The sequence below is a fragment of the Anopheles nili genome, chromosome 2 (genome assembly GCF_943737925.1).
Source record: "Anopheles nili chromosome 2, idAnoNiliSN_F5_01, whole genome shotgun sequence".
NCBI lineage: Eukaryota > Metazoa > Arthropoda > Insecta > Diptera > Culicidae > Anopheles > Anopheles nili.
The window spans coordinates 22,811,021-23,077,500 of NC_071291.1; the positions used below are offsets into that span (position 1 = coordinate 22,811,021).

General features: G+C 46.3%; 20 protein-coding genes across 23 annotated transcripts; 9 read left to right on the top strand and 11 right to left on the bottom strand.

The window, feature by feature from the left end:
- The first annotated feature begins 19,450 nt into the window (after positions 1–19,450).
- Positions 19,451–63,362, top strand: LOC128731649 (uncharacterized). Its single transcript, XM_053824781.1, has 11 exons — positions 19,451–21,006; positions 21,439–21,757; positions 21,823–22,127; positions 22,198–22,320; positions 30,235–30,274; positions 47,776–47,909; positions 55,291–55,339; positions 59,846–60,136; positions 60,238–60,416; positions 60,483–60,686; positions 60,770–63,362. Exons 1-11 carry the CDS (start codon positions 19,459–19,461, stop codon positions 61,466–61,468), a joined length of 3,891 nt encoding a protein of 1,296 aa, XP_053680756.1. The 5' UTR covers positions 19,451–19,458; the 3' UTR covers positions 61,469–63,362.
- A 485-nt stretch (positions 63,363–63,847) lies between these two features.
- Positions 63,848–65,822, bottom strand: LOC128732159 (uncharacterized). Its single transcript, XM_053825332.1, has 3 exons — positions 65,726–65,822; positions 64,525–64,918; positions 63,848–64,284 (listed from the first exon to the last, which is right to left on the bottom strand). Exons 1-3 carry the CDS (start codon positions 65,820–65,822, stop codon positions 64,032–64,034), a joined length of 744 nt encoding a protein of 247 aa, XP_053681307.1. The 3' UTR covers positions 63,848–64,031.
- An 8,005-nt stretch (positions 65,823–73,827) lies between these two features.
- LOC128732170 (photoreceptor-specific nuclear receptor-like) lies at positions 73,828–78,713 on the top strand. The gene is made up of 4 exons (XM_053825343.1): positions 73,828–73,976; positions 74,056–74,171; positions 76,195–77,004; positions 78,370–78,713. Exons 1-4 carry the CDS (start codon positions 73,828–73,830, stop codon positions 78,711–78,713), a joined length of 1,419 nt encoding a protein of 472 aa, XP_053681318.1.
- Positions 78,714–79,296: 583 nt separating this feature from the next.
- Positions 79,297–80,961, bottom strand: LOC128720329 (splicing factor ESS-2 homolog). Its single transcript, XM_053813995.1, has 3 exons — positions 80,827–80,961; positions 80,603–80,762; positions 79,297–80,522 (listed from the first exon to the last, which is right to left on the bottom strand). The coding sequence occupies exons 1-3, from the start codon at positions 80,959–80,961 to the stop codon at positions 79,297–79,299; spliced, it is 1,521 nt and encodes a 506-aa protein (XP_053669970.1).
- Positions 80,962–81,915: 954 nt separating this feature from the next.
- On the bottom strand, positions 81,916–83,104 carry LOC128720827 (uncharacterized). The gene is made up of 3 exons (XM_053814524.1): positions 83,041–83,104; positions 82,497–82,622; positions 81,916–82,424 (listed from the first exon to the last, which is right to left on the bottom strand). Exons 1-3 carry the CDS (start codon positions 83,102–83,104, stop codon positions 81,979–81,981), a joined length of 636 nt encoding a protein of 211 aa, XP_053670499.1. The 3' UTR covers positions 81,916–81,978.
- A 5,507-nt stretch (positions 83,105–88,611) lies between these two features.
- Positions 88,612–107,189, top strand: LOC128732181 (T-box transcription factor TBX5). The gene is made up of 7 exons (XM_053825354.1): positions 88,612–88,846; positions 94,876–95,695; positions 96,543–96,699; positions 96,781–96,936; positions 98,435–98,502; positions 105,327–105,394; positions 106,348–107,189. The coding sequence occupies exons 1-7, from the start codon at positions 88,612–88,614 to the stop codon at positions 107,187–107,189; spliced, it is 2,346 nt and encodes a 781-aa protein (XP_053681329.1).
- Positions 100,521–102,815, bottom strand: LOC128721134 (hexamerin-1.1-like). The gene has a single exon (XM_053814856.1). The coding sequence runs from the start codon at positions 102,813–102,815 to the stop codon at positions 100,689–100,691; it is 2,127 nt and encodes a 708-aa protein (XP_053670831.1). The 3' UTR covers positions 100,521–100,688.
- A 9,856-nt stretch (positions 107,190–117,045) lies between the features above and the next one.
- LOC128722217 (fatty acyl-CoA reductase 1-like) lies at positions 117,046–129,474 on the top strand. The gene is made up of 7 exons (XM_053816072.1): positions 117,046–117,140; positions 117,294–117,384; positions 127,357–127,605; positions 127,687–128,126; positions 128,207–128,271; positions 128,362–128,650; positions 129,226–129,474. The coding sequence occupies exons 1-7, from the start codon at positions 117,046–117,048 to the stop codon at positions 129,452–129,454; spliced, it is 1,458 nt and encodes a 485-aa protein (XP_053672047.1). The 3' UTR covers positions 129,455–129,474.
- Positions 129,475–130,757: 1,283 nt separating this feature from the next.
- On the top strand, positions 130,758–131,509 carry LOC128732192 (uncharacterized protein F58A4.6). Its single transcript, XM_053825365.1, has 2 exons — positions 130,758–131,041; positions 131,116–131,509. Exons 1-2 carry the CDS (start codon positions 130,758–130,760, stop codon positions 131,507–131,509), a joined length of 678 nt encoding a protein of 225 aa, XP_053681340.1.
- A 92-nt stretch (positions 131,510–131,601) lies between these two features.
- Positions 131,602–136,431, bottom strand: LOC128730505 (bleomycin hydrolase). Its single transcript, XM_053823554.1, has 6 exons — positions 136,159–136,431; positions 133,721–133,878; positions 133,258–133,641; positions 132,706–133,181; positions 132,490–132,623; positions 131,602–132,287 (listed from the first exon to the last, which is right to left on the bottom strand). Exons 1-6 carry the CDS (start codon positions 136,166–136,168, stop codon positions 132,085–132,087), a joined length of 1,365 nt encoding a protein of 454 aa, XP_053679529.1. The 5' UTR covers positions 136,169–136,431; the 3' UTR covers positions 131,602–132,084.
- A 3,518-nt stretch (positions 136,432–139,949) lies between these two features.
- LOC128720528 (GPI mannosyltransferase 2) lies at positions 139,950–141,658 on the top strand. The gene has a single exon (XM_053814202.1). It carries the CDS (start codon positions 139,982–139,984, stop codon positions 141,656–141,658), a length of 1,677 nt encoding a protein of 558 aa, XP_053670177.1. The 5' UTR covers positions 139,950–139,981.
- Positions 141,659–143,982: 2,324 nt separating this feature from the next.
- On the top strand, positions 143,983–147,900 carry LOC128732202 (probable ATP-dependent RNA helicase DHX34). The gene is made up of 5 exons (XM_053825376.1): positions 143,983–145,986; positions 146,069–146,650; positions 146,720–147,131; positions 147,194–147,494; positions 147,579–147,900. Exons 1-5 carry the CDS (start codon positions 143,983–143,985, stop codon positions 147,898–147,900), a joined length of 3,621 nt encoding a protein of 1,206 aa, XP_053681351.1.
- Positions 147,901–149,554: 1,654 nt separating this feature from the next.
- Positions 149,555–152,292, bottom strand: LOC128730769 (uncharacterized). The gene is made up of 5 exons (XM_053823848.1): positions 152,125–152,292; positions 151,901–152,014; positions 150,261–151,811; positions 150,061–150,190; positions 149,555–149,975 (listed from the first exon to the last, which is right to left on the bottom strand). The coding sequence occupies exons 1-5, from the start codon at positions 152,290–152,292 to the stop codon at positions 149,614–149,616; spliced, it is 2,325 nt and encodes a 774-aa protein (XP_053679823.1). The 3' UTR covers positions 149,555–149,613.
- A 12,995-nt stretch (positions 152,293–165,287) lies between these two features.
- On the top strand, positions 165,288–173,129 carry LOC128730824 (D-xylose transporter). The gene is made up of 5 exons (XM_053823905.1): positions 165,288–165,481; positions 170,809–171,064; positions 171,187–171,613; positions 171,681–172,155; positions 172,240–173,129. Exons 2-5 carry the CDS (start codon positions 170,835–170,837, stop codon positions 172,656–172,658), a joined length of 1,551 nt encoding a protein of 516 aa, XP_053679880.1. The 5' UTR covers positions 165,288–165,481; positions 170,809–170,834; the 3' UTR covers positions 172,659–173,129.
- A 171-nt stretch (positions 173,130–173,300) lies between these two features.
- LOC128721438 (dynein light chain 1, cytoplasmic) lies at positions 173,301–191,818 on the bottom strand. 2 transcript variants are annotated; one of them, XM_053815193.1, is made up of 3 exons: positions 191,763–191,818; positions 186,965–187,133; positions 173,301–176,740 (listed from the first exon to the last, which is right to left on the bottom strand). In XM_053815193.1, exons 1-3 carry the CDS (start codon positions 191,816–191,818, stop codon positions 176,579–176,581), a joined length of 387 nt encoding a protein of 128 aa, XP_053671168.1. In that variant the 3' UTR covers positions 173,301–176,578. The 2 variants fall into 2 exon arrangements, with proteins under 2 accessions (XP_053671168.1, XP_053671169.1); XM_053815194.1 differs by lacking the exon at positions 191,763–191,818 and adding an exon at positions 190,217–190,304.
- Positions 191,819–193,719: 1,901 nt separating this feature from the next.
- Positions 193,720–194,880, bottom strand: LOC128721958 (60S ribosomal protein L17). Of its 2 annotated transcripts, none has more exons than XM_053815768.1 (3): positions 194,874–194,880; positions 194,393–194,487; positions 193,720–194,324 (listed from the first exon to the last, which is right to left on the bottom strand). In XM_053815768.1, exons 2-3 carry the CDS (start codon positions 194,471–194,473, stop codon positions 193,842–193,844), a joined length of 564 nt encoding a protein of 187 aa, XP_053671743.1. In that variant the 5' UTR covers positions 194,474–194,487; positions 194,874–194,880; the 3' UTR covers positions 193,720–193,841. The 2 variants fall into 2 exon arrangements, with proteins under 2 accessions (XP_053671743.1, XP_053671742.1); XM_053815767.1 differs by lacking the exon at positions 194,874–194,880 and adding an exon at positions 194,841–194,859.
- Positions 194,881–195,765: 885 nt separating this feature from the next.
- LOC128732272 (NAD-dependent protein deacetylase Sirt6) lies at positions 195,766–196,934 on the bottom strand. Its single transcript, XM_053825454.1, has 3 exons — positions 196,869–196,934; positions 196,142–196,810; positions 195,766–196,080 (listed from the first exon to the last, which is right to left on the bottom strand). The coding sequence occupies exons 1-3, from the start codon at positions 196,932–196,934 to the stop codon at positions 195,766–195,768; spliced, it is 1,050 nt and encodes a 349-aa protein (XP_053681429.1).
- A 799-nt stretch (positions 196,935–197,733) lies between these two features.
- Positions 197,734–200,723, bottom strand: LOC128730901 (uncharacterized). Of its 2 annotated transcripts, none has more exons than XM_053823988.1 (4): positions 200,244–200,723; positions 199,089–199,273; positions 198,913–199,014; positions 197,734–198,569 (listed from the first exon to the last, which is right to left on the bottom strand). In XM_053823988.1, exons 1-4 carry the CDS (start codon positions 200,506–200,508, stop codon positions 198,477–198,479), a joined length of 645 nt encoding a protein of 214 aa, XP_053679963.1. In that variant the 5' UTR covers positions 200,509–200,723; the 3' UTR covers positions 197,734–198,476. The 2 variants fall into 2 exon arrangements, with proteins under 2 accessions (XP_053679963.1, XP_053679965.1); XM_053823990.1 differs by having other exon boundaries at positions 198,815–199,014.
- Positions 200,724–218,952: 18,229 nt separating this feature from the next.
- Positions 218,953–220,233, bottom strand: LOC128731869 (fork head domain-containing protein FD4-like). Its single transcript, XM_053825021.1, has one exon. It carries the CDS (start codon positions 220,231–220,233, stop codon positions 218,953–218,955), a length of 1,281 nt encoding a protein of 426 aa, XP_053680996.1.
- A 28,207-nt stretch (positions 220,234–248,440) lies between these two features.
- On the top strand, positions 248,441–249,879 carry LOC128731976 (fork head domain-containing protein FD4-like). The gene has a single exon (XM_053825136.1). The coding sequence runs from the start codon at positions 248,441–248,443 to the stop codon at positions 249,656–249,658; it is 1,218 nt and encodes a 405-aa protein (XP_053681111.1). The 3' UTR covers positions 249,659–249,879.
- Positions 249,880–266,480: the final 16,601 nt, after the last annotated feature.

The following is a 266,480-nucleotide window of genomic DNA, read 5'->3' on the forward strand; positions in this document are numbered from 1 at the left end:
ACCTCTAAAATTATCTTCCACGGATGTGTGTCTCCGTTTGTGTACGTGAGGCGGTACCATTTCCTCTGTTTTTCCTCGAGCCTCAGACTCAGACACCCAATTTGCCTGCCCTCCTTCCGGTCTGCCTGACGTGTTTGATTTATGTAACACAATCGATTTTCGTTATAACCATTTCACCGTACCTGATAAAGGACACGGACACCCTTATTGCATACCCTCTCCTCTCCCTTCACAACTCTCTCCTGGGACGTTTGTGTTAGTCAAGCTTACTGAAATATAGACGTTTGCAGCCACAATAACGCTAATTGTTCAGCACCGACTGGGGATCCGTCGATGGGGCCGGTTTAACCACGAACGCGGCGGGCGAACCATTTTCCGTTTTCCACCAGACAGCCCGTCACCACCTGGCAGTGATGCGAGTAACCCTTTTTGCCCCCGAACACAGGTGCATTGTTTAGTTTGCCGCCCCATCGAAATGCACCGAACCGAAGATGATGTCAGAACGGGGTTTCAGAAGACGTTGCCTCGTTGCCTCTCGTGTGCACCCAGCTGTGTACAGGGAAGCGCTCGGTTCGTTGTTTTCCTTCGAACGCTCGGAAAAGTGCATTTCGGGGGTGTACCAAAAATAAAATCGCTCACTCGCCGCGATCCGTAAACAAAGCGCGGCGTGTCCCGCGAGAAGAAATGGAACGGACGAAAGCGCCTTCTTTATGCAGTGTAAACAGCCATTTCCTTCGTCCTTTCGTTTCGTTTCGTTGTAATCGGATGCATTCGGAGGGACCCACATTAGTGGGGCCACATTAGAGGTTCGTTCGATCGACAGACGTACCAAAGGCACCTCAGGGTCTACCCGGTTTTCGAGGTTGTTCGATTTTTGCTTCGATAAGCTCATGCATTTATTCCACGCTCATGGGAAGAAAATGAGAAAACCCACACCCGGGCAATGTTGTTCACCTCCATTGCTCGAACCCACCGAGAGGGCAGACGAATATTAATTTCCATTTTCCTCTCGCATCAGGGTTCATAACCCGGCCACGGTGGAACGATGTTTATCGTTTCGGTTTCGCGCGACCGATGCCGCCAATCTGCTTTGCAGATGTTGAGCCTGCAGCAAAGAAAACCTTCGACCTTGAACGCGTTTACCGGCGTCTCATGGGCCCCGAAATCCGTCACCACCGTCCCGCAAGGTCCGAAGCTCTGTTGCATGGTCGAATTTCCTCGGTTCGTTCCGTTTATTTGTTTTTTTTTGCTGCTCGCTTTTATTCACGCTCCGTTGAGGAATCTCCGACTGATTCACGCGCGAGCTTGACGTTACGCACCAAACGACCAGGCGTTGGGTTTCTTATCGTGAGTCAATGCAGGAAATTTTCATAGTGCGCTTGAAATTAAAATAATTGCTTTTTATTGCTTGCCCCCCGGCTGGACGAGATTCATGGATATGGAAAAGGACCACTCCTAGTGCGCTCCAAAATCCCCGCACTAAGCGCTACCCGAGCTCTCTGATCCATTGCGCTTTTGTGTATCGCACAGGGGCTGTTTTCGGTTGTTTGATGGAGCGCATCGAATTTATGTTGACGGTGGCAGTGCTACAGCAACGCCTCAGTCACGCCAACATGAAGAGTGTTGTAAAAAATATTTTTTTCCTTCAGCCAACGCCGACAGCACGCCAAATGTTCCAGCTCAGCTGCCTGGTTGGCGCCAGTTGGCCTGGCCCGTGCGTGTGCACAAAGCCAAAAAGAGATAGAACTGGAGTGTTTTGCTCTTCATTCCCGTTCCTGTTAACTTTGCCGTTCAGCGGTGTCCTGGCTGGTGAAGGAATTATTGCATGCAAGACGTTTCCAGTGTGTTTTTAATCGATCGGACATGTGTGTAGCTTTTTTTCTCTTTTCATTCTTTCTGGCTCTTATGTACAAGCGCCACGCGTGCGAGGGAAAACACATTTTCGCACCACGCAAGGATCGCATTTCAGCTTAAGGATGGTGCTTCTTTTTTTTACTCATCGAACACCATGGAATTTTGCCTGCTTACGAAGCTTAGATCAGCTTTGAAATCGATAATTGTTTATTTGTAGAAAATGCATACTGCGTTCTGTTAGCCTGAAATGTGCTTCAAATTCCTAAAACTATTTGGACCTTTTGTTAGACATATAAATTCCCTTTAGTTGGGTTTCCTAAATAACGTACTTTTATCCTAAGAAGCTTGATGTTTTACCGTGAGATTTGTCACGAATTAACTTGACCATTCATCCAAGCATCACGTGCATCCTACGATTCGCGTTCTCTGCCAGCTTCAAGATCGTGGTTCCAACCCCTAACAACGAGTCTCTCGTTCCGCGATGAAGGTCATACAAATTGTGGCCAACTGTCGCACGAAAGGGCACCCTACAACACAAACGCTGCTGTTGCCGACACGAGGGAAGAGCGTCCGCTACGGATTGCCACCCGACGTTCATTTATTTGGATGCCGCGAACCAATTGAAGCCAGCATCTATTTGGTGGCGCACGCCGACTTTCAATTGATCGACGTAAGGATCGAACGAAATCATCTGTTCCCATCAGCAACACCGAGCGGGTGCGGTTGACGAAGATTTCCAACCACCCCCTGTTTTCACGCCTGGCCAACGTGTTTGTTTGTGTATACCGCCAGTTTCAGCTCCCTTATTTCCTTATTGTTCTTTGTCTGGTTCGTGCGAGAGGCTTCTCGAGTAGAAGAGAGTGTGCATCGTTCTATAACATCGACTTTCGAAGGAGGTAAACATCTTCTTTGACGGAGAATGGACCCGGAGAGGGGTCAATGTTTAAATGGAGCGAACGTGCCAGTTGAGGGTGTTGCTATTTTTAGCGTTAAACATAAATAATTACATATTCCGTGGAAAGTTCTCTGACACGTGCCGTGCACGAAACGCACGGAATTCGAAGCGAATCCAAGGGCTGGACTTTGCATTTTATTTCTTTAAAAACACACGAAGAGTCATCGCTAACGGTGGTTAGGATTTCATGGAAAAATGGTTTTTTTACCGCCCCCCAATACGCTTGCCTCTTTACAAAAAAGATCGCTCGCTGATTACTTCATAGAAACCCTCGATTAACGTTTGCTCAAGAAGAAACATAACTCAGAAATTGTGTCTCTGTTTCATCGTACTTGGAAGCTTACAAGTGAAATAGGGAAGATGAGCTATTACCGGTTCTTATGAAAACTCTTTTGCAGTAGTTCGCCTACCTCTATTGCGTATACTAGCCATAAATCGTTGCCCGCAACCCCATAGTAGCGCAACGTAAAGCCCGGGAAGGATACCTTTTTAAATTTTCAACGGTTGATGGCTGACGACCCCCTCATGGTGAATAATTAAACTTCACTTCCTACCACCGTACGAACCCGGCAGTGTTGCTGATTCTGCAGCACACAAACCCAGCCATATTTGCGTGTCACATGGCACTCGGTGGCCCTCGAAACGTGCCCAACAACGTGTCCTAATTGTTGGGTCAAAAGCACCGCACGCCCAAGCGAAACGGAAACAAAAAAATGGCAAACGGTGCGCGATGGATGGAAAAATCTTTAACCTGCGGGCTCACCTGCCCGCACTCGAAACTGCTCACCGTGGCAACAACTTCGTTGTGTCGCGTGTCTTGGCGACGTAGGGATATCGATTTACTTCGCCATTTGGGCCGCATCGCACACCCGGAAAGGGCCAGAGGTGGCGCTAGGGGCCACATTGTTGGGAAACTTGAACACACTGGGAAACAGGACGAGCATCGGAAGCAGTGCGGTCACGAGAAGGTTAATTTGTCTAGTAGTTTGTAAGGAGTGTCCCATGAAGAGAGCGAGAGAGACAGAAAAAGAGTGCAAACAATATCATCAGCCGTGGGTTAGCGAATTATGATGGCAGTTTTAACGCATGCCGTTATGACGCGCAGAAAGGGATGCTACTGTTTAATGATAATTCGTTGTAGGGCCCGCTAGGTTTGGGTGTGTGTGAGGTCAAAGTTTGGGCGAGGACCTCACGGGATTATGCGAGTCGAGTGAAAGAAACAATAATAAAACCGAGTGCTTCTCTGCGTGAGCTCGTTTGCACGGGGCTCGGTGTAAATGTGATTAGTGTGTTCTACTTTATGACTGGAACAATTATGCGGTTTCAACAAAACAGTTGCAAGGAACGCACTAAAAATGATTCCAAATATGCTTTTGCTATTCGCAGTGGCGTGAAGGCAATGTTTCTCGATCGATGCGTCAACATTCGCGCGGTAAATTCTCACATTTTATCTCGTTGACTTCCCGCACCAAAAATACAGCGTCGGATGGCATTCATTAGCTGATAATAAACATTCATATCCTGTTCCCATCCGTCAAGGTGGGGGGAGGAGGGTCGAAAAGTAAAGCAGAAGCCGGGGGATCCATGTCATCATTGCAATATTTCATAAGCACAGTGCATCTACCTATGGTATAGCGTACAGTAACGTACTATTTTTTGCAACTACCTTGCGAGTTGCTTCGAGCATTGTATGTATGGCGATCGGCTTTATTTTTGGCTTTCATTTGGCAGAAAATCCTCTTTTTTTATCAAATTGTTTTTTTCTGAATATGAATTTGTAACCAGTAGCATCGTTAGCACTATATTATCTCGTATACGGTGCGTTTATTTCTAGTGTACTGTAAATCTAAATATTTAATCCTACCCCTCGGTGGTATTCATACGATATCTTTTTTCCGCTCCAATTACAGCTTCCTGTGGTACAGCTGCTCGGTCGAGGGACGAGCACGGGCGTAAAGGATTCTGACCACCACCACCTCTCCTATCCGAACACCGCGCCTCCGCCCCTCGTGTTCAACTAACCTTCCTCAACTGGTCCATGCAACTCGCCCCCAAACCAGGGCCTGCGTCAGCTGCTTCGCAAATAGCTGCAAACCAACCGTTCCGACACCGGTAACGCTCCGTAACGGTCCGTAACGGTTACGAACAAAGCGCGCGCGCACGTGATCGTTGAAATGTGCCGATAAGTAGGCACTGGCGGGAAGGCTAAAGTATTTTCACCGGAAAACGCGGGGCATTGAAGTGTATCTGTGTGTTCTGTTTGTCGTGTCAACGCGGTCAAAAGGGTAGTGGTAGGGTTGGTTTGGGTTTTTTCTCGATTTTGGCAGCAGCTCAAGTTCTTTGCCACCTGCCCCTAGACCACTTTCGAAGGTGCGCTCGTGTGACGTTCAAAGGAACGGTAAGCCAGGTTCACCTGAAATGAAACAATTTTAAATTGTCAGTAACGCGATTTTCTCGCGTATGTGCGTTTGTGTGTTGATGGTTTTCTTTTTCGTGGTGCCTTTCGAGAGGCAAGTGTATTAAAAACGTCACTCGACTCTTGGCCATCTGCTCAAGTACCTCCTCAGTTCCCTTGTGAAAGAGGCAACGATTTTGGTTCAATAACCGTGATACAGTGAAAACGCGATGTCCTGACTACCCTGGAAGAGGTAGTAATTGTTCTATTTTGTGCAATGATTTGGTTGCGAGCTTTTTTTTCCACGATAAATCAGGTTACTTTTTTGACAGATAAGTGATCAGCCTAGCGTAGGTTTCGGTATAAGGGCAGTAATATTCCACATTCAACCGTAAGAGTGAGCTGAAGTGTTTGTCATTCTATTGGGTGTTTTTCTTCACAGTGGTCGTTGTTAAGAGGGGAAAAGCGTGTGCATCGTTCGTCTTCCGGTATCGAGTAAAAAGTACATCGCGGTGATAAAATTGTCGATAAATTGTGTTTTATCTAGTGTAAGCCTTATCGTATCTGTTCGCTTAACAGTGTTGTCTGATCGGTGAGAAAAGCAGAGTTTTCAAACACCCTTAACCTACCGGGTTTGGGGTCGAGTTTGGTGTCCGTTGTGAAAAGAAGAGTCGTGTTAGTGGAAAGAGTGCTATCACATCAAATATCGTTCGGATTCGTCTATCAATAACGGTTAGTCACCATAGCTTCCAAAACGGCATCCGGCAGTGGTTGGCGGGCAAGCAGCAAGGTGTCACAAGAAGGTAAGTGACAAATGTATTTCGATTGTGCTATTTTCTGTTTATGCTTCAGTTTATCAATCTTCACGCGCTGTGACCCAGTTGAAGGTGCATGCAATGGTCAGTTATTCTGATATCAGAATATGTCTCTAGGTTTATCTCTGTTCCAAACCAGCGTTATCTAACGTTTCTCTTGTGGTGTTCGATGGAATGAGCGATAAGAGCACGATTGACAGTTGATTTTTGATAATTAATTATGTACAAATAGATAACTTTTATGTTGCACACTTTTTTTTCGCTCTCGGCTCAGATGTAAGTGACGAAGGAGCAACCGGAAGCTACGACGATGGTGCCAGCACACGACGTGGACGATTCCGTGTGTCAGCACCATCGGCCGGGCCACCGGAAACCACCGTAGGACGGTTCCGGTTAATTCCGCAAACTGGTAAGTTAGAAACTTGACCATGGATCATCGAGCACGTGTATGGAGGCGCGTGAAAATACATCCTTTTGCGCTTCTCCCACCCGCCCAGGAAACTACGGACCGACGTCACCGTTTTTGCAGCGTGGACGGTTCTCCGTAATTCCGGAGGAACCGCAAAACTCTCCGAGTGCTTCGACCAGCTTGCCGCCTATCATCACGACGAATGCCGATGCACGGCAGGGTTCGCCCGATTGGGATTTCGATGACGATAAATCGGTAAGTGTCTGATAAGCTGATAAGCTGGGTAATTAGAAAGAAAATCGTGTCTGACAAACTGCAGGTTCGTTCGTTGTGTCTTTTTTGGGAATTAAAATGTCTGTTGTGTCTCTTGCCTGTATAAATGGGGATGATTTTTCGTTACATTTATGCAATTTGGATAAGTATCAGAAAAAAGAGAAGATGATGAATATTTTCTACTATTTTTGCATTATTGCTACAAAAATCCATATAATTGTATTGCAATTTCTAGGTATAGAAATATTTAATACATTGCAACATGCTTTTAAAAAATTCCTCACAGACAGTTTGGACTGCTGAACTATTTTAACAAACAAATTCAACAAAATTTTAAATTAATTAATCGAGACAAGTGCAATGGTATACCTTTTAAGAAATGAACTCAATAACAGCGGAAATACGGTTTGCTTTTTCAAGAATAGATAGAATCCTTTGCTATCTAACCAGAAAGATGAAATACTGTGAATTTTTAACAATAAAAATATGCTATGTTCTATAACAATCTTCAATCAGGTTTCGATTTCGTTAAACGCTTTCTCTTTTTAGTAATATAAAAATAAGCAAAGATATCTAAATTGACAAATTCGCTATATAAGGACGCGTTTGTTTCCGTTTTGTGTCGTGATGAAAACTAAGATTGCTGCCGTCCATCGGTACCATGAAGTTATACAAAGCGACATCGCGATAGGCCCAACTGTTGTAGGGTTCTGTATAGCAATATTTTGATCGTTTGCGCCCGGCTTAACGCACCTTACCGTTCCAGTAAGAATTACAGCGCAACTACACCAATAGTACAAGGTGATTAATTTATTGAACGTTTCTGGGGCTCAAACTCCGCCGTACTATTGTTTCTGGTAGATCGCTCACACTCTGACTCTGCATTCGGTGCCCTCATGCCTTCTCTGTCTAAAGCTAGCCACTTTCGAAGGCCTGTTGCGCTGGGTATGAGCATCGCACTGTCAGTTCCTCGCACCAGTGCTCCATGTGTAGTCGCGCTGTTATCGATGTTCTTTCGCTGGGCGGCGGACGCGTGTTTTTGTTTTGTCGTCCCGTCTCGTCTTTTACACGTTCGCGTCACGTCACGACTCTGACGCTGGTTTTTTCCGTGAGTTGCTGGGAGTGAAGTTTTCCTCGTGGTAAATTTTTGTCATTAAGTGGAGCCAAAATACAAAACCAACCGATTCCAGCATGACATTTGTGAGCAAAAGCACAGCATTTACCTAGCAACAAGCCTGCCTAGTGACCGATTACTGCACACACCCATAAGCGGGCCGATTAAAGGTCTGCATTGCAAAAAAATGGTCGTGCGCGGCCTACTTTTCGCGTTTGGTTTACCGTTCCATGCGTTTTCGGATCAGCTGCATAGGAGTGCTCGCATTTTGCGTTGAGTGAGTGAGAGCGTGTGCGCGAAACAGAGCGAGACAAGGAGCGGCTAGAGCGCGTTCGATTCGCTTTCGATCCACACACACGATCTGCGGGAACGCGCGCTCGATTGTTTTGCACTTTCACCACCTCCTGCCTGCCGTGCCGTTGCTAGCCTTCACTCTTCCTCTTCCACGTTGGCGTTTTTCCCAAGCCGCGCGTCGTGTTTCCACTTGGCGCATCAGCTGTGTCGGAAGAAACGCATTTTATGTCGTTTGTTTACTACCTGTCTTGGCCGTGCCTGGGGTGTTACCCGTTGCGCTCTGGTGTAGTTCTTTCGTTGAAGCGTAGAATTTCCTTCGGGCGTGGTGTGAGTATTGGAAAATTCCACTCGTGCGTGGTGCCTGTCGCGGTATGGTAGGTTTTTGTTGTCGATCATGGATCTAAGAAACAAAAACAAACAAAATATTTTCACTTCATCGAGTGTTGTGAATAGCTCGGGGCACCATTTTTTCAAGTGTGTGTGCAAACTTTGCGGCGTGCGTGCGCTTTTGTGTTCGTGTAACGTTCTTTGGTGTTGGCGACAAAGAAAGCAACTAGATTACATCGTGCAGGGTTTGAGCGGCTCTCACAAGTGCGTTTAATTATTTTACACCGTATGTGGATCCTTATTTAAAGTGCCAATAAATTACAAGCTTTTGAAATTAGTGTCAAAATCGTCATTGCATTAATAGGTGTATTGTTTTGATTTCAATGGGAAAAGCTTCCTTGCGAAGTATTGATAACGCAATTACGAAACCCTAGAACACATCTGCCCAATCGCACCCGTTTGCCGCAGTTTTCATGGAAATCTTGACTGGCGGCTTCAATTCAAGTGAAAAAACCCTGCACATACATATCTCCCCCGTTGCGCTATCGGCTTTGGCAGTGGGAAATCGAAGCCGTTCCTATGCTGCGTGCTGCTTGCGCATTATTGTGCGTGTTTTTGTTGTGCTCTCGCACCCTCCCATGCAGGTGTTTGTGTGCTCCCCCGCCATGCCAATACTCCAGCACGGCGACGGCAATGGCAAGCAGTCGTCAAAACGAAAGCCGATCGTACGCTGGTGTGCCGTGTACGGCGGATGAGACACGGCGCTGTTGTGCAGAAAGAGCAGTCCCGTTTGTCGTCGAAACGGTGGAAAAACGGTGTGTGATGGAAAACCCAGTGTGCGGGATGCGTCACCACATATGCAGGGCGCGAATTCAAGCGTAACCGTGTGCATTCGAGCCCTGTCGCGGGTTGCGATCGTATCGATCGGTATTGTGCTTTGCTGGCAACAACTAAACGGCTAGGCGAGAGCCTTTAAGTGCGAGTGAGAGGAAAGTGGGTGAGCTTCGCAATTTCCCGCGGTCGTTTGCGAGAAAAACAGCCGTAGCAAGGTGACCAACCCACACACGCGGCGTGTCCCTTTGGGGGTGGTGTGTGGCTAAGTGGATTAACCAGTCTGTCCGGGTGTCGGGTTCGGTGACGTCACGCGTCCCGCGATAGTGGTTTTTGGAAAAGGTGCTCCATACTCCCCGCCACAAACACGCATTAAAACACCTGCTAATTGGTTAGTGACTGCAAAACCAGCTGTTGCGGTGCCGATTTGGAAGCGCTCTGTGTGAGATTCAAAACCTCCTTTCACTCGCACTCGATGCATCACTACAGCAATAGAAACGGCGCGGGAAAGCGAAACGACGAGAAGACAGTGCGCGTGTGCGTTCAAAGCACACGCGAAGCAAGGGTAAAAAGTTAGAGAAAGAAAAAAAAATATCTAAGCAAACCGGATCTGTTGTGTGCGCGATTGATGTGTGTTGCCGGTGCCCTCTGCGAAGTGTAGAGAGTTTGTGCAAATCAGCTGATGTGATCGAACCGTTCATTGAGTGTGAGTGAAACAAACCGCAAGCGTAGCGGCATTAAGGTGAGCTCGGGTGAGCGAGCCAGAGCACGGTTCAGCTGACGGTGCTGCCGGTCGTCGATCGGGAAGCGTTTTCGTTGCGAAACAGCATTCCATCATCATCATCATCAGCAGTAACAGCATCGTCATCATCGTTACCATCCGGGCGAGGGATGGTTGTGTGCATTGGAAATTTTCGCGATCCACGGCGTTGGTTCCGGTGAATCATTACCGCGCGTTAAAGGATAAACAAACAATGACATTTCATCCGTCAGTGACAAATCGTTCAAGATCGCGATCGACCAGTGCTTGCGCTTGAGTAGACGCAATGTGTAAAATAAGCTTGATACCGTTTCCCTAAGCTCGTAAATAAACCACGGTTTGGGGTTTCGCTTCACCGTTCGTCTAGTGCAGCGCTCGGTTGAAGTTTCCAAAAATGATAAAACCGGCCTATGTATACGGGATGGATTGGTAGGTTGCAGGCGGCAGACTGATGGTGATGTGATAATAACGAACCTCACACCAGCAGACCTGCCAAACCGGTTTTCCGGGTATGAAGGGACCGAAGGAAGAACCGAGGCCAACAGTTAAGTCGATCGATTTTTCATTCGCCGAATTTAGCTGCAAAACATGATACGCGCCGCGGTACACTGCTATTAAAAACATACCCCCACATATCGGGACTACATCTTAAGGAAGCTGGCATCAGCGTGTATTGCGCAATGGGTATGGGAAGGGATTTGGGCATTGTGGCGTGGATGTTATTTTCGAAAACACACAACTTCGAGGATGGTTGGCGTTGGTCAATCCGGGAAGGTATGCTAAAATGTTTACTAGGATTTGCTTGTTTGTTTGCTTGCGATGTTTGCTTCAACACAGGCGGTGGTCTTTGGGACCGTTTCCGCCGGAAATACACTATGTAGAGTAGTGTTTTTAAGGTTTGGTGTTGTTGTATCAACCCTAAAATCGTTTTTGCAACCCTCATGCTAGAGATAGATCACAAAACCCGATATATTATCCAACAACAGGGGGTTATGCTGGAGTGATCGGATCACTCGTTGACGGTGCATTCCTTCAACAATGATAGTCGTTGAAAAACGTTAAATAGCCGCAATTAGTCGCTTGCAAATTGTGCGTTTTAAAGCCGCTTGCAAGCGTTTCGCCTGGCTTAATAGTCGCGTGTATGCCTGGCGGGGTATGGGTAATGCAATTGCACCAGTAACCGTAAACCACGCCGGCGTTTAATTGTGATGATCTCAGCAACTATTAATCCCCTCCGGTTCCCGCCACTCCAGTCCCTGGTACGCGGGTTGCATCAATGCACCAGTGCACGTTCCACAATGCAGTATAGTGCAGTTTATGATTTAGCGATACATTGTTGCAATGGCGGTGTCGTTGGTCGGTCGGTTTTTTTTTATCAACCCCTGCTAGACCGCTCGTGGGATGAGTTGGGATCGATAAAACGGATGGAAAATGTCGTTTAGATCGAACAAATCGAACTCCGTAAGGGTGGACTCGCCACTTCCGAGCCTGGCATGGTCGTTGGCCTTCATTGTGTGAAACGTTCCCGACCGGGGCACGCCTGTTCGAGGTTGAAGGGGAATTACATTTTTATTACGAGCAAACTAAAGGTCCCGTCGGTTTGTTGCCATCCGACGGAGGCGGAAATGAGCATGGTAATCGTATCCTTTGTTGTCCGGATGCAGACAGCGGATTCAACCATGAGTGCATTGGCTCGTTGGGAAGCGTTGAGAGGATGCCTTGACTAGGTGGGTAAATAATGGAGGAAAAATGGGGAAAAACACATGGCGCGCCGAGCAACTGACGTTCTTGATTTTATTTGCCGTTATGACATGCATTACGCCGTCGGAAAGGCATTACACTTGCGGGGGGGTTACATTTCCGTAGTTTAAAGCAACTTGAAGCAGTTAAGCTCATGGCCAATGAGTCTCTTAAACAAAAGAAATGATGGGGTCTTCTCCGAACCCTAAAACAACTCTTCTAAAAAGCGGTGCCCGTTATCTCCACGACCTGGCGGCATACCTGTGATATTTAAATCGCATTACTTCTCAAAATGGCATCAACCTCCACCCATCCGGCAATCGGTATCAAATCTCGTTCATTCATTTTCTTTTTTCGCCGACTCCCATCCCAAGATAACGCCGGCAAATTATTTCGAGGCAAAAACAACCTCATTTGAAAGTCAATTCCATCGACAAACGGGGATACGATTTCGCCAGTCAGTACTTCGCCGCACTGACCCAAGTGTGTGCTGAAAATAAAACCGATTGCCGGGGTTTTTTTTTTCTTCTACAAAACAAAACCGATGGGTTCAAAATTCGACCCGGGTCGCTTATCATCTCACGCTCATTGATATTCAATGTGTGACGTATGTTCATTTCACGGCCACTGGCGAGTTGACGGACGCAAACCGGCGCTTTGTTCTCGATTCCTGAGACGGCGATAGCGCTACCGTGTGTAGGACCTTTTCCGGCGAGACATTGTGTCTTGGGACCGATAAGGGCGTCCCATTGTTGATGAGACATTGCTCATTTTCTACTGTGATGTGATGGTGGTGATGAGTGGCGTGTAGTGACGCGTAATTGCAATTTGCGTAGGGACGAGCCGCAGGATCATAGGCAGATTGCGTGATGCAAAACATCATCCGATCCGATCGAGAACTCCCAATGGTGATCGTTATGGGACGCAGATAACGTGTTATTACCGTTGGTACACTCCTTTGCCGAAAATAATTAAATTTTGTTGAACGAAACGTATCAAGCGTATATTTTTTAGTACAATGTACAGTTCATGATTGCAATTTATTGATCAATTTGGAAGAGGAAAATCTCAGCGCAGCAGAAAGTGGCCACAGAAAAAAAAAACAGATTGACATCCAATCCGGGCAATCAATCCATCAGTTGGTTGGTTTGCTGCTTTTATTATTATTTGTCTGACAAATTTGGGCACGACCCCCCACCCCGTTAACTTCTCACCTACGCGATCGTTCCCCAAAGTCCACAAATTGACGCACCATAAAATCGCACCCTACACCAGCTTTAGTGTTTCTTCTTTTTTTTTTGTTCGGGTGTGTAGATTTTCTTGATTGCATTTGCCATTAGCGTGCCTTTTGCTGCACGTGACGGGCGCATGCGAATGGATGAATCACCGGCCGCTGGGGTGCGTTAGCATGTCTGCCGAAAACCCCAACATCGATAGGTTCACCCCTCCCGGGACGGGGTGGATTAAATTAGATCGGAGATTAAATTACAGACGCTCGGGCACCGGTGGGGGGACCGCATGCCACGGCTGGTGATGACATCCGATAATCCGGTCCGGTGGCAACAAGGGCGGAATGAAGTGGGTGAGGGGGGGGGGGGGGACAAAAGGTGCGATCGGACGCTTATTCATCAACAAACGTGTCGTGAAGAAGTGGTGCGACGAATTGGGATTTTCGTGTTGGAATTTGAGGCATTTAAAGGGTCCTCTCTTTAGATGTTACCATTTGTCATTCTAAAGTTGAATCAGACACTCTTTGATAAACCGATTCAGTTCGGGTGGCTCGGTTGTGTTGTAATTAGTGGTATCAGTCTGTTTCTTAAGGGTATCTCGGCTATTTATCTTGTGTTTAGCTTTTATCGGCTACCAATTGATTCGGGAGCGAAATATCCACTATGACGTCTAATCGAAACTCCTCAACTCTCACCCAAGGTGTGCAAGGGTTGGGTTTCTTTTTTACGATTTATTACCACCCGATTGTTATCGAGTGTGCGCTCACGCCGTAAATCAGTCCATCGACTCAATTTTCCATGAATCCACTGGTGCTTTTACTGCGATTAGCGGCGATCGCACCTGAACGACCGGTGGCTTTCGCTGGAAATTATCGCAGCTGAAAACCGTACGTTGTCGAGTAAGGTGTTAGTGGAAACGTACTGAGAAATCGCTCGTTTGAGCCATCGTTGAACCGGAAAAATCGCCACATCGTAGGTGAAAAGTGATCAGTTAAAACGGCCTCAGTCACCTTGTTTCGCACAAGGGTTTTGGGTCAGTCATTGGCCCATGTATGGCAAAGGTGTGGAAGAGAGGTCGCACGCAAAATGAATTATCTGCACGCAAACCCCGGATAGGGTATTCTAAACGACCATCATGATCGTAGAAATCCTTTTAAAGACGCTTGCCGTACCATTATTCTGTCAATTGAGCGTGCCGGTTGTTGTAGTTCCATATTTACTGAGTTTCAGTTAGAGAAAATGAGCGTACAATTGCCCTCGACTTATTTATCTTATTTCTGAAGGTAGCTGAGTTGCTTATATTTGACTAACGCTTTAAACTTAATGCTAATAATCTGTTATATGCAGATTGGTTTTCTTTTAGAGGTGTCTGATAATGAATGATGGCTTGCTTTAGCCATCAATCGCTAGGTTAGCAGAAAACTAGCCACACCTTCATCGATTACTCATTTCTCTGAAGGTAAGGCCTGTCAGTGCTGGGTATAACCGTTTATTATATTATACTCTCCTTCGTGATCAGTCTTTGAATGAATCCCAGTCATATCAATCTCAACATGCCAGTCAGAACAGTCATATCTGTAGAAATAATGGCAAATTTGATGAATATATAAAGTGGTTATTACTTGAGACTCCATTCAATGGCGTTAAAATTCATAGAACATGTAAATCGATTTTAGAGGGACTTTAGAAAATCATTAGAACATATCTTTCTTGCTGGTATGTCCAGGAAAAACCTACAGACGAACATTTTATGCTGTTGAAAAACTTGCAGAGACAAGACAATGATGAGATAATATTAACACTTAGGGTTTTCTCGCAAATATTTAGATGTATAGTTGTTCCAAAAATACCCACCACAGCTCGAAAAACACGAAGAGATGTCAGTGAAACGTCCGGCTGTGTTTTACATAAACCATTAACATCAATTTAAATCCCTATCTCGTTGGGGCAATTGATCTTTGGAGCGCTCTAATCATCACTGCCACCCCGTCCCTCGGTGACATTCTAATTGATCGCGACCAGAGAGACCGCCTTGGTGGCGGATTCTTTGCGCTTCGTCGACGGACAAGTATTAACGAGATGCGTTAAAAATGGCACACGAGCATTTTTCCAACGAGAAGTTACTTTGCGAGGCTTCCTTTTTTTTCTTCTGGCGGCAGTCGTAAGATGCATTTAGCTGAACCCTCCTTGACGATATCGCGCTGTCGTGCAATTGCACCTCGTTATGTTAATTGATTACTGCGATGCGGTAATGCCTTGGCCGACATTGAAATACGCTGGAACGCGATTTGTTCTCATGATATGATGAGATATTTCCTTACGATAACGTGATGATACGTGTTAGTTTTTGTTGTTCCATATTTTTTTTCATTTCATTGATGCTTTTCGAACTGATAACTCTAAAAGCCGCTGAATGTTGTGCTCATTAAACGATCATTTACTTAATTTTTACTACCTTGCCTGCAGCTTCTTTGGATGCTTGGTGCTTGCTACACTCTTCGCAAAATATTTACACAGTTAATCGGTGTGCTTGGGGGGAGCGTTCGCTTCTTTCACCTTGACCCGGTTTCGCCTTATTTCCATCCTTCACGCGAGTCATTTGCGAACGGGCGCATCGTATGCACCCCAGTGGCATCACCAAACAGTGCGTGGGCTTATATTGAAATGCAAATCACCCTTCGACAACGCCGGCAAAAATATGCAATAAACCCCGAAAGGTGTGTGCGTGCGACGTGCGCTTTCCGTTGGGCGATGGCTTGGCAACGGGTCCCCCTCGGTGGAAAACTCTATGTCAGGGATGGCGTAGAGGATAAATTACGATCATTCGTCGTCTCTCAAACTCGGTGATGGAAGGGTGTGTGGGAAGTTGTCTGTAGCTGTGTGTGGTTAAGCCGGACATTGCTTGGTCGAAGAATCCCGATTGGGGGCGATTAAGCGATGATGCAATTAATTTCAACCAACCGCAAAGGCACTTGCAACGACTCTGACGGTGACGGTCGATCAAACGTGTTGATTGGATCAGTAGAGACAAATGGAGGTTTGGCAAACTGCTTGCAATGATAAGTATTATCGGCCACGAAATGCTAAACTCAATTTTACATTGACCGGGAATGAATTTTTTACAAACAAAGCTATCAGAGCTATGAAGTCAAGCAATTCATTTTGTAAAATTTCATGCCACCTAGATTCGATTATCAACGAATAGCACGTTAATTTTCCAGAACGTGTTGTTTTTTGTTTACTTCTGTCTTATCGATTTGCATGCTTCTAACGTGCCATCCGGCTTCGAGTGTAATTTTGGACCGAATGCAAATGAGTATCATCTTGCGTAATACAACGACACCAAAAATAGAATGACAGAAATTGTGAGCAATTCTTGATTTCCTTCTTTAGAGGTTGGCCTGTCGGTTTAGGTTCATCAAACATTTTTTTTCAGCAAACAAAAGCTCTCCGTGCTATCGCGAAAAATATATTACGTTATCAGTGTCAGTTGTTTGGCTTACTCAGTTTGAGTTTACCAGGGAATGATTTAGTTGAACTCGCGGTAAAAAAAGGTTCCAATTCCTTCGCACTTATCTGACCAGACGGGGAGCAATCACGTCCGGGAGATAGCAATCGTAACCGAGTTGGAGGTTTGCCCAAAGCTTTTTCCTTGCCATTTTCAAGGCTCCTTGGGTTTTGGGTGACTTGCGTGAATTTTGTGTGTTAAGTTGTTCACCCTAGGCAGAGCCACCTAAACGACCTTCGTGCACCGATCCAAGCTCCACTCCAAGAACCACATCAACAAAGTCCAACAGCCGGCAAAACACGACTTCAGTTAGTGGGCCAGCGTTGTCTTATCACTATGTTTGACGGTTGTCTGTTCGCTCTTTAAGGTTTTCTCCTTCCCTTTTTGAGCATCCGTCTCGTCTGAGTGGCTTCGTTTGTGGCTTTTTGCGCAACTTAAACGTTCGAATTCGCTCATTTCGTATTCCGGACACGATCACGTCGCGAGCGTGGTTCCACCGATGGAAGGAATGCAAATGAGCCACGGCTCGAGTACACCAACGGACCTGTTGCTCTGCTGGCGTGATCGAACGAAATGTGCTGCCCTTTGGATGGTTTTTGGCCGGAAGCGTTTTTCGTACACCTCAACCGAAAGCCTTTCCCACTTGGGATTGTGCGTCAGTTGTGTTAAGTTTGGTCAAACCTCGCTGCCGCGTTCGTGATCAGCTGATCACGTTTTTCATTACCACCGCAACGGGGCGCAATTAAAGTGTTCTATTGCAAACACGCTCACGCGAACATCCACTTCATTAACTGAATGTGTAGTGGGTCAGCTGCTGTTATGTGATCAAGGGATGGCAAATATGCGCGAGCCGTCGTACTTCAAAGCCGTACTTAGGGCGTAGTTTGCGGTGTTATAAATCGAGTGGCTTCGAAATTAATTCAAATGCGTCGACATTGCAGCTCGGTGTGACATATTATCTTTTTTTTAAGCATATGTTTTCCATTTGATGAGCAAAGCACCTTGATTGATGAGTTTCAAATAGGATGGTTTATTTGCTTGTTATGTTTTAACTCTCTCTCTCTTATTTCTCGATTGATGTTCTGATGAATCCTTCTCCTTAGTAATTGTTGTGTTAATTCGCACTCAAATAAATAACGAATATGATACAAAACCCCGTTACCAAACGTCTGGCAATCGTAGTCACGAAGACGCCTCAAATTCTAAGCCCATTAGGTGCGGCTTCCGTTTGTCTCGTAGAGGCCATTTGTGTCCGTCATTACGAGCAGTGCTTTTCGTGCCCATGGAACCATGTAAGAGGGCCTGGAAAACGGTTTCCCTAGTCATCCATCTCATGGAGCACCCCCTTTCGTTTGGTACTTAGTTTGTCGCGGTTATCATTGGCAAACACATCGAGCGCACACCACCAACCGGCGTGTTTGCACAACAATGACATCGACATTGGGGCGATCGGGCCACCGAAGCCCCCGTTCGCGTGTTTACCATTCTCATACACACTCTCGGCCTTTCGCGCCCTATTCGTACGGGGTGATTTTCCATTTGGGTGCAACCGATTTCCGGAGAAGGAGGAAAAGGAGGGGGGGGTGGGTGGAGTAGGGATCCGCGGTCGTACACGTGCGCCATTTCACGAGGACGAGTTCGCTAGATACGGGCTTGTGTGCGCGGTTTGGAGCTCGCGGAGTTCGCGGGAGTTTTGCATTAAAAGAATCACCTTCTGAACGTAAACCTATCGTATCTCCTTGTTGGTATCGATGCGTTTGTCAATCGGGGTGTGGTTTATGCTCAAACTATACACAAAATCATCCTTAAAAATCCCTCTTGAATGTGGGATTTCTTTTTGGCAAACGGCAAGCCTCCGCTGGTATTCTCTCGCCCTGCTGCCTCTCCGTTAGGCTTCGATAAACGTTGCTTTCGTGTGACACACTGGCAGGGAATGGCCCTTATCAGTGGATCCAAGTGTGAGGCTTTTCTCTCACCCCTCCAGAAATGTGAAAGAAAGATGTAGAATAGTTTGCGAGCAAACAGACTGTTACCAGCGCCCCAAGCGTCCATTGCAAACAGAGAGTGACAGGCTCGTTTATCGTCGACACGATTAACGCTGCGCCGGTCAGCCGAAGGCGATAGAAAGAGAAGCATAATGAGCAAAGAGAAAAGAGAGCGGGCTTGTTGCATATGCACCACATCGCGTTATCGCTGCTGGTGTTATATAGGCTTTGGGGTTCTGTATAGCTCTATCAACAGATGCGTTCGTACTAGGAACTTTTCTAGCACATCATTTACAACCATTTACTGGGTTCTAACTAACGATTCGAAAGGTTTGTTACTTTCTACCATTCATCTATCAACATTGCAAGATTGCGTCTACTCAAACCAGCGCGGATTCGCTTTCGTTTAAATCATTCGGATTCGATATATTCTGGGGAAATTAATTTCATCTCAACTCGCCGGACTCATCACCGTCACCACACGCTTATCGCAATGCTCTCCATCTTTACGTGTCCTTTATTTAGGCGCCGAACGGACTCAGCTGTTAGAAAATGACAGCAGGATGCTGGCATGGATTTTCCGACCTCTGCATCGGCGCGAAAAAAAAAATGAGTGCCTTTTAGTGTAAAACGAGCAAAAACATTAGGGGTGTAGTTTAGTGGAACCGTAGTGTATGCGTGTGTGTTTGTGTGTTTGGGTGCAGGTTGGTTGTAAGAACAGACTGTGGTCCCAAACATCCTTCATTCCAGCGCAGACTGACTGCTCATTTCAGCCGAGAAAGGCAAGAAAAAAGAGAAAACCACGACGAGAGACCTCACAGAGGGGAGTACAAATAAATTAACCCTAATTAATCGCTCCGGGTAGGAAGCAAGCCGACTACTACCCCGCGCTGCACGGGCAGCAGCCCACTCACTCTCCCGCCGGTGGTCCGCGGAAGCGCAGTGAAGGGGAAAATTTAGATTAATTAAATGGACGATTCGTCGAACGGCGGCACCACCGGGCTGCTGATATTGGAGCAGCAAAAGCAATCGGCCCTAGCCACGATGGTCCCACAGCCAAAGAACGCCAACGGCGGTGCTGCTTCCCCGGAAGGACACGACACTAACGATCGACGGATGGCCCGGGACGTAGAAGAGGCTAAACGGCGCATGAAAAAGCGGGTCGATTTTATGGAGGAAAACCTACCGCAAAAGGACTCCACCACTCCAAAGCCCTCCGAAGGGACGACCTACGGGTCGCAGTTCGTGGGAAAGTACAGCCCCGTGGCGGACGATGATTTCGAGCTGCTGATCGCCAGCCAGATGCAAGATCTCGAAAACATTCGCTCGGATTCGGATTCCGACTTTGGCGATGATCATGGGCTGCCACCTCAGCGTGCTTCTAAAGCGAACCGTGGTGAGCCGGGAAAGGGTAGCGGTGGCAAAGGTGGTGTCGGTGGACACCCGTCTGCTTCCTCGTGGAGTGACGGCAGCAGTAACACCGTGAGCGATGTGGAGGAGGAGATAGAGCACGAGTTTTTGGCGCTGGGAAAACCTCGAAGTACGCCGGTGCTTTCTCCCAAGGAGCTACCCTCGATGGAGGCTTCCGGAGGACCGTTCCGGATGCTGGTGCCTCCGATGAGCCCGGGACGGCGGTCGGATAGCAATATCCTGTTCGGGCCATCCTCGCTGCCCATGATACTTCCGTTCCACATCCGCCGCCGGTTGTCCGAGTGCCGTGAGGAGGACGAAGAGGATGAGAAGCAGCAGGTGCTACCACCGCATTCCACGTTGCCACTACGACCGGCTGGCCTTATTCCTTCGATCGTCATTGGCACCACCACCACGTGTCTCGATGAAGGTCCTGCACGCGATGGGGATGTTGGAGCTACCGGCAAGCTGTTGCAGGAGGATGAAAACGAGACAGCGCTCCCTCGGAAGTCACGTTTTATGGTCACAAAAACCCAGGAGCAACAGAAGCAAAATAACCACCAACCAAGTACTCCTCCACGACTGCGGCCAGAATCGATCGCACTGTTGCCGGTGTCCGCTGCTCAAAACTCGCAGACGATCCATTTTCCCTGCAGCAGCGGTACACAACAGTACGCAGCCAGTCAGCGGACTTCGCTGCGGTCAATCTTTTCACCCGAGGCATCATCACCTCACACGCACACGCCCCATCTCGATAGGCGCTATTTCGATACATCACTGGTAGAAATCCGTCCCCTTCTGGCCAACAGCAGAAGCTCGCTGTCGTCAACGGCGGGAATCGATGCCACCGGATGTGAGGCAACTTCCGCTACGGCAGCTTCATCGAATGATCGTTTGTCGGACCATCAGCCGTCCAGTAGCAACATTCCGTTTGAGTTGGATGAAGTGTGGGTCAAGCGACCGGTTTCGGTGGCAAACAGGGCAGGAGAAGACACCCGAACTGCTGGTGGCCGTGCTGCGACACTTCCGGCAAATGCAAAACCAAACTACGCATCCGTCGCAGGCGGCAGTTCCACGTCCAAAAAGTCGCCCGTGAAGGGTGTGAGCGTAAGTGTTTTCCTCCTGGAAGAAGGCTGGGTTAGGGAGGGTTTCTTTTTTATACCGCGAAGAATCAGTGGACGTCGTGGAACCTAGTATTTTTATCTAATTTTGAATGATTCGGTGACGTTAATTTTAGTAGAAGTACAATTATCTATATTCTGCAAAAAAACACACCCACATTCGTCAATCGGTATGGTTAGAGACTCATATTCTTTCAAATGTTGTACAAGTATAAATAACAATAGACAATCGGAGTGTTGTCGATGTCCTTGTTGCGTGGAAGGATTGTTAGATAGTGGCGTAATCTAACCTAAAAAGATAACAACGAACGAACCCAATGGGCTGATATCATCACAGAGTAGTTTCGGGCTGGGACCGTTCCGATAGTGTATGTGTGAAATCTATTAATGGTTAACACATTTGTTATTCCTTCTGTAGGATGCGATCGATGGCAATGTTTCCGATTTCCAGCGCCCTTCGACGGCTCCGGCCGGGGAGTCGTCCTCGACGCGCGCCTCCAAGAAGCAAAAGAAGAGCGAAAAGGAAGCCAAGAAGCAGGAGAAAGAAGTAATGAAGCAGAAGCGGGAGGAGGCCCGTCGGTTGGAAAAGGAGGCGGCCAAACTGGAGAAGCTGAACAGAAAGCACGAGAGTATATCGCGCAGCTCGGAACGGGTCGGTTCCGGAGGTCGCTCAGGATCACTGGAGCGGCGTCGCAGCGGTGAAGAAGCTCCCGTGCTGAACCAATCGACCGTACACGGTAAATGAAGAAAAAGAAGTAGCGCTCGCTCGATATTCAACACATATTTTCTCTTGTATTTTTAGGTATTGCTAGTCCGAACAGGCGACCAACGATTTTCGACGTATTCCGACCGCGAAAGGGTTCAGATTCGAAGAAAAAGAAAGACGATGGAAACAAGTCCGGGTCGGATAAAGATAGCACCGGAATGGGCAGCGGTCCGATCAGCACCTCCGGGGGCATTATGAACAGTATGAAAGCGGCCTTGCATGTTGGCGGCCGGCACAGTCATCAGCACCAACAACCGTCCGCTTCCGGAGGAGCATCGGCCGCCGCCGGGTCGAAGGTGCGCGATGGTTCCGCACATCCACACGCAGGCAGTGATGCACAGGTACGATCGCTGAGACTTCTGTGAGGTGGTACGGTGTTGGAATTTAAAATTTGGATTCTTTCTACTTCAGTACTACCATACGGTTACGGCGGTGCGTCGAGCCGATGCCGGTAAATCACCAATGACGAAAGTGATGGATCTGTTTAGACACCGTTCCAATTCAGCCGTTTCAGAAGCGGATAAGCGCAAGGCGGTAAGTTTTTCAAGTAAACGAACAATATGCGATCAATGCTATTAAATCTGAATCCTGGTGTGGTGCAAACCGCAAGAAAAATGCAGAAACATTCAAGTTAAACGTTCTAATGGCGTGTCTTCGATATTCGGAGTCTGACACCTAGATGGCGCTAAAATCGCAAATAATATTTCGAGCAGTTATTGAGCGAAATTGCTCGAAATCGTTTGTAGTGTTGGCTTTTGGAATTTTACGTGTTTTATTATACTCGCATTTCAAAAAGCCCAATACTTTTGATACAGCTTATTGATTGCACTTCAAATTTATTATCTAAAGAAAAGAAATGAATAACATAACGTGTAGCTTTAATGATGTACGCAGTACAGGCTATTTTTTTGTTTTAACATTCCACTTTGCTCTCACTATGCTCATTGTTGAACAGAATTGTACAGAATACAATAAGCAATCGAAATTTGACGATAGTACCTTGCACTGAGTATGATAGCCGCGAAATGAGTGTAAATGGATACAGTCAACAAATTTTCCGTATTGCCTAAGTCGCTAAACGACTGTCTTATGAGGGGTCACAGTACGGTCAGTCGATTCATTAAACACGACAACAAGTTGCACCTTGTAGCAAACACGTGTTCATATCTCTCTCTAACATATATTCTCTCCTTTGTGTCGATCAATAAGGGCATATTCATTGCTTTAGGTACGATAGGTATACTTTTGTGGTTGATTTAATTAAAATCTGCGTTAAATGTACCCTGTATGTTTTTATAAAAACGCAGGAAAGAGCATGGAACTTTTTTTATTATTGAGATTAGTAAATGTCACTTGCTAGAGAGGACGATATTGTACTAGTGTATGTTTGAGAGCTTCTATTTCCGTAAATATTAACTCGCATTACGCAAGCGACGAATGTGTTTGTGATAAGTTCAAAATGATCATCCTGGGCGGCACAAATAGGGAAGACGAAAACTAGCACTGGATGCTTTTTGGTGCCGAACCAGCGAGTTAAAGGTTTAAATCGAAGGTGATTGAATTATCACCTATAGCTACTCAGATAAACACACTGCTAGATAAGCAATCAATACGCTATTATTCGCCCACAGCGACTAGCGGCTAATGAACACAAATAAAAAAACACACATATATCGCAATCAGGGACAAGAAGGAGTCAAGTAAGGGCTTTAAATTACGTCAGAAGTGAAGAGACACAGGGAAAAATTAGAGAGGATCGTGTGTTTCGAGACGTTCTTTGTTTAAGCGGGTTTTATAAACAGTGCTTTTTTGTTGATGTGGAATTAAATTGTTTGCCAACTCCTCGAGCAGCGTCCGCAAGTGCGCTGATTCGTGACTCCTATGGTCAGCAGTGAAGTGCCACAAAAATGGCTTCGAACAGCCAGTTAGTCAGCCGCCCGTAAGCTCGCCGGCGCTCGTCCTCCAAGGTCAAACGGAGGCTTGTTTGACGTATGTACGACACACCGTGCGTACTCGCATTTTTTTTTCGCACCAAACCTCCAACCCATCGATCACTCGCCCATGGCAGCATCCGATTCAATTACCGGTTCCACTTGTCCGTAAGCCCCGCGTCCGCACCGAGAAGCACTGTAGGTAGCGATCGCGGCTGGTTGTGTGAGAGCCTTATGGTGCGATCTATCGCAGTCTCAAAGTGTGACATTTGGCGGTTTAGCCGAGGCTTCGCAAAAGGTCCTTCCCCACGGCTCCCTTTTTCCAGGACGATGATATCCATCACGACCCGCAGGCTAACTGACGACGGGGAGTGTTTGTTTTATGTCCGTGCAAAGTCGCCATACATTCGACGGTGCTATATTGCGAATTGCGGGCGTCCGATGATGAGATGTAGAACGATCTCACTCTCACATGCGTTGCGATGCGGTTTTGACAGCCACTGGTGCTGAAAGTCGGTGCAGTATCGCACCCACAATCCCGATAATGACGTTGTACAGTGTGACCCGACCGATATCCCGAGCGATGGGCTCGGTGATCTGAAAGGTGGATTCCAGCAGACGGCCGCAAGCGCGCACGCGCCCGAGCGTTTGGATGTCGCGGTGACGTGTGCGGCTCGCCGGTGGTAGCGGTTTTAGTTTCGTTGTGCATTCGGTCTGAGTAGGACGTTCGCGCGCGCAGCTCTCGAGTGCATGGTAGGAGCCTGTGACACATGACTGTGCACCCGTGGTAACGCGAACCGTGAAATAGCCGCCCCAAGTGACGAGTCAAGCTCATGAGAGTTCGCGAATGTCCCCTCGGGACAAATCAGCTGGTTTTGGAGAACGCGGAAGACTCCAGTGCGTCTGACAGCTCGTCAGGTTGTACTTGAAACGCGCCTCCTAACACTCTCGCCCGTCGTGTGAATGCACTTGTCAAAGGCCACCCGGCGGGGCAAAGTGAGTGTGAGGTCATGTCGCAAACGAGATCAAACGGACGGTGCGTGCAAGCGCTCGCGCACCCGTGTGTGTGGTCATAGAAACGGGATCATTTACGGGTGACCCCTGGTCGTCGGGTCGTGTGGTCATGTGTGGTTGCAATATTGTTGTACCTTCGATGGCTTGCCCGGTGATCTGCCGTTTTGGTGTGATTGTGACACGATGTGCAACGATTGATCTACAATGGCATTTTCCGTACCAAATGCCACAGGGTCAGCAATCAGTGGCGATCGTGTCTGTGCTTTGTTGTGGAAGAAAAGCATGAGCGCAAAAGTGAAACCGAGTGCAATATTGATCGATCGTCTCAAAGGGAGAAGCGTGTTGCACGCGGGTATCGCGGCCTCTAAAATACCCGCCAAGGAGTAGCTTCTCTTATACGCGAGTGTTTGTGCGTGTGGGTGTACGTACGTTTCCTTCTAGCGTTGCAGTCATGGGCGCAATTGGTCAGCTTGATATTGCTAAGGAGCTACACGCGAAGGGACAATTGAGGGAGCAGTGTATTCATATAGGAAGCTTCCGGTTGGTCGCAGGAAGCTAAACTCAGTAATATGATGTTGTGCAAGTGGTGGTTTTTATGTAACGGACTAAAGATCAGTTTGTTTTAGCATGGTCATCGTATTTTGTGAACGCAAAGGTCGCACAGTATGCATTACCATCGTCTGATTTGTTTATGTTAAACTTTTAGCAACATGGTGAGAGGGAACATGTTGAGATAAATTGAAGCCATTGGTTCAGAACTGTCTAAAGGGAATATAATGTGGGTTGGTGCTGTTTTTTCAAGGCAAACAAATCTTCTTCAATAAGGGAATACGTGACTGGACTCTTTTTCTTAAACGCAAAAAGGCTAGCTGAGAGAAAAATCGCAAAAAAATCATGTCTACGAATAATCACGGATCCTATCAGCCGACGATACCGAACGTGCACCATAAAAATTGCATTTGAAGTGGGCTATTTTAAGCCAATCGCTTCCGAGACCCTTCAGGATACGTGCCACCGTCTCTGTTTAATTTTCTTATATTTTTTCTTAGTGAGTTTTGAAGCTTTCGAGAAACTGTGTGATCGATTGTGTCTTAGACACCCCCTGAGATTAGAGCCTAGGGTATAACAACTGCAACCGGATATTACTGATTGTGGGTGGGATTTTCGAACGAATACGGCTACTTCCCATTTCCTCCCTATCGCCCTTTGTCCTGCCAGCCCCCGACCAAGTATATTTACCTTTTGATTGCGATTTCATTGGAGCAAAAATATGAAACCTTTTGCGTCCCTTCTTTGGCGTTACGAATGTGAAGGTTATGTGCAAGTGCATCCTCTCGTAGTTTGGTTCTCGCTGCACTATCGCACTTGCACCCTCGACTCTCATCGCCATCGAATCCGGCTGGTGGTAAACAGTTTGCTTATCAATCTACAACACCTCCAACCGCGGTTCGACCAGAATAACCTGCCGCAGGCAAAACAAAAAATGGCGGATCGCACAGATAATGGCACCCTGATTAGGGTTGAGGATGCAATCCGTTACCGATTGCGTAGCAGCATATTACTGTCCTATGTGTTTGCTTTAGTTGGTTCTTGCCAGACGGACTTGTCTGCCGATGGGCGATTTGTGGGGTCTGTTTTATTTCTGTTTGGCTTTCGGTGAGTGGTGTAAATGATTGTTCCGTAACCACATTTGAATAGGTGCATTGTTTATTGTCAATTTTCATCACTAAGAAAATGTTGTGTTGCCTTGATATTTCAAAATTTCTCTGATACTGATTCTAATACAAGGTGATTAAATTAACTTCTTCTAAAGTTTATGAACCACCTTGCACAGAGCCAATGACACTTCAACAGACGCAGGGTGCTTCGTTGGGCGATGCACTTTCATATCCCTCTTCCCTGTTGAAGTGTTGATCGTGTTCTCAAAGGTGCAAAATGATACCTAAAGACACATTGCGCACCTTGGCACCGGCAGCCTACGCTCAAATGATAAAATTGAGTGAACCAATATTGATTTTAGCGGTACAACTTCAATGTTTAAGCTTCCCCGTGTTGGTTCTAGACGTTTCTCAGTTGGACTGATAATGCTCCCGGGCGGCTTTGGAGTGCGCTCCCTCCGTCAGAAACAGAAAACCGATTCTGTTTGCATATGATTAAACCGCGAAAGGCCCTTCCCTGCCAAGCGACTATAGTTTTAGCGCAATTGCCGCATTACTGGGGCTATTTCGATTATTTCTGCTCCCAACCTACGCCCTTGCGGAAGTGGACTCTAATTGCACCATCCTGCGTGTGATAACGCACGGTGTGCGCGCATTTATGTAATTGGAGGCTATTTTTACTCTCCATTTACCAGTTTCCGTTCTAGGTGCATTACCTATTCCTTATGCCACAGCATCAGCGCGGTGTGTTGGTTTTGTGAAACTGGTTCAATTCGTTGCTTTATTTTGGTAGATTTTCTACAAAACGTCTAAATAAACGCCACGCAACGCTATGAGCAAGCTATGACCAATTCACCGATAGAAAAAGCAGGCTATTATCAATTTTGTTTTTTTTTCTTCAATTGACATATTGATTGACAAAGCTTTTCCAATCACTTAGCGTCCTTCACAGTAAAGTCTCTGAAATTTTCGTTATGAACTTTTTTTTTTCTGCAAATATAAACGCACGTTTTGAAAAAAAAACGTAAAAAGAAATGTGTGCCTACTGGGTTAATTTGCGCTTCGATCTTCGAGGCCAAAGTAAAGGATAAATATTTACCTTCGCTTCATCGCCCCCTTGCCTTTGAAGACATTTATTTGCACAATCCACCGCAAAACGAGCTCATACTTTATATCCACTGTGTGCCGGTATGTGAAGTTATTGAACCGATTATTTATCTATTCTGCTTTGGGGTGAGCGTAAAAAAATCGCAGAGTTTATTTATCTTCCACGGCAATGGTATCGATCGCAAAAAGGTGGCAAGTGACAGCTTAAATAGCTCGCCAGCAATGAGGAGCAGTAAATTTCTGACAGGAGGTTTCCGTTTGATGGAAACGTACGGAAAACTGCCCACTTTTCCCCGTGCGATCGTCAAAAAGGGCATGCTCCAGGCTTCTGTTTCGTGATCGCTTATGGAAAATCGCCAACCCCCGACGTGGACAAGTTATTACCACCAATTATTTCCATTGGCGCATTTGCATTATCCGCGTTTGCAACGGAAACCGTGGCAAAAATGCTCATGCGCCAATCGCACGTGCCCGTGCGGTTTTCAAGTGGCGTATAGACACGTTTCCGCTACGCCTCAACTCATTTGCTCCCCTTGGGGGGCGATGCTGACGGTTCTGATATAACATCTCTGCCACCAGTAAGGGGCAGATCGGTGTGTCGTATAATTGTAAGAACACCTGTTTCTTTTTGTTCGCCACTGTCAGCTGACCTGAAGCTGGCCCGGCAACAGCACAGCAGTTCTCCTGGACGATGTAATTTCAAACGCATTGTGGTGGATTGGGTGTTCCTGGCGCTCGTGCGGAACAAAGTGTCTGGTTAGAGCTCGGTGACATCGATTAGAAGGTACCCTTTGGTGAGCTTTTCGGTGCCCTTTTTCGCGTAATTACCAACACAGGTTGGGAGGCGCTATGGCAGTCAGTGTTGGAAAGGGATGAGCAGAAGAGGGTTCTCTATAACACGTTTTTGTTTTCTATAGACCGTTGATAGATACGTTTTTTCAACACTTCAATCGGATAGCTTTATCTTGCAACTCTTGCGTTGAAAGCTTCAGATAAAGGAGCAAATTTGTCATTGACGAACATGCCAGATGAGTCTAGAAATTGCAATCTAGCACGGCATAGACGAGCAAAATTTGATAGATAGCCTCAACCACCCTTCATGTTTCATGCTGTTTGCGAAAACGTGCTAAATTGCAAACACCGATAAAGTCGTTCATGGGAAGGTATTGCTTGATAGTCGCGAGCTCCCGAAATTTGGGAAACATCGTTTATCTGTGTTCTTTCATCAAAATGTACATGGAAACACGTGAATCGCAATACGATGCCCAGAAATTGAATATTACAGCAATTTACCACGGGACCAACTATTTCTTACGATTGGTGACTCTTTGTTATGGCATCTCGAATAGAGATTTCTAACGAACAAACAGCTGAACTACGTTTAAAAGCTTGTTATCTAACTAGACTGGAAAACAAGACCCCATCGTTGATCGCATTTCCCGAACAAGCAATCAACATTACGAAAAATGCACTCTCCAATTCCGTCCGGTGGTCGTAAGTGTACACACGAACTTCACCGACACCGGTAGGTTTGATTGTGAGCTTAAACACCGTCAATTGATATGTTGTTTTATCGCGCTCACGCTCTAAACCTTCACCTCAATTGCTAGAGGGAAGAGTAGTGATTACTCTGCGAGGGCGTCCGTTCTTTCGGACCTGCCCTGCAATGTTTACCGGTCGATGGCTAATTGGACGGGGCGAAATGGTTGTGTATTAAGCTAACGCAAGCGATCTGCAGATAGGCCTTTAACGGTCACTAGGAAGCTTTAGAATTCCGCATATCTTCCGACACTCACCCACGCGAGACTTATCAATTCATCAGCCAGAAGGAAATGGCTACGGTTGTAAAAACGACACATAAACACAAAAAAAAACTCCACCAATTGGAGTTCCGTTCTGCGTGTTTATCCATTGCGTTGCAATTGTTTTGTTTATCCCACGCGCGTTGGGAAGCAATGGGAACTAAGGGCGGATGGGAAGAAGTCTTCCATTTCCAGAGCGGGATGCGCATTTCGCTGGCGAGATGAATGTATGAACTGCACTTAGTAAAAGGGAATGGCTTGTGTACGAACACGGTGGTGGTGCGAGCGTTCGTTGTTCTTTTTGTCGTACGCGAGACAGATGTGTTGTAGCTTGTGTATTGTGTTCAATTTACCTTGCCCCGGGTTACAGAGTCTCTCTAAATCGTGGACAGTAATAGAAGTAGTCCATTCCCAGGTTCTTCGTGTCGTGACTTTCGCCCTTGGTTAGTGCGTTGTTATCAGAAGTTCGGTTGGTTTGTAGTGCAAACGCTTCAAAGTGGTGTACCCTCTGTTGCATATCTGTGTGCACAACGTTGTATGTTGGAGTAGTCCGTTAGTGTCCGGGGTGGGTCTGTCAGAACTAACGATATTCGTAAGGAGCAGTGCGTAAGTTTCGACCACCGGAAACGGTGGTGTGGCTAAAAAAAGTGAGGTGTCGGCTAACATGTCGACCTATCTGAAGAACAAACTCCTCCGGCGGCAGTCGGGAGGAATGGACCTGCCCGGTCGGCAACATCGCAGCCGCTCGCTCGACGTTGAAGCCCTGCACCGATCCGGAATACAAGCTTTGATGATTGTAAGAATTGTTTAAGAATGATTTATTCATGCTTTAATGTTAACACCACGCCAAGATTCGAGAGAATATGGTAGCGAATATAGTGCGCTCAACATGCAATTTCAATCAATTCATCCTTTTCCTTTCTCTCTTCCCAACAGAAAGCTGCCGCACAGCATCAGCAACAGCTTGCCGTCCAGTGTAAGTACATACAAAGTTTTACAATGTTAAAATTATGTTATGATGCGTACACGCATTGCTCTGGTTCTGTCAAATGCATTTCTCTGTCAAATAACGAGCAACAGCAGCAGTATAAAATTGTTTCCAAATTTAACCGTCTACTAATTCCACCTGACCTATGTCATTACGCTAACATAAGCGCCCAATTGATAACTTCCTGTGCTCGTTTGGGTCCAGGGTCTGTATATTTGATTCGTCTCTGTGTTTAAGCGTCACGTTCTACCATCTGATTCATGACGTCATCATCATCAAGCTGTTCACAGCAGCCCTTAGTACGGGAATATCGTTCGTTAAGTTTGTAATTTTTTTTTCGTATAACAGTTTCGGTTTGGGTGAAAAGCTTTGAACATAATATGGTTTATTTTAGCGCCTTTTTAATTGAGGTATTGCTTTTTAAAACTAGTACAAACCGTAAGGGATAATCGGGAATTCAATACTCCAGCAGCAGCAACCTGATACGATGCGAAGGGTTGATTTGCCTTTTGTTTTTGTTTTGTTTTTCCGCCGGTCATGTTTGTTGCGCGCCCCCCAGTTAGACGCACACAAGCTTTGAACGTCGTAATGCCGTTCGGGGTGTGTTGGTGTGATGTGACTGGCGTAAAGGTGCCTATAGACGGCAGCAATTATTCGGCCATAGATAGAAAATCCTACAGCGGTTACAAATTTGTCAAATACATACGATGCAAATTAACAGTTTTTACGTAAGAAAAAATAGGGCAGAAAAATTCTAATTACACATTTTTTTGTCTAGAATTATGCATGCTATAAGCATGATTATCTAAAGCAACAAGGAGTTGGTTCTTTTTAAAACCATTCCTAGATATGTATGTCCACCATCCAGACCGGTATAAGGAGCTCAAACAGAAACAAACGTCAGAGAAGAAGCAAACATGTACTATGCTTCCATTTTTCAGCTCACCAAAGTAAGAGGGTGAAGTAAACGGCAGCAGGAGCTGCATAATAAATGCCCCCAACTATTTTCGGTGAGGTGTGTGCGAACGGAAAAACACAGCCAACTATTATTATTGGGGTGGAAAGCCAGCACACGAGCAGCAGTCGTAATGGACGGCTGAGAGGCGGCACGAATGGGAGGGAGAGTGAGACAAAGTTGTTGTGTTTTCGAGTAACCTTGAAACGGGATTGTGTTGGTATTAGGTGTATAGTTTTGTTTTGTTTTCTTGCGTCGATTGCGTCGTACTTTCTTCCATCGGCATTGTATCTCTTTCTCTCTCTTCCTTGTTCATTTTTTCTCTCTCCCTTGTTTGCTGTTTTTTACGTTCTTCTATTTGCTGTTCTTTTTTCCGGATAGTTTTCCCTTTGCTCAAGAAACAACCATAAAGAGTTCTCTCGAATCAGGATTTTGTCAAAGAAACACAGACACCGGCTGGTTCGCCTAAATTTGGTCCATCTGCCGGGTAAACAAAGACGGCGACTCTGTCCTACACGGATTACTCAATCGAAGGTCGAGGAGGCCGGTGTCGAATGGATAACAGCATGACTCACGACAGCGCCTTGGTGTATTCCCGACCATTTTGAAGTGATTTATGCATTGAACACCGGTGTTTTTGACATCGTGTCGTACTGAAGATAATGAATATTGCTTAATCCCCGGTTAAGAAGTTATGATTTGTTTCGGTTGCTTTATTTGCATGTGCTTGTGTGCTTTTATACCAAGCCTGATAGCCATCGAAGCCTGTTGTTGGGCTTGTGTTTCTCCTCGGATGGGTTGAATAAAAAATTAAACTTCATCAGGTAGAGAAATGAAAAGAATTCGCTAAGTTAGAAAGTAAAAGAGGGCCTTTTAACAGGACTGTCGGCATTTCGAACATTTCCGAACTCGACATCAAAACATTCCACAGGCCCGGGCACAGAAAACTGGTTATCTTCCGGTAGTGTGCGGTTTTTTGCCCTTCATCCCTGGTAAAAATGTTATTTCCCCTCGGCCGGTTGGCCTGGCGTTCCTTCCGATTTTCAGGGTCAGCTCGATCCGTCACTCCTTGCCGCACGCCCTACGACGGGTCGATCTCTCCTCCTCCGGGGCTAAATTATCTAACAATTTTGACACACTAACACACACTCGCCGGCCCTCGTGGCGTGCGTGTAGTCGAGATAAACAACAACATCACATCAACTTGATGTTCGGTTCGAGGAAGAGAAATCGATTGGCTTTAAAGCAAATTATGTGTCCGATGTTTTTGGTATCTCGAATTCGCCAGTAAGGATGTGCAAGGGCGCACACGAGGGAGGTGGGTGACGGTCGGCACTATTGCGCAGCGTGTCCAAGGGATGGCGTGCGACGCCACGCGAAGAGAGGAGCGGCCGAAACCTACCATTGGAAGGGCAAGGTGATAAAAAGCCGGCTCCAATTTCACTGCCGGCTACTGCTTCTTACCTTTCGAGATGAAGTTTACTTGCAAAAGGATGTTGCTTTTGCAGGGCTGAAATTAGCTTCCTGTAATTAACTTGCGGAAGAATTTTGGGCCCTTTTTTGCCTCGTTCTACGGGCAACAAGGGTTGGGTTTGTTTTCTTTTTTCGACCTAAGAGCTGGAACACGCACCACACGTACACACCGCCACGCAGAGCAGAGAGTGTATACGTGCCGGCGCCATTCTCATGCGTGCGTGCTTCCTTTCAACCGTACAGTGAAACTTTTGCAATGGGTGCTTGAATATATAACTTAGGTAAATTAAACATTGAGTGTTATTACAAGACCACGATAGATTGCAGTAGATAACTTTATTCAGCTTAAAAATTAAACCAAATTTTACACATACCGCATTGAATTGAAATGCTGCAATTGTTTGACCAAAATGCGGACCACCCCAAATGGCCCATAGTGCGACAGGGCTGGTTCGATGTTTAGATGCGAACAGAGCCAGCGCCACTGCGCCGCTTCACTTGCTCGTTGTTATTCGAAGTGAACGAAAGTGAAAGAAGAGGCAAGCGCATCCGAGTGTCGTGTTGTGTTGCGTCGTTGCGTTTGCTTGCACAGCCGATTAGACACGTGTGCTTGGTGTGGTGGCTTCCTTTAGCTTCCCAGATAGCGAAGTGCTTCTTATACAACGGACAGTACACCGATCGTGTTGCTCTGATCTTTCTCGCAGACTGGTTTGTGCATCCAATACATATATTAGGCTTTGGCTGCGGTAAGAAGCTTTGGCAACTCTACACCGCAGCATCGAATAGGACTAAAATGCGTAAAACAGCATCTCGTTGGATGCAGCTGTGTTCGGATGGCTGCGAAGTGGCGCGTTCCGGCACCATTTCCACTGTGCATCACGTTAGCATCCATCTAGTAGGGTGCGTTTTTTTGGGAATACCGAATATCCTCCACTGTAGGCTCGCTTGAAATACCCGTTCGGATGACAAACGCGGCCAACACCGTGCGTTTAGCTGTGGGAAATTTCTATACGATCCGCTTTGCGTGGTGGTGTGTGCGTGTTGTGTCTACGTGACTTCTAATGGCGAACGCCATGGGCTTCCGAATCGAGCGCAGTAACCTCCAGACGGGGGCTCTACTATAAGGTGCCCGTCACGCACCCCACCACGAACACCTCGACCACTATTAAGCGCGACCCACTACTACCTCTCTATATCCATCACCCCAGCAGCTGCAACCCCCGTGTGCCGTGTGCATCGTGGTGTGAACAGTGCGTGCGGTGGTCCGCGACTCATGCACGTCTCTCACACGATCTTACGCACGATCGTCTAGCGATAGAGAAGGGCACAGTTAGAGAGAGAGAGAGAGAGAGAGAGAGAGAGAGAGAGAGAAGGAGAGCCTGCCGCTGCATGCTCCCCGTCTCGCTAGTAAACCAACGAATCCCCTCTAACGGTGTTTATTAGATTTTTAATTCCCCAACGCACGCGCACGCACACACATTTAGAGAGCGATCTTTCCTGAGTTGGGGCCAATTTTGTGGTCAATCTCGTTGGAGCGCGTGATCAAATCATATCCAGCTCGCCGGTCTTTTATTGTTGTTTTCACAACACATCCTCGGCTCGTGCGTGTTGAGTATGCGCAATTAATTTCACCTCTACTCATAATTGGTCAAATTGTTGCGGCGCGTGTCGGGATCTATCGATCCCGAGGGAATTTCGTCGAAGTGCGTGCGTGCGCGTGCGAGTGAAACGACAGGATGTGCCTAACGAGAAGAGGGAAAGCAAATACCATCAGATCATGGCGACAAATGTCCGCCGCGCGAGACTGGTCTCGCGATTAGGAAATCTCGTGATACGGAATCGGAATAAAAATAACCCTCCCATATCGTTGGTGAGAAACTTGCGGAAGCTGTTTGCAGTCCCTTTACTTGGTTTTGATGTATTATGCTCGCAGGATTCTTCCGCTCATGTTGACTACTCGAAGACAATACAATGTCCTTTATCCTGCTGGACTGTAGGAGGCCACTAAGAACTGTAGGAGGCCCAATAAGAAGATGAACATCCTTGACCGGTTGACAACTGGTGTTCATATTTTATACGCCTGGCACAGGAAAATGAGTTCACTTTGGCCTAGTTGTTTGTTTTACCAAGTGATGGATGCATAATGAGTAAAGTTTTAATTGAGAATACAAAATATTTTCTAATTATTCTGTCTTGTTTGTAATGGGTATTTTTTCGCTTCTTGCTTTTTTACAGCTTCTCTGTATTGATTTTGATTTTGTATCCATTTTGCATCCTTTTAAAGAAGTAAGCGCTCGTTAATCGATCTTTCCGATTGGCGCTTCCTTTTATAGCGAGAAAATAAATCTGCTTCTTTTAAGAGGTGAAGTGAAAATGTGTATCATGACGATTAGAAATCAATAATTCTTTTTCATAGAATTTTCTGTTAAGCGATATGTGTTTATTTATACACATATTTCTTGAATGGTTTGATATTTCATTGTCTAGATATGTATGTCCTTCACCGTGCTTATGTCATAAACGAAATATTGCGAACTGTTCCAGAAGAATTGTTTGTTCATACATTAAAAATATCTTCGCATAAAGAAGATGTCATTTGAGCGATGAGCGTAATGGTGCTAGTATGCCTGGAGGGTCATACTCAAAAAAAATAGATGATACTCCAAAGGACACTTTCCTGGAATCGAAAAAAAAGCAATGAGAGAAACCGCTAAATCGTTGCCCACATAAACTTGGTCATAAACCGAAGTCAGGTTAATTTGTGGATCCTAGCTTAATGCTTATGCGTTGGGCAGGGTAGAGAGAAAATGCAGGATACCGGTGACGAAGGATGCTCCGGAAAATGTTTAGTGCGCTCCGTTGGGCCCATGTTGCTGGTTCGTTGCTGATGTTCTCTTTTTTTTCATTTTTTCCTTCATGGGTGAAGAGAAATAATACGCCTTTGAAAGTCTGTCAGAACGTTGAACATTTTCTCTTGCAGGATATGCTTTGACCTGGTTGTGACCCTGACAAGCGTAACATATTAATGAAGATGCTTTTTCGAAGTTAGCTGAGAAAAACTAGTGAAGGGGTACAAAGGAAAACAAAAATGTTCGCTAAGACCTAGGGACTATTGTAGTTGTTTAAATAAGAAGGTCAAGGAAATCCATAAAATATCAGACAATAGCTCGTAATGGTCCTGTGTGTATAAAAGAAGATAAAATACTGACCCGCGAAAACATCAACAAAATCAAGATTGATTCAACAATTGGTCGTGATGTTGCAAAATTTTGTTTTCTTATTCGTGGTGCACGCTGATCCTGCTTTAAATGCACTTCAAATAAAACACAACTTCTCGTGTCCTTGAAGAAATCGTTTCTCACTGCCTTGTTGATATTGTTGAGAGATTTTTCTTGATCAACATCAGTAGTTAAGAGTGTGTTTTATCGTGCTTTTAATGGCCATTTTCCTTGTACTTTTGTGAACTGATGGGTAGCAAAACCCAGGCACAAATTACGCCTCCGAGTCTGACAAGCCCCTATTCGATGCCTATTTGCCATCCACGAGGGTGGTGGCCGAGAAAATGTCACCTTGCCTCCTAGCTTCCGGTAGCACGCTGTTCTCTCGCCCCGTGCATGTCTCGATGGAGACGCCAAGTCGTCCCGCATGGACGCTCAAGGACGCATTTCACTCTCACTTTCCATGTGGCTGTTCCCATGGGGTTTTCATAGAATAAGGTACCCATTTCGAGAGTATGCCTACCGCACACCATTTTACACCAGAGGTGCGAGAGTAAACGTAGTCCGGTCCGTGAAACGTGAGTCCGGTGAGATGAGCGAATTTTTTGGGGTGACTACACTCATCGAAAACAGCGCTGGCTGTTGACAAAAAAAAAGCTCCAAATACTGCATCTGGCACTGTTTACATTCTGCTCTGTGTATCCCACCATTTTCCGTTTCTTTCGCTTTTGAGCCCTGTTTCACTCTCACCTATTATTGCCCGGTTACACACGATTGATGCGTCTGCGCACTGTTTTCAGCGTTCGATGGGTTTTGTCAGTGTTTACGTCGGGTTTTCCCGCCGTTGCATGTTATTCTTTCGCGAAAATCCACGGCAAGGAATCACCACGCCGGCGTGGTGTGGAATAACAGGCTACCGATGGTCACGTAGGCCCCACGACGGGATGTGTAGTAGTTTTTAAACAGAAATAATAACTAATCACGAGGGGGTTTTCATAGATATTTCCTTTCGTGTGTCGTTGCTTTATTCATTGTTTTATCAGCAGAATGTCATGCTTTAAAAATATATAAAACATTAGTGGGTGTGACCTCGACTGCGATCATTTATAAATCATGACTGAATTGAGAAATGTTGTTCAATGGAGGGTTGTTTGTTGTTGTCGTTTTGCTATCTAATCTTTGATAACACTCAAGCACTAGCACCCACTAATGTGTGGATTTTGAGTTTCTGGCGTAGTTTCGAACTGACAAAGTAATTTCCCTCTGTCCATGTCCTGTAAACATAACCGGCTACTTATTAAATTTCCAATTGATTACTATTGCAAGATTGGAGAATTCAATTAACGAACGACGTAAACCAACCAGCATGGTTGTTACGACAGCCTTTTTGCTTAATTTGTACAAAATATGATGGTTTATTGATCGCGTTGCTTTACTACGCTTTCAGCGACTATTTTTCCATTCAGCTTACTGCACGTGATGCGTTTGCTGGTGCGTCCTTTTTGACACGGTTGTGGCGTCGTAGAATCCCAATACACGCAGTAGTACGACATTTCATTCAATGAAACCCTCCCCAAAATCCGTACACGAAACCAACCGCTTAGCTTCGCCGGCGAGCGAATGAGGAAGCAAGAAAGTACATTGGAAAATGATGGATTCAGGATAAGGAGGATGAGTGGTGGAGCTAGTGGGTCGGTAGTCGGCAAAAGTCGGCATACGACACCTCACTATTTGTCTCGAAAAGCACGCCAGGAAAAAAAACCTGCCGGGAGTAAACAGTCGTCCTGCAAAAGCTTCTCCTGAGTTCCTTTGCATGGATGGACGAGAAATCTCGAGTAGTATCTCTCGGTAGTGCTAGTGCTTCCGTGCTGAACGACGGACTGAGTGTTCGTGTGACCAACACTCTTTCTCTCTCGTTCTTTTCTTCTCTCTCTCTGACTTGCTAAAGGATGTGGCCGTGCGGAAAATCTCGACAAGGAAACGTCCTCGCCACTCATTTTGCTGCCAAAGCTTACGCGCGCCGGACGGCAAATTGCAACACCGCGAACGTAGGACCATTTCTAACTCAAAGGTATTCCCTTTGCCGTAGATGGCGTGCCTAGAGGCGAGCAACTACACGTGGAGTGGTGGAACGGTGAGCAACGAACCGGGTGTGTGCGGTCGCGGATTGTGCCGAGGGTATTGCAAACGAGCGGTTTGATTTTTTTTGCGACTTGCCGAAATAAACAAACAGTGTTATATAACCGCTATTTTTGAGAGTTGGTAAAAAGGATGTGCCACAACGTGCCTTTACCAGCAGCAACGGTGTGTGAACTCGTTAGAGTGGGTGGAAAATTTCGGTGCTAAATGGGAACCACAAAGGATCTTTATGGAGCCGCAGTGAGGAGGATGAGAACTGGGTACTGCTGCTTCCTTGACCCAAATAACTTTGGGAAAACGGGGAAATACTCCCCGCACGCACACGGTTTGACGTGAGCATTAACGCGAACCATGTGACTGTTGGGGTTGGAAAATTTCGGATTTTCATTTGTCTCTGTTTCGTTGTTGTTGTCTTCGGATCACTTGTCTCTGTTTTTTTTTATTCAATTTAATGTTGTGGTGTTTCATTAGTCTTTAACGCCCAGGATAGTGAATGGAAAACTATTTAGCGCTCCATTCAAACGAAACCAAACAAAACTTGCAACAGTGTAGAATGAATGTTGCCGGTCGATCAAAACGAAAGAAGTACTACCTTTCTCATATCGTCAAAGATAATTCCGAACGACCGATAATATACCAGTTTGATAAAGTGAACGAACCGTGATGGTGTGCGAAGTGTGGTAATCATCAAAGGAATTGATTCGCTTAAAGAAAGGATCCTTCATTTCATCGCTCCTTCCAAGAACCGTGCTTCGAAGGTACGCCCGTACGGCGTCTTGTGTTGCCTAATTTTTGCTTTCACATGCCCTGTCGTTACGCTCTGTGCGGTAAAGATTTATTAGTTGTGAGATGGTACGCGAACATACTCTCTGCGAGACGAATGAGAAGCATTTTCTCATCCTCACCAGCTGTCCTCTGACGAGACGGCTCACGAGAGCGGGGCATATCTGTTGTTAGTTCGCCGGCTTAGGGCCCAATGTGAAAGTTACCTCCTCGAGGGTTCCTCCTTGAATTCTTCTTTGTCCTTTACCGGTTTCTACGACCCCATCGCTTGAAAGAGCCCTTCCATCATCAACAGCGTCGTGCACCTTGACGAAAAATCACTCAGACAAGAGTGGAAAAGGAGAACTGTTTGTATCGATTTTCCCATCTCATCTCGTTTGGAGATTTTCCTTTTGCCTTTGTTTTGTAAAGGGCGCCTAGACTTCAGACCATGTGGTGGCTGACTAGTTTTCACGGAAGGCAGGATCCTTTGAGTAGTTTGCCACCATTTGTGGAAAATGAATGCTTTATGTGTGCGAAATTATACTTACTTCATTCAATGGCATTTTCACTACAATAACCAGCTTTAACAGGTTGAACCATACGTTTGGATCAATTAAAATTGAAATGATTTCCAATTACATATACGTCTTCATTAGATTTTTGTTAAACTAATGAATAATTTTGCGAACGAGTATAGAAAAGTATACGCCAAACTGCAATTTCCATTGACCCCCAATCAAGATGATTGCCGTAAATAGCTCCCCTTATAGCGATGTCGGAGATGGGGAGTATTGCTGAAGCTATCTATTGATTATTCATTATAGCAGACATTTTCTTTATGGTGCACTCGTAAGACATGTGCAAAATTAATGCATCAATAGATGAAGCGGGAAAAATTCCTTACAGAGCGCATAAGTGCGGTAGTGATAAATGAGAATGGTGTTTGGTTCATTCCTTGCCGCACGTGCATGGTTGAACATGTATCGTTACAATTATGTACGCAATCGAATATATGAAATTTGAATGCGATTATTTATTCGATATAAATAATGGTATTTTAATAACAAGAGAATTCTAGTTTGAAAATGACCAACGAAACAATTATCATTTCTCTTATCCCGCAAAGCTTCTCGCTCTGTCGAGTTTCTACAACAAACTTATGTTTATAATCAGTTGTCGTCTAATAGCAACATATACAAACGTGTTTTACCACATAGCAGTTTTTTCTTTTTGATTCAAAATGTTCATTATTTCGTTTAATATTGTTCGGCAATCCAATTTCAGTTTAATCTCGCGTCGCAAATTCAACCGTCTTTGCGCAAGCGTCACATTGTCTAGCCGTTTGGTAGGTTTTAGGTTTTGTTTTTCGAATCATTCTAAGGGTGGAATTATTTTATTTGCGTTTTTTGTCGTTTTTATCGCCTTGGGTGTCACTTGAATTTCAAATTAAAGCAATATATATAAAGCTAGAAAAAAAACAGAACATGCACCTGCACTTCCAGTGGTTTCCATTTTCACGAGAATACCACACTTGCGAACTGATCCGGATGGGCGATTGTAAATTGTGCAAACGATGGCAAGTTTAATTTCATTCGTCACATGAGACAGCCGCTTTTTTCTCGTTTTCTCGTCATTCTTGCTTCTATGAGGGGTAGAATGTACTTTGAAAATTTTTTTATGTTTGTTTATGCAACGCGAGAGTTTGCACATGTTTCGCGCTGCTACACCAAAAGGAAGTTGGGCGTTGATTTTCTAAAAAAAAACGAAATCCGGGAATGGGATTGGAGGGCGTTAAGAACGGAGTAGGAGAAGGAAGGTGGCATTTTTTCTGACTATCTGTCATTTCTGCGTTCGTTAAACGTATAAGATTGTTTTGTCGTTTCATTCGTGGCAAGTAAAACACGCCCTGTAGGCAGCAAATCAGAAAGAGTTTAAAAAACTTTTTTCAACGTTCCACACGATGCCAAAAATACTGCCAAACAAATAATTGACTCGTTCATTTACAAAAGACCAAATCAAACAAGCCATCCGTCAAGGATGAAGCTCTCGCTAATCGAATAAAAATCATCGTTCCATCTTCCTACTGCCAACAGTGCGTAAATGGCTTGTTTTCGTCACTCTTTCCCATTATCAGCGATGGTTCGTGATGGTTTTGTCTCCACGAGTAACCTTTTAGCTGCGGCCCAAGGGGATCCTGGCCGTCGAGGTTTTCTCTCCCATCTGGTCATCTCCAGTACCGGTTCCTTGTGCCCGTGTCGGGTTTAATTAGATGTGATTGAATTAATTTACCCAAAGCAATCGCCATTGGGGGGAGCTGGCGTCAAGTTTCGGTGCTCGGAGTTAGCTCCAATGGTGCTCAAGCAACAACGATACGTGTCCACGATGGAGATATGTGGTGTATTGCGTGCTTTCAACCGGGAATGAAGCAATCAAACCCGAGCACGGAGCGTGGGGATGTCTCTGACCGGCGCCAGAAGGGTTATGATACGAATTATAATCAATAACGAGCGAAAATAGTAGGCTGCCATGCTTTCGGAATTCGCTTCTACTTGGGCATCGTCTTATTCTGCTACCATTGCGCTTCTTTGCGGTATGTTGAGAACGTTGGTTGCAAATTTTTGGCAATGCCCGCTCGCTCCTTCTAATCTTTTTGCCGGTGTTTTATGTTGGGATTTCAGCGTGCAAAATGGAAAAACCCGCAATGTGCACTCGCACCTGTGCGCTTGGCTTAATATCGATTTTAGTCTGCAGTGTAGCCCTATCCGTGCGCCTAGACCTTGACATTTGTTTGGCAATGTTGTCGATTTTCGAGGTCGTTCGATTGTTTTCATGCGTTCCCGTTTGTTGTCATGCTTCAGCGTGGGCTTGAGAATGGAATAAAAGCATCGTTGAATGCTTTTTGCTCGAGCCGATCGATGTCCCGAAAATGGTGTGATGCTTAGTTAATTAGTCCCACGTTATCCTCTGGGTTCTCTCAGCAAGTCATAGTTTGTTTGTGCCTGCCAGTTCGTGCGTGCTCAGTCGTCAAACATTTTCAACTAAACACTTAGATCCGTCAACAAACCACCGATAACAGATCCGTCAGGTTCGAGGTTCAGTTGAGCGAAATAATGCATCCTCCGAGGGCAAGACTTCATTTCTAATGTAATGCCTTATTTCCCGTAAAGGACCCTTTCGTTTTCTTACAGTATTATAATAAACATCGCTTGCTGCAAGTGCACAAGGCACTCATTCAAAGGATTTTTTTGCAATTACTAACGAATGAGCCTATCGTGTGCACCATTTTTTCTATGATTTCGCTTTTTTTCCCTCGTTCATACTTCGGTGAGTACTATAATTTAGCCCACTATATGTGCGAGCTCGCGATCCCTTGGCAAAACAACAAACAGGACGGTATATACAAAAACATACAGATTTCCTCTTCTGTTCCTCGAATGCTTCGCAATGGAGTTTTGTTTGTCCCAGTTGTCCTCTCGGCAGGGTTTTGTTTCGGTTTCATTCCTCGCCAATGCGACCCTACCGTTTCATTATCCTCGTGTGAAACTTTAACTTAACGCTGGGTGGGTACCTGCTGTTTTTTATTCGCTCACCCCACATTGTCCCTATGTTTCAACGGAGGAGAGAAATAGGAGAAGATGGGCGATTCACGAAACCGACACAACTCGTCCATAAATTTTGCCAGTCAGGAGGTATCCGACGAAGGTGGCTTCCAGTGTCTTTGGGAAGTGGAAATTACTGTGAAGGATTACTATGCGACGGAATCGTTGGAGGCAAGGAAAGCTAGGGGATACAGGAGTGCCACGTCAGCTCGTTGCAGTAGCAACAGCTGTTTTTTTCTTTTTCTTCTTCTTACTTCCCCATTTCAACCTGAAACTTCTGGTGTGGCTTTCGTAGGAGAACATGAAAGCCGGTTTCTCTGCGGGAACCGAACCCTCCCATTTGTGCCTTATTAGCGTTAGGAGCTCAGTCGCCTTTAGTTCGTTGGACGCAACTGACGTTAGGGCCGCAACTCTGGCTTGTGTTTTAGAGCTTGGGATCAGTGCTTTTAGTGCTTGGGACAATGTTTAATAAATGAGGTCGTTTATAGTAAACAATCTTTGTGCTGTGCACTTGTCCAAGTCTTTTTGAATTGGTACTGTTTACGATTTATCACCATACCTGTTAGGGGGGGGAGAGATTCATATGTCCACGCGTGATCTTATCTGATAAACATGTGATGATAAAAAAAGGCTCACTAACGTGAAGTGATCTAAGAAGATTGCGTCTTTTGGTCGTACAAACTGCACCACTGTAGGCCAACAATATATTACATTACGCTTGTATTGTGCTAGATATCTCAAGGAAGCTGCAGAATGTGACTGTGCTGTGTTATAATCGTGGCTCTCAAGATAAAATACTACACTGTGTGTGTTCATATGTGATTAAAGTGAGTTTTAACGTGAGTCAATTCTGGCGGTGAGTGAACTGTGCATCAAACAACGTCCTTAGTGCAACGAGCGATTGTGAGCGAAGGAAGAGTATTTCATAACCTGTGGCCATTAATTCACTGGTCATGCACGGAATTCAGCACCTCTTTCGGCAGCACGCGCTCGAAAAGCAGGCGAGCGCGGACAGCTGGCACTCGGCAAACGGAAGTATCGTCGGTGGAAGCTCCTCCAACCAGGGGCTGCAAGGATCGACGTCGACAATGTCGTCGATCAACAGCCAGCAGCATGCTCCAAACGTTCGAAGACGCAGTATAGATGAATCGCAGACGTCGATGACTAGCGAAGGTTAGTTTTGAAGCTAGACTTTCCAGAGGAAAAGGCATTTTTTGGGAATATTTTCCTACAGCGTGTGTTGGCGACAGTAAAGTAAAGGAATCATCAAATTTAGTCGCACAACCGCGATGTCCAAATTCCTTTCGCTATCAACTCGCGTAAAAGGTGTTAAAGCAATTCTTGGTGCTGTTTTGTTTCCATTTTCGACAGTAAATGGCTTGTCGTGAGTGGTCGATTAGCTGCCACGCGTGAACGGTTCGAAGTTTTACAAAAGCCACAAGGAATCGTGAACGTTTTTTCGCACGGATGATGATCGCTGAATTGCATCCGTGTACCGGCTGTGGTTTATAACACATGGAGTGAAGACTTGCTAATGGAAGCACACCTTAAGTGTAGTCCATCTCTATCGATTCCTGGTCGCATACGCACAACATGTAGAAGATGTTCATCAAAAGAGGGTGCCTTACACTTTGTGTTGTCACTGTTGAAAAGTTTCTCATCGCAAAATGTACACTTTTTCCGGCTACAAAACAGAATTCGGGCTGGCTGGTGCCTCGGTACGATCACCAACATCGCCACAAGAATGTTACCACCTCGGTATGTTGATTCCGCGCGGCCGGAAGTCACCGGAAGGACGCGGAAGCCAGTCGTCGGAGCTGAGTGGCACGAGTTTAGGCGCAAACGGGATAAAGCGCATGTCCAAGCGCACGCCAGATCCGAGGGCGAATGCTTACAATTCGGTAAGTGTGAGCACAGTTTGAAGGCTGTGTTATAGTGAGAGGACAAAAAGCTCCTTTAAATGAAAATTATGTTGCACTAATGCAAAAAAAAATCATGTTCTTATTTGTAGAGTGTCCGCCGAGGATCATTAGAGAGTGCGTGTTCGCCACCGAACCACCATTACAACACTGCCGGTTATTTCCCGCACGATCTGGATGATATATACGAGTACAAAACAGACCATCAGTACTTCACGCACACGGGAGCTTACCAACACCCGGCGTATCCGCTATCCTCTGATATTCAGCGCAATCTGCTGTTCCAGCGCAACCACGGTTATCATTCACTGGACGAGTATGGTTCCTCCGGTGTGTCCAGCTTCAACAGTTCCAACAACCGTTTGCTGGGCCAACGGCATCGGTTCGACAATAGCAGCTTTGCGCGGAAGCTCACGCAAAGCATCTCCCAAAGCAGCATCGACAGTGGCAATTCGTCGACCTCGAAGTCTTCAAACAACAAGGAGCACGACAAGCGAAACCGTGACAAAGGTGGCAATAGCCACGGCAATCATCATCATCATCACTCGATTACGGAAATGCTCAAACATCTTGGCAAGAAAGCTCACATCTGGCCCGGTGGACGTACGCGACACTCGTCGATCAGCGAGGATCACCATGCGGATGAGCGCCGTGGTGTCGGTGACGTGGAAGGAGTTATTAGCAAACCGAAGGAGGACTTCCGGTCACGATCGCGCTCGCTCGATGTCGATCAGACGCGCCGTATACTCGACGATTGCGAGTCGACGTACAAAATCTATAACAAAATCCTGCGCGAAGGTAAAACCGCTACTGGTAAGAGTGGGTCGCGGTTGATGTGTCAAACCAAAGTTTAAGAGAAGAACGTCGTGCTAGAGTTTTGATTAAACCTCGAGCAAACGTTACTTAAAATTGAATTTGACAAAATATCCAGCGATGATGCACATTGAGCCACTAATAGTAGGAGGGCGTTGTGTGGGACTTAGATGGCTTTTGTGTGGAACCGAAGGGAGCGCCGGTGCTCCAAGATGTTATATACCACGGTCGTAAAATGTAATCGAGGCATAAAAGAGTGTTTGGCATCACAACGGGCTGCCAATTATCTCTGGGCGTTCAAGAAATCGGCGGAATTGTTGAGCGCCTTCCGCGGCACTTGTGTTCACCCCGACCGGTTTTATTGGTGGGTGTATATAAATAAGTACTCTGTGTGTTGTGTCCACCGCAGTCACTTTTTGGTCCCGGTTTCTTTACCCAGCGCTTACGTAAGCTTCTCGCTCTCTTCTGAAACGCTGGGGGCTTGTTGAAGGCGTTGGCGTGCTGCCAGTTTGCTATAGTGTATTGACCGTCTGCCGGTAAAAAACAATTCCCTGATGTATTTTGAATCGACTGCATCGCCGGTTTGGCGTCACACACTGGCAGTTACCGGTGGTTGATGTTGTTTACTTGAGATTGTAAACAAATAATAAGTTCTAACCATACAGCATTGTGCCTTCGGTATTTCGAAGTGTACTTCTAAGCGAAGTGAAGGTTTCGAAAGGACGGAGTTTTAAAAAATCCTAGCCACTAAAATCAGCAACTTAGTAGCATTGATCTTACTAAGCAAATCCTTTTGAGAATTAGCTTGGTCAGTTTTGCAATATCTTTTTAACTGCAAAAGCATAGCTATCAGCTACACAATTGCATCTAGCCTGCACATAACTCTTTCGAGTTGGTGTGAATTTTCCACTCAGGTTTCCGCTGTCGCTCGCTGGACATTCTGGAACGATCTTGTTCCTAAACCCCCCAAACACTGCATAAACGCGTGTATTTTACATTCCCTATGAGGGGATAAATGCGCACTCGCGTTATGTGTAGCGGTAAGAATAAACAATACGTGAAAAACGTGTTTTGATGCAATCGACTTCGAGTTGTGCACCTCGGGCTGTGATCAATGTGGAGAAGGGACTGAACCACGGCACGGGCGAGAGGGATTGGCTCCACGAGACGGCCGGTTTGGAATCGATAAACAGCTCAAACACAACTGGGTCTAACAGTTGGCTAGTATGGTTCAAACCAGTGTGAGAAATAAAACCGGCAAAATTGTATTTACGTAGTGGAGGCACGTCTCTCGGACGCTTCAAGCCCGCGCGCGTTCTTGATGATGGCGTCAGTGAAATATGCTATTATGCAAATTTCTAGAAGTAGCTGCGTTTTTTTAGCCCCACTAAACCCCTTGTGTGCTTCGAATGGTTTGCAGATCGAGGATGGCCAGTAGCTTTACTCACACCGCCAGGGGGGGTATGCAAATAGGATCGCGCAAGTGTGTGTTGCTGTCAGGAGGGATAGTAGCAGCGAGTTGGAGAGTTGATTGAACGAGAAAAAAAGTCGTCCATATTTTCTGAAGTTGACGCTGTTGTTGTTTACTGCCTCAGCAACCGGTAAAATAATTACTAGGTTAGGTTGATGCCGGCGCCGTATCGAAATGAATATCGCTATAATTGGATTAATTCATCCATCCGCCCACTATTTGCCCGATACTATCTTAACGAGCGCGAGGAAACAGCGATAAGTACGTCAACAACACCCCTTCTAGCTTGCTTTCTTGGGTGACGCTCCCTTGCGCTTTACTCTGAAGGTTGTTGTATACGTGTATCGTTCAAATTGCGCACTACTAAGCAACTTCGTACTGACCTGCCCCATGACTCGGACGTATGACGGGCTATTCGTTGGATTAAACCGGAACTCTAAAACCAATCAACTCTCCTAACCCGTTAGGCCGCGTTACTAATGTGCCTCTTCCTAATGCATCCGTCTTCCAATTTCCGATCACCACACCGTTGGGAATTAAATGCAAAACGAATGCAACTGGTCGTAATGTTACGGGTCTGGAACACTCTACTACATCGCATACGTCGACCTTCGAGCGAAACGTCGTCAACATTGCGGCCCTCGTCTCGATCGGTGGCGTAAATTTGCAAATCAAACGCTCATTGGACATCCAGCTGCTTCGAATGCGTCCATCGTTGACCCTTGCTACGCTTATTCGCACAAACTACCTACCTCATCGCTGGGCGGACGATGAGGCAACAGGAAGAAGTAAACAAGAACACAACGGCTGCGTGACGCATCATCATTGGTTATAGGGCGCTTTTGTTGTGAAACTATTTTCCCCACAAGTTGTTCATCTTCTCATATCATTTGTTGGTGATTTTTTTTATCGGATACGTGTACCGATGAGGTAGCGTGAAGTTCTTATCCATTCGTATACCAACGGTTACCTGCAGTGAGGGTTCACAATCATTAGATTCTAAATGCCTTTTAGCTGTTATGGATGACATTTAAATCATGGAGCAGAGGAGAAATGCATTTGACAGTTTTGAATTGATTATTGCAAAGATTCGCCAAAACATCCTTATTGACGTGTATGCTTTCTTCTCTCCTTTAGCCGCCCATATGCGACGGGCCTCGGCCGAGTTGGCAGAACGTCGTCGAGCATCACTTGGAGCTACGCGAGGACTTCGAGCAGACGGTACTTTGGATCCTTACCATGCCGCGATCTTGTTCCGTGATTCCAGAGGGGTAAGTTTACATATCTTTTATCATGATCTCGTATTTCCATCGACGATGGCTTATCTACTGTCAAGAGATCGTTACGGTATGGTTTGGTGCGTTGGTTTGTAGTGCGAATTGCATATCTTCTAGGCGCAATCAGAAAATAGCAAGCACATGGTGTCTTATTTGAACTCGTAAGATTACATAATGCAGAATGAATTATCTGATAAGAATTTTTAAGAATTTTCTACTGTCAGTTATTGACAAACACAAAGGTTTGCTGCATTTGAAATAGCAAAATTTCCAATGTAAAAAATCTAATATAGGTATGCGAATTAGAAAATCAAATTAATCCACAAATAGCATACAACGCAACTATCTAGTCGTTTGGTTTTCGTATCGGTATTATGTTCGTATACTAATTCAAAATATATGTGTCCAGATTTTACTCGTTTTTCTCCAGCTTTCCTTGCTAGGCATCGAACAGTGATAATTTGTTTTCTCACATCATATGCGCAACAGTCCTCGCAAGCGCTTGTGCGCTATTACTGTGAAATGTTGACATGTCAAAGTTGACTCTAGAATTGTATCAAATTAACAGTCTGGCCCATCTCGACGGCTGTCGATCGTAGCAAATGCGACAACGAACGATCTATCTCGGGGTGGTAGTGCAATCACCGCCGTAGCGCTGCAAATTGAATGAGCAAAACAGAATTAGTGTCATGAAGAATGAGGAAAAAGGGCAGGGCAAGTGGGGTTAGTTGTGTAGAAAGATCTGCATGAATTCTTCTGATTTGCAACTTCGCGTTGGCGCCATTTGCAATCATCGGAAGGAACTTTCAGATGACGGGCTTATTGCTGTTCCTAAAGTTATAACAGTTTGAAGAAAAAGCAATATAAAGAACGATTTGACCACTGCCTGGTTGTTCCACATCTGGTGGGCCAATCACTAGCTCCCGGGTTTGTTCTCATTCATTTCATTTTAATTAATTTTACTTACCATCGACGACTGGCGCTTGAGCGAACGTCGCGTTCCAAATCGAGTTTGGCGTCAACTTGTCTATCAGATGGTTAATAAACATAAAAATGTTATTGATAAGCACACACGGAAACACCACTCAACACATGCGGTCCCCTCTAGCAACCCAGCGACTGCTTGATTGAGACGAACTAACGAGGCGTTATGATTAATTGACAATAAAATTGCTACTCCGGTTACGTAACACCAGACCGCGTTGAGAAGTTCTTTGAGCTCCTTTTGGCTTGCTGTGAATGCTGTGGGTTTATTTTCGCATCTGCCTCTCAATTGCCCTAGCACGCGTTCACAGTTGCCGATTGTTTACTGTTTACTTATTTTGCAGGCTCAGGGCAGAATTCACAACACGGTTAATCGTTTTAAAGCATCTTAGACTCAGACTTTGCCTCATGTTAGTTTTGTTTAGACGGAGGAAACGAAGGAAAACACACCCAATTCGCTAGCCACCTACGCGTATCCGCGGGAGATGTGTTTGGTCGACATTTTCAAACCCAATTCCTATGGTGACGACGAAAGAATATCTTCGTGACAATTCGTTTGGAATGTGTGCCTTCTATTCGCTTCTTTTCGCGAAGAGAAACAAACACACAGACCGAAATTAGCATGAAGCTGCCGTGTTGCATACAAATCTCAGCCAATAATCGGCGCCATCGCGCACACGCATCTTCTCTAGCGTTGCTAGCGAATTTTCAATACGCGAACGAGCGATTTAGCGCGTGGGCAACAATTAAACTGCTCTCGCGCACAAAACACACCTTAGTGCGCGTTGTGGCGCTGATAAGGCAAATAAAGCCGCTCTTATCGCTACCGCCGAGCAATCATTAACCCTCCTATACACCTTCCCTGCTATCGGGGTTGGTGGGCGATAAAAATCATAACACCCTCGCACCGGAGGGTGGTTGTCAGATCGCTTACGATTGTGCCGCAGTGTTGCTGGAGGAGTGTATCCGCTGCTGAGATCTCATGGGGGGGGTCTCTTTCTTGCTCCCATTTAAGTGCACAGTGCGCGGTTCGTACATACGCGCTTAATTGATGGAAATCGCCCTTCGTCACGACGACGTTCCGGGTTTTAATGTGCGCGACGATGATAAACGGTTTACAATGGTGCGTGTGGCAGCAGATTCACACAAAAAAAACCACGGCAAAATCGTCCCTCATGACATTTACCTCGAGACAACACTTGCCGCCCCGCCTGTGCGTTACTACACCCCTCTGTGATCTCCCATCCGCCCCATCGACGCCTTTCACACCATCTCGCGTAAGAATGCACTACGTCACATGAGATTTTCCGGGGTTCTTTGTCTCACACCGCGCTCGATAGAACCGATTAGAGTGGCTCGTTTGGCATGCTTGCGCTAACGACAGTCGTACGCACCGCAAACGAGGTTAGGAAATGCATCCACCACGTGGCTGGTGTGGTTTGTTTGGCGCTCGTTGCGCGAAAAAAAAACACCGGCCAGCATATCATCCCTATGAATGAAAAAAGGGTGGACCTGTTCAGTCGCGGAAAAAGTGCCCTCCCCACCCAACCGTGAGCGAGATCAGTAGGAAGACTGGGGAGCGGGCGAGAAAAGAGGGTGTTGTGTTGTGTCCGTGTGTATTGGTGTTATGGCCTCGAAATCGCCTACCGACGGGAGCCGCGCAGTTCGAGTTCATTCGTTCGCGAAACCAGACGCTTCTCGCGCGCGCATCTACCAATCCGAGGATCCAAAACAACGCGTGATCCTCGTGCTGTAAGCTGTCATCGGTGGCCGGTGGGGGTGGTGTGTGTTGACGAGGAGGTGCACTGGTGTGGCCGTTGGTGCGTTGGTGCATTTTTGTGGCTGCTGCAACGCTTTCAGATTGAACCCCCAAAGTCCTTGCTTGCTTGTCTGCTCGGAAGGCGCCAAATCGTTCGATCGTCAAATCTGCTGCTTCGCGATCGCGCGAAGAGGACGAATCATCCCTTTGTGCAGCTCCTACGTGGGTGTGGGGGTGGGTCGTTTTATTTTCGTGCGTGTGAAAAACCGCAATCGTGATTTCGGGCGAGGAGTAGATGCGGGGCTTGTTCATCGGATGATCGCGGGGTTGGATGAGCCGGTCAACTTTTGTAACGTTAATGACAAAAAGTGCGTGCGTTTGTGTGTGCGTGCGCGGCGTTGTGGGAAAATTTTATTTTTCGCGCACCCAACCACCACCAGCCTTCGGTGCGTAGCACGTGTTAGTTCGCGTTCAAAAGTGTGCAAATTGTGCGAACCGGCGCGCAAAGGTTGAAATCGAAATTTTGCCATGAACAAAAACAAAACGCGTGTGTGTTGCAGCGATTCCACAGGCCGGAGGGATTGGTGATAGTGAAAACGGAGTTACATTGCGCTGTGGGACAGCTTTTTTATCGGCGCCATCTTAGGCGAACGCGCGCGCGCGCGTCATACGTGCAATATGTATTCGCGCCTTAGAGCTAAAAATAGCCTGTAAGAGCGACGGTCCGAAAGGAAAAGGAAAACAACAATACAAACCTACGAGCGAATAAAACCCATCCGCGCGTGTTGTGATCTTTTTCGGCCGGAGGAGTGTCCGTTCCGTTCCTGGTGCGTTTTCTGTGCACATTAAAAGTTTTGTACCGGCTCATTTCATCCGCGCTGGACGAGACACGGTTGACGGGGAGAATCAGAGCGCTAGTTTTTCTTGCGTTTGCTCGAACGCACATAATTAAAAATGCAAGTTTGTGTGTGTGTATGTGTTGTCGGCTTCGGTGCTGGTTGCCCTGCCAGACACCGGATCCCAGGAAGTGGCTCGAATCCGGATGTTAACCTCCCGATTTGCGGATATTACGATCTGCGACTTAACGATCGTTTGATCGCTTTAGTTTTTGCGGTTCTCCTGCTGCTGCTGCTGCTGAGCTCTAGTAGTGGGTTCTTGTTTATTGACGATCGAAAGGGCAAAGCCCACCACATCGCCGCAACCTGAACTCGCCCGCGGGTATGGAGTGATCGTGAGCGGGGTTGTAGTTTTTGAAAGGGTCCTTGAAATTGGTCGAAACCAGTTCATGGAATGAGGCTGCTGCACGGCGGCTTCTCCATTCCCCCGTCGTACTGTCCGCCTGCAGATGTCGTTTGTTTTGGAGCTCTGCTATGGAGTCCACTGTTGTTGACCTAGGCCGCCCGGAATTCCTTGCCATGGAGCACGTTTTTTTTTATTATCTTGTGAGCCAGCAAATTGCCGATTGCTCAACAACAACGTTGAAGCGTGGCTTAGGCCCTCAAGGTGGACACTCCCTGCACTTAACGAGCTGACGACGGGCTCGAGTGACATTAGCAGCGTTTAAAGTATCACGTTTTGTTGTGAAAAATACGGTGCTCAAAATTCGCGATAGTTCGCGGGTGTCAGCTATTCATCGGTTCTCAATGGTTCTCAATAATCCCCAATCGGGAACAAAAGGAAGGAACAAAACAACTTCACATAACACAGCAGGTAGCTAGTGTGCTTTATACAGGTTCCTTGCTGTTCGTTCTTGAGCTTGGGGGCTCTTTTTCCGACTACATCCAGTTTAACCATCCGATAAATGGATTAACATGCCCCCGCCCTTCCTTCGTCGTTCCCTCACTATCCAATAATGCACTGAGCTGCCGGCAAGGCATGTGTCGCCCTCTCGAGAAATCGTCATAAAACGTAGTACACTATTGCTGGAAGAGAGAGAAAGAGAGATGCGATTCATTGCACTGACGCAGCACAGCTGGCGCGTTCTTCTTCCCGTTCTTCCGGAGGAGCGCAAGATGGTTGGGTGCGAAAATGCCCTGCCAATAAAAACGGCGACGACGATGTTTGCGCCCGATCCTCCCAACGGACGCGTGTGCCCTCGTGTGCCGTGATTACGCGCGTCATCTCGTATCTCGCGCACTGATTTGTGTGGATTTGTGGCGATACAACACACATACTCGGATTTGGCTCTTCTTATTTTGGCTCCATTCGATTCCACCCTAGTAGACCGAAGGGAAGCCACGTCGACACGGTCGGTGGCTATCGCTGTCTCGAGGGGGGTTCGTCAACGTTACGACGACTAGCGAACAACAGGCTCTGCCTTGCAGCACAGTACCACCCCAAGAGGTCGAGAGGGGGGGGTACAAGTGATAATGAGTTTCGGCCAAATATTTGCCCTCTCGGTCGAAGAGAGAGAGAAAACCAAAAAAAACCCCGACCGTGTTGCTGCGCGCCCAGGGAATGCAATGTCCTGTTGAATGTGACACTTCGCATGATGAACCTAAACCCGGCAGCATTTGGGAGAGCGAGCACAAGGGTATAGTGTCAGCTAACATCGTCCGCCAGCTTTTCCAAAGCTGGCCGGTCGGTCGGTATTGAAGGTCCGCTTGTGTGTGGGAAGTTTGTCTAATACCCACAGGTGTAGGGGCGTGTGATTTGAGTGATTTGCATCGCTGATTTTGTGTGTTTTGTTTTGTGTGCCTCCCTATCTTATCGGGGGCGGGTGGGTTAGGAATTGACTGCGGAAAATCATGATGTCGCTGGGAATTATTGGACCTTGGAAACTGAAGCTCCCGACGCGCACGACGATCCAGTTTGATCCGCGGCGTAGGTTGGTTAAACAGCAGCCACCGATTGTTTGTCATCCTTTCGATCGTTTTCCCTCTACTATAGGGGTTAAAACACGTAAAGCTTAAGATCACCAACTCGTCACGACGCTGGGCGTTTGCTAAGTGGTATTAAAAAAATCAAACATTTAATTAACGCTGTAACTGTCAATAACCAGGCATGGTTCTGATTAGGTAATCTGCTTAAGCATGATTAGCGCGCTACAAGGATACGGTAGCAGTGACACTTGTTTCCGGTAATATTGGAACAGTCGCTGCTTGGCGCTCAAACACGAGCCAAGTGTATCTTTAGCGCAAACCACCCTCAATGTAGAACTGCGCAAAATTTCCCCATAATTCGCACACAAACAGAACTTGGATGCGCCTCTTCAAGGGAGTGGAGAGACACGCGTGTCAATGCACGATGGGGACGTGTGAGAGGGAATATGGTGATGGATCGAGAGCGTTTTTGGCATCCTCGTCAGGAGGCCCGTGAGATCCGCCATCGGTCCCGTGGACTCGGTGTGTGTAGCATTTTTTCATTCGCTAGGCTCCGCAAATTCCGTAAACAAATAGCAAAGGTTAGTGCAGAACCGATCAGGGAGAGGGGTTCCGGTGGAGAGCGGTGGGTTTTGGTGGCAAACGACTGTGTGATCATCCACTTCGGTCCAGTTCGATATCGGCGGTTTCTTCGAAATGGTCGATCGTGTGCGTTGTCAGATTTCGTTGTCTTATGTCAGATTTTCGGTGTTTCTCATCTTTGCGCCAACTCTAGTTTGACCTTTTTTCAAGAAAGCGCAGTGTGTGACTCTTGCCGGCCGTAGTTGAGAGTTTGAAAATCCAGGAAAAGAAATCATTGGACGAAAGAGACGTTGTTGTTCGCGGTGCCATGACACAGTGGATGGTAGATAATTGCCAGTGATCGCGTGGAGGCATCGTAGTGAACATGTTTCGTCGTTTTTCACTGTTTGATGCCACCCCACCGTCGGCAACGGTGTCCGTATCGCGGCCAAAACCTCCAGTACCAAAGCTGCCCCATTCGAGCTCTGTTTCAGACCAAAAGACCACTGTAGTGCCCGAGTTTCGGATACCTCCTCGTACCGATCCTATTAACATCGCAGGAACTGCTGGTGGTGATGACAGAGCTAGCACTAGTACGCTCTCCAGCAATGGCAACGGAAGTCCACAACTCCAACGGATAGGTTCCAGTACCGGGGAGTTGCTCCATCTTCACACACCATCCCATTCGCCAGGATCAATAGGATCTGCCTCGTCAGCGATCGTTTCACCGCAGCCTACTGGAAGTGGCATTAAGCTGCTCTCAGCTTCCTCTCATCGGCAGGCGTCAATCGGTGGTTCAGCACCCGCGAACTCTACCGGTATCCTACAGCAGCAACTATTCGCGGCTTATCGGAACAAAACCGCTGCCCAACAGCAGCCTGTACACAATGTTCCTGTGGTGCCGGTTGCTAATAGACACGTGCAGACTACCAGAGCGGCCGAAGCTCGCGAACGATATAGCTCTGGACGGTCCATTAGTAGTCCTGTTGCGGTTAACCAGTTCGGTGCACTGTCTTCGTCACTTCCGTCCACCATCAAGTACTATTACACCTCTCCGACCTGGTACTCGCGCTACAGTCATTCGCTGCGTATGAACGTTTTGCGTCGCTCAACCAGCGCCCACGCCAACCAAAACGTAATTTCTCTAGACATTGCGATTGTACTTTTGCTTGTTCATACAGCTTCTACGCACCCCAGTGATACAGGCAGTGATTTTTAATGGATTGTTTCGCTTCATTTCCTCTTTCAGCTGCCCGTCGCTGATCCATTCCTGGAGAAGGTCCCACTGTCGGATTTAGGTGAGTCTACGAGATATACACGGTCGATGCGAGTCGCAAACGCCCATACCGGCGTCTTATGAGTCGTGTTTTTTTTGCTTCCTTGCTAATGTATTTATAGAGTTTACGCGATTGATTTGCTTAGGGTAGCTGAAGACATCTTGCCCTACTACTGCAGCAGCAGATTGTAGTTAAAGCCTGACTGGCTGCATGCATCCGGCATTTGTTTTTTCGCCACATTAAACTCTTTGATAGATTGCCAAAAAGTAATGTTACTTCGAGGTAAAGCATTAGCATTAGCTGTTAGCTGGGTGAGACGGCTACAGAATAACTGAGCGAAAAACAGCTCGGAGTCATAAATGTCAAAATCGTTCTGACAGTTGGGAGATTTATTAACGAGAACGTTGAGGACATACGTGGTGTGGCCGAGGAAAAATCATTTTTAGGAACAAATACAACCAAGTGGCGGAAAAATGACATGGTTATGAAGGGGCCATTCCCGAATTCAAAAGAACTCTAAATTTCAATATATGCTTACAAACCTTATCGAAGGCCCAATTACGCTATAAATTTGTTTTGCGAATTCGCATTCACCTGAGCATTTGAATGACTAGCAACATAGGACATCGAGCATGCGTGTTCGCAGTTGATCGGATATACCAGATCCACCCCTCTGCGCACTATCTGTCAATATGTATGTCTAGTGAGATCTCTTGCTCAACCCTCGCCCCTTTTGGACTCGATTTTTTCGTGAGAGAACGTACTTGACCCTGCGGAAGGCATTCCTTAGCTCACCGCACATGCGCGCAAGATACTGACACCGGCGAGAGGGATATTGCCTTGACTATTCGTGATTTTGGGACATGAACATTCGGTCAAGATCGGTCAAGATCGGGGCGAGATCTCACACCCCAACCCTCGCTTTTCCTCGCGTATATGTCACGTAGAAGAAGGGTCGTTCGTTTGAGCCAAGAAAATGCTTGCGCATGGTCACTGTTCCCGCTGCGATGGGCCAAAGCAACGTTTGCTGTCGTCAGCGGAAGCGCAGCTGAAGCAGCCAGGACCGGTACAGCACGGATTAGTTGTTCGGTGAATGTTGGGAGTGTTGTATCTGCACCGCAAAAAAAAATCGCAAAAATAAGATCATTTGCTCCTCCTCGGGCCTGTTGCGCGTTGGTTTATTTGGTGAACTCGAACGCTTAACTGTGGTGCGGAAGTTCGTTTTCGAAGTGGATCCGTGGTTTTACTCGTGAAGGCGCTCAATTTTCCATTCCATTCGCTGGTCGCAATCCTTCCTGTTGGGGATCTGCCGTTCCGATTTGGGTTCGATTAGGTCTAAAGCCGAGCATAACGTGTCGTGCGTTCTTTTACACGCGCTTATACGAGCGTCGTATACTACTTGTTGCGTACCGTGATCGTTGTGTAAATATTATCGAAATTATGATACGCCTTTTCTACACAAATAAGTGAACATAACGGAGCTGTTGAATCGAAAACGACTGCTACGCGTAATCTAACCCGTCCGTCTAGAGAATGTTATTCATGCAAATAATAAAAAATATATCCACTCCAAATTGTTTGCTGTATGCTGCGTGCGTGATATTGTAATGTTCACAAAACTAACGCTACGTAGACAACGTATAGTGCTCTAGCTCTGTCCCAACTTGCACTGTTAGTTTAAAATGTTAGATATTGCCTTGTTAGATAGAACCCAAGAAGCAAAAAAAAACAGGTTTATGCTTTGGGCCGCCGTACATGTGTTCCTTATACCATTCACCGCATGATTGATGTTAAAAATAGCACGTACGAAAATATTGGAAATCATTTACACACGTCCTCGCTGTGTGTGGCGCTGTCGTGGGTGTGTATGGGTGTTTGTGCGTGTAAAACAAAGCCAACATAGAGCGGCAAGGCGTACGGAAGTTGGAAAATTATCGTTTGTATCGATCTTTCTCTCGCTGCCCCCAAAAACACAAACAGCGTTTTCCATATGACGCCAATGTTAGAAACAACACCGGTTGGTCGGGGTCTTCTGCTCACTGTTTCTCTTCGGTTTTGGTTTTTCGTCCTCTGTGACGTCACTCGTTGATTGGCTATTTCGGCGATTGTGGATGGAAAACTGCGTATCCTGCTGCGAAAAAGGAACGCCCTAATGTCCTCTCTGCATACACGGGCAGAGTCACTTAGAAGGGGCACGGCCTCAACCTTTGCTTTAAGCGTTGACAGTGATAGTGAATGGTTAATTATAGCAGTATTCTGCGAGATGGCGTCGTCGGTACAGTTTGATTATTGTCGTTCAGTCTGCAAGTGTTCAGCAGCAGCAATATGTGATGAGGTTTGGGTTTATATTAACTTCTCGTAACGTTACATACGGCTATCACAAAGAACTCACACCGATAGAGCGTGCCTACCTTTATCAGCCCTTGCAGCTGATTGTCGGTACCACTCGGTTAAGATGGTTGCTGAAAACCAAACATGTTGGGGAAGGCATGTCAGAAGTGCTTACCGAATGATATTTTTATCCCCCTTACTCGGTCAGATTGACCGGCGTTCCGCACATTGGACTTCGTCTAGACATGGGATGGGAAGGCGTTTAAAGCATGATGTGAGTGTGTGGCGTGTGGTGCATACCATCGCTAATTATTTGATCCCCGTGTGGCCCATAAACGCGCGGATCAAAGCAAAGAATGAGATGATGGTGGCACCACCGACACACCGAAAAGGAACCTTTATGGTGATCTACGGGCGCTCAAGTGCGGTTTTCCGTTGCTTTTCCTCTCGGAAGATCGCTGCGAACGATCTCAAGCGAATATTTTTTGAAAACGTCTTTACAACCAAAAGGGCAACATTGGGTTGGGAATGGTTTTTGGTTTTGGGAGAATGGCCATATCCCGTCAACAAGCTAGTAAAACATTGCTTGCAGTAACTCAGGGTTGGAAGTAGTATTTTTGTGTCGTTGCTTTTGCCATGCGCGGAATATGGGATGTAAATTGGAAACGAATCGGACATTCATTAGACGCCATCAATTAGGGTCAGCTGTGTGCAAAATCTCAAACATCACCCTGCATTCTGCACATGCTGATGTCCTTGTGCGTTGAGGTGGAAAATAATTAAGCAGATAGTAGTGTCAACGAAAATAATCTAGTCTAAGCTTTATGGATTGAAAAAAATTGATGAGCTAGCTTCAGCTTTGTTTTTAAAGAGCATAATGAACAGATTTTATTTTGTATTTAATTGAATCGTATAGTAAAAGTTGTCCCATTTTTGTTGCATCACGTGTGCTTGTCAAACTCCTTGTATCATGTAGTACACTAGCGTACCTTTCCTGCGTATATGGTGTATTTGTATTAATCAATCAACGGAAGCTTATGATGGTAACAACCAAATTCGTTATCCAGAGTGAAGCTAATGTACTATAGTAGTGCTAACGGCGATGGACCCCGGTATCGGGAGTTGGAGTAGCCTCAGTGGCTTCGGGAGTGGTATCAGCTTCGATACCGAGCAAAGTCAGCGTAACGACAGCATCGCGTCAAACTTCACCAGTTCCGCTTGCTCGAGTGCCAGCAGCCTCACACAGAGCAGTAGCTGCTGCTTAACCTCCTGTGCAGAACCAGGAGGCAGCAGTGGGGGCATTGCGAATAAAATCTGAAAGTATTCCATAATGATGCTCAACACACCAAACCCTTTGCTTTTCGTTCATCCTGGCACTATCTCCATGTAACAGCATGAAAGCTATGACGTGCAATCAACAGCTGCGGGGAAGGGTGTCTTTGCTTTCATTTGGATAATTTATACGACGAACAACTACGGACGTCTTTACCGCATGCACAAAAAAGCAAAACTGTCTTATCCCGCCGTGGCAGATTCGATTTATAATCACTTTTCGGAACCTAACTCCTTGCCGACTGTAACCAATATGACTGTCAGGAGTTCTTTCATAAAACGGCTTCCTCATTAAGCACACTAAAACAAATCCGACATCTGTGTTGGCTATAGAGGGATCTCGATCTGGAGGGTTTAAACTAGTATTGGCCTAATGGTTTTCTCTTTATTACACTCCCGTTTCCCATTCGGGTGATTCTTTTGTTCGTCAATTCCACGCGCGGTATAGTGTGTTATGTGAATCCAAACTTTAAAAAAATTAGTAACCATAAGAAAGGCATCAACTATGGCTGCAGGCGGCGTTGGTTTGCCAGCCGAGAGCCATGGCCCACGCTGCACTTCTACTCGAACTACGCCGGCCGGCTGGTTCTGGGGGCCGGCTATCACGATTTCTTCAACACCGAAACGTACCCGTTGGAGAGCATAAAGGAGTTTGAGGCGGTGTCGAGCGCCTGGAAGCAGCACCTGGCGGAGTTGCTTAAGAAAGGTCTGCTGCCATCGACGACTAGAGGGTTCTTTCTTCTTTTAATTTTCCACTACTGAAGGCCATGTTTAGTTGGTCACATTATTTTATCACATTTTCAAAGCGTATTTCGCTCGGAACTAACAAGTGTTAATTTTTTTCTGCATTTCGATCATTTACAGAGGAAGATGAGTCACAGATTTTCGTCAAGTTCTTCCGATTTCATAAGTGCTACGATCTGGTGCCGACCTCGGCCAAGCTGGTCGTGTTCGATACGCAGCTGCTAGTGAAGAAGGCGTTCTACGCGCTCGTCTACAACGGAGTTCGTGCGGCCCCGCTGTGGGATTCAAAGCGCCAGGAGTTCGTTGGCATGCTCACGATCACCGATTTCATCAAGATTCTAAAAATGTATTACAAATCCCCGAATGCGTCGATGGACGAACTCGAGGAGCACAAGCTAGACACTTGGCGAAGTGAGTAGTTCAAGAAGATGACTGATTTAATCGTTGATGTCGATTGCATTTGTTCCTGTTTGCAACTAACGCTTGTTCCTTTCGTTTCTCTTCCTATACAGAGGTGCTTCAGGAAGATGTAAAGAAGCTGGTTAGCATCGGCCCAGACGCGTCGCTGTATGATGCCATCAAGATGCTGGTGCACAACCGCATCCATCGGCTGCCAGTGATCGATCCGATTACTGGCAACGTCCTGTACATACTGACTCACAAGAGGATACTTAGATTCCTATTTTTATATGTAAGTGCACTGTGTTCGTCGACCTCTAATGGTTGTTTATTCATTGAGCCGTTTTTTTGTTTGTAGATAAATGAACTACCAAAGCCATCGTATATGCAGAAGACCTTGCGAGAGATTCGCATCGGCAGTTATAACAACATCGAAACGGCTACAGAGGACACCAGCATCATCACAGCGCTGCACAAGTTCGTCGATAGGCGCGTGTCCGCGCTGCCGATGGTAGATGGTGAGGGACGCCTAACGGACATCTACGCCAAGTTCGATGTCATTGTGAGTCGACATTGGCCCTTCGGCCCTCTTGGTTTGCTGTGAACGAAACAACTTATTCCCTTTCCTTGCGTTGTTTGTTGTAGAATTTGGCTGCCGAAAAGACGTACAACGATTTGGACGTGTCACTGAAGAAGGCAAACGAACATCGAAACGCCTGGTTCGAAGGGGTGCACCACTGTACGCTGGACGAAACGCTTTACACCATCATGGAGCGCATCGTGCGCGTTGAGGTGCACCGACTGGTGGTTGTGGATGAGGTAAAGAAGGTGATTGGTATCATCTCGTTGTCGGACATCTTGCTTTACCTGGTGCTGCGACCCAGTGGCGACGGTATCGGTGATTCTGAGTCACTCCGTGCCACCGATCCGAAGCTTCTGAAAGGGGTGGGAGCTCCGGGCAGCAGCAGCAAACTGCAGGGCACCAAGCGCGACAGTAGCAACGAAAGCATCGAGGAAGAGAAGGAAACCACCGAGGAAGAGATGGCGTCAGCGGAGTTGACGGTTGCCGGGGATGAAGCTCACAAGACTGAAACCGTCACAACGCCGGATGCAAAGGACGATGCAGATGCCGAGACGGAGCAGCGCTCGGACGAATGCGTCGAGTCCGTCCCGGAGCTGGCCGCAGAGGAGTTGGCAGAGGAGGCCAAGGAGGAGCCGGAAGATTCGGCATCCACACCGGTCGATCGCAGCAGTGCCAATGACTCTCCCGTGGCGCAAGAAATGCTCGCCACCGATGTCCCGCTGCAGGCCGTCCAGCGGGAGGTGGGATTAGTTAGTGAGTAAGTAGGGCAGCCATTGCGAACGTTCCAGGTTCGGGTCGGAGCAGATCGGGGGTGAGTTCGACTTTATCCTCTACTCCGCCCGCAGTGCGCTTGTGTCGCCACCTTTTTTGCGTGCGTGTGATATCGGACCGCCATGGGTTTCCAATTGTAGTGGAAAAAGCAATGGGCGATTCCGACGAGTTGGCGAATGAGAACTTGAAAGCTTGAACGGCTTAGAGCGGTTTAATGGCTAGGGGTCGTGGCTGTGTGCCGATAATGGATGGATACTTGTGGGGTGTAGTTGTAAGTACAAACAAATAGCCAGAATGGCAATCAAAAAAGCTTCAGCTGTGCAGTAGGACGAGCACCGGCTAGAGATCGGCGCCATTGCAGCTACAACTACTCAAACAGAGATGTTTTTGCAACGGTCAAAATCTATTCGCTTGGGCTAGAGTCTTGTTCAAGTACTTTTTCCATTACAATAATCGCTTATCTCTAGTAGAGAACACTATTGGAACACACTATTAAATCTGCGAAAGAAAGAAATAGCAAAAGTACGCGACTGTGGGACAGAAAGCCAAGACGGAGCGGAACGCATTGTCTGCAGGTTATCTCATTACAGTTTTCTATAGATTATTATTTTCCCGATTAGTCATTGTTTCCGAGACCAGCTTTTTAATATGTATCTGTATGAACATGGAATTAGGTACGTTTTGTTTTACTCTATGGATTACTGGGACGCAGTGGAAAATTGAATTGCGTCGGTACTTTATGGCAAATATTTGAGTAATTCCGATGATTATGCAAACTGATGTGAAGAGAGAATGCTAGATGAGAACACCTAATGCGACTTAAGTAATTGATTTTAACATTAATTTTGCCATGGGGCACAGTTAACGAAATAAATTGAAGTAGTGATTGATTCAAACTAAGATAGCACCGCGGCGGAGCAGTGGAATGAAAAACCAAACTTATTTCATAGTAATTTAAAACGATATAGTGTATAGCAGGCGAAAGATTGGAAAACAAAAAGTATAGAAAAGGCATAGCAAACAAATAACACTGGCTACAAGTGCAAATGGGAAAATACACACACACACACGTAACATTTGTGAATAGATAGGAAGACTAGGCAAGAAAAATGAAATCTAGAAATGTTAGCTATACACAAATAGAGATATACTATTGCGCTATAGCAATGGAACGTAAAAGATCCTCCAAAGCGCAAAGATGGACCGATGCAATATCGTGTATGGAAGTTTAAGCATTGTTAGCTTTTGAATGCGACGGTTCGTTGCCTACGGTGCGTTTCGAATGCTTCGTATCGTTTATGTTCTACTGATTGATTTATGGCTCTATTTACAGCGAAAATTAAACACGTCATCTTGGCGTGAAGCTGGGACAGCATGCATGCTCAGAGGAACGATACATTCGCAACCAAAAACAAGAAATGAGAAGTGCTTGGAAGCAGTTGTAATATTAGTGAGAATGAATCAAGCTATGCAACGTAATTTTGGTGATAAAAACGAGGAGCAATCCTTCCCTCGGGAAAGTGTTCGTGTGCGAAATGGGTTGCTGATGCGATAAGAGTGCATCTGCTTGTGTACATTGAATGCTTTTCTCTTCCAGTGTGTGGCAGGGAATGCTTGCCAATCAGCATTAATATTGAGGTTAGCAGCAATAGCCTGCGACAAAACCCGACCAGAAGGTGTGTATGTGTGTGTGTGTTGAAGAAGAGTTACACTATATAGAAGTAAAAGAAAGTTACGTTGTTTCGCTAAGATGAAAAAGAAATAATGAAAAGTTAAGTCGCGGTAAAAAATTAAAAAGATAGCTCATATAAACACGTGCCGTATGCTTTGAAGTATTCGATCATGATGACCACGGCTTTTGAAAAAAAAAAAATTACGAGTTTTTGGTGCTATGTCAAGTAAGCATGTTTTTTTTTTTAATATCGTACTGTCATCAGGTTATTTTGTAGCACTTTAAAACTCATGATTTAAAAACAACACATTTTTACATCACTTTTATTGCCAACATCTTCTCTACCCCATCGATCACTTAGAACAGTGAACGCGTTGAAGCGGTAGCAGCCAGTGAAGACAACCATCTCCTTAAATTATCTACTCTCAGCGCACTAAGTTCCTGCCTCGTGTGTGGAAACTTTGCACACCAAACTCGCAGGTAAGTGTACTGTCGAGATTTTTCAGTTCTAGCCAGATAAAGCATTCCGGGATCGAAAGGAACATGTTACGTCGATGGCTGGTAGGCCGGGAATAGCAGGAAACTTAACCGTTAGTAGGAGAGATCGATTGAAGTATCAATCGGTGGGTGGGTAGGAAGCAGTCGCGTTAGCTTTCACCGTGTCCAGGCTGCGGCGAGATAAGAAATGGGTCAGGATTAGGGAAGGTGAGGATATGCAGTGGATCCATCCATCTGGCAAGGGTGTTTTTGAGTGGAAGCATTTTTTTTCTTCTGAAAGTTTCTGAACTTTCAAGACACAATACGACGTTTGAAATTCCTTCTCATTTGTGTTGCCACCTATCACCAGCGCGTTTGTGTGTGCGTGTGTGTCCTGTATGTCCTCACAGCTCCTCGTGATCCCGCTCTTGGTGTTGTGTGGTGGTGGTTGTTGTGTGCAATGGCATTTCAACCGTTTCGACCGTCCCGCGGACCCGTTGCTCCGGAAGCTGAGACCCATTCCGGAAGCGACTCGGCACGAACGTGACCGTGCCGGAAGCGCTGTGCACGGAGTTGTGTTCGTTCGGTGTCTGAGTGTTTGCCGACGGATCCGGACTGGTCAGCGTAATGCGTGACGACGGTGCCGGCGGATCCTCGCTGCGTGTGGTGCGCGTGCGTGCATCATTTGAAATGTTTCGTGCGCGTGTGTTCATGGGGAAAATGAAACAAAAATGAATGGTGTAGATTTGTTCGTCGCACTGCGGGCGGATTACATTGAACGGGAACCATGCGGGAAACGCGGAGCTAACTACTATGATACAATACAATCCCTCCCTTCGAACCCATTTCTGCAACAGGAGCTCTTGCCTCGCGTCCTGCGAGAGCCTTCATAATTACCTATCGCGGGCCTGAATCTCCGAGCTCACAGTCACTCCTCGCGGCTTACGGAAGTCACATTCTACGGCGAACGCGGCATCACCGGGCGTGACGATGTCAGGATCGTGCTGGACGACAACGATGTTAGAGTACACCTCACCGTTGTTAACCGTTTGGCACTGGTCTAGATTGAACTTCATCTCGAGCGTTCGACCGGCACGTTCTGGCTTGACGAAGCACGGTTTAGTCTGCTTATAGTAGCTACCCCGCGTGTACATCACGCCCTGGAAGTCCTCTTCCGTCTTCAGCTCGATGCGCATCGAGTCTGCACCGCATCGCAGATTAACCTTTTGTAGGCCTTGTGTGGACGCATCGATCTTAAACTGATCGCCTAGATCCTGCTCGAAGAGGCTCTCTAAAAGGGAACGCAAGGGACAAATACGCATGATTAGTTAGAAACAGAATGGATGGATGCATAAATATAGTTCAAGCTTATTGCGAATATTTGCCTATCAACGGAAGCCGGTTAGATTTAAATTTGATTAGAGGCGCAAAACTTCTGTATAGAAAACGAATGACTTGTAGAGCAACATTTAATCATTTCTTTCCATTGTGCTACAGTGAGTTGAATTCTTCGACCGATGAATGTATGCACTGTGATCATGGTTGATCTTTTTAAACTGCTTCCAGTTATTCGTTCTACAAAAGCTTTACTAACGAGATAAAATAATTCAAAAAAAAACATTCTCTATTCGACAATTTCATGCAACAAAATTTCATCAAAGAACTGTCAGAACGAATGCACCCTCAACAGGGAGGGGGCGCAAAAGCATACCATGTGCCACAAATACACAAGCGGCAAGCCGTATACATAAAACCGGTTCCAGTGGATGCTCTTTTTCTCCCCTGCGTCCACATCACCCAATTCTCTAACCCACTCGGGAACCACCTGACCAGAACAGAATAACGTGGACCCATATGCGGATCGAAGAAGCTTTTGCGGGTTGTGAAAACGTCGAACACGTTTTTCCCCGTTATTCGTCGGCTTTCTGTCTCAACAAAGCGACGGGCAGCTTTTCTCCGCCATGACTCATCTCGAGACACGGATCTCGTGCATCAAACGTATGACGCACTAGCGGCTTTAACTTTTTGTTTTTTATCACTGACTATTTCCACTAGCTTTCCTGAACCTGGACCCGCCACATCCACACGTAACACTGACCTTCGGGTTTGGCCTCCGATTTGGCAAGTCCACTGCAGGATGGAAGCAGCAATGCCAGGCAACACCAGACGATGGTAGCACTCCTTTTCGTGACCATTTTCAGGTGACTAACTACTGGCACAAGATGTCACGGTGCACGGTGAACTTCGCTGGTTGCACACTAATATGTTTAACTACTCCACAGGTGCGCTTCACACGCTGCCAAGGGCTGATTCCGCGGGTTCCTCGCTAGCTTTTACGCTACAAACGGTTCGGAAACTCGGACGGAGCGCGCAAAGTACGGTTCGCTTCGATCTACGGTGGCTGACTGAGTACGATCTTATGCGGCTGGATCGTAGCTATATATAAGCGTGTAGTGGTGTGGCTTGGCCACAATTTTCCCCACCCTTAAACCGGGTGGCCGGGTGGTGGGGTTTCGTGCCTACTCGATCGCCGATTCTTCTCGTTGTGCCAACACGTGGAAGGTCGGGTGTGGAAGTACATTCAAGCGCGCGCGCGCATGCACGCGTTCGTCGACGTGCGTTAGAGGATGCACTTCCTGCGTGTGTGCATTGCGTGTGCCTTGCACCGATGAGGCTCGCGCCAATGATTGCCCTGTGGTCGGTGGGTTTTACGTAATGCCAGCAGGGGCGGAAAGGATTTGCTGCCTTCCCGCTGGAAAATGCCACCCTTTCTTAACAGCGCGAATGCGTTTCCTCAATGTTAAACATGCCACCTTCCGTTCCATTTCTGGCGACGGGCCAAAAAAGCAGCATAGTTTATGTGTGTGTGTATGTGTGGGGAGGAAAAATGTAAGCTACCTTTTTTTTCGCAGCAGCTGGTGAAGGCAATTTGCTGTGGGACATTTCAAAAATCCTTCCACTTCAGGGTGCTGGGTGCCTTTTTTTGTTGTTGTCTTATCTTCACTCTCGCCATCTCGTGTGGACGATTTTCAATCAAAGCGAACACTTCCCTATTCGCGGAAGTAAGGGCTGGAAAATTGAAGAAAAAGGGCGCTTATCGAACGCGCGTGCCATTCAACGCCCGGCACCACTGGAGACGATTTTCCGATTTCCGCTTCGGAGCCATTTTCCCATTTCCTTGGTACGCGGTGGTAATTATGATTTCCTAATGGCAAACCGCACCCGCCGCGCTATCGGATGCATAATTTGCCATTCACAAACGGTGCCCCGGCGCGTCCACCAGCGTCCTGCACCGACAGGTGGAGTTTCCTTGCGGTTGAGTCCGACGTGATGTGTTGCACGTGTTTTTGCGCGCCTTTGCATCTTTGCTTAGTTAGAGAGGGCCAGCCAAAGCTGAGATATTTGAACCAAATGTTCCAATCACTCAAGAGACACACTGAGATTTGTCGACAGAAATCACAAATTCGTACCGGGAAAACTGCGCCCATGAATGTATTATGCGCGCCCAGTTTGGCGCTTCGTCAACAAAAGAGCAATAGGAAACCGCAAACAATCGCTCATCTTTATGCGCCACTCTGATAACCGATCGGTGAACGGGAAGCAGAGTGAAAGGGCCAATTGTCGGCTTCAGGCCAAAAGAGATTCGCTTCGGTTGGTTTATGAAGGTTGGTGTAGGCGGGAGCAAAAAAAAAACAAAATAGTACCCACATAAAATCCAACTGGTGCTGTAGTTGGAGTTGGACGCACAGGTGGAACAGTACACCGAACGTGCGATGAAATTAGCGGAAAAACAAGCGTGTCCGCGAGAAGCACCCCACCGTGTTGGTGGGGTGGTGGAGCCCATTTCCCTAAACTAAATTGCCCATTCCGCTCACGGGTGCGGTTTCCTATTCACGCGAGGATCGAATAATGAGAGACCTTCATTAGATCGATTTGTTTTTTTTTCTTTCTTCTTCTTGCGATAGCGAAGAAAGGGAAAATAAAACGAACCATAACCAATGTTTCATTGCCGCTCGGTTGGAGCGCACGTGGCTCCCGACATCTTCCTCGCTTGCGCAACCGAACTGGACGGACCGCGAGGAGGTTCTGTGGCTCCGGTTATGTCAGCCTGGACGTTCGGCTATCAACCGGCGGAACTGGCCCATAATTATTGCCTCATTGCGGTACCGATTGTACTACTACGCAGTGGAACGGAGAAGTCAGCGAGAGAGCGAGCCCAAAAACATACAATTTGCGTCACATTAAACTGACCGAGTTGGTCGGAAAATGCGCTCCCTTCGACCGAGGGGGGATTTATTTTTCCACCCGGTTCGTTATTGCAACAAACAAACAAAAAAAGCAACACATACACCACAAAAAAGCTCACTCTCACTTGTCTTGTACATCTTGTTTTTTTTCAATTTCCTGCTGCACACCATGGGCTCGTCCAATCAATCATGCGATCCATTTATCATCCTGGCGCCATCTTTACTTCCCCATCTCTGGCTACCGGGATTGCCCGAACGGTAGAGGCGAATCTCATCTCGACTAATTCGACCGATCTTGGACGCGGATAGGACCGGTTTCCGGTGTCGAGTCCGGCCGAAAGTGGGCTACTAGTGCGCGCCTAGTGGCCGGGCCGCGTGTCGCGTACTTGTTGTGCGTAATCCGGAAGACGACGGTCCCAACGGCAGCATCTTACGTCAGGTTGTTGGTCGTAAAACGGGTTTTGGCAGACTTGCCCTCTGGGGTAGCCTTTTTCTCCTGCCAACAGCACCAGTAAGTCAGTAAGCCAAACCACCTGGCATCGATGCGTCTGCCTGGAGAGTGGGAAAATCTGTGCATGCTGAGCTCAAGCTCTCGGTCGTTTGGGAAATCGTTTTCCTGGTTTTATATAAAAACCGTCCGGTGCCGGTGAAATTGAATGTGTTATCATTGCACTTACTGTGATAGAGAAGTTGCTGGTCGACTTTGGCCATCGTTATATGAAACGTGTGAATATGTTTACATAACCAAACGAAGGGTTTTTTATACAGTATTTTTAAAACTATCGAAATCTATACAGTCGGCAGGATAGGGCAAAAGAACTGTTTATCTTGAAAGAGAAAAAAATGAGTCTTTATCTTCTGCCATCAACGACTAAATTATATAAAACCATATATATGTGTATTTCCTTCTGGTAACTGTAAAACAATCATCTTCCTGGCCGTCAGATGTGAAAAATCTTGCAAACATTTTAAATACAATAATACACTGCTTATCCCGCCATTGATTTCCCTTGCATACGCTCAATTTATTTGATTTAGTTGATTTCTATCATTCTTTTCCGTAATTTTACGCGTTACTATTTATCTCAAACAGCCGGGAAAATATGATGTTGATAATGCAGTTAGTGGCAAATACCTTAATTTTCTGGCATTTTATCTAATTTTGCTACAATGTAATCAAAACGAAGTTAATGCTCTTTAAAGTCCCTTATTATGGCTAACTTATTATTGACTAACAGTTATTAGCATTCTAATGTCGTTTCTTGTTACTAATAATACACACATATCTTTGTTATCGTTTTTGCTTTAAAAATTTGTTTCAAACTGACTATAATTCCAGAACTACACTTATTATGTGCAGAGGATAAAATTTCAACCGAAACCGGGACGTTTTCCGTCGCGTTCCGATTCCTGATGATTGTGGTACTGTTTCAATATTCTCACCGCATTGTTGTGGCAGACGTCTGGCGGCACCCCCGCGTGCATGATGAAACCATTTTCTCCGACGCTTTCCTCAAACAGGGAAAGAGGAAAACCCGGCGCTCACTCCATCACAAAACAAGCCACATTGCCAACCCAACGAACCCACCCTGAATCCACGCCATGCATCATGCAAAAAAGGGCTTCACCCACCGAGGACGACACGCGACAAAAGCCCTCCGACCACAATGGGAGGAGCCAACACGGGTGTCGGTGCCAGGATGGCTCACCCTCGGCCCATTGAGCGGACGATCCCGGGTCCCCCGAACCCGGGCACCGAGCAAATGCGGCATCCTTTTGTACGCGCGCCTGACGCCTGACGCCTGACCGTTTGCCGGTTGTCCTTTTGGCCCGGCCCAGGGGCCAACAGAACGGGCGCGCGAGCAGAAAGTCAGCCCCGTACGGCAGCCACTAACCGGGCATGTCTCGCGTATCCTGCGAGTAGTCGACGGGCGGTGGCTCATGCGCGGTTTCGTCGGATCGGACGAAACCACACCTACTTTTGCAAATGGCTTCGTCGCCACCGCAAAACACAGCGAGGAAAGGAAAGGGCACCGAGAGTCGGTTCCGATCAAAGCCAGATCGGAGCAGGTCGGAGGTCAAACCCCAAAAACCAGGAACCAAAGTGTCCATCAGGTCGACAAGCGCTGCTACATGCGCTCGACCATCAATCGCAAACGGAACGTCCATCGGAGCGAGCAAGTGTCCTGGTGCCGGGTTCGCGCGACGAGTGATATCCTTGTGGAGTTCGCGTGCGTGCGTGTGTGTGTGAGCGTATGTGTGCTGTGATTTAACGCCGTCGAACAGTGAATCTAGAAGATTTAAGGTGAAAGGAGAATAACTTCGTGAGCCTAGTGGGTGTGAGTACCGAATCGACGGAGTAATTGACATCAGAATATTTGCCTTCGTTTGGGGTTTCGACGATCGATCTAAAACGCGTGAAGGTAGGTGGATAAAGGTGGAAGCAATTTAAGGGAAACATTATTTGAAGTAGGTTAAAAGCATAAGTTATTAGTTATTTGTAGTATACGTTTAATTATCTTTCATTTCTATGCTGCTTGTATAACGAACAAATGAAACATTACTACATTCGATTGAATCGTTTTTCTGATGGATGTTTTATGGTTTTCTCACTCGAATTGATTTTATTTGATTTCCCAATTCATGCGTTTGGATACTACAACGGCAAGGAACTAGCAGTGATTATACCGTAATGAAAAAATCACGAGCAGAATTGTTAACTAAATGTTCATCAAAAATACTACGATCATCTATGATATTAGATAAAATTACTAGGCCACTAAATTATGTTCTTTATAAATTATTCATCCTTTAACTTTTTGTTTGAAGCATAAACATTCCCTCAATCTAACTACTACAAGGCTTGAATATATGAAAGTAGTTCTTCAATTTCAACGTTTTCAAATTCATCTATGCAATATCAAGTACTATTTTTCGGCTTGTCTGTTGTGCTATACTGTGTTACATTTTTTGGCATTTTGTTTTTATATTCGTTTGAAACTGGTTGTTTAATTTGTCAATTCAAGTTTACCATAAATAATGTGTGTATCGATCTCATAATTGCGCATTTGTTTTCAAGTTGCGTTGCATACGTTCGCCGTTAAAAACAACTCTGTCATTCGTGTGAAAATTGCCCCCAATAAGTGTGGTGCAAAACAAACCAATCACTAACTGTTAATGTCGCGTTGAGCCGTTAAAAAAACTCTCTCCCCGAGCCAATTACCTAGCCCGATGTCTCTCCATTTTTCCAAAGCCGTTGTTTACCGACGCTTGTCTCAAACAAACCCCGAAAGTCAGGGAAATCCTTCCACTCACCGGCAGCTGGCCCGATTCGGCATGATTCGCTAAAATGCAAATTACGCATTCACCAACCTCAGTCCACGGTGGATCGATTGGCTTGGCTGGGCTTGGCGCTTCATCGATAGTCTATCAATGATTAATCAGTTTGCTATTATGATGCTGTACGATCGGCTGACTCACGGTGGCTTATGCCTCCGAAAAGGCATGCCAAGAAGAGGGCAGATTCGATGGCACGAGCTGCACAAAACGGTTATCTTCAAATAAAAAAGGGTGCTTCTATTTTTAAATCATAAACAACGGCTTCATTTTGGATCCCTTTTCCATTTCGCACTGCGTTTCCGGCGTGGGCTGTTTGGCTTTTCAATTAGTTGGTAGGGGGGCTGCGTCAATCATACGGTAATAAATTTATGATTGACCCTTCCATTTCGCAAACCGCAACGGACAATTTCCTTCAAACAACAACAGAAAACAGAAGCAGAAAATCATGAACCCCTCCATAACGCACCTGATTACAGAGGTCCTTGCGGCATCCGGTGGTGGCACTCGCTTGCGACCCAATCGTCCTGACATTTCGTGGCGCTGTGGCCAAACACACGCTGCCCGGCAAGTGAAAAGTCAAACCGTTTACCGCGTGTAATTTCCCGCACGCGCCTATTGTTTTCCCCTGGCTCAACCTGGTCAGTTCGGTGCGAGGGGCCACGACGGCCAGTGGCAAAGGGTAATTATAATTGTTCGTGTTGTCGATTTCCGGCGCACCTGGAACCACCAAGGGAATGGGAATGATGGGAAATTAATGGCGCACCGCTCGCCACGGCACTGATCAATAATGCAGCGCATAAGTGGCCTCTGGGGCCTCGAGATAACGAAATCTGGCCTCACGTTGAGTCAACTAAATCACCCACTAGAAAGTTGGAAGCCTTTTTTTTGTGTTTTGTACGAGAGCAAGGGTTTTTTTTATCCTTTTAGTTAGGGAGATATCCTGCAACGGGACAGCTCAAGTCACGGCGCGGAGAAAAGTATCTTCCGTCAAAGTGTCTGGAAAAACGAACTTTGCATCGATCTCATCCATCATTCGCAACAGCGGTGAAAAGTGTTGCAGAAGGCCACTCTTTCGGCAACATTGCACCACACAAACCCCCGGCTCTGGCACACATGGTGTTGTGTGACACCCTGCCACGTGCTGAGGGTGATTTACACACGCTTCATTATTATTGCATTTGAAGCGTGATTTGGAAGGGTAGAAGGGTGGCAACGCTTTTCCCAATCCACCCCCTTTGAGCCGACTGTCGATGGTGTTCGATGGTGTTCGATGAGACACAACCCCTCATCCGTGGGGTGCGCTTTTTTGTGTTTATTTTCTTGTTCAAGGACCTCTTTTTTTATACCGAAAGCTGTTCCCACCGCTCTAGCCGTCCCGATTCGGTTGCTGCTAATGACACCGCGAGTCCTCCACGTGGTGAGGGTGTTCGCCTCGGTCAAAGGATAACACCGAGGTGTGGTACGTGGCGTGCCGAGAACTTCTACGCACTACTTCTAACAGCTGCCATTTGATGGCCAGGGGTGTTTTTTTTGGTTTATCAGATTCGTTATTGTTTTCATTTCCCTCCGACCCGACGGGGTTAACTTGCAGCACGTGCCACCGAGCGCATGCTAATGTGATGGTATTTTGTGATTCGGATGTGTCTCTCTTAATCGCGATCGACGACCGTAAACGTCAATTACTCGCCCATAATTACTTTGAGCCAGGATCGGCATGGAAATACGGGTGTGGCTATAAATTGTGTTTAAATATTTTGCGCATCAGAAACGGTTCACCAAGCTCTAGAATGTGTGTATTGTGTTTGGAAACCCACTGAATATTTGAGTAGCACCTCTAGTTTCCATCATTTATCATTTGAAAGAATAATATCCTTCCAATGTTTGTTCAGTTGGTTGCGAGACCCTTTAAAACAAAACAGTGACATTTCCTGTGGTCTAACAGCGAAATTATTTTTACATTTTAATTGGGACCGTAGCTATCAACTATGATAGTCAGCTCAAGTGCAGATAGAGAAAGAGTCTGATCTACTGGAATGCGTGACTGAAACAAGTATTTGTACCCATGTGTGATGTATGATCTGATTAGGCATCCTTTTTAATTGTATTACAAGGAATATATATTAAAGATTCATTGCAAGATATTCAAGAATCATTGCATCACAAGGCATTGCTATCTACGACAAAATTTCCGATCAGCAAGCACTTCAAGCAGGTTTCAAATTGCAACTGAATGGTGTAGAATAGTTACGACCATGTAATACCAGACCTCCTGTTGTTTCCAACGAAACGTATCCATTTTTCCGTCCGCTTTTAACGTGAATCTATGGTACCCTTTTTTGGGGAAAACATTTGTAAAGCCAGTTCCCCGGGGCAGGCTTGTCGGGAACGTTACAAGACATTCGTCCGTATCCAAGGGTGCGTCGGGAAGTAGAAAAAAAATCATATAAAAGTTAGAAAACATGCCAGTAAGTAACGCGAACATGTTCACATGCATTTGCGCTTCCACCAGCGGGAAAAAAAACCCTCCCACAAACCGGGGGCAAAACTATTAACTGCGTCACTCGGTTGACACACGACCTCTGTCTCTTCCTTTCCTACCAGCTTGCCGCGGACGATGAACGACATCCCAACGGGGGGGAAAATGTCCACAAACGGTGGAGCCGGTGTCCTGTGTAAGGTGTGTGGCGATCGGGCCTCGGGCAAACACTACGGTGTGCCATCCTGCGACGGTTGCCGCGGTTTCTTCAAACGCAGCATCCGAAGGTGAGTGTCAGATTTTCACAGGAATCCGCAACTTACTCACTCACACCGTTTTCTCTCTACCTTTATCCCCCTCGAACAGGAACCTCGAGTACGTGTGCAAGGAGGGCGGCAAGTGTGTGGTGGACGTCTCACGCCGCAACCAATGCCAGGCGTGCCGGTTCGCCAAGTGTCTGCAGGCGAACATGCGCCGGGAAGGTAGGTGTTTGTCGTTTCTCGGCCCACCCCGCCGGAAATCAAACACTTGTTTCGGTCCACTCGAGTTGCGAGCGTCCTGTGAGCGAGATCCTCGAAACCGCCGCCCGGTTGCAATTAGCGTCCCTACGTCCTTACGTTTTCTGATATCTGACCCCGGGAATTCAATTCGCGATGCTTCGAACACGTGAAGTCTGCAAGGAATCGGAACACGACGAACGAACCTGTCTAAACGCCGGCTCTGGCCAGGCTGGTCAGCTCTGTGGAAGGTCTGCGATTGACAGTTCCTGGCCCTGGTTTGGCCTGCTTCTCGAAAAGGGCTCCGGAAGATAATATTTACCCGCGGCAGGCACTCTTCTAATTGCTAAACCAACAAACTGGCGCTGATGTGTGGTGGCAGCAGCATCCGGGGCTCGTGAGCAACTGCTTTTTCGAACATCGTTTCCTTTGCGCGAAGAGCAACCCCTCGGATATGCGGTTCGACCGCACGGGTGGCATCATTTCCCACAACCGCCTTGTGTCCTGTTTTCCTCGTGCGGCTTTTAGGCGATGCCTTATTAAATGGGGAGCTCGCCTTTTTGGTGGTGCATGGAACTGTGAGGAATCTTATCTTCCTTGGCTTTTTTATACTCTAAAAGTTTTGCACAGTAACTCTAGCAAATGCCACAATCGGTAATCGCTGTTCTTCTGTTAAGATGTGCCAACTCCTTTAACATTTGGTTTTTTTTGTACAATATCCAGTTTAAAATACAGCATAATCTATTTGTTCTGTTCCCTGTTGCCAAGGCTCTTGTTTCAAACATATCTAATCTAATTGACATATGGCAAAGCATCGAAAGCGATCTGATTTCCTTCTCACCCTCTGTTTTTTGAGGTGTGCTTGAAGCCACCGGGGTGCCATTACCGAGCGATTATTCTTCAACCCCAATAATAAAAGGCTCGCATTGGTGCACGCACCACCGTCATCCCCTTCATCGCGGCGTGTTGACACAGCTACTCTAAACACTTCCGCGAACACTGGTGGTCCCAGGGGGGGGGACCCAAGGATTCAAATTTTCCACCGGCCAACAAAGCCAAAACTCGGAAAACAGGAAGCCCGGGACGCGACAACTTCCTTTCGTCCATCAATCGAGCGCGCGCGGTGTTTGGCCAGTTGGTTGTTTCACATCATAAAAATTGATTTTGTTGTCACCTTTCGGTGTGCAAGGACACACTACTCCACTGGGAGTCCGGAGACCCGAGCATGCTGTGATAACAAAACGGGAGGCGCCTAAGGACGGCACCAACGCACGTTTCTTCGGGTGTTGTGGATTTTGGGAAAGGACGAAAATGCCCTCGTAATTGTTTGTCCTAGCTGCGTCGAGCGAAAGGTGTTTGCTTTTCGAAGGTATAAAGCCTTTGGCTGCAATGATATCCCAGGATCAGTAGGGACACTCAGATGAGCCCTCTTTTAGAGGGCGTTTTTGAAGAGTTTGAGGCCAACTATCGTGACGAAACTCCTTCAACAAGCCAGTTGGGCAAGAAGTTACTTCAGTAAAAGCCGAAAAGGATGGAACCGGTCAAAAGAGGATCGTTCTCCTTTCGTTCCACAATTAAGCGCAAGGTAATGACGGGGGTGACCCTTGGTGACCCAACCGACTCCAATGAATTAAAATTGTTGCGTCACGCTTGTGGACGTTTAGACGCAACTCTGCAGGAGGAAAACAAACGGCGCACGAGTAGTTGCAACACCGATAACAATCGTACCTCGGAAGTCCTTTGTATTAAGCCCTTAAGGCTGCGGTCACCGTGCGCTCTGGTTGGGGACGTTCTGCCTTGGCAAGGGTCTGACTTGACTTTCACGTGCCTTGGGGAGTGTTTCCAGAACATGGCGATAATAATCGGTCCCGTGGGAACCGAACCAGATGTCTCTCTTCCTGCCGGTGTCGAGTGTCCTTGTCTTAGCTCCTGGCCTGCTTCCCCATCGTTAGCGTCAATTTCTGTCTCTTTTAACACACACATTTTTCTCTTCTTCTTCTACTTTCAGCCGTCCAACATGAACGAGCCCCTCGGAACTGCACGCCTCTGACCGCCGCCGTCACCGGATTGGCCACCCATGGTGACTACTACGGACCTCGATCGTCCTTTGCGTTGCCTCAGGCCAGCCTGTTCTTTCCGTTGCCGCTCCACATCACGGCTGCGGCCGCATCCGGCCCATTTGGGCCTCTCGCTGATCCTGGCCGATTTCTCGCACCCTATCCAGGCCCACCTTTATCTGCGGGCTCTACGACGGCCGCCTTCGAGCATTTCCCACCACCACCACCACCACCACCACCGTCAGCATGCACGACTTCCGGGACGACGGCATCCTCGGGAGTCCTCGTGGAGATGGGCTCCAAAGGCGCATCAAGCTTAGCACTGGCCGACGGTGGCCACCAGACTCTGACCGAGTCCATGTTCAATAGCATCACCGGAGAGTCACTTGGTCTGCCGGCGCCCCCACCAATGCACTCGATCAGCTCAATTTTGAGCCTTAGCTCGGCCAGGGAGAACGAGGTTAGCAGCACGGGCCAAGAAAGTCCGCCCCAGCGACGCCAACAGCAGCAGCAGTCGGTCCAGCACCACGCACAGTTGCTGCTACATCCGATTGCTGGTACGGCAGGACTCGCGGCCCGAAGCGAGACGGACATGCTGCTCGAATCGGCCGCCAAGCTGCTGTTCCTGGCGGTCAAGTGGGCCAAAACGGTGCCCTCGTTCCTGCAGCTGCCCGCCGGTGACCAGAAGCTGCTGCTCGAGGAAGCCTGGGCCGAACTGTTCGTCATCACGGCCGCCCAGTGGGGTCTGCCCATTGACAACGGTACGTTTTGCGGTGCGCAGTAGCTTGAGGACCGTAGTTTAGGGGCTTTCGGAGAAGCGTTTCCCAGCCATAGAATGTTATCAAACGAGCTGCGAGTGAGATATTGAGGAGATTTGCGTTTTACACGAAAAGGCCCGCTTATGTACAGAACGCGAGAGGCCTGTATATGTTATTGTATCGATCATTATGTACGGAATGCGTGGCGTGCGTTAGCGAGGTTCAATTTAAGTTAAGAAATTGGGCTGGATATCGTCGCTGGCTTGAGTAATTTGCGTTTTGAGGGCATTGGAGGGATGCGACTAGTGAAACAACGAAGAAATCGGTTATTATCGGCCTCCGAACGCTTTCCGTTGATGGTGATGGCCTCGTCAGGGACAGTTTCGAACGGCTTTGAACCTATTTTGCTATCTGCGGCACACCTAACAGTGGCTTTCTGGGGATCCATTGGTGTATTAAAGCAAATAGTAGGCTTCGCCCTGTCCCAGATGCGAGATTTCTGCTTGCTATTGTAGCAAGCTCGTCAAAAAACGGACTCTGTTGCTTACGAAGGCAAGACGCGTTGAATTATATACTTGTAACTTCAATTATGCGAGCGCTATTGATTGTTACTGCTAAGAAATCCTTTTATAATTTGGTTTAATTGATGAAATTGAATAAACTTATCATTTTTTATTTAAACCGTATTTTTTTGTGTTTTTTATTATTTTTACTAAGCTTTTTTTAATCCCCTCTCGATTGGTTGCATTACGCCTCAAAACCGCAAAAAGTTGAAAAATTTCGGCGCGCTAACGAAATTTTATGAGATGAGGTGAAAAAATTTCGTTCCCCCCAAAACTGCAAAAATTTCCGATTTGTAACAGGAGCGCAGGAATTGCAGAAGGTAACCAAAACAAACCAGTACGCAGCCATTTTTTAATGCTCAGCACGCAGCCAGCATGCAGCCACAAACAAATGTTAGTACGCAGCCTTAATTCCATAAGTCAGGACGCAGCCATTGTGAATTTTCGATTTTCCAAAAATCCCGATTTTGTAACAGGAGCGCAGGAATCTCAGGAGGTTGCATTACCAGTCCCGCAGCCACCTCAAAAAAAAGTATGCAGCCACAACAAATGGCAGCATGTAGCCATGAGGACAAACGGCAGACCGCAGCCAAAGACAAACTACAGCACGCAGCTGATGAACAGCCAGAAGACAATATTGACACCGTTTTTTTTTCATGAAAAAAAATCAAGATTTTTATTTTTCACTCCTGAGTTTTTTTTACAGTACATTTTGCGAAACCCTTTCCCCGTCACAATCGCATATTCATCGCATGTATAAAGGTTCACATTCTGATTTTCGTTTCGCTTCGCTTTCCCCACGCAGAATTCATCGCACGGAACCCGCTGGCGGTGAAGTTGCAGAGCGCCATCCAGCAGTTTGGGGCAACACGGGTCGACTATCGAGAGGCGGCCTGCCTGAAAGCCTTGGTGCTGTTCCGTCCCGACCAACCCCGGTTGTACGCGGCTCACGAGGTGCTGTTGCTGCAAGATCAAACGGTGGCTCTGCTGCATGAGAAGTGCGGCGGTGTCCGGCTCGGCCATCTGCTGCTGCTGTTACCAGCCATCAAAGCGGCGGCCAACGCCAAGGTGCTGCAGGAGATGCTGTTTCGCAAGACGGTCGGCGAAGTGGCGATCGAGCGGTTGCTGCTTGATCTGATGAAGACATAACGCTGAACCGCTCTCATTTCCCTTCCGTGTCACGCGTAACTGTAGTTCGTAGGCCTCAACCAGAAGAAGTTTGGTCTAAGATAGTGCCATAACAAAGGCAAACCGCTGTAGTCTATGTTTGTAGTGCGCGCCTAGCTGATTCAGACCGTAGGAAGTGTGTTTACCATGGACACGTAACCTCACCAATCTCATCTTCATACTTTACATGATCGGTTCAACGAACGCGTCTTAGAAGGATTGTAAATTTCCTTTAGCATCGTACATAATTTGTGTCTATAAATATCTGGCTAACATTTGATGTGTTTGTAGATAGTTTCCTTGCATTTTCCTAGCGTTTACGCTTCAACATACGAATAAAACAATGTATATAAGTGTACTGAATCTTTTCGTTTACATCTAACCTAACTGTGTCTGTTATTTCACAGAAATTAAAGCGAAAGAAAACCCTTTTGATACAATTCTAAACTGCCTTTGTTATTGTTCCCTCTGGTTGGATGTGGCACGAACTACTACTAGCGTCAATGAGCTAATATACATTTTGGTAATATTGTGTACGACATTTCCGCATTAAAAAAAAAAGGGTTCAAAAGAAATCAGCCGCTTTCGGTCGCTTGCCGCCAGTAGGAATGTCCAGTAAATCGTCCGTCAGATCCGTAGACCCATCCTTCGCTGCACTGACGTTCGCACCGACGAGAAGGGGCGTTTTTCTTCGCACGATTCCACCCGGGGATGGTGTGACAGTCCGAGTTTTGCTGGCATGACGGCCGCTGGACTTACTGCTGCCTCGGCTGCTTATTGATGGTCTCAAGATTGGAGTTTTCAAGCCGGACGAACCCGCCGGAGATGCTAGTGGACTGGGCGTGCTGAGAAATCCGAGCTTGTTGGTAGCCAACCGTCGCGCTGCCGGTGACATGCTGGCCAACCGATCGAAGGAGCTGCGCACCGACGGTGAAGCGATGTTTCGCCGGGCCGCCTCGATCGCCTTCGCTTTCTTTTCACGGGACTTTTCCGCAGCCTTTTCAGCCAACTGCAATGCCAGGTTCTCGCGTTTAGACGTCTCCACGATGCGAAACGATGGCCCACCGGTCGACGGATGCAACGGTGTGTCTCCACCGTCCAGCCGGAACGGGGTTCCCTCGATTTCACCCCACGTAAACAATGGGCTATCGGTGACGCCGGGGCAGGGTGATGGACTCTTCACAAAGCCGAAACCACGCACCTGCGGTGTACCATCTGCTGACGTGTCCACGACCCGGCCGTCGATACCAATTTTCTCCGGTAAATGTTTGGCCTGCGTTTTAGCTGCTTCCACGATCGCTTGCCGGCTGTCTTGCTCGTTGAATGGGTTCCGATGCAGGCGAGTACTGCTGTGGTTGATTTCCTGCTTCCGCTTAGCCATCTCCAGCTGTTCCTCCTTGGTCAGTTCCACGCCGTCGGGCGTGTACATGATATAGTTTTTGTTTGTGTACCGCCACATGTCTAGCTGCTTTGGTCGTTCCCGCTGGTCGAACTGCTGCTCGATGCTCGGCAGTGTCAAACACTCGCCCATCTCGATAGCGGAAGTGCCCTCGGCTTGGTAAAGAACGGCAAACTTTTGACGCAGCTTCCGGTCGGCTGTTTCGATGATCTCCTGAAAGCTGTCGTTGTCTTCGCTCGTGTACGTTTGCAGAAAGCTATCGAGCGAATGTTTATCGCCAAGCGATTTGGTGGATTTGTTCGAACCGACGCTCGACGTTGACCGTATCGACGCGGGCGCTTCGCTGGCCGGAGTAGCATCCGGGATGGGTGTTTCAAACGTCGCAGGACTAACTGTCAATGAAAGCGTAGGAAAAAAATGCATATAAATCAAAGTGTCACCCAACAGTGCTCGAAATATCGCCGATACGTACCGATCCGCGATGACGAGTTTGGCATTTTGGAGCTATATTTGGAAAAAATCTTTCTCAACTTGCACACATCATTATTCGCCAGCGCGTCAAGGTATTCATTCTGTGCATTTAGCTTCTGTAAGTCGGGGAAGAAATCGCGCTGGATGATCTTACCCATTTCCTGCAAATTAATACAAAAAAATTAAATGTCATAACATCCTTTGAGTCATTCACTGCAATCTTACCTGTAGATATTTCTCTTCCGTGAGAATGATCGTATCCTTAGATTTAGCTTTCGGGGCTGCAGGTACTTTGAACACAGATACAGTCTTGTTCTGTTCCTTGATAGCCTGCAAAGCTTTTTCTCCCGGTTTGGCCATTGCTGTGCAGATGTTTTCCAACAATTACAACCGCACAGTGCCCAAGTAAACCCGAAGTATCACAGCTCAAGTAAGCTTTGACTACGGTGTAGAAGACATACGTGACATGTATGTATATCTCGAGAATGTTGAGCAGGAATAAAGTTCTTCAATAGCCAAAGAGATTCCAAACTTGCTGCAAACGATGATGTAGCGAAACAACACACACGGATCTTAGTCCGTCAATAGAATCGATTCACGCTCATCACTATACCAATACAACATACCTAAAAGATTTGTATCACGTAATTGCACTATATTTCACTAAAAAACTAATAGTAAGGGCTATTATTTAAGTTTTATATGAATAACTTGTAATCTCGTTACTGTAAAGCATAACAAAACAATCGCGCTCACAGTTTTAATCCATATGGACTTGACAAATCAAACGTCAAAAAGGCGAGGCTCGTTCGATTATTCGGCTGCGTATTAACCGGCTTGTGGATGGTATAATTAATAAAAAAAATTATGGTTCTGCGTGATAAATCACTATCCAGAGTGTTCTAAAATGTGAAATAGTGTTATTTTTATTTTTCTTCTACATCCATTTAATCAATATTCTATTACAAACTACCATATTTCCTGTAGAGCAAACGTAACGCTGTAAACTTTCGAAATGACGGTTTATACACTACAATATTCGAAATAAAATATGTTATTTGAGACAAATTTATTGAATGTTATAATAATAAACGTGGGTTTTCTTTTATTCTTATTATATTTTTATTCAAATGTCAAATTGCTCAATACTTTCATCTTACACATTGCTGATCATTCAGTAAGCTACATCGAACATGGCCGGTCTATTGACGATCTAAGGTTGCGGAAGCAGTAATCCTAGTCACGGATTGATACAGATGGGCCAAAGAAGCTGCGACCGAGTATCGTATCGTGATAAAACCCCGACAAAGAAAACGAAGAAGTAAGCTACAACCTTTTGAAATAAATGCGTTCTAAAAAGTTCAACCACTTCTAGGCCTAGAACTTATTAGCTACAAGGACACTCAACATAATAGCACCAATCAGCGTCTGAATATGAGCGACCAAACTTGCAGCAGTGTTATACTCAAAGTGGCGCGAATTGCACCCAATTCCAGCACACACATGGCATGTGGTGCTGTTCCGGCAACCCTCGTTTTGGGACAAGCATCCGCGCACTACACTATTTTCTTCAACCTGCACAAAACACTGGTCGTCGACCACAAAGTGCAAGCAAGGCGAGGGTTCCGTCATGATCTCCTCCGAACAGGTACTGTTTGTGGTTCCCTCGCATTGGTGGCAGCGCATTCGACCGTGCGGAAAAATATTGTCATTGCAGATTGTGTCGTTGGTGTTTGCGCACAGCTGGCAGTTGTTCACGAGATTACAATTGTCGCGTTCTTCCTGCGTCAGTGATGTAATGCATCCACGCTCTACGTCTCGCCCTGTACGAGATCGAACGTCGTTAAAGTGGCTAGTTAGAAAGCAGCCTCCGGTGGACAATCAGTAGCACTTACCAAGGACGCGAGTAAAGCACGTCGCTTCTCCAATGTCTGAAGGATTTCCACAATCCGTCACTAAGTTCCTCAGATCGGGAACCAGGCAGTTGGTGCTGTTAAAAGTAGTGCATGTGAAACACGAAACTGCGAGGTAACAAACAATCCAGAAAAAAAAACACCCGTTAGCGTGAATGAATTTCGTAACACAGATTTAACACTAGATAAGATAACGTTCCTTCCAGTTGGAATAGATGCATGAACTTATTGTGCATTTTACTTGGCTGTGATGTCATTGGAAGTTTGGCAAAATTTGCTTTTGCCAACGAAAGAGGAACGTTAATATACCAAAGAAAAATGAAGGGTCTTATTTTTAGGACCCGCCACGGACTATTGCTTTACTTTCAGCAAAACCCCAACAGACGTATTTTTCTATTCGTTGCCTTGTGAGCAGCTTGATGAAAATCTAATCAGTATTTCACTTCCAGTTCGAGCATACACCAGCCGCACCTAGAATTGTTCCCCTGATTCTGGTGGCCGCTAGTACTACAAGAAGAACACTTACATGCCGAGGCATTTCCAGCACTATAAGCCAGCACTAGGGCTGCGATTGTGAAGTATTTGTACATTTTCGGATAAAACTTTGCAACACTATTCTCACTGGTGTCTACTTGCTAGCTCCACGTCCTTTACAAGACGACAAATGTTGAAGAACTGAAATTTGGGCCATTCCTTATCCAGTCCAGTACCGGTTGGGTTCGGTTGGAGAGATAAGATTAAATACAACTCCATGGAATATGTTTGTACACACCGCCGCCCTACGCTCGTAATCACATCTTGTATCGCAACAGCGCTGTTAGTGTGCTGGAAAAATGTTGCCAACGGAATGAAAAATGTCGTTCCGGTACGATGCCTGATCAGTGCACCCTTCGATCAGGGTGTTTGAATAATCGAAAGTGTGCAAATAACAGCACCGGATGTTTGCCGATTGGCTCGCTTGGCTTAACCGTTTTCCGACGAAAAGAAGCGTCTCATGGGCGCTTCCAACAAGGCTCTTAACAATGACGACCTTTCTATGCTTTTTATTCCTGATGCTCATGGTAAAAAGCAAAAAAAAAGCAAATCTGCAGTATTCGTAAGAGAAATTTTAGTAGTTATACTCTTAGTGGAGGTTGTACGCTTTGGAATACAATCGACGCCTTTGACGACGATATCCCAAAAAAACGCATTGTCGTAACGTCTTATACTCTGATCCGCCGGCTTTCCGATATCAACTTTTTGTACGTTTCCGAACGAGACCAGATTAGTGTAAACTGTTGGTGTTTTATCGAGGAGAATAAATAATAATTGAATATCTTAATTTTGAAAAAAAAAAAAAGATAAGTAACTGACGCATGTTACACCCCGTGATGTTTTCTTGTACGATTGAATGCTAGTAAATTTTGATGACATGGAGGATTTTGTGCTTCAATACATTCCAATACTTTCCAAGAAAAAATCATCCAGAAATGATGAAACGGATAATTTAAAATCAAAGTGCTATTAAAGCTGTTTCACAATACGATCAAGGGAATCAGTAATCACGGAATATCAATCACTAACCACAGAAAATTGGGTTTCCTCATCAATCTAGCCTCTACGACTGGTGACACTTTTCGCTTTCCACATACAGAAAAGTCATTTTCACACATAACATAAGAACTAAAATGGCTGGTGCATCGCAATAACACTCCATGAATGTTTTAGAGTACTTTACTAGTTTTACTTATGAAATAAACGAGCCGTGGTTTCGGTAACTAGAGCATCGCTTGCCTCCAAGAAAAATCTTGCTACAGCCTGAAAGAAAGGGTCTGGCTACCGACCGCAGTCGGAAGAATACAAAAGAAAAAAGAAACGTACCGAACCTCTCGGAGTTCACCCCAGCTTCGTTGCGTTGCTGCTCCCAAAGCAACGGAGTGCTCGCGCGGAAAAGCGATCGACTTTTCCAGCTTCCCCGGCAACCACGCCACCCAGCATCCCGTGCGAGCTGGCCCTTCATTGGCTGCTCGTACATCATATCTCGGGACGCGTTCATCTCCGGTGGCAGAGCGAGCGAGCCGACAAGCAAACTCCCGGCTGGCATTCCGCGGTTCACGCACGCCTTGCCACCAGAAAGGGAGGTTTGTCACAACGGAACTCCGCCTTCTCGCGATCGTCGGCACTCTGGTGGGCCCGATCGGTGATCGTGAGCGCGTTAAAAATAGTCCTCGCGAGTGCATTTGTCGTTGGACCATCGCAGGCCGTGCTGGCGATAGGCAACGGCGAAACTCTCGGGGAACTTGGCGAAGAATTGCAACAAACGATTACGAAAGAGTTGCCCCGAGAGGTACGCGAGAAATAGAGAGAGAGAGGGCCGAAAAGAAGCAAAAAGGATAGTTTATTTGCAACAACATATCTTCGAGGCTTCATGATCGCTTCAGTCCTTAAGTACTACCGGAAGAGCACTCCGAATCACGCGCTACTAACGTTCTCTGGTGGAAAGAGACTGTTGTGGCACTAATCTAGCTTTCCATTTTAGGGTGCCTAAACTAGGCATATTCAAGGACCACCACTGGCGCAATGGCGGAAGTATCGTTACTGAACACTCTATAAACGGGGGAAGAAAATAATAAAAAAATTAATTGTTCAAACACGCTGTAATCGAAGCCCGCAACGGATATGGCGGCACATCGGAAGGGCAATAAATAAAAAAAACCAGGCAGCATCTTGAACCAGGTACGATCACGTGGCAACCGGTAGCCCACCATTGCTGGCCCGAACGCAAACACTTCACAAATCAACCGCTAAACTCACTCCCAAAGACCATGGTTGTAGATCGCGTTGTTTATCGCGCCAACGGTGCGACACAATCGGCTCGTGGCCACCTCGAACGGCCACGGCTTGCAGGGAAGAAGTTTACATCTGAGACCCGGGAATCGGAAACCGGGGGGTTTCACCGCTTCCTTTGGCGTCTTTCGACATCACCCCATAAAACGCCGGCGGCGGATTTCGTACCGGGACGCGGTGGCTGCCGGCTACGTCACAGGAGCGCTACGCCACGACTTCGGGTGATGCGAGCTGACGAAAGATGGCGTACCTTCACACTTTTCATTTCCACGCCGGTAGCCGGTTGGTTCGGGGTTTGAGTGCGTCTGGCCGTGCCTGTAACGTGTGTGCCAGGGTATTTTTGGTCCCAATCGCACGGGTTTCGGATGCCCGGGTGTATTTTGTGGTGCTGGGATGGGTTGAGATTCCCCATGCAGCGCCCCGGGAATCATGCCCGCCAGTTGCCATATCCGCCATGAAACCGAGTCGACCGATTCCTGCTCACTCACGGGCCCGAGAGTTTGGTCGCACTTTCCACGTTGCGTTTCCGTCAGCGATCGGTACGCGCGATCGGTGTGCAAGAGCTATGTCCATGACCTTTAGAGTAACGCCAAAGTGTGACTAACATGTAATTGTGATAAAGAGTGAATGTCTAATTTTTGTGTCTGGAAATTTCGATCCGGGCCACTGAATGGAGGACGAACTCCAATCGGTGGTTCTCTGTAGGTCGAACACCGATGAATCGTTGTGCTCCGTATATGGAGTAGGCTAGAACAGCCTTTTTGTTCCAAAATATACAAAAATGGAATGTCGTGGACCACTAATCACTAAGAAGAAGTTCATTTAACACAAAAATCCCAGAAAACACACGTTATGGTATTGATATTCGTATCATTCACTGGTAAAATGTAATCGTCCTGGAATTTGCCAGGATTATCGTTCGTTGAAGTTCATCTTACCAGGAATAACAACAACAATATATTGCAGGGTAATGGAAGAGCTTCAAGCTACTCCGTACTACATTTTTATCTATTACTATTGTACTATTGTTCTTGTAAAATGAACGAATGAATAGAGATGACATTGAACGGTTTACGTACGTCAAAAGGTTTGCAATCCTTCGAACAGTGATTAACTGTTCGCGCAGAACGTATCTGCCACGAGGGTGTATGATTTATTTACCTTCGCATTCGAAAAAAAAATTCCATCGGTAGTGGAGCTAAAAGGAACTTCACTGCAACGCCACCAATTACCGAACATCGATCAATCAATCAATCAATCAGCCGGCCATTTCGGTGTACTAATTTTACCGAAGAAGCGGAAGCCTCATCTCGGGCGTCCTTTAACGGGCAGATCACAATGCGCAACGGTTTGTGCCAAAGAAGCACCCCAAAGCCAGTAAGCAATTTACATTCCGTGGGTGTTTAATGCAGTGTACACAGTTATCGTTTAAGCAATCTATTATTTTGATTATCGTGGTATATAATACGTTGGGAGCAATATTAACCTAACATCCTTATCGATATCCTTCAAATAACAAATTAGGCATCCTTGCGTTGGCTTAAAAAGCAATAAATTGTGTTATTTCGTATCATACATCTTATACTGTCAAAAAAAGATTTAAAAACATGAAAATAAATCAAATAATAAAACCAGATAAATAACAGTTGTACTATTTTAACTTAGTAGTAATATTGATTGTTGTTTTATACACCTACTAGCCCATGTGCAGAAATTTAGTACGGTTGCAAATTCACTCCAATTACAAAAATGTCCTTTGCCTTACAAAACGCTTTCACTTTCACCCAACGATCGATCTCATCCTGGCGGTTACGCAGCCTGTCTCCTTCTTGCATCAACCGACAGTCACCGATCGAATCGGCTACTGATCCTACCTTTCTCTCGTTCTTACTGGTAAAGTTTTCCATCGACAATGCTGCACCCTCCGCATGCAGACCTCCCTCCTCGACGAGCCACCCAGTACAGAGAGGCAAAAAAAAAACACAAACCCAGTGCAAACGCCCTCCCAGCTGAAGTAGCCGTCCCGTTCTCGATGACACGGATGCGTCGGCGGAAAGTCGAGAGGGAAATCTCGGTTCCACATCCCAGGCGCGAGAGCGAGACAGCGCCAACACGAGATCAACCGCGCTTGGGACTGGCTGCGGATGCTGCGGAAACGATCAACCGCCACCAGTACGGTACGGTGCGAAGCGAAGGAAAAACACGGATCCGCGCGGAACGCATTTTCCCGACCGGGCGCCGAGCCAGGCAGTAGCTGCTCCCGGGTGTTGTTATAATTTTATTGTGCGATCATCATCAGGCGTGCGCATTCCCGCGGTGCTGCGGCCAATTTGCGGCCTAATGAACACCCTGCCGGTTGGTCGGCCGGAAAATCTTCGTGGCCAGTTGAAAGTTTAATTATTATTATTTTCCATCGTGCGCGCGCGAAGCCAAAGCAAACCAGCCCCTGAAGAGTGCTTGTGGACGAAAGCGGGGGCACTCGGTTCGGAAAATATCGCCCCACGGGAGTAGTTTGTTTTGCTCGGGTGAAAAGGTGGAGCAATATTTCAACCCGACAAAAAAGTCCACGCGGAATCGAATTTTCCACCCCCTGCTGGCTGTGCCAGTCGAGTTTTCCGGGTTCCCATTGTCCCGATTGCGGTATGCTGTGAACGAAGAGAGCATCCTTTTTGGTTTGAAATCTTGGTGTTGCAGTGAAAAATAAACAACAACAACAAAACGCCAAATTATATCGCTGTGCAACGTTCGGTTAGTGTTAGAGTGTGTGTTTTCGTCCGTGTGGTTGTGTGTGAATAAAGCCTGCTGCGACCTTTGTCTGTCGAGTCGTGGTCGCGGTTGAGCCCCTTCCCCATCGTTTACGCCGTTCTGGTGACAGAAGAAGTGCGATCTGAAGAAGTGCGAATTGCCGATCCGCATATTCCCCCTTTTCACGCTTGTGAACCGGTGCCGATTAGTGGAAACTGTGGAAGGTGTGAAAATTGCCCGCGGGAAAACATCCGCCCTACACCGCGCTGTCAACACGCCCGCGATACGAATAAATTAATTCAACTTCATTTACCTGTACGTCACGGTTAACCGTTGTTTTACGACGGAGTTTTCCGGCGAGATTAGGACATCGCGAATACTTTCTCTACTCATAATAGTTGCTACATTGGTTGGTAGCAAAATTAATTAAACACAATTTTCACGTACCACACAAGGCGTTACGCAACGCGTTTCGTAGGAGTTATTTGAGTCATTTGCGTTAGTTCCTCGCGTCGAGGACACGAACATGATGCACCATCTTGACTTCACCAACGGACACCGGCATTCTGATGGGGCGCTCGGAATGTCCGGTGGACCGATGGGTGCCATGTTGCATGAGTCGTTCTCGGGACTAGTTGGAGCGGTACCGACGGCGGCCGATCTGAATGGGCCGGACTTTCTTCACCACTACGGACCGGCGGTTGACTACTGGAACCCTGTGGCCTACAAGAATGGTACCAACCCGATGAAGGCGATGGAAGGTAAGGATGCTCTAGGGAGCAATGCGCCCATAATCGGTACGACAAAATGGCGATCACTTTTCAATGCAACTGAAAATGATTTTATTCCCATTTTTTACCTTCAATCGGAATGTTTGCTTCTTCATTGAGCCATCACAAAGAAAATACTATTATTTGAGTACGTTTTGAATCAATTTTAAGATACATAATGAGTTTGTTTACAAATAGTAATAACAAGTTTATGAGTATATGTATTTATAAGGTGTCACATGTAACGATAATGAATGTAAGATTGATATAAGAGACAATTTTTTTTGATACACTTACATATATTAAAAATATCACGATCAAATGCAAGGACATTAGGCATGCAAATATATCCAAACACGAAATAACCTGCAAGCTTAATTGCTCATTCCACAAACGAAATTAAAAACTGGTAATATGTACCTAATAAGTACGTCTGTGTGCCACTTAAACCGCACTGACGTAGTTTTACATCAATTCCCATCAGACGGCCTTTACCTTTATGCCGATCTTGTCCGTCAAAAACCGAAAACCCTCACAGAAAGCAAGCGAGTTTAATTAGGCGATTTTTATTCCAATGCACCCGTGTAACAACGTCACATGATGGACGGGTAACATCGCCCGAAAGGACAACATTCCACCGGTGCCCGAAGGATTTTCCCTTCCTGGCGGACGACGCAACATCGTTTAATTAATAGAGCCATCATCTGAGCTCGTGCTGCCTACCGCTTACATCGCCGTTTTCAATTGACCTCCTCCGTGTGCCGGTCGGTAATAAGCTCCTTAATTAGGACTCACCGACCCGTGGCAGAAGCGCCAACCCGTTCCTTCCCCAAACGGGTGTTTGTAACGAGAGAAATAAAAAAAAAGCAACGAACGAACCCCGAGCCGATTTATCACGGGCCCCGAAATCGCTGGCAGGGGAAAATCCCAACCACGGTGGACGATGATTTAGCGCATAAATTAATTATGATGTCAACTTCGCTAGCTACCGGAATGTGCCCCGTCGTGCTCTCGGATGAAGAACGGGCGCTATTTTACGCTTCTCGCAGCCGGTTGACGCGTTTCCACCGCGTTCGAACGCGTATTTGGGTGTTTATAAAACGCCACCCTGGAGAGCTGCGAGTCTCCGTGGTACTGCGATCTCCACGGACACGGCAAAGTATGGCCACAGCGCTCGGTAAGAGCTGCTGGTGCTGGATTTATCACCCCCATATCTATCGATTCCGGCTTCCTTGGACACCGATGAAAGGCGTAGAAAAATCGCTGTCCAGCTGGCTAAGCACACGGACGCGATCTCCGCTGCGCTGAAGCATAAATTTCGTCCCGGTAAACGTCCACCAATCGATCGCGCGAGCTCTGCCGGCAATTGATTGCTTGTTGGTTGATCGGGCTCGTTCGCTGTTCCCTTCCGTGGTAGGGGTCCGTGGTGCGTTGCAGAATTTTTCGGCCACCCCCAGGGACTTTCGCTCTGTTTACGGTTGGTTGTGGTCGGAGGTTTCGCCCGTCTTCCTTTTTTTTTCCTTCAGAAAACGGCTACCCCGATCCACGAGCAACATGAAACTACGGACAGGAGCATAATAAATACATCAGCCCGTGTCCATCCACCTTGTGCGGTGCAAAAGGAGCCTCTCTTTGCTTGGCGGTGGCGAGTAAGATATTTTGGGATTTCGAAACAGCTCACCGGTTACCAGAAAATATTCAACGCGGATCCGGGAAGTGTTGAACTATTTGACACTCCCGAAAAACAAAACCGACCCCGAATGCATCGCTTTTCTTCTCCAGCGCGAGCGAACGTACCCGCCCGCCGGGCAACAGTAGGCCTTAAATGCTTAACTTATGCTGCATTCGCGAGACACGCAACGAAATACGATCAACCCGGGGCTGGGAAACGGAATGGTATCGCACCGTCGTACTGTTACGCCCCGGGAAGGAAACGGAGCAAGAGTAATGAGAAAACCCAACAAGAACAACACCGAGCGCAATGTCGAACCGCTGGCGAGCGAAGGGGAGTGGGAAAACACACTCGACTAATTACAACATAAATATTTGCTTCGGACATGACACTGTAAATTATGAGTCGAGCCAAAACCGACGCGAAGAAACCCATCCTCAACAAGTCGGACGAATTGAGACTGGCTTCTGGAAAAGAAATTTGCTCGGAAGCGCGATCTTCGATCTTTTTGTCGAGTCGATGGAGCGGAGGTTTTTGGAAGATACGATACTTTTTTCATTCCAGAAGAATTCAATTCGGTCCTGACGGACACATGCACCAACAGGAAGTTATTTTACTGTGCGTTAAAGGACGCCATATAATGCATACACGAGAAATGATTGGCCGTTTGAGGATAGCCGATAGCAAGCTGATGAAAGGAGTAAAATTAATATGGAATTATATGGAACAATTCAGAAAAAAAGTATACTAATAAATTATTACAGCTAACATTGCAACCTGACAAGAGTAAAAAAAAACAGACCAGTATTGTTCAAACCCAATCACGGCAATTAAATCCGTTTTGCGTTAAGCCGTTTTCCGAGTTTTGTTCTTCCAATCATCATTATATTTGTTCCATACTTGTTACATCTATGAATCTCTGGTCATGTGTTCAAAATAATAGGGCATTTCATCAATCACGCATCGCGTTTATCGTCTCTTTGGACTACATATAATCTAGTATGGATGTTAACATACGCACATAAGCCATACATTTTGGCATAGATTACGCGTAAGCCTAATATTTATCCGAGACTCTCTGAATTATCGTTATCATGAAAGTGCTTACTTTCTGTTTCGATTTTCACAAACCTAAAAAACACTCCATTCAGCATTGACAGACGCACTCATAAATGCTTAGCAGCAACAAACCAGGGAGGTCGTTTACCTTTCCGAGGATCATATAGCCCATCATCCCGCGATCACAAATCACAACTCTCAGATGGGCACTCGGTTACGCTTTCATTTGTTGCACTTGCCACCTCGCTGCTTTTCCTACGCTGCTTTCGTCCATCGGCACGGAAGTGATGACAGATTTCCATAGCAGACCCCATGTGTCCTCACCATTGCACCTTCGCCGCACTTGCGAACACCGGCCATCAACCGCAAAATTGCGCCATCATCCGTGCGCTGACATCTTTCGGCGCGTGGAGGCGCACGCGACTTCGGCCCTTTAGAAACGCCTGGAGCGACGGGCCGGCACATTGTAGCCGCGTAGCCCAGTGTCGTACTTGCCGGGCCTCACGTGTGTCAATATTGTTATATACTGGCGAGAGAAAATAAGCAACGAACCGCAGGAGGTCGACTGGTCCGCTGTCCTTATGAGCGGATTGTTGAAATTACCGCAACGGATGCGTTTATTTGCTGGCCGCGATGAAACCATTCGCCGCAGAATCCACAACGGCTAAACCCGGCGGGGGTTGAAACCAAACAGGAAATCAATTACGCCGGATCGTAGCCTACCGGCGGGGACATTCAATCGATCCAGATTTTCCATCCATTATTTGACCACAGCGGTCGCAGCTTTTGAGCCAAATCTAGTGCAATTAGCAACAATTATTCGTGTTGATTGTTTCACGGCCGCTCTAATCGCTCCCTTGTGAAGGAATCCGTGCAATCTTCGTACTGTTCGGCATCGTGCCACCGTCGTACAGAACTGATTCACGCCTAGCGCACCCAACCCAACGAGAGACGGGCTAGATTTATATCTCGTTAATCCTAAATGATTGCAATCGTTCAAGCGAACGACACTTGGACATAAATCGCGCAGAACTAATTGTCAATTTGGGCGGCTCAAAGCCCCAAACGCCGCCATCGACGGGGTTGCGGACGAGGGAAAAAAAGGACCGTAGGGTAGATTTCCCCCGGCGGGTGTCATTCACGGGATCGGTTCCGTGGGTTTGCATTTCATTCACACTTCGACCGAAGCGTGCCAACGCCGCCATTGCAGCGGGAATGCGGCGCACTGGCGTGTGCAAAAAAGGCCAAACGAGAGAGAGAGAGAAAGAGTGCGCAAAAAAAAGGCACGCAGGAATAAACACGGTCAAAAGTGTACTCGTCGACATCGTGTCGCCGTTCGTTGGAGAGATTTATGTGGGTAAGGGACGGTTCAGTGCCACCGGGATTGGGATGAAGCTCGTCTCTGAGCCACGGTTGTGTTTCTCGCCACCCCGCGGGATGCCAGCGGAAAATCAAAACAAAACACCCTTGTCCTGGCGAACGATTCCAGGCACGTCCGCTACATCATAGTTTCTCGTGCGTTTAGGAAAACAGTATCTTTGATGATCGCAGCGGTTAGCTTTTTCATTGTCTAATGGATTGATTAATGAACCCGGCGCTGGCACTGCACTAATGCGACGAAATTTTCCACATACCAAGCCAATGTTCCGGAACCGAGCAACGTGCTTCGGAACTTGGGAAACATGTGTTTCGATGGTTGAGAGGAGACAAGTTGAAACGTAAAAGGGAACGACTTTGAGCAGGTTTCAAATGGGAGAAATATTCCATTTATTCTGCAATGGGGTACCTCCAAGCAATATGAAATGGCATGGAACTTAATCCACTGTTTCTTAGTGACCCCAAGCCTGGTGCTAAACATAAATGAAAACACAAATACCACGGAAACAATTCTCAAATGCAAGATGTAATTTAACGAACCTGTTTCCGGGTATGTATTTGCAATAGGTCTCGCAAAACAATAAGGACACTTTTTCGTCACCCACTAGCTGTGGTAGCAAGTCCTACACGGATATTTCTACGCTTTCCTGAGCATCTCCCTTGGCGTTCGAAAATGATGCTCCTTTTCAAGCAAACGCATACCGACTCTCCTCATTAACCTTTTAACCGCTAATTGCTCTAGAAACGTCTTAAAATTAGCTAAAGCCATCGTCAATTTGAGTTCCCCCGTTTTCCCATATTTACAAAGAAATTTCTCCCGTCGTAGAAAAAAGAAAATTGCGTCTTCCTGCCATGTGGCCACAGGAGAACCCGGTATGGTTCGGAACTACCTCGGCGGCAGGATGGATGCTCCTGCAAAGTACCAGGCGGTCATAAAACCAGCGACATTCCGGGAAGTAATTCCGAAGCGCCCACAGCTCGAAGTCTTCATCTCAACGGCACGAAGGCAACCGCAACGTTACGGCCCACCGGGCATTTATGAGCGCGCCTTGTTTTCATTGCACCCCGGGGCTACTTTCAGTCTGCCTCCTGGTCTGCCTGGTAGTTTTTAACGCATTGCGGAAACCCGAGTTATGATTTGGAGCGAGAAAGCGAGATAGAGAGAGTCAAAATTTTATGATCTGTGAAAAATGGCCGATGATTGCTTAATGTTGGAGCGCACTTTTTCGCCGCCCGCGGCTTTACCGTGGCCACGGAATTACCCCGCCGGGGTCGGCTTCGGGAGTGGTTTTTATTTGAATTTTATGCCCAACCGACCAAACCTCTGCCGGTTCACGATTGCGTGGCGGTTTGCCGCGGCTAGTTCTCGTCGCTTCGATTTGCGCACAATTTACGGTGTGCCACGCGAACGAAAGGCCGCACTCGCTCAGTGTTCCAACGGAGCGGTGTGTGTGTTTCTTTTTTTTTTTGCTTCACTCTCCCCTTTTTCGGCAACCCAAACGAGAGCTGAAAAAGATGATTTATCCCGTTGAAACCGTCGGATCCTTCGGGCGGCGCGATAGGGAAGTGCTGCTAATTTTAGCTCCCACCCATTACCGCCGCCGAATGCGTAAACATATTTCGCGGAATTTTCGGCGGCACCAGAAAGGGCGCCTCGGTTGGCTTGTGGTTTCACTGGGGTTTTTTTTTTTCAACATGCTCAGAGTGCCGAGTTTAAAACATCGATAGGCGCGGCCGAAATCGGCGATAAGCAAATCGCAGACTACGTCAATTATTGCGCGGAAAGACAAAACCTCCCAGTTAGATGCTCGTTTACGCGTACTTTCGCGCGCGCACCATAAATCGGAAACCAAATTGCAAACTCCTACTCACTTCTCGCCCAAACGTGTTTCTATCTCTCTCTCTTCGACAGCTTGCCTTCAGAACGCCAACAAAGGCCAGTACAATCCACTGGAGCAAGTCGAGCAGCTTAGCATAAGCTGTGACAGCGAGTCGCAGTCTTCTCCGCTGGAGCATAGCCAGCAATCGACGGCCAACGGAACCGGGCTTCTTCTTAGCCATGGTGCGAATCTCCATCACAACAATAATAACAACGTGCTGAACAGCAACAAAAACCTCCACGAGCCTCGTGGTCAGGCAAAGACCCAGCGGGCTTCGGAACAGCGACATCAGCGAACTCGCGCAGGACGACGTGGTGCGGTAGATGGCTCACAGAGCTCTTCCCCGGAAGGAGCAACCGATGGCGAAGGTCGTGCAGGTATGCCGGAGGACGAGGGCGATGGCGATGGCAGCAGAACGGACGAGGAGGACGAGGACGACATCGGTGGTAGTGACGAGGACACAACCAGGGGTGGTGATGGTGGTGGTGGTGGTAGGAGGGAATCTATCATACAAAATGGCAGCAGGCAGCAGGCCGTTCGCCAGCAGCAGCAGCAGCAGCAGCAGCAGCTGGGAGCGCCTCAGACGGCGGCTTTCGCGAACACCAAAAAAGCACCCGACGCGGATAAGCCTTATCATTCGTCGCTGGCCGGGGCTGTGGTCGTGCTCGAGGGCAAACACTTGTGGGACAAGTTTCACGAGCAGGGCACGGAGATGATAGTCACAAAGGCGGGACGGCGCATGTTCCCGACCTTCCAGGTGAAGGTATCCGGGCTGGAGCTGGCCGCGGAGTACCTCATGATAATGGACTTTGTGCCGCTCGATGATAAGCGCTATCGATACGCGTTCCACACGTAAGGGACTGGCAGGGCGCCACTGTGAATGCATTTCACTGGCCACCGAGCATGAAGCCGCGTGTGCTTAACGGAAACTGCATGGATTACATTACTAACCGACGCACGTAACCTTAACCGCATGATTGACCTGCGGGGTGACTAATTTTCGCCCAACATTCCCATGGGACCTAAAACAGTGAACACTAGGCGTTCTGGCCAAAACTTTGCCAAACTGCTAATGTGCGTCAATTACAGCGTCCTCAATCGGAAAGGAGTCGATGCTTTGTACTAACAGCTGCACGTTAATGTGTTTAAAAAAGAGATATTTTTGCTGTTTTGAAGTGATCAAGTTTCACAGCCTACTTGAGCAGAGTGTTCACACCTGTGACGTAAGCTAGAGTCCTAGTGAATATTAATCTCTGAATGGATCTGAATAATAATCTCTCATAATCGCTGTTGTCCGATTTTAATCAAAAGACCTAAACAAGAATAGATCAGAGGTGCATCACCACTAATCGTCGAAAGAAGTTAATACCCCGAAAGCAGATTAAAAGTATCTTTATGATAAAGAAACCAGTTGAGGTCATCGTTTTATCATATTTTATAACATAAAGCTCCTTTTTTTAACATTGACTCAACATAGTCAGCTAGGTTATTATTAGCTTCTGATGCCTCTTATATAGTGATAGTACAACTGATGATGAGTAACAAAGCACGCGGTCACAGATTGCATGTGTTGGTTTTCTTATCAGACGATAACATAATCTTGATGCCTGCATTCACTAACGGTCGAAATATAACCGATTTAACAGCACGCGACCGTGTCACGAGCGAAATGAAAAACTAGCTGCTTTCTATCCACCAGCTCAAGCTGGGTCGTGGCCGGAAAAGCGGACCCTATCTCACCGCCCCGCATCAGCGTCCACCCGGATTCACCTGCAACCGGTGCCACCTGGATGAAGCAGACCATCTCTTTTGACAAGCTGAAGCTCACCAACAACCAGCTGGACGATAATGGCCATGTGAGTGGACGTGTCTCCTGTCTCAGGCAAACGGACACTAATCTGGCTCTATTTCCTCTTGTTTCTCCCACGTTTACACAGATCATTCTCAACTCGATGCATCGTTACCAGCCACGGCTGCACGTATGCTACTTCACGCGCAATGGCGTCAAGGACGAGAAGGACACGCTCACACACCGAACGTTTGTTTTCTCTGAGACATCCTTCACGGCCGTGACGGCTTACCAGAACCAGCGGGTAAGCTCAAGCAGCGTGTCACGCGTCCCTTTGCAGTGGATTGCACAAGTGTCGAGGTGTTCACCCTTTGGCTCCCGAAAGGGCGCGATGTTTACGCGATCGCACCACGCCAACTCCCGGGGCGGTGTATGCTGCTGGTACGCGCAGCTTCGCCGCATCCTTTTCCCATTACGATCGACCAAACAAACGATTAGGGAACGGTCTGTTTAATGTTTATCTGCTGGAACTGCGAGCATCATGCTCCCGGTCAGCCTTTTTTTTTCTTCTGCTCGTGTCTGCTCTGCTGGTCCCACCTATAGGCGGCGTGAAGTGGCACCACGGCTTGTGGTATGTTGTTGAGATCGGCAACATGGGCCACGGATGATCGAGTAATTATCGATGCAACAGTGTAGCGGCCGATGCAGACCGAGCGGCTCAAACTGGCGGCTCGAGGTCAACCAATACGGCGGACCTGTCGTCAATCGGTCTGACCCTGCCCGTGTTCTAACGGGCTGATACATTAGCTTGGTTTTGAGAAGATGAGCCCTTACCCATGAGAAGCCACTCATTCCGCTTAATTGCATTCTTCTGAGTCGTTACTTTTTACAATCCACATAAAATACATGTACAAGCGAATGTCATTCGTAAAATTGTCTCCGTTCCCCAAAACGAACCCCAAGGGACCGATTGTGGGCGTTTGGATGGGGCCGAATTATATTCGGGAGGGAAAAAACATGTACGTTGCAAAATCTCACTCATCTAAATCACATTCCGTGCGCTTAAGCACAGGCAATTTCGTTCCAACACAACCAAAGCGAGAAGGATGTCGAAATGGCAAAACAAAAACACGCAACACAAACGGCGTGGGATCGATTCGAAATTAGGCTAACGTTTTCGTTCCTTGTTTAAACCGGCCCTAGCTCGGAGCGATCGTAAATTCTAAGACACGCCTAAATCATAAAAAATACCAGCGCGAAACTCTCGCTGACGCGGAGGTCCCTTGAATCGCGGGATGCATTCGCTCGGGAGACAATCGACGGAACGAAGGCGAACGGCAGGCAAACATAAACCGCACGGAAAAGCGGTGCGATGCAGCGGAAAGACCAGCAACGATTAAAAGTAATGAATGGGTTTAAATATTTTGACAGATATTACAAAGTAGGAAAGATATATTGGAACGGAGAAGCAGCGGCTCCCAATGGATCGCGAGCAGCGCAAGAGAAGACCGGGAGCCAGGCGTCAGCAATTTCACTTTTGGGGGCTATAAATTTCTTTTTTCCGTCCGCCACGCGGGACACCGATCACAACCCTGTGTAGGGTGGCGTGTCATAATTGGTTTCATACCATCCGATGCACGAAATAAATGAACCGTAGGCGCTCCAAACGCGCATTCGGAGGAATGGAAATTTTTAAAGCATCTCACTAATCTTCCGCTCGCAGGAGCGGCTACAAGCTGTCGTGTAATGAACGCATTTTCACTAACCTGTTTCCATCTCGATCGTCTGCTTCTCTTCCGCAGGTTACTCAGCTCAAGATCGTCAGCAATCCCTTCGCGAAGGGTTTTCGGGACAACGAAACTAACGAAGAGTAAGTAGCACAATGTATTTTTTCTCTGGCGTCTGTCACATTTGTTTGCTTTCATGATGTGGTGGTTTCGGGTTGTTTTTATGCTTGCACTCTTGTTTTTGTTGCACAAATACACTGCACACTTTTGCGCACATAAATATCTTTCCAATTTCCCCCCCGAACGGGCTCACTTTTTCACTTCGCGCACTCGTGGAAATCTTTATTTACTACATTCGCTGACAGTCGCTCCGTAGTTTCCCCGGGCAGAACGCGTACGCCGGTATGACAGCTCCACTAGAAGCGCCGCGCTGATGTTATTGTTTTGATGGAAAATAAAAACAAACGCCCGGTCAAACACGGGGCTGTGGGCGTTTGGCGGTGGCCATAAAAGTGCCATGCCACGTCATCGCTTCCACACGTTACGCCCTACGGCTCTCGTGAATGGAGCAAGAAATATTGCGTCCTTCTCATTGATTACTGATCCAAACGATCCTCGTAGTGATGCTGGGGTGACCATTTCCCAGGGCGATTTTCCATTTTCTCGAGGGTGTGCGATCCCTTGAGGTTCGTTTTTTCTCTCGCGTGGTTTTATTACCTTAATTTATGATTTTTTTTTCGACGGCAACGCAATACTTCATCGCCATCGATCAAGCACTGTGTATTAAACATGCGTTACAACGAGCCCCAGCTTATCAATTAACGCGATTTCCGATTTGGCTTAAAGCGGCAGCTCTTGGTCCGGACACAGGCCCTTGCATTGCGGTGTCCAGTGGGTTTACTTATGAATTATGCAGTTTGCACAGTACCTGTATTTCCTGGATGTAACGTCACATCGGCGACGATCTTGCTCTAACATTTATTGGTGCGAATCGCCTCATTCGCCGCAGATCCTTCAAAGTCAAAGGTACAACACGTTGAACCTTCAATAGTAGATGTGATTTGAAATAGAAAGTCTAGTCGAAATCGAGACTTCTTTCCATTTCGGCCACGCAAGTCAAGCGACTGTATATATTTCCATTGGTGTACTAACCGAGCGCCGTTATCCGAAGAACTATTAAGTTCTCAAATTAATTACTTTACCTTACGTGTTGCGATTTTCCTCCTAGGGCTTTTCCTCCCCCTTCCTGGGTGCATTCGATCGTAAAGTGGGCAATAACTTCCATTTGATGTGATACCGTTAAAACGAACGATTATCGTGTGTTTATACTCTCGCATTCGCTGGAGTATGATCCGATCGTCGTTAATTCACTTGTTTGGGCAATCCATCTTACGTACACCGTTTCGATGGCGTCCGTTTTGAGGAATGCCATTGAATCTTCATCAATTTTGTTGAGCCTTGAAACCGCAAACTCTCCTCTCCTAATTTTTATGGCACAGTGATTTTTTTCCTTGTTTAGATTATAATTATTATACACGCAATTAATTGTCTCACTCGGCGCTTCGTTAAGTGAGGCTCAAAGTATTATACGCACGTCCAAAGTGTGACGGTGTTGCAATTTCCCAACCACGATCGTGTGATGATATCACATTCAGCATTGCGTTTCCGCTTGGCAGAAAGAAAAAGTGGATTCCCGCCCTTTTAATGACGCGCAACGATAACGCGTCCCAGACCTCCACGAATCCAGATGGTGTCCGTTGGCCGAAACGGAAGGACCGATCGCCACGCTCAACCGGCCTGGTTCTGAAACACTAGAAAGCCGCACACTCGGGAGCTGATGCTGGGCTTTCATCGAAATTTTATTAGAAACATAAATAAACACTCCTAATCATTGCATCAAACTTCTCGCGAGAGATCGATACCCGAGGAGTGAAATCGCGCCACGGTGTTCCCCATGCGCCCGAGATTGTTCCAATTTCTTTTCCTTCCCTTACAACGAATAAACAAAGTCAAACGCAAGTGGAAATGAAAAACCGCTCCAGCAGGAGACGAAAGAAGAACCCTCAGGGAAAGCAAAGACGAACGAAAATGTACCATCGAGCGGATCGCGCACAGAACGAAGGGATCGACATTGAGAGGCAGATTTTGGTGCGTTGGAGGGGTTGCAGCAGCTCGCATTATCGCTACCGCATGTTTTATTTACACACTCCAGGAGCAACGTTCCCGGTCGTCATCTCATCTCCGACCGGGAGGGCTGGCGATGCAAAATTGCGTCGCAGCTTGATCAGTCCCGCCAAGCGCGCCAAGCAATGGGTGAGAGGATCACCCATCACAGATCACCCTCGGACTTGTGGAAGATGACGACATCCTGGAAGTAGGTGTTCGGCACTCCGTAGAACACCTTCTCGTCGATCGGACGATCAAGCGGGTACCCGAAGGCGTACTGGTCCATGTAGCGAGCACCGGAACCTACGCCACACGACAGCACCGGATCGAATCCGGTGTACTGAGGTACCTGCGGTGCTTGGTACGGAGACACGACCACGAACAGCTGGAACGGCATGCCACCCTTCTTGCCCTTTGGCAGCATCAACCGGTTGGGGAAGCCGCAGTGCGCTTCGGTCATGTCAAGTGCAAACTTCTCCGTGCCCTTGTATCCTGCCATCACGTTGCGGTACAGCTCGTAGAACGAGGTGCGATCCTTCACGTATCCGTTGAAGTTGGCCGAAGTGCGCGAGAGCACGTTCTTACCAGCGACCAACTCCTGCACGAAGTAATCCAGCTCGTAGAAGTTCTCGCGGTTTTCGTTCAGCGTGTACAGCGTACCGTACTCGTTGTACTTGGGACCGAGGAACACGCGCACTGCCGCCTTGCCAGGCTTCTCCGCCGTCAGGCTGACCTTATACACGAAGGGTTTGTGGTTGAGGCGCACCGTACGAGCCTTGATCACGACCGGATCCGGTTTGTACTCGATCTCACCGAAGCCCTCGTACTTGCCCGGCACGTACGGTTCCGGCTCAATGTCGATCGCGTTCGTAATGTCCACGTCAAAGCGATCGAAGTACGTCTGCAGCTTGTCGACCACCACACCGTCGATCTTCACGCCCGGGAAGGCCAGCTCGTCGTACGTGTACTCCGGCAGGTGCTCCTTGAACTGGTGATAGTACGCAACGATGCGCTTATAGATCTGATAGAACACCGGGTCTCGCATTGCCGATTCGTAGTGCTCCAGCGCACTCGGGATCACCTGATACGGCTCGACCGGCTCGATAGCCGCGCCCATGATGATGCGAGCGTACATGGCCACGTACTTGTAGAACCGGTGCTCGTAGCTGTCGGGGTTGTCCTGGATGAGGTTACCCAGCACATCCACCGATTCGGGCGTGCTCAGGTTCACCTTCTTGCCATCTGGCAGCACGAAGAAGCCCTGATCGATAACATCCCGCAGACGCTTCTCGTAGTCCACCACTTGGCGGATCTCACGATAGTTGGCCTCCTGATCCGCGTGGTAGTAGTTGTCACGTGCCGGGAAGCTGTGCCCATTGTAGTACTGCAGATCTGGATAGTAACCTGTGGCGATCGGTGCATGCCAGGAGAATTCAGGCACGTGGCCAAGATCGTTCGAGAGACGCTCGAGATAGTACCGGGCCAAGATCTGCTGGTGTTCGTACAGGTACAGCTCACCACGACGATCCTTGCTCAGACCGAACTGCTCACCACCGAGCCAGAAGGGGTAATCCGTGTGCAGATAGTAGTAGTAGCTGTTCAGCCCGATGTCCTCCGTGAAGTAGGAGATCTTCTGCTCGGCGTTCGTGTGCATATACCAGCCGGTATAGTTGCTCGGAATCGTCACGGTGTACACACCGTCCACCTTCTGCATGCCGTAGTAACCTTGCATTTTGTACTGCTGCGCCTTCTGGATGACTTCGGTGTTGATGAAGTGATACGGGCTGATCTCGTACGGTGCGGGCAAAGCAAATCCAGCCATATCCGACCGATGGGTAACCGCCACAGTCAGCGCGTAGACAAACATGCCCTCGTTCACGTAGTACCTCGCCCAGGCTGCAACCTTGTAGAATGTCTCCCAGTCCTTGGCGTGGTATAGCACGCGGAACAGAGCGACGGCTTGCTCGCGGTGGGTCTCATCGTACACGGAGAAAACTTCACCCTTGGGAAGCAAACCGTGCTCGTAGTAGGAGTACAGGGTCTTCGCCCATGGTGCCGTTGGTTCGTGCTGGAAAAGCTCCGCGCTTTCTTTGAAGTGGAAGTTCTTGGCGTACGCCACCAGCTGCGGGTTCCAATCCTTCTCATACAGATGGCGGAACAACAGCAGCAGGTCCTCCTGCTTGTGGAGAAAATCCTTTTCGGCGTACTTCACCTGGCTCGTGCTGGGTACGAAGGCCGCCGACGCAACGGCCAGCGCAGCCCCCAGAACAAACACTCCGAACGTTCTCATCCTCGGACGTACTTTGATGCCTAGGGCCACGATCGGTGCACTCTTTTATAGGCATTTGGGTGGGTCGTTTGCCGATAACGCAGCCCTGGTGGTTTTATCGCACACCTTACCTTTGCTGACCGCGATCTTGACCTTTTTGGTGTGCCTTTTTTCCAGCACGATCAGCTGCTAGTGGCATGGGGCTTGCTCGTTACCACGGGTGGATGATAATTGGCGATCCTCCCGGACGGTCATCGGAATGCACTTCGGTGGGTAGTGCAATCAGGTGATATTTTCGGCCTGTTATTGTTAGGCTGGAGATTTGCATGGCTGCTGTTTGGATTTATTCAGCCTCGACTATCACTGCGATAGGTTGCCAGATACTCCCCAAATCAAGTTGCTAGAATGACGAGCTAAAGAGATCCGACAAAAGCCTAGTAACTCATTTCTATGCCCGTTCTTGGAGCACCTAATAAATATCTTCTTGGTTGTAATTTACACACACACAAAAATGATACTTTTAAACTGGATCCATTTGGCATCGCAGTTGACAGATTTCAAACAAATTAAAACGCCCCATTAGCACGATCACGTGGACGTCCCACCAACGAGTAAACAACTAAGATGTATCTGATCGGCATGGGAAAACAGCGCTCCAAAGGAAACGGATTTGAAATAACCGATCCTTGAGCCACTGGCAACGAGAAGAATAATGCGAGGCAACGTTTTAAACAATCGCTAAGTTATGATTTACCCCAACTGGCTCTCTTGCACCCATTCTAGTCTTGAGGCCCTCTTCCTTGCGCACATATTCATTCAAAAATTCTCTCCGTTCTGGAAAATTTCCACTGCTTTCCGCGAACCACCGATCATGGAAACCCCCTCGTAAGCTATTCGTGGAAAAACTACGAACCATCGAATTCATGGAAAGCGATCCCCACACTGAAAAGGTGTTGGAAGAAGTTGGTCACTTTTCTTTTGGGGTCCATCTCCTTTTTTTTGTTACCTCTCCGTACAGATGGGTTTCGAACAGCGAAGGAACCCAGCACAATCGCACCGAGGGGAAGAATGGAGTGTGCGTTTAAACAAACAATAAATCATAAGCGAATCGTTTGTTTACGGGTTGCGATCGATTGCGGACTTACCATAAGATAATTTTCAAAGCCCTCCACCCGTCCAGCCCGACCGAAAGCGCCCAAAGCCAAGCTGGACACTCGGAGATCGGTACCGGACCGCAGGCACATCTCTCCGATTGGAAGAGGCACGCTCTGGCATCAAATTGCCATTCGATTGGACCCGCTCGATTGCTGTCCAGCGTTCAACGAAACGAAGCATACGGTTCTCTGCCTGGTGCTAAGAAGCGTCACGATCGAGAACATCAATTGGCGCTGAGCCGCCCACGTAACCGTCGATCGCGTTAAAAGCCGAGTGTTGCAACTCGATGAAACGCTGCCCAATTTCGGACGCCCAAAAGGCGATCCGGTAAACAAAACGTGCACGCGATCGACACCTCCGGCTCATGGCGTTTGTTTTGGAAGAAACAAAAAAACGCACCACCATTTGGGCCTGATAAGCCACATTCGGCGCTAGCCATCGTGTCTGAGGTGATACTGGGGGCGTTGAACGTACGATTCAGTTGAGTGGATGAGGGGGTTGGGAGCGAATGAGATGATGGGTGGGAAGGTAGCGAAGAAAATATGAGAATCATTACCAAATCGTTTGATTGTGCTGTTTGTTGCTTTAGGGCCCGGCTATAAATCGGAACAACATCCGTGAACGTTTCGATCGAAAGGTACGATTCCCTTCAGACGAATGTTGGTGCGGGCGGCTGTTTAACAAAGCAGCAGCTGCGTTTTCGTATGATGCTTGATTCTTTGAGCAGAATCGTGTTCTATTGTGGATAAAACAAACAGAACATACGTGTAAGAATGGATCAAGTTTGCTGGCCGAATTAGTTCGTCAAATTACAGTTTTACAATAACAAAGCAGCCATCAAAAGATGCTCAAGAGAAAAACCAATTTCAAAATATAGCTGTGCTTTAACAAGTAAAACGTATAAAAAGCTCTCGTATTAGCTGATGTTCAAATGTTTCAATGCCTTAAGACAACCCCCAAAGTCTGTTTGCACGAATTGCTTATTTTACTGCCGACAGTTCTTTTAACCGATCATTAAACGCAGTATAGCCATAACGACTGCACCATGGTAATAAAACCGCAACATGTTGTTTTCACATTTCGAGCTGTCATTATTGTCGTTTCCTCGATAAAAAAGAACCGCCTCGCGGATCATGCATTTATGATTTGACAAAGAAAAGCCGAACGCCTACGGAGGCCTACGCACCCTCGATCAAAACCGCCGAAGTAAGTGAAGGTCTCCGAGCCTGCACGTCGCATCATATCATTGTCACATACTTTGTGCATCTCTCACCAGCATGCATTTTCAGAATGAACGCATTATTTTTTTTTTCGAGTTTCCTCCTATACTGCTAGAGCCTCACGCAGAACGTTTCATTCTTGGATCTCTCGTTGCAGCTCCCAGGAACGATCGGCACCGGCCATGAGCGATCGGTTGAAAAATGAGCGCAGCTCCAGCTACAAGAGTAAGTAATCCACCGCATACACCCAAGCGAGCAAAACCAAGTCGAACGAAACCCGCCGAACCTGCCGAACCGGCCCTATAAATATCGCCCTGCGCCACCAAAGCGAACGGTGTCGACAGGAGGGAAATTTCCGCCAAACATACTTGAGACACTTTTTATTGCTCCCGGAACGCGCATCATTCGGTGCATCGTTTCCTCGAGGAAATTTCCCGCTTTTCCACCACTCGCTCTTTGTGTGGTATTTTTTTTTTCATTCGATTTCGCCTTCCGAAAATCTCCGGCACTGCTTGCTAGACCTGCACCACTGAAGTGCAATTGCCGAGGTGGGAAATAGAACGATAATGATGAAGCGAAACAAAACCCCAACCCACGAGCGATGAAAAGTTGGTGCACATTTTCTTCGCACCCGGCGGCTGGCAACGTTTTACGGTGGGTTTAAGTCTGTTTCGTAGGATCTGATCCGCTGATCGTCACTAGCTGCAGGTGATGAGTGGCAGCAGCCTGCACCACGTATCCTGGAGCATTTTGCCTTGGGCCTGGGCTTGTTCGTTACAGTGCAATGAATTGTCAGAAGAACATTGCAAAACCAACATCTTACGCAAACAGCTCGCTGATTTGAAATGCTAAGGAGGCCGCAACACGCTTTAATCGTGTTATTACTTTCCCTTTCTACCGAGAGGGTTGCTTTTCTTTTTGGCAACAACATTGACATGCGGGTTTAAATGCATATTCAACACATTGTTGCCGTATCCTTGACCCCTTGTTTGGCGCAACGGTTTTTCGTACCACAGACACGAAAAATTAAGACTCATAATTTGTCAAAAAAAAAAGAAACAGGCAGTGTTTCGTTGGTGTAAATTACATGCCCTGCTACCTTCGAGACTGCGACATATTGCGCTAAATGATTCGCTCATCGACTAAGCTCGCATACGTTTTCTTTCGCACAACCACAGAAGATGGCGAAATGGCACCAGCTACAGCTGGGTCGGGCACATCCTCGTCACCTCGGTTACTACCGGTTTCGTCTGCGGCATCCTCCACCACGATGGTGTCCTCCGTCCTGTCTCTACACCAACCTCCACACCACCAGCCATCACTGCATCATCTCCAGCATCACCTGCAGCATCTTCACCAACCGCCCGGTCCCAATCCGACCACACCCGGCGAAGGAACCGGAACGTCAACCGACGCCCATCATCACCTTCATCAACACCAGCAACATCACCAGCAGCAGCAGCAACAGCAGCAACAGTCCCATCATAGCCACCATCATCTGAACGGAAGTAGCGCAGGATTGACCGCTCTTGTGGCGGGACACCATTCACCTCTCAACTCGCCGGCATCTTCGTCAGGTGGGGCCTCACTCTCACCGTACGGGTTGTCCCCGCATACTGCCGGTTCCGGGGCCACTTCGACCGGATCTGGGTCGGCCGGATCCAGCAGTAATATGCTGGCGCAACCGTACGCCTCCGAAGCTAGCGGTTTTGGGCCAATCTACCACCACCATCATCACCATCACCATCACAACCCACTGGGTGGATCAAACGGACCCTATATGGGCCATTCGTCCTTCGTCGATAAGTACAAACTGTCGACGACGCCTCCACCACCTCCACCACCACCCAACACGCTTACACCACCGGGAGCCACCTACACTGGGCATTATCAGGGTTTTTACGCCGGTCCAAGTCATCCCGGTGCCGGAATGGGTCATCACGCGATGGCACATGGGGCACGGGCTGCCGTCGCCTCGATCACGTGTCGCGATCGTCCCGAGCATGGCTGGTACGCTTAAGGTTTTTTTTCCCCCGACACCCCGGTCTTGTACATAGGACATTGGAGCACCGGGATCTGCTCCTTGCAGTGCGCAAACTTTGGGCGCGTTCGGAAACGGTATTAGCGAGCGCAGCTCCCTAGCTGGTGGAGCTCGACTCATTCAAGGACATATGGAAACTATTTATTAGGGATCGCAATCGCGGGCATAACAATAAATTAAATGTCACCAAGTAGCGACTGCGTGTTATGTCATTTTCCCCAAAAGAATGCTAATATCCGAAGTTTTTCACATGCATTTTTGGTAGCCATCAGAGTTGTTTTATGATAATTTGTAACTTTATCAATGATAAATCTTATTGCACGAAATATGTACAAAATGTGTTAAAAAAAAGTGGTAAATTAAGTCCGAGTTTTCCCCCAAAACGCAATACAGCCTTATATCGATCGCACTTCGAATCCACCTGCCCAAGACCATTAAAGCCCAAGGCTATGGTGAAAATGAAACCAGTGGCTTCCACAAGAAAATTTATTATCGCAACATCCGGGAAATACATCGGCGTGATAAAAAAGATGAAATGTTATTATTTATCTCGCTCAACCACCCCGAGAACACGACGACGGGCGAACGGCGAGCCAGGGCGAGCCAGAGAGGCCACAACGGCAACGGCCAACCACTCGATCGGAACCCGGCTCACCATCGAAAGTGGCTCCATATTTTTAGAATGTCGAAAAACCTCTCAGTAGCCGCATCAGCAGCAACATTAAATGCAACACCAACCGCTGGCGGCTCGGCCAGCCAGTCAGTCGATAAAACGCTCCAATGAAGGAGGTGTGAAAAAAGTGTTCGTAATTATAGAAATTTATTTTCCAATAAATTTGGAAGCACTTCCCTGCACGCTGCTGTGCGTGTGTGTGTGTGTGTGTGATGGCATGACACCGCACGGGACAAAGCGACTCGGGGGTTTCAAGTTCAGGCCCTCTGTAACCGGCCAGGGATATGTCCGTCAACGCGGCACTCGCGCGATGGGATCGCGGGGTCCTGGCCGGGTTGACAAGCCCGAGAGATTGATGAGCCTTCGGGGTGAGCTAGGGCACGAAGCGGAACTTGGGAATGGATGCTGGCCGAAAGCGTTATCAGGCCGTTTGGCGGCTCGACACTGGAGGAAATCTCCCAAACCGAGCGTACATCGTTGGTGCTTCCGCGTTCGGTCGTCCTTCCGATGCGTCGATAATCGATGAGCTCAGCAAGACCACAGACAAAAAGGGCAGAGGGCTAGAGAGCATCCAGCGAACCGTACGACACGCTGGAAGGCGGAAAAACGGAAGGCGAGAAGGCATAATTTATGCTTTATTTTGACATTTTTATTCGGTCCATTTGTCATGAACTGCCACCCGGCGTGGCGGTGTTGGTTACGCCCGAAGAGACCTCGAGGATCCCGCCATTAGTGGGTCGCACTTTCCCAGGCCCTTCCGGCGGGTCTTGACCCGCGCATGTTCGCAAGGGTTCGACGGAAGTGCGACGAAAGCGAGCGAATGGGCATTTTCAGCGATCGTCTTTCACGCTGCAAAACGCCTTTGATCACATGCAAATGGGAGCAGGCCCAAAACTGTGCATCCGTTCGAAAGAGCAAAAAGCAACGAAAAAGGAGCACGCAAACAGAAAAGGACTCGGATGCATCTGCGGAACCCTCGTCTGTCGGTAAGATCATTGTAAGCGATACCACGATCCTCGCTTACGCGCGCGGTCCCACGAAACGAACGTGTGGAAAGTTGATGTTTTCCTAATTTCCTTCCCATCCTACTCGTGCTTCTTGCGTCGCCGTTCCACAACTCGTTCGCTTGGGAAGGCCTCATAGTGAAAGTGTCACATGGGCTCGGGCTCGGTTTGTTTATCGTGTTGTGGCAGCCACAGCGGGTTGTCTGGACCTCCAGGAGATGGTTCTCGAGAACTGCACGGAGAAACCCTTTCCAAAATCCACGTTTGACGGTCTTCTTAACCATCCGTACTAGTCAGACTCTACAGGCAAGCCCGCCGGGAGAAACAGGCACGCATTCCGTGACAAATTGTCTCAAACACTGCAACACGCAGGTCCCGTGTCGTTTTGTTTACGACCCCGAAACGTAGTGCTTCCGTGCGAGAGAGCACCGCCGTGCGAGTAAACATGACACGAGCGAGACGGCGTGAAAACGATCCTCGTCCACTTGAGCAGACAGATGACAGGGCGCACTATCGCCGGGCCGAACTTGGGAATAAAGAAAGCGATGCCAACTACTCTCAGACCACCACGATCTCGCTTATCGGTGTGCCACAGGATACACGGATTTTCACTCATCTCAAGTGGAGACGCCCAGGAGCGCCATGAAAGGCGCCCGTATCGAATCGGCAAACGGCTAACGATGACGCCAACCCGCTCACTAGCGGATCTGCAGACGGCAAAGGTTTAGCCAACCGTCCGACGCCTTTGATCGCGCTTTCGTTTGCGTTTGATTGACACCTCATCAAAGGCGGCAACGCTAATTAGCAACCGCGCTGTGCGCTGAGAGGCGAGGAAAATTTAACGTTCTCTTGCCGAGCACCGGGAAACCAATCCTAATCGGAAATGGAAAGCCGCATTTTTTTTTGGTTTCTTTCTTCCTTAGCTAAGCAGCTTTCAGCCGTATCGATTTTCATCTGCAGGTATATGACGCACATTTTCGAAAAACATCATCCATCAAAGGAGTCGGGTTGTGTCCATCAGATTTGAAAACGCTGCTTCTTGTTACAGGAATATGTCGTGTACATAAAGGAATCTAAAAACGGTGACATCAATTAGGGTGTTATGTTTTCCATTTTTTCAAATTAGCAAGGTTACATTTTTCTACACTATACCAATGACCACTGTGTTTTCGTTGACCTGAAAACTGTATCTACCCGAATACATAATTTACTTAAGGGTTTCCCATGTTGCGCAGAATTTATCAGATTAATAATCATTTTCATTGGAGTTATGGATGATTGGAGACACACATTTTCAAAACGGAACGGAAAACGGAATGGAAACATCTTACATTTGATGTACCTGGATACAGTGACCAAAGCACGAAGCGTTTCAAGTCACAACTCCCACCAATAGATGGCGCAGTTAAGCGTTATGAAGACAGGCAAAATGGAATCAAAGTAAAAAAGAAAACAGTTGTTTTGGATTCATTGGGTGAGTTATAAGTCATAAGAATATATCTTCTCAACCTTTAATTTTTTATGATATACAATCGTTGCTTCTCGAAATGGACGGTTGTATCCGGTGTATTTCACTGTAAGGCATATGACTCTAGATAGTCGAGCCTATAAAGAAGTGGTCAACCTTTGAATATATTAGAAGTGACTCTTTGGAGCATTCAAATATAGAAGGCTACATTCCATTTCGCAAAGAAGAAGGAGAAGAAGAAGATTTTTTTATGATAAGATTTGTAATATATCACAGTGTTTTATAAAAATAGTATCAGGTTCCATTGAGCATTGAAAAAGGGTGTGCAAGTATTTGTGCAAGATAGTGGAATAACGAATGTAATACGATGCATTTGATGGAAAACTCAATATAATTTTACCAAATTTAAAACAAAATACTGCCAATAAAACTGTCAAATAATTCAAGGGAAGCATATGATATAAAGATTTCACAAGTGTTTCGACACAATACATCTCGTTTAACATCACTATAAATTATATTCACATTTATGGACATAAAACCCAACCACGGACGGTGATTTAATATTATTCATCATTCTAATGCAGCAACATAAAAGTAATAAGCTGTTGCTTCGGCCATCATGCCACACGAACGCGATTCACTACTGCGGTATATTCGGTCAACCTCGAGTAGCTTACTTCCGTCGGAGCCATCGTGAAAGTTTGCAATCGGAAAACGCTGCGAAAGGATGTGGTTCAAGGGTAGTTTTTCACGAATACGTCCACGTTGCTGACCTCGTCAACCTCTCTCGTTGGCAGACATGTTTTCCGTTTTGTTCAGCCAATGTACCGTATATCCAACATACTTTGCGCAATATTGCCAAAATGATGTTTAATTTATCGTGCCATCGATAGAAAACACAACAAGGCGGCGAAATGGTGAAGAGTGCAAAGCAGCCTCACTCGTTCAAAGCAACTGGTTCTCGAATCTTGGGCCAACACCATAAAACAAACAGCGACAGAAGGCGATAATTTTGCGTCGAGCCCTGCTGGCTGGTCAGAGCACCATGTGAGGAAAATGAGAGAAAAACGATACGCCGCTTCGCAATGAAACTGCGCGCACAAACGCAGCCGGAATCAGGTGCAAATGTAGGCCTGTTGCAACCACTTGATCGAGGCTGCCCTCTAATCTTCGCGTCTCCTTACCCCCAAATGTCGCCCGATCCGGCTAACCTTGACCAAAAACCCTTCACTTAATTGCGTGCATCAACGAATGCGGCCGAAGCCGAAGGTCCAAAACCGGACGTCACCTCAGGGCGGCCTCAGGGCAGGACGGCAAATCGAGCATAAACATATACACGAGCCCCCCGTATCCAGGGACGCACTACGAAAAACGAGCCACCAAAAATGACACTCCCAGAAAACCGGCCACCAGTGTTAAAATTCATTTGACAAAATGAAAAGCCCATTTTATGCCCAGCCCAGCCCCGGGGGGTAGAGCTCAGATTTTCATGGTGAAGGTTGCAACTCTCAAACATCCAAGCAGTCCGGTTCCCAGCGGTCGGACAGAATCGGTTTCATCCGTTATGAGTTTCAGTTTTCTTGGCCGTCCGGCTTAGAGACTGAGACAGATACACCGTAACGGAAGCATTTTCATTATTTGAATAATTTAAAATCGCGATCGCAAAATAATCGTGGAATTCCGATTGTTCCCGTGGAAGTGTAGTTTTTGTTCAGATGCAAAAATTTCCCATGTATCAGCAGACATGGGGCGGAGCCATTTCGCAAGTTTAGCGAGATCAGTATTTACGAGGCATCATAAAATTTTGCATAACCAGATTCCCCACGCGATTAGCACTGGAGAATACTGCAAGGTCATCTATGCTCCGGCGAATTATATCAGCAGGCACATACACTCAAGCATTCTACCTAAATCGAACCAGAACCCATCGCAAGATGAGCGTTGTATTTTCTTTTTTATTAATTTATTTTGGTGGAACGTGAAGCTGTAAAAACCGGAATTGAACGGTCCGCTGATGTATCGCGTTTGAAATGTCAAATTCGCAAGAACAAACCTTGAACTGCGGCCAAGCACAAGAAGCTTCCCGGTTGGAGGCGTCGCTCCTGCCATACACTATCTTGGAAGAGTTCTACGAAAGAAAAGGTAATTTAGTAGATAGGCTAGGATGTGGGCCGTTGGCATAGAAGCGACAACGCGGTGGGTCGTGCTTTTATTTGATATTTTTCCACGTTTGGATTTCGAATCTTTTACCCGACCATATACGTGCCCCTGGCAGCTGCTCAAGACGAATTGTTACTCATAATCGATGCGAAACGGTGATAATTTGATTGTGGAACAATTCAATCGTTGGGAAAAGTTTCATTTAAAAACATAAAATGCATGAAAATGGTGGGAAACAAAAACCACGTTGAATTCAATAAAAAACATGTTAAAACCAAACTCAATAATTTACTCAAAATATTAACTTTTGACCTTTTTTCCAACAATATGCTTTTATGAACACTGTTCTGATAATGTTTTAATAGAACCACTCCTGCATCAGTGAGGGAAAAGGAACAAAATCCTCCATTGACCTGGTAGTTCCCAACATGGGATAAATAATGAACACTACAAACTTCACCTGACTTATTTGCCTTGACGTCACACACAGCTCGGTGGTTCAAGAATAAACAGCACAAACATAGGCGGTACAAATTGTTTACCCAGCCGGAACTGGAATCTTTCGGGCGCCTCTTCCGGAAAACAAGCACGGAATATTTGGCTCGTGTAGCCGGTTTGATTTGGCCACTGCCATAGATTACTATGCGACCGGATCAGATCGGAAGACTGAATCACCGCTACTCGTCAACAGCTCAGCGGCTGGCCAGCAGTGTTTGGATATTGTCATTGAATTGTCCCTCGCAACGCTCCGTTGATTACGGTGGATGAGAAACGGCTCCTAGCACTTGCCCATGCAAAGGCCACGTATTCGTGATCAACGAATAATTAGCCACCACCAGCGACCGAATGGCCTTTAACGAAGGATTTTTAGCTTAAATAATCAAGAACATTGTGAAGATCACGCAAAAAAAACGATTCTCATAATCTTCTGTCGAGCCTCACGCATGCTGCGAGAAAAGAGACTAGATCGACGAAAACGATACATTCGACAAGTTGTGAAGACGGCGACATAAAAAAGAATATTCTCTGACACAAACAAAAAACAACACGCAACACACAACATCAGTGAAGCAATCAGATTCGGGGTTTAGCTTCAGTTAAACGTAATTAATCTTTGGCGTCACCGATAGCCGGAACTTTGGCGTGTTCCAAAATCTTGCTTTTTGTTTTTCTGCTTCACTAGAGGTCGAGAGGGCAGGGAAGCGAAACTTGAAAACTTGAAAAGTGAAAAACTCGCTCACCGTCTTCCTTGCTGCCATCTTTTCGCTTCATGTTAACGCTGGTTTCGGTGGCTGTTTTGTTGAAAATTTCCATTAGTTGTGGTTAGCCGACCATGTGTTGTGCCAAAAGCGAGCCCACGAGTGCGTCACTGCGAGCGAGTTTTGCTTTTTGAGGTGTTTGCTTTTCCCTATACTCGTCGTTTTGACTCACCAGTGCACGTTTCCAGCGAGTTGCGGTGCTACAAGGCCAGACACTCCAAAACATCAACCCTAGCGATACCTCCGGGATGATAGTGTGCATTAATAGGCCTGTTTTTTTGCTCCATTTTAGCCAGAGAGAACGGCCGGAAATCGTACGATCGTATCGATCAGCCCATTCCGGGCCCAGCTCGTGTTCTAACGCGGTTTATTACGCAAGACGCATAAAGCCACCTTTGATTGCTTCAACGTTTCCAGAGCAACAGTGCATGCATTTGTTTTTATTTTTTTTTACTTTGCTCCGACAAACGACAGTTAATTGCAGGGTATCCTTCCCTCATCACGCAGGATGACGAGAGTTAAGTACATTTCAAACGCAATCTTACGGGACGGATTAATTCGTGCAAAAATGCAGTTTCTTGCACAATCATCGTAGACGATTAGATGAGCACGGCGTTTTTTTTTGTTTATTTCGCTACCAGAACTAAGATGACCCGATCGGAATGATTTGGCCGCACAAGGGTAAATTAGTAAAAAAAAATCCTTTTCAAAATGTGGTTTCATGGGCGTAAAGTGATCGCATAGTTATGAACCAACCTGCAGCGTTTCAAGTGTTGGGGATTTTTTCTTTTGTTCCCATTAGTATGTGAAGATTTTTTTTTCTTTCTACCAATCGGACCCAACTATTTGGTATGCATGGAGGACACTCGTCTCCATCACCGTTGGAACGAAACGTACTCGCCTGTTGGCGTCACTGGCTGTCCGTTGAACCGACATGGTCGAGTACCACCACACATGCAAAGTGGGAGCACCACACGGGAACAAAGAATGGCGGCGATGGTGGGGCAAGAATTTCCAACCATGACTTGAATTTGTCGAAGATGATTGACAGATACGGTGGCGGTAGGACTGTGCCGTTGGAGTGAATTATTTGGTTGGTATTTTTTGCCGAATTCCCAAAGAATAACAATAATTGTTCTCTATTGGTTTGGTTGCCGGAAAAAAGGAAATTAAACTTAAGAATCCAACAATAACACTAAAACTATCCTTCCCTCTTTTTTAACATCATTTTTTGGCAAATACATCATCATCGCATTGTACAAAAAAGTGTTTATTTCTTAGACTATTTCTCTTAAGCTTGCATATTTGTATACAGAAAATAATTACAAAGCAACTGTACTACAACGTACATTTTTTCTTGGAAAAATAGCAGCTTCTTCAGATGACCAAAAGATTGCAAGGTTCAGAGGCAAAATGGGCCACGTGCTCCTTCATCTTCATCCACGAATTTTTCCCCATGTCGAAACAGTAAAAGCTTTTTTTCTGTATCCATGCGTAATTGTAACTTACTCGATACGGTCTAATGCGATTTGCGAGGGAGAAGAACACACTTCGGAGCCCAGCCAGGGAAAATCGAAACCTCAAAGTGATTGCGGCGAAAAGCATAGTGAAAATCTCGTCGCACAACGAACAAAAAGTGAGCGAGAGAGAGAGAGAGAGAGATAGAGAGAAACAGAGACTCATGTGTCATAAAATGATCTCGTAATCGATCGTATCGCGAGCACACCAAATGGCACAGAAGCCACCACGTGGTGACTCAACAGGTCAATTGCCAAAAAAAATAATTTCGGCACAATTTTGTGGCCTACCATACGAGCAATACATCATTCAGACCGGCTAACCGGCTGAGATCCGAGCGGAACGTCCATTTCGTGCCGTATGAAATTTACTCCATCTCACGGATTGTCATGCAATCGTACTGCGCTCGTCTGATTCTGCCTACGTTAGTTTCAAAAGCTACATTTACTAACGACACGCAAGGGAAATGCGGAAACTCGCCATCAAACAATCATGTTTGATAATAATGCTTCACATACACAGGAAAAGCTCTCCCGGCATTGCGGACAGTTTGCAGAATTGCAGTGTTTTTTTTTGCTCTCCCTTTTCTCTGCAATGCCAGCTGAAACAACACCGTTGCAGAAGCATAACACCTAAACTGTTAGAAGCAACACCCAAATATAAACAAATGGCAAACAATAACACACGGGCTGTGGATGAGACAGTGTCGATTGGCAACCTTGCTGTCGTCGAGGAGTGCGCTTTCGAAGTGCCGAGTTGACATGGCTCTCGCACATATTTCACTCCAAACGGCACGAATTTACATGCGCAGTGCTCCAAATTCGTCAGTGTGGGAATCGCCTTTCCTAAGCTGCTCGAGTGCTATGTTCACACCCAGTGCAACGAAGACAGAAGTCATTTCCCACTGAAACGAGTGGACATTAAGTTGCGGTAAATTCGAGACAAAAAAAAACATCCTCCAAATTGCATCCGCCAACTCACTCTCATCATCTCGAAAAAATACCTGCTACCCACCCCTCTTTCCCACCCTTTCTTTCTTTCTGCACCCCGCAAAGGTCGATGCTGCCGAAACTAATCGTACCGCGGCATCTAGCGGCAGGTCACACCGCTAGCATCACCTCAAACGCACGTTCATCATCGTGCGACGAATTGGCTTGCCAGTGACTAACACAGTTGCGCTGCCAAACCAACCACCACCAACATCCGTCCGTTGGGTGAAGGAGCCTGCCCTGCCCTGGGCTCCCTTGCAAGACGGCAAGACCCGCTCCGCACGATTTCCCACGAATAAAGGTGGCATCGGTGTTCGGTGCGGCTTCTACTCCGCGATCGCGAAGCGTTAGGTGTGCACGGTCACTTTGGGGCACTGTTCCATCAGATCTTTACCAGCGGTCGGCCTGCACGGGTGGGTCAAGCTTCGCCTGTGGATCGTGCGAAGTGCGCTACCAAGCGACGGTGGAAAAGCCTGGCGACTTGCGACTTGCGAAAGGAAAATTCGAATGTTCGGAAGAGCTTCCTGGAAGGAACCGAACACGAGCCTTCCGGCTTACGCAGGACGTCTGAGAGCGCCGTGTTTTTTTGGCTCTTCTGTTGTATGGTGCTAAAACCGTGATCTTGCAGCTAGTGATCGCGACTGTTGGATGCCTTGTTGGACGAACCAGTGTGGAAGTGCGAACCTATTTGTGACAATCATAGCCGTTGGGAGTTTCCGTTCCATAGCCGTTGGGAAAAGTTTAAACCATTGCACGTAGCCATGTCGAGCATAAGTGAGTTCTATCGTGACAAGGTGGTGTTTGTGACCGGTGGCACCGGGTTCATCGGGAAAATCGTGGTGGAAAAGCTGCTTCGGTAAGGAACAGTTTTGTGCCTTTTTCAGCCCCGCTCAATGCTTCCAAGCTTCCGCGAATGGTATCGTGAGGCGCAACCTTAACGAATTTCCCTTTATCTTTATCATTTTGGTGCATTCGCTTTCCAAATCCGTCCCGATTCGCGCTCAAACAGAACATGCGAAGTAAAGGAAGTCATTCTGATGGTGCGCGAGAAAAAGAACACGCTGCCGGAGCAGCGCATCAAGACACTCTGCGCATCACCGGTGAGTAGTGTGCGTCATCGTAGTAGGGAAAGTAGGATAAGATTCAAAAGCAGTTTCACGGGAGCATACGCGCGGAATCCACAACCTAAAGGGCTTCCATCCGTTCAAAGCGCTGAGGTTCGATATCGGTGTTATGCAACGTCAACGCACCGTTTGACTGACGCGATTGGATTTTTCGAAGAGCCAACCGCCAACATCGCTCGGTACGTTCGCGCTGGAAGAGATTAGCCATCCCTGGCGCTGCTTGCGCAAGCCCTTTAGTGTGCTGGGTTTTTTGGAAGCCACACGTCCGCCCAGCATCCAACGAGAGCTGGTGGTAAAATCGTGGAAAACCCTCCACCAGACCGGACGAGCTCGGGCTAGGCGGTTAAAATTTGGCCGGTTGATGAGCAACCTACGCGATAGCAACGCATTAAAACCACACTTGGGCCACGGCTCGATGAACGGATAGCGTGAAATTGAAAGTATCTCGAGACATCAGGAAAAAAAACCCCCCAACCGAATGCCACGGCGGTGTCGATTTCTCTGCCGCGTGGACTCGAAAACGAAATGATAGAATACGAATGCGAATCGGTTCAGCATGGCTTGGTGGTCAAGGATGGGTGTAACGCAAGGCGGGTGACCGAAGAAAGCCCACCGTGACCGGAGTAATGAGTTCATCCATAATGGATCGCCTTTATTTGCTCAAAAGACCGGCACGCTTCGCTTTCCGTTACGTCTCGCAGTTGTTGCAATGCCGAAGGTTTGACCGTTAAAGCGACCACTGTCGGACCAATGTCGGACGCAAGGACCTCAACGTAGCGGGCGTGCGAATGTCAATGCGACCCCAAGACCCAAGAGAAAATGGTTTCTCTCGTTGACGTTGGTCGAGACAGCTGGTGTCGATTTTCGGCGCAGGCAGCAGTTCAGCGCGAATCAAAGACTGTTTCACTTTTTTGTCTTCGATTTTTTGGGTGACGGGGTGACTTCACATTCACTCCACATCCGCATACGGTGGTCCTCCCCGGGTAGGGGTCCTGAAGGGAACGGAAAGTGCGAAGCAAGCGCGAAACAATTAACACGTGTTGCACAATTATTGATTATGCGGCAGCAACGACGACGACGAAGCTTATGATGATTATGATGATGCATGCCCCCATGCAGTGGGGGTGACGGTAAGGTGGCTCGGAATGCCCAGCATAACCATTGGCAGCAGCGAAAGGATGAAGAGAGAGAGAGAGAAACACATGCACGGTGACAGAAAGGTGGCGTTCCATCTCCTCTGTTCCATCTCCTCGGGCAGTGCATCAATCAACGGCAAAGTTTAGGCAAAAAATGGGACGCTTAGGCAAAAGGGGAGTTTGTCGTGTCGTCGCCACTTTCCAAAGACGGTATTCGCTGGACAAATATTGTTCCCCTCGAAGTGAGGCGTGCTTTCGATGGCAAGGCAGTCACAGCAACGAGTTGGCCAGGTCGAGGTCAACCAATTTCGGGAGGTTCCATCACCACCAACGTCAAAAGTGCATTTATTATCGATGCTTGATTTATCACACAAAACCCTGCGATTTGAGCTGCTATTGAGTGATCCTGAGCCTGCATTTGTTCGCTGTGCAGCGTTACGCAGCGCCGTGAGTTATGCCGCACGTGTACGTGTGGTCCACATTCAGCGCCGACAGGACAACCTTCGTGAGGCTGCCATAGGTGCGCAGCGAGGCTTCCAAATGCACGGTGCTAGAATCAGGCCACGAGCAACAGGCTGACTAAAGCGGGTCGACACAAGTGCACTTGCACGATGGTCGACAGCAGCAGCAGAAGCTGCAAAAACGAATGTCGCTGCACACACGCTCTAGTTCGAGCGGTCGAGACGACTGTTTGTTTGTGCGCATTTTTTTTGTCTCCACCTACTTCAAACTGGCGTCATCGTTTAGATGCCAATGTCGCCAATCTGGTGAGTCCGATCAGTGCGGTGCGTACTTGAAGGTGGAATGTTTGCAGGTGGACAACATCAACCACATTGCCTAAGGCGTTTTTCCTCGCCAGCTACCACCGGTTGCTGTGGAGCTATAGAGCGATGGGAGATATATATAAATGGAAAAATGAAATCATTCACCTAAATGTTCCCTTCCTTCTCGGACCGGTTATCCCTGTGCTGTAGCTGCCCTGCGTAACATGCACTAGAGCTGCCACTTTTCACTTTTATTGGCTGCTGGTTTCGACGATGATTCTTGGCTTATGCATTAGGTTGGTATTCATTGGCACCGCAAGTTCGTCGCTAATCGGTCATTGAAATCTCTCGTTTTGATTTGAACACTCACGCTGAGCGCTTTAGGCCGCGTCACGTTCAATGTGGAGGGATATAATTATAGTCAATTCCTGGCCGCGTTTTGTTTGAGTAGCAGACGACAAATGGATTCCATAAAAGGGCACGAAATAAGAAATAAAACACCAAATGGTGTGAATTTCCTCAGCGATCGATTGTCACATGTGCAAAGGGGCATTTTATGAGCACAGTGCATACAGTTTTTGATAGCTTCATATAAGTTATTCGAAACACATGAACTGTTTTATTTTCGCAATGCTAGAATGTGTATGCATTTTGGTACGATTTAATTTAATATCAATTGTTTGTGCCAAGCTTGTGTTATGCACTAATATTTGAAGCTAAATATTCATAAGCACACATATGTATTTTACCAAACCAGATTGAGCCATAAAAGCTGTTTTTGGTGATTGAAACGAAACAAAATCGCACAGGATATCAATTATGATGCAAAATAAATTTTTACTCTCAGCAGAGCATAACAACTGCAGGCAATAAAGCTCTTACACACATTGCCAATGCGAACTTTGTGAAACGATTCGCTTTTGTTGGCTAATATTATTCGTTATGACGCTACTCCGTGCAGCCAAAAATTAAAAAAAAATCCCTCCCAACGCATGACCGACGACATGCGCTCGACAAGGAGCGCTGCTAACCTGCAATTGGTTCAATAAAAAAAGGTTGCAAATAATTTAATAACACTCCATAAAACCCGTGCATGTCAGCTTATCAAACCTAAGCCATTTACACGATGCCATTACTATTTATGGCCGTAAAAGTCATTGGTCAAGTGACGGTGAACGAATAATACATCGAGCAAAAAAGAGCTCTACAATTGAGGGCCGATCGGTGATCGCACTGGTTTACCATAAACGTGTGGCAATATAAGCATAAGCAACGGTTGATCACACGACTAAACGATTTCGTTCGTCTAAAATTCATGCACTAAAACGTGCATCATCACAAAAGTGATATCTCTCGTCTACCATGTCCTGAAGAGCATACTGCACTCGGCAGCCCTATTTCCCACCCTTCAGTAGCACCGATTGCCAATGATCGATGGAAGCCAACCATGACTACCACCGCCAAGTGGATTTTAAAAGTAGTCTAACAAACTCTGCAGATTCGTGCCCTCATTCGATCTGTCGTTCTTGCGCGAACATTCACTAACGTCGAGGCGAGAGCATCTTACGAGAGGGAACCACGTAAAATGTGAATTCACGTCAGCTTCATATTAAGCTGTCGCGGGCAGCCCACCGCAAAAGGTCATCCCGAGGGTCTCATCGTTTCTGCTCAATCACTTCAAATTTCAACGCTAATTTCTTACTTCCAACCGCAGGCGGGCGATTCGCGAAAGCGCATTTGTATGTTTACACCCGCGAGCTCGCGTTGTCGATCACGTTCGCCAATCAATCAAACAAATTCTTTAAACGACAAACGAGCCAACGAAACGGTCGATTGAAAAAAAAAAGCCACGCAGACGCCGGTCGTGACTACCAAATCAATTTAAGTCCGAACGATCGCCGCCGAATCGAAGCGGGCTTCACTTGAGTAATCGAGCCAACCAACCTAACAGCCATTGTGTGTGAACAAAAAAAGACATTAGCTTCTCCGACAGAAGAGAAAGTAGCTAAAAGCTCTTGCTAGAGTAAGGCGCGTTAGACTGAGTGTCGAAAATAAATCAACAACAGCTCTAGCGCTCGAGCAAAGTTGGTCTGTAATTTTTGGAGGTCGAGAGTTAAACGAGCATTAGCATGAAGACGCATCCAATGACCACCATTACCATCTGTACGGTTTGGTAAGCGCATCGATTGAGGGTTGATTTATAATCTAGCCGGGCCAACCGTACCTTCCGTTCGTGCTTTGTTTTCACTTCCAGCAGTTGCGTGAGCCCACTTAGAGACACTATTTACGCTCCAAAAATGGTGGCCCGAATCGTGGAACCTTGGATTTGCTTATAGGAAGAAGCTGGCGAGGCCGCGTCTTTAGACTCGATCGACGATCACTTGCGCCGCGGCCGGAAATGGATCGTACAATCGTGTGTTCGTGACATCGGGTTGGGTGATGTGTGGCATTGTGCGTCTGTGTGGTGATTCCCCCGCGATATCAAGGACTAATTAGTGCGCGTTGAAATTAGACATTCATGAATCAAAATAATTCAAGTATTTTCAGCAACCACCGGGGACGGAGATAGGCGAGCTTGCGACCTTTGTAGTAATATCGTTAAATATTGTTGATATATAAAACTACCAGTGTAGCGCACTGAGATCGTAGTTCACTAGAACACAACATATTTTGCCAAACCTTAGAATTCCTTACAATTCACGCACAAAATTCTCGATTGAACCTGTTTACAGTAGAGCTTCGCCATAGCGTAGCGACTTTGTCTACTTGGAAACGTCATGTGGCATTCATTAAGCAACCGTTCGCGCTCTTGCGAATGTTAATTGCGCACGTAACGGAGTCCCCCGCGAATATAAATTTCAAATATCTAGAATCAGGGTGGTAGTAGAGTGACGTTGGTGTTGCCCGGTCTGACCCATCAGTGAATTATGGCGCATCGGGCCTCAAGCCTCCGAGAGTGGCCTCGAAATGGACGCATGACAGCTCGCTACCCAGGCGTTGCACTTACATAAGCTACCCAACTGTGCTAGTATACCTTTTGTAAACGTTCTCCACCATGCGGAAGTGATCCATTCCCCCGGGCCAATCATCGCGACGTCTATAAATCAGCAAGCTGTCGCTGACAGCAGTCGCTCATTTGCATAATGGACGCAAAATTTAAGCTTCAAAACCCGCTATGACACCGCAGGCCGAATGGTACAGATCGAGATGGAGCAGAGAAGAACGTGGAGTGCAGAATTTAGGAAACAACAAAAACTCTTGCGGAAGTTTTACTTTCATCTGCAGAACCGGTTACGTCGACAGGTTCGCTGCGGGTGCGTCGAACGCAGGAAGTAGACGCGATATTAGATTCCCTATTCGGAATGGTTTTGGTTTTGAAAGATTAACGATTAAAGCAGAGGGTTCGGGAAGCAACACCGGCAACCTGGGCAAACGAGATGCATTATGCAAATAATAGCCCAGACTGGACCGGGGGCGCGAACGAATAACAAATCGAAACAAAATTCGCTTCGAGCAAAAAACTGTTTTGTATAATACGACACATTTTATGCGATGCTCCGAGACGAAGAGCTACAAAAAATAATGAACCAACATTCTTGCAGGATGCATCTTTTCGGGACTTGTTTTGCATAAATTTTAATTGCCATACAACCCAGAAAAGAATGAAACAAGCGCGTTAGGGTGCAAGGCTCATATTTCGTGTCGTCGAACACAGCCAGTACAAAATTGAGAACATTCTACAAAACATGCCATCCGGTTTTTGAATACGAGGCTAGTTAGGTGGCAGTCTGAATCGATTTCAAATTTCGTCGTAAAACAAGTTGAACAGAAACATATGTGATCGGTATCGTTCGATCGCGACAAAGCAGAAGCGATCGTATTAACTAATTCCACATGAAGGAAGACTTTAGTAGTTCCTTCTAGTGGAATATTCATACCTAAAGCGCCCACCAACAACTTAATTTTGTCGCGCTTCGCGTATAATATTAACATTCGCAAGTCGGAGTCGTGCGAAGAAATCATTGATTCGCAGCTATTCTATCAGTGGAATGAATATCATGAATGAATTGGCTCGTAAAAGCCTTCTTGGCAGGCGACTCGTGAACTAATTTACTAATCTGTAATAACGAGCACCCTGGAACTAACAATTTCCATAAATTGTTATTTTGCTACCGTTTGGGCAGCATTTGAGTATCGATTATCTAAATTCACATTAAAATCAGTCACCACCTCGAGAACGATTGATTATGTCAACCGTGAACTGGTGCCGATGATGTCGACCAGATGATAACAGTGACATAATTTATTGCAAATTTTTCCTCACCGAAATGCTAATGGCTAACCGTAAAGCTGTCAATTTTTTTATCAGTTTTGCTTAGAAAAAACGAGTGCTAGTTTTCGAATCTTAAAAACGACGACATTTTCCTACATCTTTAACATGTTCTTATAAACCCTTGTAGCACAGTAAAAGCAAAGAATTTCCAAAATATACGTGAAAGCGGATATAAAGCAAAGCCAACAAATAAATCTGAGCTAATTTATTGCTTTGCCCGGCGTTTTTGGGAATCTTATCGGAATGTATAAAAAGTCGATTATTAACGCCATGGACATTTTTGCGGATGACACTATAAGTACCCAATTAATCCTTTCGTTCACGCCGGAGCGAACGAATCACGCCTTGTGTGGAAGATTTCAATGGGAATGTCTGTTCCAAAGGTCGTTTCCACCTTCCGGCTTTAGAGTTTTGATTTTCAAATAAATTGTTTATGTTATCGTTTGAGTTATGCAAGCACATCCCACTATACACGAAGAAATTGTGAAATTACAGACAATAAAACGCTGAAAAAAGTTTATAGCTTTTGAATGCAGTAAACACATGCGCCAGCGTAGGACGGTTGTGATACAGCTCTTGATCTCACCGCCTTGGACCTGCCTTGACTCACAGCACCACGTGAAATAGTGATACAGCAGCTCCGAATTTCCAAAGGTGGATCATCGTTTAGCAAGGTAAGGGCAAAGTTCTTCGACGCCCTTTGCAGAAACCTTGATTCGCTCCTCGGAAACACCGAAACGCGTTTCTACTCATAAATTCAGACCTTCTCCGAGATCGTCCATCGAATTATTGTAATACATTATCATCTCTCTTTGGAAGGGTTTTCGGCACCGAAAGAACAAAGTTCATCTCCAGCAAAGCCCGCTAGGCCTCCTGCAACATGCACATACAAAGCGCAGGAGTAGGCCATTGGACCGCGTCGCGGATCAGCTTTATGATGCCTAATGACTCAGGTTCAAAGTTTGGTAGCACTAGATCGGTTGTGACGGTTGCGTTCGTTTTCACAGTCCACAACCGAACAAGCTGGATATTTCTCAAAATCCATCATAGTAGCTGACCTAATCTCTGCACTGCTGATGGAGCTAGACTCAAAACCAGTTTTCCTCCTCGGCGGACATAGAGCCCTAAATTCAACCACTGTTTTTTTTTCCTCCGCGTCGTGTGGCAGTGTTAATCATCGAACATAGCTCGACATGGCATACATTAAGTTCGGACAACAACCACCGCCTCAATTTAAACTATCTACCGCAAGCTGCTGTGATGTGAAAATGTCTTCATCCAACAACGATTTGCATGATTGGCAAAGTTTGATTAAACTCTTGAAAAGTTTTAATTAACTGCATAAAGGGAACGATACGCTGGATTCTGATGTATGCCTCAACAAAAATTCCAAAAATCTCAATCAATAAGCCAATGTAATGCACTCACCTGGCGGCACCTTCAGGAATTTTTGTGTTTCAAATTTGTGATAAAATGTTCACGCTTCGCTGCAGATCAGCTACTGCGAATGCGTTGCAAACATGACACACGCAAGCATCGCACGATGAGTGCAGTGAAGCAGGAAACTGAAACCATCTGCCGGCAGGGGAATGTGCTTTTCCTTCTGCACTAAAATCATCAAAACCGTGATCCGACACTCGTTACGCAGCACCATGCGTGGGGAAAATATATTCGCCATGCATCGAATCTCGTCACCACTCGTCGTCACTGTACACTCCCCCACTGGCATTACATAAAAGCAGGACAGCAAAATATATCGAGTCTCGTTAGACGATCGCCCTCTTGGAGATATCGCGCGGATAATGGTCGAATATACGTCCAAGTCACAGGAAAAATCCGAATGACGACGATGTCGGAACTCTCGTCAAAGCCAATAAGTCACATCGCGTTCGCGGGCTCTCAACCACAACTGGCTTCGTTATGGCCCCCGTCATTCAAGCTTCTTTTTGCTGTGGTATGTCTGATGTCCCCCGGAGCAGTTACATATCCGTGGATCACTACGTTTGAATCAGACTGCCGGAACCTGTCAACAGAAATTCCAAACCACACCTAACGGGAGGTCGGATTTGCTTACTCTCCAAAAAAAAGCTCCCCGGTACGTGGCGTGATCGTTTTCACTACAGCTGACTGACCTTAATGGCGAGATTTTGGTTGTTGGGCTTTAAAAATGTCACTCTTCCTCTGGACGTCGTCATCGTTGCGAACGCACGATAGAACCGCGACCAAACGAACGACACACCGAAATGGTGGCAGTAAATAAAGCCTGAAAGATATGTAGCACACCGGTCGGTGTGCAAACAGGCTGGCCGGCACGGCACATCGATCAGGTTGATGTTTGCTAAACCAACCAGCTGGTTAAGGACGAAAATGGGGGGCAAATTGGAATAAGGGGTTGCCTTTTTATAGCTTTAGCAGGCAACAAGGTTATCCATTAGCAGTTTCGCCACCTAAGCACACCTTAACCATATCGCTTAAAATATGGACGTGCATTTATAATCTTTTTTAATAAACTTTAGTTTCAATAGAGTTACAACCAGGTGCAGCCAGTGATATTATTTTATATTCATGTTAGATAATTCGCAAAGGCACATGTAGTGCATTACAGATAATAGTACGGTTTTGCAGCAGATGAATTCATCATATGAATGAGGGAACATATGCAAACATAATGAAATTTTTCGAACTCCCCGAACAAAAACCGAAACCAAACCCCATGATAACCGATTGAAGATAGCAAGTAAAAATATTCAAATACAAAGCCACAATGCTCGGACCATCATTTGTTTTTCTCCCCCAATTAGATTTTGGCACAGAGATATAGCGATAATGCCATCAACGATTTTCATCAACGATCTCTGAATTTATATTGATGAACGATATGTCCTACGCTGGAAATGTTTACGCAAACCATAAAGAAAATATTATTCATAACAATTAAGATATAATCAATTTTGATTTCATTCCCTTTTGGCATCAATTAAAGATATAATGTGAAGCTATAAGAGGTCAATCAAACCCAATTTAACCTCGAACAAGATTAAAAGGGCTTTTCCAATGCCTAAATCGAATTGACGGACACACGCTGCCCACAGGCATAACATCGTTTATAATATATACATCAAGCAGATGACATTTTCATTCCCTTCGAGCTGAGGCGTTAAACTACTCAGGAACATATTAGTTGCCACCTATAATGAACTAGAGCGTGCCCACTAAATATGGAAATCATTTCTCCCTGGCAAAAATATCAGCAGACACAGCGATTGCCCAACACGCAGCCGCCGGGCATGATGGTGGCGAACGTAACGCGCCGAAACACATCGACCATCTGATTGACTTCTAATTATCGAAACGGAAAGTAATTTCCCTCTTCCTTTCGTTCTCTTGCCGTACGGCGCCATTCAAGCGTCTAAAGTGTGCTTTTTGCTTGTTTAACACACTAAGAGACGGTTTCGTACCGGGCAATGGCTGCCAACTGTCGGCGAGAGCTAGCCACGCATAACCATGAACTTTAGAAGCGACAGACAGAAAGAAACTGTTTTTATGGGCATTAGTAGACTGGTGCCATTGCTGAGAGCTGTTAGATAACTTAGTTCAAAGCTCACGTTATAATATGACCGTGTGACTGCCCGTTTCACGACGATGAGGGATATTTCATACCAACTTACGCAAACCTTTAACCTTATCTAAAAATGCGCATTTTAACACGCTTCAGATATTCGAACGATTGGCCAAAAAGAACCCCAGCTATCAGGACCGGATTCGAGTGATCGAGGGCGATCTCGAAAAGCCAAACTTTGACCTGTGCCCTGAGAGCATGGAGTACCTAAAGGAGCACACCCACGTCATCTTGCACATCGCGGCCACGGTGAAATTCGACGAAGAAATGATCAAGGCGATCAACATCAATCTAGCCGGCACACGAACCGCGCTAGAAATCGGACGGCAGTCCAAGAACCTACAGGTACGTATCACAAGGTGACAAGTGCTCAGTGAGATTCCTGGTGAATGTCCTCACACCTGACTGTCGTTATTTCCGGCGCAGAGTTTCGTGTACGTCTCAACGGCATACTCGAACAGCTACGACGAACACATTCAGGAGCGCGTCTATCCAGTTGATTGCAACCCCGAGAAGATCCTGGCCAATCTCGACGACGAGAAATTGATACAGGATGTGATCAAGTATTCGCTGAAGTGGCCCAACACGTACACTTTCACGAAGGCACTGGCCGAGGCACTGACTCTCGAGTACCGGCAGCACTTTCCGGTCGCCATCCTACGTCCGTCTTGCGTCATGTCCAGCCTAAACGAACCGATGCCGGGTTGGTGTGACTCGATCTATGGCACGAATGGAACGTTCATTGGCTGGTACTACGGACTCATTCGGACCAGCCACATCGATCCGGAGGTGACGATCGACACAGTGCCAGTGGACTACGTGTCGAATGCTATTATTGCCGTCGGATGGCAAACATACATGCAAAGGTAGGATCAATACCGTCTACGATCAATGAAATCAATAATTTTTCACATGCGTGGCGTTTCATGTTTTCTACCTCCATTAGGGCTCAGGAACCAGAGGTGTTGGTGTATAATTGTGTAAGCTCCACCGATAATCCCCTGACATTTGGTACGTTTTAGACGAAGATCGCGACGACGAAAGAGCTAGCGGGCATGTCGTATAACTATGCGTATTTTCCATCCCTACCTTCACTTCCAGATGAACGAAGACGCGAGTGCGAAAAAGCTTGCAAAAAACACCCTCTGCTGACGGGCATCTACAAACCGATCACCTTCGCCTCCAGCAACGAGTTCATGTTCCGGTTGTACTCACTGGTGCTGCACTATCTACCCGCCTACATCATGGACACAGCCATGAGGCTTCGGGGTGAGAAGCCCCGCCTCGTCGACACCTATATCAAGATTGATAAGGTCGTCACCACGGTCAAGAAATTTACCAACACCACATACTTCTTCGACAATCAGAACATGAAGGACCTTTACCTGGCGTAAGTGTCGCAATAAGGTCAGAGAAATCCGATCATACAATATTTATGATAGAGCAGATAGAAAGTGTTTACTGATGTTAATACGTTCCTAATAATGATGAAATTACCTTGCATATGTCAATATGTCAATAACTGATTATAACTCGCTAGTTTCGTAGCGTCCTCCATCTTAATGGCGCCTTTTTCGGTACACTCAGTTAAACGAAGAATGTTATTAACCAGCCCCAAAAAAGAATGTTGGAAAACTTTCATTACTTGCTGCAGTAAATTTTACGAGTCAAGATGACTTTTTCCTACAGCATCATGGCCACAAGTGGGGCAAACATGAAGAAACATCCATCTGAACAAAAACGTTTTCTCTTCTCGTTTTACGGTTATGTTTCATTTAGCAATAACTAGCTTTTGATGAATTGTCGGGGACACATTTAAGGAACACAAGATAAATTGAAATCAAGAAAATATATATTAAAACGCTACTGTTCCCACCGTAAAATGAATATGTTGCATGTTCTGAAGCAAATACTAATTGAGTGATTTTAATGCAATTTTGTTTTTTTTTCTCTTTAATTACGCAGCATGAATCCAATAGACCATCAACAATACCCTTGCGATAACCGAAACTACAGCTGGCGGCTGTACTTCGAGGTGGCCGTCCCGGGACTAAAGAAATACTTTTTCAAGGAAGACCTCAATAACGTAAAGCAGGCTCGCCAAGCAATGCGTAAGAAGGAGCTTATCGTGAACAGTATACTGTTTCTAATTTTGGGCATGATTCTACTGCAATTGTACTATCTGTTACGCTAAACGTTGATGAATCATGCAATGCAGGCTTGTGACGATCGATGTTAGTAGTCGTCTATGACCAAAATCAGGGTCACCATTGTATGGCACGAGCAGTTCACAAGGTTTTGATCATCCGAACCAGATGGAGTGGCTTACCTCAGGGCAAGCAGCTTTTAGTGCAAGGTTAAAAATCGGGTGTTGAGCGATCGGTCGCGGGGATAGGCGATGCGTATCATTGACAAGAAATTTCGATCGTATAGGATAATAAAAATTTAATGGGATGCATAGCTCGTTAAATATGTTATAAGGGCCTTAGGGTAGCAAGCGGCCGAAGTAGTAGATGCAGCGATAGGTTAGTAACTGTTGCATAACTATGTTTCTCTGTTTCTATTGCTTTTATGCTGAACTGCGACCACTGTTCGTACCCTGTAGCTTAGCGGACACTGTTAACTTCGTTATTTTTTAAACCGTATCTATTTTATTAACAACTGTGCAGTGTACGCAAATGATTGCGCAGTGCCAAAGTCATATATGACCTAGTAACCCTTGGAAAACCTTCTTTAGGATGTCTACCAACGCAGATGATCATATTTTCAACGAAGATACCTTTAATTTTCGTTTCCTCATTCGTTCGTTCTACCGTTACAGACATTTTGATTTCGGATGTATATTTATTATTACTTTTGCCGCGATGCGCACCTATAGCAATATAATAGAAACTAATATACGCGTAGTTTATGTTGGGCGTGAAATAAATTAAGTCCCGGCTCAAGCCCAGCAAGGAGTGGCTCGTTAAAAAGAATGTTGAGTGTATGATTCTTATTTCAAATTTTACACTAAATATAATGCTGATAACCAGATCTTATCGAAAAAAATATATAATAACTTCAGAAGAAAATAAACATTTCGCTCTTTTTAAATGACCTCGTTACACAGATCGTGGAATCGTACGAGGAATGTTATTTTTAGAATAGGTTTTGAATAAAATTTACAATAATTTTTAGCATACGATACAAAATTCATTGTTCTATCGTTGTGGACCGTGCTCAGGTCAACTGACACGCATGTTTTGCAATCACGTTGCATTCTCCATCCGATTCCGCACGATCTGTAACCACGTCTTCACTGTTTCAATCATACGCCAGAAACACCCTGTATCATGTTTGTTCGTTTTTGAGAGTGAACTCGATGGTCTAAACACAAACATCACGTGTCAAAATGTTAACAATCGAAATGACAGCAAAATAATTTCCAGCTGTTAGCGGCAAGGCATCATCAGATCCCATTGAAAATCGTAAACATTGTGCACGGAAACTCAACAGGGATGATTTCATTTTACATTTGTGATTATACCGAAAAAATATCCACATGCAACATTCACAAAAGTGGCATTCGGATACGGCAAATAGAATGCAATAGCAGTATACAGCCTACAAACATAACACGCATATCTGCAAACCCGATAAAGCTGGTCGATTTTCTACACAATTTGCAGTTCTATCCTCGATTCCGCCTTAAAATAGCCAATGCTTTGTTCTGTGAAGAACCGAATGAAACAATGTACATCAAACTTAGTCCTCCTGCTAAAGAGCATTTGGATTACCACTGGTAATATTGTCAATTATATCTTCAAAATTAAATATATGGAATAACTCTAATTTCATTTATCTCTCATTCTGCAGGGGCGAACGGGCAGTCCGTATGCTGTGGGAGTTCATAGAGCTTACCGAGTTGATGGCCTGGCTATCGACGCTTGGCGGCGCATTTTCTGCTTTGGGCGATTACCAGCTTGCTTGTGCCGATACAGCTGGAAAAATTTCTATACACCAAATGAAGCTTGCCTTTCGGCTGGGCGACCCGTCGCTTATTGCCCGCTGCAAATTATACCTTGCCATTTCGCTCATCCAAAGAACTGAATTCGCAGCTGCCAAGCAAATTATTCAGTCTGTTTATAGTAACGAGAAAAAACAAGTTACACCCGAAACCCGTCTGCTAAAAATGTGCCTAGGAATATGGGCTAAGCTGCGGTACGATTATGATGTCCACCAAAAACATCAATCTCGCATGAAAACGTGAAAAATTGCGAAATAAAAAAATCTCCCGAAATCCTGTGAAAACGCGTGATCAAATAAAAATGTAGTGCATACAAAATTCGATCTCTGTGATAAGTTTGTTTGAAATATATTGCTAGTTCTATTTCTCCTTTTTCTGTATAAAAAGTAATAATTCTTGTTATTATTCACATATCGCTCTCTTATGCATCTTCACATTCGAACCATTATTCGTTGCGATTTATCTCTAAGTTATTTGTATAGCCGATTAATTCGATTTGTATAGCGGCGGCAGCAGTCATCGCATTCGCAATGTCACACATACTTCTTTCGTGCCAATTGCAGTAGAAACCGTCTCTCGTTGCAGCAACAGCGTCAGTAGCAGCAATAATCGCGCGTGAATATATATCTACAAGCTGCGGCATTACGTAAAACGTTTGAATGCTTCGTGAATATTGATAGCAAATGATTGTTTCCAGAAGGGAAATATGCCTCCCATAGTATGCACCCGAGGAGATCCGTGATGACACCCAATTTTGGCGCCATTGGCATGAAGGGTTTCTTTCATTACTGCATCTTCATCGCTACTAGTGTGTCACCTTACTTCGCTAGGGTGCCCATGGGATCCCATGCAGGTAGCACTATTGGTGGGAGATCGAATACGTCCAGCACATCCTGACTTACTATGCTGCGGTCCACTACCACTTCGAAAACAAATTCCTTGAACCATTCGGCCGTCATTACAAGATAACCCTTTTCGCCACGATCTTCACCCCAGGAATTCTCTACCCGGAACTTTGTCGGTTTTTGACTATTAGGCTACAAGAAAAAAATGGAGATGCGAAAAGTCTTAAACACGAGACTACGCAGGTCTATGATGTGTAATGAACAATCCTTTCGAAATGATACGTGCAAAGCCCACCCAAAACAAAAAATTAAGGAAAAGCAATCATGATCAAAGAGTAACAAAAAATTTAAAAAATATCCAAAATAAAAAGAAGAAATAAAGATAACTTACGTCAACACAAACTCCAGTAAACACCATGGCATGAGTCATCATCGATTCACCGTACAGCAGTCGATCGGCTTTATCCATAGTAGTTTGAATGTCTACTCCAAAAACTAACTTGAAGTCATGTCTGCAATCAATTCGAATAAGAATCAGATGCACGATTGGATTACTTACACAATCTTTTTTCATATCACCACCACAATACTTACATGTCCAAATCTTCAATTCCTTGTTTACCGGCGAATCGCTTGTTAACTTCACACCCAAACCAGACAGGTTCGCCAAGTTTGAGCGCTTTCGTTACTAAATTAAGCAACAATTCGACCGGCTGATTGTTGTACAGGACCGGCCTACCTCCGATCACGTTTCCCAGGCAGTCGACCGTGTAGGAGCGACCATAGAGATTGGAAGAACGTGGATCCGTCACCAGACAAACCTTGTCGTTTACGTTGAAGTACGGCTTGACGTACTTATTGTAGAAGTCAGTCGCGCTGATCGGACCGATATTATGATACTTTTTTGTTTTATCATAATACTCCCAGGTGAACTTTTCTGGTGGAATGCCAAGGCAAATACCGACGATGTTATACACCTCGTTCATCTGTTTCTTCATACGGTCGTCCACTTCACTATCCGATGCACCGTTAGCAATAAGCTTGCGCAGATCTTTTGCGTACTCGCGCAGCTGACAATAAATGAAATAGAAAACAACTCTATGAACACACAAGAAAAGCCAAACACTTAATTTCGTATCACCCTACCTTGCTTTTTAAGACTGAGTTCATCCGTGTGCTCGCCTCGCAGCTATAACTCTCAGGGAAGCACTTTTTAGGCATTAGTCCATGCTTGTTGATCAAATTAACGAGCATATCCCACTGGCCGCCGTCGCAAGTCGGGTCTGACAACAAAAAGGACACTAAGCGGCCATCAACTGGCTCACCGCGCTTAGCAGTGTCTACGATGTTGTTCAAAAAATAATTCGCACGTTCGATCTTGTCCCAGTAAAACAAATATGCTTGCGAGAACTCGAACTCATCTAAATTATACTGCTTGATAAACGGAATGCGTATGCAGTTCAGTGCTGCAAACAACCAGCAACGGCCAGAACTTTTCTGGTTTGTCAGCGGCTTGCCTTCATTTTCGATCTGAGAAAAAAAAGAATACGGTCCATGGTTACAATATATATATTTTGTTCTACAGACGTCATTAAGCAACACTACCAACCTTGTAAGTGAACACATGCTGCGTGTTTTCCAGCGATCTCCGAGATAAACACGCATCGAACGGATCTATCCGAGTGCACACGTTCTGCGCAAGAACGTTCTTTTGACAGTCGTAGAAATCGGCACGACACTTTTCGAAGAATCCATCCTGGAGAGGTGCTGCAAAGTGGGAAACCGAAGTGAAATTTTACATTAAACTGATACTTAAATGTAACATATTGTTCCATTCTACCCCGATGACAGCACATTTTCAGAATTACCGACAACATGGCGATGAAATCCGTTACTCTCTCTCTCTCGGCTCGCCAGAGTCTTGTGCGATCTAATGGTTAACGGAAAACCTTTTTTTCCAGCTGTTCAAGTAACCAAATCAGTTCGTCAACCTTTTTTTCATGGGGAGTGCCATAGTTAGGTTTGCTCCCATCAACGACAGCTACCATCAACATCCTATTGTTGATAAGAAGCGCAACCAAACGACCACGATTAGAATAGCACTGTTTGCTTGTCGAACTGATCAAGGAGGAAGTGGACCTTAGGAGAAAGCCAAGACAAAGATCGCGCATGGTTCAGCTGATACCAATGGCTCAAAATTATTCTTATCAGGACCAAGGTCAGTGATGAAAAAATATCTCGGCATGACACTATGTTTCAAAAAATTTTACTTAGTCAAACATTTTGTCAATATCGAAATAAAAACTACTCATAAACAAATATCATTTTCGAAACAATAATTTTAGTTTTAATTTCTATCATAAAGGACACAATAAAAAATTAATGGTTTAACAATCTCCATCTCTGGGAGCTTAACAAAACTTTGCTCATACAAATTACAAGCAATATGAAAAATAACAACTCCTCACGTGGTAGGATAATAAAACGAAAGCCATTAATTTTTATCTATGAAAAAAATCACTGAGACGAAGTAACATAATGTACATATAACGTAAAAATCATTTGTGTTTTTCGCTAAAATATAATTAACTTCAAAGCGAAACAGAGAAATTGAAAAAATTCTCTTAACAGAAAGAAAATGCCTTACAGTATTGTATTTTCAGTTGGTGTGGTCACAAAATAATGTAGAAAATGTTGAGTACTACTTGATTTTCCTTTGTTCTACAGCCAACTTGGCTCATTCCTTTGTGTCATAAGTAAAATTAAACAAATATCGAGCAAGATACGGGCGATGATAAGATTATTTTCATAAATCTACGTCCAACCCAACTCATACCTAGTCCATGAAACGTCTTAATAACCTGCTACTTTTCTCTGTTCACTATTGCTTGTTGTTTTTACTCCTTTGTTCATACTTTGCTCTCAACAATACCCATGCACCTCAGGGCATATGTATTGCATTGGGGTTTATGAAGATCCCTCTCAAAAAATGCGAAGACCGAGATGATCTCCATTTTAACCACACGTTTGAACACATTGCGCCTTATTCCCATCGCCATCGTTCATCGCCCTCGCGTTACTCTTTCTCTCATTCTTTTCCATTCACCTATCAACGATTGCCGTTGCTGACCTAGATATGGTGCGTACTTCTCACAGTGAAAGCGAAATCATCTCTTCTTTACCCACAAACACTGCAACCGGAAACCCAATGAACTTTCCGATACGGTCTTCCACTGCACAATGCAACTAGCCTTTCCCTCAGCAAGATCCGTGGGATGGCCATGTTGATTTCTTTATGTGAGCGGAATTAAACCAGCCCATCTCACATCAAGAGGAGATGGTTCAACGTTTCGATTGGCGTGTTATTCGCTTTTCGTTCGCTACTGGTATCCTCTGGGTTTCTCCTGGGCTGCATTCCAACCTTCCCTTCAGATCTTTGATTCATGCCACGTAGAGCCGTCTGTTTACTGTTTGTTTGGCCAGCGCTCACGATCAAGACGCTTCAAATGGCAGCCAAATAAAATCACACATAAGCTGTAAGCCATGCACTGGCATATTAGCCATACATTATCCAGTTAAGTTGCATATACGAAAACGCAATGACACGAAACTGTCTCTCAGTATGTTCCTTGCATCTTAGGCTTCCAAATCTTTAATTAGATCATTTTACTTTGGCTGTCCCGGGCACTACAAACGCAGCGGTAATTTCAAAAGGGGATGTCGATCGAGAAGCCGCTTAGTAGTGGTGCAAGGCTAATCCTCGTTGGAGCATTAGGGCGAAAACCAGTGCAGCGACGCGAACCGGCAGACGGCACGCATAATAGGCAATCGGGTACACGTGCATTATATAATTAAGCACTGATAGCTCAAGAAGCCTCTAAGCCGTCTAGGCGAGGAGATTAAAGAAAAGTCGAAGAAAGCATACACGCCCACATGTACACACGGGAAGGGAATAAACAGATGAAACACAAAGGAAAAGTAGAGCGCTGTTTTTGCTACTAAAAACGAATGACGAAACAGGAAATTCTTGCAGAACATTTCTCTTACATGGAAACATTTTGGCTTGCTTGCTGTCCGCTTGCTATGTTTTCCTTTGATGCGTTGCGTTCGCTGCGTCAGGCACTTCCTATTGCGGTGGCGTATCTCCCGTTTGGTTGTACTTCAAATGCGATTCTGGTCGGAACTTTTCTATGCAAACCAACACTTTCAGCAGCGTGTGACCGTGGCTGTTTTTCTATTCGTTTCCCTACACCGCCCTTGGTTACAGTGCGGATTGGTGGTAAGCTGCTCCGATTGTGTGATACGACGGATGGAGGCAAGCTGGCGCGACTTGGCTTCTGGTGTTTTTTTGTCTTTCCTTCACTGATTGCAAGCGGGATTAATGGACACACACTTCATCACGGGTAGCGATATTTCGATGCCACTTTCTCCGCGATTCAATCGGTAAGTAACGCGCTATAAAGCACGCCAAATAGAAGATAGCTTTGCAATTTTTACAACTATCTTTCTCTCAGGCAGACTCTAACACTACCGATTAAGCACGGGATGGTATATTTGCGGCAGAATTTGCAGGTTGCGAGTTTATACTATACAGCACTTCGAAATGGAGCTAACTCTCCGCTACGGCATCTACTAAATGGACGACGATCCGACCAAACGCATATACAGTTACACAGTATAGCTTTCCTTTACCATCTTACGTTGCGTGCTATATTTTCCGAATGATACTCTCTTTCACGCCAGTAGAAATCAAGCGATAATAGACATCTCTGTTTCCGTCTTGCTCTGTTGTTCAGCACTGAACCTCTCATTTCACTTTTGACATGTAAACAAAATGATGCGATCACCTTCATGAATCAATTTTCCATGAGCTCATCTGTCAGATCGACGGTAAAAATTAAATATTGACGGTTAGAAAGTTAGAAAGAAAATAAGTATAGCTTCATTTAGCATCATTTTTATAAAACTATCTATGTAGGTATATTCGTTAAGGAAAACTCAGCACTTTGTAAATTGCGTGTAGATACATGGTGAATATTGATTTGATATAACTATTGATATAACATCCGAAGACCCCTTTGCAGATGACTAAATATTTTCAATATAGAAAATATTACAAAATGAAATTACTGAGCACATAACATTTAACTGGACTCGCCGAAAAAATTAACGCAATACTGTTAAATTTAAAACAAATTGATTTCATATGTGAGTTCTTTGTTTTATGTTATCATATTGCTTACTACTTGTTTATCATCCGGATTACAAGCATATCATTAATCTCAATAAATCTTCAGCGATAAATTTCATCAAGATTTTTTATCACAATGTCAATAACACCAAATTTCTACTCGCTAAGTTGACTAAAGATATATGATCATAAATCCTCCGCAAATGTGGCCTATATTAGATTATTTATCACTTTTTGAAATCAATATAAATCCCATGGAATTAAACAGGACAGTTATACGTACCATTAGGTAATCCATTGCCGGTTGCCTGGATTTTTAATATCTACTTGTACACTCCGTCGTATAATATTGATTTCATTTTCTTGATTCATTTGTATCACTTCTTCTTCCTGTTGATCTATGCTAGCTCCACTTGTAAATTCTCGTACTAGCTGCTCGTAACCTTTTTCAATTGGGACTCGAGATTGCTCATCCGGAGATGAAGAATCGTTCAGCAGCGTTTCAGGGGGTTCATTAAGTATTTCTACCTGATTTAATGTATCTAATTCGCTGCTGTTTACAATGAGTCCGTTAAAGCTAGTGAAACCATATTCTCCCTCACATACCGATGATATTCTTGAGTCGCTTGCAAGTGAACCTTCATCGTATTCCTCTTCTACATCAAATGTGATAATACTGTCTATGAATCTTTCTCCTATGTTGATTTCCACGTCTTCCACATCGGACGACAGCAGCGTTATTCCAATTCGTGGCCTTTTGCCATAATCACTTTTTTCGTCTATAATCTCCATAGTATTGTTCGCACTGTTACGTTTCAACTGCTGCTTTCGTTCATCTCGTAGTAATTGTTCTAGTTCATCTCCCACCGCATCCGTCGGTTGCACCAACGCCACAGGTCGCACCTCGGGCAAGTTGAGTGTGGGAGTAGCTATAGGAAGCAAATTGCGGCATTCTCCGTTGAAGCAATCTGGTGCAAAGTGACGACGACAAATGCGAGAGCTCTTGAACACCGTCATCGGATCCATTCGCAACAATTTCGGATTCTTGACGAGTGTGAGCCATCGTCGAAAGCGATTCGATTCCCGTACTGGATGCGGAAATATATGAAATGATATTCGACCTAGCGTCTTTTGGGCGTTGAATCTGCCGTAAGGGCAACCGATCACAGCACAATGCCACATTGACTCGGAAATTATCTACGATGAACTCATAATGCGAAAAAAAATTCGTTGTGCTACGCTTCAAGTAAAGATACGATGTAACTGAATCAAAACAAAGCACCCAGTAAGGAAACGTCATAATGTAACATCAAACAACAACCCCAAATGTCATAAGCATTGAAACATGTTGTTAAATGGCATTATTTGTTGACGGTACTGATTTTTCCTCTTTTAAAAGAAATAAATTCAAACTAATTCCTCCCAACAAATTGTTATGCGAAGATATAGAATATCCACTTCGTATCAAATCTGGAACACTGATTATGTGATTTAGTTGTAAACATATGAACAAAGTTATGACGTTTATATTGTTCAGTGTTGTGCATTGATTCGCCTTCATCGTGCGCTATTGGTTAACATCGATCATAATTCAACAAAATAAAAGGCAAAGTTAAAAATCTTCCACTCGATTGGATTGCAAATACTTCTAATAAACTATTGAATGTTAAAAGGTTAAAATCTTATACGAATCCTGCTAATGCATTTCTTGGCAAAGCAAGTTAAACAAACTCAACTAAACTCAAATTCAGCGGTCTGTTTCCGGCGCATATCATCGATAAGAATTACACTTCTTTGTACCAGTTAACTATAGAAGTTCTGTTTCCTGCGTTTGGTGTTTCGTAAGTAATTTAAATACCTATCGTATCATTTTGACTAAAAAAACCTGTCTCCTCAACGAACGAACATCTGTGATTCGGACATGCGGTTTCAATGAAAAACCTGTACTATGAACGCGTGCGCGTATCTTCGCCAGAACCTAGAGCTCCGGAAAATGTTCATTTTTACCACAATACTCCATTCGAAAGCAAGATGTAGCAAAATGTATGAGTGTATGATGTAAAATTTAATTTTAAATGCAGATACCGAACCAGATGCACAAATACAACGAAAAGAAAATCTTCTTGCTCTGGTTTTTCGGTGGGTCTAGTTAACTTTGATAATACTATTTGTTTGTTTTAAGGACACATCAAGCTTTTGTTTTGCTCGCGTGATTCGTAGGCTGAGGTGCTTCGAGAAAGTCGAATACACCGTCGTAGCAGACGAGACACGCGCACTATTGCGCGTGGTTCAGCAGTTTCAGTCAGATTTCCCGGGGAAAAGAAGAAAGATTTTGTATCAGAATTTTCCGCCCGTAACATTGTGAGACTTTTTCCGTTAGTTGCGGTGCGGTGGGCTGTTTGGGCTGAGCACCAAATGTATGTGTTCGTGTAGATTAGTTTCTATAAATTAGTTTTTTGTTCTTAAACCTGATTACAATTTCTTTCTTCTTTTCCTTCCCCAGGGTCGACGGGTGCGAGGATTTTTTCTATTGACAATTTTTACAAAGATTTCCAATTCTGTGGTATTTGTTGCCAACCAAATGCTGAACCGATAACATCGCCCGATACCGATAGAGGTACCATTACGACTCGATACTTTTATGTGCAACTGCTTTAAACGCTCAAATTCAGTTTGAAAATGCGATTGGAATGCAACGGCGGAAGCAGTGGCAGTTCGCCAAGGCGACGAATGAACGTACTAGACAACGGAAAAAATCACGGAAATCATTATGCGCGTCATAATCAACAGCAGAACCATTCGAGGATGCACCAGGGAACTGCATATGATACGAATGATAAGGATACGACAAATATGACCGAACTGCCTCCTTCTAGCGGGTCATTTCTACACATATCCGTCACCATGCTGGCCCTCGGTAGCCGTCTGTTCGTGATAGTGTTGCAGATTGTCGCGAATCTTATGCTACCGGATCACGATGCAAACGTGTTTGTTGCACCGCGTGATGAAGAAGCCCCCGAGCGGCCTTTAGATGCTATAGTACGTTTTACGCTCGGCGGGTTGGATCGCTGGGATGGGCAGTACTTCTTACACATCGCCGAGCACGGCTACACGTACGAAAATACTCTGGCGTTTTTCCCACTGTTTCCTTTTATCCTGAAAATCGTGAGCAGCGCACTAAGCAGCTACGATGTGATCACGTTCGTTAGCTATCGCGAGCTTTCCCTGCTGCTGGCAGTGCTGCTGAATTTAGTGTGTTTCACTGGTGCTGCAAAGGCATTGTACCGGCTGAGTAAGCTTGTACTCGGCAATCAGAAGAAGGCAGAAATCGCTGTACTGCTGTTTTGCTTCAATCCGGCTTCGATCTTTTTTACCGCCCCGTACACCGAGAGCTTGTACGCCTGGCTTTCGTTCGTCGTAATGCATCAGTGTATAGAGGACGTGACATCGATATTTCTCACTATACCGCTCAGTCTCTCAATCTTGTGTCGCTCGAATGGGATGTTTAACATCGGTTTCGTGTTATATTTTGCCATGCGGCGCGTCGTAGCCCAGTACAACTTTCACAACGTCATCTGCATCTGCTCCCGCCTTTTCTCGATGCTGATCATCGTTCTCTTTCATTATGGCATTGCCCAAGTGTACAATTACTATCTGTTTTGCTTTGTGCAAAAGTTCAACTTTCCGGAACACGTGCGAGAGTATGCGGTCACTCACGGGCTCGTGCTGGCGGGTAACAAAACAGAAGATTCGTCTCCTTGGTGCAACAATTTAGTACCATTGTCGTACTCGTTCGTGCAGAGTCATTACTGGAACGTTGGCTTTCTGCGGTACTACGAACTAAAGCAGTTGCCGAATTTTCTCCTTGCCCTTCCGGCCGTTTATCTAACGATCAGTAATTCCTATCGCTATCTGTGCGAGCACTGGGACTACGCCCTTCGGTTAGGGCTGTTTCGACTGACTAAGAAGCAACATAAAACTATGCGCGTTTATGATCGATTCGCGCTTGTTTTCGTCGTCCACGCACTAATCCTTGCCGTCTTCTCTCTGCTATTTGTGCACGTACAAGTTACTACACGGCTCCTGTGCGCTGCCAGTCCCGTTCTTTACTGGTACACGGCGGATTACTTTACCGGCGAGCGCGCATTTATCAAACGGCAAGTCATCAGGAAGCTCTCCAAGCAAGTGAAAGACGGCGAAGAAAATAGTTGCACGCATGTCCCAAATCATGTTGATTTGAGCGATCTGCTCGACTTTCATTGGATGAACTGGTGCCAGCAAGCCATCCTAATCTATTTTCTCGGATACACCATAATTGGTACGATCCTGTTCAGCAATTTTTATCCCTGGACCTAGTTTTTGAAACTCGCGAGCGATTGTTAAACTTGGCATAAAATCCCTCTACAAATCCATACCTATATATTAATTTGCTCTGCCATTTAACTCAAACTATTTTGTCCAACCAAAATGGTTGGCAACCAAACTTATTCTCCACATTAGGATTACACTTATCTTGTGCCTTTTCGCTCTACAATATATGTATATGCCAACAAAAACAAAATGAAATTTCTATTCGTAATACTAAGAACAGATGGTTAAACCAGCTGCCCCTGCTGTTTTTAAAAGCCATAGCGTGGTTGTCGAATAAACCAACGTTCTATTATGCTGTCTGTTTTGCTCGTTATTTATGGACTTGTTCAATATGCCAAATTATCACTTAAAGTAATTGAAAACACGTACATCGAGAAAATGCTATCGATTATTTTAGTTCTATTGAACTTCAGACGAGCACCATCGTCGGTTGGTTAGAATGGAGTTGCATTGAACGGAGGTAAACCATCGGTTGTATGCAAAATACGCTTATAGCTGGAAACTTTTGAGTGATTGTTTTCTTGAACAAATAATTATTTATCAAACGCCTTGCATTACCACCGATATAACAGAGCCATGCGCAATTCCGTTAAGAGCTAAGAACAGATAGCAAACAACTGGTAGCGTCATGATAAATGTTAACGCTTCAACGTAACGCGTGGATCAATGCGAAATTCCTTCGCACTCGCTAAGAAGTAACAAGAATAGTCAATCGGGCAGAGCTAATATATACAACTAAAATATACTTATCTATGTACCTATAGATAAAAAAGAGATGTTCGAATCGAGTCATATACTTATCATGGTTTACCATCACTTAAGAATTATACAAAGCAACACGAGCGGACCTTATTGTAAAAAACCCGTGTCATACGATGCCATGTTTTGCATACATTTGCAATAACCGCAAGTCAACCGATGACCTACATGGTGAAGCTCCTCTCTAAATAAACGCATTGATTCATAAGATTAACGTTAAATCTTAAATAATATATACACCTATCAAAACGAAAACAATCAACAAAAACAAACTTTCTTGTTATAGAACTAGGCAATCGAGCGAACTTAATATATTGTGAATCGCAATGATGTGACAAAAGTCTTCTGTAGAATTAGTATGATTCAAGTCATTGTTGTCGTTTATACAAATTCGACTAATATATATATATAAGGACAAAAACGGGAAGATGCAATAGAACCAATAATACAAAACAGGAGCACCGCAGTTATACACTTTACCAAACACTACTAGTCCGAGTGAAATCTACCTAAAGTTAGTGATTAGTTAATAGTGATAAAGCAAACGTTTATTAATAATAATTAAATTGAATGAAAAGAACATTATCGTTAACATAATTATTAATGCGCCGGTGATGAATTCAACAATTGCACATTAATCAAAACAACTCAATTTAAATGAAAAAGTTTAAAATTCTCAACAAGCATAAAAACGGTAAAATAAATGTCTTATTAAAGTATATTTGACGACGCACACACTTAGTTGTCGCGCCTTAATAAAAAATGTAAAAGATTTTAACTACAAAACTCTTAAACAAATTAAAACGAGTTCAATTATACATGCAAACGATGGAACAAACAGACAGCAACCGATTAGAAGGATGGAAAAGGAGTGAGGATAGCTACAATTTGACTAAATTATTCACTTGATACAAGTTAGCTTCACATTGTTCAACATATGTACCATTTTATTCGAATTACGAATAGTACGACATTTGCAAATTTTTCAGAGAGCGATAAGTTTTCGATTTGAAAATAGCGATTCGTAGCATTATGGTTCTATCCAGCCGAAACTAATCAAACGTAGAAGAACAGGACAGTAAACTTCCACTCAAGTAAATTACATTCTTTAATTCATTTAGCAACTTGTAGCGAAGATCTTGAGAAATTATAGAATTTAATTTGAAACCGTTTGTATGTTCAGTCAACAAGCAAGCAGACGAAACCAAATACGGTAATACTATTCTAGTCATTAAGTTTGACACTTGTTGTACTCACTGGTAAAACCTGCGCTAACATTAAAAATTAAAGGCTGAAGGTATGTTAGCGAGATTTTCAACTCTATGAATACAAGTGTTTCACATTAGTTCGACCAGTTAGACAATACCTTCTTTCGATGTTGGACTATTTCTGACAAATAATTGAAATAAACTGTTCCTCGATCGACTACACTATTTTTTGTATCCGAGTCGTTAATTTTTAGTTTTTATCTAATCTACGTATTCAAGAACAAAAGCAAAAGAACATAACTTTGAGTAATATTTTTATTATTTTTTAAGGTTTCGCGCAAAATGAGTTACGGCACCGATAATCACCGTTCGAGAGATCATTCGCAAAGGAAGGATCGCTCCCGTTCCCGGAGTCCTTCGGCTCGTGAGGAAAAAATCAACAAAAAGTTTGTCCTCAAGCATGCAATATCGCCAGAAGAAACGAATTTAATCAATTTTTCCTTTTTGGACCACAAAACCGATCTAAATCGAGTGTTACGAGGCTACTGTTTGCGAGATCAACTCGTGGAGAATGTAAACGATTTCTGGCTGTTCGTTAATAAATACGAATCGTTATTGAAGCGCACCGGTCAGCCCATTCTTCCGGTGCCATCGAATGAAGGCAAACGTGAACAAAACAGTTTTAGCGGAACGATTCCTTCGGAGTACAACAAAGTGTTTGGGTGCAGCATATCATTGCGATTGCCATTGGAGGAAATGTTGGGCCGCATGAGGGGTAGTGGTACCAGTGTACTGACACGTACACAACTTCTTCAGCTGCTGCAAATCGTAACGCATTACTTGGATTTTCGGCAGCGAGAAAAATTCAACAAATTACGCAAATTGCGCCAAGCACAAGCGAACCTACCGGTGGCAAAACATCGCGAAGAAATTGTCGAAGCGGTTCGTAATGAGCGTGTTGTCGTTCTAGCTGGCGATACGGGATGCGGAAAATCCACCCAAGTACCGCAGTACCTGTATAGGGCCGGCTATGAGCGGATTGCGTGTACACAACCACGTCGTATCGCTTGTATTTCGCTATCAAAACGTGTCGCCCACGAGCTGTTGGCCGAATACCGAACTGAGGTCGGCTACCAGATCAGGTTCGAGCGCAGTAAAAATACAAACACAAGGATACTCTTCATCACCGAAGGGCTATTACTAAGGCAGCTGGCTAGCGAGGACTGTCTCGAGCAGTACTCGGTCATCATCCTGGACGAAGTGCACGAGCGGCATCTGCACGGAGACTTTCTGCTCGGGATTGCCAAGTGTCTTATACGAGCCCGTCCCAATCTGAAGCTCGTACTCATGTCGGCAACGATCAACATAAAGCTGTTTGCAGATTACTTTTCCGAAGAAGAAGCTCGCATTATCGAGGTGCCCGGTCGACTGTTTCCGATTAAGTTGCACTATATGCCCCAACTCCAGGACGTTCCAATGGCGGCTGCTAGTGGATCGGGTGCAAGTAAGCGCACCCGGAGCGACCGGCTCAGTCCAGAACCGTATATACAGATACTTCAACTAATAGACCAAAAGTACCCACCGACGGAGAAAGGCGACGTTTTGATCTTTCTTAGTGGTCTCAACGAAATTACGGCTATCGTCGATGCCGCGCGAGAGTACAACGAGAAAAACAAGAACTGGATCATCCTGCCGCTTCATAGTACACTGTCGATCGCCGAGCAGGATAAGGTGTTCGACTATGCACCGGACGGTATGCGGAAGTGCATCGTGTCGACAAACATAGCCGAGACGTCGGTTACAATCGATGGCATCCGATTCGTGGTGGACAGCGGAAAGGTGAAGGAAATGAGCTACGACCCCACCACGAAAATGCAACGGCTGAAAGAGTTCTGGATATCGAAGGCATCCGCCGAGCAGCGGAAAGGACGTGCCGGTAGAACGGGACCAGGCATCTGCTATCGGCTGTACGCTGAAAAACAATTCTACGACTTTGATGCTTACAGTACGGCTGAGATACTGAAGGTGCCGTTGGAATCGCTGCTCTTACAAATGATATCGATGGGATTACCGAATGCACGATTGTTTCCCTTCGTTGAACCGCCGCCGATGGATAACATTGAAAATGCGATCGTCAGTCTGAAAGAAAGCGAGGCTTTAACCGAGGACGAGAAGCTGACTTCGCTTGGTAAGGCGCTGGCAAAGATACCGGTCGACATCAGCATCGGCAAGATGTTGCTGATGGGTTGCGTGTTCCAGCAACTTCAACCGGTGTTAACATTGGCCGCCGCCTTGAGCGTACAATCTCCGTTTACCAATCGAGCATACAGAGATCCTGAATGTGAGGTTGGACTAATGAACGACTTATGAGGCTTATCAGGCTTATGAGAATTATCTAACGTGCACTTTTGTTTTGTTTGTTTTTCAGAGAGCACGAAAATCGCTCGAATCTGATCATGGCGATCCGATCACATTGCTAAACGCTTATAAGGAATGGCTTGAGATTAAGCAGCATCGATCCGATTACGGACGGAAAGACGATCGACATGGCGAGAACTCGAAGATTTGGTGCCGTCGCCGAGGATTGGAAGAACAACGGTTCTACGAGATTACAAAGCTACGCAATCAGTTCCAAGATCTTTTACAGGACTGTGGCTTGATGGAAACGCAAAACACTGAGCATTTGTCCAGTGCGGAGCGTGCTATTCGCAACGGAGAACTGCGGCAGTTGAAGGAATTGCGGAAAGCTCATCGCATGGAGGCGCCCCGTAAGCGAAAGCTCCTCAAATCCGACCCGTGGGGGCTGGCTGGTGATGGCGAGGACATGGATGACGATAAGGTAGACATACGAGATGTAGAGTTTCGGTTAAGCCACGACTCATCTAAGCTGCAAAATCTCGTCTCCGGAGCCACTGCCTGTAGCTATCGGGATTTGATGACACTTAAGCTGATTCTGGTCAGTGGGCTTTACCCCCAGGTGGCTATTGCGGACGAGTTTAACTATTGCAAGGTAATGCTCAGCTGACTGGTTCCAACTTTTTGGGATAATATCACTTCTTTTCTTCGTTTCTCTCTCTAGAATCTTTCCGAACAATTTTTTCACACTCGCTCGAAACCGTACGTTTCATTGCATCCTTTGAGTTTCTTTGGGAACAACGCCCAGCTGTTGCAGCTAACGGATGGTGAAATCGAAGACAAGCCGATCGGATTCAAATCACGGCAACCGCTTAGCTCCCGACACCAGATCGTGTGTTATCTGACGCTTCTAGAGACAAATAAATCCTACTTAACCAACACCCTTCGCATGCCAGCCGCCCAAACGCTGCTACTCTTTGCGCATACTATCGAAACAAATGAAACCTTCTCTCGGATCGTATGCGATTCGTGGTTGTGCTTGGACTTTCCAGCACCAGAAAGTGGTCAGGCATTATTGCTTAAGGCAACCAAACTGAGGCGATTGTGGAATCGATTGTTAACAGAAAAACTGAAATGTAATAGATTCGATACTGCGCCTAATCATTTTTGAAGTTATTAATTAATTTTCATATTACAGCCTTAACTGTGACGGTGGATGGCGAATTGACAAAGCCAGAGCGAAACGTGTCAATTGAGCAGATGAACCAGGAGCTGTGGTCAAGTTTGGCCCAGTTTATGAACACAGAGCTATGCTACACCATAAAAAAATTACTTCCAGCTGATCTAAAATCCCTATACAAAGGACCTCAGCTGGAAGTGGAAGGTGATGAGCAGTGTATGGAGCTTCCTATCCCTAATCCATTCGCGGAGGACTTTCAACCGTTGTACAACGAAACGAAGGGCGGAGTTCACTTGACAGAAAACCTCACATATGGATGGTAAGTTATATAGATATAAATAGTGTATAAACAACGTTGGTGAACTAGATAGCAACAAGCTGACTTTTTTTTAAACTATTGTAGCATTGTTGAAACCGATTGGAGTCTCCAAATGTACAATGACATACTTGAAGAAGACTGGGTGTGCTCCAATTGTGAGGCATCGTACCGTTTGACTGGGTTGCAGAAACTACAGCATGCGGTTAATTGTAAACCTGTAATTCCTGAGGAAACAAGCACCATAGAACAACCAACAGGTGAAGACAGTACGTCGAGGAAACTCAACGTGACACACTACGATTGTTCGATCTGTCGTAAAAAACTGATGTTGAGCGCTATTGATGTGCTGAAACACAAGAAAAACTGTAACAAACAAGTGAAACAGGAACCAGAAGAGAAGTTTTAGAAGAGAGACATACTCATCAAAGCCGTCAAATTCCATTAATTAATCCAAACTTCCATAAAATACAATATGTTCCAAAGAAACCATGACGATAAATGTATATTATACATTTGTATTTATTCCTGTCTATAGATAATATTTGGCTTTTACATTGATTTCGTTCAAACTGCAGCTCGAAACTACACCGTCGCGTTGCTTACAAATAGTGATTACTAAATATTCAAAATCTCTACTTATCCCAGTAGGATTACGAAGCACTCGGAGGCTCCCAGCAAAGGTATCTGGTGTTCTGGTAACTAGCGAACATAGATCGAACGATTGATTGATACAAATCCTGCGTCTGATGTTTCACAATGTTGATTTCTAAAACCCAGATCAATTTTGAGGAATCGTTTTTTGGACGAAACCGCCACAACCGCCAAGATACAATGTAACTGCACGCCTCGCGTAATCGGAACACACTGTTTACTTCTAATGATTTTGTTGGATTTAAAAGTTTTCGATCATGTTTTTTTGCACAATACGAAACACTATTTGGCACTGTGTAAGACATACGAATTCTCTGTTATAGGAACGCACATTGATTGCACGGCCCTTGCGTTTATTCATCCCGCGTGAATGCGTTGCATGTGCTACTGGTGGTAACTTACCGTGCATCATCAAGCAAGCATATCGAAGAAGCGCATTTGGATTATTCTTTGTAGGTCTATCTGTCACGTTGTCTACTGATACTATTTTCGTTAACAACCTACCATAAGTGCACTGCAGCGTCGCTACTGTAAGTAGTTCAAACGCCTACCGACGTGGACATCATTATCATGTAAGCTTCGTGTGATTTTGGTTGATACGCTGCGCAATTTTTCTAAAATGTCGTGCTTCGCAACACACGTTCGAACTATTATCAACTCTCTACTGTTACTTATTTTCCAAGTAACGCTCTATCGCTTCTCCTTTACAATTGGCACAATATCAGAACATCGATTGCATTAAAAAGCTTTTCTATTCGGTTATCATTTTTTGTTTGCTACGAATACGATTTAGCAATTCCGATAGCATTGTTGGGTATAGTTCTGTTTCAACTGTTCTGGTATTTTTTTTTTCATCACAAATCTATCATATTCGATTTAGGTAATGTAGATTCATATGGTCCAGAAACAAGGGACACAAAATAAAACGAACATGTGTGTTAGATCGATATAACAGAATGTGCAAGAGCGATCTTTCTCCGTATTTACCCTTTCGAAGTTTGCAGATTTCGTTGGTAGCACACCAACGAAATTGTGTTGATTATGCATCGTTTCGAGACAGGATTTGTTCAGGAGTATAACATTACTAATCTGTGCTAGTAAAAATACAACTCGAGATATCAGAGATCGTAGAAAGAGCTTTAATGTATAAAAGAGAAAAGGCTCTTTTAGGCCCGATGAACCTATATGGTGGTAGTTTAGTCCACCTTCATGACGATGGTTTCCGCCGGATACTTGTTAACTCTGTTTGCCATGAGGCAACCCTCCCGGGCAGTCCGACAGGATGCATTGTTAGTTCTTAGCCTCATTTATATGCATACGAATTTTTGCAACGATTACTTGGAGCTTTTACTAGCGGCCAGCAAAGCACTACCTTCTGCTGGAGCAAACCCCATCGTCATCGTCTAGCCCGGGGTGCTCAGTAGTGCTTTTGCTTCACCAAACATTAGTAATCGTGCGCACACAATCGTCACAAGCTTAGTTTCAGCGCTTTCCGCTGGTTTTCGAGCTTCAACTCGAGCATCGTGTACGGGATGACGGAGATCACCAGCAGTATCGCAAGGATGATAATTTTAGGGCCCTCACAGAGCACACCATGTCCTGCAAACGTAACGGCCAGCCCGAGAAATCGAAGAGCCTGCAGAGGTGCTGTAACCTCGGTGAATTTGTTCGGATGCGTTAGCGTAGTCAACGCGAACAGAAGCGTCTCCCAGACGGCATTGCAGACACCCCAAGCGGCCGGTATGACGTACAGTACCGCACTATCGTCCCTGGAAGGTTTCCAGCGCAGCAACACCAGCAGTAAGCAGGCGTGGAACATAAATCCAGCAACTATTGACAGAGAGAACGAGACAGGAAGCAAGAACATTATTCCTAGAGCATCCCGATGGTATAAGTTCTTTGTTGAAGAGCCTACCGATGACTACAACACGCTTGGTGTGTCTGAGCAGCATACTTAAGGTGCAGGCCGCAATAAGTTGCATCACGCCCATACCGACCAACACACCCGCCACACTGTTTGGTCCTAGCTCACACGCCACAAACGCCTGCGGAGTGAAGAGAAGATTACAATTACTCCACATACAATATGTACATCTCGGTGTCTTTAACGCTAACCTTCATGAAATCAGCAGTCATGTAAGCCTGCTCCGTGCCAACAAAATAGGCGAGCGGCCCAGCAAACAGCAATGTATCCGACATCCGGCGGATGGAGTCAAACTTGACGTTAAACTCTATGTCGGTCGTGAAAGCGGTAACGATGAATGCTAGCAACCCGAACACAAGGTAGATCCCCATCAATGGCGTCGCACCTGTGTAGCCCTGCAGTTTCAGTTGATTCTCCAGTGCGCTGCTGTTGACCGGCAGGTTCCTGTCCCACACCGGACACAGGTGAGATCCGCAGATCCGTTCGCCATAATCGTTCGTTTGAAACATGCTGTACGGGAAGCGGTCCATCAGAGGACCTGCGACATCCCGAAGCTCCTCGGGCATGCCACCGGAAGTGCTCGAAAGATGGTAGCCCTCCTCACTGCTGCCATGGCCGGTTGGATCAGGTAGCCGAATGTTGTACAGAAAGTACATCGTTTCGCGCAGTGTCGGCATCGAGGGCGTGACGATCTTCACCGGGGTCGGTTTGGTGGGTTGAGCGTCGGTCGTTGTTTCCGGTGGCGCTGTCGTCGTATCCGTGTCACCCGGCAGCGACATTAGCATGTCCCTGTATACGGGTAGGCCAGTGTCGAGCACAGGATCACTTTGGGAAACGTTTGGCCCGAGTTGGTTAGCGGTTCCGTTCGAGATCCCCGTCAGGGCCGCGTCCGGAGCGGGTTGTGCGAGACTCGATATGTAGTAACACCCGATCCGGTTAGATCCAGAGGCGCAGGTTAACACGAACGCTGCCACGATCGTACCGATGATGATGCCCAAGTCTCCCGCTGCTCGAAACCATCGGCCAAGCCGCCGAACTTGTTCCTCTCGACTGCACAGCAACCGATGATCATCGTAACTATCCGCGCTGGCACCAGCCGTGCTAGCTCCACCACATTCAGGCTGCGAACAGCTCAACTTGCCCGCCATCGACACGAGCAGTGCTTGCTTGCACACGATGGAAGGCCCAAGCAGCAGCCCCAACAGCAGATAGCCGGGTACGAGGGACAACAACACTGGATATATGTGCGCCGCCAGGAAGAGGCAAAGCGCACCGTAACTAGCTGCCAGGACGATCGAGTAACCAAACCGTTGCACCAGCTTAGTCGTCGCTAGGCTCATGCCGGCAGTCACGGCACAACACAGACTGAGCAAACCGGAACCAACGTCGGGGCCGGCTGCGAGCCAGGACTCCTGCTGAAACCAGGTCGAGTTGGCACCCTGCAGGACGACGAGCGGCACCAGCGCAGAGCACATGAACCCGTGTGCGACCGCCACCAGGATGAAGTTTTTCATCATCTTCGAGCGGACGTGCGACGGAATCTTGTGCCGGCAGCCGTAGCTGCGGTTTTGCACCATCAGCAACTTGCGCACGGACGTCGCCCCGATGGAGCTGTTGACGGAGTCCCGCCGGTGCCGATTGCCTAGCGTCGACGACTGGAACTGGTACGCGGGCGCGAAGGTTGGACCAACCGAGATCCGGTGGCTGCGGTTCGAGGCTGGCGAGTAGTTGTTAAGGTACTGCTGCAAATCAATCCGCCCAAGCGATGGCAGATGGGGAAGCATTAGTACGTTTTGCGGGCGGAAAAATGTTCCGACAACTGTGCACTTACGTCTATTATCGGATCGTCCCAAATGTGGTGCGCTTGGCCCGAACTTCGCGTTCGCAGCACTTTCCGCGAACCGGGAGGACATTTTTGCGAGAGGAAACTTTTCGCTGCCGCGATCTGTAAATGGGGAAAAAAAACCAAGCCAACTGTTAGCAAGAGTTGATGCAGGACCTGACATGCTGCCAAATTGCGCGTATTGCGAACGTTAAGCACATCGATTTACACACCTGTTGCTTGTGGATAAAGACAGGCCGTTCCAGCGTCCGGGCCGAGTCCTTTTCACGACCGAAATCTCGCTGAATGATTCGATCGCGCGCCTGAATGCGCTCTCGTTCCTCTATCCGGCGCTCGAGCTTCTCCGACGAAAGGTCGCTCAAGTTTGGCAGGCTTCCCATTGTAACGTGGCGATTGATTTAACCCTCGCAAACAGGCTGTCTTAATTTAGCGGGCGAAGCAAGGACACGATGCGTGCGTTACTTTTGGGCTCTTCATCGCTCTTCAGGCTCAACTTCAAACGTTGCCTTGGGTCCAAGAAGCAATAAGCTGTAATAACTGTAAATTTTCAATGCAAAAACCTTACCAAAATAAACCCACACGGTTTCTACGAATGAAATAATTGCACTTTGTGCAAAATTCAGCTCGGCTTGGTTCAAGCTTGGTGCAAAGACTCACTAGCTGCCGGGAAGCGTACAGAAAAGTGTGGGTACTCTAGCATAGAAAATTGTATCTAGCAGCAATCGCCAGCTAGCAGAATCATAGTTGCTGTAAAGCACGCCAATGGAATATTGATTACATTTTCCGCGAAACTGTTCACTGAATGAGACCACTCGGTGCACGGTTCAACAATCACGTTTAGATGCTACAAATGCAGTACCTTCCCCGAAAAATATATCGGTCCACGTTTTGAAATTAACAGACAAAGTGCAACTTCGAGCGTTTGACCGACAAGTACAGCGAAACTTGTTTCAACGAACATTTCATTTATAGCTTGAAAATGTTTTTCAGTCTATAGAGCGATGGATCATGTTTATCCATGATCTCTTGCAGTACGTTAAAGAGACATTATGCATTACCTTCTAAACAAAAGTTTTTGAAAGGGGCGTCTCAATCATGTACCGAATTGCATCTTATCAACTTCTTGCTGTTGAATCGGCTCAGAGTATCGCTGTACTGTGCCAGCCGCTTCCAAACAAATGCTCTTCCTTACATTTTATCACGTCACCGAGTACGCGTTTGAGTGGCAGTACATATCGTCCGGAAGTGGAACCAGCTCCGGCCACAGTATTCAACGATGCACCGAGAGGAGTCAGCTTCAAGCAGCCTATTAGAAAGACTCACTCCTGGTTCCACCGCTCTGCCATATTTATTTATGATACTGTTGAAAGTTTTTCAATCGTCAAACGTCGTCGGTTTCCGGCGGCGCTTTGGTAAACGGCATTTTGCTTTCTTTCATGCTCGATATCCATTGCAATGTACCACAGTGTGTGATGCAGAAACGTTATGCCACACTCGACTGTAGGACGTTAGGAATGTAAAAATTAATAACTAAAGCAAATGGAGCGACACAATGGTTGGAGTGGCTCCATTCCGCGAGTATGTATCCAGTCGCGGGTGGAAACAAATTCGTCATGCTCACCCACTCTCGTTCGCGGTGGTTGTAAAATATGACTACCTTTCTTGTAGGTAGAAAGGCCTAAGTTTTTCATAAGTTGACAACAATTCTCATGCATGTAAATCATCTCGAATGGTGAATGACATACCGACGTTTAGCCACGTACAAACGAGTCCTCTTGCTGTAAAGAAAGATAGCTTTGCGAGAAAGGTGTACGTAAATTACCACACCTCTTGGTGTGGTTTCTTTCTTATTTCTTTGCCGAACCTAATACGTGAAAGGCATTTATTTCAACAGCTCGCCACTGTACGTGATTTTCTCGCATGTGACATATTATTATTTTTTCAGCGAAATTATTCATAAATATTAGTGAAAGCATGTAAAATACAGTTTTTAAAATAATGTAGTTCATGATTTTTAATTGCTTTTTTGTTTTTTTTTGTTTATTTGGTTCACTATTCCTCCCTAGGGCCATGGAGACGCCTGGTGCTTTGTATATCATGCTTTGATGGAGACGCCTGGTCGATTGTACGATTGATGTTGTGGAGAGGTATTAGGCCGTCGCATAATTTCCCTCAAACCTGTATAATTCGAGTTAAGTAAACGTAGAGTAAAAGAAAAATTTCCTATCCTTGCACGCACCATTTCGCATATTCATCATTACCGATAGAAAGAAAAGTGCAACAAATGCGTACTCGCGGTCGTTGGCGTTCCGCCTCCGCTATGCTAGTACAGAAGTTCACAGGCGCTTCTTGGAAACGGATAGACTGCCTTATTAAAACCATCCACGAGACAAGGTTAACGCCGCGAAACTCCGTCTAGGAATGCGTACGTTGCCAGCGTTCATGTGGAGCTACGTGCGAGCAGTGCGAATCCATGATAAGGTTCAAACAGTTCGATTTGTTAAACTACATGAAACTATGAAAGCTTCCATGTAGCACTGTAATCATGGCTCGTTCCATTACCAACGACAATGCGAGAAGCGTCTATTGGCATTTTCCGAGAAAACCCGATTTCGTTTTGCCATTATTTATCATGTTGCAGGCTGTAATTAATTTTAATTCGTGGAATAAAAATTTTGAATGTTTACGGAAATATTCAGTCATTAGTGCTAATTTAAATGCAAGTTTTGTAATGATACAAATGAAATGCGTATTTTCATTACGCGCCAAATGCTCGAACATTACTAATTGAATGGAAAACTAATGTTTAATCTAAATCGCATTGTCATTCACCTACTTATTCCATTTAAGTTATTTACATTTTACGATCGTTTAGCGTGACAGCTCGATAAACAGAAAGCAGTCATCAGCACGAATTCATTTGGAGCATGAATTTTCTTGTTATGACATTGAAATATAAAGTGTTATTTGTCGTCTTTATCTTAAAACTCATTCTTAAAAAAATGAATGTCGATTATGACTTTGTTTGGGATCGCTTCAAGTGGTCGCAGCACCGCGGACTGGCCTTTGCGTAGATTGACAAAGAATCTTCGAGCTTCGACGAAGCCGCTTTCTCCTCCTTCAATAAACAGCGGAACAGCGACAAACAAGCGTCTCCAAGGCAACTGGACGAGCTTGTTGCGTTAGCAGTGAAGATGAAGCCACTTAACGCGCCATGGCACATAGTATTGAATAGTCCTGGGATGGAGTCGAGTCCTAAGATGCGGAATTCTTGGAAATGCTTGCCAACAGCTACCTCGAACCTTCTCATGCAGCTGGGATAAATCCATTTCGCACCGACTTGACTCTTGAACGGAAGTGGCGGCGAATCGATGGCTGCCATCGCCATTATCGCAAACACTGATCCAGCATCGCGGGCCACCACTTGTTTGGTGCACCGTGACGCGCCACTCAAGGATGTAAGCTAATTAGTATACGAGCTTCCGTCGGCTTGGTCGTAGTTAAACATAAGACACTCTTTTCAAGGAAAGAAAACAATGAGTAAAGTTTAATCAAAGCATAAGAAATGCACCAAGTGAACCATCGAGCCATTTTCGATTTTCCGCTAAAAAAAATAAACATGCGCACCCATTGTCGCACAAGGCACGTTTTCGAGAAGGTTTTGAGATGGTAAACGAAAAGAAAAGCTACCTTTTTGCTCAATTTTAACTTGTTATTCATCAGTAGCAATTGATCCTTTCGCAGAAACAGGAGATAAATGAGAGGGAAAATTACTTTATCTTTGCACGAGCCCAAAAGTCGATCTTGATTAGCGAAGAATCGCAACCGAAACTCGCCTAAGTTGTGCTAAGGATACACTTCCAGCCCGATGCAAAAGCGATGCTTGATTTCTTATTCCACCCGAGGCCCACATTCGCGACGCATTCCAAATTCGGCGCAATTTAGGGTCAGAGAGGTTGACAAATAAAAACACCACCCACCCTGAAGGCATTACCTTAGAAAGCTAGTGGATGTCACGTATTGCCTTTGACGAAGAGTTTTGATACAAATCAACAAAGATGAGGCTACAGACTGCGAGATGAGGCAAAAAAATTAAAAAAAGTTTACTCATTTTTTACGACCAGTAAAAAAGGGCACCTGGGAAAGATGCTCACGATTTAAGTGTTACCTTCATTGGAACACAATTTGGCTAGCAATTCATTTTTTAATATAAATAAATACGATAATTATGTACAACCAAAATATTTATCAGTTAAGTGACTATTGTATTGTAGATGAACGGGTAAGTTTTGCGCACCCGACGGTCAACATTGGTAGATTCATCATTGGGTAGACGACTCAAGATCATTTAGTGGAATACCATCTCGGTAATTTCAGCCAGAAATGAATAATCGATCATGGTTAAGCAGAGTCTTTTTTAGTGGCCTCCATATCCAGCTTGTAACCTCAGGTCTATCTTGCTAGCTATCGCATCCATTCGTTTGACTGCTATTGAGTTTCAACCCTTTAAAGGAAAAAGCATAACCTGGAGTGTGGAAAAGATGCTCAGGGATGCTTCTGTTTGAATGATTCAGGGTTGAAAATTTTTAATGAAGCTTTCCACTGTGGTCCAGCTCGATAAAAGCATGTATTTTTTATTTTCATATCCTTAAGCAATCTTGTGCGTGTTTTATCATTGTTATTCGAAATATAAAGGTAAAAACAAAACATCCACCGGTAAAAGATATCGTTCTTTAAAAAGATTGACCTGCTAAACATATTATAATGTATTATGTTATTAAGAATGGAAGATAATATAGATATGCACCACAATAATACAAGCTTTGCCGTTGTGATTTGTTAACCTTGTTGTTCCTTTACTCATCCCAAGGACGCACATGACTACACATACACATGCGAATGTAATACGCATCCCTCTTCGCTACGACCGAGCTACGCTACCTATGCAGGTGACGTATTTATTTCGGTTTCTACAAACGACCTCAGACCTATCGTCGTTTTCACCACCTGACTGGTTTCTTTCGTCCGCTGCTCGTTTACACTACCGTCGGTGCAGCCGCAGAGTCCTTGACAATGCGACACACTTCACGCCCGCCTAGGTTCGTGTAGAACATAGACACAGTTGCCATTACGAGAGGCACTACACACTACACGAATAATCGTATTCATTTGAACCATTTTATACTAAATTATAACGCAATAAAGCAAAATTCACCCACCTAAATACCACTTAAATAAGACGATGGTGCACACTGCCGAAATGCTATTGTTCCATTAGGCAGCATCTTTCATTTAACACTCCAACCACTACCCTAGTTAAATTTTCACATTTATGCTATGCCATTGTTTGTTGTTCTATCACAACCGCAGCACTCACACAGTGTGTTTTATTAGAAAGATCTCGTCTCAAGACATAATTTTAGTTTTGAGTGATGATGTTTGGAAATATTCCCAATATTCACACGAATCTGCTAACTCACTGCTAGGCAAAGGATATCCTAACTCTGAACAGATGAATACTGCCACACGCTCACGATTAGTGACATTTTCTAACCACGTAGCTCCTTTTTGGACACTCGCAAAAAGGAACGATGAAAGCTGTTGCTACGGCAGCAAATCGCTAGCGGGATTATGTTTTCACTCCCGGAACTGATCTAGGTGTTGTCACACACATGCAGCGAAGGACAATGTTCGAATCCTGGAGAAGGCGAATTGCCCGTACCCTCTCAGGGCAGCTGAATCGAGGAGTATTTTGACAGCTACATCCACGCACATGCGCATATAAATGTTCGACATTAGCAAGCTTTTACGTCGAAAAGGTAGCTTTTAATGGCAGGACAATGGATTGCTCTGCCAAGCTTTGCTAAGCCTTGCATGACTTCTGGACCGATACATTTGATTTTGAATTGAATAAAATGTACAGAGGAATTGACGTAAACATAAATGGCATAAACCAGAATCAGTTGAATGTAATGAAACGAGGCAGCCTCGGCATGATTTACTTACAAGCAGAATGTGAAAAAGCAAACATTAATAACACGAAGATCATCATTATAAGAACTTTTTATGAAGTTCTGGGTCAGTATACGTCGAAAGCAGGCCAAGAGTCGGTAGAATCGCAGTTCCTCGACTCAAATAGCAATCGTGGAACTTGATATTCTAATCAGTAAAAATTTCGCGATATGATCGATTCCTATGAAGTAGACCTCGGCCTGGTCGATTTCTAGCAGTTATCGCTGCTTCTCATTAAAATTTAATCTGACTCTGCTAATTCGCTCTAAGTAACAATTTCTATTAATTCGGAAACCTTCGAAAAACGATTCGGCAGGGGGAAACTTCTCTGGCCTCAGATTAATCTTCAATCTATGAAACAGCTTGGCCTGGCGTGCCGTTGGAAGAAAATGTATGCATTTTAGAAGGTACCTTTGCTAAATAGGGGATTACAACCATTTTAAACGTAACCTCAAATCACACAGCACTAGTTGTCGTGACCCTAATCAATTTTATCATACCGCTGCAAATGCTTTCTGCAGTTTATAACCAGGTGATGAAGTCGAAAACTGTCATGCTTGTGTGTGACTGGTAATCAAAATACGTCTTTTGTTTGCGTGCGTTTTCAAACCACAACCAGAACCGCAACAAACATGGTCATAAAGCAATCCTTATCCCGTGAAACCAGCATAGAGCGATTTTCTTTGTCTAGGATTCTTAAGTTTGCTGTTTCCTGTTTCCTTTGCGGTTGATTTCAATCTATGCTTCCGTTTCTAAGGCAGTACATTAAATTGATTGGACATGTTTTATTGTTTGTAAACTATAATTTTTAGTTTAATTTTTACGTTCCATAAATATTTAGGAATTTTTTTTTTTCTGAATTTTTACCTGCTTAGGAAATGACTGACATTTTTTTATCTAAACAAAAACCTCTGATCTGTGATCAAGAATAGTTCACTTATTTATCATAACAAATTGCTTCACAAAGGTTGTTTTGTTTTATCAAAAACAACTTGATGGTCTTTTCAAGTCAGATGAGGTAGATAGGTCAATTTATAGGCGAGCTTAAGCCGCCATCATTAATCCAAAGCTCCACTCGGGCATTAAACCGGGCGTACACCAACGCTCATCATCTCGCACGCCGGTGCGGATTTAAAATCCGACCATGCAACCACTTGCCGGCCACGGTCTCCCTCCACACGGAAACAATTTCATTACCAACCGGTTTATTGGGTCGGTCAGCGTTAATTTTGCTGGCTCATTTTCGTACGACCTCACCTTGTGGTCAAGCCCCGGTGCGTGGCATGTTAACAACCGCAAGGCAGCACTATGAAGAGCGTTTGTGAGGCAACGCAATCCTTTTCATGCCCGCCCTATTGAAAAGTCTAATAATGGGGTATCTAGGAGGTAAACGAAAAATTAAAATTTTCAAATCTCGTGTCTCATTCTACGGGCAGCATTAACAAGCAGCACGTGAGCGTCGTTTCTAACCTTTCAGAGAGATTATTTGCACACGTTTGCAGGACGTATTTGAATCTCGGAAGAAACATCTTTTTTTCATCGCTATAGCAGTAAAGTGCTTTAGCTTTTCCGCCTCCCTCGCCCTACGTCCGGTTCGTCACCTTTTATTGGTGCTGTGGCTAATTCAATTCTTCAGCGTAAAGCACCACGGCGTGGCATGGGTTTGATTGTCTGAGCGATGAAGTCGGAACAGCGGCTCAATTGACGTAAATAATTTGTGAGCAAATTCTTCACTCACCGGTGACCGACGCTGTATCGAATCGGAATCGGTTCCACAACTAACGTTCACAACATCAGCTTTGAAGCGCAAGTTCATGGAGTTTTGAGTAACATTGAATAATATGTGATAAAATTAATCAAATCAATAAATTAATTTAATTTTTCTTCTTTCTTCTTAAGTATTTAGAATATCTCTTAACAATTTCATTCCTATTTGAGAATATTATCGTCATCTTTTTTAATTTTTTAAAACACCCAATTCTTTCGCAGCTCCAGTGAAGTATAGCCTTTGCGTATCACTTAACTCAATAATTCATTATATAATCAATTACTTCTAGTTCTCTGTGTAATTGGTAGGCTACAGTAGCTCCCACTCACTTATGCACATCCATTAGACATTCATTATAACACAGTCACACAGATGGTCGGTCACGACGGATGTCTACTAAAAATGCTACCCAGCTAAGCTCACATCTGGCTTAGGAATGTCCACAAACAATAAGAATGTACAACGGACTACTCTCGAATACGGTATGGGATATAACGAAAAATAGCCGGTTGCTAGGAGACTATCATATACATTAAAAATCAATCAGTATCATAGTAACCTGGTAGATGCGTGTAGAATTATACAGATTTCTGTGCATCGAATGCGCGCTTATGTAAATGATTTGATAATCGTACAACCCGGCATCTCACGATCTCCACGCTGAATATGATCTAATATGCGCATACGTAACACAGCGTGGGATATGTGCTTTTGCGGAGGCTTAATAATTAATAGAGGTTTCAGAACTATCCTAATTTTATTACTGTGTGGGAACACTCATGTTTGAGATCTGTGAAATTTGATTTTGATCAATTTAATGCACGGTTTGACAGGACATTTTGCACTTAAAATTGCCGACACGTGCCGAATACCCTCACATTCACTACGTCAATGTCGTCACCTGTTACGATACAATTCCGTTCCCTTTCATTTATCATTGCAGCTAAATCCTTCGCCTCACGCCACGATTCGTTGTTGATCAAGTTCACAAATCCTGCGACTTCCGGCAAACTTCCCTTCTATTTCGCCGTTTGCAACTACTTCTCACCTTACTCGATCGTTCGATCAAGCTACGTCCGTACAACCACCGGACTGACCCAGCCTTAAAAAAACTGTCTGACCCTTCGCCATTGACCGTTCTCTCTAGGTTAAGCTACACAGGTTTGAGTGCACTTTATGCAGCGGATCGTGAGCTCCGAGAATTCACGATAATGCCGTGGTCACATTGTCTGGCAGTCGGTGTTTCCACCCAGAATTCTCACCGCACTCGAAGCGGAGAAGGTTACAATGCCATTCACTAACCCTGTTTGGTACCAGATCGCTTGACACCATCAGATCCTAAAATATTGCTGCACGAATGTTTGTTACCGAGAACAACCCACGACAACCTCCCAGAAGGTCGCCAAGCATGCGTTCTTGGTTTGCACTTTTTTATCAAAAAGAAATAAAAAGGGAATGGACGACATAGTGTCCTTAAAGCATACTCCTGAAAAAGATATTAAAATTTAAAAATAAATCAACATGTTATCTCATCTCTTTCACTTACGTAAAAGCTCAACATCATTAGAGATGCCTTACGTGGGTGTTAATGATCAAAAACGCAATATCTTGATTTAACATAACATTTGATAGACTTTTGCGTTATTTCGTCAAAACGTGCAATCGCTATGGCGAAGATTTTCATTACACAAACCTCCCAGAGGGTCATACCTGTTGCACATGCAAAATACAGTCCTAACTCTCACCTCGATGACGGCAATGTGTCGCCGTCAGGTGGACTATTAATTTTACCACCGCCTGACGCTTTGGGTCCAAGGTTTCCCGGGCATAGCCGGGGCGGATTCTGATCAATGCGACCGCTGGTCGGGAGACACGCGAGGATTGCTTAATGCAAACCACGGTGTACAGCTGGAACGTGTTTGACAATGTGTCTGAACCTTTGATTGCCGGCAGTAATATCAGACATTTTTCCATTCACTCGAACAATTGTAAAGTGGAGCAAGCTACTATTGGGATTATGATTAAAGAGAGGCAAGTTCAATTTAAACAAATGTGATTAAATAAAAAAACGTTTGAAAATGCGAGAAAACAAACTAAACCCATAGCACCTGACATTGAAATAGTAAGTGGTTATGCTTCTTAAACAATAACAGTCACATGACTCGGACATGATAATATCAATATATCATCGAATAAAACAAAATCGCCTTATTGTGATTCCTTGATATACTGTATAAAGTTAATATGTAAATTACGGGAAAGTTGATTAAACTATATAACTGGAGTGCAAATGCTATGACAAACCAGAACAAATGGAGGAAAAATATGATACTAGTAGTAAAAACTTTTTCGACGCAGATAAATGCATCGTATGATTAGCATTGTGGTGATTCATGTTGTCACGTAATTTCCCGTTTGTTGACATCTGTTTCAAATTTTACGCTCGAAAAACTGGTTACAGGCCGAATATTTGGCTGTGAAGAACCGTCCCAATCTCTCAAAAGAAAAAATCCCAACATTTCCGTAAACACGGAAGCACGCCACATTCTCTCTGTGAACATTCGAAGATTAGCGCAACGGTTCCAAACGACAGTCACCCGGCTCACGACCACAACCTGGATCGTCTTTGGGATTTCCTTCCATCGACCGCGAGGCTAACACCTCGTCTGAAGAATGGGCGGCAGGAAGATGAAAAATGAAACATGGATGAAAAACCCACCGCATCACCACCGATCAGCAGAAACCGGTTTCATCCCCACACAGCGTTAAGGGTAGCGAAAGTCATGGGGGCTCGCATGGAAGTCTTGCCAGCGTTCGAAACCAGCGAATCCGTAGCTTGACGAGCACTGATGGCTGATGATTGCCCCCAGCTGCATTGAACTTGACCGTGACAAGCGACCTAGCAGAGAAGCTGGAGTTTGTGAGTGCGGATTCTCACATTCCCGATCCAAATGACGCCGATCATTCGCTTCGCATCATTGCGCTTGGTGATCTTTTCCTCTGCGGGAATGCTTAGGGTAATCCCCGAGAAGATTCCCGGACTGTGCTTGCAGCTGTGAACTGTTGAGCAGATCTGGTTCCTCACGGCCAGAACGGGCCACTACGGCAACGGAAGAACGAACGTCCAATGACCGCACTTGGCTTCGGTGTACCACCAGAACGGCTCCAGAACGAGCGAGACCTTGAAATACCTAGACCTGTTCGAGTAAAACGAGCCAGCCAGCTTTGTTTAACTGCCCCATAAGCGTGCCGTGGATTAAGTACAAACTTCTGGCAATTCCAATGAAGCTAACATCTCGTAGGCACATTCAAACAAATCTCCACGAGTGTCACTCCAAACTGGTAAGTTATTAGTCACAAACCCATAACAAAAACATAAATACACGCTTTTAGTCTGCGACTAAAAGCCGTCGAACATGGTCCACCGTAACGACCAGGTTCAAACGTTCTCCTGTGGAGTGTGGTATTGCGAAAAGAATATTCAAAATTAAGGGCAAGATCTGTAGACTGGTTAAAATTACAAGGTACCATACAAGCTTGAATATAATCCTAAAAACAAACCATGGAAGGAACAGTTTAAACCATCAATCATTTATTCGATACACAAGATAAATACAAAATATTCTATTTACAGGGTGAAATCACGTAGAAGTTAATTGATAAATATGTGAGTAAAAAACAGTTATTTACAGGAAATACAGTATATTATGTTAGGCAATTGATACCTTATAGAATCAGCATTAATTCTCCGAGACGAGCATAATTTAGATAGTCTCGTTATTTGCCAGGTCAATATAATTGCAAACAGACCTTTGACTTCATAAGGTCAAAAATATAACTAGAAATGGTGTTGAAGAACATTTGAAAATGCTTCTCCAAGTCAAAGTACTCGAGTAAAGGATCGTCAAACATCGCAATATGTACCTGATTGTCGTCCAGTCATAATTTAAATTAGATTAAAAGCTGTCGCAAAAATGGCCGGGCAAAGAAGTGACAAAATTAGCCTGTCACAGTTCAAAGTGAAACGTACGATAGGGTAAAAATCTTCCAAGGGTTCTTCATTTAATTGCCTTTACTTCTCACGGCCCTTTCCTAACGCCGAAGAGGCGTTGGCAAATTAACGGAACGTTAAATTTCTCTTCTCGACTCACGCATCGGTCCGGTTACGCCGGTAAGACGGGTCACCGAGACACCCTCATTAGCTTATGCAATTAGCTTATGTTCACCGGCTCGACGAAGGCACCACATGCGATGTTCTACCTATGATCGATTGCGGTAAGGTCGTCAGTTCGAAACCGGGATGGCCTACACTGCCATCAAGCGTATCTCGCCCTGAGGCGAGAAAATCCCATTCAGCGGTGGATGGTTTCACTAATCACATCAAATGGTGTTCAATTTCACTTTCCACCGAAACAGGTAGAAACCCCACTTCGGAAAACACGCGCCATCCGGGTGGCTCCCGTCGGGACAAGTAAATGAATTTTCCGCTCAAAAACTATCAACAAAACAAACACCACCGTCACTTGCCAGCGGGGGCTGCCATGGCGATCGTTTCGGCCGTTTATTCCCGTTGGCAACAGTTTCCAGAGCTTGGGTGCAATTTGCAGTAACACCGGCACCCGGTGCCTCTCTATTTTCGAGCGCTCCAGACACGCTCCATGTTCCTTTCTATTTCTGTACCAACGCAATAGGAGGAAAAGAAGATCAAACCAATTACTTCAACATGCAACGGGTATGAGGCTGTGCTGGGCGCATAACCAAAGTGCACCCGTCGTATGCTCCATCTACCATCCGATCTGTAAACTGACCGTCAAGCACATACCGCTCGAATCGTACGCTGAGATGTCATTTATTGTTGTCCACTTCCATCGTCCAGTGTGCAGCTTGCAGCATGAAAAGCTTCAGCACATCCCAGAACATCCTGGCCCTGCGCTTAGGACAAGAACCGATTCTGCGTCCAGAATTCAAAGCTCAGGGTCAACCGGTACCGTGGCATGCCAGCACCAGTCCGACCGATTAGCGATCTGCAGCAAAACGATCAGCACCATCGTAAAGGTCCTAGCGGACCAGACCCTCCCTAGACTATCGTACCCGGGCATGTCGTGGCCCCGGGAATTTGGCTTCACCATTCGTCGAACACGGCGGCCACCGGCACCCCGATCGAAACTAGTTACCTTTTCCTTCCCGCTCGCGTATAGCATCTCACTCACACGCTCCATCGTTGCTTCTCGGTCACGCTAACGAGTGCCATAGGCCGATGAGGGTTGCTACATACGCGAATTGCACGACGCGCGTCTCGCCTTGGCGGGCTTATATTGGCGCGTTCTGAGCCACGGCAGGCTTAATCAGAGTCCGAATCGTGCCGGAGACGGTTGTAACGGCTGAAGCGGACGCTCCGACGGTATACAGTCCAGCGCAAAACGTTGGCGTGGGGTGTTCGAAACCGATCGACCACAAGTGCCAGGATTCGACCGAAGCGCGAAATAGTGGCCACAGATCGAGTGCAACCCTGCAGAGATATTCCGTTCCTCAAGTGAACAACAGTGAACAATTGTGCGGCAATCGGCCTGTGCTGAGAATTTCTCTCCAAGCAGCGAAGAGAAGCAGCTTAGCCTGTCCAAGTGTGCGTAGAGTGTGTGTGTGTTTGTCGTGAAGTCGTTGAAAACTGTTTCCTAGGTATCCAGGATCCAAGGATCTATCCAGGATAACCGTTGTGCGTCAATTGCAACCAACAAGTTCGAGAAGCACAACTCACTACAGACCTGCATTGTAAACATTTAAGCCCAAAGGTGAATACCGTCGATTATCTGTAATTACTCCAAGTTCGATATCCCATCTTCTCGAGATGTCTGCGGAAGCGCAACTCGCTCACGTTCACGTTCTTGATGGCATCATCCACGTTGCGAAGCGTTGCTCTTACCTCATCTGGAGGATTAGATCGGGGAATGATCCGTGAAAAAGAACCTTTACTGGCTTCGGTTTCACGCGTCATCTGAGCTTGCAGATTAAACAGTTGGAACAAACTCGCGTTGGTGTTGGATCTTACGTACACGAAAAAAATGGCGACAGATACCCAACAGCTCTCCTATGAAGAGGATGGGATTGAATGTCCCCATCGTTTGCAAGCTCCAATATAATTAGCTTGAATTAAAATCATAAAATCTAAAGGAAAGAGTGCCTCGAGATATCCCTACGATCAATCCGGCATTCTTTAAAGGGAATACGATTATTTCGGCAAGTAAATAGAATTTAATGTCCTCATCACTCGCAAGCTCCAATTTTTGTGTTGAACTCAAAAAAAACCGTAAGACTTGTATACCAAATCGAAACAGCTATCCCATGGGTCGATCAGGCGCCAAATCTTTCGATCATACCCAATCCATGGTTGTTGCTCATTCCCTCAAATATTGTGATTTATTATTTGTGCGTCATTTTGCACCCCACAAGGTGCGCATACTGTGAATGTTATTTTCAAACGACCCGCTAAGACCTTCGAACGTTACTTGTTCCGGCATCGACGGGGACGCGCATTGACAGGGCAACGTTCACTCGCCCACGCACCGGTGCATTTCGACCGTCTCGGGGGTAACTTTGAGCAGTTTCGAATCGAATTGTTTCAGCAGCCGCCACAATGCCAACCGGCAACACGTGAAATCTAGCGCCGGCGTGCAAAATTTACCGACGAAAATCAGGGCCACTAATCGTGTGTATCGTTGGTCGATCCGCCAAAGTCAAGGACATCGTCGATCGGATCCGGTTGCGAACGCACAGCAAGGTTCCATTTTAGCAAGCGCACATTTTCCGGATGTATCGTCGAAATTGTGCCGTGTATCGGTGTATTGCTTTCTCACAATCGCCTCCATCAATTGCTTCCGTGATTAATTGTTTCTCGCGTCACCTCAAGAATGTCGTCTAACGTGCCTTGAAGTTGTCCGTGATTTCAATCTCCTTTGGTGTATTTAAACGAACGCTCACACACCTCGCGCTTCGCTCCCACACCAGCGGCACTAAGGTCGGTGAGATAATAATATTCATAATTAATACCCGTCTGCGCATTGGCAGAGCGCGAACTCGCCGTTCTTATGCTGGATACCTCGACGACCGGTGCCGGTCGAACGATTCCGGACTAGCATGCGGATCACCACCGGATCACACACCGGAACCATTTATCTTCGCGCGCACCGAGCGCCGATCGAAAGGGGTGGGAAGTTCCGCAGATTGGATTTAGGCTGCGTCTTAAAGCATGAAGCCACTGACACTGGCACTGAATCGCGTCCCGAAATCAGAAACAATCGTCGCGCATCCGATCCCAATTTTGATGGAACCGATTCCACCGTGCGGAGACCTTCGTTATGGAATTTATGAGCGGTGAGGACGGAATGGGGACCGAACTGCGGGGAAGGCCGCTACCGAGCAGGCTGCCCACAATGACCGATGGAAACGCACTGTTGTAAAGAAATCTCGCCACGAGATCAGCCACGGAGGACGCTATAAAATGCTAACTTCCCAAAAAAAAGTCTTACACTACGGCGAGTTAACGAGCCTCATAAAATGGCCGTGACAATCGAGAAGGACATTGCATATGGAAGCCCTTGGCCTGATGGGATGGATCGGAATAATTTGTTTATTTTTCAACCAACAATTCCGGTTAGAACCATGTCACTGAGGTGCAGCAACATTTTTTGGGGATTTTCTTTACGAAATGTGAGGATCCTGCTGCAGAGATCAGCCACCCAGATCCAGAGTAACAAAACCGCACCTCTGTCCGGCCATTAGATGATGGGATGATTATTTTTCATACACCTTCACGAGCTGCCCCTCACATGCCTGTTTGAAGGGGAGTTTTTTTTTTTTGCTCGCTCCGCCTTGAATGCGTACGTACACCGACAATTTATCATCGGTTTAACCTTGAACTTGAAGCCTAACCAAGAAGGAAGTAGCCTGAAAAACTGCCATCGTTGTCGTTAATGAAGCGCTAAAACAGAGGACCGCAACGGTGGAATGAATGGCGCAAAAATAAAACGCGTCACACGCGTTCCCAACGTGGTGCGTGCCGAAATGACCGGACCTTTTCAATTTCTTCCCGCGTAAACTCACGCTACGAGGAACGGTCGAGGCAGCCAAGGGTTTTCGTTTGCACGAAGGGCCTCCATTAAAATATTGTTTGGTTCGCTCGGTGAGTGAGCGATGAACGCGTATCAGACGACGGATCTGTCGATATACCAGTTCTGGATAATTGATTTCGGGTGAAGCGAGCCGTCGCCTTTGGCCTACAGGCATCATTAGTTTGGTTCGATTCTTTAACAATGAATCGCTTATGTGCGGCAGGATGCTGGAAATTGTCGCTGGAGCAGTTTGCTTTGCGGGAGAACACACGTTTAGCGTAATTAGCTTACGTTCTATTCTAGCGATACGTGCCATTTGTTTTTTGCTAGGAACTATATTTATATTTTACCTATTGAACTAGGTGCTTTTTTCCGGAAGTGATATGATGATATGCATTTCATTCATTTCGCATGTCGTGAGACAAGCAGCGCAATTGAAACTGATTTTTTTAATGTGATGGCAATTAAATTCATTATTATTTGCTATAAATTTCCTGCACCTGTCGTAAGCAAATGATATAGTCGCTATTAACGGAAATAATTATATTTCTGGGAAACACGCTAATGTTGCTAACCAGATTTAGTTCATTTGAACGAGATCCGTGGCTTACCCGCTCAAGTGTGAGCTCTTCGACATAAATGACATGATTTCAAGTCATTATAACCTCGGGTTAAAAAGTGTAAGTCAATTCTCGGCGCTTATCAATCCAGCAAACGCTTGGGTGCTATAAATATGCAGCAACACGCAGCTGTTTCCTTCGCCTCCCCCAACGGTGTTGATTGATTATTAAAGTGCAGTTGCACACCTGGCCGAGCCCGTTCAGGCAGCGGCGTGAGCGGCAGTCGAACTTGAACTTGAACAAAGCAAAAAATACGTTGGCTGCCACTTGCCACGTATGCATATGTGGGAACGAGTTGCGCGTTGGTAGACGACGACATCAGACGAATGAAACCTGCGGTGAGCTATTTTAAATGACATATCCGTGCCAAGCTGACCGAGCACTGTCCAGCGCGGGTACTTATCGCATTAGGATGTTTGATTTATTTTGTTGTTTTAACCGTTCGGAGAAGGTCTCTTAGAGATCGTGTCTCCGGTTCTCGAGTGAATAATTCTGTCTGGAATGCACGGTTGCGTTGCGAGGAAGTCAATCAACCTCGAGTCGAATCAACCAATTAACACTAGCCGCTCAAGGGGGCCAGATAGGAGTCCCACGGAGTGCAATGCGAACAAGGCTGGTGAGTGTTAATATGAAAAAAAAACACGAATAATCCAGCTGAGGATTGAATATTTAATGAGCTGATTTAAATTCGCTCATTACAATTTTTTCCCTCGCACCATCAATTCTGGTGCTGGATTAAAACAAACTAGAACTTAACCGTGCTAAGCTTAAAGCTAAGCTTAAAGCTAAGCTTTAAAGCTTGCTGTGCTGCGTTTTTGGCTTGTGTCTCCCCTTTTTAGGTGTTTTAACCTGTCGCCATGCGTTCGCTTAGTGCATGGTCCCAGTCAAACCAAATATTTCGAAGTACATAAATGATGATAACCGGTAATTTTATATACCTTCTGGTTGACCAAGTATAATCATACAATTCGTTGGCAAGTTTTGCGTTCCAGCCCAAGCTCATGCATCCCGTTTCCATGGCAACATGTGAATGCCGTTTAAATTCACTTTGGCAGGTTTTTATTTCCTCAACCGCTTTAACGAACCTGGGCAACGCTGGTATCTGGGCCGGTTTGTAGATCCGAAAGTGAAAGGATTGTTGCCGCCTTTTTGATCACTGCAGCCTATAAATGTCACCTATATTATATGCAAGAGTGTTGGTAGGAAGCAAGAACACGAAATGCTGCACCAAGAGCATTCCTGTCCAACGATCCGGTTCTTGAACCTCGGCCATGTGGTGCTTACCTTGAGAATTTTGCGGCTTACTGCACAAATAGCTATCACATGTCATGACGTGTGGGCTGCTCGTGGTTTCCTGGTGGAGGAGCAATACAAGCACTTACGGGACGTCGGTTTTAACGATAGATTACAGCGGTTTTGGTTCATTTCCGCGTAGCTTAGCGACTGCTAACGAAACAGATCGTCTGAGCCATAAGTTACTTTAGGACTCTTTTTTACATATATTTTTTTACAGTTATATTCCATTTTGCAGGATTTCTGATCGGGTTTTGTTTATGCACGATGTCTCATGCATGATGCCTAGGCATAAACCTTATAGCAAAACAGCTTTTATATCACTCCTAATATGCTTTTATTTCCTTTTAAAATTATTATAAAACTTTATACTTGTATAAGTTATAACGAAGTAGATAAATATAGCAAAAATTACTTGATTACAAGTACCACAAATCGAACAAAATCACGACTGCTGGTAATTAATTGAACACCACCGAAACGAATGAGACCACTATTTAATTGCGAAACAATCAGAAATATCTTCCCCATAGCAAATCGCTCACGAACTAGCTCCGACACGATGCTCGCGTATTAGCGATTTGTCTATTCATCTTATTCCACACATATTACCCGTTCAAATCGGCGCATGGCTTACTAATGCGATCGATTGATTGTATATACTGACAAAAGGCTTATAAACGTCTGCTACTATCCGCCAGGGATACTACCACCGTTGATTCAGATCGTTGATCTGCGATACCCAATTGACGGTTTCCTTAGCACGAAGAATTACATAATCGCCTTAATGCACCACTGTTGCTAATTATGTAATTTTTAAAATATGTTATACATTGCTTGGAAATAAGAAATTAATTATTTCTATAGTTATATTTTAAATTCCTTAAAAAAAACCTTCAGAAACTACTGCAAACCAATCTAAAGGCCTTTTAAAAGCTTCAGCGCCCATCTTATCTTTTCAACACGCACGTTTTCGTTATCATTAAGCTGTCATCTGGATCTCTCGATCCCGGCTCAGTTAATCCCGTTCCGCATCCTTCGAGCAGGACGTGATTTTACAGCGAATTGCTTCTTTCTAACGCTTCTGCCCGATTGCAGGTTATCCCAAGGACCTCCCAGCCAACATGCAGTCATCTATGATGGAGAAGCTTGGCTTCCTATACAAACCGTACGTGCTGGCCGTGCTAACGATCGGTTACATTGCTGGCGAGCTCGGACACTACCTTATCGGCGTCACCTCGAAAGCAACAGCCATCGAGCTGGTGTACGGCGATCAAGCTTGTCAGCAGAACCACACCGATTTCCTGCGCCACGAGCTCCCGGCCCAGTGCGCCGAATTTATCATCGAACACGAGTAAGTAACCTTATTTCACATACGCTTTAAAAACTTTGGCAGAACGGCAGCAAACGAACTGCTTTATTGGCGTGTAATCGATAGCCCCAAATAATGTGTGTTCCTTTTGTCCTTCTGATCAGATGTCACAACCAACACATCAACGGTACGGTGTACTGCGAGTGGAATTACAACGGGCTCGGGCTCGAGTATCAGCTGTTGGCCGGTCCAAGCTTCATCGCCGTGTTTACGGTGATGGGTGTAGTGCTAGGCGTGGCCGCCGATCGGTTCAATCGCGTGCGAATGCTTTTCGTGTGTACGCTCGTGTTCGCCGTGGCCATCCTGCTCCAGGGTACGGTCAAGGAGTACTGGCATTTGATATTACTACGCATGGTCATGGCGGCGGGTGAAGCCGGTTGCAATCCGCTCGCCACCGGCATCATGTCTGACATCTTCCCGGAGAGCAAACGAGCCCTCGTAATGGCCATCTTTAACTGGGGCATCTACGGTGGATACGGCATCGCGTTCCCTGTCGGACGATACATCACCAAACTTGACATCGGTGGACTGGTAAGCTTGCCCCATTGGGTGTTGGAACGTTTCCTACGTAAATACACTAACGAATCTCCACTTGTAGGGTTGGCGAGTGTGTTATTACGGTACGGGAGTGCTGGCCCTTATTATGGCCGTGCTTACCGGCACGACGCTGCGTGAACCGGAACGCCGGAGCATCGGGGAGGACGCATCGGCCAAAGTAAAGGTTAACCTGTGGAAAATTCTGACGCAGCCACGTGTCCTGCTGCTCATGTTTGCAGCATCGATCCGCCACTGCGGTGGTATGACCTTCGCGTACAACGCGGATCTGTACTATAACATTTACTTCCCGGACGTTGATCTCGGTTGGTGGCTGTTTGCCGTGACGATCGGTATCGGAAGCATCGGTGTGGTCGTCGGTGGCATCGTGTCGGACAAGTTCGTCGCCAAAATGGGCATCAAGTCACGTGTGGCTTGCTTGGCCATCAGTCAGCTTTTGGCCACTCCGTTTGCATTCGGTTCCGTCTACTTCGAACCACTCTGGGCGATGATCACGCTTGGAATTAGCTATTTCTTCGGTAAGTGCGGCTTATTTCGATACCCTAGAGTTTTTCACTATCTTATTTTGGGTTTTTTATAAACGTTTTTCCTCCAATGTTCAGCTGAGATGTGGTTCGGCATCGTCTTTGCCGTGCTGGTCGAGATCGTTCCTCTACAGGTTCGTTCGACCACTATCGGTGTCTTCTTGTTCGTAATGAACAACATCGGTGGCAACCTGCCGATTCTCGTCGATCCTCTTGCCAAGGCCATCGGCTACCGTGGATCGGTCATGTTCTTCTACGCCGGGTTCTACGGCGTCAGCACGCTGTTGTTCTTTGTCACGATGTTCTTCATGGACGGACCGAAACAAGAAGCGGCTGCCATTGGCCATGATGCGACAAGCCACGCCAACCATGTGGAAATGGGCCACGAGAACAATACATTCCAGCCGGATGATTACCTGCCGCCACCTCTCACCAACGGAGCAAATGGTCATCGCAACATAGTCAGTGTACGGCCATCGGAAAGCAGCCGGCTTTGAGATGGAGGAATAACGCGGGATCCACCCAAGGGCCAGACAACGTATGGGTCTCCAGTTCTACGACAACCACTCGCAAAGTACCTCTGTGCCTAGACTGTACATGTTTTTATTATTTTATTTTATTGTTTTATGTAAGCGCTAACGATGCCACAGGCCTTAAAGGGACGTAGGAGAGCAAGTGGCAAAGATTGTGCCCCTCCAGAATCTCAAATCGCGAAAGGGCAAGAATCTCGCTAACGATTAAGCTGTAAGATATTTATACCCATCGATGTCGATGGTAAGAGCAAACGAAAGCAGAAATAGCTATCTTAACTACAATCAAGAAAAATGACAGAAATCTTTTAAGCAACCAGAAATTTGATTACGCTTTTAACAGAGCTTTGACATACAGTACATTCCAGCCACATCTGTTCAGAGCGTATTTGTGTAGATATTCTGCTTTTTTGGACAAATAAAAAATAAAGCTAATCTTCTGAAATTTACACATTTCGGGAGTATTCTTCTGTACGACAATGTTGGTCTCATTTTACCTCTGTTCAACGTACTAAAGCTACGTAAATCCCAGTTGATCTTTCATAACACTAGAGTATTCGGATATTTACAAAATTTAAATTACATATTACAATCGCATTACTAGAGGAAAACACATTTTATGCAGATTTTCTTATTTTTCATTTTTACCGCTTATTGATTTATTTTATCATTTGCTTTAAGTCTCGCCCCGTTACTCGTCCTGCTATTTTGCACGCACATTCAATGTTACTGCGTTTTTTTTGTGATTCTCCGCAATTTTCCTACTACACCTGCGTATCCTTTCTATTCCGTATCTCTTCCGCTCGCGCACTTACTCTCTCACTCTCATTTCTGCATCGACGAATGTGTAGATAGAAAAATACATCAACGAATATACGTCCATCCATTACACCCAGCAGTTCCGATTGGGACGGTGAGGGATCTTTGATGCCACGAAATTAACTGTCCCAATTGAAATCAAGATTCGAAGTAAAAAAAGGTTTCACTCAAAAACTGGAATTGTTTTAAAAACAAAAGACAAGAGCCCATAAGTATCCTTGCTTTACTAGAGCAAATCGCAAGAAAAAATACCAATTCATCCTCTGTTGGCGCGTCTCTTCGCTTAGATCATCGTGATGGTAATAGGTAGTAAAGCAAAATAAAATCTGGCCAACATGTTTCATCTATTCCTTGTTTAAATGGCCAGCTAATAAAATGAAACCAAACGGCGTTATGGGCAATGTCCACAGTAACATGTGCATACACGTACACACCAAACATACAGACACACACACATCCTTTGGCCCAGCCTCATCTGGGCCGGTAATAAGGTAAGATGACTGTATTTCTGAGTCACATCGTTCGAGGGATTTGTATTCAAAATAGACATACCTCTCATTATTAAACGTGATAAGTTGTTAATTTCAAGATACAAGAATTTGCAAGTAAAGGACGAACAATTAATGATCAATCCTTGGAGACAAGCAGTGGTTAGACCTTGACGAACCAAGGACTTAACCATCCCAGAATAAGTATTGATAACACTTCAATGATTATCGGTTGGAAATGGAATTATTGACACTGACATGTTACATCAATACATCGTACACATATATGCGGATAATTTTTTTCAAGTCATAATACACGACAATCAACACGAAAACTTTCCGTGATACATACGAAACCAATCATATAGGAAAAAAAATTCGAGACCCAATGATGATAAAAAGCTCGAATTGCAAATAAAAGATTTCAGCTCCATGACTACTTCAAACAGTATCCTTTATTTCGCGGAAACTAAAATCACGTTTCGCACAACCGTGCCTACCGAATAACTATCTGTGCAAGAATAAGTTGGACGGTTGAAAAGAGGCAATTGAACAATGGCCAGATGATTAGAGAACGACTTTTCATTCGATGACGAATTCTCGTCTTCCTGGATTTTAACCATTCTTTGATTAACCGTGAAGGGCGTACACAAAATAATACACACTCGTATTATTTAACGCAATAAAATTGGAACCATAATTGGATAGAAACGTTTTCATTGCAGCTTGCAGTTTTCCTCAATGCGTGGCGAGCTTCCTAGCGTGCCGAACTGGCCCCATTGATTTGGTATAGAACTTTTTCGTTTCCGCTAAGCTATTCTCATATATCTTAATAACTATTAGACTCAAGTGCGTAACACTCACATGCACACACACTCGCGCGCGCACACACACACACACATCACAAAAGTTCCCAATGTTGGAAATTTGATGAACACTGATTAGGATGACGATAATAGTGGTGAGCAGGGCGGTGTTGGGGTGGTCTGCGAGTGATCACTAGATTTTTTAATCTTATATAACCAAAGGTGCACGCGCATTTATGCTTCTGTGCGCTTTGTTCCTGCTCTAATAGCAACAGCTGCTCAACCGTTTCGAAATTTCAGATATAGTTAGCTTTTAGCTGCATTTCTTATGACACCTCTTTTTGCTGCCGCACGATTGAATTTTTATTTGCTAAACTACACCTCCATTAACTTCGTAGGTGGCGCTAAATGCAGGCCACTCCCGCTTTCTATCCCGGTGCTTGGGCTGTGTTTTTGTTTTGCTAACACAACATAGTACACGCTCTCGGTTCTATGCAATAAGTTTGTAATTCGAGTGTTTTATTTATACTCCTGTCGTTAATACACTAGATGGAAAACAAATCTGGCAATAAAAAACATGACTATAACTAATAGAAAACATCGTTTATTCCTTTTGAAACCAAGCATTCAAGCGCAATAAACAAAATTAAACCTGCATTCCATCGGTTTCTAAAGAACAAATTCTATGTTACAGGTAGCTGGTTCAAACTAACACTATACGATTTACCATAGCACGACAAACGACGCACAGCAAAAAACCGATTTGCGATTGCCGCCGAAAGGCAAGTCGCGATGGTCTGTATAGGAAAAAAGTTATCTGCTCACTGGCCTTTAACTCAACGCTGAAATCGTTCATCATGAATACTCTGTAAATAACTTAGCCTTTTCGATGCGCAATGCAACAATTGGAACTGATTTTCACCAGGAGTTGTTAGAAGTAATTTCCTTACTATTTGTGCAATGCTTTTTTTCGACATTTTTGTCAAGCACGCATGTGACATGCCGATCTTTGCCAATCTATCTCAAAGTCTGAAGCAACCAGGGTCGTCGAGAAATTTTCTGGTTACATATCTATAACTTTACCTGTGATATTGTTTATATGCTCCTGAGTCTTGCTCAATGTCCTGTTCATAGACGATGCACCCTCATTGGAACTCGTTCACGACTATGTACGATGTACCAACACGATACACTAAATAGAATAATTCATTGCGATCGACATGATTGTTTTGATTTTAGAATTTCATTTTAAAAAAATAGACAAATGGTATTGAATATTTTTCCAAAATTAACAGTAACATATCTCATTGCTCACAATGTGCATGTAAAAGAGATAGCAAATACGAAACATAGTATACTTTTGTATGTGGCCTAAAAATAAGGTAGCAATCGAGAGTTATATGCAAAGTGTGAAATTATAATGAGCACAGAGATAAGACTTTTATCCAAGACCTATGCTACTATAGCGCATTCTGGTAAAGTTGATTTGTTCAATTAATATATTTCTGTTCCATTCGATTTAGTACAGTTCACGGTAAATATATAAAGAATGTCAAATTTCTTCTCATTTCTAATAATGCTTGGACTTCCATGCGGCTGCTTTTCCCTTTTTCCTTTCGGGCCCGTTTGGTTACTTGCGTCAAAGCCCATGTCCGAAATCAAGACTCCGCTACATGCGACTGCTTTTCTTATCACGCTTTGCCATTTCTCCTCCTTGTGTATTCCTATTCTTCAACTCCACATTATTTCGATGATATTAATTTAATTTTGTGGTTTAACCGCTCTTAAATAATAGGATGGCAACCTGGCCGAGATAGAAATATATAAAATGACGTGTCTCGTGTGTAACATAAGACCCGAAATTTCTGCCGACAATGCAGTGCCAGGTGGGATTGTATTTCTTATCGAATTCTTTTTTAATGTAGGCGGCAATGTCCTAAAATGAAAAATAGGAAGATAATATTATAGTATATAATAAGTTTTTAATGTTGTTAAAGCACGATAAGATAAAGTACCAAATCTCTAATTTGCAAACCAAATAATGAAAAATAATAAATAGGAATCATTCATTTCAGAAACAAATGATTCACACATTTATTTCTCGCAGGTTTAAGCTTATTGCAACATTTTTTTTGTCTTATCTTTTACAATAAGAAAATTTAAACAAGTTTTCTTTTTACTTTATCAAAAAGAAAAACATTAATGAAAAAAATATATTTTATGCACCAATTAGCAAAATATAAATTTACAAAAAATAGAATTGAATAATTGATTTTATTTTGCTTCACAACCTTAATATTTTATTATTTTATAATTTTATAATTTATAATTTTATAATAGTAATTATTATTTTTTTTTAATTTTTCACACGCTATTCATTTTACAAATATCTCAAGAATACTCGTACGCTTGTTATAAAAGAACACGCTACTATTGAATCGCTAGTCCAGCTTGAAACAGGGTGAACAAAAACATTCAGTAACATCGCTGCAGTATTGTGGTAACCATATGCGGCACAAATAATCGTTTATAGGATGAGGTGAGTGCCTCTCATTGATTTCCCTTATCCGCTCTATCAACACGGTGAAGAAGCAGGAGCAGGCTCGCAAATGTGGGTCGTAAGTAAATGAAAGCTTCTGCACACACCTTTCAACTTTGCAAAACAGGATACGAAGGACTCTAAAGGCATGTTATGGAGTGAGTAAAATCCTGTCATTTTGCCAAGTCGCTGTACGCTTTCTTTCTCTAGGATGCTGTCAACGATAACCTAAAGCATACCATGCCCTCACTATCCAAACTGGTTAAAATCGTGTCATTTTTGTTTCCAAGGCTTTGTATAAAAGATGCCATCAGTACGAGAGACATTGCGAGCACATCCGCTGAATAAACGACAAAATGAATGCATCGTTGTGTGCAACGCCGTGCCCTAAGTAGCTGTTGTTGAAAGAGCCTTAGACAAGGTTGCCGAAGCCCAGGATACGCTTAAGCATACTCTCTGTTGTTGGGTCACTATCTATGTCTACGTGAAAAGCAAACATAATCATACCCTTTGCCCCCGAAACATATCCTGATACAAGTCGAGCATGAAAATAAAGTATCTTTCAAACAGTAGTGTGTTGGTAAATCATCTTCTGTGCTTCAGTACTCAAATATCTAACGCAGAGTACGAAAAGCATATTACCCTTTTCTTTTACAGCAGAACACTTACATGTATAGAATGTTCGTCGAGTGTTTGTATAAAACAATCATAATGTAACATAAGTAGTTTTCTCTTTCATTACACCTGACATACACGACGTTTCATACAACAGTTTTTTTGGTTTAGACAAATGCAAGAGCTGGAGATAATAATAAAAATTTTCAAAGAATGAGAACGATACTCTTGCTCTCGATCAGAAATTTCAACAGCCGATTAACATCCGACATGACTACATACTATTCTCTCCAGTTGGATTTGATGTGGGAAGAAGTTCCTGCTATTTTCCAGAAATTTATAAACAGAACACCTTTATGTGTCCTTGACTGACATCGTCACAAGGGATCTGGATTTCTAGAATACGCCTTGTCCGACGCCCTTTGGGGTAAGTCTGCTGAGGTATCATAGCATGACAAGCAACCATTAACGCTAGCGGTGAAGAATGATGCGGATTTTCCATAGCGTCTGTTTTCGATAAAGAGGCTCGACCCAGCCCTGCAACAACAACTACGACAAAAATGGAGCACTTTTACGAGCCAAAGAACGGTTGAACTAAAAAGAAAATGTGCCGAAAATCGATTTTAACATTGGACTGACGACGGTGTGATACACAAGTAGGACACCACGCTATGCTCCTCCATACCCCTTCGGGCCTAATATTCCAAGTTGGTAGAACCTACATCTGACCGTCTAGTCTATCGACTATATACTATTTTGAGGTCAGTAACAGCGCGATTAGCCTCACAATATCATTGCCACCGTCTATTCCCAGCAAACAATATTCAACGTCTAATCGAATCAGCATAGGAAATTGCATGGAGGCTATAAATTGAAGTTTTAATTACTATAAATACAACCAAAGTAGGACACATTACTGGGAAAAAATTTATAAGTACACTAGATTTATTACTGTCCTATCTCAGCATCCACACAACATAGTGAACAACTTAGCTTCTTCTCATCAACACAGAAACTTTTCAGCAACTCGAAAGAAACTAATTCATATCCATTGCAAACATAAACAAACAGTTTGATTAGCTATTTCTCTTTGTGCTATCGATTTTATAGAAACGTTGATTCTGACTACCTTATTCTGTACTGCGATTTTTATCCTGTACTGTATTATTTAACCATCCCTTTGCCGATAGTTTTCTGCAGCAAATTTATTTGTTTACCCGACACAAACAGCTGCAAAACTACGTGAACGAAAAGGCAGGCAATCCAACTTTACTAACCGGCATTTCCTCCCTTCATTTATAAACGGTTTCCTTGCAAGCGCAGCATTGTTAAAATTTTATCGATTCATTCTCGTGCCATTCCGATTCAAGTATGCGTGATGTATAAAAAACTTAGTATGATCCATAAGAATCCTTTCGAAGCAAAACCGAGCCTTATTGAAACTATTATTTAATAGTTGATTACCATCTTTACATGAATATAATAGATAAAGAAAACCTTCAATTTCAAATAGTTACAAGGTTTTTTGTCCTTGCAGGACTGCTCTAAAACACTTTCCCTGCAGCTTAAATTTCCCAAGGCGGAACAAAAACTGTTTAATTCATTCATTGATGGCCAATTTAACCACTAAACGATTTCAAAACGCTATTTTCTGCTCCAAGTGGTACAACTAGCTGATAGTACGGTAGAACGACTGTCGCTATCTCTTTTTCACCTTAACAATCGGTTTCCGCGATAAAAACAAGTGAAGGGCGTTGATTTTCCCCAAGAACCACTTTTCCAAGCAATCGAGCGCACCTCAACAAAAACGCATTGCACAACACGAGATACAAGGTAAGTCAGTATCATCATCTTTCCTCAAGGAGCCGCTAGTTCGAGCAGGGCAACAGCATATTTGTTCCTGGATGCTTCGGCTCATCAGCAACCCATACACAGGTTGCTCTGGGGCTAATCTTGACGTTAAATGGATTTATTATTCCACTATTCCTCTCAATGTTTGTCCTCACGTAAAATGTTGGCTTGTACCGATCTAACGAAAACAAGCAACGAAATAGATAACGCAAAAGTGATGAGACCGATGTTGCTGCCCAGAAATAAAAGTATGTTCCGAAATTAAATCAACTATCAACGGCTAGCTACAAAATATGAGAACGATAAACAGTATTAGAAAACATAGTAACACAAAGGTGGAACTCGACATAGGCGCAAGAATGGATATTATATAAAAGTTTTACTCGTGATTACTGTCTATCATGTGAATAAAACTTAAAACTAGCTACCCACCCCACGTAATCAAAGACAGTGCTGTAAAAAAGAGGTATACAGCATATCTCTCAGCGCTCAATCGATTTAAAATATTGCCACTATATTACCACACATGACGCATTTAATGACGTCATAAAAGCTGGAAGCGAAAACGCGAAAGATGAAGCTTAAGCATCGTGTTAAAAATAAATAAATAGCATTCATTTATTACTATTATCACAAGTTATGTTTGCAATTTTAAATTAAAAATAGCAATTCTCAAAATGCGCTTCAGAAGGGCTCATACGATTCACTCGATTATCAGAGAGGCTAATGTGCCGTGAAGCAATCAAAAATCTGTTGACATTAATTATCAGCCTGAATACTTTAAAAAATCGCTATAAATGATTTTACTTTTCTCTATGTTAGATACAGTCTTTATGAGCTGGAACAGAGGCCTTCTGCGAACTTGCACATTTCTGATCATCTTTATTTGATTAAATGAAGCACAAGGATGTACAAAAGAACTAATACTTTTACTTGCACTTTCATTCTGACCTTTCATCGAGATTAACAAATGCTTACAAAGTTTTACAATCTCCAACAAAAACAGTGTATTCTCATATACACGAAGTCATATATCATGCACTCCTATACAACAACTCATCGATTCAAACTCCAAAACAAAGGTCTAATTCGAAACGTAAATTGAGTTCTTCTAAATCCTTTTCGAAATATTAATTCAGCAACATCTCGACATCACCTCGGGAGCGCTCTTTTACTTTTATCTTTTGAAAGTAGCTAAATTTATTTTATTTAACTCATTCGTTCGCGAACTCTCTATTTTTTGCTAGCTCTTATCCATTCTCACCTCCTCTCTACCGTGAGCAAATGCGTTACTCATGAACATCTTCTCATAAGTCCATCAGGCAAAACAAAAAAAGATTAACCATTGGAACGAAACTGCCGAGGTCGAGACGAATCGAACCGAACAAGATAGGTCTTGAATAGAAAAGTCTAAATTTAGCAATGAAACGATGATAAAATAGAAAATTCCATCAAAGCGCTTCAGTCGTAGCTCCAGATTTCCGTAATAAAGACGGACAAATTCGAAGCCAATCGACAACTCGATGGGTCAATCAACATCACCACCTTTGGTCAGTTAAAGCTACAGGGCGAATATTTTAAAAGCTCAATACTCCCATCATCTCGTATTTTACTCAGAGCCAAACATGTTATCTTTTCATATCACTGGAGGAAAATTGACAATCATTTAAACATGAAAAAACCTAAATCTCTACCAGGTATACATCGACGACATATACTTCTATTGAAAAACAACAAATCAATCAATTACGAATCACATTTATCATATTGCGACCTACAAGATTTATAAACAAAGCATATTCTTTAGTTCAGTTTCTACAACGTCTCCTTTTTCTCTCACGTATATGTTCATTAGGCAGCGGAAATACAAGATTGCCGGAAGTGTCAGCATCCGTGAGAAGTAATTAATCTCAAATGGCTCGCCAAACCATTGTACGAAAGAACATCGGATATTAGCCTACATATAAACGCAATTTTCCTTGATACAAAAATGCTTTCCATAGCAAATACAAGAGTGAAATCTTACTAATGTTATTTAGGTTTCCAATTCCTGATGACAGAAAAGTGTACAAGATTTCGCTAAAATAACATATTCAAATTCACTATCATATGGAGCTAAATATATGTCATGTATATATACCCAACCCATTAACACAGAAACCTTCTTAATCTCACGACGCCAAGCAAAGAAGTAGAATGATAAATCTACGTGTTTATCATTATTTGTATATATATATATATACATATATATATATATATATATATATATATATATATATATATATATATATATATATATATATATATATATATATATATTCGCATTTTCTGCACATTTTAAGGGAGTATTCTATTGCGTCAGTTTCAGCTGATTTTTTAATCATTGTGTAAACAAAATAAAAGCCGTTTTGAATACAACAAATGTGCAAACCACTTTAATGGTTTTGTTAAATTATAACAGTCGAGACATTTCAAATAAAAAAAAATAGTGATTCTATGATTATATTCACTCATCCTTATGCAGTGTTGATTGTATTCCTTTTTAGGACACACTCAGCAAGCATTCAAGCTCCATCTTGCCCTTTCATACACATGACAGGGTGCACTAAAATCAAAGGGTTCAGCCATATACCAAAAAAGAATCTGGGGCAATCCTATAACATGAGCTTCTGTTCTCTATCAATTCTTCATAGTACCGAACGAGCTATTCAGTCACGTGATAGCGGTTCAACCGCGGTATCGTGTGTCGACTTTTACTAACCCGACTTCTTCACGCATACGCAAACGAGCGCTGTCTCCATGGAAATTGAAATGAGATTACATAAATATCAAAATATTAGCAATGAGTGGTATACCGAAAAACAAACCTGAGGAAATATTTTTACTATCATCATCAACTTTACGAATATTATTTTAAAACAAATAACATTGAAATGATACGTCAAGTTAGTGAATCAATGTCCTCGAAGTTTAATTTGAATACGGAAACGATTGATATAATTTTTTTGTTTATAAAACATTACAAGTTTATGTTATAACAAAAAAAATCAGACCAAATCGGACCAAGTGTGACAAAAAAGGCTTCAAATTTTTTACGAGACAATTCCCTCGTACGTAAGGTCTACTGTTCGTCGATAAATCGATTATTGATAAACCAGAAAGCGGGATACAATGATGATGGGGTAGTGTAGAGCAAAGTAAGTTTACCGTAGCTGTTAGTAGTAGCCTTGAATAGCTCAATTGATAGATTAGAATGCAGATCAAAAATGTTATGTTCAGCGTCATGTTACGGGAAAGCATCAACAATTGATGCTTATATTTGATCAATATAGCGAGGGAAAGGTACTTTAAAAAACACAAAAATACTGAAATAAATTACCCAACATAATGAGCCAAATAAGTGATTCTAAAATTTATATCGAACAATTCGTATACTGTTAGCCGCATGTAAAAAGCACTGTAAATACTTGTTACGAATTTATGAACATCATTCACTTATGCTTTACATTATTTCATTAGAACCTTATTTTGATCCCGCAAAAAACACAAAACTGCAAGAAATTAGAGGCATCAATGAAATAGTAAAAAATAAAAAGATGCTAGATAAAAAGATAGTTTAACCGAGACAGCCCGGGATAGGGCTATCTGCGGTTGTTGGGAGGAAATGCCTTTCAGCTCACAAAAAATTATCCAAACCAAATACGGCCAGGCCGTTCTCAAATAATTAACTAAAAAGATAATGTATACTTAAATAATATATTTTAAAAAGATAACTTATTAAAAACAACCAATAAAAGGTGATGGTGGCAATTATGTGTTTACACGTATACGTAACCAGTTCAAACTCTTAAAAAAAGACGACACGAGTTTCTTAATAATTTCACCAGGACCCGCATCCTCTAGAAAGACAATTTTACACACTTAGCTGCCCTTCTCCAACTATAGGAAGAAAAATAATTTTACATCAGTTATAGCACCCCGTTCTAGAAAATTGCCCTACACAAATCCCTTTCATCCATAACATCATTATCAAACCACCCTCAAGAATTTCTTAACGCTCCAATGACGAGAACGATCATATCCAAGAAGGTGCGAACCCAAGGTATGTGGAGTCAGTTGTTGCGAATATGTTTCGTCGCGGCATAAAAGAAACTATGTTAATCCTACTTCGAAACATATCCAGCTGATTCAACTATATCGTATCGCTCAATAAAACCTTTGATCCTATACAATGATGACTCACAACGGCATTCCGTTAGCTGAGAAACAAAAATCCTTTTGGCCTACAAAACTATCATGAGCCGGTATTTGTCAGGGATTCAAAAGTATGTGTTTTATCATCGAGCCCCATTTGCTATGTAGGTTGCTTGTCAAATGTCGTTATCCGGTTAACCCGGATCATAGCACCCAACAACATCAAAATAATAGCTTCAGCATTCACAGACTATAGGACTCAACGACTACTATAAAATGGCTGAATAACAAAAATAACTAAATAAATATATATGAAAACTAGCATGTCTTTAACATGTTACGATAAATTCTTGAGGAGGCAACCGCTGTTTATATACATTAACATTTCGCTGCCGAATCCGATTCTTTTGACGCCTGGTACAGTAGAAGTAGGACTATCGAATCAAAGGAACACTAACATCAAAAGATTCTTGCTAAAGCACAGTACGGTTGCAGGGTTATTCTTACCGATCAGGATATTCGAGTTTTACAAACGGATAACAACATTTCCATAAACAATACATTTAATAGCATGAAAAATGGTTGTGATGTGATATGAGGATAAAAAAATGTTTGATATAGATATGATAAACTAATTGCTATAACGTTTGATCAAAATTTATGGGTTTGATCAAATATATCATTGCAAAAATCATATAATGAATAAATAATGTTATTCAACCATCTCATACTCAAACCACATCCACAAAATTTTGGTCCAAACCATTCTATGATGAAATTGAGTCTATGTTATTTGATGTTACCACGGCAATGTTATTGAATCAATGTTCCAAGAAAGAGAACAACGTAAATGAAATAGAGAAAACGGAATTTTAGTAGCACGAAAGTCGAAAGGACATTCCCTGATAGTTAATCCACAATACCACATCACCAAGACTCGTGGTCCTGGAAAACGCCGGTGGAAAGAAAAAACGATTTATTCGTACTTTGATACCGTTGCACTTTACATAAATCAAGAGCTACTAGCATGCACATTAATGCGAACCGCAATAAGCGAGGTAAAGGTTAAAAAATCGATAAGCCACAAAAATGATCTATACATTAAACGAGCCTTCTAAATGCTCTTTCGCCCTTAGCTTTCTTACATTAGATTCCACTCCACTTCCGATGTTGTAAGAGATCTTGACTAGACAAAATGAATTCAGCAGAATGGCGATCATCTCTATCCACTTGTATTGAGGACTTGATTCAGCAAGTGCTGCTTGTATTTGCTGAGTATTCGCACGTGCTACCAAATACGATAAACGCGAAAAAAATAAATTTAGATTATTCCATTGTGCTACCTTTACCAACCTGTGTAGACAATTTGCAGTTTCATCAAAACAAAAACTTGTGTGGCCGCAATAGATAGGATTGCAACAAAAAACAATGAGAACCGAAACAACGGATTCAAGAACATTGTTTTTTTGTCCTTTCTATTCTAGCGTTCAATATACGAAGATAAACATTCCGCAAATGAAGTAAGATTATCAATTTTCCATTGTAGAACTTTCTATTTCTAAACTCGCACATATTGATTGAACCAAATATTTCTCTCATGCCCATATTGCACACTTTTTCAACTCTAACCTTCTCCAATGGCACGTTTATAAATGATGTCATGAAAATGCGGTTTTCACAGTTTAGAATTACTTGCAGCAGGACCAATCGCAACGCTCATTCAATTGCAATAAAAAGCATACAGCGTAAAACACAGAGAAATATGACTACTAACTACTATGCACATATCTTCTAACACCATCAAGCATAGATATTGCTATTTCAGTTTGGCATATCTCTTTTGAGATATCGGCATAATAAAAGTAAAAAAACTGAAACAAAGACGATAACAAAACTTTGTCCAAATTTAAAAATAATATGAATTTATTACATGTGCATCTTACTCTACACAATGTTAGTCGTGGAAAAGGAGCAAAGTACGCACGTACGCAGCAGCCTTCACGGTCGCATCCAAAGCTCTTCTTCCGTAATACAAAATCGCCATCCCTCTCCTACAACTGCTTTAACGCCCAACGCATGAATGCCAATACACTACCTTTCGCATAACGCAACTGTACTAAAACACAAATAGGGCACGGATTCTAAACGGACCTACGCCAATGACATCACCATTTTGTCACTTCTATTTCTTACACGAAGTGTAGCATTGCACCCAACTAACAGGGTCATGGTCGAAAAACCATTGTAACAACCGTTACGTTCCAAATAGTGTTCAGACAAAAGTAATAATATGAGCAAACAGGATCTTTCACCTACAAACTTTTTGACATTAGAACCCCATAATGAAGAAAGGCCTAACTTGTGACCACTTTTGTGTCATGTGAGGCCAATAAAATAAAATAAATACTAAATTGTAAAGCCTGTGTCATATGTTATAATTTGTTTGTTGATTATAAACCCAAGCACGCATAAATCAACGTAAAACATTTAAAAACGCAAAAATGGTACAACAGCTAATAGTGTAATGAATTTCCTTGTTCAGTTGTCCAGCCCAATATAGATAACGATCCATTTAGGAAGTGATAACAAAGATATAAACGCTACTATATCGTGGGTGACACTAGCTCACTTTTTATCAAAACCTACGGGCAATAAGGGTAGAATGAAAGCCATAGTGAAAGTGAAAATAAAGTTAGTAACCTTTGCACACGTGCTTCCCACTTGAGAACGCAGAAAACCGATTGATGTTAACGAATCTTAAAAAAAAGTCTATTTTAAAGGAAGAACTCTTTGCATCCACATCCCGATATACTTAGCTTCAGGTGCTCAAAACACACAGATTCGATGAGTAACTAAGACTCATCCATCTAGTGTGGTCTTGCTGCCGGTATAACCCACCGCAATCTTTGAATAATGTGCTGTTGCGACACTTAACTTAATAGTCGAAATATCCACACGTACCTTCTCTATGTTGTACTTTTCCAGTGCCTGCGTTGCACAATCGACAGCGTCCTGCTGCATTTCCTCGCCCATGTCGGCATTTTTAATGACGGCTTTGCGGTCGCTCATTTTTCTAGCGCTATTTGTACGATAGTGTCTGGATGGTGACGAAGGTGATGAAGACGAATTCCTATACACCAGCGAAAAATAACGAGAAAACAATTAAACAAGGGTATTACAATAGAGCGTTGTTGGACGAGCCCAACTTGATTAGAGACAGTTAAACAGAGAAGGGTGGCAGCAAATGAAAACATCTAAAATTTGGCACATTTCTACTCATCCTTCACACGCAATGATTAGAAATGAGGGTGCCCCAGAAATCGGTTGAAAATTCCGCCACGCGATGAAAGTGCATGTGAAAATATTGTCAAAGCCTTTCTCTATCCCACGATGCAACACGAGCGACAATGTAGTTCGCGGAACAAACCGTAATTTTAGGTAGGGCCGACTTTTTCAATGACAAGGAAAAAATGTTTCTTTCACTCCTCGAATGAATGCAATTTCTAGTCGATACCTAACCGTGTGATGGATTTAAAAAATCTCTGCAAAATAAGTTTAATATAAAAATCCACTAAATGCCGTTAGGAAAAACTAGGTTAATGTTTGTTCATATTTTCACCGTGTTACCATAGCATAGACGTGTCAGTGCCTACTTAAATTAAGCAAGAAACTAAACACAAAATACTCCCCACACTTTTCGTTACTCAACTACTGCGAATGTGAGCGCGTGGTTTGCATCACCTTATCGTGGCTGAAAATTATTCACGGAGCAACACATCCGATTGATTGATCGATGTTTATTACAAAAGAAAGCCTGTACCTTTTCCGCTAGGTACATGAACGTTTATTCCCTCATTCAAATCTTAAACCCTGCTTGATTACCCTACCGACGAGTCTTTGCATGTTGAAGTACGATTATTAAGGTATTAAAAAAACTGTAACGCTCGCTTCTCTTCTCACTGTGCGCTAACATGCATCAATCCATATCGCACCATGACTATTGATGCCATATTGATCACTTTTGCCAAACGATTCAGTGTGTCTCTGCTTCCGAAGTCAAAAGATACTAGCGCTTGACTGGAAGACGTTTTTTGCTCGCGGATAATATACATTATTAGCAGTCAAACGCGAAGTGCGATATTGAAAGCGATAAAATCACAATGACATGAAACGCAAAACGCTTCCAACAAGGAGAATGGCTGCAAAAGTTACAAATATCGTGAATAAAGATAGCCACGGCGATTATGAAGTTTTCACACCACATGGGCAACATGCAACCGTCAGGGATTTTCCGAGACAAGGCAAAGCAACCAGCGAAATCTAATTCAAAGCATGTTTCTACCGTTGGACAATAAGGTGGTCAATTTTATCAGCAAAGGAGAGTACAAGGCCAGCAAGAAACCGCGAGCTATGGGTACTGATCCGGGGCTCGCTGGGAGCATACCACGCTGACCTTGAATTAAGAGCAGCCATGACAACTTTACCAAATGCGATTGAATAATGTAAAACAACTGATGGTTGAAAATACACTTTCTTCACACATGTGCGCTCTGTTTCCGATGGTATTACTAATAGTTCCATAATTTTCAATCTTTTGATCGACGTATTAAAGTTTATGAAAGTATCTCAGGAGAAGAGAGAAAAAAGAGAGAAAAAGGAGCAACAGAAAGAGAAAGGAGTCATTCTTATTCCTTACAATGATAATCGCGTGTTGATGCCAGAGGACTTACAAAATTACCGTAGTGTTTCTAATCGTGGTCTCACTAACCACCCAGAATGTTCCGGGAATGCCGTAATGGCAACACACCGCTCTGAATTCATCAAACTCTAGCTCTTCGCCTTGACTTCGGCTCAAGCGTAAAAGCCTGCTAAAGCAAAATGAGGCCATGGGCGAAAAAGGGAAAAGCGACCACGAATGGAAAACGAACCCGATGCAAACACGAATCGTGCCGTCAGCTCTGGATAGGGTGGGTGCCATTGAGACTGAAACACTCCTTATGGTCCTTATATATCCTGTTGGAGGTTGGAGCTAAACCGAAGGCAGTACGCAATATCGCGGATCGCACGACCGCCAAACCTTAATACGTCACACGGCACGTGCAGGACGCGTGCTAACTTAGAACAAGGCAACATTCCTGTACACCAATTCGATGGGCACAGCAAAGCGCAATCTCACGCACGTTTTACATTTATAAGAACAAAAATATACCGAATTTCGTCGAGAGGTGTTCCGAAAACCCAGAAATGCGAACCAAAGAGCAATAAAAGCCTGTTGTGAGAAATAAAAGCGCGCGCTCGAGCACGAAACAGCCGAGGCTGCACTTCGTATCTAAAAAAAACCTTCCATTAGGTTCGATAGAAAATTATCCACTCGTTTTTTAGAGGATAAAACGGATCCTGTTTTGTTTCGAGTTTAGCATGCCCCGTATTTCGAAGGGAGATTTATCTATTGCTTTGAGACGCACCTATCTCTGGAAATTTTGCAAACATGCCACTTAATCAAAGCGAATGTATATCCTAGCAGGCAAAGAGGTGTACATAATTTCGGTAAGCTGGAATCACCCAACAACTCGATGTTTGCGAATAATTTTTCTCGCAGCCAAATTTGACACAGACTGTGTTAGGTATCCTTAAACCCAATATCCGTTTGCTCGCCCCATCCGGTGCGTACTGTCAATGCAAAGTCTCCGAACAGGAAATTCCATCATCTTAGCAGCTCACGTACGTTTAGGACAAATGCGAAACGTTACTATCCCTTAGCATTTCAGATAGCCACGGTTTGAATAGAAGACCTCATAATCCTCTATATTGATTCGTACACTCATTGGGTTGGTAAATACATAAGAAATAAAGAATAAACTAAGTTTCCAGGAATTTCTGCATGGCTAATCTTTTAAGAATAGGAGCATGCCTTTTGTCTAACAATTTTTTTTGCGAAAACACCTGAGCAACCTAGAAGTATAACAAGATGTCAGCTTAAAACGAAAAATGTGTCATTTTAAAAAGCACTTTCTTCTATTTCAAACGCACTATTCTTTGGCTCCACAAAGACGCAACACGCTGTTTCCCGGCAAAATGTGTTTTGCCACCATTAACAAATGATCCCGAATCCTGCCGCTGTTCACACGAACTCCCCACGCAATAAAGCCCACATTTGGCGGATATATTAGCGAATTATAGCTATTTAACTAGCACTCAATACAAAATGCTCACCGTCGTTTAACTTATGCACTCGGTTTGGAATTTTCCTCGGGATTTTGTGGAAAACCACGTAGATGGAAAACACGCACGACCGTTTCGGCGAAAAATTGAACTGAAAATACAGGGCGGTTTCTAGCAGGCGGTTTCTAGCACATTCGTCTTAGTGATGGGCACTCCTGTGCGAGCACGTTGATGTCGGAGCAAACCGCACTGGTCGGTTTAGGAACAACTTCTATATTCCATAACAACACAATATCGATCAAGCTACTTTAATTATTTTCGATAAATTCATTCTAAGCCATTCTATTTTTCATAGAATTTAATTCATTCAAAACTGAGTGTTCTATAAGCATCTATCACTTAGCACTATACAGCTTATTTAGTTCGATACAATGGTCACTAATCAAAGCAAAATGTTGCTAAATGTTTAAAATTAATTACACTGGGCATCGTTGTTAACGAAGCAACATTTTCGCAGTGGAAGAGAAAAATATGAACATAAATTTGGAAAACATATTGTTGCTGCCACCACTAGTTTGGATCTATTCTCACAATTTGCTGCGGTTACTCAGAGCAAAAAATAATTGTAAAAAAACTATGCTCCGCTCCGAGCCTCGGTTGCACTGGCTCTAATTCTTAACGTTCTACGTTTGTGATGAATTTTTGGTTTTCTTTGTGTTCATTCGTATTTCTGTTTGGTCATAAATGTAATAGGTGGGAATAATAGCTGTTCTAAATATTCAAAAATTGCACTTTAAAATTAAGCGTTTTTGCCGTAACCCAAAAATGGGTAACATGGCGTTTTGTAAAAATTTACATCACCCACTTTTTGGGTGATGTGGCACTCAAAGTGTTAAATTTAATTTAAAACACTAAATTCAGTTATTAAAAAATCATACAAACATATTGAAATTCTTGTCAGTATTACTGGCATTATGAGTAAGGTATAAAACAAAAGATGAAACTAGCATGATAGTTAACGTTTGAATATTTTGAAAATATCATTTCTTCATGCTTGTTTCTGTCTATCTTGGGCTAATAATATGTTACAGAGTATCTTTATAGTATTCGCATCAATATTATTTTTTCCCTACTGCTTTGTGAAAAGTTTAATTTTCATCTCGTATGACTATTTTATACATAGTAATAAATTTGAAATGAAAAGTAAAATACATATACAATCTACTCACTTTGAACGATACTCTATCGAATACTTTAGTATTTGAATCAGGAATGGTGTTATCATAAATTATTTTATGAAAGTGAACTTGCTTCATATTTTTTTGTGTTATATGATAGCTTCGTGGGCAGATTTTTATTTCATTTTGTAAAACAAGTAGAGATTTTGTTAAATAAATTAAATTGTTTGGAAAATTGAAGTTCTAACGTTGAAGGATTATGAACAGTGCGTTGTTTAAATATTACCCAGTAACTACTTAATATATGAAATATACTCTCAATTGAAATTTTAAAGGATAATCGATTTCGTAGAAACATCACGATGCTAAAATACCTACGGCACATCAAATCTAAAGAACAGCACTAATAAAACATTTACCAACGTATCTTGATTTTGATGTGTTCAGAAAAAGTTGCTTTGACGGATTTGCTCATTAAGCATAGGAAGAATCGAAGGAAAATGGGTAGATTGTCTTTGCTGGGAGCCGTACAATACGCAACACAGCTTCTATTCGCATTATTTGTCACACCATTCCGTAGTCAATAACCGGACCTAAAAAAAACAACGAGTTTTAAGCATACAATTCCTAACCATGTTGATTTACATGCATGACTGTGATAATAAAAAATAATACTAAAATTTAGTATAAAAAAAATTCAGAATCATTCATAAATATAGTTGCCTTAATTCTGGCCCCTTGTGTTGTTTTCAACGCATATTTATCTAGTACATTCAAAATAATATAATATAAAAGCAGTACTGTTTTATTTGTTTCAAAAAAATGCATTATTTATTAGAAGAATTGCATTGAATTCCAGAGTAACAAAATATAAGTGCTATATGATTAACAATAAGAAAAATGAAGTCCTGTCTCCGCTTGAACGAAAGCAGTAAAGCGAAATAAATCGATCCATGTTATTGAAACAATAAAATCGCTGCTATAAAATATTCGATCCTGCTAAAGTCAGCCGTTCCAAATGAAAGGAATGGTTCAATAAATGAAACCCTTTCATCGCCAGTTAACGTGTGCGTATAATTCAACTATTTTTAACAGTCATCTGCACCGGAAATAGCGTACTATAGAAGGACATCAAAGCTGGAGCACGGAGAGCTTAATCAAATAAGCACGAAAAATGGTTTGTACCATGTTTATGCAAACTTTTTGTCTTCCCTGATGCCTAAGTCGTCTGCCACTTGACGCTGATTATCCATATAACAATATAAGAACTTAACAAACGCAGTGTGATGGAAAACTAGCAACGAATTAAGTTTAATGTAAATGTTATTCGTTATTGGCAAGTCACTGATAAAGCAATAATATACACAGCTACAAAATACTTTTTTCTCACACACTGTGATGTTTTTTGTAGTTTGCAATACTTTTTAAATGCGCTGATACAAACTGAAAAACTTTTGCAGAGCACTTTAAAAGAATAGACATCAACCATAGTTGTTTTAAAGTAATAAAATAATAATTCATTTATAAAAATGTGAACGTTTTAAACAGTCCTGATAGGTGCATTATTATTTCTGTCTACATTATATACACCAGCAATGTAAGTCCAAATCTGTATAAAGCTCCTCGTATCCTCAAAACATGCATTTTAAGAACCGTCTAATTTTACCTTGTCCAAGAGATTCGCTTTGCTTGTAGAATTAAAGAGATCCTTCAGACTGTCCCGACCTTACTAACACCGTTTCAAGTGTATTGCATTCTCTTGCGAATTTGGTACTGGTTAAATGTCCTTGCGCTCAGGCTGAAGGCTCTTCCCTGCCTCCGGCAATTGGCACTCTTTTCCGACCTTATCAGCTCATACATGCTTGCTTTTTCTCTCGCAAAGTATTTTGGTCCAGCTGGTGTGACAGCGTTCGATGTTGAACTTCAACATTTACTAAAGCGGTAATTTCCTCTTTTGGCACTGGTTTATCCATGTGATCAGCGGTGAGCAACGAGAGAAACAAATTCGCCAAGGCTGTCTCTCTGATGCTATAGTCCGTGAAGACTCTCCATTTCCCGACGAAGAGAGAATAACTTATGAAGCATTCGATATGAAGTGATAGATGTTTAAACGAAAGGATTGTCCTCATCGTAACTACTAATGAAAACAGCGAGCGGAACCAGGTCCAAGTAAATGCAATATAACTATTGCCTTTAATACGTTACGATCGTCGAAAAACCTACTTGGCTTAAATTGACGAAATTTCGCTCAGAAAAGGATATACTTACCAACAATCGTTCACCGTTAAAAAAACGAATCTGTTATCAATGCATTTTCTCAATTCTACAGGCCCAATGTGGATCTTAGCCAATCGTAAACACAGAACTACACTTCTTTTTCTCACCACTCTCCACTTTCCTCTTTTCGGGGTTTTTGTTGACGGTTTTATTCGCCACCTTAAAGAACAATTTGCACAACGAAAGAATAGTTAAAGGATTCCTTCCCCACCATCCGGTTCTTATTCATTGCGCATCATCTTTTCCTTTTGCCGCTGCAGCTTCTTCTTTGAAAGCTTTTTCTTCGCTTGTTCCGACTCATCAGTAGCCTTGGTCACGACATCCTCCTTCTCCGTCAGCGACAGCTCGATGTGGCACGGCGACGACATGTACGGGTTGATGCGACCGTGAGCACGGTACGTACGACGGCGCAGGCAAGGCGCGCGGTTAACCTGAATATGATTAATCACTAGCCGGTCCACGTCCAAACCCTTATAGTCGGCATTAGCCTCGGCGTTCTTGAGCAGCTGCAGCAGGAACTCGGCGGATTTCTTCGGCCAACGACCGACCGACGTGCCCCAGTGCTTTGCCTGTGCACAACGGCCAACACCACCGTTGAAGCGACGGAACGGTACACACTCCTTCTTATCGATAACGTTCTTCAGGAAACGTTGGGCACGACGGAGAGGCATACGCTTGATGGCTAGTGCCGTTTCGCGTGTATTCTAAATTAGATACGACAGACGTTAGTAACGCAAACTACGAGCCGAGATCGGGTTTTCAGTCTACTTACCTTGAAATGAACCCGGAGGTTCGATCCACGCGACTTGCAGGATTTAGAAGCATTGTCAGGTTCCTTCGCGTAACGACCCATCTTGAATCCGCAGTCTGTAGATGATCAAAACAAGAATCGATTTGAATATCTTGGAAAGCTTTTCACAGATAATTATGCAGCATGTCAAACATGTTGACTGGCGCGCGAATATCGATCGGAAATGGAAGCACTTGGAGCATTATTGTTGATATTCTAGTAAAATTTCCATTTGAAGATACAGCACACTGTCATCAGGCACAATGTTGATGTTCAACGTAGCCAATAATGGAAAGCCAATATTGAGCGTCCGGAGAGCTTGATTCCCGGTGTAAGCCTGTTTTGTACCGCAATGCGCATTTTCCGACCGATTTTATGCCATTTGAATCTAGTTTTAACTCATAAAGTTGATATTTTAAGGCATTTTTACCGACAACAAATTCAATGCGCTCCCGTCACTAACCTTGCAAGATGCCGGAAAGAGAGATGTCAGGCGTTTTGACAGCTAAGCTAGACGACTGTTTCCGCTTTATGAAATGTCATACAATTTCAAGCAAATAGTAGCGCTTGTAAATTTTTCAACTCATTCAATGTACTTTTCGAAACTTTTGCTTCGAAGTTTTAATTTGATTTTTATAACACGGTCATGAATTTAATTTTATAGAACTGATGATATGTTGCTTATTGTAATGCATTAAAAATATCAAAGAAGATTCCAAAAAGGAAAACCAAACGTTAACCAAATTTTCACTCATGCGGCAGATCTTTGAGAAGACGGCTCACGTTGAGTTACGACTCACGTGTTTCGATGTTTTACAGCCGAAAAACAGCATAGCCAGGGTTAAACTATAATGCGATGGGCTCTTTTGGAATCCCGAAATCGTTTACTAAGCATTCTTTCTAGCTTCTTCCCTACGTTTTCATCAATAGTCTAGGTCAGCGTGATCGTTTTTCTATAACCTAGCACTAGCGAAGACCATACGAGAGTCAGGAGTGTAATCGTCGAGGACCGTTTTCGGCAAGCCAGTGAACATCGTTACATATGCTGATGATATAAATTTCAATGGTTTGCAACTTTCCTACGTAGCAGAAGCATTGAATAGACCGCAGAAATTCTCGGATTAGAAATACATAAAGTAGAAACAAAAGTGATCGAGAGTAAAATGCTCATAATGGTTTTTAACCCGTGAGCAGAGGACGCCCGTACAAAAGCCCGGTAATAATGATAAGTAAACTACGGCGCTTCCTGTAGTAGGCTAAACGGCTAAGTGGTGATAGCGACTCACAAGTAAGTAGATAGGTAACATTACGATTGCAATTCATTGAAGAAAATACCAATTATTGGAATTAAATGTTCATTTATTTGTTTCATTTGGCAAATGTTCTGATTTTATCTTTTTCTTATCAGTTTTTATATCTTCACCTTTCTCTACTTTTTCGTTTGCGGGACCACGTTTCTTAAATATTCCTCTCTCTTTTACCATAGCATCATACCGTTTTTCTAAACTCTTGATGAAGGTAGAAGAGATTGTCCATTGAGTACTGTACATAATACCTTTCGTTGGATCGTCGTCAGACTGATAATCAGGAATTTCTACTCCCAATCGTTTGGCTACCTTTTCAAGCACCTCATCGACGAATGTAGAAATCTTCATATCTGCTTTTTTATCCTGTAATGTATTGATATAATGAGTATAATAAATAATTCATATGTAACATTGTTCTACTTACATGTTTGGTTGGCTGCAGATTGCAAATGACTAATCGTCCGTTGTATTTCAAATTTTTTAAAGGCAGGTCACCGCTAGGTATAATTTGTAATGTTGATCCCAGGCAAATATTCAGATCAGCCATGGTAGAATGCATAAATGCTAGTTGAAGATCATTTTCAGGAAGGTCGTGTTCCCAGTCCAAAATGTTGTCGATGAGTTTTCCACCTCGACAAGTACGGCCAATGCCCACACCGGGACAAATATTACCAGTGACCTTTTTGCCTACCGTAGGTGCTGGTGCATTTCTAACGTATTGTCGCCTGCACTTAGTACATACCTCTAAAAACATGTTACCGTGCAGTTCAGAAATATATTCTCGTGCAAGACCCGACCGAAGATGTAGACCGTCTATGTTTTGGCTGACAATGTACTGAACGTGTCCGGCAGATACAAGCGCTTTGAGAGCCATATGTGTTTTGGTGGGGACGGCATCGGAAAACGAAATGTTGACTGATGGTTTTTCGCCTTTTTCCTCCAGTGTCCAAACTCCTTTGGGCCCACGGAAATCTGGTATGCCAGCACTGGTGCTAATACCTGCCCCAGTATGTATAACGGTATGCCTAGACGATAGCATCATCTTTACTAATTGTTCGCATTTATTCTCGATGAGTTCTGGAGAGTCAAAAACCTGGAAAATAAAAACTATGAACATAACGAACTTTTTTTTTCGTTTGTATTACGAATACCTCTGCCACGCCAAGAACTCCTTTGTTCTCATATTTCGACAGTCCCTCAGCATAATTACAAGACATGGTTGTTGTAACAAACACCTAATTAAACATACAGCTGAACAGCTTATCAATTTTTTATTTTCATCCAAAACAATGATTTTGTTATGCATAAACAGAAGATAAATGAATCAGATAGAAAATATTTAACACAGGATGCAATACTTTTAAAAGGAATAACCAATGTAATAAAAACCGATTGAACATATAACTAATTCCATAAAACAAAAATAAGTTATAAATATTTGAATTTTAAGCGTTTTGCTGTTCTTCAAAGACCAATAAGTTTTTTAGATCAATAAAATATATTTATAAGAAACAGAGTATTGGTAGTAAACTAAATAAGGCCGCAATTTACGAACGAAAATGTGATCTGCACATTCATGACCCTGTTGACAATCAGTAGATGTTCTTTTAATATTTGAAAATTTTGTATTAAACTATTTCAATCCTCAAATTCGTTCAATGGGACTATTGAGTATGATCTACAAAAAATTAAGTACTAAACGATATTTAAATTAAAAAATAAAAGAAAAGGTGCAATAAATACATGTAATGAATAAATAAGTTATCATTTAAACCAGTTTTTAAAATCAATTAACTGTTTCAATACCCTACTTATACAAATCACCAGATTTAACTTAAAAAATGGCTGAGTGGTGATAAATAAAGAGCCCCAACAGCGAATTCAACGCGCCATAGAAAAAAATAGTTTTTATCGGTTATGAGAAGACTACATTTCTGGAAATTTATGAAAGGAAGTTTGACAACTGAGAATTATCATTAGTTTATTTTATTATCAATATATTTATGTTATTCTCTGTCATTTTACAATGTACATATATTTTCATAAGAATAAAATGGTACTTCTTAACTTTGGTAAAGATAAGCATGATATTATCTTTCCTTGTGCGAGGTTATTCTACCACTCTATCATAACGATAATTACTCATTCATTGTTCAGCATGGAACAAGCTATGGATACACCAATAAACTTTCATAAACTGACTTGCTAAAAGTATAGCTCGGCTTGTTCCCTTTTAATATTGTATTAGTTATTAAACGGTCGTTTTAAAGTGGTAACTATATTGCGCACCACGCAATAAGGGTTGGCAATCAAAACCAATAAGGGGACGACCGATCTTCAAATAGCCGACCAGAGCAATGCACTTAGAGCCTCCGGCTCGTGATCGCTTAAATCGATGTTATAGAAGTTGGGGTAACTTATCGAGCGCAGCTGCTGGCTCTAAACATCAATCAAATACGTCTTAAACTTCTAAAAAAAATTTGAATTGTGATTTTTATCAGTACTGGGTTTCTTACACCTATTACATATTCTAAATCACTAGGCACCTACATTTGAATTTAAAGATCAAAGTAACAAATTAAGATCATAAAATGGTCAGATGGAATATGAACCTAAATCCGTGATGCAGCTCACAATAATAGCTATCAACTGTTGTATCTGCTTTTTGAAATGCTTAAAGCTAAAGACCAGTTCTTGAGCTCCACGAGCTATCGATTTAGCGATCGAAATGGCAACTTCGATCACGCGCCTATTTTACTCTACTGCGATACTGCCTTTTGCTTCTTCTGCATTTCCATGAAAATGAGTGTTGCTCCCATATTGATGCCGCCCCATTTGGCGCAGTCGGAAATCTATCAGAAAAGAGTGGAAAAAGAAACAATAAAAAAACGTTTACACACAATGAAACAGTATCGGTGGTATGCAAGTGGAATATGCGCGATAAGCTTCCTGTCAAGTGTTTCGGGATTATTATGTACAAGTGTTATCTACGGAGTAATCGTGTACTGAACTATACGATAAGCATTAACGGTCCATCACCAAAGCCAGGGTAAGACACCAAATAGGCTAAAATAAATGGAGGAATCACAGTTTTAACCTTCAGTGAGGCTCTCCGGTAACCAGTCGTATAGCTCAGAAGTAGCTGTTGTGCGCTCCTTGCAATGCGTCCTCGAATCGTTTCAGTAACGCACTTACTTGTCGCTTCCGGCTATCTTGGGGCCGATCACCGTATCGACAGAATTCGGAAAAATGTTGACTGTTATGGAACACCATCTGACATTTGGAAGCATATTTGATCTAAACGCAAGAGAGTGAAAGGATAGATTCATATTAAACTTTTCAACTACGATGCCTGCCGCCATCAACCTTACCTGTGCTAATATGTCCTTTTCGGGGTGTGCCTTCTTCGTTCTGTCGGCCACGTTGTTTATCCTCAGTTGGTATCCCTGCTGCCACAGATGGGCCAGTGTGACGCAGTACACCTTCATTGGTTTCTTCTCGTTGTCCTTCATGCGCACGGAGTATATTTTGATATGCTCTGCCGTTGGTTTGGTTGCTGCAAGCACACATTGAAGCCAATTACAAGAATGTCTAATAAATAACGGGCGTTCCGCTAGTGATATTTCATGCATCGTCACACGCGGCGCAGGAAGGTGCAGTGAGCCTTTCTTCGACCACAATTACATCAAACCGCGTTTGAATGGCGCCACCTCTCCGGTTAAATATAGTTTTATATAACCGGTTTTAGAATTTGCCGAGCCTCTCTCTCTCGTCGTGTGCTGCTTGCCAGGTAAGGGCAGAACAAAAAACTAGCCGCGACAATGAGACTATTAGATGCGGTTGCAGTGTTAATTAACATAACACCGCCGCGCCATCGACGTGCAAACACGTTCTTTCCCCGCAGGCCGTTAGCGCAACTTTGAATGAGATCCAAAGGACCTTTTAGAGAGCGCGAAAAAGCTTCAACCATACTCGCAAGCTCGGGGAATAACGCACACAATCGCACACGACACGGTGTCAGACACAATTGTCCTGACAGGTGGGTGTCGCAGCCCATCGATGGGCGCATCAGTGAAACACAGTGCCATGGCCTTTGATGCAAACAAATTCCTCGCTAGCCGCATTCCCTTTTCACGAGACGGTCACTTCCCCCTGTGCATGTAAACAAGTTTTCCATTCCCCCACCAACCGGGGTCCAACGACGCAACGTCCTTCAAAGTCCACGCCCTCGTTGCACCTATGGCCGCTACTATGCACCACCCAATCCGTCCGTCCCCCGGCGATGACGACGGCTCCCGCGCTATTACGGAGCGTGCTAAAAATAGCACGCCCTCTGCCACCGTCACCATCTCACCGGTCACCTCGTTGACTCGTGCAAAACCCCCCAACGGGTGGTAACGAAAAAAAAAAAACCAGTACACCGGGATTCCACCAGCAAAAGCGTTCGCGTTCGGTCACGAGAATCCTCCCAACGGCGGGCCAACATCCGAAAAAAACCCTCATTCCCGCACCGTGGCCACACTCACATTTCTTCTGCTCGATGGTCACCACTCCGAACCAGCTGTCGCCGGTTTCCTTCTCACGGCGCACCTCGACGATAAAGCCGTTCTCGATCACGGCGCAAAAGATGCGCTCCTCGCCGGCATCGAACCATTTGCTTTCGCGCAGCTTCTGAATCGCGACCGAGCTACCAAAGCTGGCCCGACCGGTTCCGGTTGGTGGTGGTGGGCTTTGCGCACCAGCCGGGAACCATTTGCCGATGTTTAAGCTGTTCCGTCGAAGCAACCCCATCGTTGGGTCTGGAGATGTCACACACGAGCACCGATCACTGAGCGATCGTCGTTCAAATATATGTTCGTTTGGCTTTTCTTTGGCGCACTGTAAAACACGTCACACCCTCCTGCAATTCGCTGCCTGGCGTTATCCTGGTGGAAAGCTGGATGAACTTCAATTGGATAAGAGATGAGATATGAGTCACCTGGCAAATGTACCAGCTGGCAAGATACGTCCACTTCGTTCGAACGTTGAACGAGTTCTGCGCGCAGTACGTGCGCCTGTCGAGTAGGTCACCGGGCGCAGTTGGCTCTCGACAACGCCTCCACCACACGGCGATACGATCTCGGGTGTCACTACTACCAGCACTACTAGCGCCCGGCCGGTCTTGGATTCAGGGACTCGTTTCACTCGCTTATTTGTTTATGCCCGCCCGCCCCGTATGTAGTTCCGTTGTCAATGTACGTTGTTTTACGATTTGTTGACTCTGTGCTCAATAATAGCGATCCTGGTCGCGTGCGATGGGGTTGGGTGGTGATGGGTGCTCTTGCACAACCGTCCACCCCCCAGGGGGAATCGTCCCTGTGGAGATGCAGCTGCTGCAACTCCATGTGCAACGGTCGCTCGTTCGTCGGTACGCTGGTAAAGTAATACGAGTTGTCGTAAATTTTGCACAGCTTATCAAGCGCGTTGGAGCGAAAGTGGGGGTGTGTTTGCGGCATTGACCACCGGATGGATAGCCGTCCCAAGGGTGTGGGTGGGGGGGGGGGGGGGGAAGTTTGGTGGGGAGAAACGAGAGGAAAACGGAGCAAGTTTTGTTTGCCACGTTAGCGCTGGATTGCTATTTCCCAGTTGGTCAAACGCGGTGTGATCGGCAAGCAATCGATAAGGGTGATTGGAAATGGGTTTTCACCGTGAAAATTTCTAGCTTGCGAGAATTACCCTTACGGAATGACGAATAGAACGAAAGGGGGAAACTTTAACGAATTACAATTTATGTTATGAGTTAAGGTATTTGAATCAAACATGTGGACGAGCCTTGACATGAGTCATCACATTCCATTTGATTGGCCAAGATCTCGAAGCTCACATGCTCTAAAACAACGGCCAGAATGGAAGAAAACAACACCTCTACCGTTTGGTTTGGTGGCCATAAAACAACATGTTTAGTCAACAGCATTTGCCCATTCTCGGATCGGCATCGGCATACGCGCGTGTGCCACATATTACTTTTGCGTTGATTTATTGCCACCGGCGGTAAATAGGCATCTCCCGCTCGCACTTGACCCTCAGGATATCTGCGTTTATCTAACTCGCGAACGGGAACGAACCGGTTTCGAGTTACACTACCTGTCACCCGGGTGACTAAATATAGTGCGTTTTGTTTTCTCTCTTAATATTCCCCATTTTGTCGGCCTTATCGTCGTACGTCAGACGGGCTTCTTGGTGGTGCGTTTTCCCGGCTCTCACCGTCGGAATGTTCGCTTGCGATGCTTATTCTCGTGATATTTCGCTGACGCCAGCAAAAAAAAAAGAGAAAAGACGGTACTTTTTCCCCCTTCGATGGCCGTTTATTCTCTCCTTTGTCGTTCTGGCCGGGCGGGTTTTCCTTGGGAAATTTTGACGCGGTAATTACAACCGCCAAGCATCGGTGCCGCACCACGCCGGTGCAACCTTGGAATGCTTTGTGTTGGTGTGTTGGTGAGGGATTTTGGTAAATAGTTTAATCAGCCTTCTTCCGCGCGCAACGGTTGGAAGCGGAAATCAACGGCCAAATACGGCCTGTTTACGGCGTGTTTACGGTCACCGAATTGCGCGTCCCTTCGCCCTAGCGTCGTAGGGCTGGAGGGGAGTAGCGATCTATTTTTTTTGTCGTTTCTCCACTGATCTTCTACTCCTGCTACGGCCGCTGTTGACAATGAGCCGGTCCCCCGGGGCTATCTTAAGGGGCCGTTTGCGGTGCCAATCCCGCCTAGTGTGGGGGCCGTTATTTTTAAAACCCCTCAGCAGATCGGTTGGACTGGTGGCGGTTCAATTATTTAATCCACTCGACACAACTACGCTCCCGAGGCGCACACAATTGCACACCGTCTGTGGGCCACTGCAACGGGTCGTGGGTGTGCCGGGAAGCGGTAGGACGGCATCATAACAAAACCCGCTTCCCTTCGCGATCGCCCTTTCCGCCCTAGCCACGCGAGTGCCGACGTGCCGTTGGTCGCGAACAGCGCAAGCCAAAAAGCGCGCGCTACCAAACGATGGCCACGCGGTTTTTTATGTTGCGCCGTTCAAACGTTAGCTCACGCCGCCGCTGACCTTGCGCTTATGATTTTGTTTATCCGGCGTTTGTGTGCGCGGGTTTCGAAGGGTGGGGGATCGCCTGCACGAGGGTGGCAGATAATCAACACATGCTGTCGTGCCACCCTGCTTTTCTACTCTGCTAGGTTTACCGTGGGGTAGTGAACAATATGGTGAATGAAAATACTACAACGGCGGGTGTCCCATTAGTGCCCTTACTCACGCACGTTTAGGATCGGATGGGTGGACGAATGATGGCGACTTAAGTCTGCGGTAGCGCTTAGAAATCAATTCGTGCGATGGTGACAGCCGATTTTACGCTTCATCAAACTCCCCGTGTCCACCTGCGGCTGATAAAGCGATTGTTGAGTTGAGCCCTAGCTGCGCCGGATGGGTCTGCTGACACCGATAAGGCTCGTGGGTGTTCCAGGGATGGGCGTTGGGGCGCGTTATCGTGGTCATTTTCATTGCTGCATTGTGTTCTAGCGTTTTTTTTCTATTTGCGCTTCAAGCGATCGTTCGGTCGCACTCGGTCGACAAAGTGATGATTACAACTGCCATACGAATCATGCACTGCTTTTACGCGGAATTATTGCACCATTTTTGTTTTGTTTTGCATTAGCGCTGATTTCGAGGCATTAAAACGATTCAATTGAACGCAAATCCTGCCGATACTATTAGCATTTCTATCGGCAAAAATGTGTTATCTTATCATGTCGCCGTTCAACACATGGGGGAGCCTGTAAGGTTCCGTAAATAATATGTGTATTAAACATACAGACATGGAAAGTAAATTATGCATAATTGCATAGATAAATCGTTGGCATGTAAGTCATATGCATGAAATACTTAATAGAAAATATATAATATGTGATATATTAAACACATCATATAAGTAAAATGCCCCTGGATCTTCTTTCTTGGATTTAATTTTAGAGATTCTGAGCCGTGGCTAGCCTGTGGATATTTGCTAGTTGGAAGCCTTCTTAATTATGACTTCTTCTTTTTAAATTGAATTTTCCAGATTTTCTTTTGTTCCTTTTGTACAGTTGGATGAAAACCTAACGTAATGTAAACTGCACAACATTGCTTGATGTTTTGATGTAAGTGCAAAACTACAGTTGCGTTTAATAATGTGAGACACATGTAAAAATGTGACGATCTTCAGTGATTTTAAAATCTTTTTTACATTCACCATATCGTCAATGCACTTTGGGCACGCTAGCAAAGCTCGTTGGAAATGGTTAAGAGCTTTACCCCCTATTCCCAAAGCTCCATCAAGCTGGTGAGCTTTTGAGCAACTCGAAGCTTTCGAAGCTCACGAAAACGAGCAACATCGCAGGTTTTGCAGTCCTCAAGTCACCGCATCGCATTTGCCGCACCACGTTTAATCACATCCGCGTACTTACTAATTTACTCTTCATTTATCACCAGCTGTAATGGTGGCGAAACGAGACAAAAGCGAGTTGCTTTCATTCTGCAAGCGTTAATCCGCCAAGCGTGGCCAGTAGGCCCGTATCTTCGACGGTGTGTAATGAATAATCCTGCCGCCTTCTCCACCGTACAGGGTTTTATTTATTTTCCAGCCGTTCGCGGCTACGATCAGCGATGCACGCCACCTCAGCCCAGCCAGCACTGGTTGTTGGGTGGTGGTTTTTCTTTTCCTGCCAACTTGCTTCGGTTGCTCTTGGCGATGTTTCGTTTCCGTGGTTTTTCTGATGGCAGCCGTAGCCGTGCGCTAACGACGGTTCGCGAGTATCCTTGCGGGCTCGAACCGTCTTCTCGCGGGCCTGGTGGGGCTAATTTATTGCGCCAGGGCGGAGTTTGTTTCAATAACGAGATCGGACAGCGGTACGGTGGATTGTTTTTATTTTTTTTGCATCACACCCCGCCCATCCTGTCGGGACGAAAGAGCTCACTAAAAGGAGCATTGCAGCAAGCGCGAGTGCACGCATCCGTAAATGCGTGCAAAGTTAAAGCTCACCTTACGCCGCTGGTAAGTGAGCAGCAAAGCGTCACGCTATCACTTTGGCTGAGTGTGAAACAACGGTGTGTGCTTTGAGAGCATTACCGATCACCTGCAGTTTTGTTTACTTGCCTTTTTTGCTTACCAAATCTTTAAAATTCATTTTAATTGTTCACACCTTCATCGCGAACCATCTGCCCGGAACACCTCCCGTTGATGTCGTTTTAGATGAACATTCCAAACGTGTGAGAAGGTAAGACATTTTGACAATAAACCTGAGTAACCACCACACTACAAGCCTCAGCAGCCGTTTGTTTCGATGCACCGGTTCCGTCCTATCGATCCACCCCCCCCCCCCCCCCGCGTTCACCGTCCGAGGCTTGAGGGTTTTCCCAATTTCACAGGATTAAAAGGAACAAGTTTCGCAATTCGTTCCGTTTCGTCGGTGGTCTCTTGACGTGCACTCGTCCTTTTTTTCCTCGTCCGTGCCCAGCCGGTGTCAGTCGGGAACACACCCGAGAGCAGAAGGCGCTCGGGCAGGACGTTTTGTGGTGGATTTTTCATAATCGAGCTTGATTGAGGGGCTTTGCGGGGCCGTGTTATTTGAGCTAATGATTGCTCGCTGGGTTCCGACTGATCTTCTTCAACCTTTCAGTGCGTGTTCCTTGCGTGACGATTGTTGCCGGTGAAATTCGGTAACCCAGTTTTGTGGCGCAAGGTGTCAATAAAATGTTTCGTCAGTCGAAGCTCGAACGCCGTAACTGCTAATGCACGATAATTAGTCCTCGTATTGTGTGTGGGCATGCATAAGGGATTCACTGCCATCTAACCATCTCATGCACAGACACACGCAAGGGTCGCGATTATTCACACGCCTGGCTATCGAAAAGGGCTGCAGCCTCAAGAACGCTCCATTAACCGGCCAAGATAAACACTCCCGAACTGATCGATCAGCTAGTTCCCCCACCCCCCAGGTGGGAGAGAAGCGATAGACCGTAATTAGCGCGAAACCATGAAATCCCATCCAACTTTTTTGTGGTCAATAATCGAACCGAAGCCCCACATCGATGATTGGCCGGTTGGTCCGTTCGACAGTGCTGTATTTGCTCTGTTGAATGATGATTTTCCATTTCCCCGGACAATTGTCGGACCAATCATTGCGTTGGTTTCCCCCTCTCAACACAGTCGGGGGCCGATTCTGGTGGTAATGGCTTGGATCTCCCTTATTACGGATGACGTGTCAGGATGCGCCCCATCGCGGGTATCCCGACGGGACGTCAATTGTCGGTTTTGAGCTCCAACGCGAGCCGTACAGGCGGCGATGACGGATGTCGGATGAAAAGTGATCGGTTTCCCGCCGTTCGAATTCAAAACCCCGATCCCGATGCAAATCACGCTTAACCACTCGTCCGCTCGCTATCGATCAGTTGGGATCATTCTCTCACGGTGCCCGTGTGGTGGTAATTGTCGTGTCATACACATGCGCTCGCGATTGCGTACGACAGGGGGTTTTTTCTTCTAGCGATCAGCCGCACTGTTTGAGACGCCAATTAACGAAGCTTTTTATCCGCGGGTCGATCGATCTAGCAAAGAAAAATGAATCAGTCGAGAAAAGTTGGAGAGAAGTTTTCTAAACAAGATCTGCGACTGGTAAGGTAATCAGGGTTTCGGGCGTTTCGACGATAAAACAGAACCCGAAAGTAACTATCTCGCTAGCTCGCACATACGAGCCACCGAAAAAAAACGAGCCGTCACTGGCTATGCATGACCGCTAGCTATGAAACACACAGTGCCGAGCGTCCCGAAGCGCCAATAAATTAAATGATAAATTTTCCCAAATCACGCAAATTGAACATAACCTTGCTGTGAGCCGACCGGGCCAACCCTCGCCGTATGCCAGCCAGGGATCATCGTCCTGCTGGTGAAGTCAAAGTGGCTGGAAATGCTGTTCATTTTATTGCGCTTTTCCTGCAGGATGTGTGTGCTCTCTTTATGCTGTCCTTTCGCTGCCATACCGACGTAGGCACAGAGCGTGGGGATATGCAAAACAGGACGCCTTTTGTTCGCACCTACACCATGACACGAGCAAATGTTTGCTCAATGTTTGCCTGTAGCTTGTCTGCGTCCTTCGAGCGGTCTCTCGTTGGGGCATCCTTTGAAAGGGGCACGCTGCGATGTGGCAGCCATTGCGTCGGCCATTCCAAGGCACTGTAGCACACACTTTAAGGACCCCTTGCATGTCCCTCGCTTTCGCGCCACAGGGAACAGTGATCGTCCTCTGAGGGCGATTCGTTAAATCTTTAAACTGTTGTTTTTCTCACTTAGCATCAACGCGGCAGGAAATTATTTTTCGTGCCGCTACCATAATAAATGGCGGTTTTTTTTAAATGCCTCAAATTTGCAGCAACATTCCGTGTCTTTCCGAGCGAGGAAGAGACAGGAGAGAGAGAGAGAGTGAGAGAGAACCAAAAAGGGAAAACAATTACCGCAAACGAAAACACCGCAAAGTGTGTACCCTCGGACAGATGCTCCGCAACATTCCTAATTAGTTATGATAATTGTGTGCCACAACGCAACAACCCAATCCGGGCCGGACCTTACGCCTTGTAGGACGAAAATTACCCCCAAGAAGCTACCCTGCTGGCCGTCTTTTGCCACTGCGTTTTACATCTGCACACACGGGATGAGGACCTGGTGGCATGATTTTAGAGATGCTGCAACCGCATGACGCCGAAAGCGCTCCTATCGACTAATTGAAAGGGTAAGGAAGACTAATTAGCCATCATTATGGGTCTATCCGCCTTGGAGGCGCTCGCTAACGCCCGCAGGCACTTCAGAAGCGCGCGATTGCGTTCGTGTTTTGTTTTTATTGTTTGCCATTAAACCAAACACCAGGTTGCGGATTTGCTGTAGCACCCCGAATCGGTGCATTCGCGGTTACCGCGACGGAAGTGGCTCGTGAAAAATCGTGCTGCAAATTCGCGTACCTTTAGCAGAGCCTGCTCGGTTGAACTAATGGTTTCGGTGGTTTTCTTTTTGTGAGGCTAAGCCTACTAAGCCCACACCCAGTCGCTGTCCCCGACTCATCAATCTTCTGTGTCAACTGTGTGGGGCCAGTGAATCGTGGCGAATCGTATTTTGACAACTAAAAAACCGTGTAACAGAGTTTCGATTTCGCGCGCCTAACGGCGTGCGGTTGGGCGATTGGATCGTCGTGTTCCCGTTTTCTCATCGTCTCATTTTCTTGCTTTTATTTTGTTGTTTGCTGTTGTTCACTGACGCGAAACTAAAACCCAACCTCAATCCACGGGGTGCTCTTGTTCTCGGGGCGCATCCTGCACGGCCCTTCGGTGGTTTCGGGAAAACGCCACCTCAACGTTTGTCCTGCCGTTCGCGTGCAATCGTCGTGTGTGCGTGTGTGTGTTCTCCCCTCCCAAACCGGACTGCGAACAGAAGCATGCGAGCGTGCCGAATCGGGACATGATTTTAAATTTATCAACCATTACCGGAAGTCACCGGGCGGTGTCAGTGACTCGACAGAACGGGGAAAACGGGAATGGGAAGTCTCGAAGGCACCGTGTTTCCTTTCTTCTTGGCTTTGGTCGGTTTTTTCCCTTTCTCTCGCTCTCCTAGTTGCGTTCACGCGCCAAGAATTGCGCCAGCCGGCTGACATCCGGCAGGACGTTGTCGCCTTCATTCAACCTCTTTGGCCACTTGCAAGTAGCAGCGGTAACGACAATGGTGACTCCTGCCTGCGACACCGCGCTGTGTCCGTCCAGGCGGACTCGTGTTTACACGTTGGTTAAATATTTACTCCCCGGAACCGAGGCACGCTTCATTATGGGTGACGAATGGGAAATGCATACCCGGTGAGGCTGCATTTGTGTGGTCGCTGTGTCCAATCGGGCAGATGCACTGTAGGACCGGATGGAAACACGGGCAAACCGGGAGTCCCCGGGAAGAAACCTACACCGACCACCATGGGTGGCCATTGTGGAGCGCCCAGGCAACCGGGGGAAATGCGAAAGGTGCTGTAACGACCCATAAAATTGAGACCCAATTGGTGTCCTATTGGGCCGGCTGACGATGCCACTGATGGAACTCTGGTGGAGGTCTTTGGGCGAGTATTTAATAGTTTAATTTCCCTCGTCATAGTCTTCGGATCCGGGGGCTCGGTTGTTGAAATTTTCCCAGAAGACGTAGTCCTGGTAAATTAGAGTTTCTCGGCTTTTTGGACCATTCGATGACAAAATGCTGGGCTTTCAGTTGGATAAAATGCGGCTAGGAAATGCATCATTTCAGTCGTTCTTTCTGCGAATATAGAATAATGGAATTAATCAAGTCTTCCAAACCAACGAACCGGACAGTTGGCGAAGCAGCGATTGAAACATCAGCTGCCGTCAAATGGCACCGAAAACGCTTCAGTTCGCCTTTGGTTTCATCCAAGTAAATGCACATCCTGAAGCGGCAAGCTGGCAAACGGCATGAATTATACATAACCCATCAAAAACATGATCCATTTTCATGAAGCTTTTTGGTCGAAATCCCACCAACGGTTCCGACGCAAGGCTAGTCAAATATTTTGATTTTTAAAAACCATTTTCGTGCATTACCGTTGATGGGCTGTAAAAGTAGCGCCCGGTCCGTGCGTTCGCGATGAATTTCAATTTTACGCGCTTAACGATGCTGACTTATTTTCACGCGTTGCAGATACAACCGGTCAAACAACCGTTTGTAGGTTTTGGGAAACTTTATTGGTAATTCAGTTGAACTGTACACAAAACACTATCTTTCTGCAAGTGGTCTTGCATAGCTTTGTAGCTCAGCTCATGTAGCAGCTTCGGAATATGATCAAACTAATTTGCTGCCCCGAATAGATTCGGTCTCGATCGGGGAAGCGTTTCCACGATGCCGTCTGGTAATTATAATAATCAATTTTAATTAAACCCCCATTTCCAAAGCACGCCCTCCCAAAGAGCTGCATCGCTTTAATGAAGTCAGGTGAAGACAGCTCGTGCATTTGAACGCATCAACCATCGGAACGGTGCGGCCTGGCACAGATGCAACTAAGTTGGCGGGCTCGAGATGCAAATTCGGCTGCCAAGGATGTGCAATTAGCAGCGATCGTTTCGGCTCTCACCTCGATCATAGAAATTAGAGACGGGCTCTAATAAAAAGGGCGCACGGCCCATGGGTCTTGGGCAGCAATTGGGCAATTAATTTGCATGCCAAACCATCGTCGGGTGCCGTAGGCGAGCCATCTTTCTGACACCCATCAAATTATGATAGCCACTAAGCACCACGCCACGCACGTCAATGCGTTTCCGATTACAATTTAATAACTGCATAAGTACGCCGCATAATGCGCACCGTTCGCCATATTCGATGGAGCCTTAACCCGCTGGCCGCGGCCGAGCCCACGGGAGAGATATTTTAAATATAATAGGTACCATTACGGCGCATTAGCGTTGCGTTGAGGTGCAAGCGCACGTTACGGCTTGTTATTACGCTTTTCACGCCAAATTTCTTCGCACGTAATTTTGCACAAAATGGCAGCCTGTGGGAAACGAAAGCCGCAGCTAGAACACCGTAATCACACGTCCGGCGTTCTCACTTCCTTTCCAGCACACATTTGCATCTCAAGATGAAAAAAAAACTCCCATCTGGCCCGAACCGTTGCACCTTATCAAAAGCAGAGCTTTCGCCGTTCCGCTTCCGATGCGCGAACGAAACCCTAATTTAAGCCCTAATGAGAGCCCTGTTCGTTTTGAAGGGCTGCCCGCGGCCTGTTTCAACGCCGGCGATCGGCCTGGCGACGATAAAGGGCTAATTGATTGATTCGATGTTCGCAACATGAGTTTATGTCCCGGACCCGGAACACTTCCTGCCGGGCGTGAGTTTCATCGCTCAGAAGCGAGTCCTGGCTCGGGTGGATAATTTCAAAGCCATTCGGTGTCGTTTATTGTAAATTATGTTTCGCCGCTTTGGGGCAGCAATAAAAGTCGGGTTGAAAAACAAAAAAGAAAACCAAAATAAAACACCATGCGCAGATTTCAAACACGCTTTAAGAAGTATTATTTTGTGGAAGCTGTTCCCTAATTGGCCGCCCGAAAACAATCCTTGCGTGCGCTAACAACCTTCGCTCGCGCGATCACTTTCTCTCGATTTTCCTGCGGCATGAAAACACCATCAATCCCCGTTCGGCAATGGGCGGTGGAAGAACGGCGGCCAATTTGTTGGATGAAATAAAAACGGTGTAAAACCGCCGTTTGAATGCGATCAGCGATCCCGAATCATCGATCATAACCGGCACTAGCCCGAATGTTGCAGTCTTGGCGTACGTTTATTGGAGGCATTAAAAGCGTACCCAAGCCCACTTTGTCGTGTTTTTTTTGCCCCACAACCACGCGGCACAAAAAGGGACTAGAATCTTGTCTAGTCCCCCCCCCCACCCAGCTCCGAAAGCTAGTTGCCCAATAAAACTAACAACTGCGGGTTTGACTGCGCGTCTCGGCGGCTGCACAACACTGTTGTGGCAGCGAGTAAGAGTGGGATGCGGACTTAACAGATCATAAATCATCCTCGTGGGCTTTGTATCGTCTGGGACAAGGTGCGATCGATGGCATCGAGCCTTCTCTAGGCTGCCCGCGGCTCCTTCTCCCCCCACACACACACACACACACACGCACACCGCACCTTCCCAACGGATCGCAATGAAACGCGTCCACGGCCTCAACCACGGCCTGTGTAATGACAAGCTATAAGCCATTGTTTATCTTACCAATAGTCCATTGAGCAAACATCGTTGGGCCCTCAGCATGTAGAGCCAGCGCTGAGTTGGCCGCGTAAACCTTGACGGAATTCGAGCTTTTCACCGCCGCAAATGGTGTAAACCGAGCGAGATGTCCTGGGATGTGGTGGGTTGGCGGAGAAAGGCCGCGGTAGAGAACACAGGTACAGGCCCAATTATCGATCATTATTCTTAATTATTGTGAACTGGTTCCCTTTTCGGGGCGTGCGATCGGGGCGCGAAGAAAACCTGATCAATCTTCCCTGCTTTTTTTTCTTCGCTCCACCGTCCACCCTTTCGCGGTCGATGGTCGGTGGTCTGTTGGGGTGTTCAGGACATGCCGGCAGGGATGGCGGACAGCTGGAACCTGTTGAGCGGATGTTTAATTCGGCAATTCATTTCGATCAGCGAGCGGTTCGCGGTAACTAGGTGCGGCGATTTGTAATGAGGTCGTTTTTATTTATTCTGCAAGGAGCAGTTAACCCGTTGGCAGGGCATGATGAGGAAGTACTACTCTTGCATCGGGTTGAGAGAGGTGCTGGTATCGTATAGGTATTAAGAATTTAACTTGGTAGCAATATAGGCTCAGTCTAAGATTAAACTAGCATACGTAATCAGTTGACGTAAGTGAGTTTCCCCGAGAAGCACAAAAAGTTTAATAAGTTCTGATTAAATTCTAACAATCGACTCCTTCAAAACAGCCTTGATGTCTTCCTGAAGAGCAAGGCAAGTACATGTGAGATAAGCGAATGCTTCAGTACCTCACCAAACGACCCTCTAATGGTTTTTTGAGCGCAAACACACTTTCATTGCATAATTTCCACCTGTCAGTATCGATTCCTGCACATCGCTCGGAAAAGCCGATCGAAACAGCGCTGCTGCTGTAATTCGATTCCGGTGAAAAGGAAACTATACATCTACCCGTCGCTCCGGTGTTTGTCTTACGTCCGTTTGAAGTTTGCGTCAGGTCGGCTCCTGACTGCGAAGGACCTGCCTCCCTTCCTGTGCGCATGTTGCGGTTGATGAATTCGAGTGAAATCCTTTTGTTTAAACATTTGCTTTGCGTCGATTGCGTAGGTGCCCGGAGAGCCAAGGGAAACCCCCAACAACAACAATGTAAGTCGTTTGCAAGGGAAGCATCAGGGGGTGGCCTTTTTGCTTGGCGTCGTTTCGTAACACCATCGCGACGTGTGACCCGGTTTGTGGCGTAGCCGTGAAGGGTTTGGAGAGGAGAGGCAATTTCTGCAAAGTTTCCTCGCTCGTAGGGTCGGGCGTTTATGTAAATAGCACTGCCCTCGCCAATACTGCCGACCTCGCACGGGGCTTTTGGCGAAAAACAGCACAACTTCATACCAACCACCCCCGTGAATGTTTTCCCCAGAACGCCCAGAGCCTGCCGGTTGGACCACGAAGAGACTTCCGGAGTGAGGGACCGGTTTTTTTTTCTGCCGTTCATCGAGTGGAGCGCCGGAGGCACGACCGAACCCAAAACACGGCAGTTAGTTCCGGTGAACCGTGTTTGCGGGAGGCTCTCTCTCTCTCTCGCTCTCTCTCGCTCTCGAGGGTTTGGCCATGGAAGGGTAGCGGATACGGTAGCGCGGGCAAACAAATTGAACAATTCCACAAACAAATTGTAGGTTTTTAATGCAATTACAGGCGAATCTGATGCAGCTGCAACCCGGGCTCGGTGCCCTTGGCGGGCTCATCTTTGCCGGTGCAGTCATTATTTTGCTAAGAACTGCGAGTGCCGGTGAAAAGAGGAGCAGACAAAGAAAACACCGGCCCTCATTGTGTTCCGTCCGGTGCCTCGGGTTTCCTTCCGGCGATGGTGTCAACCATGCCAGGAACATGTCCGTCATGTGTGCAGAAGGCCGACTGGACGCTGTTCCGGCGTGCGGGAAACCAAGGATGAGCCATTTCAGGGAGCTGGGGGTTATTATGCTTCCTTCCTTTCCCGCCAGTTATGCAATCGCCGCGAGGGTTGTGTGCGTGCGTAGGGGGTTTCTGCCGTTTTGTTTTATTTACCGAACGGCCCATTTCCACCCCCGGGAGCGGTGGGTGAGTGCATTTGCCCCCCGGGAAAAGGGTGAATCTATTTGGCAAATAAATAAATGAATACGAAACACCAGACAGCGGCAGCGTTTACGCTCCCTTTTGTGCGAAGCGCTTGGAAATGGAAATGCGGAAGCCATTTTTGATTGAAACCCTTGCTGTCTTGGCGTGGAAGCGTGCGGAAAAGGGTGTTCATATTTCTGTTCCTCGGTTCTACGAAGGTGTGGGTGCGCGTTTTGACGCCAACTTGACAGCTATCCCGAAACGATCGGGCTGCGTGCTGCGCCTAGATACAAAATCTTCTTTTCTATTACCCTATCGATTGAGGCGCTCGAGCCCCGATGGAGCAGGATAGCGTGCTGCTCTCGCCCTTAGGCCAGGAGTCATGCGTCCTTGGCGTGACATTTATTTGTATAGCTTCTGATGAGCCAAAACAAATAGGAACGCTCAGTAGGCCGGGAACGATGGCGTGCTGGATTTTGACAGCTCGAGGGCTTTTTTTTTGGCGTTCGTTCGCGCTCGAAGGTGTTGAACTGGTCTGGGAATGGGCGAATTGTGAGCATTCCACTTCAGCCCATTTTCAAGCAAATTGAATAGCACTTTGCGCTAACAAGATGGTGCTGCGCCCGCTCGAAGGGATTTATGATTATAAGCTTGTCATCGTGTGTGCGCGGCGAACATGCACCTTTTCGGAGCTGTTCGCCATTTTGATCACGAGCTGCGATTGACCACTCGTACTGTAATGCACCGAATCCGGTTCGAGCGTGAGCTCATGTTTAATAAAATGATCAAAGTTTAATGACAGGGAGCCCGCTCGTCCTGTGGGGCAAATTTCAACTACCGTGGACTCGATAACCGACACGCTATTTCGGCACGAGCATTGCCATGGAGTAGTGGCCATAATTTATTGGGTTCTAATAATAGGATCTCTCGGGGTCAAGCATAGGAAAACAAGCACTAGAAAGTGAGGGAAATGCGGTCGTTTGCTAATTCTATCCCCAAACCGCCACCGCTCGCCACGTATCAGTGCATCCCATTACGAATGGAGGCTTTGAAAGAACTGAACGAGCAGAAGAAATGAAACGCGATGGAAACCGAGCGTGTTTCCACGCTGTTTTGGCTGGCCTTCTGCAGCCCACGAAAGTACATCTGGTCTATTAAAAATAAATTCAAATTAATTTCCTCCACATAATGAAAGCAGTAAATACGCTTTCCATGTCCGAGGGATGGCGCTTGCTTTCGGGGTTTCCTTGACGCGTCCATCCAAAATGGAGGGTGCCGGATTAGTCGCAGGGGATGGGCATCGGGCTGTTGTGTTGTTGTTAAAAAATGAACAGAATAATAAACATAAACATGGGCGGCCTCGGCGTCGCTTTGTTCGCAACGGCAGATTTTCAGCCGCTTTCATCCGTCGTCGTCGTCGTCGTCGTCGTCGTCCGGGAATGTAGAACTTTCCTTCGCCCGGCCCTATTGTGGCCACCGGTGGGTACTGTTTTACATTTTGTGGTCGGGGAAGCGCACAGTTATGCTGGTGCCATTGCCACTAGGCATCGGCACAACGGAACTAATTAATAATTCATTATTTATTGCGTCGGAACTAGCTGTTTCTTTGCGCTTCGAATGGCCTCGGTCGCAGAATCGTTCGCTGGCCAGCACTATGCCACGGGTCTTGGGTGTGGACTTCCTTTTGGCAACGGCACAGTTGTATAGTGGTCAGGCTCATGCATCGAGCCGGCTTTAACGCGTCAATACAAAGGCAAATATTTTGCTTCGGCTTCCGGGCGATTCTATCCCGACCGTACCACCAGGAGCAATTGGTCATTGGTCGACTGGCTGTGTGCTTATCAATCGCTCGAAATCGGAGTAATTTGGTGCTCCAACCGCACAGCTCGCTGGAGCGTAAGAAATTAGTCGAGCGATGGAGTCCCACACACAACGCCAACGCCAACGCCAAGGTAACTTTCCTTTTCCGTTGATTGCGCGGCGAGAAATTGAAGGGAACAACATCAAACCAAACTCACTCCAAATTGGAGCTGTGATTGTGGGTTGACGATCCTTTACGTTCACCAACGCCAACCGCTTTTCTAAGCCCGCCCGCCCAAGTTTGTAGAAGCCGAGAATTGTGTCAACTTTGCGATTGCTCCACGCGCAATCATAAGCGTACGTTTCGTATTTTCAAATCACATTACACGGTTCGTCGCCGTTGCGTCCATAATAGTCAAATTTGAGCGCACAATCCATCGCTTCATCTTGCTCGGTGTACGGGACGATAGGTGGATGATTGGCCATTTCCACGGGCTCTCCCAACAATACCTCCAATAGCGCTGTGTTGTGAGTGGCATCGCCGATAATGGACAAATGATTTGGTAAACTTTTACACCTTTAATCACGTTCTCTATGCTCCGGCGAGCGCACCGCCGTGCATCGCGCCCATCCACACGTAAGTGGTACGGAGGAATTTTAAGTAGCGCAAAATTGGATCATGGACGGTTAGTTTGCTGACCACGCTCTGATTTATAGCCTCCTCCGGACGGGACCCATCCCGGCCGGTTCTAGCTCCTGGCCAGCATCCCTGCACCCTTTCGATTCACCGCCATAGACCCCGATTAACGCCCGATAGACCCGGGACGAGCGCGCGCTATCGCGCCAACTCATCTGCAATCGAGCGAGTTCAATCGATTGGCCCATCGAATCCTGCGGACCCTGCACCGTCAATCTGTCTGCCGCGTGTCGGAATGTGGCCGGAGTGGGCCCTCGTGGGTGGATTGAAAAGGAGGCTGCCCGGTTTGCTGGAAGTCGGCACGGGAAAAAGGAAAAACCTTTTAACGAATCCTAATAACCTCAAAATTGATTTACTATCGAAAATAGAGCCGAATCACTTAATGGATGCCGAAAAGAAAAATGCGACCCCGGTGGGGCCTGTGGGCAATCCTTTGCGTCGTTGGAAGGGTTTGTGTCTATTCACGATCGTCATCTTTGATCGACTCGCGTCCTAGTTGCGATCCCCGTTTTGAAGCCTCGCGATCGTTCCGAGCCTCCAAGCACCAAGCACCACGCCAGACAGCCCGTCTGCGATCGAACGAACGCTCGTACGAATGACAGCGCACATTTCGAGCCTTAAAGGCTACCGCGAGCCTGCGGGATCACGGGGCCATAAGCCTCCGAGCCGCTTGCGCCAAGGCCCGCTCGGGAGGGGCCGGAATTGAAGCAAATGAAGCAGCTCATTTCACGCCACCGCTGATCGGTGAAGCTGGAGGATCGATTCCCACTGCCGGATGATGATACTATTAGCTTTCGTTTCTCCCGTGGGAGTGCTTAATTAGCCGATGGCCTTTCGATGGCGGTCGGTTTGGCTGATCCATTCTGGAAGGGTGGGCTGGCCGCGTTTAGTAGCGTTCGTGGCTCGTGTTCGCTGTTCTCAATTATCGATCGTTACACCTAATTATCGATCAGGTTTTCGTGCTCTTGCTGGGTGGAGGAGAAGCCAGCTTCGGGCTGTGGTGACCGACGGTGTGGCCTGTGTGGAAGGTTAGCACGGAAAAACACCAAAAGGATGCGTCGTTTAGAGAACTTTTGCTGGGTTTTCTTTTGCGCGGCGTTCACCCTAGCGGGACAATCGCTGACGTGGTGGACGTAACAATTGGCGATTGCTTCATCTGCTGGGCGAAGAACGGGTAACAAAAGAACGCCCATAAAATGACATAAAAATCGAAATCAAAGAACCAAACGCGCGCTGCTGTGGGTGAAGCCTGTTGAGTTGGTGTAGAAAGAAGGAGCCTCGAAGGGAAGCGAGTACAAAAGAAACATAGGCTTTTTTTTCTCGGGAAATTCGAAACAGGGAGGAATACCGAAGCGATTACGAACGGATCGGTTGTGTTTGTCCGCGGCTCGAATAATAGAAACTAATCCTCTAACGTCGAGGGGCGTAACCACTTCCGAAAACAACATTACCCTTTTTGCTGAGACGGCCAACCGTGCCACAATGGAGCCTACGGCGGGGCAACATAAGCGGGCCGGTCAATTGAGCAACAAAAGTAAATCATGCTGAAAGAAGGGCAAAAAAAATATGCTCGGGCTATCGTGGGCTCATTGTCGTTGGCGTTGTTTTCATTGGAAGATTTCCCATTTTATGCGGTGCATTTCTTCGAATCACACATTTCCATTCCTAGTGTGTTGGTTTGTGTTTGGGAGATGATGTTTTTTTTCGAGCCAAAAAGGAAACGCGAGCTTTTGTTTTGGGGGGTTTTAGACTCAGAATGAGCTGGTAAGGAGAGGGAATGGATTATTGTTTCGAGTGAATTTATTTTAAATGGTTTAAGCTGACCACAAAAGCCAGCCCGAGCGCAGTGATAATCCAATATTGTTTGTGGGAGTGATGTTGACGTATTGATGAATTCGGCATGATTTTGAAAGTCATTAGTGAACGAAAGCTTAACGCTTAACAGAAGAACAAATCATTAAAACGATCACCAACCTTATTGCGATTTTTGGGATGCCTTTTCTTGAAGTAGGTCTTCGTGTAGAAGTTTGATGTGAAATGCTGTACTACAGAGCTGTATAAAAGAAAGCTCTCATGCCAGGGATCTATTTCGTTTGATTAGCACTATTGTGTTTGTTCGATCATTGCAATCATTCCAATGTTTTTTCATTTAATTTGAGCTGGCAAAAAAACCTATTATAACCCTGTTATGCAATTGTGCCTATGGTATAAACGATTTGATTCTCGCAAGGGGGTTAATTTTGACATAAACACTGACATATCAGACCAGATGGTTGCCGAATCGAGAAAGAGAATAGTTTTGGAACAACAATGGCGGATGAATTTTCGCGTTAGCACATAGATCATATAACCAATTCGCATGTAAATAAAGTTCCAAACACAGCGCAACGATTGTTTCTTGATGTACACATTTTGTTTATTTCAGTTCTATAAAGTAAAAACAGATCTTAAATAAGTAATCACGTACACTTGAATTTCGCTAGGTCTTACATATGTAAATCTTTGTATTTTATTCCGAGCCGCCTCGATAGACCGACAGACCTCGATAGACCCGGGTGGCACGGTCGTGTGGCATGGCTCCGCACGGGAGCAGTGCGAATGACATGGTTCTAAAAGTTGGCCAGTAACGAGTGGGAGAGTACGACATCCGGACGCGAGGTTACCACGAGTGAACGGGGACAGGAATTTGCAGGTCCCTGCAAGGCCCCCTATGCTGATCCATCGCTACCGCTTCAAAGGGTCACAAGGACACAAGGACACTAAATACTACGCAAAAGCAATACAAACTCAACAAACAGCCTTCGGCGTGGGCCAATGGCGCACGGAACAGGAAGCCGGCGAACGGAGAGGCATTCCGTCTCAGACGCTCCTTAGGGCTGGCCCTAAGGGCCGACTCAGGTCTGTTGGGGCACCCGCGGATCGCGGACTGTCCGGTCCCGTGGTGGATCCTGAGGGCGATCGTCCTTCGGATCCGGTACCGGTTCCAGGCCCGTTGCTTCCGTGTTGCAGATGCAGTTGTTGGTGTTGCTCCTGCTGCTGCTGCTGATGGTGATGGTGGTGGGCCGCGGCTAGACTGTGGTAGGAGCTGTGGTGGAAGTAGTGCGGAGGAATGGCCCCTAGTGGACCCATCATCAGCAGCGGATGAATCGGCAACTCGTAAGCGGCCAATGCCGGATGGGCGTACTGCAGAAATGGTGGAATATTTGCCCCCGGAAGGCTGGCCACCGGCGGTAGGGCCGTCCCGTGCTGCGAGTGGGAGTGCGGGTGGTGTAGGGTTGCGTGTGGGTGGTGGTGGAGATGCATGGGGTGGCCCGCGATCGATAGAAGCGATGGTAACCGATCGGAGGACTCTTCCAGCAGGTTTAGTTTGTCCTCCGAGTTGTTCATCCTTCTCGAGCGCTTGTGAGCCTGCTCTCGAACAAGGCTGGGTTGGGGGCGTAGCGGGCTGGGACTGGGGGAGCGACTTCCACCCCGTGATTCCCCCGGATCGTCCTCGGGCGTGATAAGACTCTCGATCGTGAAAGCTCGCTTGGGTCGAAGCGGAGTCCTTGCAACGAGCGGAGTCGCAAGGTTCGTCTCTCCTGTGGACAGGGCGGGCGAAAGGGGTGCGGGAGCTGGCAGAGGAGAGTGCGGCTCGAGGGGTGGCGAGTGAAGCAGCGTAGAGGCCGGATGCAGTACGACCGGTTCCGGTAGCATGGCAGCCGTCGAGGGACAGTACGCGTCGGCCGAGTTTTGTGCCAGGAAAATCCGATTAATGTTGGCCAACGCCGCCAGCTCCTCGTTCAGAATGTCCTTGTCGGTTTTGTGTAGTTTGAAGCGTTTCCGGCGCCGCAGTAGGCTGCCATTTTCGAACATGTCGAAAGCCTGCGGATGTAGCGCCCAGTAGGCACCCTTGCCGGGTCGATCTGGACGCCTCGGCACCTTAATGAAGCAATCGTTAAAGCTGAGATTGTGCCGCAACGAGTTCTGCCAGCGCTGCATGTTCTTCCGGTAGTACGGAAAGCGATCCGTGATGAACTTGTAGATATCACTGAGTGGCAACATCTTGTCCGGAGAGGACCAAATCGCCATCGCCGTCAGCGAGATGTACGAGTAGGGTGGCTTTTGATCGCCGTACGTGTCACGTGATGGTCTCGGCATCCTGACGGACCAGGGCAGTCCTTCTCGCGGATCCTCAACTCACGATCACCTGCACAGAATCAGCTGTAGTCACTGGAGCACCCGCGGTTCACGTTGTTCACGGGAGGAGGATCACAATTGTTCGCCACTTAACTCGGCATTATCGCACACACGACGCACACTCCACGCACCATAACACTACCGGTTGCCGGTGCCCGAGAGACCCGTACGTGACGTTTTTGCGATCCTTTCCGGATGAACGGGAAGCCTGGTCGACTGCCCGCTAAAAATCTCACGACACGCGACCTTATCGGTGCACGGAAACGCGCCCAGGAACACAAACCAGGGGGGTTTTGCCGCGCTGAACCGCTCGAAACAGAAACCGGCAGCGACCGGACTCGGGCGCTTGTTTGTTATGGACTGTTTTATCAAATCAACAACCGAAGGTGTTGAAATGCGGAATGATATGTTAAGCGCACTGGGCACGGTTTCTCTCCAAGCGGTGCAGCCAGCCAGTGCGCAACCAATACACGCCGGTAGCTGCAAACCGCACACATTGACGTGTTGTTTCGGGGCGCTGAGAAAATACTCTCCCATCTGGCCGGGTGTTCGCGAAAAGCTCGCGCACCCTCACGGTGAGTTAGGGGTTGCGAAAGAGCGAGAAGGCGCGAACGAGCGAGAGAGAGAGGCGACAAAAAAGGCGGCCGCTCTCGGGCGGCCTTTGCTGCCGGCGCATGTGTGTTGGTGGCGTGAATCTAGCAGGCTTAATTTTTCTCGTTTCGATTTTGCTACGAACCGGGACGAGCAAGCTAAACATTTGTATAACCGCATCTGGCAAACGTAAACACGAAGCCTCGCATCCTCGCAAGCCCAGCAAGGGTCGCACGCACACCACCAGCCTTTTAGGGGTTGTTCTTTGCCACTCGGTAGGCGGAGCTTAAGCCCAACACACACCAGAACAAGGGCGCGAATGGCGCTTGCACTCGAGCGTACACAACCCCACCCGTGAGGGTTTGGAAAATCAATGTTTGGAGAAGTGAAGGCCCTATCGCTCGCTCGTTCGCTCGTTCGCTCGTTCGCACACCATGGCCAGCGATTTTCACGCAACCTCCCCCTTGGGTGGTGAGTCTGGGAAGCCGTTGGCGGCCGGTGGGCGAAAGAAAAATGGTGGTGAACTTTTTACGGCTTTCCCAACCCCCCCCCGGCCGGAGACGGAGGGAAACAACCACCACAAACCGAGGCTCGGGCCTAGAATAATCATTTATTTAGCGATGGGAGTGCGATAAATAAATCAAATAGTTTATCGAACGCGAGAGCGAGAGAGCCACCAACCGCGATCCACCATTCGCCACGGAACCATCGGTGGAACCGCGAAGAAAGCCGCGAAGCATTTTCCGCGAAATCGATCCACGAAAAGCCGGGCACTGGGAATCGAGGGCGCATGGGGCGGTAGGGGGGAGGGGGTGGTAGAGGGGGCGGGGGTGGCAGTCGCTATTGCTGGTCGTTTGTTTCGAGGTAAATTGACAGAAAATTTAATTGAATTATTTTCTTCCCGTTTCACCACGGGAAAACGAAACCGCCGAATCGCCGGAGCGTATAATTCCGCTGTTATTCTTGGTCTTTTTTTTTGGTTTTTGGTTTTTGTTTCCCTTCGCACTACCTCTCACAGGGTGGTTGTCCCGCTGGGAGCACCCACCTATTGGCTCCGGTGGTCGGTGATTTAGGGCCAATGTTTGTACATGCCGGCATGCGACCGGCGAAGGGTGCCGCGAAAGGACGGAACCGCTAGAATGGCGTCGCTGGTGGAATTGTTTTCCGCAACATGTGGATTGCGCGAGGCTGCAGCTTAAAATATTGCTTCCATTTTGATGCAAATGCGATAAATCAGCAGGGCGTGTGTGAAGTATCTCTCGGAAGGTTTCGCGTTTCTTATCAATTTCGACGAGAGGCTCACGTATGCTGCGAAAAGGAACGCTGATAGAGGAGAACTTTTGTGATACGGCGAGATAGCGCTCAGGGTGATAGCTTACGACGCTGGTGTAGGTGTGGCAAGAATCTGTGACTAGGATGGCAACAACGGATCCACCGGACTTTTGGATCCCACAAACGGGGTGGCTCTTTTTTCTAGCTCAAGAACCTCGGAACAAATTCAATTCTCTGGTGTTATGTAGCGTAAAATTGAATTTCTTTTAGGAACGTGCAGTGTTTTTCGAGAGGGGAAAAGTACAATTTGGCAAAGAAGAGACCACAAGTAAATTGGTTTCTTAAATGCATCATAACTCGTTGTTGCTGAGGCGTTTATCTTTTACTATTACACCAATTATTAAATTTCAACATCTAAGTCGCTACGACTATCTCAAAGCTGCAATGTGTTGTAACTGGAAAATGGTTCAAAAAGCTCGTCAACTTTTCACCAATCCTTGGCCGTGCTGCTTAGCCAGCGCTCCTCAAGTTAACGTTGTTTATTCGTTCATTACCACTGAATAATCGAAAAGACCGTTCTACCCGATCGCCCTGAAGTGAAGCGACGTTTCGCGTCCCTGGACGTCCGGCGGGACGCGAATAAATCGGCTGATGAGCAATAGCGGCGAGATTGTGATTCTGATATGGAACATTTTTCATCATCAAATGTGTGATTACTGACCGCACGATGGAAAAAAGGGCAAGCGATGGCGGCTACGAGCCGCTGCACCGGGCGCAATCAAAAACAAGATGAATGAGCCCGTGATTATGGTTGTGGTTTTGTCCGACCGTTTCAGTGATCCAACCAGGCCGCCCAACACACACCGGTAAGTAGCTAGGTCGATAAAGAAGTTCTTGCTTCCCGACACCTTCCACAGCGCACGCTTTGGGGTGGCTCGAATGTGCCACAAAGTAGCCAACATCATCCATCCTGCAGTGCTCCTGCGCAGGCTCACGTCATACTTTGTCGCGCGAAGCCCTCCGGGTTCACGTGGGAATGGAATTTATGTTTGATTTGGATAAGGTGTCATCGGTAGATGCTGGACGTGGATTGTCGACCGGTGGATTTAGCAGGCCGATGAGCAACACGGCTTCGCAGGCTGAATCCAAACGTGCGATTTCTTTGTGGTGATTGTTGCGCGTTAAATTGAGTTCTTTCATCGCTCGGCTGCAGGTGGTTTGCAATGGCCGCTTTTCACCTGCAGCGAGTAGCGTGAGATCGCGTTCGCTTTCCGAATCGGTGGAGGTGAGAAATGTAATTCAAACACTTTACTTGACACAATGGAGCACCGTCCGTTTCAGCGCTTCCTTCTGCAGGCTGCAATTCCGACCTGTTCTCCAGTAGTATAAAAGCATTGACGATGAAATCCCACAGAGATAGGGTTTCTGATCAATACCATGTTTTGTTGAGTCGAAGCATACACATTCTAGTAATTTATTTAAAATATTTGATAACGTACCATGTTATGGGTTGTGTTTTGTATATTAAAATGCTTCTTCATAGAAAAACACATGAAACCATGTGGGATTATTTCTATAGTTTGAGTACCGTCTCTTTTAGCCAAAAACAAAAACCTATAAATGTTTTTTTTTAGCAAAATGCAGCATTTGCTGCGCTATGCTCTGCAACACAGCTGGAAATGGATATTTAATGTAGCATATAAAGTTTGCTGACCCTCGATAATAAGGACATTAGACGGAAACCGAAGCTTACGCGAGAACGTTATATTTTACGAGCTAAGCGCAGGCTAACGACATCAGTGCGTAATAGATTGCCTTCCTACACCCACGCATGTAATGGAACCCCAAATTAGACAACACGACGGGGAAATATTTACCATCGCTGTGAGAGAAAAAAAAGCAATCCCATGATGCTTTTATGGAAAAGGTGGCAAAGTGGGCACATAAACAGAACATTACATAACAGCATAACAGCCGCTTCACCCGAACCCTCCGGATGGTGAAGTTCAGTAATGAATTTATAATAACTTAATTTCATCCTGCTTGTCCCCAACCGTGGGTCTCCACCCTGATGGCCATCGCCGTATGGCAAATAAAAAGCGACACTGCGCCCTACAACCGCACTTCCGGCATCGCGTTTGATATCGGCAATTTGCCAACGACCTGTCATTTTGCCTCCCTGCTATTGATTTAGATTGCATGGGAAAACGCATTGTTTGGACGCTTCCGATGCCAATCGGCTGTAATTGTCATCGATTCGGGAGCCAATAATTGGATTATTAAGCTATCATCGTCGAACCGCAGCGGACCGTCGGACGTCGAGGGAGCCAACTCGCGCGACGATAGCTATCTAAATGAAGCAATAATTCTTGCTCTCAAACAGGGCTTATCGTCTTATCAGTGTCGTTTCGTTTGATGTGGCCCCTAGTCCGGGCACGAAGAACGAACACCGGTCATCCGTTTATGCCCTGCCGTCACGAATATCCGTGAAGTATCATGGCACCATTTTCTTAGGGTTGATCTTGCTGCGTGCCGGTGGTGGCGAAGGCCACACAACACACCATCGGGAAACGTTTTGGGACCTGCCGCAGATGTTGGGCATAGTAAAACTGTTTGAACATGAAGGCAAATCGGCTGCACGCAAATCGGCCCCAACAGATAGCGAGCTAACGTGCGCTCTTTATGCGAAATTTATGCGCACCGTAATAAAAAGGGCACCATTTTCGCTTGTTTTGCCTTTTGTTGTCGAGCCGCAGACACCGGCGAAGGGACGATTTAATGGCGGTTGCGTTGTTTTCACTCCACACCGGCACACAATGCCGTGCGCTCGGGGAATGGTTGATGTCCGAAAGGATTCACCTATTCTAGAGCAGATTCACCGACGAGTTGGGTTGGTCCTTCCTGGTCCGTTCCGTGGCCGCGACGCTAGGAACAGTTCATCGATCATCCCGACATTTCGCTATGGTTTTCGTGTTTTCGTGTGCCGTCCCTTTTCGGTGGCCGCGAACAAGAACCATTCGTGTTCCACACAATGTACAACAAAATTATTATTTACCGACATCGGCCTGGCCGGTTTCCGCCCTCCGTGTTATGGCGGGGTGTATTACGGTAATAAATGACACAATTCACCACGAGCGCAGTAGGGCCGGGATATTCAAACGAGCAGATGCAACACACTGACGCAGGCGGAAAACCCACACTCGCGCGAGCTTGATCGCGTACGCAGGGTGGGGGGGGGAGGAAAAAGGGTTGCGATGAGGATGATTTATGGTATCCACCGGTTTCAGGATTCGGGACGGTATCCTTGCGCCGGGGCTGTGAAATTAATAATAGAACCCCATGTGATCGGGCGCGGCGTGTGCGAAGTCAATGGCGTTGTCAGGAAATAGTTACAAGAGGCGAAAAAAAAAGTCTACAAGAAACGAGAAAACACTGTACAAAACAAAAATAAGCACACACACACACACATATATACGCATCCGAACCGCGAATAAGAATAAGAATTCATTCGCTCGACAGGCGCATAAAAGCAACGGGGTAAATATTTATCTCCCCACTCGGTCGTTACGGATTAGTGGTAAAAATGTGATAAAACTGTAGGTTCATCGGTTTCTTTTGCTCATTTTGTTTAGTTTAGTATTTTTTTTTATTATCCTTTGTTGCTTCCCCACTTTTTGGCCAGTTACGTGCCGGGAAAGCAAAGCACTGTTCGGTTGTTGGAAGTCACGCGCCCTAAAAATGCATGAAACCCTCCAATGGGCCGTATAAATGATCCTGTCCTGGTGCACGTGTGTGTGTGTGTGTTTGTATGTGTGAACACACTCACATGGCATCCTCCTTGCCGCACCGTTGTCACTTGTCACCGAGGGCGCCGTTCGGGTTTTGTCGCGGTAAATTAAGGAGTCATAATTGAAAATTTACACTGATTTATCATGGGCTACGGAGTTTGCCTTTTGCCATCAGCTGATTTCGCACGCTCAACCGAGCAAGGGGTGAGCCCGCGCCAAAGGACACCGCAACGGTAGCGGAAAAAGTTTGTCCTCTTTCCGGATAATTTGATTATCGATGTTTAACAAGCAGGATTATTAGTCCTTTCCCGTGCGGGAAAACCCTTCGTGGGATGCGACACGACAGGAGCGATATTTCATCGTAAATGATGCAATATTTTGACAAGCCAGCACTTCCCGGCCGACTTTCCGGCGATGGCAAGTGTGCGGAACGTGATGAATTAGCTCCGTTAGCTTGTTTGGGGCGGGTTCTGTCAAACCCGGTACGGCTTGATTTATACGGAGCTGGGACGGTATTGCGTGCCCCTGTTCTGGAAGCCATTACCGCGAGATATTGATCGGGGTGTCGAGGGTGACCGCAAAAAGACGTTCGGTTTTCGAGCCTTCCGGAAGGCTTTTCTACAGCTGACCTCACGGTGCCTCACCCGGTGCAAAAGTGTGGCTGCAATTTCGTTTCGCCCACGACTTTTCTTTTAGCAATCTCCTCAGCTGGGATGGGGTTGAAATGAAGTCAGCAGAACTGCACCGGAACGAATCACATCCACAGTTCGGAGATACGCGGCACCGATTGCAGCGTGGCTGCCCCAAAAGTGGCCCGAAGGCAGCAACAGGCAGCAGGCAGCAGAAAAAGCCGCTCGATCTATCATTAGATAATTAATGATAAACTATCGGAGGCAGGCTGCAGCTTGGTTGCTGCCAGCGCGACTCCTCCTTTTCCGCGTTGCGCGCAAGTCAATCTCATTAAAGGCCAACCAAAGGCTGGGCCCTTTGACACCGCGAACCTTGCTGGCGTCGCTGAGCTCGGAACGAACCGTGGCCCAAACGAGTGAGGCGTTCTGGTGCGGCCTCTCGTGCGGCCTCCCTCAATATCTAATCGTTAATTTATGATGATTGTTGTCTAATTGTAACAATGTGCCGCAGTGAAACGCCGCGCGGAAGCGTGAAGCCGAACCCGAATCCGGGCACTTTCGCGCCGGAGCCCAAAAGGAGTGCGCGCGGTCTTTTGTTTTTTCGCCAGCCCTTTCTCCCGCTCACGAACAGCCCGTTTCAAGAAGCCGCCGATCGTGCCGATCGTTTGCAATCAACACGCCTGCCGCTGCAACACGTTTGTGCCCTTCGCCGCTTCGTAAGGGCCCTTCGTCTGGCGAGCCTGGAAGGTACGGAAGGTATCACCCTCAAAGGTATTGCGGCACCCCCGCGATCGGTCGGCCTGGGAAACCGCGCACACTGTCATTACCTCATCCGCTCACTCCAACCCCCTTTTGGGATGCATCTTGGACCGAGGTGTTGGAAGGAAAACTCGCCAAACATAGAGTCGCGCACTCATCCCGGGCGCACTTTAAACTGTGCTAATCACGAGCGAAACCTTTCGCGAATGGGCAGTTTTCGCGCCGGCCCTGCTGATTTTCACACCACTTGATGTGGAGGGGAGGGGGGAGCGGATGGGGTGGGAGGGAACTGGGAGGACCCAACCCTTTCCCTACGCCGCATGCATGCCCACGGATACCGCGAGTAATCCGAAAAATGACCCCTCGAAGGCAGGCGATCGATCATCTTTCATCGGGCTCGTTTATGAGCCGCCGAACGCATTAATCCCGCCGAAAGATCGACCAGGCGTGCCCTTCCCGGGGCCTCTAACCGAACCCCCTTTTGCTTCGTCCTTCGCGGTCCCTCTCGGCTGCCTTCGCTCAAGTGGCGCATCTCGCCGCGCTTGATCGCTGATCGCGAAAGGCAGACCCTACGTCGGTGCGATCGATAATCATGGCTGGCGTACCGCTGATTAGCGTGGATCGTTATTGCGGGACAATGTAGCGAGCTGGCAGGATCGTATTTACCTTTGCCTCCGTTTGTGCTCTCTCTCTTTCTCTAAACTTGATCCCTTTCACGTTCGCTGGGCGTGGAGAAGCTACGAGCGCACCAAAGGACGTCAAAGGACTCCACGAAGCCACTTCTCGGTAGTTAAGTTAATTAAATCCCACGTACAATTTGCATACGAAGCCGATGTAACAGGCTTCCTGTTGCAGACATAAAACACAATGCACGCCGCTTCGAAATGGTTCGTTTATTTAGGCGCATGTTTCTCTAACAAGGACACGTCCCGACACGCACCACGCACCGGGTCAAATCGTTATGTTTTCTTTTGTAATCGTGCCACGCAGCCTCACAATCGGCTCGCATTCGACGTTTCATTTCCAAGACGGTTTCAAGACGGCTCCAAGAGTGCCCGCTCAACAAGGTCCTAGTTAACGGTTGCCCCATCGAGTTAGCACTCCAACAACAAGCCCCACACTGCAGTCCGAAAACAAGCTGGCACGGTTGATCCATTTGCCGGTCCACTTTTTTTTCCCCAGCGCAAACGACGAATAATTAGCCGCATTAATATCTCTGCCCCTTTGTGCGGCCGCCGCGTGCTTGGAGGGTGTTTTTTCGGGACTCTACCGCGGCCTGCCGAGGCTTTATGGTCTGCCGAAGGCTTCATTCCGCTTTTGAGGCTCCGATCGAGCTAATGATGGGTCCGATTTACGCTCCTCACGCACACGCCGAGGGTTTTTGCTTTGGGCCTTGGGGATTTGAGAGATCGTGCCGTAGGGAATTGAGTTTGGGCCGCCGAAAGTGGCTCTTTTTGAGGTGATGCTGCCGGTTTACAAATGATGTGTGGTTTGAATGTAAATATGACGACGCATTACAGCTGGGTGTAGCGCGTCTGGAGGGCAATAAAAATGTGGGCAGCGCTTTTGAAGTGGGGAAGGTGTGCCGATTGGGTCGAAATTTAGAAAGCTATTTGTCATTTCAGTGTAATTTTGATGAGTATATTCCTTGCAGTGCGATGAACTCAACGCGTTTTTCACGTGTCTTGCGCTACCAAATCAACATTGACCCACGAAAGCGCAAATATCGAGTAAATTCCTCACGCCACATAAATTCCTTTGGGCTGTACGTTTGTCCTTGCACAGCAATCGCAATAATCGACGATGCCTCCTGTGCCGTATTGTTGCCATTCTCTTAGAACTGTTGCGTCCGTTCGATTTCCAACTGTCCATTTTCTGGCTTTTCCACATCGCTCACGCTCGGTCTTGGGCTTCGGAATCGATGCTTTCGGAATGTCCAGTGCCACAGTTGGCAGCAGCAAACGGTCAAGGCTCGAAGGCACCAAAGTAACCGACTTTCAAAGGCACCGCACCGTTGTAGCGTGTGCGCCCTGCTGGGAAAATTTGTACTTTAAAGTCATCACACCTTTTATTGCGAATGAAATATATGTGTTTTGATGTTCGATGCTGTGCCGGGATTCCGGGTCGCTTGTGTGTGTGTGAGTCTCATCCCGCCACCCCTGGCCTCGCGTCTCACACCCGCAAACACTCTCGTTCCTCTTTCAACGTGTTTGTCCGCTCGCCCGCGCCAGAACGGGAGTGAAATAACGAAAGCCCAAGCTCGAGCAAAGCTCGGCACCAACAACGACAACAGAAAAGCGGCGGAAAAGTAAACCAAACGATCGCAACCGAGCGCACAATGGGCGCGGGATCGCCGGCGATCGTGAATATGAAAATAAAAGAGTGGGTTTATGATAATCGAATCACATATAAGCGAATGCCTCGTTCGAACCCGTCCATCGTACCGGCGCAGACGTGCGGAGGTGCCTGGGAAGCTGGGGGGGGGGGGAGACCCCGAGGGAGAGGGAGAGGCTGCTCAAAAACCAATAATAAAACGACGCGGTCATTCCTCATAACCGTGACCATTTCGGGCCGCATAAGCCTCGCGGAACCGGCCTGCAGTAAAGCTGGGATGCCACTCTCGCGCGATCCGGGACCGGTGATCGAAGTGGCCATAAAAGTTGTGTTGTATGTTTTTACGATCGCCCCCTTTCGAGCGAATGGGCTCGGGTGCGAGCCTGCCAGCCAACCCCCCCCCCTCCCTAGCCCTGCCGAAAGTGCCCACCCTTCGGGTCGGGTGTTTGATTAATCTATTGTAGGATCCGAACTGATCCTGGTGAGATGAAAGCAGCGCCGTAAACGGCGTGCCGGGAAGGACGGCAGAATAAAAGATGCCGATACCGCTATCATAGGTTTGTTGTTTTTTTGTTTCTTTTTTATTTTTGTTATACCGGTCTCCTCTACCGGTCTCTTCTGCCCGGGTCGAGGGTGCAGTGAGTGATCTTTTCGCACTTTTTCCATAAATCAATGCCCGAGCGAGGACGCGGTAATAGGAAGGGACACGAAGCACGGGCTCGTGGTGGAATGAGCGCGAGCAAAAGGGAAGCAGTAGAATATTAATTTCCAGCCAACCGCATCACCGCAGGATCCGAGGCTTTCGAGGATTCCTCGCGGCCATCGCACCTATGTGGATCGCGCGTCAAGTGTGGAATCGATTCGCATCCCGCTGCGTGCCGAAACGGGTCCAGAAAGTGCTAAAAGATCGAGCCCGATCGAGTCCGATCGAGTCCGATCGAGCCTTTGGGAATGCCGCCGGCCAGTGTTAAGGCAACTGCTGGTGAAGGTGTGCTCGATTGCTGGTGGTGGTTTGACCATCGAAGCAATTGAGAGCTTGCAATCGATCGTGGCGCATCCATTCAACATGGCTGCAGTGTCCCAAGCGTCACCGAGAGCGCGCCCTTAAACGTCTACCATTTGGCTGATGTCCGCGCGCGCGGTGGCGGACATTTTACCAAACTGGCTCGTCCCTCGAAGGGCGAATCACGCGCCAACGACGAAACGCGCAACCGGCGCAAACATTAATCCCCAAATAATGCACCCTAAACGAGGATCGCGAATCGAGTCTCGAGGTCTGTTTAACTGAGCGTCGTTTTTCACCAGCGTGCAAAAGGAACTGTGCGGCTGGAGCGATTGAAGATTTTCCCGCCATCTCCAACCTTCCCCCCGGGGGAGGGGGGAAGGTCGGTACGTGAGAGGGTTGGAGGAGGAAAGCGAAATTTCCTTAAAGTGTTGTGGTGTTTATTTTACCAAACTCGTTAGCCCGCGCTTCGGCCCTTCCGGACCGTGTGTGCGTTCACGTCGGTCCGGCCAATTTAGCTCGCTCCTGCCTCATTTTCTGGACTCACCCCGCCGACCTCCACACCTCCCCCTCGCCCACTCGCTGAAGGGTCCGTTGATGGGTGCGAAAGTATGAGCCAGAAGAAAAAAAAAAGCCGAAAGAGAAAGAGAACACGGGTGAATGCCAAAAACAAAAGCAAAAATCGCCCGTTTTGCTTTTGCGCGCCCTTTCGGCACCTTTCGCGGGGCCGCGATCGGGCGCGCAAACGAGCCGACCAAAGGCCCGAACCAAAAGGGCCGCAGGCTCACATCCTGCCGCCGTTGTGGCCGCGCCGGTGCCCGAAAGTGGCCACCGAAAAACCCCAGACTCGGCACAGGCATGATTCGATGTAAGAAATATGTTTATTATTATCATTATATTGCATCTCGCGGTGCCGGCTTCCCGGCATCTCGTCCTTGAGTTCGAGTTGGCCCCTGCGCGCGTCCAGCCTCCTCCCGGACGCTGGAGGTTCGTTTGAGGGCTCGTTCGCTTGATGGAGTAGCATTTCGACACGCGGATGCCATCGCGAAGGGCTCAAGCACAAGTGTGTGTGAGTGTGAGCGAGAGAGAGAGCCCGCGCGTATGTACCTTTTCTGCCCTTGCCAGGTTTCGAACGACTCCAGGCAAGCGGTCCAGGCCCTGGTACCTTGCTGTCTGGTGTGGCCACGCAAAGGAACACGAGGCCGGTGGACGCTTAACAACTTCACGCGCGCACACGCAAACGCTCGCAGACACGTAGGCGATTATTGTCTTTTCGCCTTTCGGTTGGGTTCGCTCCCGCGCCCCCAGAGGCGGCGAACCCGGCGGAGCGAGATCCAAATTGAAAAGTGTGAAGATTCGTTTAAAATCTTGAAAGTGCAGCCGCGCCGCCTCGCTGGTGTGCGGCTGAAACCAGGCCAAGGAGGAACCGGGAAGACCCGCGGCTCATCTTGAAAACTGATCAAAAATTGACCCGCCAGTTGGGTACGGCGTGGTGCTGAGCCGGCGAGAGCAAACTCATAAAATATGCTCCATAAAACCTGAAACACCATCGGTGGAATGTTAATTTTGCGCGCGACGCTCGGTTCGCGCGAGTGGGACGCGAGATTTCGTTTGAAATATGGGCCTGCAGCCGTTTGGAAGGGCTCGGGTCTGGGCTCTGGACCGCCGGCAATTACGGCCGGTAACTAACGAGTTCAATCCGTTTCTGGTCACTCCGAGCCGTACGGTGCGAAACGCAGTAATTACAGCTATCGTAACGAGGATTACGGGCTCGACCGCCGAAGGGGTCATTTTCGAGGTGCTGTTTGCGGATGTTTTCCAGCGGTGACGGCTCTCTGGCTACTAGATATCCTTTCTATGCTGTTCTGTCAACTTCGGCGCTTTGGGGTTTCGCAATATTCAATCCGCAACATGACGCTTCCTTATCAACTGCTGCATTTAATCATGCTCAACAGCAGCCCGCCTCCAAACGCACTCCATTGCGACTACGCGTACAGAACGAAAGACAACACAACATTCGACAGTGCGTAGCAAAATGTGGGGAAAGTCACCGCGAGAAACGCTAGGAACGCGTTGCTGCATGGATAAAAGCGCTGCTCGTTGGCGAACGCCATTAATATTAATCTTCCATTGGCGGCAATCGTTCTTCCCTGCTGCGACACCAAACCATTACATCACGCGCCGTTTCCATTCCGGTGTCAGTCGTTTTGGCCGCCCTCAACAACGCCAACGCCGCGGTATCATCGCATCCCATCAGCACCAGCGCCCCGGGACGGCAATCGAGAAATGGACGGGCACGCCGGGGAAAAAGAGCGCAAAACGCCACAATCAAGGGCCGCAGCCGGATTCAAAGGAACCCCGACAGCGTTGCGATCCCTTTGCGTTCGAAATTTTACATGCGCTCCGGCACGGAACTGCGCCCCGGTCCCGGTCGCACGTCGCGATATGAATTTATTTGAAATACATTATGTTGTTTTGTTTGTTAATAACGGTCTATTAGGTGTGAGTTGGATGCTTGCACCCGAGCTTAAGGCGAACGTGGTGGTGAAGGCGAATGGGGGGGTGGTGAAGTCGATATGCCACCCACACGCGTTCGCACCTGCATGTTTAACAGTGGGGAGCAAAGTGGGACGACTGCGAGTCGGTATGTTTCTACCATTCGATTGAGGCCAACTCTTTATGTCGGGTTCGTCGCTTGTCTGATCGTTGTGGTCGTCTGTATCGTCACCGTACAGTGATGGGCAGCTTTGCTTTCGAATCAGGCTTAAGAGGGTAAGTAAGGAGGTGATAATTGTGATTTTTTAGCTTATTCTCAACGAGCATCATCAACCAATCATTCCGTAAATCCCTTAGACTCCATGCGTGTAAGCCCCGAACACTAGCATAAATAAAATTGCAGAAAGGTAAGTTGTGACATGAAGTCTTCTTCAAGAAGCTGCGAGTATGATTGCTTTTGCCATTGTGCTACCAATGCTGTCCAAACAGATTCACCTGGAATTTTTAAAACAACAAGCAGAACAAGAACGAACCATTCCATTTCCCCGAACGCTCCAAACGTAGAGCGAATGTTGTTTTTACCGACAGCGGGGCCCTGTTGCTGCAGCAGGTTCCTGTTGTTGGTTAGATGTGAAATACAGGTAGCTTATGCCCTTCGTTATTACACTGTTTATTGCCCATGGCACTCCCGAGAAGTATGCGTTTTGCTGGCTAGATAAATATTGTGCGATTTGCTACCGAACTAAAACGTCCCGATTGTTTTGGGGTTTGTTTGGATAGGAGCTTTAGACGGATGTCGATTGTGTGTGTGTGTCATTTTCAGGGAAATGCTTGAAACGCGCTTTAGAGATCCTCGAGGAAAACTGTTTATTTAGGAGTCTCACACTCATAGCATAAAATTGTAGCTTTTGGTGCACTTTTATTGATTTCATGATGGAATAAAGAATACGTATGTTTGAATACTACAAGTTTTCTCACGATCAAAGCAAGCCTGTAATCACTATAGTTTGTTATTTGGCGCTGCAAATCGCCCCATAAGCATGAACAAGCCAAAAAAGAAACACATAAGTCCCGCATACAAAAGAGTGATCGAATCGGTTCCATAAATTCGTGCGTATTTGGTAAATTACACTTTGTGCTACCATCTGAAGAATAGAGATTTATTAAATTGAAAATTATATCGTACCTTATGGTTAAGCGTATATGAGCGATATCACAGGACCATTTGTTATTAGCCATGAACAACCGTCATTTTGTGAATCATGCTGCCAGAACTTTTCACACACAAGCACGTATGCAAGGCGCAAGACCTAACATACTGGCCCTCGCTTCCCAGCATGGGTGTATAATTACTGGCACAACATAAATTACGCACTTTTTGCTAAACAAACCCCGCATTCAGGCTAGCAGTAAATCTATTTGCTTTGCCGGTATCTTAATCGCAATTATGCAAAACGTTCCTGGTAAAAATTGCACACTTTTACCCCTTCGCAGGGCCCTTCTAGTGGGTCGTCCGCGAACGCCATCAGCTGCCCTCGTTTGCAGCTCCTGCGTGAGCTTTCGCTGTTGTTTCATTACCACCCGATATTGCGTGCATCGACGCGACACTTGCATCAGCCACCCCGGGAGGGGGGAAAAGTGCAGGAAAAATTGTAAACCGGCCGTTCGTGACATGAATACATGCATGTTGTACATGCATTATTTATTTTACTTACATCCAGTCATGCTCCTTTTTTTTCTCTCCTATCCTCGGTCCACTTGCCTCATGTGCCAGTGCCGTGAGCTGCTAGGCTTGACGGGACCGGTCGGAAAAGAAAAGCCCATCACGCTCGAGAAAGCCCATCAGTCAACAGCGTGATACCATTATCCGACGGCTCGGTTAAACAAACAAGAAAACGCCCGAACGCTCGGCGGCATGTGTGTGCTTTTCCTTCCTGCTGCACGCCGCACAATCATTTGCGCAACGTAAGCGATTCCATTTTAATGCAACGGCAACGGCGTTTGGAGGCGGGCGACGCGCTGAAGGCGAGTGATGGATGTTGTTGCTCAATGTGCAGGTTAGTAATTATTCACGCAACTCGATCGCAACACACCGCCGCCGCACGCACCCTGTTTGTCGGGAAAACTCGTTCTTATCGTCCAACGGTCTTGGTGCAGGCGTTTTCCCTGGCTATCCCACTTTTGGTTTGGCTCTGGTTGCGTCGTTATTTAGTTGCGATGCCTCGTTCAACACCCCGCGTAATTTGTATGATTAATCGGCCCGAGCTCAGCGGCTCGAGATAAACACGGCAATGGTTTGCCGTGATCGGGCTTTGAAGGAGCAGCGGCAGGCTGCACTTTGCTGCACGTGCTGCTACAAAGTGTCGTTTTATTGGTGGAATGCATTTTCTCAGGCATTCGCAGACGTCCTAGCAGCTGGCAACACGCGGCGGCACGACACTGTGGGAATCGATCGAGGTTCACGCATCGAGGTACGTGCAAATATTTCGGAGGACATTCAGACCGATCGGCGATAGGTCGCGGTCATTAGCGTCGCATAATGCGCGGAAAAACATATATGGCGGTGGAAATAAGAGCACGGCCGTGGAGAATTCAAACAAATTTAAAAGCGAAATTACCTGCACCAGATGATTGGCCCGTCGGACTTGAGGCTCGAGAATCTTAACAAGAACAACGTTCGCATCATTACGTAGCGGCACAATTGATTGTTGAGAGGTCAAAATTAATTTTTAGTATAATTAGTTTTTTGTTTAAATTTCCACACTGACCATGACGGTTAGTTAATATACAGATTGAAGAGATTTTTTCAACTTGCTCGAAGATTTTTGTCCAATAATTATTTTGTGTCCACATGCTAATATTGATGCTGAACAATGGTTTTGACCCCGAAGGTACATGTTTTATGTTAAATCCATTTAATTTAATTTAAGCGTAGTATTTTAGGTAAAACTTTCTTTCTGAAGCGCATCGAAAGGGCAAGGAAAAATAAAATACCTTTACATGCAGTCATCAAAAAACCGTACAGCCGTTTTTTCCCACAATGCGATCGATTCAATCGATCGGCGTCATATCCAGTCACCGGTGAGGAGAGGTCTTCGATCACGGTACTTACCGATTGGTTCCACACGAATTACTTCGATATTGATAAAATATAGAAATTGGACGATGTGCGCCTCAAGGTGCTGGTTTGTTCGATGTATGGCAGCGCCCTGGACCGGACCACGGACCGGACCGAACCGAGCGCAGGATCAGCGGAAAGTGTGCACATTACTTTAAACTAGATAATTTTTCGCTTGTTTTCCCGCTTGTCGGCGTCAATTAAAGCGAACTGGGAACGGATTCGTGTGAAACCTCACGGCGGTCGTGATTTACCATGAAGGCGGTTAGCGGGGAAAATCATCGCCGACAGAGCCTGCAGTCCCAAGGCGGCTCACTGGCCGATGAGCGATCAGCTCAATCATATTCCTTTCGCACAGTGCCTGCGTTTGCCATCCGGCGTACGATACGAGTGGCGCGGCACAGGCGTTGATCTCTTTTCACAGGCTGTGGGCTCGAGCTGTCGAAAATTAATAGTGACACCTAATGGGGTTAGTTTAATTGTGCTTGTGGTGAGGCACAGATTGAGGCGCCGTGATAAATACCACCAACGTCGAACGGTCGATTATTAGCTTTTTGGCCTCCCAGCTGCCGATCACCTTCGGCGGGAAAGCAGCCCCTTTGCAAGAGGCTCAATTTTTCTCGCCTGCAAGGACGAGCGCAACAGATGACACTGGCTCTGGCACTGGCTCTCGCCTTCATCGCCGAGGGATGTTTGATCAAGGAAATGAAAAGAAACCTTCCCGCTGGAACGGGACCGAACTGTCACTGGCACTGTTCTGTGGCACGTCGAGCACATGATGCTCGGTCGGATGCGATGGGCAACGAGCCGTAGAAATAGGTGTGACGTCTAAGCCAGCCCAACGCGGGACCTCCGTTCGGTGATGAAACGGACAAGCGGTCATTATCCTATTTTACCATTTTGAAAACGACCGCTGCGGAGGGTTTGGCCGAGGGGAACGGGCGGACCGAAAATTGCCGGGAAATAAGGGAGGTCCTGTGGGATCTGCGATAATGAGGGTACGCGGGGCGTCAAATCAACAGGCTCCGGAACAAATTAAAAAGCCATAAGATCACCCTTGAAGTGGCCCGGCCGACCGGCGATCGTTCAAGGTATTTGATGGCCAATAAAACTGCGGCCCCATGACGCTTTAGTAGGGGAAGTTTGAAGAAGAAAAAAATACTAGCGTCCTCATCAATAGAGAAATTATTCACGACCGAGTGTGGGGAAGTGATAAATTTGTGAAACATCCCAGTTACGTGTCCGTTTCGGGAGACCACCTGGGAGAAAGTCACGAAAAAAAAACGCGAAAGAAAGAACGTCGAACAAGGGTCAGCCGAAAGCTTTCCAGCTTCGTGATCGCGTTGGGCATAATTAACGAATAAAGATATTCAATGCTCTTTCAAATTTTCTTAGGGAACGCGAGCTGGAAAGCTTCAGCTGACCAGAAAGAGTTTCCTAATCCACTTTCTGTGGCTAATCCTGCAGTCTGCTCCTTTCACTCCTCAGCCTTCTCAGCAGCAGCTGCTTCCGTGGGGGATAAGAAAATGTGTAAACCCACTGAGCAGGATGTGGATGTGGTGCGCTTCAAACAGTCTCGCCAGAAAGCGAGTGAGAAAATAAAATGGCACTACTCACGGTGTGCTGCGGTGCCCAAGGTCTTCCACAATCTTCTCCCTAATCTGCAGCATTTCGTGTTTCTGTTGTACTTTTGACTACAATTACTTTATCCAAACAAACAATGTAGTAATCCTGTTTACCTTTCCGAGGTCCTCGAGGTGATTCGTAGAAGCGCAAGCTACAAATCTCGCACCACAGGCGATCCGCTCGACCCGCCTAATCCAACCACTTGATGCTCCTTTAGCAAAACTGGTCGCTTTGTTTGTGTTTCGTGCTGGCAGCGGGGTGTGCGAACGCGGTCAGGACGGATTAACTACCCCGGGATGGTCTCGTGAAGGGTTCGTGATTTGACGCTTTAAAGCGCTTATCGGATCCCTTGCCAAAAGGGCTGCCACCTTCCGCCACACTGCTCTAAAGGGATCTAAATCGGTCCCGGTCCGGATAAGATCTCCTAGAAGACGCTGGGTTAAAAAAGGGTAAAATGGCAAATTGTGAATGGGTTAAATGGGATGAATGCTTCCGTACCGTGCTTTTCGTCTGTTTCGTTTTTTTTGGGAAAGGCCACTTGTGTTTCTCTGGATGAATCTTCTGGTTTCATTCACCAAGTATATGCTCGCTTATCGCGAGGACATCTTGCAAGGTTTTCACCCAACCGCAACGCGCATTGTAAACCGAGTGACAGCAGCGTCCAAACGTTGACTGGTTTCGCCGTGTCAAGCACAATGTGCGCTTTCAGCTTGAAGAAGTTTTGAGGCAAAAATTGCCACAAACCGTTGACATCATTATAAACTGCGTGAAGAGAGATGAGCTGGACGTTTGCGTAGCCCGAGGAAAGGCGACATTACGAGCGGCAATAAGCTGTCAACCGGCGATGGCTTCGAACGCCAAACCGTTTATCTTAACTTATCCTCGTTTCTGCTCGAAACCGTTCGTAAGGGGCTAACGAGCGCAATGCTCGCGGAAATATTAATACGATGAAATGGCTTGAAATATCCATCAACTTTTAAAAGGAGCTTATTTTGAGCGACCCCGTTCGTGACCGTACCCTCGGCATCCCGCAACGGCGCAAGGAACACTTTTATTTATACAACCTGGAAACGTATTTACCAAAGCGCTGCCCATCGACGGCTTGTTGTGCCGCGGGACAAGTCAACGGGGACGTCTTTGGGCTTTATTAGTCAATAAAACATCAATCGCTAACGTAAGTAGGAGCAATCAATGATTAAAGGATGCGCGATGCCGCGCATCGGGGACCCGGAGAAGAGAATAAGCTTTTTTATTAGCTGGTGCTGGTGCTCACACACGCAAACATACACACGTGCACGTACCGAAAGCTCGATGTGCATCGTTTAAGGTGGCTATAAAAGATGCCCAACGTGGATCGATTTATGCTGATCGAACGCTCCACCGTACGCCAGGCATCGGAGGTCGCCAGGGTCCTAAGGGCTCTGGCGGCAAATATAAAAAAAAAGGTTCCTTTTCACGACCGTTACCAACCCGAGCCTCGATCGGCGTTCGTTTGCATAATGACAGCTGCGCTGGCGGCAATCTGGCGTGTTTCCTGATCCGAAGGTGCCAAAACTGCTGTTCAATTAAAACTGTTATTACGAGGGGGCTAATTTCGCACTCGGTTTCTCGTTCACCCGAGAGGACAGCTCGAGCGCTCGAGCGATGAAAAGAAAACATCCATTTGCGGCAACCGGCCAATTATGCGGAGTAAATCAAATATCATATTCCACTTGGTTGGCTTTTGCACGGTTTGGCTTGTGCAGTGCCCTCGGCCGTACACGCACTGCACCAACTGTTGCTGGGTCGTCGGCTTCAAACGAGGATCGCGTTACTGGCAGCCAACATTATCGAAAGGGATTCGGTAATCAGCGCCCTCTCGGTTCGGATGCCCGCAATTCGCATGTTGAGCCCACATAATGGAGGATAATTCTAAGAAACTCGCGGTCCCACACGAAAGGTGTTGAAGAAAATGATTCCTTTTGCGGTGCGCGAGTGCTGTTTTCGGGTTTGCCGCAGGAAGGATTCCAGTTTCCGCCCGTGGTGCATTCGCGCCGCGCAGAAGCCTTTTATTTGCTCTCTTTCAACCGGTCGAGAACGGGTTGTTATCAAAACCTTTGCTCGAATCGTACGTCGGGGCCATGCGCTGGCGTGAAGCAAGCAAACCGAGAATGGCAATCTGCGAGTGGTGCTCATCTTCGGGCAGCAGCTTTATAATTTATAATACATCGACCGGCGCGATCTTGGCCGGTCAAGGAGGTGCGAAAATGAGGCAAGAAGCTGCCAGCGATTTAACACCTGCAGGCGGCTGCGAAGGGCTATCACCTAGCGCCCGATAGAACTGGCCGATACGGAGCCTAAAGAGAGTGCAACTCGCGCCGTCTCGGGAGCAGCAGGCCCTGGGGCGATCTTGGACACGGACATCATCGGCTAGATGTCCGGTAATTCGACCCGGCTCGGATGACCCGTGCCGAGGTGTCGAAAAGCCCCAGCGCAGGTCAGGTGTTAATGTGTCAGAGTGGCAAGTCAGCGTCTTTCGGAACCGGGAGATGACGGTCCGCGTGGCTCTAATTACAATAATTTGGGCTCGGGCCCGTGTGCAGCCCGCCTAAAAGGTGCTAGAATTTTTCCGATGAAATCGAGTGGTTTATTTTTTTTTCGTCGAAAAAAACACCTTTTTTGACGCGCGCCGCCCAATCGAGCCGGGGCGGTTATCGATCGAACCAGACGTCCTTTAGCGTTGCAGGGGACGAGCTGGCCAATTAGCACCCTTCGGGGCTTGTTATTTACAAGCTTTTACGAGCGGAACAGCGTGTCTTTGTCTCTTTTACCATGGGAGTCCACGTATCATCGATCAAACTCCGCAACACGTGTTGGAAATGACTCTAAACAGGTCGATAACAAGAAGATACAAAACTAGCTGCTAAAGACAGTTTTGGCTTGCTTAAAATCGCATCTAAATAGTGTCAAAATGGAGGTGTTATAACTGTAATTCAATGCCATACCCATCGCAGGCCTGGCAAATCACGTCCCTTTGGTCAACTTCAATGGGTTTCAACGCCGATCGGCCTTAGAGTTATTTCTCCGGTCCGATGCCCTACAGGGCAGTGTAAAAATGCAGCTTATGCATATAGCGGTCGTAAAAATAGGTTAGAGAACAAAATAGAACGCGATTCGATCCGGGTTCGTTCCACGAGCATTCGGCGCAAAAGCACAACCCAAACGAGCGGGCAATAAAACGGACAGCGAAATTAGCCTCACCTGCTCGGGCCGGATTCCGCCAGAACTTGAGCTCGAGTGCGGTGGCGGTGATGGTGTTAACCTGCGATCGGATGCGCAGATAGGCCAGCGTTGGATCGAACCCGACCCTTCGTCCTTCGTCGGGCGGCATCACGGAAGTGCCAATCATTTTCTACAAATATTTTCGATCATTAAACACTCGACGCAAGGGCACATCGGTGTAGGGATGGTAGCCCTTCGGGCTCTTAGGCAACCTTGGGACCTCGTACCTGCCGCGTGAACCATGGCGATCTGCAGCCACCGGTGGAGTAAATCATTGGATGAAAAATTCTCCAGCCGGGGCTACCCCCCAGTGACAGTTTAGGGTCGTGCGATTTTCCACAGCCTTATGCGGTCGTTGGGTGCAATTGCTCACGCCGTTTACGCCGGCAACTTCAGACAAACGGGCGCTTCGGTCGAGCTGATTTACGCGAATCATACCGATCGCTTCATTGCGACCGCAAGCTGGTGGCGGTCTGGGAACGAGCCTTACTCACGACGTGTGTGGTTTACGATCACGGGGCCATTTTAATGGCTTCGTCAACCCGTGGCACGGTCGAGAGAACGCTCAATGCGCCCCGGGTGTGCAGTTTCTTGCAGCAACGAGCCTCCGAGCTCCGAGAACCCCGTAGGCCGATAGGCAGATGAACGTATTAGCCCTGCCAACGACCCGTGGCGAATGGGTTTATTAAACTATCTGCACCGGCTTTATGGCTCACATTCCTTCGTGGCCGTGGCCGTTCCATCGAACATCCGAGACCGAGTCCGAACTGGTAGCATGCCGATGAGTGAGACCTAATTCTTTTGGGTCGGTGAGAGCTGCCGCTACAATCGCGCAATCCTGGAATCGAAACCCAAGCGATGGGTTTCCTTCAGAGCCAAAATCTTAACTCTGTTCCCCTCGCAAGACATGGCCCATTACGGAGAGAATGATTGCGACCACATTAATAGCGGCCCGGTTTCCAGGAGGGTCCTTTTTCTGTGGTCAATTCAATCATCACGCACAGTTTCCCATCGGAACGCGTCATCGAGAAACGCCGCTCGTTCGAGTGCATAAAACGCTTACCGATAACAAATGATTATTGTGATCTCGATCGCGGCGATGGTGGCAACCAACCGCAGGACCTGCTGGACGTGAAGGTGTTGGAAAGCAAAGGGGGCATCAAAGCCTAACGAGACAAAAGCGCTCGAGTGGTCGCGCCGCATTAGCGTGTCCTTCGCACGCCAAAGCGCATCCACGGCATCATAAACGGGTCCAGTTCGAGCACCGCAGGAGATATTTACCAAACCGATGGTCCTGAGTCCGATGGTCCACAGCTCACCTACCAGCGCTCCTAACAGTTAAGCCCCCGGTCCGGCGTTCAGAGTTCGGCCCCGTTTTTGTGGCTACCTTCCACGCCAAGCGGTTGCCGGGGCCACCAATTTAATGCCCGCCCTATGCCGCTGGTTTGCTTTTATGCTTTTATAAGCCGCACGGCAGGAACCAAAGACCGAAGGAAGGAACCGCGAAATGGAATAGAGCCTGAGCGAGTGTGTGTGTGTGTGGAGTGGCGAGAAAGACGCCCCGAAAACGGAGCGAGCGAAACGGACCGGAGATCATCATCAAACATCTATAAACATGATATTAATTACCTGAATAACACCTTCATATATTTGTTCAAAGGACACCGACACCATCGCAACCCGGCTGTGGCGTGGCCGGAGGTGTGTAGGATGGTCCTTTATTAAATTCTCCCTCAGCACCACACACCACACGGTTACTGGCAATGCGTTATTTCGAGGCCGGGTCTAGGGCGGTTTGCAAAAAAAAAAAATAGAAGGGTCCCGGGGATTTGGGTTAGGGTTTTCTTTTCCGTGGTTCCGGGGCTCTACTTCTCGCACCTCGCCCGAAACAACGCACCACAGGTGGCGCAGCAGCTAATGAGCGGCCAAGAATGGTCGAACGGGGCCAAAGTGTTGCCAATTTTGTGGCACCTTCGAGGCGCACATTCAAACGCTTGCTCGCTTGGAAGGTGAAATTTAAATTGCGCCCTCTCTCTCTCTCTCTCTCTCTCTCTCTCTCTCTCTCTCTCTCTCAAACGCACACAAACTTTTCGTTGTTTTCTCTCTTTGTTTCTCCTCTGCGGTATGTTTTTTTTCTATTTTTCGTGCGTCCAATTTTCCCATTACTTTTATCATCAACCTTGTAACGGAAGCGTTGCGTCTCAGCGGTCTCACGATCAGCAACCCTGTCGCCGGGCGATTTTGATTGATTTTTTCCCACCCATCGGGCGCACACTTTCCACATCACGGTGCGTTAGCGTTTCGCTTTAAAAACAACGCCGCGGAAACAATTCCCGTCGCCTGGTCGGGATTTCCACGGTTGCGCGTTTTCCCATGTCAATCGTCATCGAAGTTGACCCGCAACCGCCATTCGACGAAAAGCGCTTCTAATGGCGAACTCACGAGCTCCTTCGGGCCGCCAACTTTTCCTCGTTCGTCATCAGAACCATCCTGATTTCCTTCCATTCATCGCATCGTTCACCGTTCGGCTCGTCATGGCGCTGATGACTTTTCCACCGTCACGCAACCGGCCATATTGTCTACGTTGCGGCTCTGTTTCAACCGTTCAGCGCGTTTCTCGGGCGTCTCAGGTTGGCCGCGGTTTTTCCACGGGTCGCTGATTTCAACGGGCGCTCGAGTGACTCTCCGGTGACCGCGCTCAATGGGACGGGAACCGGTGGCTCTGCGTTTTTTTTGTGTATGTCTTCTACTGTCTATTTCCATTTCGAGTCCCCGAATTCAATCGCGTAAGAACAAAGAATCGCCAATCGCTAAACGATTGCCGTTGGGTTGCTCAAAGCGGGGCATCTTCGCGGCTCACAATAGCGCCGTGAGAAAATGCCGTTCTAGGAGGAGGGCAAAAACATGTAAACCAATAGCTCGGTTGCGCAGCAGCAGCACTAGGAAAAAAAAGAGCCAAGCAGTGAAAATAAAAATGCCATTAAAAATCACGATGCCATTAAATCGGAACCCGGGCCGGGTTTCCCACCGGCAATGGTGGACGCTCATTTCAACTCGCGAGGCCTCGTTGTGAGGTCTCATCAGACCACATCCGTTCTGGTTCCTTGCGTCTCTTGTTTGGTGGTCGAAGCGGAAAGTTCCTGCCTAACTTTTTCCTGCCCCTTGTTGCTAGAAAGGCGAGAAAATCCCAACGGAGGAGGCCGCGAAAAATCTCTCAAGGAAACTTTCACACCCGATCAGGCCGACTAATTGAATCAGCGCTGCGATCGATCGAGCCAGGGCGTACCTATGCGAGTGGGCTGGAATTTCTGTTTACATGGTTCGTTTTAGGGAAGCGATCGAGGAACGTGCATGAGTCAGCCGAGGGTTCGCTCGATTTGTCAGACTCACTTTATTGGTTCGTTAGATCTTGACGACTGTTGCCAATCGGATCGCGATCGCAATCGAGTGAGAACCGTTCTCATCCTAGTTAGGTGGTGCTAGGTGTGCCAGTTTTCCTGTCCCTTCTTCGATGGAGGGCTCGCTAGTGGCAGCTGCGCAGCATCCGCATTCATCACGTTAGGCACGGTTTGGCGTGTAACGAGCAGCGGTGTTTAGCCCGCGCCGGAAAGTCGAAATCAATTCGAATGCAGTTTCGGTGCGATGTCGCATTCGTCAAGGCTGGCTTGGTCCTGCTCCCGGGCCTTCAGATGCAATGTGACCGGGAGGGTGGCCCGATTAATAGCTTGAAGCAAAATATTTGTCAAATCACGCACATCGAGAGCTTGTTGGTGTGTTATTCAGGTTCCACAACCAGCGAGGTCTCGTGAAAGGAAACGATTCAGCTGGAATTTGAATAAACCCCTCACAGAGAGCCCGTACTCCTGTGGGCTAATGCAATTGTATGTGCGTTTGGGCGTCTTGCGAATTACCAGCCTGAAGGAATCTGTCGCACTAATGCATGCGTTCGCCCGGAGGGCCACTGCACTCATAGTGCATAATTTTGCCCCGTGCCCGAGTTAACAATGCAGTTTTGTTTCGATTTCTTGGAACGCTCGACAACGGCCCAACGTGCCATCATGGGCTGGGCAGATGGTTGCCACATAAAGCCACGATGTGGTGCCTTTTAGCGTTGCCGAAACAACGCGCGTTCCTTCGGGAAATCCGTCCGTGTTTTGAGGGTGTGTTCGACGCCACTTTCGAGGGCCGTGTATTTTGCGTTTCCTTCCCGTCCACGCCCAAAATCGCCACGGTGAATTCAGCGGGCCCTTTTGTCCGACGACAACCGGAAATCGTGCGCCCTAGCTACGGCGTTGGCGGAAGAAAAACGTTTCCATTAGCGAACCCGGAGCGATCTCGGTGGCTCGGCAAAATCTTCCACTTCCTGCCCATCGTCCTGGCCAAAGGCCACCTTTTCGGACGGCCATCGGGCGGCGTATCGAATTTCGATCGGTCAGCGAAAGCGAAAGCTTTTTTTTATGTTTCTGCTGTAATTTATTACACACCTCTGTCGGGCCATTACGACGGTCCGGTAGAAACAAAAACAATGCCTCCTCCTTGAAGTGGGAGGAGTTCGTATGTGCCGCAGGGCAGATGCTGTGAAATAGGTGCGTTTGCAGGACTCCGCTGCATTCGGCTGGATTTGTGAATGAATGTTTTTAGGAATGGACCCATTATTGCTGGGGTTTTTTTTTTGAAGCCATCAAGCTCGAAACCCAAGCGCCGGTAGTCAGCGCGAGTGCGGCCTAGAACCGAGAACGGACGTGCAGGCTGGCAATAAACCTGGTGGTTCTGAATGGACCGGGTGGGTTAGGTAATTATTTCCACTTCCTTACGCCCCCTCCTCGCAGGACATCGAAATAAACCACCTGAAGCCGGGTGCTCGAAACACTTCGGCTCGGGTGCGATTATTATGCTTTACAGGAGATTTTTCACAGCCAACCCGAGCGATTCTATCGCCACCTGTATGGTGCGAATGAGTGAGATTATCTCGACTACGCGGTTGTTTGCCGGTTATTGATTCTATACTCCCTTCACAGACCATGTTTATCTGGGCCGTTTCTAGTTTGTACCTTTAAAGGGGTGGCATGGTTCTCTCGACGAAGTTCAACGTTTTTTTGTGCTTTCCAACTCTCTACGTGCACCGTGCACGTTTCGGGTTCGGGAATTTCCCTAGATTGTAAATATTTACGATCGATCATTAGCATGCGGTGTCTGCCAGCGGTCAATGAATCCGATGAGCGGCTGTACACGAGACGAATGGCTCCATTTTGAGGCCAGTTTTGGAGTTGTTTTTTTATTCCCTCTGCTTTTATGACCATCGGTTGATCCGCTACACCCGTCATAAATACATCTCGGTGATTATCTCGAAGGCGTATTATCCGTCCGAAAATAACGAACTTCTTTGCATGCCGCACCCGAAACACCTGCTACGATGCAAACCGTGAATGAATGCAGCACGTTCGAGTGTTGCTTCGGTTTTAAACATTCCCTCTGTGGCTTGGACGGGGGGCTGTAGCCAATCGGCTAATGGAAAACAAATGAGTATCCTTATTTTCGTGCCGCGGCTTACTCAAAGCGCCAATTGAAATATTTGTATGAAAAAAAAAACAAAAACCTAACGTCCAAACTCAACCAAGCAAATGGTGCATGTAGCTTTTTTTTATCCTCTTCTTTCCGTTATTACGTTACGCGTTGAAGAACCGGTAGCCGCTGACTCCATACCATACGTCAGAGCAAATGCGCTCCTGCCAAATTACCATGCCGCGAGCGAGGACGATGGCAGAGAGACGGGCTAATTGATTTTAAATTTACAGGTAATTACCACGTAATTCAAATAGAAGCATTTAATGCGGGCTGGGGGCAACAGCCCGCCCGCGTTTCTACGTGAAGTGGAAAAAGACAAAATACAACAGCGCGATAAAACGGTTTGCTTATGAAAAAAAAAAATGCAAAATGGAAAACACAAATGTACAGCTCGATGGTTGGCGCTCGGTAAAAGATCTCTCCAGTTGCTGGCCGCTTCCAGTGGTTCGTTGTAGCATGCACGCCACGTTCGAATCTCGAAAAGCGAGCGTAATCGGCGAGGCTAATAGGCCGCTTGAGCCCACCAAACGGGATACGCCGAGAGGGCTACGGAGCGCACTACAGCTCGACCTTCGTCGAAACGGCGACCGTAACGGGAGCCACACAAAGAGAATCATTAAATTTTCTACAAATCATTATCCACGATAAAACGTAAATTCATAATTAATCATGTAATTTACTTAAGCCATTTTTTCCCTGCCTACGCTGGCTGCAGGCTGGTGTTGCTTCTTTCTTTTTTTTTTGTCTCTCGTTGTGCTTTGCATTGTTTTTGTAACAACGCTGGAGCTGTTGGATTTTTTTGTTGTTACTCGGTATCATTTTCTCCATTCGTCACACAACTACCAGCACGAAGGCTCAACGCGTATGTACAGCTATTTCCACCGAAGGCGCCACCGAGAAAACGAGACTCTCGTTAGGGGCGCAAGAGTTTGCAAAAAAGGCAAATATTTGTCGGAATAAATGTGTATTTGCCCGCGACTGAGCATACGCAGCCAGCACACCGTAAGCCACGCCCATTCGCGTCCATCGCAGTAGCCTGGCACGTCAGCGACGCACGTACACACACACACGCAATCCGATGGCGGACCAGGCCACCCCATTCAATGGAGGCTCGATCGTGCACCCCCCGGGCTAAGGGATGAAAAATGTAGGGGAAGAAAATTGCGCACGAGAGAGCGAGAAAGCGACATGAAAGTGGGCGCTGCTTCTCGTGCGGAGCCGGAGAGAACCGATGAATGGCCATTTGTTTTGTTCTCCCACCTTTGCTCTGGTCCTTGATAGGCTCGGACGACGCACGGCACTCGGATGCGGTGGTGTGCGTGAATCTCGCTTTCCACTGCAAATGCAACGGTTCGATGTTTCCACCGACGAGCGGTTAGCTTTTGGTGTTAGTTTTGAACGAGAAACAGTTGCGAACGGACCGCTCGAATCGAGTGCAGCACTTTGACGCGTTTTTTTGTTGTTGTGTGTGGCATCAGTTACCACGGTAAGGATACGGGAAACACACTGCGTTCGTCCTCGAGTGTACGCACGACGGTTGCAAGTGACGGTTCAGAGTGCGTCTTATTTACGAGTGCATACTAGAACAGCGAAAACGACCGTTGCAAAGTGCATATTGTGAGGTGTTCCTGCAAAACATCTGCAAGGACACCATCGGCGAAAGGAGTGTTAATTCGATCGAACATTACTCTTGTGTGCTACGTTCATTGGAAGCTCGAGAGAAACCATGCCTCGACCGTCGCGTGATTCCTACGGCGATCAGAAGCCACCCTACTCGTACATCTCGCTAACGGCGATGGCGATCTGGTCGTCTCCAGATAAGATGCTTTCACTGAACGATATCTACCAGTTCATCACGGACCGATTCCCGTACTATCGTACCAACACGCAGCGCTGGCAGAACTCGTTGCGACACAATCTCAGCTTCAACGATTGCTTCATTAAGGTGCCGAGGCGTCCAGATCGACCCGGCAAGGGTGCCTACTGGACACTGCACCCGAAGGCATTCGACATGTTCCAGAACGGAAGCTTGCTCCGTCGGCGGAAGCGCTTCAAGTTGCACCAAACGGACAAGGAGTGCCTGAACGAGGAGTTTATCGCTTTGGCCAACATGAATCGCTTCTTCATGGCGCAGAGTGGAGCACCTACGTATCACGATGCTCCGGCGTACTATCCGCCCTTGAGTGAGCCCATCGGAGCCAGCATTTCTCCGGGCATGGTGTACGCACCCATCTCTCCACCATTGTCACCTCCCGAAGAACCCATCGTCGTTGTCTCCAGCAGCACGCAGCATGTTGGATCGACCACTGGTTCTGAATCACCTTCTAGCCAGTCCTCGAGTGTTGCTCCGGTTCCACCGACGCTGACGACAACCACCACCGCTCCAAGTAATCCCAAACCAAAGCGATCCTTCACGATCGAGAGCCTCATCGAACCCGACAGCTCCTCCGACTCGGAAGAAGGCTCCGATCGGTCTCAGCAGTATCACCTCCAGCAGCAGCAACAACAACAGCAGCAACAGCTAGACCACATTCGGCAGCTGAGTCAGCAACAGTTGATGAGCAACATAAGCGCGTTTAACGAATACGCCGCGGCTGTGCAACATCAACAACACCAGCAAGCCGTTGCAGCGGCGGCAGCAGCAGCAGCCGCTCTGGGAAGTTCCTACACCGGTGTTCCGCTACATCCGCTTCTGCTTCCTTTGGGGAAAATGCAGGCACCTTCTGCTGCTGCTTACTTCCTGCATTCCGGTGCCTCGTATCACCACCCACATCATCACCTGCCCCACCACCATCATCATCACCATCCACATCTGCTGCCAGGAGGACATCTGACAACCAGTGCAGCCTCTGGTGCGTCCTCTGCGCCACATCATCTGCACCCGCACCATGAGCTGGTTCACCAGGCGTTGAGGCCTGAGCCACCTTCGTTGGCCATCGCTTGAGATTTATGCAGGACCGCGGATGGACCTGCGGGCCCAACATATCGATGATCTCGTCGTCTCAAGTACGCAACTCAGGCTCTCACAGTTCTCCTCGATGCCGGCAATAGCAATCCGAAGAAGGTGCTCCCGTGCGACCGCACCGGGTCTTCGACTGAATGTGATGTATTTTTGTTTATGTTAGGTTTTACGTTTTGACTCGATTGATAGTGCATGATAGTTTTTGTAAGGACCAAGTGCTACCAGATTACCAGAAGCCGGAAGCCGAATTGCCAATAAATGTTTATTTTTCCTTGCCATCGAGAAGGGATGCAAGTAGCAAAACAGCCGTCGGTAGTTGTGCGTTTTTTTTCCATTCGTCCATCGGGCAAGGGTGTCTGCTGTAAAACATAAGGGGGTCGATGTCGTATGGTCGTTGTCAGTGTGCAAGAAAGCACTGCCTACTCTTCTGAAACTTTGTAGATTATTTTAAAGCAATGTTTTTGACATGTTGACGATAATTGAAACTAAAATTACTGTACGTGTGATGATTTTCCCGGTAGAATACTCTTAAAAGCTATATCGATGGCTGGTACTTATTGTGAGCTACAGCTCTACTCCGTCACATGTGGAATCGCTTCTTGCTAGCTTCGTTTATTCTGTTTGCTTGACATTTAATTACCTGCCATTTTCTTTGCCACACACTGCTTCTGCTAAGTGTTTCTTTTTCATAGTGTGCTCAGTTGCATTGTATGATTGTCCTATCATTACTTTATCATATCAATTTATCTGTTTTATTCATTATCCCATCCGGCAACAATTCACCATCGGCTGGTTGTGAATGAAGACAAATGGTTCGTCCATTGAATTTCAACAACTTCGTGAGGTTGCCTGTTCTCTCCCCGAGACGGAAGGCGCACGTGAGCTCCATCAACATTACCTTCGACAAGGCTGACTACCCCTAATTTGATCTCTACCCTGTAATGTCATTCGCTGCTCCATACCAATGCAACATGCTACCTACACGCGAGAGCAGGAGAATTACACTCTACCGGGCATCGGAGCAATCGCTAGATTAGAGCCATCATAAAGGGCACCCTTGGTTGTGAGCAGCAACAAACGGCCAATAATGGCTGCTCGCTTTGTCACCGTACCCGTGGAGACGCATTTTATGAATGGAAATTCTGCGATTCATTCAACGCGAAAACTCAGGCAAGCCTTCGACGGTGGGTTGTTACGAAAGAAAAAAAAAAGGACGCTGTAAACCAGCCGGGCCACCCGTGACGGGGGCGAAAACATTGAGGCGAAGCACCACCACAAACGCTGCCACCAAACTGTTTGAAGAACGGAAATCCTTACCCGCGTGCTGCAATATTATTAAAATAAACACCAGACCTCGATTGACGCCCTCGACAGCGGGCAAACCCTTTCGCTAGGGTATGCTGGCACTGTTGCCAACACGCTGGGGGAAGTGGGCTGATTTTCCTCGGCTGAGAGGTAGCGGAATATTCATTATTTTAGACATTTCCCCAAGTAGCACGGGTACGAGGTTGGTGCTAGCCCATAAAAAGCGTTCTCCTCGATGCAATATGGGTTTTCCTTCTTTTTTTATATCTATATATTTTTTTTGAACGGCAACGTTTAAGCGTGAAGGCACCTGAACGCCTTCGAGCTGGAAGGTGCACATTCGCACACGTTGGCTCATTCAAGAAACCAGCGAGCGAAGCGTTCGATTGAGAAATTCCAACTGGCAGCATGGGAGACGCCGTTGTTCTGTAACGCTTTTCCAAACCATTCTCAAACCCTTTTTTTGAGCAGGTGAATATTTATTTGCACTCATAAATAGGCCCATCTCCCGCGGGTGGTGTAATGCCGTTGGAAGTCACTCGCAATATTTCGCCCTCGTGTTGGCATAATTGCAACAATAAATCAACAACCAAGCCGCGGTCTCAAATCAACGTCTCAGTTCTCTAAAACAGAGTCCCACCCTGAGCGGGGCGTGATTTTGCAGCGTCATTCAACCCCATCGATGTTGGAACACGAGTAGGCCGAGGACTCCATGGAAACGGGCAACCATTCGACGAGTGTGTGCGTGATTCGCGTGAATTGATTTTTCTTCGTCCTGACGGCACACAATGTTTTCGCAGAAAGTTACCGGAACCGGAAGACGGCAACGGCAGGGCCAACGGAAGTTTGGCGTTATTTCGGAGTTGGCTGGTGATGGTGTTTATTTTACATCACTCGCTACTTCCGGGCACGGCTATGGGTTTGTTCGAGCACCCCCACTTCAACAGCGGTTCCGTTGAGAGTTAGTAGAACCCCCGTGGAGCTCCCGGTACGATCAACACCTGTACGATCGACAACACCTCATAAAGCATGGCGTCGTGCTCTTGGCCGTGGGTCGTCGATACGGGTATCAAATTACACGCTTACGCATTCGTAGAAACCTCGATCGAACCCGCACGGACGTGATCAACACTTATTAGGTCTTGCAGCGATCTCCGCGCAACTCGATCCACTCGGTCCACGTGATCACGTCCAGCACCGATCGAAAGTGATCATTAGCCGCACCGCGTACTTCTAATTGCGGCCCCGTGTCGAGTAGTTAGCGGGCAGCAATGTTTACACAGAACAATTACAGTACGCTCAGCTCCCGTCCCGACCCCGCCGATGATGATTGGCCACCCCTTCTGGGAGGGTGGTTGCATTTCATCCCCTTGTAAGCACGACGGCGCGTAGGCTTGTAAGTCATCAATTTGATCGTACACCCATCGGGGGTGATCGAGTTCGCCACACGTTGGTTACTCGTCGCGCTACCGCGCGAGCCTTAATTTGCATTCTCGGCGAAGCGCAAGGAGAGGCAAAATTGCGAGTAAAAAAAAAAGACGACCGATAAGGGTGAGCAACTTTTACTTCCTACCGATTGGTGGTGTGTTTCCACGCGCTTCGTCACTAGAATCGGCTCAATATCGTCCCATTGTTATGGGGGGTTGCGTTCGAGAACGAGCCTGTCTGGGCGTCCGTGTTTGCAGAAAGACGCCAGCACCTTGCGATGTCTTCGAAACGTCTTATTACACGCAATGCAAGCTGCACTTTTACGTGCATCCGTCAATCCAACGGCCACTTTTCGCACCGAAAGGGTCCTGGGGTGCGCGCGATAATGCAATTGCGAAAACAAATTAAACGCGATTTGTTTAAATAGCGCCCAAGCGAAGGAGGTGGCCACCGATGTTGGGCGGGAATTAATTATCTCGATTGCACCCTAGCATTACGGTGCATAAATCATCCCGCAGCCCGGTGCGTGATCGATCACTCGTTCCGATGGCCGTGATGGCGTTAGAAGTTTGTTTTAGCGATTGCGCGAAAAAAAAAGCAATGAGAAAGAAAGCGGATGCATCTCGCAGCAGCATGGTGGTTGAGTGACAGGACCTCCCGGAACAGGGTGGCAATTAGGCGGCTCGCGAGAGCACACGGAACCGTTCCGTGCGTGGCCTTAGAGCCGCGATCGAGAAACGAGAAATCAATTAACCCGAACCGCGCCGGCGCAAATGGATCGACCATCAAAGTGGAGTGTGCCTGACGCGCCGGACCCGAAATCGCGCCCAGCGGTGGATCGATTTAATTCGACAAATTTATGAAAATTAGCCCCGTAACGGTGTCTCGTGGGCCGTTGGGGGCTAACGCCCGGTAACGCTTGCGCCATCGGTGTCGGTTGCCGGGGCCGCGATTGTGTGTTTATAGATCGAATAGACGAGATTAATAAATATGCAAATAAACAAGTCATTAAATCAAATCGGCCGAGCGCTAGAGTCGACCGGACCGAAAGGCTCGCTTTTCAGGCGGCTTTGGCCGCGTGCGTGACAGCCGCACGGAGCCGGCTCAATAAAATCGCTGAATAAACGCGACCGCTCATAAAGCAGATTGAAGCGGACCGATAGGGTGGAATGTTGGCGCGTGAGCGAGAGTGTGAGAGAGAGAGAGCGACAGGCAGAGGGAAAGAGAGAGAGAGCGAGAGAGAAACAGGCTAGAGGAGAAGAAAAAAGTTAATTAACAGCACTTTGGCGGTTCGGTTCCAATAGCTGGAACCGTGTCCATCTCGCCGCCGTCGGTAGGATAAATCGCGAATAAAGACGCATGCGTTTAGGCGCGGCAAAGTGGCGCAGGTGACCAACGGCCAGCTCGATCCCAGTGGTCCTTCCGACGGGCGTTACGCACCCCCGGACGCAGTAGGTGTCACTTGGCAGGTGATAAATGGTTGTCACTTGATAACGCGCTTAAGCGCGTTTAATTACCCCGCTCAATTGCCCATATGTCAGTGTCACGCCTGCCTCCCCCAAGGAATGGTGGAGAGAGTGGGTTTGGGGATGTGGGTGATGGGTGGGCAAAAGGGTGGTGGATGATTTATAGGAGCACAGGGTACCGGGGCAAGCTGGGTGCGGCAAAAGCGAACCCCCCAAGTGTCGCCACCGAACACCCGAAGGTTAATAAAGCAATCTAATTGGATAGGGCCGATCGTAGGGCGCCCTTCGCGGACACAGCCCACGGTGGCCTGAAGGTGGACTCGATTTTTTAGCACCGCTAAATCCAACCCCGGTGTTCAATCATGCCGAGTACCGCGACGAAAGGCAACCAACGCCGTTCCCAAAAGGGTGCCACAACTCGGTGCAAGTGCAGAAGCGCACGGCCAGAGCAAATAAGTTTCCATCCCGAAAGGGAGAATGCGCGACCGCGCGCGCGCGCGCGTTAAAATAAATCTCCCCAACCACAGCACCGAAGGGTGCCTTGGTGGGTCCCAAGCGAATGGGTTTTCCGGGCGCGCAGGACGACCACTAAAAATTAGGCGCGATAAAGTGGCTTTCGTTCCGGACGGACGGACGAAGTCGCTCGAAGTGGCGCGATTGGAAATGCTACTTTATGGCAGCCACGGCCACGGCTAGCTCGAGATCTTCGAAGAGCGCTGGAAGCCAGGATCGTAAAAGTCGCGCATCCCGCACACGATAAACCCCTCCGGGTCGAAAGCAAACAGTGGTCCCAGATCGATGGTTGACCACGAGATGGATGTCCGGCCAAAACGGCCAGGTTCGAGCGGGTTCGCAAGGTCAGCGCAAGGGTTCGCATCTGCATAAACCGCGCGAACCTTCACGCGAATGCCCCGTGACGGATGCTGGCGTGTCGGAAAGCTTTCGGACCGCGCGCGCGCCTGTTACATCTTGTGCTGTGGCCAACGAAAACCCGACCACAGCCTTCGGTGCGATCATAATTTCACTAATTTATGCTTCAATTTGGTGTCAAAATTTTAATTAAATTATCGATATTTACGATACAATAATTTAGTCGGTTTTATGCTCCAAACCCCCTGGGTGGATGGCTTCGCGCGGAAGTGCCCCCGGGTGAAAGGAGTTGCTTCCTGCCAGCGACCGTCCTCGGCGCGGCCAATGTTTATGAAGTGCCGATGATGATGGGGTGGGAATTGAAAGAAAAGCTCGCGTCTCGTTCGCGTCCCGGTGGCGAAGGAAAAACCGGCCCGACAATGTTTGACTTGTGTTTCTGCATGGCTAATTTCGTACGGTGTGCGATGTTTTTTTTTTTTTTGCGCTACTCTCCACCCCTTCGCGATGCTTGTTTTGCTGACAATTTGTTTACTTTTATGCTCGCGGGATGACCGCATACCGATCGTGGGTGCCTCATCCGAGGACTCGTCATCTTTTTTTGTGGTTGTGAGAGAGAGAAAGAAGTCCAACCAGCGAACGTAACGGTTCAGCCAGGCTGCGCTGAAAGGTTAATGGCGCCGGTGAGTCCGTGGTAGAAACGCAACACTTTAATCCTACGCTTTATGAGTCACTGGGACCGCGACCGCGGGTTGAACGTGATCTCAATTTTATCCCAAACTACGTGGCTCTCCGATCGTTACAGCCAGACAAACAGACAACACAGGCTTAGCCGGCAGCTTACGCGCCATTTTAATTAGCGGCATCCATTCGACCGGGCCCATAATTTGCTACAATGAATGGTTCGAAATAATATCAATATTGACGGTCGGCCGCTTTTGCTCCCCGATGGCTCCGTCGAGTGGCTGGGATGGAGGACGCCATCGGGGAGAGGGACGCATGTCGACATCAGCAGACGAAAAAACCCCCCAAAAAAGCCCTTGTGTGTTTTTTTTTCGGGAGCTTCTTAACAACATCACAAACGGTTAAGGGTCCGTTTTCGTTCCGTCGAGTTAAAACGCCCCGCTTTACGCTGCCACCTTCATTGCCCACAGCGCCGGCACAAAAGGCACCGCACGAAGGCACCCCGGGTTCGGAAGGCTTCCTGGCAAAAAAAGTGCATTTTATTACATCGTTTACCGGCGTTTCGAGAGGCGATTCCCACACGGCCACACCGCTTCATCCCGACGGCTGGAAACCGCAACCGAGCGCTGTTTAAAACCGTGTTTACAAAATCGTCAAAAACGGCACGATGACACGCAACGCAAAACGATGGCGTCTAGTAGCGTTGCGCACGGAATGAAGTAATAACAATCGACGATGATGATAGTCTATTAAATTGTAATCGATTATAGATATCACTTTGGGCCCGCGTTTGCGGTGCATGTGTGCGGCACCCTAAATGGCGGAAGATTAGTAGCCCGGGCGCCGGAATGCCTCGAAAACGAATGCGGGTCCGCAGTGAGTTGAGGAGAGAGAAAATAAAACCGCAATAGTTGGACGGAGCATCGTCTAAGCAATGGGGAGAACGGGCGAATGGAAGGCGAAAAAGTCCTTCCCGTGAAGGGATCGAGCGTACGGTGCGCTATCATCGACGTAACATCGACACTTATCCTGCGCGAAGGTCCCCCGAGATGGGCTAGGGATTCTCCAAGGACACCAACCGCAGCCAAGGCAAAGCAAGAAGAAAGAAAAAGACTTGACATCAAACCCGGCTCGACAAGAAGCCACAAAGTGACGGAAAAACGGAACGTAATGGCCAATTAATATCGCTACATAATTACTAAATTATGTTCCCTTCGTGTTCCTGGGCTGGGCTCGGTATCACGGGCGTGGATCGGACCGAGTTTTCCAATGCGACCTGTCAACAATACCCGCATCATGTGTCGAGAACGCGTCCTCTCGTACGAAGAGATGAGCCTGGGAGCGTGTTGAAACTGAACCCACCCGAAGACAATGACCAAAAACTGGATCACGGAAGCAGCTTGATCGTGCACTGCACGCCGGAAACTGTCGGCGGACACTGTGCTGCGGACTCTGAAGCTCAGCCACTCAGTCCACCTGACGGTTTGTCGGGATGAACGCAATTTTGTATCCACCAACAATATCGCTCGCTGACTCGCGGACTCCAACAGCTCGTCAGAAGCGGCATAGACCAAACGGCCAGTAGGTTTTGGTTTCTCTCAAGAACGCCGGCTTTGGGGCTTGTCCGCTCGATCGGAGACGACAGAACAAAAGCGCCGAAAATCGTCGTTCAAATCGGAATAAAAATGTAATAAAATTATTAAAATAAATTATAAGATTATAATAATTTGCTGATGCGGCACAGCGGCATCGGCGGCGACGACGGCGGCGCAATCAGCATAACTGGTTTCTGTTCCTTCGCCTTCGCCCTCAATGTGGCCACACTTTCCGATGGCCTCATCTGAACCGATCGAGAAGAGGACCACAAAAGGAACGCCACAACTTTGCTCACGGATCGGCCACCGGACCGGACGGGGCATTTGATTCTTGCACCGTCGGATTGAGCATTTTTTTTAATGCTTTTGTTATTATTTATGCTTTGTTTGTTCATGCCGGTTGTCAACTCGTCTTTTCCGCCGGCTTTCATGTTGGCTTTCGGTGGCTCCCCTTCACATTCCATCCGCTAAAGCCCATCCGCCTGGAATGTCCGCCTCGGCACCCCATTCATCCCAAACCGTTGTCATCGGCTGGAGAATGCCGAAATCAATATTGGTTTTCGCCATCCCATTGATCGCCAACCGAGCCGGCCGAGCGGCACGAAACCGGCGTAATGGCAACGGTGGGTAGAAAATGGCGTCGCTATCCGGGGTCGATTCGGGTAGCAGGAAAAAAAAATAATATCGAGCCACCCTGGCGCCACCGAGGAGCGACTTATCAGCGATCGAAAGCGACCGGGACCCTTGGCGCTTGCATCGAGGTTGCATTCTTCGTGATGAGATGCAAATTAGACGCCTGTCATAGGAGGAACCCGGAGTGGATTGAAACGTCAACGTGCGCTAGCCGCCCAGTGGCGACTCTATTTGGGCCCTACGCCCAATTTATCATGCCCAGCGTACAAGGTTCGCCGGCCAGGAAGGCAGTAATTTGCCGTGCTTCATTTGCAAGGGCTTCGGCGGAACGTGGCTGCTTGACTGGTATTTGCATGTCGAACGGCAGGTACGGCCGGTTCGGTGCGGATACCAAGCAACTAGATACGGATCGGGAGCGACTTATTTAACGCACTGTTGCGCAGAAGAACGGCACGTCGATGTGCGATCGCGAGTGAGGCGAAGCAAGGCGTTTTTTTCTTGTTGTTTTGTGTCCCAAAGGTTTATTGGCTCAATAGTGGCATTTATGCGCGCTTAATATGAGTAGTAATAGTTAAGGGACGACTGGCGAAAGTATATCGTCGTTTGTTACAATCAAAATGTACGATCTGAGAGGGCATTTGGAAAAATGTGCCTTCTCTTGTCTCCAGTAGCATGCCAATGTTTTCCTCATCACTATGTCCATCAGCATGAGCAGGTTCGATTGTTCCGAGGAAGAAGCTATAGCTGGAGCTAGCTCGCTGCACGAGGCGACCCATGAAATTTAAACCGAGCTGCATGATTTATGAGTAAAATTATTAGTTGCAGCTTCGGAACGCCTGGGTACCTCGTGCGGGTAATATGGTCGAGCACGAAACCATGCATACGATTTGCTCGAAGTGAGCAGCTAATTGTAACCTCCATCTATCGATGCCTGCATTCGTCTATTTTACCGTTTTGCTTTTATTGCATTTTAAAACTGATAACGTGTACCTTTATCCGTACGTTTGATGCATACGAAAGGCTAGCCAATGGTACAATTGCAACATGAAACGTGCATTACAAAATGCTGTTTGTTGGGCAATTTTACTTTGCTTGTTCCGCTCCTCAAAAACGTTTGTCAAAGTGAAAACACTCCATGCGCGCCTCACATTGTATGCAGAGAGTCAACAGACACAACGTCCGACAACAATCGGAGAAACAAAACATCAATTAAATCAATTATCCACGTTAAACATCCACCCGGGCACTTCGGCGTCGGTCGGCTATCGAAACAGAAAACAGAAGTCAATTATCTGTTCTCTTTAAATTATTCCTACCATAAATGTGTTTGCTTCTCTTCCTCCTTCAAATATTTTGAAATAAACGCCAGAGCGAGAAAAGAGGAACACGTACCCGAGTGCCGACGCCACGTACTTCGAGTGGGTCGTTTTTCCTTTTGGGGGGGTGTGTATGCTGTCAAGCGGGAGTTTCCAAACCCTCCTGGGGGGAAGGACTTCTGCCTTCTGCGCTCACTAACACCGCGATGGTGTGCGACGTCCTTTCGAGATACATATATACATGCAAACGTATTCCGTAGCCCAGCTCCCCATGTTCCTGGTTCGCTCTCAAATGTGAACCGGTTGGGAAAACCGATTCAAATGATACACACACACACGCACACACTTGAAGAACGCGCGGAAGAGGCAAGCGCACCAGCCTGCGCTCGAGCTGTTGGAGGTGGAGCTTCAGGTGTGTCTTTTATGCTGCTTGCACGATATTCCGTTTTCATTTGGGCTGCGCAAGAGCTGGACATTATTTATTTCCACGCTCTTTTGTTGCTTCATTCAGACTTATGTTGGAGTTATGTATACGCGCTCGTGTCACATAATTTCGACAAGCTGTGCTTTAAGCTGTGTTTTTAGAGAAGCATTTCGGGAAAAATAAAAATCGAAATTGTTCAGGAAAATAAATTGCACAAAAGAGTAGCAGAACAATAAGAATTGTAAGTGAATAACTTTTATTTGTGCGCTGTTGAAACTATTTTTGAACTCTCTTTCATTGGAAAGCAACAATTTGTCATATTTTAGACAATGAATCAAACTATTCCAAACATTACTATATTGCTAATATGTTGAAGGGATTTACGATGCGCCATTATGAAAGAATAAAAATCAAAAGTAACAAATACTCGTAGCTAAGTACGTGACAAATGTAAGGGAAAAACAAACAATCACTGACAACATCATTAACTGGCCGGATCCCATGCCATAATCCAAATGAACAGCAGGGACGATGTAAGCCGATTACACCGACACATTTCCTTTCATGCACGAAACCAACGGCACGTCCATAAACTCCATCTGTTCCAGCAAACAACCCCCTACCAACACTCCACAGACGAAGAGCAAAACGACGAAAGACGCGTTACATGGCCGCAGGGATGCGTTCGAACATCCACACACACACAACAAAAACCGGGTGGAAAATGAATCGATCCCCGCGATCGCCGACGTTCGGTGTCCCGAGTTCGAGCGATTCGCTCATTACGTTATTAATTTGCGGTAACTTGCCGGTGTCTTCGAAACCCGGCCTGTACTCATCCGAAATTGATCCCCGAGGTGTCAAAGAGATCGTTACGAGAGTGTGGTCCCGAGGGCGGAAATTAAAACAAACCAACAACAAAAAAATGGAACTGTCAAACCGTCACCGCAGCAGGCTGCCAGGCTTCCGAACCGAACGGGAGCCATCCGTGCGAGCAATATGCCAATTATGTACTGACCGAAAGTAATTGCTCCTTCCACTGGTGCTGGCCACTGCACGAGACTGCGGTTTTTGGCGTGTCCAAACGGGGCTCCGATAGCTAGATCTCGTTTGTCGAACCAAACCTGATCGGGCCATGCAGACGGAAACCATGCAGAACGGAACGTCCCAATCAACTGCTTAAGTCTGTGTTTGGGCACCGGATCGGTGTGATTAAGCAGGGCAGAAAAACCACAGTTCCGACGGTGGCACCGAGTCGAGGAAAGACCGTTTAAGAGGAAAGAAAAAAACTTCAGAGAGAAATAATATCGATAAATATTTATTTCGCTTCTTACACGTGCTTCTTTCTCCACAGCTGGCTTGACCGGGCGTAGTCCCCTTAGTCCCTTTGGTCGCGTCCGTTCATCGGTTGAAGTGTAAAATTTATTTATATACGCATTTAAATATAATAATTTAATTTGGGCCGACGGCGAAAGCGTCGTTTCATCGTTGCCGTGCTCGGATGCATTGCCCTTTCGTTGAAGATATCGTTTTTTTTCGCTTGCTCTCGTGGTTCTGAAGCGCCTGACGGAAGGTCACTTGGTGTCAGCTCGTAAAGGAAAACGGCCCTGTGGTCGGTGATCGCGCTCCGTAACATGTGACAAACGAGCAAATTATGCTCGATTCACCATGCTCTTCGGTCGCTTGCGCGGTAGTTGCTTGGTTTGTTGGTCAAAGATGTTCGCTAGATGGGCAAATAACGTGTACGGATGGAAAATCGGCACAGTAGAGACCCTTGTTACGATTGCTTTAAGCGTTTTAACCACAGCAACCTGCATGGGATCGGTTTTGTATTTCTGCCCAAACAGCACTCCTGCAGCGAGTGCATGGTGAAAAGAAAATTAGAGCTTGATTATTTCGTTTACCAGCTTCATCGGATCGCTAAGAGGCACCGGAAAGCCGGCCAGCATGCTGGCTGATTTTCCGCCGCAATCGTTTCGTCACATTAGCGTCGTCAAACTCCCCGTAGGCCGATTGACGCTACTTACTCAACTGCCCAACGAGAGCTTTAGCTTCCTCCCTGAGGGAACGATCCACTTGGAATGGTGCTCTCGTTCCAACCAGAGCCAGCGTGTCTAGCTCGGGAAACACATCTGGGTCGCGAACTGTCCCCCACGTTGCGGTTGTGACGAGCGAAAGCTTCCTGCGCGGGAGCAATAAAAGACTGACGGATGACGGATTAACAATCCGTACTAAAGCCCCACGGGAGATGTGGCCATGTGCGCCTCCGTTCGACCACCTTCTTCGGGCGCACCTTGCTTGAGGCCACCGTAGGTGGGCTTCGGCGATGAGTCAACGAGTAAACATTGGTTCCGTGGGCTAACCATGGGCATAGCACCACAAGCAGACCCACACCTTGGAGGCCAATTCATTAATCGAAGCCCAACGTGCCCAGCCGGAACGGATCGAGGCTCGGAACTGCACGCGGGTGAGTTTGTTTTATTGGCCGAGTGGCTATTTGTTATACAACGTGCGCTTGCGGATGGCTCGCTGATCGCGATCGGCGCGTGAACCTCCTAAAGGTCTGCGAGAAGACCTGGGCAGCCTACGCCAAAGGCTAAGTCTTCCTTGCGAGCGTCCACTGCTTCGCAATATCGCCATATCGTGTGTTTTACGAGCTTCTGTTAGAGCCGTATTTCTGTTTTCACACCTCCAACAGCGCGCGTCGCTCGTCAACGGTCGTGGAACAAGGCGTTCCATAAAATAAAAAACCAAACCCGTGGAGGCTCCAAGCGCACATCCGCCAGTCGGAGAGAAAAACCTTCGCGGCGCAAACACGACGAGACTGCGCAAATCGTAAACAAGAAAATCAAGGTGTGTGGTTTGCCAATTTATTATCACTTATTGTAGATTTTTTTAAAACTCCATCATAATCCAACATTAATTGTTTGTGTGTGTGTGTGTGTGTGTGTGTGTGTGCTGGCTTCGTGCCCGTTTTTTGCTGCTGCTCGTCGCGCCGGTGGCTGTTCTGCTTAGCTTATGCTGGTTTACGCAATAAAAACATCGAGTGAAGCCGTTACCGTGTACCGAGCGACGGTGTTTTGTGGTGGAGAAAGCGTCGATGCTCTGCCATTCTGCCACCTTCCTGGTGGGTGGGTGTTTAATTTCATTTTTATGGTTTCTTCGCCCGTGGAAGGATACATATTCATACGTTACCATGCAGCTGAAAATCAAGCAATTTACGCCAATAAATTGTCCCAAAAGAGACGGTAGAACACGGCACCATCGGAGATGGTTTACCAAACTTCCACCAAACTGTCGGTTTAATGAAACCACAAATTGGCGAGAGGAAATGCGTAGCAAATACTAGACGAACCTAATCCGGGCCGGCTAGGAATGTAGGGGAAGAAAAAAGACCGCATGCTGCTCGATGCGTAAACATCAAATTACTTATAATAATGATTGCCCTCAAACAAGCAGCTCAACTGTTTACATGATTACCGTTCAGGGCCCGTCCAGGGAGCCCAAAAAGCTCGTCAAAATGGAGTTACTCTGTGCGTGATTGTCCCCATCGTTGGTGGCCGCGTGCGTAATCGCGCGTCGCGTGGGGCACGTTTCACTGGCACCTGGCACTGAAAAAAGAAGAGAAGAGTGAGAGAAGAAAAAACACAAAGACGAAAATAGGGAAATATTTGCATTATTGTCTTTTAATCACTTAATCACACCGTAATGGTGCTTCCACCAGCTCGCACGAGATGGAACCAAATTAAAAAGCAATCTACTCGCGCGCGCCCTTTTGCCAGCAAAGCCGGCGCAGCGTTTCCATGGTGACGCTCGCGCGCGCCCTTCCTAGGGCGTAGGGGGAAACACATTATCCGAAGGATCGGTGACAAATTGACGCAATCATCATCGCACTGGCGCAATGCGGTATCGCAAGGGTAGATTTGGTGCCGTGCTGTGGTCCGATTTTCGTCCTTCCTGCTTTCCCAAGCAGCCAAGGACTGTTCTTTCGACACCATCAGTATTTACGAGCTGCTGCCAGCGGTCGGAGAAACACTCTTGCCAGCACGCGTCGGAGGGTGTCGAAGGGCGCGATAGACGAGTGGCTTCGAACGCCAGTGTAGGTGACGTCGTTACGGCCCAATCAAACCCTACCATGCCTAATTCGGTAACGGCTCACTCCCGAAGGGCCGGACCTCATGGCTCATTACATTTCCATTTTGGTGTGCGGTATGTCGCGCCGATTTGTGAACCAAAGTGGCATGAGCTAATATTTGCCACATGACACTTCGCTCGAGGGTGGCAGAACCATTCGGATCGCGAAAAACACTATAAATATTTAATTTTATTATTACCATGCACAAAATGCGCAGCACGGTTCGCGGCGAGTTTGAGGCTTGGGTTTGTGCGGAAAAGCGCTCAACGAACCGACCGGCCGGGTGGGTTATGCCATTAGTGAAAGGTTGCCCGCCCAATGGCAAAGTTTCCATCGGCGCAAAACCGGGGAATGAAAAAGCACCGCAAAAAGGCCGACCCAACCGCTGAGTGGCCCCTTTTTGCCGGGCGCGATTTATTGCATTTTGTTTCGCACAATAAAGCTGCAATGTGCTGTTTTAAGAGAAAATTTATTTGACTTTCCACTCTCTGGGCCACGGCGATCGAAGGGCGCGCATTCGGGGTTGATTAGGACGCGCCGGCGGTTGAGGACGTGCGTAAGGTAAAAGGCATTTTTTACACGGGCCACCCCTCGACTGAGGGTGTGAGGTAAACGTGTGGGAGGAAGCAGTTGTTTTTGAGGGAAAGAATGAAAAAAGCAGCTCATCCCCCACGGGTCTTCGCTGCAGAACGCGTTTTGGGAAACGATTTTTTTATGTTCGAAGGCTCCTGAAGCACGAAAAAACGCTATAAAAAACAGCTCACGACAACCGAGGAAGCCTTCTGCAGCATCGCGGAAACCCGCCCCGGTCAGTCAAAACCATCCGCTCAGTCAATCCGTCTTTTCAGCACTTTTCGCTCAACTCGCCTGATCAGCCGCGAGAAGACCCTTTCGGACCCGTTCCACCCAGCATCCTTGCCATGGCCAGCGCCCTAGTTTCAGCGCGCGCTAAACATACACTCTTCACACTTTACCAGAAAAGGGACGCCGCCGGACTCCATCACCATCATCCCCAACCCCTCGACGGGGGTGAAGCGGGAGTGAGGGAGACGGAAGGAATGGCCACAATGCCGGCCGGTCGCCGACACTTCACCGTCGGTCGAAAACCGAAAATTAAAGCTTTTAAAAACTCGCGGTCAGTTTGTTTTACGATTCGGCTGCCCCCCCTTCTCATCTTCCCTCTCACCCCTGCTAGACCCCTGGTCATCCCCTTGCATGTCCTGCGGCGACTGGCGGCTCCTTGAAAAAGGGCGCGAATGGAACATGCACGAAACGGCACACACACACACACACACCTTCGGGCACGCAACGGCAATCATCAGCCCCTTTTTGGGAATCCCAAAGCTCAACTATAAACGGTTCAGCATCTTTGCCGCCACCAGTTTCCCTGTCTCTCTTTCTCTCACACTCGACACACACACACACACTGTCCCTCTCTCTCTCTCTTTCTCTCACTCGCACGATCTTCCACGTGCGCCTTTCGATCCTCGTCAGAGGTGTGTTTCCTCCGTTCTTCCCTGAGGTGATCATAGGCTTTGGTTCTAATTTAAATTTTTCGATTTTCCACCCGTTCGGCAGGGACACACAGGACGCAAGGGGCGGAGGGGGGGGGGGGTGCCTCTCTATGCCCCGCAATGGAGTAGCCGGAATGGAGTCGAAATGCTCACCCCAAAATGAATAATTGCCCCGCGGATATATGGAGAAAAATGAATGCCGAGCGAGCCAGCGAGTGGCCGCAGGAACCGGTGAGAAGAAACAACCCGCGTCGAGCGCCTGCGCAAGGACCCCACCAGCCCATAATTCGAATGCCGACAAACACGTCGGCGGTGCCTCCTGCGAGCCTTCGATTTCACTATTCAAACAAAATCAAATTATGAGGCCGCGTTTTGGGGCCGCGCACCGTTTCGGGGCGCGATTTGCTTGCAGCCGCCGCGCTCGAATCCAATTTATCAAACGAACGAGAAAACGATCCCTAATTAAAGGGTCGGCGTGGTATAATTTGGCGTTTTAATATTTTATTTGTTTGTTTCTAGCGTTATAATTTGTTTGCCCGACCGAGCGGCTAGGTTTGGACCCGTTGCGGTGCGACCCGGGCAGAATGTTTTGGGACGCGATTTGCGACGGATTTTTGGTGCGTGTTTGTGCATCCAGCGACACGGATCGTGATCGCGATCGGTGGAATGTTAATTCGTGGGGGTTGTTCGTTCGCCACCCTTCTCCGCGGAATGGAAAGATTTCTCGGATGATTAAACGTGTCATCATTTTTAACACCAGCGTGGCGTTCTTTCGGTTTCGCCGACACATTAGCCATTTTTTTTTATTAGTCTACGATCGGTCGATCTACGTGTCGATGATTTAAATCATTCGCCTGAAATGCCATAAAGCTTTTCCACACGCATAGAGCGGCTCTGTTTTTTTTTTGTTTTTTGGCTCAGATGGGGTGTAAAGGGAGTTTTCGCTGCTTCACCTTGGGAAAACGAGCGCGCTAAAAATAGAACGCCATAAAGCTGGTTGCGCCACCATTTCTGCACGTCCGAGAAACGTGCGCGCGCCTGATGGGAGTTGGAAATTGAAAAATAAAATTCCACCAGCGATTAATAATAGTTTTCACCCAGCGCAACCGGGAGCTTATTTACATATCCCGGTCCAGGAGTCGACCAGCCCGGTATCCCGAAACGTATCAATTAGTTAATCGACCGACATTACCGGCAGCTTCTCCGTAAAACTGTGCTAAATATTGTACTTGAACCGTGCACACGATCACACGAGCAAACGACGCCTGGCACTCCATCGTAAGCCGGTTTCGTGTCACTCTGGCAAGCTTAATCCTCGCACAAACGCAGGCACCATGGCACATTATTGTGCGTCAAGGGCTTGGACCGCCGTCGCCGATCATCCCGCAGGACGATCGCACACGGGGTGCATCTTAATAGCGTAATGATCGGTGTTGG

Coding starts and splice junctions, on each gene's coding strand:
- LOC128720528 (XM_053814202.1), top strand. CDS start 139,982: ATGCGATTGGAATGCAACGGCGGAAGCAGTGGCAGTTCGCCAAGGCGA.
- LOC128732202 (XM_053825376.1), top strand. CDS start 143,983: ATGAGTTACGGCACCGATAATCACCGTTCGAGAGATCATTCGCAAAGG. Junction 146,651..146,719: donor ACGAGTTTAACTATTGCAAG/GTAATGCTCAGC, acceptor TTCTCTCTCTAG/AATCTTTCCGAACAATTTTT. Junction 147,132..147,193: donor GTTAACAGAAAAACTGAAAT/GTAATAGATTCG, acceptor TTCATATTACAG/CCTTAACTGTGACGGTGGAT.
- LOC128730505 (XM_053823554.1), bottom strand. Junction 133,182..133,257: donor ACTCAGTCTTAAAAAGCAAG/GTAGGGTGATAC, acceptor ATTTATTGTCAG/CTGCGCGAGTACGCAAAAGA. Junction 132,288..132,489: donor TGTTGACGTAAGTTATCTTT/ATTTCTTCTTTT, acceptor ATAGTCAAAAAC/CGACAAAGTTCCGGGTAGAG.
- LOC128721134 (XM_053814856.1), bottom strand. CDS start 102,815: ATGAGAACGTTCGGAGTGTTTGTTCTGGGGGCTGCGCTGGCCGTTGCG.
- LOC128731869 (XM_053825021.1), bottom strand. CDS start 220,233: ATGCCGAGACCATCACGTGACACGTACGGCGATCAAAAGCCACCCTAC.
- LOC128721958 (XM_053815768.1), bottom strand. CDS start 194,473: ATGGGTCGTTACGCGAAGGAACCTGACAATGCTTCTAAATCCTGCAAG. Junction 194,325..194,392: donor ACCTCCGGGTTCATTTCAAG/GTAAGTAGACTG, acceptor TATCTAATTTAG/AATACACGCGAAACGGCACT.
- LOC128731649 (XM_053824781.1), top strand. CDS start 19,459: ATGGACGATTCGTCGAACGGCGGCACCACCGGGCTGCTGATATTGGAG. Junction 22,128..22,197: donor ACGCAGGCAGTGATGCACAG/GTACGATCGCTG, acceptor TTTCTACTTCAG/TACTACCATACGGTTACGGC. Junction 47,910..55,290: donor TGTTCCGTGATTCCAGAGGG/GTAAGTTTACAT, acceptor TTCCTCTTTCAG/CTGCCCGTCGCTGATCCATT.
- LOC128732192 (XM_053825365.1), top strand. CDS start 130,758: ATGATTTCATTTTACATTTGTGATTATACCGAAAAAATATCCACATGC. Junction 131,042..131,115: donor GAGCATTTGGATTACCACTG/GTAATATTGTCA, acceptor CTCATTCTGCAG/GGGCGAACGGGCAGTCCGTA.
- LOC128721438 (XM_053815193.1), bottom strand. CDS start 191,818: ATGAGCAAATCCGTCAAAGCAACTTTTTCTGAACACATCAAAATCAAG. Junction 187,134..191,762: donor ATCAAAATCAAGATACGTTG/GTAAATGTTTTA, acceptor GCTGGTGTATAG/GAATTCGTCTTCATCACCTT. Junction 176,741..186,964: donor AAAAGTACAACATAGAGAAG/GTACGTGTGGAT, acceptor TTTTCATTTTAG/GACATTGCCGCCTACATTAA.
- LOC128732159 (XM_053825332.1), bottom strand. CDS start 65,822: ATGGTCACGAAAAGGAGTGCTACCATCGTCTGGTGTTGCCTGGCATTG. Junction 64,919..65,725: donor ATCGGAGGCCAAACCCGAAG/GTCAGTGTTACG, acceptor GTTCCCTTTTAG/AGAGCCTCTTCGAGCAGGAT. Junction 64,285..64,524: donor GAGATTCAGGCCCGCGATAG/GTAATTATGAAG, acceptor CACCACACGCAG/CGAGGATCCGCCGGCACCGT.
- LOC128731976 (XM_053825136.1), top strand. CDS start 248,441: ATGCCTCGACCGTCGCGTGATTCCTACGGCGATCAGAAGCCACCCTAC.
- LOC128730824 (XM_053823905.1), top strand. CDS start 170,835: ATGCAGTCATCTATGATGGAGAAGCTTGGCTTCCTATACAAACCGTAC. Junction 171,614..171,680: donor AACTTGACATCGGTGGACTG/GTAAGCTTGCCC, acceptor CTCCACTTGTAG/GGTTGGCGAGTGTGTTATTA. Junction 172,156..172,239: donor TGGAATTAGCTATTTCTTCG/GTAAGTGCGGCT, acceptor TCCAATGTTCAG/CTGAGATGTGGTTCGGCATC.
- LOC128730769 (XM_053823848.1), bottom strand. CDS start 152,292: ATGGGAAGCCTGCCAAACTTGAGCGACCTTTCGTCGGAGAAGCTCGAG. Junction 152,015..152,124: donor TCTTTATCCACAAGCAACAG/GTGTGTAAATCG, acceptor CCCCATTTACAG/ATCGCGGCAGCGAAAAGTTT. Junction 150,191..150,260: donor TGACTGCTGATTTCATGAAG/GTTAGCGTTAAA, acceptor TTCACTCCGCAG/GCGTTTGTGGCGTGTGAGCT.
- LOC128732170 (XM_053825343.1), top strand. CDS start 73,828: ATGAACGACATCCCAACGGGGGGGAAAATGTCCACAAACGGTGGAGCC. Junction 73,977..74,055: donor TTCAAACGCAGCATCCGAAG/GTGAGTGTCAGA, acceptor CCCCTCGAACAG/GAACCTCGAGTACGTGTGCA. Junction 77,005..78,369: donor GGGTCTGCCCATTGACAACG/GTACGTTTTGCG, acceptor TTCCCCACGCAG/AATTCATCGCACGGAACCCG.
- LOC128732181 (XM_053825354.1), top strand. CDS start 88,612: ATGATGCACCATCTTGACTTCACCAACGGACACCGGCATTCTGATGGG. Junction 88,847..94,875: donor CCCGATGAAGGCGATGGAAG/GTAAGGATGCTC, acceptor TCTCTTCGACAG/CTTGCCTTCAGAACGCCAAC. Junction 105,395..106,347: donor GCGCAGCTCCAGCTACAAGA/GTAAGTAATCCA, acceptor GCACAACCACAG/AAGATGGCGAAATGGCACCA.
- LOC128722217 (XM_053816072.1), top strand. CDS start 117,046: ATGTCGAGCATAAGTGAGTTCTATCGTGACAAGGTGGTGTTTGTGACC. Junction 128,272..128,361: donor CGATAATCCCCTGACATTTG/GTACGTTTTAGA, acceptor CTTCACTTCCAG/ATGAACGAAGACGCGAGTGC. Junction 128,651..129,225: donor ATGAAGGACCTTTACCTGGC/GTAAGTGTCGCA, acceptor TTAATTACGCAG/CATGAATCCAATAGACCATC.
- LOC128732272 (XM_053825454.1), bottom strand. CDS start 196,934: ATGTCTTGTAATTATGCTGAGGGACTGTCGAAATATGAGAACAAAGGA. Junction 196,811..196,868: donor GAGTTCTTGGCGTGGCAGAG/GTATTCGTAATA, acceptor TTTATTTTCCAG/GTTTTTGACTCTCCAGAACT. Junction 196,081..196,141: donor ATCTGCAGCCAACCAAACAT/GTAAGTAGAACA, acceptor AATACATTACAG/GATAAAAAAGCAGATATGAA.
- LOC128720827 (XM_053814524.1), bottom strand. CDS start 83,104: ATGTACAAATACTTCACAATCGCAGCCCTAGTGCTGGCTTATAGTGCT. Junction 82,623..83,040: donor TGCTGGAAATGCCTCGGCAT/GTAAGTGTTCTT, acceptor GTTACCTCGCAG/TTTCGTGTTTCACATGCACT. Junction 82,425..82,496: donor GTGCTTTACTCGCGTCCTTG/GTAAGTGCTACT, acceptor GATCTCGTACAG/GGCGAGACGTAGAGCGTGGA.
- LOC128720329 (XM_053813995.1), bottom strand. CDS start 80,961: ATGGCCAAACCGGGAGAAAAAGCTTTGCAGGCTATCAAGGAACAGAAC. Junction 80,763..80,826: donor CGGAAGAGAAATATCTACAG/GTAAGATTGCAG, acceptor ATTAATTTGCAG/GAAATGGGTAAGATCATCCA. Junction 80,523..80,602: donor AAACTCGTCATCGCGGATCG/GTACGTATCGGC, acceptor TTTCATTGACAG/TTAGTCCTGCGACGTTTGAA.
- LOC128730901 (XM_053823988.1), bottom strand. CDS start 200,508: ATGGGGTTGCTTCGACGGAACAGCTTAAACATCGGCAAATGGTTCCCG. Junction 199,015..199,088: donor AAAAGGACATATTAGCACAG/GTAAGGTTGATG, acceptor TCTTGCGTTTAG/ATCAAATATGCTTCCAAATG. Junction 198,570..198,912: donor AAGATAGCCGGAAGCGACAA/GTAAGTGCGTTA, acceptor CTTTTCTGATAG/ATTTCCGACTGCGCCAAATG.